This window comes from Emys orbicularis, chromosome 2 (genome assembly GCF_028017835.1).
Source record: "Emys orbicularis isolate rEmyOrb1 chromosome 2, rEmyOrb1.hap1, whole genome shotgun sequence".
In the NCBI taxonomy this organism is placed as follows: domain Eukaryota; kingdom Metazoa; phylum Chordata; order Testudines; family Emydidae; genus Emys; species Emys orbicularis.
The window spans coordinates 52982143-53270500 of NC_088684.1; the positions used below are offsets into that span (position 1 = coordinate 52982143).

The 288358-nt window shown below is 43.6% G+C and overlaps 1 protein-coding gene across 6 annotated transcripts; it reads left to right on the forward strand.

Moving 5' to 3' along the window:
* Window positions 1-10770: 10770 nt before the first annotated feature.
* LOC135873347 (tumor protein D52-like) lies at window positions 10771-237201 on the forward strand. 6 transcript variants are annotated; one of them, XM_065397770.1, is made up of 8 exons: window positions 56743-56902; window positions 64051-64166; window positions 68030-68178; window positions 69147-69248; window positions 70289-70315; window positions 85501-85542; window positions 87147-87195; window positions 89353-90913. In XM_065397770.1, exons 1-8 carry the CDS (start codon window positions 56743-56745, stop codon window positions 89467-89469), a joined length of 762 nt encoding a protein of 253 aa, XP_065253842.1. In that variant the 3' UTR covers window positions 89470-90913. The 6 variants fall into 6 exon arrangements, with proteins under 6 accessions (XP_065253846.1, XP_065253842.1, XP_065253843.1 ...); XM_065397771.1 differs by lacking the exon at window positions 70289-70315; XM_065397775.1 differs by lacking the exons at window positions 70289-70315; window positions 85501-85542; window positions 89353-90913 and adding exons at window positions 123044-123225; window positions 236903-237201 and having other exon boundaries at window positions 56764-56902.
* The last annotated feature ends 51157 nt before the right edge of the window (window positions 237202-288358 follow it).

Consider the following 288358-nt stretch of genomic DNA (forward strand, 5'->3'; position numbering starts at 1 on the left):
GAGAGGTACGGGGTGCAGGCAGGGGGCTCAGGGAAGGGGGTTGGGGGGCAGGGTGCAGGAGGGGTTCGGACTCTGGCCCGGTGCCGCTTACCTGCAGCGGCACGCTCCCTGCCTGCCTGTCCTGGCCCCACGCTGCGCCGCTCACCATGTCCCTGCGCGGCCCCTGGAGGGGGGGGGGGCGCACAGGGCTCCGCGCGCTGCCCTTGCCACGCCTCCAGGTACCTCCCCTGAAGCTCCCATTGGCTGTGGTTCCCCGTTCCTGGCCAATGGGAGCTGTGGGAGGCGGTGCCTGGAGCAACGCATGGAGCCCTCTACCCCAACCCCCCCGGGGCCCCAGGGATGTGGTGCTGTGCTGGCCGCTTCTGAGAGTGGCGCGGGGCCTGCGGCACCACAGGGGACAAATCCCGTGGGCCGGATCCAAAGCCCTGAGGGGCCGGATCCGGCCCGCGGGCATTAGGGTGTGCCTGGGCACACCCGGCACATCCCGTGCGCACGCCTATGTTCAGCAGCTAGATTTTGAATGGGACCTGACCTGGTAGATGGCCTCCCCTCAAACGAGTTCAGTGGGTAAACACCTATCTTCCCTCAGTTCACAAATTGCTCTGGGATCTAGGTATCCAGATGCCTAGAGGGAGGCAGCACTGCACATGCTCAGAGACAGAAACTTAGGCAAGAAGAGAACTTTTACCCTGAAAACTTAGGTGTAGAATGAGTGTAAGAGCCTACAGGGTTTAGCAACAGTTTTGTGGATCACAGTGGAGCCTAAAACTGTGATGTACACACCTTAACCTAAGACACAGGCACCAAAGTACTTTTGTGGATCTGGGCCCAAATCCTCAGCTGAGCATCTAGCCCTATGTATCACTAAGGCCTGGTCTACACTAGGAGCTTATATCGAATTTAGCGCCGTTACATCGAATTAACCCTGCACCCGTCCACACCAGGAAGCTACTTAGTTCGAAATAGAGCTCTTTTAAATTCGACTTCTGTAATCCTCGAAAACGAGAGGAGTAGCGCTAAATTCGAAATGGCAATATCGAATTAGGCTAGGTGTGGATGGAAATCGACGGTAATAGCTCCGGGAGCTATCCCACAGTGCACCACTCTGTTGACGCTCTGGACAGCACTTCGAGCTCGGATGCTCTGACCAGCCACACAGGAAAAGCCCCGGGAAAATTTGAATTCCTTTTCCTGTCTGGCCAGTTTGAATCTCATTTTCTGTTTGGACAGCGTGGAGAGCTCAGCAGCACTAGCAACGATGCAGAGCTCTCCAGCAGAGTTGGCCGTGCAATCTAATAGAAAGAGGGCCCCAGCATGGACTGATCGGGAGGTGTTGGATCTCATCGCTGTCTGGGGCGATGAGTCCGTGCTTTCAGAGCTGCGCTCCAAAAGAAGGAATGCAAAGATCTATGAGAAGATCTCTAAAGCCATGGCAGAGAGAGGATACAGCCGGGATGCAACGCAGTGCCGCGTGAAAATCAAGGAGCTGAGACAAGGCTACCAAAAAACCAAAGAGGCAAACCGACGCTCCGGATCCCAGCCCCACACATCACGTTTCTACGAGGCACTGCATTCCATCCTAGGTGCGGCCGCCACCACTACCCCACCAGTGACCGTGGACTCCGAGGATGGGATATTGTCCACGACCGGTTCCTCCTCGGAAATGTTAGGTGACGGGGAAGATGAGGAAGGAGATGAGGAGGACGAGGCAGTCGACAGCGCTTGCACCGCTGATTTCAACGACAGCCAGGAGCTCTTCATCACCCTTACCGAGATCCCCTACCAACCGTCCACAGCCCTTACCCCGGACACCGAATCAGGGGAAGGATCAAGCAGTGAGTGCTTTAAACATCTAAACATTTCATTTTAACATAAGTGGAATATTTATATTGTTAAGAATGGGCTTTTCAGTCACTCAGTTAAACATAGAAACTTTTATTTATAACAAAACAGGAATAATAACTATTTCAGTAATTTGTTGTTCATGATTTATTTGGCTTAGTAAACTTTTTACTACTAACTATGTATAGAAAATCAAGTACTGTCCGGATATTCATGATTAGTCCACAACACGGCCCCTCCACTCTGTAGTCCGTTATGCTCAACTTAAAGGAAAAGGCGGTCAATGTGCCCGGGAATGGACAGACAGTCCTCCTGGGATAGCTCCGCATAGCTCTCCTGGAGGTACCGCTCCAGCATGCGCACGAGGTTCAACGGCAGGGCAATCTTGTTTGGTCCCCCGTGGTAGCACACGTTCCCACGCCATGAGTCCATGAGGTAGTCGGGGATCAGTGCGCGGCACAGCATGGCGGCATATGGCCCAGGCCTCTGCATGCATTCACGCAGCATCCTTCCCCTCTCGGTCTCCGAGATCCTCATGAGGGTTATGTCACACATGACGCCCTGCTTTAAATTAGGGAGGGGAATGTTAGTATTTGGACTGCTTTACAGCCACGCGGTGGAGGCGGCAGAGGGGCAGCATACAGGGATCTTTCCCGGGGACAGCCGCGAGGTGGTGGGACAGGGGCAGAGCTCATGCTTCCCTGATTGCTGCCAGCAGAGAGTGGCCTTGCATTCAGTGCGAAAGGAGCCCAGTGCTACTATTACATGTTTAAGCTGCCACAAGTCTACGGCTTACCATGTTTGCCCGCAGCTGAAGTAGAGGTGTCCTGCAACGCTTCTCTGATCGCAACTGCAGGACCCCAGACACATAAGGCGAGGGCCGAAAATTCGACCTTGTCCTGAGTGCGCATGTGAAAGGTGCAGTGCATGGTGTTGTTCACAGAGAAAGACTATGCTCTTTGTTAGCAACTTCATTTATCTGTCTCAGGAATTTACTCCCTTTTTCCCATTCCCACAGACACATCTGCGACTGTCTCCCAACCCAGCCTGGCATCACACTCCCAGAGGCTAGCGCAGATTAGAAGAAGGAAGAGAAAAACTCGTGAAGACATGTTTTATGAACTTATGGAGTGCTCACGAGAGCAGGCAGCCCAGACGACACAGTGGAGGGAGAACTTGTCACAAATGCACAGAGCAGTCATGGAACGGGAGGAGAGGTGGCGCCAGGAGGACCAGCAGGCTACTCAAACCCTGCTTGGACTAATGAGGGAGCAAACGGAGACGCTCCGGCGCCTAGTGGATGTTCTGCAAGACCGGAGGCAGGAGGACAGAGCACTGCTGCTGTCTATCTCTAACCGCCCTCCCCCGCCACCAAGTCCCACACCCCCCTCACCAAAAGTACAAAGAAGGAGGGGCGGCAAGGTCCGTTAAAACTGTCAGTCGGCCACTGCACACTGCTGCAGCAATGGAAGGCTCTCGTTCCAAAGTTTGAAAAGTCCTTTCCTACCCATCTCACACTAGCCCATGTGCAAGTTTCCTTCCCCCCCCCCCTTTTCATGTGCGGTTCGTAATAAAACATCGGTTTCTGTTAAGTACTGTTTCCGAGAGTGTCTTTTGGAGGGGATTCTGTCTGAAGGGGGGGAAGGGGTTTGTTACTTGGACAGGACAGTCACCTGTAGCAGGCTACAGAGGCGGGGGCAGGTCCAGCATCAGGACACATACACAGCACAGTCACCAGTTACCCTGGTCAGTCTGGGAGGCGGTTTTCTTGTTCTGGGGTGCGAGGGGGATTGATCTGTGACTTTGTGTCGGGGGAGGGCAGTTAGAGATCCTATGCCGCGGTCCTTATCCTGGATCACAGAGCCACGCAGCAGGGGATCTGTTACCCTCCGCCCCCTGCCAGAAAGTCACTTGGCCGACACATACATCCAGTCCCGCCCAGGACTGCTGGCAGGCTGCGTTGAAACAACCAATGCAGCACTGCGGAGCCTGTCATTCCCGGACTTTAGAAGCATCATTTGCATCAAAACAGTAAGCCCGCCCCCCGCCACAGTCTGCGTCCCCGGTTTAAAACATTCCCGCGAAAACAGTAAAAAAGAGAACCTTGTTCATTAACAGAACAGAACAGATTTTATTTGTTGGGAAGGTGGGGAAGGGGGTATGTAACTTGGAAGGATAGTCAACAGTAACTGGGTAAAGAAACGGGGGCAGGTTCAGCATCTGTGTCCACAAAGTAAAAAGTCACTGGAGACCCTGTTCAGTCAGGAACCTGGCTTTCAAAGCCTCCCTGATGCACAGTGCGTCCCGCTGTGATCTTCTAATCGCCCTGCTGTCTGGCTGGACGTAATCAGAAGCCAGGCTATTTGCCTCAACCTCCCACCCCGACATATAGGTCTCCCCCTTGCTCTCACACAAATTGTGGAGCACACAGCAAGCAGCTATCACAATGGGGATATTGGTCTCGCTGAGATCACAGCGAGTGAGTAGGCTTCTCCATCTGCCCTTGAGACGGCCAAAAGCACACTCCACCACCATTCTGCACTTGCTGAGCCGGTAGTTGAATAGTTCTTTCCCTGAGTCCAGTGCGCCAGTGTAGGGCTTCATGAGCCAGGGCATTAGCGGGTATGCAGGGTCCCCGAGGATGACTGTAGGCATCTCCACATCCCCAACAGTTACTTTGTGGTCCGGGAAGTAAATACCTTCCTGCAGCCGTCTACACAGACCAGAGTTCCTGAACACCCTAGCGTCATGAACCTTGCCCGGCCATCCAACGTAGATATTGGTAAAACGTCCCCGATGGTCCACCAGTGCTTGCAGCACCATGGAAAAGTAGCCCTTCCGGTTGATGTACTGGCTGGCCTGGTGGTCCGGTCCCAGGATAGGGATGTGAGTCCCATCTATAGCCCCACCGCAGTTTGGGAATCCCATCTCGGCAAAGCCATCTCTGATGAGCTCCACGTTTCCCAGGGTCACTACCTTAGATAGCAGTAGCTTGACGATTGCCCTGGCTACTTGCATAACAGCAACCCCCACGGTAGACTTGCCCACGCCAAACTGGTTAGCGACGGACCGGTAGCTGTCTGGCGTTGCGAGCTTCCAGAGGGCTATGGCCACTCGCTTCTGGACAGTCAGGGCTGCCCGCATCCGGGTGTCCTTTCGCTTCAGGGCAGGGGACAGCAACTCACACAGTTCGAGGAAAGTCCCCTTCCGCATGCGAAAGTTGCGCAGCCACTGGGATTCATCCCAGACCTGCAGCACTATGCGGTCCCACCATTCCGTGCTGGTTTCACGGGCCCAGAATCGCCGTTCAACAGTATCAACAAGACCCAGTGACAGCGAGATGTCCTGGGCGCTGGGTCTCATGTTCTCAGAGAGGTCGGAGCTAGTGTCCGACTTCATGCCGTCACGGTAGTGCCGTAGCCTCCTCTCATGATTGATCTGCAGCTGCCTCTGGTACAGGTGGAGGAGAAGCTGCGAGGCGTTGAGAACTGCCACAACTGCAGCGATGGTCGCAGCGTGATCCATGCTCGCACTGCTGTGGCGTCCGCGCTGTCAGTAATCAGAAAAGCGCGCGAAATTATTTCCCGCCGGCGCTTTCAGGGAGGGAGGGAGGGAGGGAGGGCTTGAGTGACGGACGGATGACGACAGGCGCCCAAAAGCACCCTCGACACATTTTTTTACCCAGAAGGCATTTGGGGCTCGACCCAGAATTCCAAAGGGCAGGGGGGACTGCGGGAACTGTGGGATAGCTGCCCACAGTGCACCGCTTCCAATGTCGACGCTTGCCCCGTTAGTGTGGACTCACAAAGTCTCACAAAGTCGAATTACTGTCCTTAGTGTGGACACACACGTTCGACTTAGTAATATCGATTCCACATAGTCGAATTAACTAAAATCGAAGTACTCTCGTAGTGTAGACAAGGCCAAAGTGTTGTAAAGGCTTAATTTTTGTTAACTGAAAATTAAATTTTACACTTATGAACCCCCAACAAAACACAAATGACTCAGCTTGGAAAGGGCCAGAACAGAGCATTCTCAGCTCCCACAGATAAATAGGTAGCCAATAGGGATTTCTGATAACTATTATATCTACAGTAGAACCTCAGAGTTACAAACACCAGTTACGAACTGACCAGTTAACCACACACCTCATTTGGAACTGGAAGTACACCATCAGGCAGCAGCAGAGACCTAAATAAATAAATAAATAAGGCAAATAGGGTACAGTACTGTGTTTAAACATAAACTACTTAAAAAATAAAGGGAAAGCAGCATTTTTCTTCTGCAGAGTAAAGTTTCAAAGCTGTATGAGGTCCATGTTCAGTTGTAAGCTTTTGAAAGAACAACCATAATGCTTTGTTGAGAGTTACGAACATTTCAGAGTCACGAACAACCTACATTCCCGAGGTGTGCATAGTTCTGAGGTTCTACTGTAGATCTTATAAATGAAAAAGGTAATTGACTCAAAACAATCTGTATATATAACTAATCACGTTTCCTTTGTCCTCTCTTCCATTTTTCTTCCTATTGTTTGTTACACTCACCCACTTGTGTCTTCTCTTATAGATTGTAAGACCTTCAGATCAGAAACTGTCTTTTACTCTGAGATTGAACAGTAATGTCTTTTACCATGTACTTGGAGAGCACAATCATGGCTGGAGCCTTTAGGCACTTCTGTAATATAACTATAATAATAAAAATAGAATTAGTGGGAGTTGAGAACACTCAGCACTTAGCAGGGCACCTTGCAGCATTAGGCTGCAAATGAAAACAGAATATGCTACCTTGCATGAAAGCGATGCTGAGGGTTTTCAGTGCTTCTTCTCCAGAAGAATATGGAGGTGAGGGGCATGTGGGGATCTGAATATACATATGTTGAACACAGAGGTGGAACAGACTTTAAGTTGGTCTAACAGATACAGATATCAGCCACGAACATTATAAATACTGTTCTCAGTCAATGGTTACAGAAAGAATGGGGTTGAAAGCTTGGTGACAAAAGAATGAAGATGCACAATACATTCAATCCGAAGTGAATAAAAGGAATCCAAGCAGACAAAAAGGTCCAAGGTCAGTATTATTCATGTAACAGAAAGGCTGTTGTAGTTATGTTCTTCCTTTTAATAACTGGGTTGCAATAACTGGATGAAAAAGAAAGTACACATTCAGAGACAGGGCCGGCTCCAGGCATCAGCCGAGCAAGCTGGTGCTTGGGGCAGCAGCTTGTAGGAGGCGGCATTCCACCCAATCCTAGGGCGGCATGGCCACTTTTTTGTTGTTGTTGTTGTTCCGCTCCGGCCGCCATGTAGGGGGCAGCGGCGTGGAGGACGGGAGCGCCCTGCAGCAAGCCCGGCAGGGCAGCCCGCGTCCTTCCCTCCCAGCCGACCGGAGTGGTATGGAGCCCTCCCGGCAGGGGGCATGGCGGGAGGGGCCGCGTGGCAGGGCCCCGCTGAAGCCCTGGCTGCCCCCCTTCTCTCTCTCCCCCTGCTCCCTCCCCCTTCCCCCCGCTAGCCGGGGCACATCTGCAAAGCAGGGAGCCCCCCTGCACCCTGGCTCCGGTCGCGCCGCAGGTTTTTTTTTTTTTTTTTTTTGCTTTGCTGTTCTGGCCGCCGCGGGTTTTTTTTTTGCTTGGGGCGGCCAGAAAGCCAGAGCCAGCCCTGTTCAGAAAGAATCATCCTCTGCATACCTGTGAAGAAAAACAAAATAGAATGTTAAGATAGTTTAAGTGTATTTGGGGGACTCATTTGTAACCATTTGTAGTTAAGAGGCCAGATTTGGTCAAATTGGCACAAGAAGATGTACATTAAACCTATCAATCAACTCCAACAGTACCCTTGCATGGAACAGGGCATTCCTCTCTAGTGAGAGCAAGGAGCCTGTCAGCAGTGCTCTTCATTGGGGGTCATCAGAGCAGGGCAGCTTTCATTTGTACCAGAGACTCATAGGAGCTTTGGGGGTGGGAGTGCCGGGGGGGGAACTAAATCAATGAACTCCCTAACTGCCCTGGTAATGCCTCTGTCGTGGTCATCACACCCATTCTGGGGAATATACTGGCCTATGACTCTCTAACCCCTAAGAAGAACTGAGATTGTGATTGCTTTGCACCACTGCAACCCTGACAGTCTGCTGTTGGGGCTTGTGCTAGTCGTGTAAGTCCTGCATAATTGTGGAGTGAGTTGAGCCCAAGGGGATTTAATTCTCTACACTGTTGATATTCTTACCTTCTGAGAACTGATCAGTCATAAATCATCAGCTGCTCATGGGGGATGGGGAAAAGTGTAAGATTTCAAATGCAGTATTTTAAAATATAGTTCTCACTGAATTATGTCTTTTAATATCAGAGATGTGTCAATTTCAAATATGTATCTGTGTTCAATTTTCTGTTCAATCACTACCATAATCAAAAAACATTACTGTGAGATATGTAGACTCATCTCACTGCACAGGGTGTTACGTGCCTAGCTAAACTGATTCTTGTGCACCAAGATGAGAATATACACATTACCTTGTTTTATCTGCTTGCTATATTGTTATGGCATCTTCACAATCACTTCATTCGGAAGCTATGTATATGCTATAATGTAAACGAATAGTCCTCTAACAGAAGCTGTCCCAGATTTCATGGAATACCTGAGATTTACATTGTTTTTCCTCATTGTCTAGGCATCCTAAACTGGCACCTCATAGCCCTCTATTGTGATCCTCTTTGGCATGTGACAATGTGCCAAATGTTCATGACAATTTGGGTATTCACAAAGCCCCACTCTGTGTCTGTCTGGCCACTCATTTTATGCAAACACTGCTCTTTTTGAGCAAACAAAGCCATAGATAGCAGGACCAGGGGAACAGAAGGGAGTGGGGGAAGAAGTGTATCCGTCAATCTAATATTCTTTATTGAGATACTCTCTCAAAATGGTTTGCTTTTATGGCAGACTCCACAATTATAAGTTTTCAGCATTTAAAGTTATTTTAGGAGAAAAAGCTCAAACTACATATGTGATGTTTCAGGTTCAGGCAGTGCCCTGTTTTTTAAACTGTTAGTTCTCTTTAATTGTTGTATGCAGTGTTGTTGTAGCCATGTCATTCCCAGGACATTAGAGGCAAGGTGGGTGAGGTAATATCTATTATTTTATTGGATCAACTTCTGTCCACTTAGCTGTGACACACTGAGTACCTTTCCCAGACCTGAGAAAAAGCTCTGTGTAGCTCAAAAGCTTGTCTCTCACCAACAGAAGTTGGTTCAATAAAAGATATTACTTCAGTCGCCTTGTTGTCTCTCTCATTCTCTTTAATGCAGCAACAGTGCTTTTGAACTGATGATCTGCTAAGTGCACTGGGTTGCTTTGTTTAACTGTTCGCAACTTTCAAGGGGACACCCCTGAGGCTAAAATAAGAATATAATTTAGTTTCAGTAACACAGTGCAAGTTTTAAATATGCATATTGTTTACAAGCAAAAATATAATAGATAAATAGAAAAAACAAATAGCCTGAGCCGTCACAACAGGGTACAGACATATCATGAATTAGTTATAACATATCATAACATATTATGAATATTCAGTTCTTAACTGCCTGCCATAGGCTTCTTTAAACCATCTTGTGTAAAGTGATTGCTGTATCAGTTCTGTGAATAAGTAAAATAATATCAAGTTGCAATTATTAAGCAACTTTTATTCCAGGGTCCAGAAGCACTTTATAGAAGGTAGTGAGTACTGTTAGCTCCAGACACTATGGTGATTGATGAACATGTAAAGATCTGAATAAATGAACAGATATTTATATATAGGAAACTGAGGCACAGTATTAAATAGCATAATAGTTACCATGGAAATGAGTGCAGTGTAAAAATCTCAGATACCATGGGTACACAGATTGTGGTATATGAACTTCAGGCCTAATTCTGCAAAACACCTATGCATGTGAATAACTTTAGGCATATGAGTATCTCATTTTAAATCATTCAGACTGCTCATGTGTGTAAAGTTACTTACATGAGTAAGTGTTTGCGGCACTGGATTTGGAAATAGATACCACAGTCATTATGTGATATAATTTATAAATGCCTGGATGCTCAGATTAGGTTAGACCTGTTTTGCAAAAGTTTACTGGTGCACTCACCCTGGAAAAGTAATCTTTATTTGAAGAGTAAATGAAATATCCTTACTTTTACCATTATGATCATCATCATAAAGGTAGAGAGTGTGCTGCCGCCTCTCATGACTTTATCACAAGTCTGGAGATATTTGGCATTTTATGGCACCTTAAAGACCCAGCTCCTGGAGCCAGTTGAGGATGATGTGATAATTTTGCCTTTCATTTCAAAAAGGACATTTCCAGCCCGTTAGGTTTCAGAGAAAAGCTTGAAAACAGGAACCCCCAAGTCTCATAAACCAGCAGGCAAATATAAAGAACCCCCTGGTTATTATTTTTAAATCTACTACTTTCTAAGTGAAGCTTGCGATTTCTCGGGGCCTGATTCCTGACGTCTGAACGCCTTGTAGCGGGCAATAGGAGGGCTGATGGGGCCGCTGACAGGGGCTCGTGTCCGGGCTGGTACGTTTCCAGGACAGCTTTTCAATACGGCCGGCTTGGGGCGCCTCCAGGGCTGCCAATCACCCTGCCTCTTTCCCAGCACCTGCCCCGCTTGAGAAGAGAATCCCACAGGCGGAGCAGCGCGGGGCTCACGGCTCTGCCCCGGGCCAGGCACCTGGGCTCAGCGGCGCAGAGCCCCTGCCCCCCAGCCAGGGGCGCCTCCCTCACCTGCTAGCACCTTGCAGCTGCCCCAGCCGCAGGGCGGCTCCGGTCAGGTGGCTGGCGGCTGGCTGACGTGGCCGGGAGCCCGCCCTATATGAAGCCCAGGCGGCGCTCGCGCTGCCGAGCCTGACGCCGGGGGGTGGTGACTGAGCCGGGGCTGCACGGGAGCAAGGCGGCGGCGGGCTGTTTCCGGAGGGCGGTGGCTGCGAGCATGGACCCCAGCAGCGAGCAAGGTACGGGGGAGCTTTCCCGGCCGGACGCCCCCTGTCTGCCCCGGCTCCGCCTGCCCTGTGGGGAGGGGGGCCGCTGGCGGGGCTGCCCGCTTGCCGGCTCCCGGAGCAGCGGGACGGGGCAGAGAGGAGCAGCCACCTCCTTAGCGTCACCGCCCCGGCCCTTGCGCTTCCCCAGCCCCAGAGCCCTCCTGCCTCCGGGAGGGGCGGGCGTGGCCGCAGCAGCCCCTCCCCTGGTGCCGCAGGGCACAGCCCGCGCTCGGGGGCCTTGCGCTGTGTTCCTGGCCGCATCCGGGAGCGGGGCGGGGGTGAAGCGGCCGCTGGCCAGCGCTTGTTGTTTGCATAGTGATTAGCTGCGCGCGCCCTCTGGGAGCCGTGGCAGCTGCTGTAGCTCCGGCGGTGGCTAGGGGCGGAGGAGTGAGGAGAGGGCGTGGAGGTAGCCGGCCTTGCCTGGGGAGACTGAAAGCCCTAAACTACCCATAGTTTGGCTTCCTCTCAACCTGCCATACTGGAGCCTAGGCACCTCCAAGCCCTGCTCCTACTGTGCCCCTGTCTGCACTAGCCTGTCCAAGGCTGTCTCTTCTCTCCCACTCCCTTACTCCTGTGTGCCAGGCTTGACACCAAGCACCCAACCTGCTGAGATGCTGAACCCTCACTACTCCGATTTGCTCTTGTGGGTGATTAGCACCTCTGAAAATCAGGCCCGAGGTGGACCCAGCTACTTGGTTTAACTGCCCAATGGTCCCTGTTAAAGATGTTGTGAATCTAGTTTCTACCTTCTATATGCATACAAGATAGAATGGAATTACTTTGACTTAGCCTCTGAGATGTTGAGTAATCTTCAATATTCTAAAATAGCTTATATGTTCATATTTAATAACTGTACTAGGCTCAGGTGATTGTCTTAAAACACAGGCTAAGCATTTACATCCTGTATTTCTAATGTGCTCAGCACTCTGGGTATTTTATGACCGTATAGTAAACCATGGATTGAAAACCAAACCCAACAAAGCACATTCATTATAGGAATCTGGATGGGGGATAGGGATTAAGTTAATTTTGTAAACCTGGTAGTGGAACAGTTCCAGTAAAATATTCTAATCTGCCAAATCTTCTCTGGTAGAAGGAAACATCCAATATTCCTGTAGCATGAAAGAGCTGCTTTCCTACAATAAATGCAAGGCTTAAATCTACCAAAAACTATTAGCAGGAGAACTGAACCCACTAGTTACAGATATGGCTTTCTAGTGTGGGGTGGATACTGGTAAGGTATGGGGCAGTGCTCTAGTGAAGAACCCAAGCCCTGCTGCCAAATCCATCTGGTAAAACAAAAGGTTGGGTGCTGGGACTTCTACTAAGGTGCTGTCCCTTATTCCTTGAGCAGGAGTGCTAGGGTAGTAGTTGTCAAATTCCTCACCAATAGGGAGGCGCATGGCTGTGGGAGGGGAACAGATCGTGAGGCTATTGAGTAAATGGCGACTTGTTTTTTAAATTGGGCTTCCTAATACTAGTGCTCACAGCTTCACCTAACAGCAGGGAATTTGTATGACCTCCATTGTGCTGCTGCCCATAGGTTTCTGAATTGCTACAGCAGAGGCACTGCAGCTGTTTGCAGGCTTTGGAAGGCAAAAGTTCATGGGCTTGGATTTCCTTTATACATGTATGGCTGTCTTTCTAGCTCTTATGGAATCACAGCTCTCCTCCTGCCTTATAGTTAACTGAAGCTCCTCTCTAGATTAAGCAACAGAGGGTCCTGTGGCACCTTTAAGACTAACAGAAGTATTGGAGCATAAACTTTCGTGGGTGAATGCCCACTTCATCAGACGCAAGAGATCTCTCTAGATTAATCATGAGACTAAGGGAAAAAGTGAATTAATCTTGTACCTTAAGGCTGGTGGTTATCATTGGGCCAATCTGTGATATGACCTGTTACTCTAAAATGCTTTAAGGATGATATTTTACACAGTAGCTTTACATAGCAACATGCTGCATTATGTACCACTGACTTCTCCTGTGTGGAATAAATTAGACCTACTGTATTTCTATAAACAGCTTCTTGCACTGCTTGAGCCACTGGTGCTGCTCCTTACCTGGTCAAGCTTGATATTTGAATTCAAATGCCCTTATTTTGTATTCATGACACATGTTCAAAGTCACAATGGGTTAAATGGTAAATGGCTAGTCTTGGTGTAAACAATAGACTGGCATGCCTCCAACTTGAACTTTATCTAGCTTTGGACATAACCCCTTTTAATCAGAGGCAGCGCACTTCAGTTAACTTGCATGGCAGTGCAGTTGGCCTGATTAGACTAAACAAGTGCATTAGTGTGTTAACCACTTTCTTTAGTACGAAGTGTACTGCGTTAGCTGATAATATAACTTTAAAAAGACATCTGTGAACTTCTCTGCATGTGCACAACAAAAGGAAAGAGTTGCCTGGTAAGACTTAGTGCAGAGGTAAAACAATTAGTGAAAAGTACTGAAGTAAAATTTTCAGTTGTGCCTAAGTCCCATTGTAAATATTTGTGCTCCTAAGTCACTTTGGTAAAATTGAGTGCACATCACTGCAGAAGGATTTATATGTGCCACCTTCAAATATTGTGAACTGAGGACATGGTCCATTATGCCTTGAAATTGAGGTCTCAACTTGGTGTTTTACTCTGCAATGTAACTGTAGACTTGTTTGTCAAATTTTAGTTTAACTTTATGTGGAATGTTATAAAAAGGCAGATGAAACTTATGCTTTGCCAGGGCACCTCCATTGAGCTCATGTGATGGTCTACTAAGGAAAACTTAAGTATCAGAGGGGTAGCCGTGTTAGTCTGAATCTGTAAAAAGCAACAGAGGGTCCTGTGGCACCTTTAAGACTAACAGAAGTATTGGGAGCATAAGCTTTCGTGGGTAAGAACCTCACTTCTTCAGATGCAAGTAATGGAAATCTCCAGAGGCAGGTATAAATCAGTATGGAGATAACGAGGTTAGTTCAATCAGGGAGGGTGAGGTGCTCTGCTAGCAGTTGAGGTGTGAACACCAAGGGAGGAGAAACTGCTTCTGTAGTTGGATAGCCATTCACAGTCTTTGTTTAATCCTGATCTGATGGTGTCAAATTTGCAAATGAACTGGAGCTCAGCCGTTTCTCTTTGGAGTCTGGTCCTGAAGTTTTTTTGCTGTAAGATGGCTACCTTTACATCTGCTATTGTGTGGCCAGGGAGGTTGAAGTGTTCTCCTACAGGTTTTTGTATATTGCCATTCCTGATATCTGACTTGTGTCCATTTATCCTCTTGCGTAGTGACTGTCCAGTTTGGCCAATGTACATAGCAGAGGGGCATTGCTGGCATATGATGGCATATATAACATTGGTGGACATGCAGGTGAATGAGCCGGTGATGTTGTAGCTACAAAAACCTGTAGGAGAACACTTCAACCTCCCTGGCCACACAATAGCAGATGTAAAGGTAGCCATCTTACAGCAAAAAAACTTCAGGACCAGACTCCAAAGAGAAACGGCTGAGCTCCAGTTCATTTGCAAATTTGACACCATCAGATCAGGATTAAACAAAGACTGTGAATGGCTATCCAACTACAGAAGCAGTTTCTCCTCCCTTGGTGTTCACACCTCAACTGCTAGCAGAGCACCCCACCCTCCCTGATTGAACTAACCTCCTTATCTCCATACTGATTTATACCTGCCTCTGGAGATTTCCATTACTTGCATCTGAAGAAGTGAGGTTCTTACCCACGAAAGCTTATGCTCCCAATACTTCTGTTAGTCTTAAAGGTGCCACAGGACCCTCTGTTGCTTTTTAAGGAAAACTTGTAGCTTTTACACTTAACTAATCTGGTCAGATAAATTTATCTCCATAAGACTCAAAGTGCAATATTTAACAGTTTGCATCAAAATATATTCTGGTTTCAATATCTAACTGAAACAATTACTGTAGAGTAGACTTTATTCCAAAGCAGCTATTCGCTGAAAGTAATAGCTCTGCATTGAAACAACATGGAATCTGGAACAAGACTGACAAGACTTGTAGAGGGAAATACTTGCCTCTTCCAGAAACTACTGTCCACTTCAGAGTTCCTGAATTCCCACTTCTGATCTCCTTGTACAAAATGAGGATATGCCCCATCATAAAGTCAACTACTCTGAAATAACAGGGCTCCTATGTAGTGAAGACAAACATAGTTAATTTAAATCGATTTAAAAATAAGGCTTGCAAGAAACTAGTCTAATAAATATAGCTGTAAGCAAACTCTAGTACTGGAGACATGGGATTCTTGTTCAGCATTTGATAGGCCTGTGCTCACCAATGACTTACCACTACAGCGGCCTGTCTTCTTGAGGGCACGTCTAACTAGCAAACTGGATGTCTCTTTGGATTGTAAACTTGGCTGACAATACTAGTCTTGTCTCTCTCACCAACAGAAGTTGGTCCAATAAAAGATATTACCTCACCCATCTTGTCTCTCTAATATTCTAGGACCGACGTGAGTACAACAATACTAGCCTAGTCAGCCAAGCAAACTGTTGCTTAAGAAAGCATAGCGTGTCAGTAAGCTGTATCTCAGACTCTTGGTGGCTTCTGTAAACTCAAAAGGAATATGGGGAGAGGATGAGAAGATAATCCAGAGGCAGTACAGATAACTCGTAACCAGCTCAGCAATAGCCAGAATGCTGAAAAGATCAACTTTATATTTGAAACTAGCAAAAGTTGGACTTTTTGCTTTCTGTCTCACTCTTTTCTGGGGACTGTGGAAGGAAAACCTCATTTAGAAGCTATATATAAGATTATGGCTACAGTCTAGGAGATGTCTATGCCATGAGCAAGACAATTGAAATGTTTATTGGTCTAACAGTGAGGTTTGTAAATGAATTGTGATGCAGACAGTGATAATAGTGAAACTGCCATGTAACCAATGTTTCCACTTAATAGATGTCAATGCACAGTAGCAACCTTGTAACAATTAAGTTGACAGCTGCATTCTCACCCTGTGAAAGTGAAAAGAATTGTGGATGGCTTAATAGCTGTTCCTGAATTTTTGTACGCCAACGATATATGTTAAATATGAAACTAATTGTAAATAAGTTGGTTACTCAAAACAGTAAACTTTAAAAATACACTGGTAAATGCATCTCAAAACAAACAAATTAAAATAATACACTGAAATGAAGAACTTCATAAACTTAGCCATGAATACCATAAACTGGGTTTCTTCACACTTGTGCAATAGAAAGACTTGTGTAATGCTGGCTAGAGACTAGTTCTTGTGCACTAGCAAAACACTTTGATTGGAAACACTGCAAGAGAGTCTTTAGTTTTAAACTGTTAGCACTAGAAGTTTTACTTTATAGAACAAAAAAGCAATTTACTAAAACTAAGTGGGTGTCACAGTATTTATTTAAAATGCTACTTAATGCTTATTCCTTGTTAGTGTTCACATCTGGGATAAATCTTTCACTACAAACTAATGCTGATAAATCATGGAGTCTTTTTAGCTTTGTAATGCTTGTATTCAGAAGTAGGGTCTTCACAGGTAAATAGACACTAACTTTCTGAGAAACCTGCCTTCGTTACATACTGACAGTTTCCCACCCTTAAAGGCCGGTTACTTGGGGCTAGTCTACACTAGAATTGCTACAGAGAGCTCTCCTATGGGCATAATAAACCCCCCTCGAGAGGAGTTAGCTATGTTGGTGGGAGAAGCTTTTCCACTGACATAGCGCTGTCCACATTGGTACTTAGGTTGGTGTAACTTACGTCACTTAGGAGGATGGCTTATTCATGCCCCTGAGTGACATAAGTGGTAGTGTGTACAAACCCATATGTCACTGCATACTGTCAGCATTACCACACCCTTATCAAAAATCTAAGCTTACAGAGTTTAATCTGAACAACTTTTAAATGGCCTGTTACACAAAATACCTGAAGCTGTGTATCACTATCTTTTCAGCAGTAGAAAACATTGTACCAGCATTTCCAGCTTCTGCACAGTATGGTAGCAAGAGACATCTGATCCCTGTCTAAGTTGGCACTGACACCTTTGTCAGCATTAGTGCAGCTCACCATTGCTCGGAAAGCTGGCACAACTTCAGTGTAGGTGCAACCTATCAGTATGATCAGATCAGAAATGGCTTAACCTTGAATGTTTAGTAACCACATGCAACAAAAGTCTCCATGACTTACCAAGACTAAGCTGTTTGTCTTGTAGAACTGTATTACCCTCAGGCTTCACAATTCGGTGCTGGTTTCTTTTACCTGCACTTCAGCTGTTTTCCATTTCTAGACCTGAAGAAGAATCCTAGCTTGTAAGCTTTTCAGTCCAGTAGTCAAGAGGATTTTTGAAGTGTTCTGGGAGTCGTGGTACATGGAGCTCCTCTGTTCGATTCACATTGTTATACACGCACAATATAAGCATCTTTTTCTAGGACTAGCAGTCTGTATTAAGACTGTTACATCAGAATCCATTATATCAACCCCAATGTGGAGGGAACTACTGCTAGCAATATTGGGAACTTTCCTCACATTAACTCTAAGCACTAATGTTGCATGTCTATCATCGTAGCTAACATGAATGGTGGGGAAAGGAAACAAATGTGCTTTAAAATCAGGAGTGACGAGCATAACTTCACCAGGCAAATAAGCCACCTGTATGACTAAGAAAGTAAAACTTGTATAGCTAAATTCTCTCTTCACAAAGTCCCATTTTAAATTGTTACCAGAGCAGATCTGCCGTAGAACCTCATTAGGTTGAAGTTTGGCCAACTAGTCAGTCCATACAAGACCCATCGAGTTCTGCCCTGGTGAGTAAGTTTGTCAACTTGTATCAGTTCTTGTCAAGCTTGTTTGAAAAAATCAGACTTGCATTAAAAATTAATCTACACACTTCAAAATTACTTTCTTCACAAAACTTTATCTCTACAGTTGTGCATGGCTAGACAAATGGAAAATGAACAGTTAATGGATCAGCCAGTTCTTACTGTCGGTAACTCTTCAGTATCCTGACATCCAACTAACCTTTTCTGTAGGTTTTTGTTGATATGCAGAGGCCAAGCTAACAAACTACTAGATGAATAGAAATTGACTTTTTATTCCTATGTTATAAGGCCAGAAGGGACTACTGATCTAGTCTGACTCCTGCATCACCCTGACCATAGGATTTCACTGAATTAAATTCCATTAGAACTAGAGCATATTTTAGAAAAACATCCAATCTTGATTTAAAAATAGGATTTTTATGGTGTCCAAGTAACTTGTTCTGACCTCCTGTGTATTGTGGCAAATCTTAGCAGTAAACTGTTTGGGTGGGCAGTGTAAATCAGAAGGTGATAGTGAGAGAAGGATTTCTCATTGGAGACAGGTTGGGTCCTGGATGGCTAACTGGAAATGCCCAGACACTCAGATGCTTGGAGGGAGAGGTAGGTGGAAGGCTGAGGAGAGGGGTGTCTCTATTACTCTGCCTCTTCCAGCCTTTTTAGACCCTCCTTCCCCAACAGCTTCATTGCCTGCATGCCTCAGGTACTCAGAGCTTCCCCAAGTACCAGCAAGATAGAGTTGATCTGAATCTTGTCAGTTTCACAGCTGCCCATAGCACTCTGAGCAGCTTCAGTGAAACAGAAGAATTCTGAACTTCAGTCTGCTGCTTAGCAAAGTGAGAAGCAGCTGAGACGTGCCATTTGTCTCTAGACTTGGAAGGGTGCCATTCCAATGACATACTCTGTACTTTCAGCAAATGGAAGAGCTAAACTGTCTCTAAATGAGGATTAAATTTTGCAGTCAAACTTCCTATCTTAGCTCTGTTATAAATGCTACACCTAGCTATTTTTTTAGAGTTGCTCCTCTTAGGCCTGATCTACACTTACGCTATAGATTATTTTAATTCTACTTGTAAGGGGTGTCTCTTTTTTTATTATTATTATTATTATTATTTATTTAAACTGTCAGTTATGCCAGTGAGAGCCCTAATGTAGATCAAGTTATGCTGGTATAAAGTTCTCTGTACCAGTATAGCTTCTTTTGTTTTGCTTCACCAGGCTAAGCTATATCTGTATATGCAGACTTATACCCATACAACTGCATCTATGCTGGGGGAATTGCTGCTATAACTACGCTGACATAATAAGGTCTATGATGACATAGTTAAGTGGCAAAACCTTAAATGAAGACAAGGCCTTAATTTCCCTCTCCCATATATTTACCAAGTAGAACTGGCTTCACTCTAAGCTTCAGTCAGAAGTGCTTCTTTGACCAGAACATCATTGGTAAAACACTTCCTTAAGCTCACTCAGCTCAGAGCATCTAGCTTTTTCTGTTTCCTTTTCCTGTTTGCAACTTCTATTCTTGGGCCAGATCCTTGGCTCCAAAGCTTCTTTATGTTCTATCAGCACAAACCAAACATGAATTTTCTGCATCTGGATGAAGGACTTTCCTTAGTGTGGGGGAATTCCTAGATGGTGTCCCCAGCTCTTGCTGTAGGGGACATTTGGGGGAAGGGTGGCAGTGATATGACTGGAATGCTTTTGTAATTGGTCAGTCCTGGCTGCCAGGACAGCCCCTTTGCTTAGGCTACTCTGTATTATGCTAGTAGCAGGAGACACCCAGCATAGTTTAGAGCTATCAGCCCTGTGCAGAACTGTTACTAAACAACTCTACTGAGCCCTTTTCAGTAAAACCTGGTGCTTATTAGGAATAGCTGTAAATCTAGCCCCCATATATGTAAGCCTGCTGCTCCTTTCCAACACTATTTTAATTTTCCATAAGAATCTTGTCTCTATGCCATCCTTGCTCCAGTACTAATCTCATGCTTGCTTTTGCTTTCTAGTGTTAGCTTTTTCAACGCTACTGGCCATCAGGGCCGGTTCCAGGCACCAGCTTGGCGTGCTTGGGGCGGCAGGTCCAGCTATTCGGCGGCAATTCGGCAGACGGTCCCTCACTCCTGCTCGGAGCGAAGGACCTTCCGCCGAATTGCCGCTGCAGATCGCGATCACGATCGCGGCCCTTTTTTTTTTTTTTTTTTTTTTTTTGGCTGCTTGGGGTGGCCAAAACCCTGGAGCTGGCCCCGCTGGCCATATAGAACAGTTCCTATATCCTGGCTACTCTATAGACATTAAACATTTCTCCCCTTATTAGCCTGTAAGTACTGTCTCTTTAAACAATTTTTTCTTCATGGGCCAGATTCTTTCCTGTGGCAGAGCACTGATCTGCCTAGGAAATGTGTGTGTGGGGGGGGAGGTCTGCGTCAGGGAGTGGAGTGAGGCTTCCTGACTTGCACAAGTCCCTATGAGCTTGAAGAAGCCTCTTGGCTGTTCTAAATTCTACCATTGCTACGAGGGCTCTGTTGGTATCAAGAGCTCTGCTAGGCTTCCTCCCAATCGCTTGTATTTCTGACACCAGGGTGTGGGGCAGCTGGTGTAGGAGCCACTTCTGCCTGTTTACAATGGTAGAAAGCTCTCCTATGCCAACACAAAGGGGTCTTGGAGAATCTACCTTCGTCACAGCAGTGTACAAAGGTGTTGGCCTGTTTGACCTATGTACTATCTATAATTCTGTAAAGTATTTTGGGATTTGAGATAAAAATGACCTAAAATTGTATCCTTTCAAACAAATAGTGTGCAAGATGGAAACAAAACAAAATTTAGTGTTTCCATGGCAGCAGAACAGTGTAGGAACTTTACCTGAATGCTAAGGATTCCTGAACTAACTTACAGAAAATTTTATTGTAGACTTAAAGGTTTTTTCCCCTCTCTGAACAGAATAATAGTCCAGGTTGCTGACCTCTGCTCAGCAAGGCTATTTGAAAGAATCATAAGTGGCTTCAAAGCAAAAGTACAAGCTCAGTCAAGCTGTATCAGAAAAGCACATAGCTGCTTCTGCTGGAGAAATAATCTTCCCTAGTCTTAATTAGGGTTACCATATTTCAGCAAGCAAAAAAGAGGATGGGAGGAGCTCAGCCCCAGTCCTGCCCTAGCCCCACCCCTGCCCCTTCCACTCCCTCCCACTTCCCGCCCCCCTCAGGACCCCCAACCCTCCCCCTGCTCCTTGTTCCCTGACTGCCCCCTCCTGAGACCCTGCCCCCATCCTAACTGGCCCCCTAGGACCCGGCCCCCTACCTGCCCCCTGACTGCCCCAACCCTTATCCACACCCCCACCCCCAGACAGACCCCCGGGACTCCCACACCCCATCCAACCACTCCCCACCCCCTGACAGCCCCCCCCAGAACTCCCAACCCATCTAAACCCCTCTGCTCCCTGTCCCCTGACTGCTCCGATCCCTCTCCCCACCCCTGCCCCCTGACAGCCCCCCCGCTCCTTGTCCCCTGACTACCCCTCCTGGGACCCCTGCTCCTAACTGCCCTTCAGAACCCCACCCCCTACCTAAGCCTCCCTGTTCCTTGTCCCCTAACTGCCCCCTCCTGAGACCCCCTCACCCTAACTGCCCCCCAGGATCCTACCCCCTACCTGTACCCTGACTACCCAAAACCTTATCCACACCCCCACCCCCAGAAAGCCCCCCCCGAATGCCCGACCCCCCCATCTCTTGACTGCTCCCTCCAGAACCTCCCTGCCCCTTCTCCGACCCCCGGCCCCCTTACTCTGCCGCTCAGACCAGCGTGCCGGGGAGGAGGAGCAGGGGGAGGAGCTCCAGACTGCCGGTGCGAACGGCCGGCTGGTGATCTGCGAATGCAGGGAGGGAGGGAGGGAGTGCTCTCAGCTGCAGGGGAGAGGAGGGGCTCTCTCTGGCTGTCGGAGCCCCACGTAAGTGGCACCATCCGTCCGGCTGCCCTGTCAGCAGCGCGTGCTCTGCGGGGGGCGGGAAGTCCAGACATTTACAAATTCCCCACGGACGCTATTTTTAACTCTAAAAGCCGGACATGTCCGGGGGAATCCGGACGAATGGTAACCCTAGTCTTAATATCTTGGCGTGAGGTTCATTGTGTGGTGGTAGATGACTCACTTATCCTGATCCTTGGGTAGACTGCTGCGAGTAAGCCAAAAAAAAACAGGGACTGGAAGGGAAAGCAGGTGCTACAATAAGACTACTCACTGAACTGAGGAGCTACTATATGGCCAGAATTGTCAGTGTGAGTCAGCTTAAGCTTGGGCCCCATATAGATTCTTAATGTAGAGATGCTGAGCATATGCAGCTCCTGCTGATGTACTTAATTCTCGGGGAGAGGGGTAGGATGGAATGGAACTAGGCCATTCTTAGCTAGATGCCTAAATTGAAGCCCCTAAAACTAAAAAGTCAAGCCTCTATCACTAAGACATACTGAGCTTTTGTATGGGTGGGGGGAACCAGGGGTGGCTCCAGGCACCAGCGCACCAAGTGCGTGCCTGGGGCGGCAAGCCGCGGGAGGCAGCCTGCCGGTCGTAGTGGGGGCGGCAGTCAGGCTGCCTTCGGCGGCATGCCTGCGGAAGGTCCGCTGGTCCCGCGGCTTTGGCGGCAGGTACGCTGAAGGCCCAGGACCGGTGGACCTCCCGCAGGCATGCCGCCGAATCCGCGTGACCAGCCGGACCGCCCGCAGGTGCGCCACCGAAGCCTGCCTCACTGCCATGCTTGGGGCGGCAAAATACATAGAACTGCCCCTGGGGGGAACAGAGTGAAGAACAAGCTGAGTGCCCTCAAATGCTGAAGTGTGAAAATCCTAGAAAACACTTCTAATGCCTGTTGATAAGGGGAGAATCTTAGCTAGCTAACCAGAAACCAGTGCTAAGAAAGGAACTACTTTCACAACTGTAAAAGTTCTGCTCTCCCTATTTTGCAGTTGTGCTTTTGCCCCCGTTTGTAGCCCAAGGAACACCATCCAGAATTCTTACTAAATGCCGAGTTCTTAATCTACTCATTCGCCAGTTGCAAAAGGGAAGCTTTTTGCATGGCAAGTTTCTGGGGCCAGTTCTGCAGAACTGAAACTTTTAAATAAAATGTTCTAGTTCTTGGCTGCTGCAACCTAAACACTGAGTGATAATATAGTGTTATCTCTCTGAATCTGTGAGGATGGACCCACTACCACTGTTGCTGTTAACTCTTACCTAGCACAGAGCAAAATTTTCCTACTTCTGGAGGAAGCTGAGCAGCAGAACCTTGCACTGGAGTTGGGCCTTGTCTATACTACACAATTTGTCAGCAAAAGGCAGCTTTTTCTGACAAAACAATGGAGGTGTACATACTACAAAGCTACTTTTGGTGGCAAAATAAAACCACCTTGATGAGAGGCATAGTTTTTGTGTGGCAAAGTTAGTGACAAAGCGTCAGTGTAGATGCTGCTGTTTGTTGCCACAACTGGCCTCCCCAGTATCCCACAATGCTTGCCATGACTGCTTTCTCTCACTGTTTGGAACTCTGCTGCTCTGCATCTAGCTATGCAAAGCTCCCTGTCAAAGCTCTGGGAAGCTTAGACATCCCACAGTGTGGAGAGCTAAGAGCTGCTGAGGAGGCTGTGGGAGAACTTGGAGGGAATCACAGAAGTCCATTAATGGGAATCAACAGGCAGAGCAGGCTGCTGTGCTGTGGGTGGGTGGGAGGGAAAGAGACTGCTGTGCAGAGCTGGAGGTTGATGTGGGGAGGTGTCGTCCTCCTCTGCCTCAGGTTTGGTTGCTGTCAAATTCTTCAAGGCTTTTATAGCAACCTATCCTTGTCAATTTCTCCATTTAGAAGAATAAATAAGCATGTACAGCTGCAGCAGGCAGGTACTTCATGTGCTTGCCTTGTTAAGTGTTGACTGTTTTGTCTTTCTCAGAAAAAGGCCTTTTGTCACTGTGATCAAACAGCAAGTTCTGGCAGGTTTTATGCACTGCTGGAGAATGTCTTACTGCAGTAAGAGGCTGGCAGTGAGGTTACTGATGATCCTTAAGGCCTGATCTACATGGGGAGGGGGTCGTCCTAAGATACGTCGACTTCAGCTATGCTATTCTCATAGCTGAAGTTGCGTATCTTAGGTCGACTTACTTCACATCCTCACGGCGTGGGGTCGACTGCCGCCGCTCCCCCGTCGACTCCACTTCCGCCTCTCGCCGCGGTGGAGTATAGGAGTCGACGACAGAGCGGGGATCGATTTATCACTTCTACATTAGACACGATAAATCAAACCCCAGTAGATCGATCACTACCCGCCGATCCAGCAGGTAGTGTAGATGTACCCTCAGTTAGGGAAAGGTAGGGCTTGAAACTTAGTGCCCATCACAGATTGTAGGACCCAGTCTGCTTGAGCAGGGCCAGAGTTATGACTCTAAAAATCTATCCCATGTTTTCCTGTTTAGGACCTGTCCACAGGATACACCTCTACCTCCATAATGGTATCTCCATCCCTGAACCGCAACAAAATGTGTGTGTGGGGAGGGGAAGAGATGAAGTAATGGTAACTGACAATTGGAACAATTCAAAGTATTTGGATTTTCCATCATTCAAAGTCTTTAAAGACTGGATGCCCTTTTCTAAGGGCATGTCTACACAGCCGACCTAAAACACTGCCACAGGGCTTTAAATGTGGCTATGTAGATGCAGCTCCAGTGCTGGGAGAGAGCTCTCCCAGTGCTGTAAAAAAAAAAAAACAAAAAAAAAACACCTTTGTGAGGGGAATAGCTACCAGTGCTATCTACACTGCCACTTTACAGTGCTGAAACTTGCATCACTTGGAGGTGTTTTTTCACACTCCTGAGTGAGGAAAGTTTCAGCACTGTAAGTGGCAGGGTAGACAAGCCTAAAAGACATTGACATCACTTACTGCACTTCTGGAAGGAGCTCTGACTACAGTGGTGAGGGGCTGTGTAAAACCGAATGGAGTAGTACAACCCAGAAGTTATGGGCTTGATGCAGGAATTACTGGATGAAAGTCTATGGCCCGTTATGCATTAGGCCAAATTTATCATAATGGCCTCTTCTGGCCTTAATCTATCTCAGAATTGATACATCATTCTGTAAGGCACTAAAATGGGTACTAATGAGCTCTACCCCATAGTTCAAGGTCAAGCTGCTAGGGCCCAAATTTTTAGATTTGATTCTTGAGTAATGCTGTGACTGAGGGGTCTCTAAAAATTTTTAGGTCTAGATAACTGACCCTTAGTATAGTAATATGCCTTGCTTTCAGGTATAAGTCAGTCAGTAAGAACTAGTCTCATTCTACCCACAAATCTGCAGTGGGCAGTTGGCTGCAACAGAAATATTTGTTAATTTCACCAGGACATTATCCACTCTGGAATTTGTCTTCTGACACTAGCAGATTCTGAGCCCTATGGAGCAGAGGTTTCCAAACTTTTCTTATTGCGTACCTCCTCCGGATCTACCATCTGCCTGTGTACCCCATTCAAGATATACCAGCTGCTCATGTCCCCCTACCTTTATCATCACTGATACTTTGTGTTCTTCTTAACACTAGCTGTCTTTAGCCATCTGTCCATATTTCACTGTTATGTACAGTATATAGTGTGACATACAACTGAAAACCTCCCCTGATTAAGTTTTGAGCTCAGTTACACTGGACAGTTGTTGCTGGGCAACTGAATCTGTGCTGTACAGTGACTGGAGGTGAGGGCTCTATATATCACGTCTGTCCTCATTGGTACATAGAATCTTAGAATATCAGGATTGGAAGGGACCTCAGGAGGTCATCTAGTCCAATCCCCTGCTCAAAGCAGGACCAATCCCCAACTAAATCATCCCAGCCAGGGCTTTGTCAAGCCTGACCTTAAAAACTTCTAAGGAAGAAGATTCCACCACCTCCCTAGATAACCCATTCCAGTGCTTTACATCTTGACGTAAATTAACTACTGTATTTTATATAACATTCCCACAGTTTTAAAGCTTTGTCTGAGTAGCCAGTTATGAAAATGCAATAAATAAAATCACAACACAATTTTTCTTGCATATCCCTGGAGGTACACGTACTACAACTTGGGAACTCCTGCTTTAGAGGAAGGGCTGCAAATATAGGATGTTGTACTGTCCAACTTGTCAGCATTGCAGTTGACATCAAACTTGACAGTGCACGATTACCCAAGGGAGAAACAAAACCAGCTCAGCAGGCATATACTAACTAAGCACTGAAATGAAACTGCTGAAATTATACCAGTGTTCTGTCATAGCAACACACAACTTTAAAACTGCTGCCCTATTAGAAGTATCTAGTCTAACAAACAACCCTAGAGAGAGGAAATCCTGAGTTCCCTGGCTCCGCTTTACATAGTGTATGCAGCATACACCTTGAATTCAGTAGGATTCTTTACAAATCCATGGCTACAAGCACTCTAGAGGCTTGACTGTATTTACAGAAACATACTGTCACTGACATGCTAAAGCACTCTTGACACATGGAAGCTTGCGTTAGCTGTGTTCCCTAGATCCATCTCCAGACTCAATTTCTGACAGCAACACAATGTTTAGAGGCAAGCTCATCAGACAGAACTTACAACTGTAGAGACCTTGATATCTACATATCTTTGGCTGGCAATAGTCATGTGTATTTAAACTCTTGTAGCAAATTACACTAGCATTCATAGCTGGAGCAGTATCTCAGTGGTGACAAGTGCACAAAAAATACTAAATCAGTGGGCATTGTCTGAATCTTAATCTTAAAATGTAAACTACATCTTTTGTGAAGACTAATCCATTGAACAGGCTTCAGTTGTCACATTAATCATATGAGGTATTAATATAATGTGTTCATCTTGGTTTGGGCACTAGAGCAGGATATGGATTTCCTTCCAGACTGAAGGGGGTACCATTCTACAAACTCGGAGTACAACCACACTCAAATGGGCCTGTTTATACAACCTATACAGTAACTAGTTCCTTAATCAATATTATTCCTTGTTGGCACTTCAGTGCCAACCCAGTTAAGAGGGAACTGGAGTCTATGCCTCCCTTGAGCATTAATAAAAACGTTCCAGTGACTTGCATCCACTAACAAAGCCCACGGAAATAATGCAGCTGCATATCACTGAGGGCATATTTGAGTCTAGACTGTCCTCCCATCCTGTGCATGAGAAGGAAACCCATCATGACTCCTATCCTAGGTAGAATCTGGAGAGCTCTCTGTTAAAAAAAACTTACTGTAGCTGTAAATAGAATACACTTAACCAGAGCATGAGTCTTCCTTTCTATTATTTGCTTTATACATAATTCTCCTCTATAATTTAATACTCATTTAATTTTGAATATCCTTCAGTTTCTTACCTAAACTAAATGGGCTTCCTCTTTATAGTTATGGCAGGGCTACCCACTCTTAAACTTGGAAGGACAGTGCAGGGTCTTCATTCCAGCCCTCAACCCAACAGATGGCGTTTAAATGGGAAGGAAGAATAGGTGGGGGTTGAGAAGTTGGGAGAGAACAATCAAAATATTCGGAGTTCAGAAAGAACTCTACATATCAACAAAGCCAAACTATAAGAAAATAAGTATGAAGGAAACAAACTTGAGACATCTAAAGCATGTTTCCTCTTAAATGTTTAGAATCTACAATCTTTGGTAACTTGACTATTTATATTAAATCCATTTTTGGATTGGGAGGGAGTTGCTGCTTATCTAACCCATTTAGGATGCTGCTGAACTCTCCTTTCAAGCAACTAAGTTTTGGTTTGTTATACAAATAGGGACTAAAGCACTTTCAACAAGTGGAGTACTCTAGCACAGTACTACTAGTAGAGAATGTCTTAATATGTTGGAAGTACTGTTGATTAAATAATGCAGTAGATTGAATGTGACATTGAGAATTGCCTACATCATATTGCAGATTTCAAGAACTTGGGTGTTTAAGCCCCCCCTCCCCCCCCCCAAAAAAAAGAAAGAAAGGGAAAAAAAAAGTATACCTTTGGCATCACATTCTACATTTCAGAATGAATGGAAAATAATCTGGATTAGTCACCTTAATCCCAGCAAAAAATGCTAGTATTTAAATATTCTCAGCAATTATTATGCATGTGGTGGTGGCACCATCTGCAAAACAAGGCTTGCACACTTGCTGATGCAGTGGCCTGAAGCTCACTGAGTTTTCCATGACTCCTGCTTGGATATAGAAATTATTTAAATATCTAAACTGTTTCGTAGGTTGTAAACTGATAATAGAACAATCCAGTCTGCTACTAAACTCAGTAACAAGAAATAGCTGTTAAAACTTTCACTATAGGCTTCATAACTCTGGATTACAATTAGGAAACAGGATGAATGCATAAGTGATTGCTGAAATTGTGCAATACATTCAAAGTTCCAGTTGTCATGGCTTTACATTATACTTTAGTTCTAGCTGAGAACTTGCATAATTCACAAGCTGAAGTGATCCCACATGTGCGCTTTAGTACTGTACACTTGTAAGTGTTCATGGGCCTCCTGACACCCATGTTGCCATTCTTCAATCCATAAAAATAGTGCTAGATCTCCTGCCCATGCCATCTGCTTTCTGAATCTCCCCACTGGTTTCCATGTTCACTGCGTCAGGTTCAAGATCTGTCCTTCTAGGTCTTGCACAACTGTTTCTGCATTGTTCCATTAATGCCAACTTCTACATGTGATTTGTCCATTTACCTTTCACATAAACACTTTAAAATTCACCTGACCAGTTTCCCTGTGAAATATAAACTTTACTAGATAATCCCCAGTATAAACATGCTGATGAGGGCAGATGAGAGAAACAACTTGCCATCAGACTGGAGTGACTGAAGAAATCCCACAAATGGAAAAGACAAGGATGTCCATACTACTCCTGGTTGCCAAATGGTTGGGAGGGATCCGAGCAATACTAAGGCTAAAACATCTGAACAGATTCCTAACTAACCACGATTTGCAAGAAGTTAAGGTCCCTGTTCTGGTAGCTCTATCTTGGAACTTTTATCTTCCATAAACTTCAAGGTGGCAAATTCCTACCTAGATTGCTTTGTCATCACCTATGTGTAGCAACAAGAAATCCCACTTGCCACAGCACCCTGAATGCTCAAAGGCTTTTGCGGTACTGGAAGTAGGCCTTGGACAGGAGGTGACTACGTACAGCTCAGGGCCCCATCAGAAACAACGTAGTGTATGTTACAGATAATCCCATTTATCTCAAAACCGGTTCTCTAGGGCTTGGAAGAGTTGGATTCACTGAGCCTGCCTAGATGCCATCTAGCAGAAGGGGTTTCTTTAAGAGGAAACAAAATTGGCCCAGGCCTCTGCAGTCAGGGTCTCCTAGGTGTGATGGCCTCACTTAAAGAAATACTGCAATGTGTCCACTTGCCATAATGTCAACTAATATCTAGGGGTCTCCAGTATGCCCTCAAGAATCTGCTTTCTGCCACCCACAGTTGAATAGCCAAATAAGAAAGCCGTTAATGACAGAAGCCTGTGGTCTAGAATTGGCTAAGAAGTGGAATGAACATTAGAGGTCTTCCATAAAAGAGACAAAGTTGGAATTTTTTGACCAGCTCTATTGTGGATGTCTCAATGTTGGAGAATAAGAATGTATTTCTACTTTGTGTAGTAAAGATCTACAAATATTCTGGTTGGGACTAAACCAGAAAACATGGCTCTTTAGCACCCTTCCACTCTGGCCCCAATCCAGCCTGCAGTGTTGAAATATGATGAAAATAACTTGAGCATGTAGGAAACTCTCTAGGTTCTTATATGAACCCCATCACTTTAGTATCTTAGCATCTCATAAAGAGTAATATACTTGCCTTCCTCACAAGAAGGACAAGTATAAATTTCTTTATTCAGTTGCCCAAGCTTGCACAGGAAGTCTGTGGTATAGCTGGAATAGAATGCAGATCTGACTTCTTATAGTACCTTAACTAAAGACCAAACCTCAGCTCTACCCAGTATTCCAGAATCTTCAAAAGGAGGATGCTGGGATGCCTCACTTTCCATATCTGTGTTGCTTAGCTAACTACAAGCCTGGATTTTGGCTTCCAGAAAGACTTCAAGGCCATCTCCTTCACTCCTGCAGTCAGACTAAAAGGAGCAATTTAATTGTTTTGTCATTACAGTATTTTGTAATTTTAATTCAAGATGTTCAAGCCGAATGTACCAAATACACCTAGATTAAGGATACCTCTCCCCTGCCATGGAAGTCATATAGCCTATGCATTCAGACAGGGAACAAGGGAAAATGCACACTAATTATATCAACACATTTTAGATTTTCATTTGAGAAGGAAGGTTTATTATGCCATATGAAGTCTGTTAGAAGTAACAATATGATTAGTCTTAATTTCTTAGTTTCTCATTATTTTGACTCTGCGTACAGTAAACTCAAGTAGCATTAAACATTAACAAGTCTTACTGTGACTAGACATTTGCAGTTATTTCAAGTCAGATAATTAAGTGAACTACTTAGCCTACAAAGAGATTGCTGTCACATGAATGAAACAAGACTGTCCTAGATACTAATCATCCCAATCTGCTATATTAACATATGAGCTAATAGCTGCTAGTTTGCAGCATCTAAAACTTTAGTCCTACCTATGTTACTACTCTGCTATACCATGTCATGGAACAAGTGGATTAGTAGTTTTGCAGTCAAACTACAATAAACAGAACCAGACCCATCAGGTGCTCTTACTATATTGTCAAATACTGGATTATTTGAAGGTCAAGATTTCAAACCAAACTAACAAGCAGAGTATCTGGTGTCACAATCTGCATCAACCTCTCTTGCAGTCTCCAGCTTTGTGTGCGCACACATCGTGAATGATGCAGGAGGAAACTAGCAAATTGGGAAACTGGTCAAACCTTTTGAAAGTTCATCAGACAATACTGTGTACTAGTATGGCAATAGCACCAAAATGAGCTAGTTACACAAGGGAAGATGAGCCCTGCCCCAAAACACTTGGTGGGGAAGGGTTATAATGCAATATAAGCAGACTGGTCAGGGGATGATAAACACAACTCATTCTGCTTTGTTAAAAATCTAATTCTGTGTCTAAGCTGTGACTATCCTTCATCCATCTTGATGCAAGCTACCACCTTAACATTAAGCTGTCTGAAAGATGTTTGGCTAAATACTGAACTCTTTTATCCAAGCAGGGGAGCTAATACCTTGCAGTAATGGCTCTTATTCCTAGCCATTCTTTGAGAGATTGTCCTGTGTGTACACTCTCTCCAGTCATACCACCGAGTAAAGTGTCCACTAATAATCTTCTGCAACTAAAGATCCAATTCAAAATGGCATGGGACAACTTCATAACCTGCAATTTGCTGTTGACAAACTAAGGGAGCAAAGATGATAGGTAGCAGTTCTAAACTGTCAGTTTAGTATGCAACATCTTCCCTGCAATCATTTGTTACTATAGCCCTTCAGTAAGGCAAACTTGTTATGTAATAGCTTAAGATATGACAGAAGTCCCAGTTCATAGACTCATAGACTTTAAGGTCAGAAGGGACCAATATGGTCATCTAGTCTGACCTCCCGCATGATGCAGGCCACAAAAGCTGACTCACCCACAACAGAATCTTCCAGCCTGCGACCCCTGCCCTATGCTGCGGAGGAAGGCGAAAAACCTCCAGGGCCTCTGCCAATCTACCCTGGAGGAAAATTCCTTCCCGACCCCAAATATGGCGATCAGCAGAACCCCGAGCATACAGGCAAGATTCTACAGCCGGACTCTCATTTTACCCGCGATGGCCCGTTAATGCCTATTTGACTAAAATCACATTATCCCATCAAACCATTCCCTCCATAAACTTATCAAGCCTAATCTTGAAGCCAGAGAGGTCCTTTGCCCCCACCGTTTCCCTCGGAAGGCTGTTCCAAAATTTTACCCCTCTGACGGTCAGAAACCTTCGTCTAATTTCAAGCCTAAACTTCCCCACGGCCAGTTTATAGCCATTCGTTCTTGTATCCACATTACTACTAAGCTGAAATAATTCCTCTCCCTCCTTGGTATTAATCCCTTTGATATATTTAAAGAGAGCAATCATATCCCCCCTCAGCCTTCTTTTGGTTAGGCTAAACAAACCGAGCTCCTCGAGTCTCCTTTCATAGGAAAGGTTTTCCATTCCTCGGATCATCCTAGTGGCCCTTCTCTGTACCCGTTCCAGTTTGAGTTCATCCTTTTTAAACATAGGAGACCAGAACTGCACACAGTACTCCAAATGAGGTCTCACCAGCGCCTTGTATAACGGAAGCAGCACCTCCCTGTCCCTACTAGAAATACCTCGCCTAACGCATCCCAAGATCGCATTAGCTTTTTTCACAGCCACGTCACATTGCCGACTCATAGTCATCTTGCGATCAACCAGGACTCCGAGGTCCTTCTCCTCCTCCGTCACTTCCAACCTATGCGTCCCTAACTTATAACTAAAATTCTTGTTAGTCATCCCTAAATGCATCACCTTACACTTCCCACTATTGAATCTCATCCTATTATTGTTACTCCAATTTACAAGGTCATCCAAGTCTCCCTGCAAAATATCCCGATCCTTCTCCGAATTGGCAATACCTCCCAACTTTGTGTCATCCGCAAACTTTATCAGCCCACTCCTACATTCGGTTCCGAGGTCAGTAACGAATAGATTAAATAAAATCGGACCCAAAACCGAACCTTGAGGAACCCCACTGGTGACCTCCCTCCAACCCGACAGTTCCCCTTTCAGTACTACCCGCTGCAGTCTCCCCTTTAACCAGTTCTTTATCCACCTCTGGATTTTCATATCGATCCCCATCTTTTCTAATTTAACCAGTAATTCCTCGTGCGGCACAGTATCAAACGCTTTACTAAAATCTAGGTAAATTAGATCCACCGCATTTCCTTTATCTAGAAGGTCTGTTACTTTCTCAAAAAAGATCAAGTTGGTTTGGCACGATCTTCCTTTCGTAAACCCATGTTGTAATTTGTCCCAATTGCCATTCACCTCAAGGTCCTTAACTACTTTTTCCTTCAAGATTTTTTCCAAGACCTTGCATACTACAGAAGTTAAACTAACAGGCCTGTAGTTACCCGGGTCACTTTTTATCCCCTTCTTGAAAATAGGAACCACATTAGCTATTTTCCAGTCCATCGGTACCTCCCCCGAGTTTACAGATTTATTAAAAATTATCGCCAAGGGGCTTGCAATTTCTCGCGCCAGCTCCTTCAATATTCTAGGATGAAGATCATCCGGTCCACCCGATTTAGTCCCATTTAGCTGGTCAAGTTTGGCTTCCACCTCTGATACTTTAATGTCAATTGCCCCTCCTTTATTCCCCTCTGTCCCGCTCCCTCTATTCCTAAGCCCTTCATTAGCCTTGTTAAACACCGATGCAAAATATTCATTTAGATATTGTGCCATGCTTAGATTGTCCTTAATCTCCACTCCATCTGCAAGCTTCAGTGGCCCCACTTCCTCTTTCTTTGTTTTCTTCCTATTTATATGGCTATAAAACCTCTTACTATTGGATTTAATTCCCCTCGCGAGGTCCAACTCTACACGGCTTTTGGCCTTTCTCACCGCATCCCTACATGCTCTGACCTCAATAAGGTAGGTTTCTTTGCCGATCTCTCCTCTCTTCCATTCTTTGTACGCTTTCTGTTTTTTCTTAATCGCCCCTTTGAGACGCCCGCTCATCCAGCTGGGTCTAATTCCCCTGCCTACTGACCGTTTCCCCTTTCTCGGGATACAGGCCTCGGACAGCTCGTGCAACTTCAGCTTGAAATAATCCCAGGCCTCATCTGCCTTTAGCTCTCTAAGTATGTTAGCCCAATCCACTTCCCTAAGTAGTTGCCTTAATTTATTAAAGTTGGCCTTTTTGAAATCGTAAACCTTAGTCACAGTCATAGTTTTATTTCTGTTAACCCTTCCATTTAGTTTAAACCAAATTAGCTCATGGTCACTCGAGCCAAGGTTGTCCCCTACAACCATTTCCTCAACGAGGTCCTCACTACTCACCAGCACCAAATCTAAAATGGCATCCCCCCTCGTCGGTTCAGCTACTACTTGATGAAGGAATTCATCTGCTAGCACGTCTAGAAACATCTGAGCCCTATTATTGTTACTAGCATTTGTTCCCCAATCTATGTCTGGGAAGTTAAAGTCCCCCATGATCACACAGCTCTTATTAGTTTTTACTTCCTTAAAAACATTAAATAGTTCTCTGTCCGCATCCAGGCTAGATCCCGGCGGTCTATAGCACACCCCAAGCAGTATCTCAGGGGAGGCTCTAGTAGTTCTTTTACCCAGTGTAATTGTTGCCCAGACAGACTCCGTCTTATCCATTCCATCACTTATTATTTCTTTACATTTTAGCTCATTATTGACATACAATGCCACACCCCCACCTTTGCCTTTTTTCCGGTCATTCCTAAACAGCACATACCCTTCCATACCTGTACTCCAGTCATGACTACCATTCCACCACGTTTCGGTTATTCCTACGATATCAGGTTTCATTTCTTGGACCAGGAGCTCCAATTCCTCCATTTTGTTACCTAGGCTTCTCGCATTGGTGTATAAACATCTTACCATATGCTGTCTATCCATTCTCCCATTAGTTATGCACTTTGGTACGGACCCAGTAGTGTCCATCTGCCCCCTCCTTCTTATGTCCAATTCCCTACCCCTACCTATATCTGTGCTTTTCTCCTCGCCCTCTTTTTCAGGGTGCATTAACCTTGAATTTAGCTGGTCGTGGCCTTGAAGAGAAGAAATAAGTAACACCAAGTATTGATGCTTGGTGTGAGCATGGTTAATGTATACTGTTTGAACTACTACAGAAATACCTTATTTCTAATCTTGCTGTACTCTGGTTCCATATTCAATTTACCTGTACTATAAATCTTCTACAGATGTGCTCCTGGTGAACATGAAGCAGAGTCTCTGTGTACATGTAACTATTTGGCTACTAAAATCTAGAAATGTTCTTTTAGAAAGACGCTTGAACCTTTGGAATCTTTAAAGCTAGCTGAATTTTAAGTGACTCATGTCCTTAGGACTACAACCTATGTTCTATTTGCTGCACACCATAGCTTGTAACTCCTCCCCTGAGCTGACTGCTTCCCCCCTCCTGACTTGAACAAGTACAAAATTTGGGGGGAGCATTTGCTGCCACCAGGTACCCCAATTGCTGCCTGCTGCTTACCAGGAGGAGGGATGTGGGGGAGGGTGGAGGAGAAGACTGACTTGGCCAGTGGTGGGTGATGGGGAGGAGGGGCTGAGGGAAGGGGCAGAGCCACAGATGGGAAGAGGTGGCACAAGTGGGGCCAACACAGCCCAGGTGTCCGCGCTCCGAAAGGTGGCGGGTTGGTAGCTGTGCCATAGGGGAGGCTTAGCCTCTCCTGGCCTATTATACCCTCCTCCTAGGATAAAGAGCCACCTAACACTGAGCATTCAGGGTGGAACCAGGGTTGTCCCCTGAAAACAGAGGGGAGGAGTACATGTAGAATCCCACAGTTCTCAAAACAAATATCTGGTACAGAGTTAATGGGAGTGGGCTAACTGCTTAATGGCATCCATACAGAATTTTAAAGGGCAAAACTAAATTGATGCTCCTCTATAGAGTCCCTGCATGACATGAACCTCCCTGTATAACAAGCCTGAATAATAGACTTATTTACAGCAGAGTTGATATCAGTAGTGTCTGAATACGCTAAACTTAAGATCAAACTGATCCTTAGACAATTGTGCTATTGGCAGATCAGGTATAACTCATAGGGATTGGGAATATTTGAGTACTCTCAAACTGTTAATACAAGTCTCTGTTCTCCTTGCAATAAAAAAAAAAAAACCCAAAAAACAGGCTACTAACTGCTAACTAATTTTGCCAAAGTAACACTGACCGTAATTTCAGGTTTTCTCAAGGAGCACATGTAGTGAGATGTAAACAAGGCCAGTCTAACTTGCTTTCCCAATTTTTTCCCCAGTGCATAATATTCTATAATTTACTATTTCTACAGAACACCATTAGGGGGAGCTCAACTACTTATTTCAATACCTAGGCTGCTTATTAATGCTTTTAACTTTGTCACGTTTAACCTTCCCACTTGCACTGAACAAATAGTATTAAGTGCAATCTAAATATTTAATTCAAATATGAGTTGGGTGACCAGATAGCAAGTGTGAAAAATGGGGGTCGGAGGTAACAGGCCCCCTTATAAGACACAGCCTTAAATATCAGGACTGTCCCTATAAAATCAGGATATCTGGTCACCCTAAATATGGGATAGGCAGTCAGCTGTTCTGAAAATCCCTGATCTGTCCCTTATTCCTCTAGTGCAGCGTTTCTCAACGACCAGTCTATAGACCATTGCTGGTTCCTGAGATCTTCCTGACACAATTTAGGAAGGCAGCAAGGTATCAAAGGTTGAGAAACAGGGCTCTAGTGCAGTTTTTTGATGTCAACAATTCCTCATTTGCTGAGGAACATGTTTCTTGCACCTTTCTCATGTAAGGGGAGCTGGTAGAAGGCACTAGATGCTGCTGTCAGTAGTGGTAAAGGAGCCTCCAGCAGGTTAGATGTTGGCTCTGACAGAATAAACAAATGTGACAGTCTAAGGGTATGTCTACACTACAAAATTAGGTCGATTTTATAGAAGTCAATTTTTTGAAATAGATTTTATACAGTCGATTGCGTATGTCCCCGCTAAGCGCATTAAGTCAGTGGAGTGCATCCTCACTACAGTGGCTAGCATCGACTTACAGAGCGGTGCACTGTGGGTAGCTATCCCACAGTTCCTGCAGTCTCTGCCGCCCCTTGGAATTCTGGGTTAAGCTCCCAATGCCTGATGGGGCAAAAACATTGTCGCGGGTGGTTTTGGGTACATCTTGTTGGTCACCCCTCCCTCCATGAAAGCAACATCAGACAATCGTTTCGCGCCTTTTTTCCGTGCAGACGCCATACCACGGCAAGCATGGAGCCAGCTCAGTTCAGCTCACCGTCACTGCTGCTGTTTTTTGTCCTGGGTGCTGCTGTCAGCAGACGGTGCAGTAGGACTGCTAACCGTCGTCATCCACTGCTTCCGCTGCAACTCTGCTCTCCTGAAGACACCATACCATGGCAAGCATGGAGCCCGCTCAGCTTACCATCACCGCTGCTGTTGTGAGCATTGTAAACGCCTCACACGTTATCCTTGAGTATATGCAAACCGGGCTAAGATGCCAGCACAAGGAGGATTTTGATGAGGTCATGGACCCAGATGTTCTTGAAAAGCATGGGCTGTGGCAATTGGGACATCATGGCAGCACTGGGGCTGGTTGATACAGTGGAATGCCGATTCTGGGCCAGGCAAACAAGCACAGATTGGTGGGACCGCATAGTGTTGCAGATATGGGATGATTCACAGTGGCTGCAAAACTTTTGCGTGCGTAAGGCCACTTTCCTGGAACTCTGAGTTGCTTTTCCCCACTCTGAAGCACAGGAATACCAAGATGAGAGCTGCCCTGACACTTGAGAGGTGAGTGGTGATAGCCCTGTGGAAGCTTGCAATGCCTGACTGGTACTGGTCAGTCGGGAATCAGTTTGGAGTGGGCAAGTCTACTGTGGGGGCTGCTGTGACCCAAGTAGCCAATGCAATAGTTGATGTACTGTTATCAAGGGTAGTGACTCTGGGAAATGTGCAGGTCATAGTGGATCGCTTTACTGCAATGGGGTTCCCTAACTGTGGTGGGGCAATAGACAGAACGCATATCCCCATCTTGGCACCGGACCACCTTGCCAACCAGTACATAAACCGCAAGGGGTACTTCTCAATAGTGCTGCAAGCACTGGTGGATCACAAGGGACGTTTCACCAACATCAACGTGGGATGGCCGGGAAAGGTGCATGACGCTCGCATCTTTAGGAACTCCGGGCTGTTCGAGCAGCTGCAAGAAGGGACTTACTTCCCAGACCAGAAAATTACCATTGGGGATGTTGAAATGCCAGTAGTTATCCTTGGGGACCCAGCCTGCCCCTTGCTCCCATAGCTCATGAAGCCTTAAACAGGCAGCCTGGACAGTAGTAAGGAGCAGTTCAACTATAGGCTGAGCAAGTGCAGAATGTTGGTAGAATGTGCCTTTGGACGTTTAAAAGCTCGCTGGCGCTGTTTGCTGACTAGGTCAGACCTCAGCACAACCAACATTCCCATGGTTATTGCTGCTTGCTGTGTGCTCCATAATATCTGAGAGAGTAAGGGGGAGACACTTATGGCGGGGTGGGAGGTTGAGGCAAATCACCTGGCATCCGATTATGAGCAGCCAGACACCAGGGTGATTAGAAGAGTACAGCTAGGCGTGCTGCGCATGAAAACCACCCTCCCCCCTTCGAAATAAAGTAGCTATTGTTTTGAAACCATGCATTCTTTAATAATAATAACAAAAAAAAAAAAGTTAGATAACGGACAAAGTAGCCTGGGTGGTGAAGGAACATACATTCACACCGTGTAGAGTCAAGCACAGGAGTTTATTACGCAGAGCACTGGCGGAGTGTCACCTTGCTTATTAGGCTCAGAGACACTGCAGAACAATGAATTACAATAGATTATATAGGGTACTCATTGGGCGGAGAGAAGCAATGGGGATGGGTTTTCCCAAGCACCTGGATAGGTTCTAGCAGCAAGGCAAGATAAGCACAATAAGCCAATAGTCTTAAAAGATTACATAATGGCTTCGCCCGAGGCTCAAATTAACATATTGCTGACACACAGATGATTACCCCCAAACTATGTCTATTGAAGTGTATAAATTAAATCCTAATTTTGGGCTGCAGGGGAATGAGGTAGCAGCTCTCCCAGTTGACCAACAGATACATTCCTGAAGATTTAAAGCAAAAAAGCAGTAATTAGTACACAATAGTTTATAAGTTTACCCTTGCATTTCTGTGGGCTAGGATTGGCATACATATGTGAGGGGAGGGTGTCATAACTCATGTAAATCATATTGGGCCTCTCCCTGAACTGTCTGGGATCTGAGTGGTGTTGTACCACTATCTCCTCCCTGCATTAGGGAGTAACCGTGAGGCCTTTCTCTGCGCTTCATGTGTCTAGAACTCACGATAACGCCGAATGTAATTGGGTGTCCTTATGCTGACTCCACTCACTGACTTGAAACACACAAGGTTATTTGTTTACCCCAGCTTTTTCTTAGCTATGTATTGTTCTGTTAGTCAGCACCCATGGCCCAGGCCAAGCTGTGGACTCTGGGCCTATATGAAAAGTTCTTAGCAGAAACTGCAGTTAAGATCTTACATCCACATTAAATGGATTAGGGCCCTTCAGGTGGGGTGGGGGAAGAGGGAAGGACAAGGCCACATTGTTTATTGTATCCACACTACAAATCAAACTGCTTGAATGACAGCCTTCTGTTGCTTGGGCCATCCTCTGGAGTGGCTGGGTGCCTGGAGCCTCCCCCTTCCACTCTCCTTGCCCCCCCACAATGTTCTTGGGCATCTGGGTGAGGAGGTTATGGAACATGGGGAGGAGGGTAGGTGGTTATACAGTGGATGCAGCAGGGGTCTGTGCTCTTGTTGGCGTTCCTTCAGCTCCAACAGACACTTCCGCATGTCCGTTTGCTCCCCCATTAGTCTCCGCATCGCGTCCTGCCTCCGCTCTTCGTGCTCACTCAATTCTTTCCTGGCCTCTACCACTGAATGCCTCCATGCATTGAGTGCCCTATCAGTGATGGAGGACTGCATCAGCTCGGAAGTGCATTTTTTTCCACCTTCTAATCTGCAATAACCACAGAGACGGAGATGATGGGGGGGAGATAAAAAGGGAGAGTAAAATAGGGTTGACTTCTTACGCCTTCATAACATGTGGGAATGTTTTCAAACTGCAGCGCCCCCCTTTCCCAGAGCAAGCAATGGGTTGGGTTTCACATTTAAAAGGAGGGGCTGCAATATTTGGGTAGATGTGCAGCACATACCTATCCCTCCTCCCGCCGTGTGGCTATTCTTCGGGATGATCCCTTTTAGCTATGCGCAAACAGCCCAGGATGAATGGGGTCCTTTTACTGTTCCCTTACAAAAAATCCCCTATTTCAACCAGGTGACCATGAACACTATATTGCTTTTAAACCCTGTACTGTAGTTACAAATGTGCACTCACCAGAGGGGCCTTCTTCAGCTTCAGGGTTGGGGATCCTGCCTTGGGAGGGTATTGGCTCCAGGGTGATGAAAAGTTCTTGGCTGCCGGGGAGAATGGATTCACTGCTTGCCTGCTGTGCATTCTCCTCCTCCTCCGCAAAATCCTCGTCCGTGTTCCGTGAGACCCCCCCCCCCTGCAGGTGTCCACGGACAGTGGTGGGATAGTGGTAGGGTGTCCCCCACCCTCCCCCCCCTTAGAATGGCATGCAGCTGTTCATAGAAGCGGCATGTGTGGGGCTCTGACCCGGAGCGACCGTTTGCCTCCTTTGTCTTTTGGTAGGCTTGCCTGAGCTCCTTAACTTTCATGTGGCACTGCTGTATGTCCCTGGTGTAGCCTCTGTCCAACATGCCCTGTGAGATTTTGGCAAATATATTTGCATTTCTTCTTTTGGATTGGGGTTCTGCCTGCACAGATTCTTCTCCCCATATAGCAATCAGATCCAGTGTCTCCCTTTTGGTCCATGCTGGAGCTAGTTTGCAATTCTGGGGGGACTGCATGGTCACCTGTGCTGCTGAGCTCGCCACGCTGACCAAACAGGAAATGAAATTCAAAAGTTCCCAGGGCTTTTCCTGTGTACCTGGCTAGTGTATCGAAGTTCAAAGCGCTGTCCAGAGCGGTCACAATGGAGCACTCTGGGATAGCTCCCGGAGGCCAATATCGTCAATTTGCATCTGCACTACCCCAAATTTGACCCAGCGAGGTCGATTTTAGCGCTACTCCCCTCACCGGGGAGGAGTACAGAAGTCGATTTTAAGAGCCCTTTAGGTCGACGGAACGGGGTTGGTTGTGTGGGTGCAGCTAAATTTGACCTAACCCTGTAGTGTAGACCAGGCCTAATAAGTTTGTCTACAACAGGAGACTTTACTGTGAATGACTAGTACCTAGGACCAAAAATGGATTTTCTTTAGGTCTGGGTGAAGAAGAATTTGGGCACCCCGAACCATTTTTAAGTTTCAACTGGCTTTACACTGTTCTTTGTGTGAAGCTGCAAAATTCTCATATCAAATGCACTAAACTAGGCCTTGTCCACAATAGAAAAAAGTAGTGAAGAGGGTGTTTGGAACCTACTCTCCCTGACTACCTTTGAACAAACAAGTACAAATTAATACCTTCTAATAAACAAGCTTCTCCCTATTCCCAGTCCCTCACATAGCTGCATGGATGCAATCCCCTTAGTGCCTCTCAACCCTGCTTGAAATTAAGATAAGCTGCACAGGTCAAACTGCTGCTTAGCTGTCAGGCAGGCTACTGATGTGCAATGGACAGAATCTGCACAGAGAATATAGAGGCGTTCAGTCCCTTAGAGGAAACTGTTAGTCTAAAACCCCAAATTGGAGCTCAACTCTGGAACTTGCTCATACAAGTTGTTTGTACCACAAGTACAAGTAGTGCAGAGTCCTTTCCCTTTGGGATTTCAGACCTGGCAGTTACACTATCACCATTTAAAGAACTTTATAAAAAGGCATAAGGGGACAGTCTGCTCAAACTCTAAAAACATTAGTGTCTTAACTGAATGTCATGACTTCTAAACCATGTTACTAGTTACATCTCACATTGGAGCATAATTGGCATACTCCAAAAAATTGGCTCTTTCTACCAACATATCTATTGTAGACTCTGTTCAAGTTCTTAAAGTAACTTGAGCACTACTCAAAGGTCATAAGTCATGGAGTAACATCACTTAATGTATTCCTGTATATGCCCCCTTCTATGATTAACCACAGTAGGCTAACTAAATCCAACCATGGCAATATCTAAATGGGGTGAAGAAGCTGTTCAAGGACACTAATGTTGCCTAGTAGAGCTTGTTGTGAAAAACCTGAATTTTTGTTCTTTGGCAAGCTTAACTTTCATTAGCTTCAGATTTTGGGCATGTCTCGACTACAAACTTAAGTCTACCTATGTTAATGGTGTGCATCCTCACCATGAGCGCTTCCACCAACATAACGGGTAGTGTTGAGGATGCTGAGAACCCGGGCCCTCGGCTCTGCAGCTCCCTGCTCCCCAATGTAAGTAACCCACAGTGTCTACACAGACACAGCACCACTCTAGCTATACCAAAATAACTCCACCTCCACCAAAAGTGTAGGGCTTATGTCGGTGTAATAGGGCACTTACATTGGCAGGGGCAAGGCAATAGTGTGTACACTAACATGATTAGGTTGGCGTAAGATGCCTTATGTCGACCTAACTCCGTAATGTAGACCAGGGCTTTGAAATCCAGAAAACTATGACCAGCTCAACTGTCTTTGCCTGCTTAGTAACAGGCTTGCTATATGGTTCATATTTTAGCTGGCTTTTGCCCTCCTATCATTACTTGTGACAAATTATGCATTACCATACTATTAGCAGAAGTTTCTGAGCATCCGTTCCTTTTAATATTCCCTGTACTCAAGCTTTGTAGCTATAAAAACCTAGGCCTTTTAAACAAGCGAACAAAACTTGTTGACATTCCCATGGTATGAGCTAACTTGAATTAGCAAAGATCAGCACTTTAGCAATACCTTACCAGTTCAGACTTCAAGTTATGGTTACTGGCCCATCTAAGATTCCAGTACTATTTCTTAGATCACATCAAGTGACTAACTTGGTATATCAACCACAAAACTACTACCAGTACTTCAGATAGTGCCTGAGATAGCACTTACAATGCTATCTTAGCTACTTAAGATCCAACTTGGAACAGCATTAAATATTCTTGATGAAGGCCAAGAAGGTGTTAAGTCCTATACATTAGATTCAGGGTCCTTAATGATTGGCAGAGAGTTCTGAGAACCAATGAAGGAAGTTTTTGGCATGTTGCATTGAAGGAAGTGGGTTTAGCTGAAGAGAGCAATGTACATAATCTGTGGTCCTCTGAGGAAAGGCTTGAGACCAGATTAGTACATAGCTGTAAGGGTTAGGCAAACAGAATGCTTGAGTGTACTAAAGCGAACAGGGACATAGCCTCATCTGGAGCATTGTGTCCAACTTTGGTTATATTCTGAGATAACCAGTCCAGGGAAGAGCAGCTGAAATGACTAGATATAGCAGGACTAAATGGGGCACTTGTTGAGGCATCAATTGCATAAAACTTGCCTGCGGTTTTGTCACCTAGTTGGGTACAATCTAGACTAAATTGTAGCTGTGTCACTCGTGCCCTGTAACCTGCAGTTCCCTTTACAATGTTTTGCTGCTGTAACCTGCTCACAGCCTCCAGCATGTAAGCCACTCCCCACTGTGTCTGTGCTGCAGCCATCCAGCCATACCTTGGCTTTTGCTAGCTTTGGTTACATTGCATGGTGCCTTCAACACGCTCCCAGTCTGACTTCCCCCAGAAATGTATTTGTATTGCCCAGCCCTCTCCTAGACAGCACAAATTCATATAAAGTCCATATTTCTTTGATAGAAATAATGTGTACACATCTTGTTACCCCAATGGAGTTTCAGACACTTCCATTTAAACACACTGGATTTCATAAAACAAGTTTATTAACTACATAGATTGAATACAAGTAATGAGGCATAAAAGTCAGAAATGGTTACAATAAAAATAAAGGTACAACGCAACCGGTGCCTGATGTAACAACCTTGCTTTAAATTTAAGTTTTTCTTACCACATGCTCTGAGCAGTCTTACTGACCAAACTTCTTAGACTAGAACCCCTTTTCCAGTTCAGTGGCTGCTTCTTTTGTCCCTTCTGGTGCAGTGAATTGATGGACCAAGGAGAGGTGCCTTGGGGTGTTTGTCCCTCCTTTTTATAGTGCCAGTCCTCCTTTTGGAAAACATTTCCAGCTGAGATTCTGGAGACAAAACGTCTATGGAGAAGGATGTTCAATGCTGCTTTTCCTCACCTGTTTGAAGTTTTTGTCCACCCTTCCTGCTTGGTGACTGTTTTTTTTTTTTTTTTTTTTTTAAACTGCTTAAATGCAAATTAAGCACCGCACACATTCCTTTGTTTGACAGACCAGTTTGTCAACTTCGGTGGTTTGGAATGTGGTGTTAACACTATACAGGGAAATCTTATAACTCCACATAAAATGTGTTCCAAAGTTGTACCAAGACCATATTGACCCGCAAACTGAGGTTCCCGCCCCAAGATGCTACCTCACAAGGCTACTTAGTACAAAGATTATTCTTGTTGTTTTGTGGGTGTTGAAGCTGACCACATGCAACAAAATAGTTTAGTTGTCCTTGTAGCTGAAATGGCTGAGTTTCTCGACCATGGAGGTAAAAATGACCAATGAAATTTTGCAAAAGGGCCATTCAGGTATATCCTGTGTGTTGGAGCCAAACATAAAATTGGTACTGGAAACACCGCCAAAACGGTGAAAGCTGTCTTCGTCAAGCAATTGAAAAACCTGAATGCTTGATATCTGCCTTTTATCTGAGCTGCACTGGATACGAAGTAATGAAAAAGCTGAGGACTGTACTTTGTTCTCACGCTGCCCTGACAGGTTGCTCCAGCAAGGGGAGGCTGTTGTAGCTTAACCCAATGCTGGATAAGCATTGCAAGGGTGGCAGGTGATTGATGAACTACTTATCAGTATTCAAGTCCATACTAGCTGTGGGCATCTTGCCATCATTGCAAATAGCCCATAAGCTGAAGTCAGGGAAGGCACCAGGGGTTGGTCACACTACCCCTGAGATGCTAAAGACACATGAGAATTGTTGTACTGTGGCTGCATAGGCTTTTTCCCAGACTATATGGAGTATAAATACCATCCCTCTCTGACCAGAAGAAGGGGACTATTCAGTTGCTGAGGGTAGCAACTATAGATCCAGGGAAAGTTTTCACTTCTGTTAATGTCTCAAATGAACAATGCACTTCGTGGCAAAGGCCAGGATACTTGGTGCAACATTAGACCTGGTCATTCCACTGTCAGTGAGATCTCTACCTTGAGACTGCCTTTTGAGGATGTCTGAATTTTAGTAAGCATGGTGCTGCATTTGCATGTGGCCTTTGATTCAATACATAGAGCAAGTTTGTGGGAGCTGATGAGGTGGCTCAGCATCACAGGGAAGATGGTCATTTGCTAGAAGAGCTTTACTGGAACAAAGCTGCATTCAAATCAATGGCAGATAGGAAATCATGGTGTGTATCGCCACAGGAATGTGGGAAGGCAGTGCTGTCACCCTAATTGTTCGGTATCAGTGTTGATTAGCTAACAAGTTTAAGAAGGCAGTTGCTGGTTTTAAGCTCAGCACTGTTCTGCTGTAAGATCTCCAATATGCTGTTGGGCTTAGTTTGAAATCACTGTAGCTGATGGCTGACTTGGTTGGGCAAGAAGCCATGAGCACTGATCTGATTATTAAATAGGCTAAAATGAAGTCCCTGGTCTCTATCATTAAGCTGTCCAGATGGCAACTGTCATGTATATTTGGGTAGTGTTAGTGGAGGATGCTTGAAGAATGTGGACATTTGTATAGCAGTAGCTGCTGCTGGGTGAGGCCCTTAAATGATCTCTGGGGATGTCATGACATCAAACTTGCTATAAAGCTGTAGATCTGTAGAACCATGGTTAAACAGCTGCACAGAAGCAAAACGTGAGCACTGAGGCAGGCTGAAGAACACCAAATTCACTTTTTTTGACTTGTTTTTCGTCAGCTGCTCCATAGCAAGTTGCAGGGTAAGATAAGAAGTTAGGATATCTGAGGCAATTGTTGGTTTGGCTTTGATCAGCACTGGTTTGATTTCGGTGGCTTTCCTGATATGGAAGACCAACAAATTCCCAAGCGTGTGTGCCAAGGAATGCTGCTATGTGGCCCGCAATCATGTCATGTCACCAATGCTTCTGGCGCACAAGATTGCAGTTATGCCCATCATTGGCATATACAACCAGACCACCTTAAGCACCTAGCCAGCCAGCAACCTGGATGGTGCTCTATTTGCAAAGAGGCCAGGTCCCTTTGGGATTTGTGGTGATGTGTGTTCAGCCTCTTTTAAACTACAGGAGGGAAAAAAAAAAACTTGGACCACAATGGAAAGTGGCTTCTGGTAATATCTTCCTTTGGTCTTAAATGAACAGACACCAGTTATCCATTATGATTCTAACAGTGTGATTTCAAAAGCTGAATTGCTGGCTTCTTCCACTAGACTCCTGTGTTGGAATGGGAAGGGTGGGGAACAGCAGTGCAACAGGGCCATTTTAAAAACCAAACCTGGACGCACTACATGTGTCTTGCCCTGTTGAACTGCTTTTTCCCACCCTGAAAACCCTGTTTTCTAGCAATGTTCTCTTTTAAACTGATCCAGAACCTTAAACCTGCATTAGCGGACTTCGTCTTTGATCTATGAGGGTTTATCAGTTTAAGCAATCCAAGTGATACTGCATAACTGTAGGTATGCTTAAGTGGCTTTAAGGTTTAGATGGTGTATACCCCAATAAAACTGAAGTGGGGAAGGCATCTAAGGGGTGCAGGAACATGGACTTAGTTGAAGGGTGTAGGTTTAAAAGGCACTAGTTGGGCAAGTATTGACTAAATTCAGAATGGCCTAGTAAGGTAATCTCCCCAGTTCAGGACACAGTCTAAAGCTAATCACAACATAAATTGACAGTGGTGCCCATGTAAGAACCCCTTTAGTATGATGGCACTACCCTGCCTGTTCAAATAGATGGAATATGGTTCTGGCCTATGAAGTTGTGACGATGATCATTATCCAGGAAAGTGATCGCCAGCTGGCAGGGGACTTAGCTTTTTTTAGTGCTAATTCTGAAGTGTGGACTTAAAGGCACCAAGAGACCTCAAGAAAGACATGTTCCTGCCCATGGAATTTCTGTCACATGTCCTGTGCAGCACCAGTCTCTGTCCAAGTAATGCACCCTGTTCCAAAGCTCTAATAATAGGATATCTCCATTTTTTATTATTATTATCTCCTAGAACTGGAAGGGACCCCGAAGGGTCATTGAGTCCAGCCCCCTGCCTTCACTAACAGGACCACATACTGATTTTGCCCCAGATCCCTAAGTGGCCCCCTCACGGATTGAACTCACAACCCTGGGTTTAGCAGGCCAATGCTCAAACCACTGAGCTATCTCTCCCCCTAGTTTTGGAGTAGATTACTAGTATCCTAATCACTCTTAAGGCAATAGGGAGCTCCTACCCAACTCTTTCACTTCCTGACTTCAGTGTGGAAGACCAAAGAAATAGATACTGCTGAAGTGTGCTTCAGATTCTAAGGCTGTCTCCACTGAAGATGTGCTTTCTGCTGTGAAAACAATTCAAATCAAGGCTAGAGACAACTGGGACTCAGTTTCTCTAATCAAGCTTCCTGGAAAAAATGCACTTAGTATAAGGTAGGGGGAGATGGACTGAATTAATAACCATTGTATGTGTTATGACTATATGAAAAGTGTACAGCTGATTCATTCATTCATAAATGCAATCTGCAATAGTGTAGATAAGACAGCCTTATTGAAATGTAGGCAAACATTATGCTTTGTTAGCCTTTCCCATTTGAGAAAGCAGTTAATAAGATGGCAACACTTGTCACATGATCATTGCCAGTTAGTATTAGCCCTACACTGTGAAATTGAAACTAGGTAGGAGGTGGTATCTGAGGAACAAATACACCTGTGCCCAACTCTAATCAAACACATGTCCTGTTTTTAACATTGGTTAATAGTGCTCTCTCCACAAGTGCAGAGAGCTTTCTATGTGTAATTCATGTAGAGAAATACTAGCACTTGTTGCTCATGCTGAGTACTAACTCTGAGAAGTCTTAGAACACTAAGGGCAGGTCTACACTAACCCCCCAAGTCGAACTAAGGTACGCAACTTCAGCTACGTGAATAACGTAGCTGAAGTTCGAAGTACCTTAGTTCGAACTTACCTCGGTCCACACGCGGCAGGCAGGCTCCCCCGTCGACTCCGCGGTACTCCTCTTGCCGAGCAGGAGTACCGCAGTCGACGGCGAGCACTTCCGGGTTCGACTTATCGCGTCCAGACAAGACGCGATAAGTCGAACCCAGAAGTTCGATCGCTCGCCGCCAAACTACCAGGTAAGTGTAGACCTACCCTAACAGATCACAATCCAATTACTTGTAGCATATAAGAATCTTGATGCTAATGCCTGACTGAGCCATTTTACATCACATTCAGGCAAACTTGGTTGTAATTGGCTAAAGTGCATTAGTCATGAGTAATTGACCTTCTTGACAGCCCTTGCACAAATACGTAGCATCTAAAATGGTGTAAACCAAGGGCTGAGCACTTAGTCTATTGAACTCCTACTCCCCTCACATTTTTAGGGTAGAAATGCTTTCTACAGCAGTTCACCTCATAGAAGTTGAAATGCTGGTTATAGCAAGCCATGCCCTATCAGTATGAGTCTCTGGGGCAGGTATGTCTAGAAAACTACTGCCCTTATCTCTCAAACCTGTGCCCATCTCCTGCCTTTTATTGCTTCTGCTTGCTCTTGGTTTTGTCAGCCTGTAAAGAAGCAATTAAATAATAGCCCTAAAACATGTGGGTGCAGTGCTTAAACAAGCAACACTTCTGAAACAGAAAAGGTACTGGGGGTGGTATCTGAAAAGGGTTGAGCTCTATGCTGGCAAAACTTGACTTTTTTGTCTTCACGGGATACAGGAAGATGAGGTAGTTCAAACTTCCTGCTAGTGCATGTAGCTGTACTGATATTGCCACTACAAGAATGGGATTTTAGTCTGTGCTGTTTTTTTACTTGCTCTCGAGAGCATAAGCATTCTCGAATGTGTGTAACAGCTGTTATGGACTGGCTTAAAGTAGCTAAAATCTAAATCAACTGTGACCACCTCAACTCCTGCAGATAGTGCTAAGGCAAGATGGCAAGGTACAGCTAATGGGAGGTGATGTGACGTGCTTAATTTGTAATGAAAGAGGTTCTGGAGCTCAAGCAATTTTTTTTTTTTTTTTTTTACTTTCATAACTGACTTGGCAATCACAGAGGTGCCGGGGCTATGAACTGCCAAGCCTAGAGGTGCTGGGGCTTAAAATAAGCACTGGTGATGTGGTCAGAGTGGGGAAACTAGCTTCAGCCAGAGGTCAGGCTAAATCAATCTTGCCATTTAAAGGCATACTGCAAGACTCTTTGGCAGGTCATTTCATAACAGGGTCTCTTGCTTCACATGGGAGTCTTCCTCATAGCTATATAATGGAGGAGGCTGGGAAGCTGTGATCACATTGAGGAAATATTGGTTTCTGGTGCTCTTGCATGTGTCGAGCAGTTCCTTGTTGGCTGTAAGGAAACCAGTCATCCTCTTCTCAGATGTGCCTGTTATGACAGTGTTTTACTGAAGACTTGTCATGGTATTGGAGCCTTCATCTCTTGATGCATCTCAATGTACTTCTTTGGCACCTAGACTAAATCAAGGGAAATGTAATAAGCAAAAGCTATCTTAATGTTTCAAGGCCATCCTTCAGTCTCTCTTCCACCTTTGCTATCTCAACAGAGATGTGCATTGTCAGAACACTTAAAATGTACAGTAGACCCCAGCAGCACAGACAAGTTGTGGTCTTGTCTTGCATTGTAGATGGAAACAAACAATGTTATCTGAATGCATCATGGCTTGTGAACAAGCTCTGTTCCTGTCCTATCTTAAAGACCAAACTGTTGGGACAGCTGTTCTGAAACTTGAGACCCTAACAGGGTCTCCGTCTCACCTAACCCAGTTTGTGTGATTAGTATGTCTGACTGAGGCTCAACCAAGATAAGTCGGTCAACGCTTGTCACATCCAGGGGCTGGATGGTAGGGAAAAAAATGGAAGTTATTTAATGACACTCAGGTTTCAAAGGGCATCTGCCACTTATTAAATCTAGCAATGTTAAAATTCTTAGCTGTTCCTGGATACCTGGGTAAATACTTTTCAGCCAGGTAGAAAGTTTTGGCTACAGCAACTTCTGTGGCAGGATCCTCAGCCATTTTTCCAATGCAGAGATTAGGTCACCATGCCCTACCATAGGGCACAGACTGGAAGGTACAGAAACTTATGCAGTGCTCACTTCAAGAGAATTTCCTGCAGAGATCTTATTACTCTTATTATTCCCATGCTCAATCTGCAGTGGTTTCCAATTGACATCAGATGTTTTTAAGGTGGTCTGCAATCAGCAGAGGTGATTGAGCTAACAAGCCTGGACTCATTATATTATGGTGCCTTTCTACAAAGGGCCCTGATCAGGATTCAGTACCCAAACTTGAGTGAGGTAAGTTGCAAGGATCTTTTTCTTGAAGGAGTAGGAAGAAGGGAAAATGGGATGACTTGGCAAAATAAATCAGTTTCTAGGGAACTGCTCCTTTGATCTCCTCCATGGTCTGTTCTAAGAATGCCCAATCAGTCTTAGGCCCCTAGCCTTCTACGGAACCACATCCCTTCTCTCTTCAGACTGGGAGTTTTAGGTGTAGTCCCCTGTAGTTCACTAATCACCCAAGCAAGCCATCTGCCTAAAGGCCAGCACCTGCACTTTGCTTTCTCAGGAGATAATGACAAATTAGCTACCAGTAACCACCCAGCTTTCTCTGACTACATTAAATCAAAAATAGTTTTTTTCAGAAATAAATAGAACAGAAACAGGTAAAATGTACCAGAAGAATCCCAGGGCCCATAGACAGAAGGGCAGGTTAAAGTTCTTCCAACCCTTCAGCAAGGATTTTTGGGGAGAGGGATGTGGACCAAAGGTCACATCCATTTGCTGGATCTGAAAGAAGACTCAGTCTGTTTAAATTCAGCCTCTTATTCCAAAAGCCCTTTCTTTGTTTTTCTTGGGCCTTTAGTACCTATGTGTACGTGTATATATCAATCACTCCAGGAATGGCACTTCTCTGAAGCTGTTCATTGCATTCATATTGTAATCACCCCTGACAGTCATCTTTAAGTTCCTGGAGGAATTGTGGTAACCTTCCTTTTCTCCCCCCCGCCCCACTCACAATGGAGTTGAATACAGTTCCTAGCCCACAACGATAGAAAATTAGAGCAAGTTAATATTGTGAAAGTTCCAATGAACATCTGTACTCATGCCAATTTTGCCTCTGATAAGTATAAATGTTTCAAATTCCTAGTCTCTCTACTGCATAAAATTGTGTAGCTGTTTCCAACAACCTGCCTCCTCTTGAAAGCATGTAGTAGAGCAATATATTGCACTAAAGTTGCATAGCCCCAATATGAAATTAATCCAGAAAACTTCCACTAACTTTTTTTTGGAATATACTGATTAGTACTAAATAGGCTTTAGCCAAAGCACCAAGTGCACGGGTTACAAAGATAGATGAATTACATTTCCTCTGTAGCTTGTGAAACTTAGGCCTGGTCTACACTAGGAGTTTATGTCGAATTTTGCGCCGTTACATCGAATTAACCCTGCACCCGTCCACACCACGAAGCTATTTAGTTCGACATAGAGCTCTCTTAAATTCGACTTCTGTACTCCTCGAAAACGAGAGGAGTAGCGCTAAATTCGAAATGGCAATATCGAATTAGGCTAGGTGTGGATGGAAATCGATGGTAATAGCTCCGGGAGCTATCCCACAGTGCACCACTCTGTTGACGCTCTGGACAGCACTTCGAGCTCGGATGCTCTGACCAGCCACACAGGAAAAGCCCCGGGAAAATTTGAATTCCTTTTCCTGTCTGGGCAGTTTGAATCTCATTTTCTGTTTGGACAGCGTGGAGAGCTCAGCAGCACTGGCAACGATGCAGAGCTCTCCAGCAGACATGGCCGTGCAATCTAATAGAAAGAGGGCCCCAGCATGGACTGATCGGGAAGTCTTGGATCTCATCGCTGTGTGGGGCGATGAGTCCGTGCTTTCAGAGCTGCGCTCCAAAAGAAGGAATGCAAAGATCTACGAGAAGATCTCTAAAGCCATGGCAGAGAGAGGATACAGCCGGGATGCAACGCAGTGCCGCGTGAAAATCAAGGAGCTGAGACAAAGCTACCAAAAAACCAAAGAGGCAAACCGACGCTCCGGATCCCAGCCCCACACATCACGTTTCTACGAGGCACTGCATTCCATCCTAGGTGCGGCCGCCACCACTACCCCACCACTGACCGTGGACTCAGAGGATGGGATATTGTCCACGGCCGGTTCCTCGTCGGAAATGTTAGCGGACGGGGAAGATGAGGAAGGAAATGAGGAGGACGAGGCAGTCGACAGCGCTTGCACCGCTGATTTCCCCGACAGCCAGGAGCTCTTCATCACCCTTACAGAGATCCCCTACCAATCGTCCACAGCCGTTACCCCGGACACCGAATCAGGGGAAGGATCAAGCAGTGAGTGCTTTAAACATCTAAACATTTAATTTTAACATAACTGGAATATTTATATTGTTAAGAATGGGCTTTTCATTCACTCATGTAAACATAGAAACTTTTATTTATAACAAAACAGGAATATTAACTCTATCAGCAATTGGGTGTTCATGATTTCTTTGGCTTACTCAACTATTTAGTACCAACTATGTATAAAAAATCAAATAATGTCCGGATTTTCATGATTAGGCCACCACAGGACGCTCCACTCTGTAGTCCCTTCTACTGCAGTTAAACGAAAAGACGGTCAATATGCCCGGGAATTGACAGAGAGTCCTCCTGGGATAGCTCTGCATAGCTCTCCTGGAGGTACCGCTCAAGCATGCGCATCAGGTTCCGTGGCAGGGCGATCTTGTTCGGTCCACCGTGGTAACACACGTTCCCACGCCATGAGTCTATTAAGTAGTCCGGGATCATGGCACGGCACAGCATGGCGGCATACGGCCCTGGCCTCTGCATGCTCTCCCGAAGCATCCGTCCCCTCTTGCTCTCCGAGATCCTCATCAGAGTTATATCGCACATGACGCCCTGCTTTAAATTAGGGAGGGGAATGTTAGTATTGGGACTGCTTTACAGCCACGCGGTGGAGGCGGCAGAGGGGCAGCATACAGGGATCTTTCCCGGGGACAGCCGCGAGGTGGTGGGACAGGGGCAGAGCTCATGCTTCCCTGATTGCTGCCAGCAGAGAGTGGCCTTGCTTTCAGTGCGAAAGGAGCCCAGTGCTACTATTACATTTTTAAGCTGCCACAAGTCTACGGCTTACCATGTTTTCCTGCAACAAAAGTAGAGGTGTCCTGCAATGCTTCTCTAATCGCAACTGCAAGACCCCAGGCACTGAAGGCGAGGGCCGAAAATTCGACCTTGTCCTGAGTGCGCATGTGAAAGGTGCAGTGCATGGTGTTGTTCACAGAGAAAGACTATGTTCTTTGTTAGCAACTTCATTTATCTGTCTCAGGAATTCACTCCCTTTCTCCCATTCCCACAGACACATCTGCGACTGTCTCCCAACCCAGCCTGGCATCACACTCCCAGAGGCTAGCGCAGATTAGGAGAAGGAAGAAGAAGACGCGTGAGGACATGTTTTATGAACTTATGGACTGCTCACGAGAGCAGGCAGCCCAGACGACACAGTGGAGGGAGAACTTGTCACAAATGCACAGAGCAGTCATGGAACGGGAGGAGAGGTGGCGCCAGGAGGACCAGCAGGCTACTCAAACCCTGCTTGGACTAATGAGGGAGCAAACGGAGACGCTCCGGCGCCTAGTGGATGTTCTGCAAGACCGGAGGCAGGAGGACAGAGCCCTGCTGCTGTCTATCTCTAACCGCCCTCTCCCGCCACCAAGTCCCACACCCCCCTCACCAAAAGTCCAAAGAAGGAGGGGCGGCAAGGGCCATTAAAACTTTCAGTCAGCCCCTGCACACTGCTGCAGCAATGTAAGGCTCTCGTTCCACAAAGTTTGAAAAGTCCTTTCCTACCCATCTCACACAAGCCCCCGTCCAAGTTTCCTCCCCCCCTTTTCATGTGCGGTTCATAATAAAACATCTGTTTCTGTTAAGTACTGTTTCCGAGAGTGTCTTTTAGAGGGGATTCTGTCTGAAGGGGGGGAAGGGGTTTGTTACTTGGACAGGACAGTCACCTTTAGCAGGCTACAGAGGCGGGTGCAGGTCCAGCATCAGGACACATACACAGTGCAGTCACCAGTTACCCTGGTCAGTCTGGGAGGCGGTTTTCATGTTCTGGGGTGCGGGGGGGTTGATCTGTGACTTTGTGGCGGGGGAGGGCAGTTAGAGATCTTATGCCGCGGTCCTTATCCTGGATCACAGAGCCACGCAGCAGGGGGTCTGTAACCCTCCGCCCCCTGCCAGAAAGTCACTTGGCCGACACATACACGCAGTCCCGCCCAGGACTCAGTCCCGCTGGGACACATACACGCAGTCCCGCTGGCAGGCTCCGTTGAAACAACCAATCCAGCACTGCGGAGCCTGTCATTCCAGGAGTTTAGAAGCATCATTTGCATCAAAACACTAAACCCGCCCCCCGCCACAGTCTGCGTCCCCGGTTTAAAACATTCCCGCGAAAACAGTAAGAAAGAGAACCTTGTTCATTAACAAAACGGAACAGATTTTATTTGTTGGGAAGGTGGTGAAGGGGGTATGTAACTTGGAAGGATAGTGAACAGTAACTGGGTAAAGAAACGGGGGCAGGTTCAGGTTCTGAGTCCACAAACTAAACAGTCACTGGAGACCCTGCTCAGTCAGGAACCTGGCTTTCAAAGCCTCCCTGATGCACAGCGCGTCCCGCTGGGATCTTCTAATCGCCCGGCTGTCTGGCTGGGCGTAATCAGAAGCCAGGCTATTTGCCTCAACCTCCCACCCCGCCATAAAGGTCTCCCCCTTGCTCTCACACAGATTGTGGAGCACACAGCAAGCAGCTATCACAATGGGGATATTGGTCTCGCTGAGATCACAGCGAGTGAGTAAGCTTCTCCATCTCCCCTTGAGACGGCCAAAAGCACACTCCACCACCATTCTGCACTTGCTGAGCCGGTAGTTGAAGAGTTCTTTCCCTGAGTCCAGTGCGCCAGTGTAGGGCTTCATGAGCCAGGGCATGAGCGGGTATGCAGGGTCCCCGAGGATCACTGTAGGCATCTCCACATCCCCAACAGTTACTTTGTGGTCCGGGAAGTAAAGACCTTCCTGCAGACGTCTAAACAGACCAGAGTTCCTGAAAACCCGAGCGTCATGAACCTTGCCAGGCCATCCAACGTTGATATTAGTAAAACGTCCCCGATGGTCCACCAGTGCTTGCAGCACCATGGAAAAGTATCCCTTTCTGTTTATGTACTGGCTGGCCTGGTGGTCCGGTCCCAGGATAGGGATGTGAGTCCCATCTATAGCCCCACCGCAGTTTGGGAATCCCATCTCGGCAAAGCCATCTATGATGACCTGCACGTTTCCCAGGGTCACTACCTTTGAGAGCAGTAGCTTGACGATTGCCTTGGCTACTTGCATGACAGCAACCCCCACGGTAGATTTGCCCACACCAAACTGGTTCGCGACAGACCGGTAGCTGTCTGGCGTTGCAAGCTTCCAGAGGGCTATGGCCACTCGCTTATGGACAGTCAGGGCTGCCCGCATCCGGGTGTCATTGCGCTTCAGGGCAGGGGACAGCAACTCACACAGTTCGAGGAAAGTCCCCTTCCGCATGCGAACGTTTCGCAGCCACTGGGATTCATCCCAGACCTGCAGCACTATGCGGTCCCACCAGTCCGTGCTTGTTTCCCGGGCCCAGAATCGCCGTTCCACAGTATCCACAAGACCCAGTGACACCGAGATGTCCTGGGCGCTGGGTCTCATGTTTTCTGAGAGGTCGGAGCTAGTGTCCGACTTCATGCCGTCACGGTGGTGCCGTAGCCTCCTCTCCTGATTTATCTGCAGCTGCCTCTGGTAAAGGTGGATGAGAAGCTGCGAGGCGTTGAGAACTGCCACAACTGCAGCGATGGTCGCAGCGGGATCCATGCTCGCACTGCTGTGGCGTCCGCGCTGTCAGTAATCAGAAAAGTGCGCGAACTGATTTCCCGCCGGCGCTTTCAGGGAGGGAGGGAGGGCGGGAGTGACGGACGGATGACGACAGGCACCCAAAAGCACCCTCGACACATTTTTTTACCCAGAAGGCATTTGGGGCTCGACCCAGAATTCCAATGGGCAGCGGGGACTGCGGGAACTGTGGGATAGCTGCCCACAGTGCACCGCTTCCAATGTCGACGCTTGCCCCGTTAGTGTGGACTCACAAAGTCTCACAAAGTCGAATTACTGTCCTTAGTGTGGACACACACGTTCGACTTTGTAATATCGATTCCACATAGTCGAATTAACTAAAATCGAAGTACTCTCGTAGTGTAGACATACCCTTATACACTTTTTGTATGGTCTGTTAATCAGTTTGTCCATTGCTGACCCCAGCAATGGGTCTCATCTGAAAGTATCTTGAATATATTGGTAACTCTCTTCTCAGGTGACAAATACTACTTTAAGTATATTAGACTGCTGAGATGGGTGCCTCATTGTAATCTTGCTAGATAAACAGATTGACTTTTTTTATTTTTGCTAGCAACACAAATTACAAACAGTTGTTGCACAGACAACAGGAAGCCATGCACAATTTCTTATTTCTATGATTAACAGTCCTACACAGATGGCATATAGAATAGATTATGGCTAGTAATCCTTTTGTGTCCTAGAAGATTAAGGATATCCTGGTACAGCTGCAGTCAGCTGACTTTTTTATTTAAATGATTGAAAATTCTGGCTGCAATTCTGCAGAAGACTAAGACGTCCCAGAAGCCTGTGCATAGTGTGCTGCAAGTGTTTGTTTACCAAGGGAATGGTCTGTAAAACCCAGCCCAGGTTATAGATTTACAGAAACTTAACCTTGTGCTATGCCACAACTACAACATGGCTCAGAAGTAATTTAATAAATGTGTACTGCACTTGAGTCATATATGAATGTCTAAAGTCGTCCAAAGGAAATAAAGTGCAGTGTGGGAAAGTACAACATCTAAATCCTATGGTTGGGATTACTAAGTGAATGAGGCTGCACAACGCTGACAATCAGGATGAATGCTTCAGTGGATGTTGATCTATGTTAAGGAGTGAACATGCATTCTGAACTTTCTGGGATGGATTGGAGGGATCCAGATCTAAATGAGGATTATAAATCTCCTTTTGATTTCAATAGTGGAGTTAACAAAAACTATCTCTACCTGTCACCTAGTGTAAACATCTCTCCACCTGGATCACCTGTACAGAAGAATTCTGGTAACTTTTTTCCTTAATATTTTTTTGTGGGGGAGAGCAGTGAGTATACTAGTTTACTTTAATCCATGTACAAATGATTACATCTGCAGCAAGAGCAATCAAATTCTGGAAGTCTAGGGGCTGGTGTTGTGGGGGCCGAATTCCTATTCTGGCAACATCATTGACCGAAAGGGTTACAGGTATAAATGAGGACAATTTGGTCCTCTGCTCCCAACTTGGGAGGCTTACTGGATACAAAAAAATTCTGCCTTATGGAATGACCTGCAGTACATATGCTTCATAGAATGACTAACATTGATTTCCTGCTGTAAACACGCTGTCTGGGGTCTGAAGTAGACTGAGCAAAAATAAGTGATCTGAAAACTGACTAAGAAAGCAAATTTTTGCAAGATGGGGATACTTAACATAGCTTAACAATTGTTTTAGTTGCATGTGAATCTTGCATCAAAAAAATCTAAGATGTACTTCAGCTTAAAATAGCCAGTGCCCCAAATTCGTGGAAATTGGACATTAACTCTTGTTGGTTCTGTGTCTTAGTATTTCCCAATCTAACAAAGGCCCATAAAGTCTTTAAATTACAATTCCCACATAGCTTTTCCTCCCCCCTTTCTTTCCCCCCCATTGCTGCAAACTAACTTTCTTGTGCACACAAACAGCAGAGTCTGGTTGGGATGAATACTGCTTTTAGTGCCGCATGTGCCAAAGAAGCCACCTTGGTGCCCTTGGTCTAAAATTAAACATTTATAATTACATACGAACTGGCACTTTGAATTTGTCTTGAACACTTGTGAAAATACTCTCCAGTTGGAGAACTGGGAACCTCTGGCACCCTCCTATGCTCATTTGTTTGCTTCTATTCCTGCCCCACCCACCCCTCCTTATGCTAGTGAACACATTGCTCTCGTTCTGGTCAGATCTGAATGCAGTATGAACAAGAAGTTGTTTGTGAACTGATAAATGGTAAATAATAAATGCAAAAGAATATGGTACCTCCCCCTCTTCTTCTCTCTCTTCCCCCCCCCCCCAAATGAGGACAGAACTGTTAAGAAGCATGTTTTAAAGCTAAACTGTAGGGATAGATAAAAAGTGACAAACAGACATATTAGAGCATAAGCTTTCGTGGGTGAATACCCACTTAGTCAGACACATGATAGAAAAGACTGTTTGGGCACTTGGTCCTCTGTAGATAGGAGGCCTAAGGTATTAGTATGGAGAAAAGACAGGTATTTTCTCATCAGACTGACTAGAGAATTAGTGAAATAACTTACAAGTGAAAGTTGAGCTAGAGAAGTTCTTCCCAGATTGAAGTTAAAATGAAAACCAATGACTCCTGTGGAACAATGACAACTCTGTCCAACATCTTCACCTTCAATCAATGTGGGAACTCAAGGTACGCATCCTCAACATGACCAAATATTCTCTAGCAAAATCAGGGGGAAACTGACTTGACAGACTGTAAATTAGATACTTCATGCCTCTCCTTTGTCAATCACAAAGCAAAAATCCCTTCCAGTTAGCCTGTAAGCAGTTATGTGAGTAAACTTAAGATCACTAGGAGGCCAGATTGATTAAGAAAAATTCTTAGTGTACATGGGAACATTTCTCTCTCTCCCCCCCCCCCCCCCCCCCCGGCGTTCCTGGGCTTTAAACTGTTATGCCTATCATGATACTTCACTGTCTAGTGAGACTTAACTAATCTCTATTTCTGCTCACTGAGGGTGAAGTTCATGGCAAATATAAAATTTACAATGATAGGAAAACCTGCAGCCTTTCAACATAAGAACAGCCATACTGGGTTAGACCAAAGGTGCATCTAGCCCAGTATCCTGTCTTCCAACAGTGGCCAATGCAAGGGGCTTCAGAGGGAATGAACAGAACCAGTAATCAAGGACCACATTTCCCTGTTCCCAGAACTAGTGGGTCAGATCATATTGACTACTCCTAAATATTAGGTTTTTTTGGGCAGAGGTTTTTTTTTTTTTTTTTTTTTTTTTTTTTTTTTTTTTTGAGACCATGAATATGTGTGGATGATTCTAATAGTAATTCATTTTGTAGTAGCAGAACAGGGAAGTCGGCAAACAAGATTTCTCAAGTTCCTAAGGAGTTCGCAGTTCTCAAACTGTGTCGCAAGTGCTAATTACATCTTTTAAAGCCAAGTGCTTTCCCTTTTGATTTTGCAAACCATTTAGATCTCAAATGAGGAAGACATTAGCTCAAAGGGGTTTAAAAACCTTGATAATCTGAGATGCTAAAATGAAGATGCCATTCCAGCTCTCCAGACAAACATGTACTGGGGTAGTAATTGGAATGCTATCATTGGCATTAACCCTCAAAAGTCATAAGATTGCCCACACTAATTAGTCAGCTAACATATACTGGAAGACTTCTTTTCAAAAAAGAACCAGGTAGATCTAAATTGATGATGTATTATTTTGGTCATCCCTTAGTTGTGTAAAGATAACTAAATTACCCCACACAACTTGTGGCTATCAAACTAGTTAAACTTCTGAAAAAATACCATCTTAGAGGATAAACACTATTTAGCAAGCATTGTAGAATGAAAACAATCTAGCCCCTTAATCTGTTCAGTCCAGACTTTAGCTCCTAAAGAGCTGACAGTATTCCAAATGTATATTGGAGGAGAACTCCTGAAAATATCTTAGGTGGTAACAACTGTTTTGACGTGAAATTGAGTTGGTCAGTCATTTGCTAGCAATATGTCAATACTGTCGACCCACATCCAATGGAGAGCTTTCCATGTGCTACTGGCAGGATGAGGTTTTTAAGCTTTTTTGGGGAAGTTCAGATTTACTATGAAGGCGGGTTAAAACCTTGGCTTCAGGAGTAACTTAACTTGCACTAGCTGTCAGGGAAGAGGATTCTGAATAGCAGTGACTTCCAGTCTCCTGAAAATGTGGCACCACAAAAATCCACCTTTGCCTGTGAGTGGTGCAGAGGTTGAGGACTAAATGCATATGGAAGCCTATCTACAGTCTTGACCTGGGTGGTCTCGAGCTCAAAATTGAGGCATGCGGTGACGTGAAGAGGATTGTGCTGCTTATGTTGACCCTATTCCTCAAATATATAGACGTTGCTGACAATCTGGGATATTTCATTAGCACTGAATTCACATAAACTGTTTATGGATAGATAATTCAGATGACTCTGTTCCAGTCATCTTGTAATTAGGGCTGTCAATCACCATTAACACATGCGATTAACACAGCACAATTAGTATATTAATTTTTTTAATGTGCGTTAATTGCAGACCCTCTAGGTGGGAGGGCAGCATCAGCTGCTGCAGAGAACCTATGTCCGGTCAGGTGCAGTAACACAAGCAGTCACCAGAGGGTGGGAAGAGAAGAGGCTAGAGAAAGATATGGTTCTCATCCTGGCTCCAGCGGAGAAGTAGAGATCTTGACCCTTCCTCCTCTTCCTCCCCACCCCCAGGTGACCATATTTCTTAAAGTAAAAATGGGATGGCCAGGGGCTTGCCCGAGCTGCCCCCCCTTGCAGAGAGTTTGCCCAAGCCGCTCACCCACCCCCAGGGCCGAGCCCTGTGCTGCCCGCAGCCCACCAGCAGCAAATTTCTCCGCTTTCCTGTTGGCAGGCAGTGCTGCCTTCAGCTGACCCCTGGGCAGCAGACACATTTCTCTGCTTGGCCTTGCAGCCAGGACAAATGCCCGTGTGTGTTTATTAATAATAATAAAAAAAAGTGGGGACGGCCTGGACAAAGCTGAAAAAGGGGACTGTACTGGCCAAAACGGGATGTACTGTTGCCCTGGCCAGCCCGTCACTCCCAGGACCAACCCTTCTGCATCATGTCCCATTACCCCTACCCAGCCGCTCGCTCTGGGGATACCCCATAGAGAACATGGTCCTGGTGAGCTCAACCTCTCCTCCTCTGCAGTATGAGTCCCTGAGGTAAAGTCCACCTTCCCTTGCAAACAAAGGCTCACTCAGCTGAAGGGAGTCCAGCTCGCCTCCTTTAACTGAGCTAGCCCAGTACCAGAAACCACCCTTCCAGAAGCAGCAGCAAGACATCGCCCTCATCCTTCTCCTGCACAAGTTATTGCTTGCTCCTCCCTGTTGTCACCCCCTGTCCTCCCAGGCCCTCCTCCTGTACAAGTCATTGCTTACTTCACCCCTCCAGCACTGAATGCTTGTTTGTCTGAGTGATTGGCTGAACAAGAAGTAGGACTGAGTGGACTTGTAGGCTTTAAAGCTTTACATTGTTTTATTAAGTGCAGTTATTTTTTACACTTGTAAGTTCAACTTTCATGATTGCACTACAGTACTTCAATGAGGTGAATTGAAGCTTTTTACAGTGCAATTGTTTGTAATAAAAATATAAAGTGAGCACTGTACACTTTGTATTCTGTTGTAATTGAAATTAATATATTTAAAAATGTAGAAAAAAAATCCAAAAATATTTAAATGGTATTCTATAGTTTAACAGCGCAATTAATCGTGATTAATTTTTTTAATCACTTGACAGCCCAACTTGTAATATACTGGTGTCCCAATTCTAAATTCTCAAATTGGAGTCTCTACTTGGTTTTATTTTTTGTTTCATATCTTTCCTCTTATCTTTGCACTTGTTCTGAAGTAGTTGCAGTTAAATACTGAAGTATAGGAAGAGCTACACTATTCCCAGCTGACTGTCATTAAGATTTAATACAATTAATACTAAACACATGAAAGCCAGACAAGTCTGTTACGATTCTGCAAGCTATTTTGGCTGTGACATGTATCTACTCCTGGCCCTCCAATAGGGTGTCTGAAAGCATTAAGTACAGAAATTTCTTACAGCCATAAAATGGCAACATATTGTATATGTGCCTCAGTCACCCTTTGGAGAAAAGAATACTACAAAAATCTTGGCTCCAGCAAGCTGTTAGAAACATTACTCAGTTGCTTGCATCCCTTCAGGAATAAGGTTTTCAAGCAGTCTTAGCTCAAGAGCAAGTAGTTAGCATACTGTTGGGGATCTTGTAAAAATGGTCATGTTACCCTCTCTCATCTTCCTACAGTGGCAAAAGGTATTTCAGGTTTGTTTCTGGAGAGTGCCTTGTAACAGTTGTATGGATGAAAACACTGGGATCTGTTTTCTGGAAAATAGATTAGGCACACTGGTGTTGCAGGCACAGAGGCCCGAGGACAGCAACAGCGGGGTTCGTTGCCCGGCGTGCTTCGTGCCAATAAACATACCGGGGTGGAGAAACAATCAGTTTATTTGAGATCTCAAAGTGGTGCAAGGAGACAGGCAAGTCTCAAATCGAGCACACCAGCAAAAAACAGTTTCTCTCCTCATATACTTTTCACAACTAAGCCCCCCCTCTCTCCCCCTCTACCACCCCCCCCTCTACCGAAGGCATGTTTATACATTTAAGCCGTTAAATCATTCTAGGGCTATAAATCTAGCTTGTTAGTAACATTCCTCTAAACAGTTATTTGGTTCTGTTTACCCTTAGTTTATTACCCCTTCTCCAGCTAAAAACATGCAAACCTCATCATTGCTTGGTACCTGGGTACGAGCAAGGTCGTAATTGGTAACTAGCTATTTACACATTCCAATTTCTGTCCTTGGCTTTTGAGGTCAATTAGAGTTAAACATGGAAGGACAGAGTTTAAACATGGAAGAACTCTGGTGTATATAGGCCTAATGACATCAACACTGGCTCATCACAGAAGGGTCTGTCTTTGACTCTTTGAGGTATAAGGCATACCTAGGGAGGTGGTGGAACCTCCATCCTTAGAGGTTTTTAAGGCTCGGCTTGACTAATCCCTGGCTGAGATGATTTAGTTGCTGTTGGTCCTGCTTTGAGCAGGGGGTTGGACTAGATGACCTCCTGAGGTCTCTTCCAACCCTAATCTTCTATAATTCTATGTCTTTTATTTTCTTGTGACATACACTCCAGGCTTACCAGGTGTGGTGTGGTGTGTGGTGTTGTTTTTTTCTCTCCTCCCCCCCCCTTCTTTTTCCTCCCCCAGATAGAAAGCCAATGCTCTTCTGCTGTAATATTCTTATTTGCTGTCCACATACTATTGTGCTTGCATTGCAAGCTCTCTGGGGGTAGGAACTGTTTTATTTACACAGCTCCTAACTCAAGGGATTTCCTGACTCTCTGGTAATACAAATTAATAAGTGAGGATAAATGGTTTAGCAAGAATTACTTGCCTAACGAGCAGTAACAAACTGCTGGTAGATAAAATATTAAGGCTGGAATCCATTAGCTTTATACTTCAGTGCTGTGTCCACCAAGGCTGAAGCCAAAAACTTGTTAATCAGACTACTACTATGAAATATACATTTAGTGGTGATCATAGTACATGCCAGTACTTAAAACATGTTTTGGTCTGAAAATGACTGAGGCCCAGGGCTTGTCTTGCGACTTTTTCCATATCAAATACACTCAATTGGTTTCTCAAGACCATCAGAACAGCAAATTCAACTGTGGGCTCTGGACAAGATGGCTCTCCTTGCACATCAGTAAGCAAGGTTCTGCAGGATAAATGTGAAGAGTTACAAATGGCAATCTCGCTGAACTGGTAGAATTGTCTAGAGTTTTAATGACATACAATGAGAATAGAATCCATCTTACTTAGTTGCTATGTTGGCCATTCAGAACTAAGTATAAAATTCCTTATTTGTCTGCAGAGATGTATTCAAAAACCTGTAAACCTGGTGTCTATTTAACAAGGTCTTCTTTCCCAAGCCCCAGTTAAGAAGGCCAAAGGATAGAGATGGCTGTTCTCTGATTCCACCTTAGTGCTAGGTGCTACCTGTATTTTCTTTGAGAACTTGACTGGTAGGCTAAAGGATGATAGGCAGTACTTCCCCCTGGCTACAGCAGGGGTCTGGCAATGGAGATTCAAGGATTTCTGCTTTCTTTTCTATCCATCCTACATGTGTAAGAAACAGCCTTCCAAACTAAGGACGCTGACTTCAATGCTGATGTCAAACTAGGAGGCCCTTATATAAGTGCCAAAACAATTGCCTTAAGGATTTCAGTACTCCTTAGTACACAAACTCTGGCATTGTAGCGTTTGCCACAAGAACAAATCTTGCAGTCTCCATGGAGACCGCAATACATCTACCATCTTTTCTTAGCAAATAAAGTACTCTACTAATCTTTCTCTCACAGGTTTGCTGAGCTCAGACACAGTACCTGAGGTAGGAGAGGATGCTGCTGCTACTGTTAATCTGACAGAAAATCTTTCTGAAGAAGAACAGGAGGAACTAAGAAAAGAACTTGCTAAGGTAAAGAACAATCTTCATGCAGGTGGCTCTCACTCTGAATGAAATCTTTCAGAAACCAGTAAGTTCAAAGTTTGAATAAGATCCTTCTCTGAACTGGCTGTCAGAATAGAAGTCTGGGAAGCACTGACCAAAATGGTCAACTTCGGGTCCCCAACTTTAGGCATTTAATCTCCTTGATTTTAATTCAAAACTGGTACTCTCAAATCTCACTAAAGTCAGCTAAAGCTACCAGTGCTCAGTATTCTATAACTAGTCATTTTCAGTATATGCCGAAATCTAACTTTAAGTGTCTGTCTTTAGGTGCCCAGGCTTGAACACCTTGTCCACTTCCCTTCACACTTCGACTTTAGAATCCACTAGTAAAACACCCACTCTGCTAATGTTTTTATTGTTTGTAGTGTTATTGATGTGCACACTTATTGCTAATGGTTAATAAGGAAATTAATCTTGTCCTTAATTCATACCAGCAGTAAACATTAAACAAAGACCTTATCAATGAGCCAAAATGAACTAGGCTCCTAAAGCCTTTACTTCTAAAGCTGTTGAGCACTCTCTAGTTTCAGTGAAACCTGAAAAAAATCAGGCTACTTAAATAAGACTTTACTCCTGGGGGAATTCTGCGCCACTGCATGTGCACAGAATTCATTTCCCCCACAGATTTCTTTGCTTCCCTGCAGAAAAATGACTTTCTGATGGGGAAGCTGCAAGAGCAGTCACGCACCACTCCCTATCAACACAGGTACAACGTTTCAGGCACCCAGAGCAGCTCTGAGGTAAATCACTGTGGGGCTGGACACACCCCAGCCAGTGGCTCCTACCCTGAGCCGGGATGAGCTGCTAGTCCCGGCTGGGCTGGAGGCAGAAGAGGACGGGACTTCCTCTTCCCCTGAAAGGAGTGGCTGGGGCTGTCAGACCCACCCCCAAAACCTCCCTCTGCTGCAGGAAGCTCGGCATACTCCCCTGCTTCCTGCCCCCATCACTCCTCAGCTGTGGGGCGGAGGTGTCACTGTACAGGGAGCTGCTCCCCCATCCTCACCACCCCTGTGCATCTGGACCTCCTGTACCTAGACATCCCTGCCAAGCCTCACCCCATACACCCAGAACCCCCCCAGCCTGCCATACCTGAAGCTCACTCCACTGAACCTCAACCCCTACAATTGGAGCTCTCTGCACCCAGACACCCTGCCTCCAGACCTCCACGCCAGTGACTCCCCCCAACTAGCTGCATCCAGACCCCATCCCACCAAGCCCCACTCCCCTAGCACGCAGTCCCCTGCTGAGACCCCCCCACACACAAAGATCCCTCCGCTGAGCCCCAACCACCTTCACCTGGAAGCCCCTGCAGAGTCACATTGCACCTGGACCCCCCCCCCATGAGCCTGTGCATCCAGATCCCCCACACCTAGACCCCCTACTGAGCTGCCTGCACCCAGATTGTCCCACACAGAATCCTCTAACCCCACACAGCCCCTCGGATACTGCCTGGTTGAGCCTGCCTGCCCCACACCTGGTGCATCTGGCGGACAGGGTGTTTCTGGGCTAGGCCTTGTGCAGTGTCAGGGTCGGGTGCAGCCTCACCACTGTCCTGGGGTTGGGGAGGCTGCAGGGTGATCTCCCACCTTTTGTGCAGCCAGTGGCCTGTGCTCCCCATTGTCATGCTGGAGCCTCCACATTTATTTATTGACAAGTAAAACGTGCAGAATTTTACAATATTGCATGCAGAATTTTTAGGTGCAGAATGCCCTCAGGAGTAAAGACTGCTAGAGCCTCCATATAGTTTAACTTCAGACCCTTAAGTTTGAACATCTCTGCCTAAATGCTTGTTTCACATCCTAGAGTTGATGAATAAAGCTCGCATTCCCCAGCTAGTCATTTCTCTAGCCTCTGCTGGCCTGTTCGGGAGTGGTGTTCATATATAGGCATATTGGTTGAGCACCTTTCCTCTGAAGATAGGGTCTCCATAGGGTGCTTCATGTTGGATGCTCAAACCTTGGCATTTGGCTTTTAAGAAATGTAATACTGTCAGTCTATTCTTCTCAAGAACCTTTAGTCTCCAGGGCAGCTACCCTGCATTTTTACAAGAGCACAAATCTTAGGCACAGAACAGGTACAGTGCAGGCTTCACTAGTCCCTATAACCACATCTTAACAGTCCTTTCATGTCCGGTTTGAGGCATGAAAGTGTATGGTAGTTCCCTTAACGAGACAATCCTTGATCTCCAAACTGGCTAAAAGAACTGTCTTGTAGACAATTATTTACTATTAATCTGGATGAGTAGATTAATAGGCTATAGGGCCTCATTTATCTCCTAAATCATCCAGTCCTTCAGAAACGCTGAAATAACTGGAGGAGATGAGAACCTTTTTTGCACTGGTCTCTTCCTAATGTCTGCAGTCCTTTTTTATAAAAAAAAAAAAGGACCCTTTTGCATCAATCCCTTTCTGATAGGGAACAGCCAGCATGGATTTGTAAAGAACAAATCATGTCAAACCAATCTGATAGCTTTCTTCGATAAGATAACGAGTCTTGTGGATAAGGGAGAAGCTGTGGATGTGGTATACCTAGACTTTAGTAAGGCATTTGATACGGTCTCGCATGATATTCTTATCGATAAACTAGGCAAATACAATTTAGATGGGGCTACTATAAGGTGGGTGCATAACTGGCTGGATAACCGTACTCCGAGAGTTGTTATTAATGGTTCCCAATCCTGCTGGAAAGGCATAACGAGTGGGGTTCCGCAGGGGTCTGTTTTGGGACCGGCTCTGTTCAATATCTTCATTAACGACTTAGATATTGGCATAGAAAGTACGCTTATTAAGTTTGCGGATGATACCAAACTGGGAGGGATTGCAACTGCTTTGGAGGACAGGGTCATAATTCAAAATGATCTGGACAAATTGGAGAAATGGTCTGAGTTAAACAGGATGAAGTTTAACAAAGACAAATGCAAAGTGCTCCACTTAGGAAGGAAAAATCAGTTTCACACATACAGAATGGGAAGAGACTGTCTAGGAAGGAGTATGGCAGAAAGGGATCTAGGGGTTATAGTGGACCACAAGCTAAATATGAGTCAACAGTGTGATGCTGTTGCAAAAAAAGCAAACATGATTCTGGGATGTATTAACAGGTGTGTTGTGAGCAAGACACGAGAAGTCATTCTTCCGCTCTACTCTGCTCTGGTTAGGCCTCAGCTGGAGTATTGTGTCCAGTTTTGGGCACCGCATTTCAAGAAAGATGTGGAGAAATTGGAAAGGGTCCAGAGAAGAGCAACAAGAATGATTAAAGGTCTTGAGAACATGACCTATGAAGGAAGACTGAAAGAATTGGGTTTGTTTAGTTTGGAAAAGAGAAGACTGAGAGGGGACATGATAGCAGTTTTCAGGTATCTAAAAGGGTGTCATAAGGAGGAGGGAGAAAACTTGTTCACCTTAGCCTCTAAGGATAGAACAAGAAGCAATGGGCTTAAACTGCAGCAAGGGAGGTCTAGGTTGGACATTAGGAAAAAGTTCCTAACTGTCAGGGTGGTTAAACACTGGAATAAATTGCCTAGGGAGGTTGTGGAATCTCCATCTCTGGAGATATTTAAGAGTAGGTTAGATAAATGTCCATCAGGGATGGTCTAGACAGTATTTGGTCCTGCCATGCGGGCAGGGGACTGGACTCGATGACCTCTCGAGGTCCCTTCCAGTCCTAGAATCTATGAATCTATAAAACACAAGAAGAAATGTTAAAACATGGCATCCATTGTAAATTACTTCATCATGCTAAATGTTCTTCAGTTAACTTCCTAAATGAAGTATTGCTAACTGGTTACGTCACTTGCTAACTGATCTTCCTCCTTGAACTGTATACTGCCCTAGGTAGAAGAGGAAATCCAGACGCTCTCACAGGTGCTAGCTGCCAAGGAGAAGCATCTAGCAGAGATCAAGAGAAAATTAGGAATCAATTCACTGCAGGAACTGAGGCAGAACATTACCAAAGGCTGGCAAGATGTGACTTCTACTTCAGCGTATGTCCCTGTCACTGGTTCAGTGTATCATGAATCTGTGTTGGTTAAGTGAAAACTGTTCCTGTGCTGTTAAACTTTGTAACATATTTACTAGTCAAACTTTCTTTACTTTCAAATGTCTGAAGAAACTGTAGCAGCCTTCTTGAGGGTATCAAGTTTAAGGTAAAACTACGCTTCATTAAAATCTAGCCAAGTCCCTGTCCCAAAGAGACTTCTAACAACCCTGTCTTTACAATGCCATGATTCCTATTCTGCATAAACGAAAAAGCAATTCTGTTTTGCCAGCACATCGCCTCACCAAGATGGTGCAAATCAAATGCAATATCCTTCTCTCTTTAATTGGTAAACTATTATAAATCTTTCCCTGATGTAGGAAAAGAAATGCACAATACTACAATGGGCACTTGAACCTGGGATTTTATCCAAACAAAATTCCAAAGATTGTCATTTTTAACATCACTCAACTGGTGGATATCTGAAAGATCTGCAATAACTGTATGCATGAAGTAAAAAGTTTATACGGAAAGGTTTCATAACCTTGAGATTCAGCACAAAGCCTTTACTCTTAATCACCTCTTCAAGCAGTCTTTCACTAGAACCGCACAAAATTTAGCAATCTTGGTTTCAGCCTGCAGCTTAAATCACTTCTCCAGTGGCCGCAGAGCATGTTGCTTGGCTTCATGTAGAAAACAAATTGATTTCTAGGTGAGCCTGCACTGAAACTTGTTGATGACAGTGACTTAAGTGTTAAGGCTAAAGGGACCATTATTATCTAGTCTGACCACCTGCAGAATTGGCTGTAGAATTTCAGTGTCTTGTGATTGGGGCATATTTTGGATATCCATCTTGATTCAAAGACTTAATTTTCATGTGGGTTTTTTAGATTTTGTATCAAAATGTTGCACAACTTGTAACTGTCTGTAGACTTACTAATAGAATCCTATTTACCTCTGGCTGTTTGAATATAGATATAAGAAGACATCAGAAACCCTGTCTCAGGCTGGGCAGAAGGCTTCTGCTGCTTTTTCATCAGTTGGCTCAGTCATCACAAAGAAGCTGGAAGATGTGAAGTATGTTTCATTAATCTTTTACTGAAGTTCAGTGTCTGGGGGAGGGAGAGCGCATTATTAATTTGACTTCTGATCAGTGACTAAAGGCACAGACTAGTATACCAAGAACCTGCAGAGCATCTGCTGCTGACTTGACCAGGGTGAGAGAGTGGCTGCTTGTGGAATGCACTCCTAAAATCATTATATGCAATTCTATTCATACAAGAGGTTTATGTACGCAAAATAGTTTACTATTAAAATTTTTTACTTCTAATGTCACTCGATTCTCTTTAGAAGGATTTTACACAGTAAGTATTTTCATCAGTACTCCTGTGGTGTCATTGCTCCTGTTTTTTTTTGGCTATCTCAGCCTATGGAAGCACATTACATTCTCTCATGACTGTCTAAAACTTTTGCATCAAAATCCATTTTGTATGGATAGCTTTTGGTGTTTTGTTTGCTTTCCTTAAGTCATGTTTCATGTTTTGTAAGCTATTCATAACTTCATTCCAAGATCCTGATTTTATTACCTTTTTATGAACTATTGCCAGTGTGCCAGGTTAAAAGCTGGTAACTGCCAAACTGAAAATCTGTTGCTGTCTTCTGCCAAAACTGCACATCCATTATATTGTATCTTTCATGCACACTAATACCAAAGACAATTTAAAACTATCCTCTGTTTTGACCAGCATGAAAGATTCCCCCCCCCCCCCCGACTCCATTAACATCTGCAGGCTTGTACAATCCATACAATTGCACTGCTTTCACTACAGGAATTGGCGAAATTCTTGTTTATCTTGCCTCTGTCTTGCTGTAGCTTGTCTTGCATTAGTGGACCAAATTATTTGCCTGTTAATTGGCCCATAGAAATGTAATCCAGTTAAGATTTTAACTGCATTGGAAAACAGTGTAATAAAGTCAGCCCTGCATTTCAAGTGCTGCCATTTACCTCTCAAGCACTCATTTTATAGAAGCAAGAGAAGTAGCTACATGAGATTAATTTTACTACAGATTTATCAGAACTTCCTTTCTTTTTTAATGCTTACTCTGGCATCCTGCAGATTGCAGGCATTTTCACATTCCTTTAGGTAAGGTGGGCTTTAGAATTGTTAATACAACTTTAGCACATAATTGCTTAGACTGTTCCACATCAATTTTTAAAATTGGTTTATCTAGACAACACTTGCGTCCCTTATAGTAACTACACAGAATAAAAATAACCTAGTCTTTAATGTCAGGGGTTGGATTTCATCATTTTGGGTAGTTCCTAAATGAACAAGAAATCCAGATATACAGTAAGACTGTAATACTTTTTTAAAAGTAAAAGAAAGGAAGCTGTTGAGAGGTGGGAGGGGGAACAGTTGTGGAAGCATGTTGTAAGGAGACATGAAAAGGCTTTGAGGTCAATGGCATGCAGAATTCCTTCCTCTAATGTCTGATTAAAAATTCTTGTCCCCTGTTTGTACCATGTATGTTTGTTCAGCAGTGCACTGATAGAGTAGCAGTTTTCCTTTCAGTGTCTCTCATCACAGTAGCTGCTCAGTAATTACACTGCTGTCACAATACTTGAGGCTAAATACGTTTCCATACTGATGTCTGTAATCTACCTAACTACACTATTTCTCACCCTTTGTATGTACTATTTTTGGAGTCCTAGGCAAACTTAATATTTAACTTGCAAATAAGACTCAGATTTATAAGCAACTGAAAAGGCATGCTACTAAATTTAATGTTACTATACAGACTTTGGTGGATCATCTTGGTCTGACTAACTGTAGTGCATAAGGGGTAATAAGTATTGATGGAATTGACAATATAGCTGCATAAACGATATTCACACAATACCACATAAAGGGTTGTGTATTAAAAAGGTAGTTCAGGGTAACATGCATGAGAAACTATAATACTTCTAAATGTATAATAATTCAAGTATCTTAACAGTGTATAACAGACATGGTATAAATATTCTAAATTTGATTCCGGTGTTCTGCAAAATAATATTCCTGTCTTCAATGTTTTATCCCTACCAGTGCCTCTTGGCTCCAGTGGCTACCTGCTAGAGCAGGGGTAGGCAAACTTTTCGGCCAGGGGGCCACATCTGGATATGGAAATTGTATGGCTGGCCATGAATGCTCACGAAATTGGGGTTGGGATGCAGGAGGGGATGCAAGCTCCAGGGTAGGGCCAGAAATGAGGAGTTCAGGCTGCAGGATGGGGCTCCATGCTGGGGTGGGGTGGGGGATGAGGGACTTGGGGTGCAGGAGGATACTCTGGGCTAGGACTGAGGGGTTCGGAGGTTGGGGCGGGGGGGTTGGGATGTGGGGGGGGTGGTTCAGGGGTGCAGGCTCTGGGCAGTGCTTACCTCAAACGGCTTCCAGAAGCAGTGGCATGTCCCCCCTCTGCCTCCTACGTAGAGGCACGGCCAGGCGGCTCTGCTGCACACTGCCCCATCCACAAGTGCTACCCCTGCAGCTCCCATTAGCCACGATTCCCGGCCAATTGGAGCTGCAGAGGCAGCATGTGGAGCGGAGGCCCCTAGCTGCCCCTACGTGTAGGAACTGGAAGGGGGACATGCCGCTGCTTCTGGGAGCCGTGTGGGTCAAGCCCCATACCCTGCTCCCCGGCTGGAGTGTCAGAGTGGGACAAGCACCAGACCCCACTCCTTAGCTGGAGCTTGAGGGCCGGATTAAAATGGCTGGCAGGTCGGATGCCGCCTGTGGGCTGTAGTTTGCCCAACCCTGTGCTAGAGAGATGTATTTAATAGAGAATCTGTTTTAAAGCTAAATGCACTGTTCTTAAGGACCTCTTCCCACTCTCTTGGTCGCTGAAACCTGATCTCGCCTTTGACATGGCACCTTCAGACACTTATAATATGTATTTTTTCTATTCTCGCTTACTGGTCCAAGTCCTCCTCAAGAGGACATAGTAGATCTGGTAGGTTTCCTTCCCACTTCCTGGATACTACAGTGCAAATAAGTGATGGTCACATAAATACCACCCAATACTGACGCTATATTTGCCTACATGGCTCCAGCTTCCATCCAGGACACATCACACAATCCATTGTCTACAGCCAAGGCCTAAGATAGAGACAAACACCTACAGGATCTCTATCAAGCGTTCTTAAAACTACAATACCCACCTGGGGAAGTGAGAAAACAGATTGACAGAGCAAGATGGGTACCCAGAAGTCACCTACTACAGGACAGGCCCAACAAGGAAAATAACAGAACACCACTGGCCATCACGTACAGCCCCCAGCTAAAACTTCTCCAGTGCATCAATGACCTACAACCTATCCTGGAAAACGATCCCCCACACTCACTGGCCTTGGGAGGCAGGCCAATCCTTGCTTACAGACCATCCCCCAACCTGAAGCAAATACTCACCAGCAACTACACACCACACCACAGAAACACTAACCCAGGAACCAATCCCTGTAACAAACCCCATTGCCTTCTCTGTCACCATATCTACTCTCGCGACACCATCATAAGACCTAGCCACACCATCAGAAGCTCATTCACTTGCACATCTACTAATGATATATGCCATCACGTGCCAGTAATGCCCCTCTGCCATGTACATTGGCCAAAGCAGACAGTCTCTATGTAAAAGGATAAATGGACACAAATTAGCCATCGGGAATGGGAACATACAAACCGGTTCTGGGACAACCGGTTCTAAAAGGGCTTTTAAATTTAACAAAAGCTTTGGCAGCTGTCCACCCCGGCCCCAGCTCACTTCCCCCTCCTCCCCTGAACGTTCCCTTCCCTTCCCTTCCCCTCCTCCTCCCCTGCTTCCCGCGAATCAGATGTTCACAGGAAGCCTGAAACAAGCAGCAGGCAGGTAAACTGGGGTGGGGACGCACGAGGAGGGCTCCAGGAAGGCATGGTGCGGCCCAGTCCGGCTCCGGTCAAGCGGCTCCCTCCGGCCTGGCCCCACCGAATCTCTTCTGTCTCCCATGATTTACCAAAAATAATAGCTAGAGGCTCAGATACCTCCTCTATTAGCTCCTTGAGTATTCTAGGATGCATTTCATCAGGCCCTGGTGACTTGCAGGCATCTAACTCTAAGTGATTTTTAACTTGTTCTTTTTTATTTTATCTTCTAAACCTACCCCCTTCCCATTAGCATTCACTATGTTAGGCATTCCTTCAGACTTCTCGGTGAAGACTGAAACAAAGGTCATTAAGCATCTCTGCCATTTCCAAGTTTCCTGTTACTGTTTCTCCCTCCTCACTGAGCAGTGGGCCTACCCTGTCCTTGGTCTTCCTCTTGCTTCTAATGTATTGATAAAAAGTAGTCTTCTTTCCCTTTATTCCTGTAGCTAGTTTGAACTCATTTTGTGCCTTTGCCTTTCTAATCTTGCCCCTGCATTCCTGTGTTTGCCTATATTTGTCCTAGTTTCCATTTTTTTGTGACTCCTTTTTTTATTTTTCAGATCATGCAAGATCTTGTGGTTAAGCCAGGGTGGTCTTTTGCCACATTTTCTATCTTTCCTACCCAGTGGAATAGCTTGCTTTTGGGCCCTTAATCGTGTCCCTTTGAAAAACTGCCAACTCTCCTCAATTGTTTTTTCCCCTCAGTCTTGATTCCCATGGGACCTTACCTATCAGCTCTCTGAGCTCACCAAAATCCACCTTCCTGAAATCCATTGTCTCTATTTTGCTGTACTCCCTTCTACCCTTCCTTAGAATTGTGAACTCTATGATTTCATGATCGCTTTCACCCAAGCTGCCTTCCACTTTCAAATTCTCAATGAGTTCCTCCCTATTTGTTAAAATCAAATCTAGAACAGCTTCCCCCCCAGTAGCTTTTTCAACCTTCTGAAATAAAAAGTTGTCTGCAATGCAGTCAAAGAACTTCTGGGTAGTCTGTATCTGGATAGTTGAAGTCCCCCATCACCACCAAATCTTGGGCTTTGGATGATTTTGTTAGTTGTTTAAAAAAGCCTCATCCACCTCTTTTACCTGGTTAGGTGGCCTGTAGTAGACTCCTAGCGTGACATCATCCTTGTTTTTTACCCTTTTTAGCCTAACCCAGAGACTTTCAACACTTCTTTCTCCTATGTCCAAGTGTGTATATTTTTAATATATAAGGCAACACCTGCTCCCTTTTCCTCCTATCTATCCTTCCTGAGCAAGCTATACCCATCCATTCCAATCATGTGTATTATCCCACCAAGTTTCGGTGATGCCAACAATGTCATTGTTGTATTTATTAGCACTTCCAGTGCTTCCTGCTTATTACCCATACTTCTCAGATTTGTATATAGGCATCTAAGATATTGATTTGATCTTGCCTCCCAGTTTTGCCCTGACCCTCCTTTCTCCATTGTAGCCCACGCTCCCTCCTATTTCTGACCCATCTCCCAGGTCTCCATGTTCTCCACTTACCAGTGGGCTTTGCTCACCTGTTCCTGTCGAACCTAGTTTAAAGCCCTCCTCACTAGGTTAGCCAGTCTGTGTCCAAATAGGGTCTTTCCCCTCCTCAAAAGGTGAACACCATCTCTGCCTAGCAGTCCTTTCTGGAATAGCATCCCGTGATCGAGGAAGCCAAAGCCCTCCTGGCGACACATCTTCGCAGCCAGGCATTCACCTCCACGATGCACCTGTCTCTGCCCGGGCCCCTACCTTTGATAGGAAGGATCAAAGAGAATACCACCTGCGCCCCAAACTCCTTCACCATACTCCCAGAGCCCTGTAGTCACTCTTGATCCGCTCAGTGTCACACCTCGCAATATCATTTGTGCCCACATGGGGTAGTAGTCGGAAGGCTGCATAATCCTCAACAATGCCTACGTAACGTCTCTGATATGGGCCCCTGGCAGGCAGCATACCTCCCAAGATGAAATGTCAGGGTGACAAATGGGCGCCTCCGTCCCCCTCAGAAGAGTCTGACTACCACTACCCTACGTTTCCTATTTGCAGTGGTGGCAGCAGACCTCCCAGCCTTAGGGGTACGAGGCTTCTCCTCTGCTGTAGGGGGTGATTCCTTTTCTCCTGTATCAAGAAGAGCATAATGGTTTCCTATTACCACGGTGGGAGGATTTGGAGCAGGGGTGGAGCACTGCCTGCTGCCAGAAGTGACCAGCTGCCAGTGTCCACCCTGAGCCATCTCCTTCTCCACCAGTGGTGTGTCAGCAGTCCAGTGTACTGGGACAGCTACCTCAACTGTCTCCACATGGACACTGTCCAGGAATTGCTCGTGGATTTGGATGCTCCTCAACCTAGCCACCTCCTCCTGTAGCTCTCCCACCTGTTGCCTGAGAGATTCCACCAGCAAGCACCTTTCACGTTGAATGGTCCCCCCCAACCTGGATATCAGTAAGTGGGAATTGCAAGTCACAGTCCCTGCAAAACCACACCAGGATCTGGGTAGAAGCATCCATGCTCAGGCGCTCTGTCTGGCTACAGGCGCAGGTGGAGGAGACAGAAGCAGTGCTGGCACAGGTGTTGTGGGTCTTCCTAACCATCGTAGGCCTCCCTCTGTCAAACTCCCTCTCAAACTCCACTTGGTTCTCCACTTGTAAGGTAACTCCCTTCTCTTCATGTACCAAAATATATTTATGCCTATCTCTGTAACTTTCACTCCATGCATATGAAGAAGTGGGTTTTTGACCCACAAAAGCTTATGCCCAAATAAATCCAGTTAGTCTTTAAGGTGCCACTGGACTCCTTGTTTTTATTTAAGACTAAATGTGCCCAGTTCTCCCCCCCCCCCCCCCCCCCCGCCTTTCCTCATAGGTTAGGTTTTCTAAACTTATTGTTTTGGTTGCTCTTTGTAATGGGGTATACTAGCCCTTTAAGGATAAAGGGGACCAGAAGACCTTGTTCCAGGGATGAGCGGTACTGGGGAACTAGAATTGGGTTGTGGAAGACACTGGAGACACTGTTCCTTCAAGAGCCTGGTATCAGGAGCCCTGTAGTGTATGGTGGGGCAGGGATCCCCTCTTCCAGACAATTGGGAAGAGCTCTTTGGAAGAGGTCCATGTTCAAAACAGGGAAGGTTTCTGAAGGAGAAAAGCCTGGGTGACAGCTCGTACCTAGTGCCTGTGGGCGGAGCAGGCTCTCCGAGGAAGAGCTCTGGGTGTGTCAAAGAACCAGTGCAAAGTATGAACTGTGGAATTACAGTTATGGACTTTATGTTGGGGGCTCAGTGAGGATTGTTTGAATTATTTTGTTATGCAGGACTCTGAGAACTGTGAACTTTATTTGCTATTAAACCAGCCCTGGATGGTGGTGCTGTGAGCCATAAGTGTGTGGAGTGCTTAAGGGGCCTATGAAGTGGGCCTAACAAGACAGGGCGCCTGCAAAGCCATCCTGGCTCACAATGGGGAGCCCTATAAGCAGCCACCCCAGTACACTCTCCTCTAGACGATTTGTCCACATCTCTCAAAGTATGGCACCTAGAATTGGATGCTATACTCCAGCTGAGGCCTCACCAGCTCGGAGTAGAGCAGGACAGTCCTCTCCCAGGTCTTCCATATAACACTCCTGTCAACACACCTCAGAATATTGGCCTTTTTTGCAACTTCATCACAATATTGTCTTACTCCATTTGTGATCCACTATAATCCCCCAGATCCTTTTCAGCAGTACTACTGCCTAGCTAGTTACTCCACATTTTGTAGCTGAGCATTTTTTGTTTCTTTCCTGTAAGTGCAGTACTTGTCTATTAAATTTCATCATGCTGCTTTCAGATCAATTCTCTAACTTATCAAGGTCATTTTGAATTCTAATCCTGTCTTCCGAAGTGCTTGCAACCCTTCCCAGTTTGGTGTCACATGCAAACTTTAAGCATACTCTCCACTCCATTATCAAATCATTAGTGGTAATGTTGAATAGAATGAGCCAGGACAGACCTCTGCAGGATCCCACTAGATATGTCCTCCCAGTTTGACAGTGAACAATTGAGAACTACTCTGAGTGTGGTCTTTTTCAACCATTGTGTATGCAGTTTGATGATGATTTAATCTATATCACATTTCCCTAGTTTGCTTATGAGAATATCATGCGGGATTGTCAAAATCACATTTACTACTTCCTCGGCCCATTTATCCAGCAACCCTGTCAAAGAAAGAAATTTAGCTTTGTTTGGCATGATTTGTTCTTGACAGATCCATGCTGGCTATTCCTTATAACTCTAAAAGTCTCAAGGTGCTGACAAACTGATTATTTAATAATTTGTTCCAGTACGTTTTCAGGTATTGAAGTTAGTTCCAGGGTCCTTAGTACCTTTTGACCTCAGACCAGTCTTTAAAAAGGGGAACAATGTTTGCCCTTCTCCAGCCCTCAGGGACCTCACCCATCCTTCATGAGTTTTTCAAAGTTAATTGCTATCAGTTTGAAGAATTTTTTCTTCCCTCCCCCCCCCCCTAGTTGTTCTTCCCTAGGATAAGTTTCATCAGGCCTTGCTGTTTTGAATACAAATAGGTTTAATGCCTAACAAATAAGCATTAAACCCCTCAGCCTTCTTGGTGTTGTCAATCACTAGCTCTCCTTCCCCACTAAGTAGTGGACCTACACTTTGCTTCAAGTGCTTGCTCATATCCATTACAGTTAGGTGTGTGCGTGCCACGTGCACAGTCACCAGAAGGTTTTTCCCCTAGCAGCACCCATCGGGTTGGCTATGGAGCCCCCTGGAGTTGTGCCTTCATGGTGCTGCAAATAGGGCCCTGCCAACCCACTGCCTGTCCAGTTCCTTCTTACTGCCAGTGATAGTTGTTGGAGTGCTTTCTCTCTTGCTTGAGTGATCCCCTAATAGCTTTTGCTTACTTTCTCTTGTAAATAGTTTAGATAGTTATTGTAGTGTAAATGTTTTAGTTTGTTACCGGGGGTGGTTCTCCCCATTTTTCCCCTTCCCGGGACATGCCTCGGTCCCAGGGTTTAAACCATGTGGAGTCTGCCAAAAACTGATGCCCGGGGCAACCCAGACACTTTACAGGCTGAGTATCCCATTAAATGGACAGGTGTAAGATCTGCAGGAGTTTTCATTCCTGTACTAAAAAAGAAAGTGACCACAGATTGAAGCTGCTGCTGATGCAGGCAGCCCTGCGGCCACAATCGGAGACGAGCCCTGTGGATCCGGCACTGGGCTCCTCTGCATCAGTGCACAATACACCAGCTCTGATTAGGGAGGCTGCACCGAGGAAGGACTCTGGGACTAGAGAGTCCTGGGACTTGGCACTAGCACTCCCCAGCACCGAAGACTGCCCTGTGCATAGAGTCTCGGCACCACTCCCAGTCACCTGTGCCTCATAAGAAGCACAGGAAGACTGATGGGGTGCACCCCTTCTTGAGCGCTAGAGCGTGAGCCAGCTAAGGGAGTGCGACCTGTGCCAGGCCACTCTACAGCAGTGCAACAAACGGCACTGTCTACACTGGGTCCACAAGCGGGCCCGTCGAGTCTGGCGCCAGTGGAAGAGGGACCTTCCCTCTACCCCAGAGACCTTCAAGGTGGGAAGGGATCTTCTTGCCCAAGAGACCATCAGCCCTGAAGCCTCTGGCATCAGAGACCTCTGGATGGCACAGTGGCAAACCCTTGTTGACATGGCACTGCTCACCCTTTCCCTGGCGCGCACACTCCACACATCGAGGAGCCGGAGCAGAGGACGGGCACACCAGAGGCCAGACATGACCCAAACTTTCTCTCCGGTGCTGTGGCCACAGTGGCAGATGCCACCACAAGCGCTGGTGCAGTAGCCTTTCAGGACCCTGTGGCCATACCACCAGTCCCAGGGATCTGTCTCCGGGCAATCTTTCTCAGTCATGTCCAAGGAACGAGCGAAGTCCCGGAGCAGGGTCTCTTCCCACGGCTCGGCCACCGTTACCAGCGCCAGTGCCACTCCTGGCACTGCATCCAGCTCTACCAACACTTCTGGCACCAACTCTGGTGCAGCAGCTTATGAACACTTCAAGGAGCCAGACAGACAGGAGGGGACAGCACTGGCCTGGGCATCCTCGTCATCTGAGGAGGCAGTAGGGGGAACCTCTTTGGGACTCCTCCACAGGACAGCAGAGTCCATCTTGAGCTGTTAAAATGGGTGGCACAGAATCTGGGTATCCAGATGGAAGAGGTCACTGAGGTTTCAGACCCAATAGTGGACATTTTGTCTCGGGCAGGTCCCACCAGGGTGGCTCTCCTCCCTCCCCCCCCCCCCCAATCAAGACCATACAGGAAAACAAAGACACTCTGGCAAACTCCAGCTTCCCTGACCCCTACAGCAAAAGGGGTTGAGAGGAAGTATTTTGTACCCTCTAAGGGGTACAAATACCTCTTCACTCACCCCCCCGCCGGACTCTTTGGTGGTGGTGGCAGTCAATGAGTAGGAGAGGCAGGGGCAGCAAGGACCCATCCCATGGGCTAAGGACACACACAAGCTGGACCTCTTCAGGAGGAAGGTTTACTCCACTGGAGGGCTCCAGCTTTGCATCACTAACCAGCAGGCGATCCTTAGCCACTACAGTTTTAAGTCTTGCGACACAATATCCAAGTTTACTGAGCTGGTTTCTGTGGATTCCAAGTCTGAGTTCTCTGCCCCTGTAGTTGAGGGCAAGGCTGTGGCCAGGACCTCATTACAGGCAGCGCTGGACTATGAGGATGCAGCAACTCGTGCCATGTCATCAGGCATAGAAATGTCGCTGCTCCTGGCTGCAGGCCTTGGACCTAGCTGGGAAGGTTCAACAGACAATACAAGACCTCCCTTTCGAGGAGGCCATGTTATTCTCAGAGAAGACTGACTTTAAGCTGCGTAGCTTAAAGGACTCCCAAGCCAGTCTGAGATCACTGGGACTGCACACCCCGGCCACTCAACGTGGCATTTTAAGCCTCAGCCTATGCCTCTTCCCTACCAAGGCCAGCCCAGACAGGACCACAGTTGAAGGTGGCCTTGCCAACCCCAACCTCCAAACAACCAGGGATCTGGTTTGTCCAAACAACCACCAGGCCTACGCAGGCCTTTTGAAGATGCGCCTGAGGAAGACTTGCCAGCCAGCCAACTGGATCCTTCCTTCCTTTTTTTTTTTTTTTTTTTTTTTTTTGGGCACATCTATCCCATTTATACCGGACTTGGTCCCAAATCACGTCAGACCATTAGGACCTTTGCAGGGTAGAAATGGGATATTACCTCCAATTTTTTTTTCCCTCCTCCCTCCCCTGAGCTGCCCCCGCACCCCCTTCAGGGACCCTTCTCACAAGCAATTCCTTATGCAGGAGGTACAAACACTCCTATCAGCAGGAACCATGGAGGAGGTTCTGCTGGAGCTCAGGGGCAAGGGGTCTTTACTCCCAGTATTTCCTAATACTGAAAGCAAAGGGGGGGCCTCAGACCCATCCTGGACCTGCACAACTTCACAGGTTCATGAAGAAGCTAAAGTTTCAGATGGTCTCTCTAGCCACCATTATTCCTTCCCTGGATCCAGGAGATTAGTATGCTGCCCTCAATTTTGAAGGACGCATATTTCCATAGCACCCCCCATTACAAACCTTAGGAAGTGCCTGTGGGGAGGGATTAACTACCAATTCTCAGTGCTCCCGTTTGGTCTGTCATGGGGGGGAGGGATAGCTCAGTGGTTTGAGCATTGGCCTGCTAAACCCAGGGTTGTGAGTTCAATCCTTGCGGGGGCCATTTAGGGATCTGGGGCAAACAAAAAACTGTCAGGGACAGTACTTGGTCCTGCTAGTGAAGGCAGGGGACTGGACTCAATGACCTTTCAAGGTCCCTTCCAGTTCTGAGATAGGTAGACATAGATATCTATCTATATAATATCAGCACCTCAGGTGTTCACCGAATGCATGTCAGTCAGGGCTGCCTTCCTGCAGAAAAGACAGGTTCAGGTATTCCCATACCTCGACGACTGCTTAGTGAAGGGACATTCTAGGACACAAGTGGATTAGCAGGTCAACCTGATAAGATCGACCTTTGACTCACTGGGTCTCCTGCTAAATACTCAAAAGTCAATGCTCACCCCTACTCAGAGAATAGAGTTCATAGAGGCAGTGCTAGACTTGAGACAGGCCAGAGCATTTCTATCTCAGTCATGTTTTCAGGCCATACATGACATCATACAAGACCTCAGCAGTTTCCTACAACCACTGTCTGAAACTCCTAGGACACATGGTGTCGTGCACATACGTGGTCCAGCATACAAGGCTCAAACTCAGATCTCTCTAGGCTTGGCTGCCATCTGTGTATCGACCAAGCAAACAGTCTAGACAGGGCAGTCATGCTTCCACCAATGGTTCTCAAGCCTCTTCAGTGGTGGCTTGACCCTCGCATGGTGTGTGTGTGTGTGTGTGTGTGTGTGTGTGTGTGTGTGTGTGTGTATAAGCGTCCCATTCTCCAAACCACACCCTTTGTTATGACTGGTCACCGACACATCAGCAATGTGGTGGGAAGCTCACCTCGGAGAGCACAGAACTCAAGGCCTCTAGTCTCTAGAGGAGCTGTTGCTTCACATGAACGTCAGAGAGCTGAGAGCGGTTCGTCTGGCATGTCAGACCATTCGGCCTCATCTGGAGGGCAAATGCATATCGGTCCTGACCAACAACACAACAGCGATTGTTTTATATCAACAGACGGTGAAGTGCACTCCTCTCCCCATGTCAGGAAGCCTGCAAGCTCTGGGAGTTCTGCATAACACGCTCAATGCTTCTGGAAGCTTCTTAACTCCACGGATCTCAGAATGAGCTAGCAGACCATCTCAGCAGGTCTTTTCACAACCACAAATGGCCCATTCGCCTGGACGTAATAAACGATATCTTCCAATGGTGGGGTCTTCCCCAAGTTGAGTTGTTTGCCACAAGGAGGAATAGGAAGTGCCTGTAATTCTGCTCCTTCCTGAGCCACAGCTGGGGCTCACTGGCAGGTGCATTTCTTCTCCCATGGAAGGACCAGCTCTTCTACATGTTATTACTTCTCTCCTCCTCTCCCCCCCCCCCCCCCGCCCAATCCCACTTATTCACAAGGTCCTCCTCAAGATTCAGAGCGACGGGGCCTCTGTCATCCTGGTAGCACCAGCCTGACCATGCCAGCATTGGTCCACCATGTTGCTGGAACTCTCGGTGAAGACTCCAATCGCCCTGCTGTTCGTTCCAGACCTCATTACTCAACATCACGGCCAGCTCCAACACTGCAATCTCGAATCTCTCCATCTCCCTGCTTGGAAGCTGTGTGGTTGAATCCACTCAAGCTTGCATGCTCAAACCCCATTAGGGAAGTTCTTATTGGCAGCAGAAAACCATCGACCAGGGCGGCCTACTTAGCCAAGTGGAAAAGATTCTCTATTTTGTGTTCGCAGAGCCGTGTCCTTCCATCGCAATCTTCGGTCCTCCTTCGGTCTTGAACTACCTACTAAGGTTGAAACAGCAGGGCCTGTCCCACTCGTCGATAAAGGTTCACCTGGCTGCCATCTCTGCTTTTCACCCAGGAGAGTTGGGCCTCTGTTTTCGCTAACCCTATGATGCGGTGGTTTCTTAAAGGGATAGACAGGCTATACCCGAAATCCAGCAGTCAACTCCCACCTTGGGACATTAACCTGGTACACTCTCGGCTGCTGGGGGGGGCCTCCATTCGAATCATTAGCGACATGCTCAACTACTTTACTTTACTTTTACCTGTCTTATAAAGTGGCCTAATCCTAGTTGCCATAATTTCAGCCGGGAGGATCTCTGAGCTCAAGGCCCTCACATCTGACCACCCCGCCCAATATACTACCTTTTTATAAGGACAAAGTGCAACTTCACCTTCGGGAGGAACACCATGTAGGGTTGGTCTCCAACTTTCACACCAACAAAGACCTATTTCTCCCAGTCTTTTTCCTGAAGCCCCATGCCAACAGCCGTGAGCAGAGGCTTCACTCCCTGGATATTCAGCTGGCTTTGGCTTTTTATGTTGAACGAACAAAACTGTTCCACAAGTTGAACCAGCAATTTGTTGTGGTGGCGGAAAGGATGAAGAGCCTCCTGGTGTCCTCCCAGAGAATATCTTCTTGGATCACATCCTGTATCTGGGTATGCTATGACCTGGCTAAGTGTAACATTGGACTTGTAAGTCAAACTTGGAAACCAAAGTAACTTAACTGCTACTAATTCAAAAATATGCTTCATTCTAAATCAGTTGTCTGGGCTGAGTTACTGAAAACACATCATAGCTACATAACAAACATGATTTCTGGTACTATGGGAGTTAAACTAGTTCCAGAACTGTGCATGGTTTTTGAGGTCTGTGAAAACTTCTCCATTGAAAGCTGAACACTGAAGCTTGTATTTACAGTACATGTCTCTCAAAAGACAATATGCAAATGCTATCCTTGATGGTTAATCTTTGTACACTAACTTTCCTGTATGTATGTATGTATGGGTGGGTGGGTGGGTGGGTTTGTAGACTGTCATACCAGGGGAAGAGTAGGCATCCTTCTACTTTTTTTATTTAAAAAAAATAAAATAAAAAAAAAAAAGGACTCCCATCTCTAGAGGTGAGAGCCTCTTGCAGGGTCAGACAGGTGGCTGACCACTGCTGGAAAAATGTAACTATTGAGTGCATTAGAAAACGTATTGAGCAGAAACTTGGCATCCAGCAAAGTTGGGATCTGTGACAATCCTCTTATAACATAATGGGACTCAATACAGACGTGTGACTCATCCTGAAGGCAGAGGATAAAATGGACTCTAAAAATCTAATTATTAGAAGCTGGGTCTCCTACAGGGACATGGGCAGCAGATATACACAAGGTGAAACAATGAATAAACATTATTGGAGCACAGACAACCTCAGCAAACAACTAGCTGACAAAGAGTTTGACTTGCAGTATATGGCACTACTACCCAATCTTCAGTCACATATTCAGTTAGCAACATGTCCTGGCTTATCTTAAAGCTTTTTATCTCTTTGGTGTCTAAACATCTCCAGAAATCCTTACATTCTAAACCTATTCTGGAACCTTTTCATTAGTACCAAAGTGGCTCTACCACTGAGGCACTAATTTAGGGGAGACTGAGTTGTCATCAAAATGAGATGAATGACTAGCTACTGCCAGGGATGAGAACTCTCATATGAAAGTATTGACTCTTGATTCAAGATTAAGCATCCAGGTATGGTTGGAGAAGACACATGTCCAGCAAAACTGCTCTACAGAAGCTGGTATGGTACTCAACTAGTACAGACTACACATCTACAGTAGAGTAGGACTAAATATTTGGGGGGATGGGGAATTAAAAATAAGAATGCTGAGCTTTTCCTAGGGAGGATTAAATTGGCTCAAGTTATTACTGTCTGAAACAATCTAGTTGCTATTGGGCCTATGACCCTCCTAATGACTCACTTAAACTATATCACTAACAACGCTCCTAGTGATGAGTTGGATGTATGGGCAGGGATAAGATTTAACAAGTATGAAGAATAAACTTGTGGTTCCTCAAAAACAAAGTTAAGGTTAGAGCTGGGCAAGAAACTGTTTTCCTATTCCACAAATTTTGAGCTTTCAAACTGTTTTCCTGTTCCACACTGGGACAAAACAAAGACCTAAATCAGAGCTGGGACATGACCCTGGGTCTGACACATCCCAGGTGAATGCCCTAACCACCAAGCTATTGGCTTTTCTGGGACAGTGGAGTGATATGTCCAACTATTTTGTTGGAAACTTCCCAACCAGCTGTAGTTGAAACTAGGCCTGTTGAGTTACTATGACTCTAATCCTAGTGAAAGGTAATGGATTGACAGTCCACGAAACGGAGCTGTTTCTAAATGGTGCTAGTGAACTAAAATTCAGCTCCTGGATCCATACTGACTTGTAGTTTGCTACTCCATATGCAGGAGTCCATTGCAATTAATGTAGTGATAGTCTGAGAGAATTTACCCTTTAATGTAAGCATAATTCAAGGGGAGGGAATGTGAATGATAGCTTTTGGCATTCACTTGACACTACTAGAATTGCAAACTTAGCATGTTTCTCACTGTCTGAAAACTTAATGGGTAGATTAAAAAAGGACAAAGGAATTATGTTGCAACTATGCAGAATGTACATTTTAACTGGCATATTTTAAATAAAGTATTACTACACTCTTTTGCATATTCTTTATGAATGTGTGCATGACTCCAGTTTATTTGAAACTGCGCTTGGGAAAACTGTTGTAGTCTCAAACATCTTCAATTATGGGGAGATAGATTCTTTCCATGGAACCTGATGCAAAGGGTTTCTAAGCAAATTGCTTTTCATAATTGATCATAACTAACTTCACTCTCTCTCCTTTTCTTAATGCTGACACTTAGTATACGCTCCATACAACATTCAATTAGCATGCCTGTTATGAGGTAATGTATGTTTTAGTATGTAATTCAGCTATTGGATGTGTATTGTCTCTTACTAGTTGAACTGATCCTCTTTCCTTCCCCCATCCCACCCACATGTGTAGAATTAAATACATGGAAACATCTTGGTTTTTAGAACAATTTGCTGTACTGACTTAGGATAAAGCATGTACTGACTGTTCTTGCAGAAAGTTCATTATTTCTTTGAACTTGTTCTATTGGCAATTACACATCCTAGACATGATATTCGCTTATGGTGAGAAGCTGAATAGTCTTTATTTTCTTAGAAATATTGTGCTACTAAATGATTTCCAATTCAGAACTGTCTACAGCTCTTCTAAAATGAAGAGACTTACTTTCTTATTAACTCATAGGAAAGTAAGCAGTTTGGCCTCTGACCTCAGTTTTTTTTCTCTTGCTGACTTTAATTGCTTACCTTGCCTCCCTCCTCCCAAAATCCTGCTTTGATCAAAAAGCATGTAGATACAATTTCATATAGCTTAGTGTCAATTTCCCAAACAAGGAGTGGTGCACATGCCTACAGTATAAATGCATATTCAGAGTAACAAAGATAAATGTGGGGCATCTTAAATGGACACTGAGCAAGGGAAAATTGAAGTAAAGGCCTTACTCCAAACCTAAAACTCCTAATATTTTGCACCCTCTAAATAAGGTTCAGAGTACATTACAAACACGAAGGCTGGCTGCATCAGAAGTAAGCATTTCTCCATCTGGTGACACAGATTAAGGCACAAGGTCACACTGCAAGTTGGTGGCAATTGATATAGAATCCTTGGGTGACTTACTGACCCTACTGAAGTCCATGTTTGCCATTTACTTCAGTGGGGACAAAATTTCACCCCTTGTCTAGGCTGCTATGACTAAACATTGTTTTTATCTTAGGGTACTGCATTTTACCTTTTCATAGTTTAATGATCTCTACCTGTGAGAGATGGGGAGGAGAATACTTATTACTGTTGATAGTGGCTGTCTCCAGAGGGACAGGGTAAATAACCTTTCTTTAACTTTGAGACACTCGTATTATAATGAGTTGTCTTTAACAATCACTCACTAGCCTCTAGAGTGACTGGATGTGACTAAATTGTCTTACTGAGCTAGCAACTTTTCTAAGACAACAGCTGTCAACCTGTTTGAAGAGTCATTGAAAAGTCACTAATGACAAGTTAAATCTGGCATTCTACAGTACCTTACTTCCTTACCTTTGTAAAGGGTACTGTCACTGAGTTACAGGCAATGAGTAACTTCACTGAAAACTTATTTTTTTCTCCCCCCCCCCCCCTGCTATTAAGCAGTGTAAAGAGTGACTGCCTCAAAGGTAGTAATAAAATGAGCATCTTGGCTTGCAGTTGAAAGTTCTAGACATGGGTTGTATTTGAAGCTCTTCAACTGTACAATTTAGGTCTAAAGTAACTGTTTGCGAAGTGTACAAAAACTACTATCCAAAAGATACATTAATCTGAGGGCTGCCAAAAGCATGTTGACATAGGATAGGGAAACATGGATGCATTGTCTCAAAACTAACCTAGTATTACTATGCTCATGTTCTCACTCTAAGAAACTAACCACTGGGTTTTTTTTCCCCCTAGAAATTCTTCTACTTTCAAGTCATTTGAAGAAAAGGTTGAAAACTTAAAGGTAAATCTAACTAGCTGCCTCTGGAAACAGTTGTTTTATGAGAGACTTAAGCTGGGACTTTTGAAGGAACCTAAATGTGGTGCTCAAATCCCTTCCCTTAAAATTCAATGGCAGCTGGGCAACTAACCTCTTAAGCTACTTTTTGAAAATCCAAATGTAGTCATTTGACAACCAAGTAAATTAATGCTATGAAATGCAGGGGTCTAGCCAACTATGATAGCTTCATGCCAGCAAATCCCCAGTTGGGAAGACAACTGCTCTCTGGTCCACTTGTATGCTCAGAACAGCACAAATGGGCTGGATCATGCTGTTTCAGTTCAAGGCAATTGCACCTGTATTTCTCCTATGTGGTCCAAAAAAGGCCACTCTTTCTGACTCCCTGCCATTACCTCTTGGATAGAAACATACATCTCTCTCCCTCCTGACCCCAAAATATTTCCAGGCTGCACAGCTCTCTGCCTACGCTGGAAATTCACCAGCGGTCAGACTGCCTAAGCAGGCCTGCTTTACTTTTGCTCCTCTGATGGTAAGCAATGTAACTGACCACAATTAAGTTAGCACACAGCTCTTTCTAAGCAAGCACATTTATTAAGGGGAAAGCATTAGTGAGAGAACATATAAAATAGCAAACTTGCATGCAAATACACTTATCAGAGATCACCCCAACTCCAAGCAGGGCTCTGGCCAGCGAACAGCCCTTCAAACCCCACCAAGGGGTTTTTCTGTGGTTACAAGTTGATAACTGCCGTGGTGCAGAACCTTCACACTATGAATCGAGTTGCTCTTTTATGCCATTTGGGTATTGATCCTGGGAACAGGTAATTTGTAGACAAAGATCCCCATCCCAGGTCAAAGCTTCAGAAGATCAGGTCTGGAGGTGGATATTTGCATTCCCCTCCTCCCAAATATTTCCTAGGAAACCTACTCCATTAACAGCTCAGTCTTGTCTTCGCCCATTGTTTTAAAGAGTCCTTTGAAGCTCGTAACACTTCCCAAAGTTTACATTAATCATGTATTTCCAGACAAGTTGCAAATAATCCCACCACAACACAAACTTGCATTTTTAATACAGTGAGGTTCTAAGATACTTCGTTCAATAAAGGTTGTCCAGGAAACTGCCTTTCACACATAATAGAGAACCTGGTCTTTGTATATCCAGAATCTATACTGATTTTCAACTTCAGGACTGAAAAGCTTTATATTCTAGCTTACACTGGGAACGCAAACTCTTGCATGTTAGCATCAGAAAGTAAGGAATATAGGTGTGCAATTCTGTTGTAAAATGTACATGCTCTTAGACTTCACTTTCAGGTAAGGAGGCTGAAATTGGGGCTGAGGCCTCAATAAGCAGAGATCAACGTTGTGTGGCTGTTCCAACTAACCTTTTGGTATAAAGGCCTTCATATTATGGACCAGACTGCTCCTTGTATAGGAATTTGGGGTTGGGGAAAAGTGCATAAGGAACTCCTTTCCCCTTTTGGCATCCTGTATAATGGCCTGTTGCAATCTAAGGGAGTTTAGGAACTTCTCCTTCCATGAACTCTGGGAATGAATCTCCCTAGAGGGGAGGGATGGAGGTATATGGGAATGATGTGGGGTAAGTGTGTTACACACCATCTGAAGGGGTGTAGTAGTGAATGTGCTCCACCAAAACACCAGAGAGCTTCAGGATGTGTCCTTGAGGCTGAATGGTTTTTCTCAGAGCTCCCCCAGGATGGTACAGAACAAAAGCTAATCCAGGTTTTGGAACATTTTGAGTTAAAACAAATGTAGGATATCTTTACTTGAAGTTGTACAATCTTCGTAGAGCATATGAGTATGGGCTGTTGCAACAATCTGATCAGGAGAATTTTTGCAGTACTAAAGGCCAAGGGAGACCCATGTGTTTAAGCTAATGATTGGAGGGTTGCAACATTTCCTTCAGTGTTTCTCCACCTAGCTTCTTCCACCAAGTCGCACTGAGTGCTGCTCCTACCTCAATTATTGTAGAGGCAGTCTGATCCTGGAAAAACTGCCTCCAAAGGATAAATTCCCCCAAACAATCTTGACATGAAGGTATTGTTTATTGCAAAACTTATTTGTTAAAATACTTGGCTATCTAACTGTATTTGCAGTTACACTTTCTGAAGGGTTTATCTAAAACTATTTGTATTTTAGTCTAAAGTTGGAGGAGCCAAGCCTGCTGGAGGTGACTTTGGAGAAGTCTTAAACTCAGCTGCCAATGCTAGTGCCACAGAAACTATTACAGAACAGATACAGGAGGAGACCCAGTGAGATTCCTGCCTTTGTCCTGCTACCCACTGCCAGATGCTGCAAGCAAAAACTAAGCACATTTGTAATGTTCTTCACTGTCCGTTTCCACCAGATGTGCTTTTACTTAGCACTTAGCTTTATATCAATTTGATAAAATAGCTTGTTTGTGGGTTTAAAATATTTTTGGAACTAAAGTAGATTGTATCAGCCTGGCTTTTGGGGGGAAGGGACATTTTTATGCTTTTCAAGTACTTAAAGGATATATCCCTGATTTTAAAGGCAATCTCTAAAATGTTGCTTTGAAAAACTTTAGACAAACCTACTAATACTGTACATATAGTATGTGGATTCATAACTTCCTTTTGGAGGCTGTGATTATTAGCAATTCTCTTCACTTATAAGAATTGGCATTCTACTTTTACTGCCAAACTGAAGGTTTACTTCACTCCTTTGGTGGTTTCAGTGCAACAGTTCCCTAAATTGGACATCACACTTGGAAGATTACTCCAAGCTGCAGAAAAAGGATTTCTGCTTCAACATTATGAATAACATCATTATAGCAGGTTTCCACAAGTGTATATTAATCTACTGTAGTCAAAACCTGTTGAGTCCTAAACTGCATTTGGTGCATGTGGGGCAAAGGACATAATCCTAACTAGCATTCAGACTTGCTGACTTCTCTGTGGGTCCTGTGACTAGATTTAATGTCCTAAGAGTGGGTTTCTCAGAGTGCTCCAAATGAAAGTGAGATGCCTAATGCTGCTGGTCTAGTATCTGAGCCAGTTTGTTTATCCCAGTACACTATATTGTGAGTTCTTCACTTGATGCTTTAATGCCTGAATTATTCTGCTGTGATAAAATGGCAGTCACTGGAATAATGGTCTCCAATGGTGGTGATTCTAAAACTACTTCTATTCTGGTATTAATATTGAATCTTACACTAAAAACATGGAGTGGAGATGAAATGTGAACACATTCCTACAGCTGCTGCAAAAAATATTTCTAACAAGTCATTACTGATTAATTCCAAGTCAGTTATGGGAATTAATGTTTTTTAAAACCTTTCACCATGCTGTAGTAAACTTGCACAGCATTTGCAGGCAAGAGCCATTGCTCTAGGAGGCAGAGGGCCTTTGAGATGTTCAAACTATTTCATGTTCTCAAGACTCTTGTCCTAAGTCTTTTTTGTTAGAGGCTTGAAAATTAGCAATACTGTTTGCACCCTGGAGACTCCACTCCTGCTTAACCATTGAGATCCACTCTTGAAACTTTACCCATTTCAAAGCCTACAGCAGACCTTGTAAGAGGGCTATGTTGCTTTACATGTTGACTATACATCTACTTTATGTACTTTGGACGTTGCTTGTATTATGTACATGTCTGGCACATGTTGGTCATTATCAAATTGTAACTTATGCCAAATGTCTCATCACTGAGCTTGGAATGAACTGGAAGCAATTAAAAAAACTAACTGCAAAAATTTGTCTTATGCAAGTCAAATTTCAAAACCGCTATACAATTTTCTTTAGACACCACTGTACTGCATTTCTGATGAGCGCTTTGATAGCACTTCACCTATAGTGAATATGCTCAGTTACATGTGAGCAGCTTAATAAAATCCTATACGTGAGCACTGTATTGCCATTATAGCACAGCTGTAAATGCAGACATTCCACTCTTTGGAAAAGTCATAGCTACCTATAGACCTATGCTTTTTAAAATCAATTTGAAAGGACTGAATTCACATGTGAAATATTCCCTTACTATCCTCTGCTCCCCAAGTAATTGGGAAGATGTTGGAATCCTCCTGTCTTCATACTCATGGCCTTGTGACCACTTTTCACTTATTTCTTGGACAAATGGGCTGAGTTGGTTCTATCCTGGAAACTGATTCAGGAATTTACTATGCCTCTTGTAGCACAAATGTAATTCATGAACAGTTCCTGGCCTGAGACTTAAAGTTCAGCAGAGGCTGTAAATCAGCAAGTAAAATAAATGACAACCATAAAGGATCAAAATTCCAGTAACACCAGGGTACTTTCCCATCTAATATGTTTAAACCACCCTGCTTTAGTGCTGCAATATACGGTATGATTAAGTGATAGTAAGGAAACATTATACGTGCACTAGATTGAAACTAATACCAGTACAGTAGAACACTAAACTAAACTTTTTGGCATGAATATCAGCTGTGTTTTGTTTAGGTTTTGTCTTCTAAAGCAGTTTAAAAAAAATGCTACTCTGAATAAGTAGGAATGCTCCTTCAGTCTAGGAATCCTATCTGTGCCTGGTTTGACAGTGTCAAGCAAACACATTCCCTGCCATCTAATCAAGTCAGCTATTTGATTCTCCCTGTTGACCCACTGAAGCATCTCCCATTCCGCTTCAGAGGCAGGGCCTGAGCCTAGCTCCAAGAGCCTGCTTGGCACAAACATTCCCAGTATACTGCCTCAGTGTTTCATACTTAATGGGTTTTCTAGCCTGTTTTTGCTCACTCCTGTCTGTGGGATCCAGCAGCTGCCTTAAGAAAGATGACCATAGGCTGCCATCACATCGCCATTTTTGTATGCTCTGGGGAAAATCCAAAGGGCTTGAGTTTTCCTCATTACATCACTTTAGCTAGAGACCCTGGTTTCATCTCCAGGTACAGCAGAAGTGTCTTGCCTTGGCCTAACCCTCTTTTCAGTGATGTGATGAAACACCTGAATCCTGGCCAAATGTGAACTGAGCTAACAGTGTGGGATAAACTGAACAGGTACACCTTGGAATCCTTAGGCAGTAAAATTCCACTTAAAACATTGGCAAGAAATCAGAGGAGCAGTTTCAGTTGACACATCTAGGGAATGTTTTCCCACTAGTGTGAAATGCAATTAGTGGCTCCATCTAAGATGTCTTCAGTACCCGAATCCTGTCAATTGAGACTTCTGCTTCGAAAGCCTTGACTTGAAATGGCTGAAAAGCAACCCTGGGGGAGGGATAGCTCAGTGGTTTGAGCATTGGCCTGCTAAACCCAGGGTTGTGAGTTCAATCCTTGAGGGGGCCACTTGGGGATCTGGGGCAAAATCAGTACTTGGTCCTGCTAGTGAAGGCAGGGGGCTGGACTCTCTGACCTTTCAAGGTCCCTTCCAGTTCTAGGAGATGGGATATCTCCATTATTATTATTATTATTATAAATTTCTAGAACCACAACCTGTGATCTAGTCCGCATCCTAAGCCAGTTAACACTTACTCCCTGCTTTTGAGTGGGATGTTTTTATGCTCCTTCGATATCCAACACAGCTTCTGTCAGAAATGGGACCTATCTGCAAAGCTGGACCTCTGTGCTAAAGATGGATGCAATGGTTTGTAATTAGCTACTCAATCTAGCAGACAATCCCCTAACTTGATATCTCTATACATATCCTACCTGTATTGCTACTCATTACTCAGTTCTTAAACTTTCACTACCTGCTTTATCTTTATTCCTAAATTTACCTGTTTCCTATGTCTCCTTGCACTTTCCAGTCTTTAAATGTGTTATCAAATAAAATATGCTTACTATTCCAGTCCAGTGACCTTTATACCAAACTGCTGCTTTCACTTTGTCATGGATTTAGATATCTTTACTATCATGCCATCTCTCTTAGTTATAACTATTTTCTTTACTTTACAGAAACCAGCCATTAACAGATATGTAGCTGTTCTCAAACTGATCTCTTGTCGACATTTAGTCCTAGACACTATATTAGTTTGTTTGAAAAGATGGAGTTTGTAAAACAGCTATTTTACAAATATAGTTTATGTACCAGATTCATTTTCTAGGTACTGATTATCTGTGAATGCACCCATGTTTCCTGGCCTAAGCTTCCTTATTTGTCGAGTCTCCTTACTGAAACTGCTCCTCTGATTCCTTTCTCACTGCCATTACAATAGAACCTCAGGTTTATGAACAGCTGGGGAATAAAGGTTAACTCTGAAGTGTTTAACTCTGAACAAAACATTATGGTTGTTCTTCCAAAAGTTTACAACTGAACATTGACTTAATTCAGCTCTGAAACTTTACTATGCAGCAGAAAAATGCTGCTTTCCTTTTCTTCTTAGTATTGTTAAATGTAAACTACTGTACTATATTGCATTTTTTGGTCTCTGCTACTGCCTGATTGTACACTTCTGATGCCAAACGGGGTGTGTGGTTAACTGGTGAGTTTGTAATTGTGGTGGTCATAACTCCAGATTTTTTTATTTTTTTTGGTTAAAGTCCTTTTTCCTGTTTCCCAGATGTCTTGGCTTCTCTTAAACTGACCTCCTGCTGCTAGACTAAGCCTTCGACTTGCATTTTGTGTCTAACTTAACTTTGGAGTAGTGGGAGCTCTTCCTTCTTTGTGCAGGCCAAGTCTCCCTGATGGTTAGCAGACTAGGATTTCACAGCTAATGTGTCAAAATATTAAACAGGAAACTTTGTCACTACCGCCTAGCCCTTAACCACCTCAACTGTGTCCTTCACTAACAAAGCCTCCAAACTGTGGTACTGTGGCAGCTAGTCACTTAAGACTCTCTACACAGTTTTGGAGGGCGCAGGAACAAGTCTCCCAGGTCCAGCTAACAGAGGCAGGCTGGTGCTCTGTAAAATATCTGCACCGACAGCAATCTGAAATTGTAACTTGGGTTCTGAGCCCACCTCAGCTTGAGAACCCAAGTCCCACTTTGCCCCACATCTTCAAAGCAGCATCTATTGTTACAGGACTAGCCCAAGTAAGTCTATCAATCCAGCACAGGACATTCCTTCCCAGCTGCTGTACAGATGGTCTCTTCCACAAACCCACTTACTTGAGCTGCCTCTTCAGCACAGGGGTTCTCAAACCTGGGGCTAGGACCCCTCAGGGGTTGAGAGCTGTCAACCTCCACCCCAAACCCTGCTTGCCTCCAGCATTTATAATGGTGTTATATTAAAGAGCGTTTAATTTGCTTGGGGGGGGGGTGTCGCACTCTGAAGCTTGCAATGTGAAAGGGGTCACTAATAAAGTTTCAGACCCACTAGTTTAGCGGTGGTCATTACAATGGTTCAAGTATCACACGGTGCCAGCTGGTTCCCAGCCTGGTGGCAGATCCGGCCTGTCCCTCAGTCGCGGGGGAGAACTGCACTTCCAGGGGAGCTGATGCCTTGGTCGGGGACAGTAACGGGACACGCCCTGGGCGTGAAAGTGCCAGCCGGACTGCCTGGCCCTGGGCGTTCGCCCCGCGAGGGGAGCGAGTCTCTCACTTCGTCCCCCCCCCCACCCGGCCGCTCCCGGCCGCTCCCGGCAGTCAAACCCCCACAGCGCGCGCGCGCGCGAACCAGCAGCAGAGGCTGACGCTGACCGGCCGTTTCCGCACGCACATGGCACCCAGCGAGGGGGGCGGGACAAGTGACGGTGGGGAAACCCCACCAGGAGAGGTGGGCCCCAGGCAGCAGGTGTTGTTGCCCTCCAGCGCCTTTTCTCTCTACCCAGAAGCCCCCCGCCATTAGGTGACCGCCGGCTCCCCAAGCCAACCAAGATGGCGGCGAAGTTCACGCGCGAGGCGGCGCTCTAGAATACCTCCGCGCTACTCTATGGTTGCCCGCGAGTCCTCAGCCCGTGCGAGACCGGGCGCAGGAAGGGTCAGAGGTCACGCCCCGCCCTCCGACGGACGCAACATGGCGACGCCGAGCTGGGGCCGCGCTGCCTCGCGGAGCCGGGCATGGCAGCTGCTGGGTGCGGCCAGGCGGGGCAGCAGCCATGGAACCGGGGACTCGCCGGCCACGGGCGTCTCGCCCCCGGAGCCACTGAAGCGGCCGAGCAGCCTCACCGGTGCGCAGCAGGTGAGAACGCAAAGAGGGGGCGGGACAAAGAGGAGGGATCTAAACGGCGGGGGTAGAGGAAGCCGCGCCGTGTCACGTGAGAAGGGGCGCAGGCGCTAGTGGCGAGTGGTTGTCACGTGATGCGGAGCGAGGGGCGGGGCCTAGTCTTTGGCCGTACCCTGTGCGTGAGCCGCAGGGAGTCCCCGAGGCAGCGTTCAGGCAGCGCCCCCTGTTGTGCGTGGGGCGGCGTTGGCACGTTCGCAGGGGCAGGGCGGGTTTCACTGGTGCGGGCTGAACACGATTTAGTGCAACACGAGTGAAAAGACCCGCGGAAATGAGCGCAGGCGCGTGCACCGTGTTCTAGCGGGGAGGTGGAGCCTGGGGGACTACAGGGGAGAATGACCGTGGATAGATACGTGTCAGGTGCCAGCCTGCAGCTGAACAGGGTTTACAGGTGCAGAGCCCCTTCCCTCCCACACACCGTGGGTGTGTCACAGGGTTCCCCCCTTCCAGCCGTATGTGTGTCACTGGGCCTCCCTGGTGCAGGGCTTCTCCTCCGCCTCTCTCCCCGCCCCCCGGCTGTGGGTGTGTTGCCGAGTCCCAGGTGCAGGGCTCCACCCCCCCACTGTGGGTGTTTCACCTGTGTTATGAGATTTGCCCATTACTTTGGGGTATGCTCATTTGTTAGGGTTACTCTTGGGGGGGGGGAGTGTTCTGTAATTCTATCAATGTACTGCTTGTGTCACGTGTGTTCTCCTACAGCGCTCTACTTCTCCCTTCTGCAAGTTCCCTCCCAATGGAGCTATCCTGCAGGACCTAGGTTCCCCAGGGCTGGGTTCTTCCAGCCCCAGAATCAGATGCACACACATTAACAGAGTGCATCTGAGAGGGCTGGGTTCCCAAGCTGTCACCCTCCTATGTGCCTGGATTCAGCAGACTAGGTCAAGCAGCACTTCCAAGCTGCCACCCACATATGTCCCAGCTTCAGCATGTCCCTATCCCCACTTTCACATTACAGTTGTTCTGGTAGTAGCCCACTTGATGAGCAAACACCACAGGATTTTTGGGCGCTGCAGGGATCTTTTAGCTTAGGTACGAGGAGCGTTGCTGCAGAGCAAATGAGGAAACCAAATAACACCCATGAGCAGGGCAGAGGTGAGAGGGGGAGAGAGAGAGAGAGAGAAGCAACCAACTTAACCATGAAAGTTATTTATTACCAGGTAATAACCATAGGAGAGCCAAACAAACAAAACAGTTATAATATTAAATCTAACTTAAATTTGATTATAAAAGTCAGGTTTAGAAAATTAAACTGGTCACACAAGTCAGGGAGAGAGAGCGCAAGAGCTGGGTTCTCACCACTCCATGAAGCTTGAATCGATCGGGGGTCCCAGGTGGTGGTGGTAACTGAGGGTCCAGAGTGCTGGAGACAGGCAGAGTCCCCTGCATGATCAGTCAGGAGAAGATGAAGTCCCAGTGGAACTGATGCAGATGTTGGATACAGGTATCAGAACTGAGCATGGGTAGGGATTTTTGAAGGGAAACTGGTGACTCAAGTATTCCAAAGTTGTTTTGTTTTGACTAGACAATAGGAGCTGCTCATTCCTGGCTATGGGCGGTGTTCCTTTGAGGGAGCTCATAATGCAATTAGGCAGCTTCAGTATTTTGGATACCAATAAAGGATTTATTACTATAATTGGTCTGATAACTACTGAACTGGGTGTGTGCAGGTGTTAACATCTGGAGCAGAGATTCCCCATCATGCAGTGCTTCCCTGCTTTTCTAGTTCCAGAGTTCAGTGCAGTTCTTGCCTTGGAATCTCTGTTCTTCATTCTGTCTGCTAATGAGATGCCTCCCTGTCCCATCTTTGATGCAAATGAGTCTGGGGGAGTTTCCTTAATCCTGTAACTCTTGTTGCAGGGCGGGGGGTGTTAGGTGTGTCTCCCTCTGCCTTTTCATTGCTTTTTGTAAGCCTTTCTTCTGATCGGCTTTGGTTCAAGTAGAGGCTAGGGGAGGTGTCCTTCGTGAGTCAGACAGGTTGGATACTGCGCCCAGGTTCCTCAAGAACACAGAGCTGACAGGTAACATCGGGCCCCCAGGTGCAGGGCTGTCCTCTTCTCCTTCCCCCCGCCATTGGTGTGTCACTGGGCCCACGTTCAGGCCCCCCTCCCCACCCCTGCTGTCAGTGTGTCACTGGGCCAACATGCAGGGCCCCATGCCGTTGGTGTGTAACTGGGCCCCAGGTGCAGGGCTCCCCCCTCCCGCCGTTGGTGTGTCGCAGGGCTCCCCAGGAAGCTTCCCCCATGTCGTCATTATGTTCTATGACCTCAGGGGTGCTTTTGTCTTCCTCTGTGCAGCTCTTATATGAAGTCAGTGTGTAATGAGTTCTAGTAAGGCTTTTTTGATGTAGGACCCCAGCCTTGGTTTTTTTACTGCATTTGTGCCCTATAATGAGTTCTTTGATATTCAGACTGTGACAGGAAGTGGTGAGCAGGGATACTTTTCTGCTTAATCAGTAGGGTTAGGATGGTGTTTAGGATTTTGCTACTCCATTTTAGTCTTGTCCTCCTAACTGGCACAGTCAGTATTTCTGAATTACTGTCCATTTTTCCATGGTTCATATGCTGTATAATTTTGATATATGTAATTAAAAAAATGCTAAATTGTTTATTGTAGAAGGTTATCTAACATTATTTTCATAGGATGGATCTTATAGGGATACTATACCATTATAATGGGGAGTTATACTGGTGCACTTATGCCTGTAAATTTCCCCATGTGAACAAGCCCTTAGTTACATGAGAAATTCACACAAGGTGGAGGAGCTGCATGCTTATGCAACTTTGGGAGCAGAGCAGCTGCATGAAAAATCAGGAGACCCAGCAAGGAAGACAGGAATATAGTAGAGAGCAGATGAAATTAGGAAGCATAAGATATCTGAACATTAATGCAGCAAGCCTTGAAGAATCAGTTCTAACTAGCAATCTGAGCATGTTCCTATCCATGGAAAAATTAAGACATACTAAGAAAACTTTCAAAAGGCAGGGTTGCTCAAGTGCAGGCGTCTCAAACTCAAATGACCATGAGGGCCACATGGGGACTAGTACATTGGCCCGAGGGCCGCATTACCGACACCCCCCCTCGGCCCCGCCCCCACTCCACCCCTTCCATGAGGCCCCGCCCCTGCCCCGCCTCTTCCCACACCTTCCCTGCCCCCATTCCAACCCCTTCCCCGAAATCCCCACCCCAACTCTGCACCCTCCCTGCCCCCAGGGGGTGCAGGAGAGGTGTGGGGTGTGGTGGGGGCTCAGGGCAGGGAGTTGGGGTGTGGTGTGCAGGAGGGGTGAGGGGTACAGCAAGGGATCAGGGTGCGGCGGGGGATTCAGGGCAGGGGGTCGGGGTGCAAGAGGAGTGTGGGGTGCAGCAGGGGGATCAGGGCAGTGGGTTGGGGTTCAAGAGGAGTGTGGGGTGCGGCAGGGGGCTCAGGGCAGTGGGTTGGGGTGCAAGAGGAGTGCGGGGTGCGGCAGGGGGTTCAGGGCAGGGGGTCGGGGTGCAGGGTGCGGCAGGGGGCTCAGGGCAGGGGTCAGGGTGCAGGGTACGGCAGGGGGTCGGGGTACAGGAGGGGTGTGGCATGGGGCTCAGGGCAGTGGGTTGGGATGCAGGAAGGGTGAGGGGTGAGGCAGGGGGTCGGGGTGCAGGAGGGGTGCAGGGTATGGCAGGGGGTCGGGGTGCAGGGTATGGCAGGGGGTCGGGGTGCAGGGTGCGGCAGGGGGTTCAGCTGCAGGAGGGGTTCGGGGGGGCAGGATCTGGCCTGGCGCGTACCGGGGGCAGGGCAGGCTCCCTGCCTGTCTGCTCTGCCCCCGCAAGAGGCTGGAACGTGGGGAAGGGGGGGCGGAGGGGCTGTTTGTTTCTGTTGCTTGAGGCACCGCCTCCAGCAACTCCCATTGGCCGCGGATCCCCGTTCCTGGACAATGGGAGCTGCTGGGGGCGCTGCCTAAAGCAACAGAAACACACAGCTCCTCCGCCCCTTCCCCATGTTCCAGCCTCTTCCCGGAGCGGCGTGGGGGCAGGGCAGGCAGGCAGGGAGCCTGCCCTGCTCCCGGTGCACGTCTGGCTGCCACTCTGGTAAACACTGGGGAAGGGTGGCGGGGCTGCAAGGGGCTCGCGGGCCGCAGAAAATCACCCAGCGGGCCGCGTGTTTGAGACCCCTGCTCAAGTGTCTTGAGAAAGGGAAGAAGGGTAGCCAGGGCTGTGGTGGCAGCTGAGTTGGATGCTTACCAAAAAAAGCAAGGGAGAGAGAAGTTGAGTCGAAGCTTACAAAGCAGGTGTATTCATGCATTTGGTGTGGAGACTTACCAGGTTCTGGGGAAAGGTGAGGTTAGCGGAGTTGGAGGGGAGGTATTGGCTAATGCTTGCATGGGGGCTGTGAAATATTACATGCTGAGAAGCATGAACATACAGATGAAGCGAAAGAAAAGTAACCATCCATTCTTAGGAAGAATGTGAGGTTTAGATTTTCTTTGTTTAGCAAATTCTGGATCCTATTCATTTGACAAGTAAACAAAACAAGATTAATTTAAGAGAAAATCATATTAAAATTCATAATGGAATAATCAAATCAGCTTTCAAGTCTTGTGTTTTTCCTTCTGAAATCAGAGAGTCAGTTTCTCCTTGGCCAAGTTCACCCTACTACCAACATGTAATAAAGTCAGGGCTTATCAGCCTATGAAAAAAATGTTGAAACCTGCATGGGTATCTTTATAAAGGGATTCTGTCAACATGAAATATAACCAATTTAAAAATAAAAATAAACATACTGCTATTGAGTTCCCTGCCAATTATAGTGGTTTCATGTTAAATAGGAGAATGTGGTAACACATTTTTCTCTCCCATGTTGTTGTGTAATAGATCCAGGCAAACAAAGGGTGAACAGTTGCAGGAAACTGGCTGTTAGTGTGATTATTTATTATTTGTATTACCATAGCATGGAGCCTTACATGATTGTTGTTAAATCCACAAAGTAAAATAATATTGGGGGAAAATAGGGATTTTTTTTTTCTTTTATTGGTTTAAATTATAGTAATCTAAGATGTCATATGTAACAAAAATAGGTAAAGCATTTTCTGATAGTTGTCAAATTGTCTAATTTGTTAATGTAAATTTCAGTTTTACATACTGCATATACTTGATCATAAGCCGGTTCATTATAAGCTGACCCCTCCAAGATGGATAAGTAAAAATGAAATTTTTTTATGACCCATTCATAAGCCGACCCTATAATTCAGTGGTCAGCAAACTCTGGCTGGTGGGCCGAGACGGTTTGTTTACCTCAAGCGTCCGCTTGCATGGAGGTAAACCTAAGTAAACAAAGTGTCACAGCCCGCCAGCTGCTTACCCTGATGGGCCGGGACAGCAACTGGTGGGGAAATTTTTTTGCGGGGGGAGAAGCTGGGGGTCAGGGGAGTAACCCCTGTGACCACCACCCACATGACCCCACCCCTAGCCCGGGACCCCCACACTCTTCCCATCCCATTCCTTCCCACCTTAGCTGGGGTGGGCCGGGGAGGATGTCTCTGGCCTGGCCGGAGCGTCTCATGGCCTCAGCGTGCTCCGGCGGGCCAGACCGGGCGGCGCAGCCACAGCCTGCTCTGGCACGCTGGGCCGGGTGGCACGGCCTGCCAGCCCCAGAGCTGCAGCTGCTTTGGAGGCTGGGGGGAGAGCAGTGTGGCCAGAAGTGGAGAGACTCTGGCCCTGTCTCTTCCCTTCTGGCTCTGCTGCCTCTCCTTGCCCCCTCTGTTGGGGGTGGGTGGGGGTGGAGGGCAGTGTCCCACCTCTATACCCGTTCATAAGCCGACCCCCTTCTCTGATGCTTCCCTTTTTTTACTAAAAAAGTTCGGCTTATGAACGAGTATATACGGTACCTATTTGTCTAACTGCAATGTTTAATATACAAACACTGGAGCAGTTCTTTTAAGTTCTGATTCTGCAAGCAGACCTATGTGGGCTGGTTTCAGTGTTTCCTGCTAGGATGCAGCAGCCTGATTATAGGACTGGGACCTAATATGTCAAGCTGAGCCTTAATTCTAGTGGTTAGATACCTTTTTTTTGTATGCCCTAGCTAAACTGATGTGAATTCCTATTGTTGATTATCTAAATGGGATTAACCCTTGCTTGTCTCTCTTTATTGACTTAAGGGTTAAACCAGTTCAGTGTATCTCCATTAGGGATTTACACCAGTTTAACTGGATACATTGGTTTAAAAGTCAATCTAGTTAAGCTGGTGAATTTTTCAAATATAGCAAAGATTAAAGTTCAGGTTGCTCTCTGCAAAAATAGCCCATTCTATAAAAAGCCTTCCTCCTACACAGGTGGGAAAGAGCATCCTCATAATTGAAGGCAGCCTGTGGCCTCAGTCCCTCTAAGAATAGTGGGATATGGCAGCCATTTTTGAAAGAGGGCAATTGTGAGTTCCCCTGAAGATTTAATGCACCAATTCTGCAAAAAGGTAAACTTACAAACAGGCAAAAAATGACATTTAATCCTAGGGTGACCAGCAGCAAGTGTGAAAAATCGGGACGGTGTGTGTGTGTGTGTGTGGTGTGGGGAGGGAGGGTAGTAGGAGCCTATATAAGAAAAAATCAGGACTGTCCCTATAAAATCGGGACATCTGGTCGCCCTCTTTAATCCTAGATATTTATTTTCAAAAACTGCCTACCGTAGTAGATCTATGCAAGGGCCACCTCTTCACCAGTTGTTGTATCGATACACAATGTTGTTTTTATAAATACACGTTGATAACAAGGTTACCAAAAGGATCACAAAAGAGCCCAACTTCAAACACTCCTTTAAAAATGTATTACACAAAACAAAACAAAGTTTACCTAGAAAAATCAAAGGGCATAAAAGATAACACTGTGGAAATTTCACACTGGAAGATCAACTACATGTGAAACAAACCAATCCAGAAATTGATGCCACATTTAAAAACGATTTCAGAATGCAACCTAAGCTATAGAGTTGTGGCAAGTGTCTCCATTATACATATATAATTGCAATATATGGAACATGATTCATTTATATGCAGTCAGATATTCAATAAGGTATAACAGAAATCTGTTTTGCCTCTGTGAATATCATCAGAATAGAACTAATCTGTTTAATCAGTAAGATATTTGCCGTGGGCTAGAATTGCTTCTAGTGCAGTCAGTAACAAAATTTCATTGACTTCACAGGGGCCCAGATCAGTTACAAGTTGTCTGTAATAAAACTAAGCAATAGAAAATATCTGAATTCTATACTGAGTATATCAGGTTGATACAGTTTGTCACGCTGCTTGGTATGGGACACAGCTAAGAGCGCCAATCTCAGGTCAGACTGTCAAAATACAGGGCATGTATCCCAGACAGGAGGTTTACTCTATCATAAGATTTCACCAAGCCAGTAACAAATGTGTGCTTCCAAAATATTGTACTAGTTATTGTGAAGCCACAGACAGTCCCTCTCAGGCTCTCTAGCCCCTCATCTATCACCCAGACAAAGCAGACTTCAGTGATAAATGATTATAAAAAACAGAAATCACACATATATTAGGTTCTTCAGTTCCAGAGAACCAGCCACTCATCCCAGGTCAGAGTATACTCCAGATCTTACCCAAAAGCCATGCTGGTAGCCAATCCTCTAGCAAACTAAAAACTAACAATTTATTAATATAAAAAAAGAGAAGAGAGTTATTAAATAAGTAAACTGAATCATATAAATTACAGTTGATTTTAGAATCTGTAGATCAGGCTAATAGCAGTGATGTTAAATCTGATAGCTTGCAATAAGGCTCTTTGGGATGAACCAAATATTGGGGTCCTCGGTCCATTGTTCAAAGCTAGAAATCAAAGTTAGAAATCGCAGTCCAGAGATGAGCAGGAAAGAGGCAAGGAGATGTGTCACACACTCCAATTTATACCTCCAGTTTATGTGCATGGAAAAATACTGGCTCAAACATGGGCACTTCAAGCATCTCCCTCTCCTTTGGACCGCAGCAGGAACCAGGCATGGTGAGAGTCCTTGTACTTGAGTGCAAGATCTCCTTTGGTCTAGTGTCACTGCTACCAGAAGCCATTGCAGAGGGAGCTGGACCATGTCCGTGGAAGGGGTCAAGACACCCGTTAGAAATGTTTACCAGTGACCAGTATGAAAGATGGCAGAGCCCTCACCAGTAACATTCACAGGCAGTGCCCTAATGAGAAACTCAGCCTCACCCCACTCCGAACTGCTGGGAAGGGGAAGATGGATGCTGGGGAGGGGGGCTCCATCTTGCATATCAGCCAATGACTTGCAGATGTCTGATATATCTGAAACCACCTCTTCCACGCTCCTCCCCCCCCCCCCCCATCCCATTTCCTGGAAGGGAAGGAGCTTTTCCTCTCTCTTTCTCTTTCATCCCCGAGCCTTCTGACTGTTGGGAATGTGTGGGCACTGGCCATTAATTACATTAATGTTTGGGAGTTGGTTCAAGGATGGGTTGGTTCCCCTATGTACAGGAGCCAGTTTAGATCAGGGTATTTCTTCACTGCAGAGTTATCTCAAGTTCTCTATACTCAAGTTACTTCTCTTGAGTTAGCCTAGCTTGAGTGAGAGCAGCCAGTCCGTGAAATAACACTCGTGTTGTTGCTGCCATACTGGCACTGTACTTATTCGTGTGGTGCTAAAACTTGGGCTGAAAACGGAGCTGGCGGCAGAACTGGGGATGGTGGAGGAGGAGCTGGAGCTGGGCTGGGGCCAGTCCTGGGCTGGGGTGGAGCGGAGCTGCAGCTGGAGTCAGAGCTGGGCTGGGGACAGAGCAGGGGGCATGGCGGAACTGTGGCGGGGGGTGGGACTGTGGCTGGGTGGCACTCCCATTGGGGCTGGCCCGGGCCCCACCGTGCACCCTCATCCCCAAATGTTCCTCTGTGCCTCTCTAGGGGGTCGTGCCCCACAGTTTGGGGACCACTACCTTAGATGGGCAGCACAAAGAGAAAGAACTTTATTCCCCATCTCCACTATGTAGCCATGTAAGGACCAGGCATATCCTGGCCCACAGTGAACTTTCTATGAGAGGGTACAAAGTTTATGGGTAGTTTTGCAGTTCTTATGGGGGAATGATATCGAAGCCACACTTAACCACAATTCTCTGATGCAACCTTAACAGGGCAAAAGAATTGGAGTAGCTGCTAAATATTTCACTTCTGGGCGGGGGGGTCAACAAAATACAGTGTAAGAAAGAAGAAAGCTTTTAATTGTTGTGTGGTAGGAATTTATGGTGGAGTTAAGGTACTTCAAAATATTTGAGATAAAAACAGATGTTTTTTAAATTGGGTCCCTAGTGTCTCATGCTTTTTTGGAACCCTTTTGCAAAGAGTACATACAGAGATTCTACACTAAGTTTCTGGGATGGATTATTGTAGATCACCACTCTTCTATTTTTCCATTTTGAATTTCTGAGAAAATAAATTTAAATTTCATAACTGATTTGAGCTTTGCCAGTTTGAAAGCACTGCATTAATAATATAACAGTGTTATTGCCTAACAGATAATCTATGTCTGAACATGGCAGAAAATTAGACAAATTCCAATTTCCCTATTTACTCAACATGTACTTCAGCAAAGCCAATTGAAAAAGCATCACATACACTAATTATTACATGCTTTGCTAGATAGTTTTCCAAGTTTTTCACACATGACATCAAGAGTCGCCAAGCTGCAAGCTCTGCATTTTAATGTTGACAAGCATTTCCCATAGTCAAGCATTCCCTGCATCTGCTGTGTGCTTCACTATATTGGTGGTATTCTTTGTAAAGCCCTGTATTATTTTTATTTTTATTTTTCATTTCCAATTTGCACATTTTTTTTAAATCTAGGGAAATTAACATATAAAAGTTTTCATTTAAAGTTAGTTATGGTTGCTCAGTTCTACTCTAATAACATTTTGCTGAAAAGCTAGCAAATACAATGTTAAGGTCAACAGCCATGCTTGTTTTTCTACTTACACCAATATAAAACTTAACAATTTTATCTATTACTGTCCTTTTTACACAACACATGGTTGACAGCCAAGGCTTCAAAAACTACCATGCAGTCTTAACTTTGACACACCTACAAGAAGAACTGGTATGTTAGAAGTTGTTCTTTTTCCCCTATGAAATCTATTCAACAAAATCTTAAAAAGACAAATATTTTTAACATATGTCCTTGTATGCATGTCAGATTGAAGGTTACATAGTAGTTTATGAAGGCCTGGCTATTAGGTAAGAGTTGATTAGTTTTATGTAGATGTTGGAAGAGAAATAAAACTTGGTTGTTGATCTTAACTGAATGTTATTTATTTGGTAGCTTTTCAGTGGTTGAGAAAAATGTTAAAGTAGAACAGAGTAACCTTAAGTTACATTAAATGAAGTCTTTTGCTGTATGATAGACTAAATAAAGTGTAAAATGTTTTGATAATAGAGTGAATAACCTAAGTTTTGTAGCTCAATATCTGTAAGTGGAAATGATTATTACTTCTTTTCAGTTGTTTAGAAAAAGCGTGCATTGGCACAGTATTAAGGTTTATTTGCTCCTATTGTTTCCTTAATAATAACAGAAAAAGAGATACCAGGTCCACATTTTACATTTAGGCAAAATCTTAGAACATCTCAAATGTTTATTTTAAAACTATTTACTAAAGAATTTATGTCTGTAAACTTAGTCCTCAGCCCCTTAAATTTAATGAAATGTGAGTTGTTGGAAGTAAAACCACAAAACAAAAACAAAACAAAAAAAACCCAACAATGACCCAGACTCCTAACCTTCAGCATCTCACTTATAACCACAAGGTGGAGGTAACTGAGCAAAGAATCCTCTTTTGTGTAGTTAGGCTAACTTTAGTTTTATTACAGCAGAGGGCATCAGTTCTTTTAAGACAGAGTGGAAAAAGTACTGCACATTTGGGGGATTTTCTGTCTAGTCACTTTTAAAACATATAACTCTTGGGAAATGTTATAATTGTGAATAACTAAGGTTGAGATTTATAAAAGTGCCTAAGTGACTTAAGAGCACAAGTCCCTTAGGCAATGTTGAAAATCTCACCCTTAATCATCAACTTTTATTTTGATGTTTTCTTATTTATGAATGTACCGTACGTTTTACCATATCTGTGTATTGAATAGTTCTTTTAATTATCATTGCATCTCACTTGCTTGGCTGAGGCACAATGCTTAACATGTAGATCTCATCTTCTGTTCTCCATGTCATTGCATACACCTCTACCCCGCTATAACGCGACCCGATATAACATGGGTTCGCATATAGTGCGGTAGCAGCGGGGCTCCGGCGGCGCTTTAAAGGGTCCGGGGCTCCGGCTGCTGCGGGGAGCCCCGGGCCCTTTAAATCACCGCTGGAGCCCTGCCACCGCTATCCCACTATAACAGAGTTTCACCTATAACGAGGTAGGGATTTTTGGCTCCCCACGACTGCGTTATATCGGGGTAGAGGTGGATTTATATTAACATGACAATTGTATGTGTGTGTTTCTCCATCTAAAATTATGCTGTGATAACTGTTTTTCATCTAAACCGTCTTGACCTGTAAAATATTTTGCAGTTTCTGTATCTTCTTCTGCACAAAAGGTCTACTGGTCTGTTTTCCCTGAATGTGAAGATTTTCTACATCCATTTGAAGTTCCCTCCTGTGGATCTGTGGTGATATTATTGTGATGATCTAACTTTTCTTCCTCTATAAATGAATTTTTGATGGAAAAACACAGATAACATTTCTAATAATTATTACATTTGTATTAAATTACATATGTTGTTTAACTTTTGGAAAAAAACTTTGCATATGTTCTTTAATCCCTTATTATGAGCATATGGTTTGCTCGCCTCCATTAAACAATGTGTTTCGGCTGCAGTCCAGAAAGTGCGTCATCATTTGGAGCCTTCTGTGGTGCAATTTCTCCCTTCTTTGTCTAGCTTACATGGGAAGATAATGAGAGAGCTCCTACTTTTTATAGGAAACAGGGATATTTGTTTGAGTTGACAACTCACAATAAGACGTTGTAAAGTTATGACGTTTTTGGGTTAGCCCCTTGTAATTGTGGTAGCAATACAGCATGTAAACAAAGTGATGTCACTGCTTTCTACGACATTCAAATGATAACTGATTTACCTCACACTAAGCTTACATTAAATTGGGACACAGAAGCAGTTGTGGTGAGAGCATACTGTGTTTAGATAAGGTCTAGCGATGATACTTTAGACTTGTTCTGAGGTAAATTGTACTGTTTATTTTCAGAGGATAATTATTATTGTTTTCAAAAAAGGATTACATGAAAATAATAGATATGAAATTCTAGCTCCTTTTCATGTAGGTACGTCTTATCAATTGGGGACTATGACTTCCTTAATATTTTCAAAAGAAGGAAATTATAGACTTGAGTCCCTACTCTTTCCTAGTACCAAAATAAATAAATACATTTTCTCTATTGAATATGTGTGGGTAAATAATAAATATATGTTTAGCATTACTATATTTTTCTGCTTCTTGACATTAAAACTTTCTCCCAAAACACAGAGATATATATTAAATTAATGCTGATTTTTATATGTTCTAGATACGTAGATTCTAAGGCTACAAGGGACCACTGTGATCATCTAGTCTGACCTCCTGTGTAGAACAGGTCTTCTGACATTCTGTGAACAATATTGTGCAATGTAATTAACAAGGGCATATGCTACAACATCAGTATTGTTGTATTACATTATTTTGCCACCTACGTATATTTATTAAAATTATGACACCATAACATAATTTCTGTTTTCCACAGTATTGAAGGGCTGCTTTTTATATATCTAGACAACACATCTATGAAAATGCCTCTGACTCAGAAAAGGCAAAAGTCACAACATAAAAAATATTATCAGAACCATAGGGAAAAAAAACATACAGCAAAGAAGTTTTGATTTAAAAACAGGGTAATTCAGGAAAATATATTGTATACTATGCCAAACATAAAAATAAGATGGCTGTCATTTAAAAACTGCCTACATGGTACTTCTTGAAGAACATGGAAAATAACATGTAAAGTATAATACTAAACAGTTGGAATGCTTCATATATTTGTCTGTTCACTAATTACATGATAAAAACTAAATTGTCATGTCATATTCTAAACTTGTAGTTGAAGTTTAATCCTTAACTTTCTATTTCCTGATTCTTGTAATAGTTTGATAGAAAGCAACCAACATGCACATTAAACAAAGTTTTTTGTGTTGGAATAAAAATCTCTGGTAAATTATTTTCTCTCCATGTATAATTTTTAATATTTTTGTCAGCACTCACACGCTAATCGCTTTCTTTTTCAACCAGTGACGCATCCTTCCATAGCTGCAATTCAGGGGATTAAGCAATTAACTATGAAGAAAATAATTTATATGTCCAATATATGCCAGCAAATTTTCACTATTAATCAAATATGAATGTAAAGTGTTAGAAAAATGGTATAGAAATGTACTGTATTGTTTGAGAAATAGTGTATGATCATGTAATTAAAGACTACATCATAGATTTTAACATTGAACAGCCCCATTGTAATAATCTAGTTTGACCTCCTGCATGATACATGCCGTAGAATTTCACCCAGTGATTCCAGTATCAAGTCAATGACTTGTGGTTGAACTAAAACACATATTTTAGAAAGACAGCCAGTCTTGATTTAAAATCTCCATTGTGACGTGTGGAAGAGGGCAGAGTTAAGGTTTCTAATGTAACCTGACTTTTGGCATTTTCTGATTTCTGAGTGCAGCTTTAACATTCTCTTTATGTAGCTTTGTCTCTTGGATTTTGTGGGTTTTGTTTTGTTTGCTTTAAGAATAAAGTTGGAAAAAATAAAAACGTAAGAAAAAACTTCACTTTCTATGACTTTGTAGCTCAGCAAGCTTTAAACAGGTTGGCAGTAGCACTTGTAAGTCAACGGTTTGGAACTGTCTATCCAGACGCCCTTAGAATGTCCTGTCCCACATATGCAGGAGACTTGCAGAAGGAATTGCTAGATGCATAGAGGAATGCAATGGGTGGGAGGGGCAGAGAGAGACCCTCTCATGCAAACTTTTAGCAACTGCATGCTTCAAAGGCACATCAGAGCAGGTCTTCTTTACACAGGTCTTATAAAGTGTGCAGCAACCTTTCCCTAAAGTCTTTGTATCTTCAGTATAAATGAGCTAGCCTGGAATACATGTGCAGCATGGGCTCCTTAGATGATTTACTTACATGCTTAGGCACTTATTCTGCAAATGTGAGTAGTCAGGGCCTTAGTGAAAAACCCTTTGCAAAATAGTACTGCACATGTGCAACAAGTGGTTTTTGAAAGGCTGTATGTATCTCGGTAAAATCAAAACTAAATTGTGCTAGAACACCCAGATCACTCCTTCTAATTGAAGGATATTTAAATATCAAATTTCAACTTTCAGCCCCCATCATTTTTGGTTGTAGAGTTGTTGTTAAAGTAGGAACAAGATTTTTTTTATATAATGGGAAAAATTATACATGTATTTTTCTCCCTCTTACTCAGAATAGCTTTATTTTTAAATTTGGAAAAAAAATACATCTGTTTAGGCCGGGACTAAACATGAAATAATTTAAATCCAAAATATGTAAGTTTCAGAAAGTTATTAAATTAATAGAACGCAGATACTTAAGCAACCTCAATCAAAGCAGTTACTGTTACTCGTGGTATAATTCTATTGAGACTGGATCATTTCTTGCTTTTTTCTTTCTTTTGGTCACCATTTCCAAAATTCCTTCACTGCATTTTTGTTAGCATATTGAAAGTGTCTGAGTAAGAGCCTCCAGTTTTCACTGTGCTCTTTCAGTTTTGTGTTTTGTAATGTTTACTGTAGCTCTTATTCATTTTTTTCCCATCTTTTCTCTGAATTTTGACATTCCTCCACAAAGTTTGCTTTGTTCACTGGGGTCATTTTGAAGACTTGTTTATGGTTGGTTATTTTTCTAAATTATTATTAAATTGAAATAAGCAAGAAGGAATAATGCTCTCAAAAAGGCTGTTGGTATTCATTGCAATAGCTGTTGTATGCATTGTTTTTCAAACTACTAGAGAAGATTAAAATGTATTACTAATTCATATATTACCAGTATTTTCAGTGCTTTGGTTGCAGGCAATGACCAGTTAACTTTAAAATATAATAGACAAAAATAGGATTGTGGTGACTCTCATGCTTACAGAAATGACCCAGGACAACATGTTTCCTAAGAAGAAAAAAGTTTTTAATACAATATTTTGTTGTGTGAGAATATCTTCTGACTTTCCATCCAACTGCCTCCCAAATCCCATTCAAAACTCTCCCTTGTGACTTTCCAAGTCAGCATTTAACTGTTTTCTCTGAGTTAATCACAGCTTTTCACTTTCTTTGTTTTTGATAAAACATCCTTCTTTTATGACTTCTCCTGTTACCCTGTTTTATAAAGCAACTTTATTAAATAAAATTTCTTCCTGTTTCAGTTTATACAGTAGTTGTTTTTAATTCCTGTTGGTAATGAGATCCATGTTTGTGCTCCCTACCATTATCTCCGATTGTATGGAATAAAGTAAAAAAGTCTCTTGTTTTAAAAAAAACGAAGAGGTCGATCTTGTCTTTGTGGTTGCCCATGTTGGCTTATATGTTGAATCTGTTGGGAAATACTATGAGTTTTAATTGTGTGGGGGTTTTTTATATGCCAGAAACCCAAAGGCCACTAATGAGGGAGGACAAAGAACTATACTATGGTGGGAAAAAATTTCAAAACATAGTGTGCTTTAAAAAAGTAAACACTGTGTGTGTACAGTATTTAGTTGTAACTATACAAGTAAAAGTCGATCATAATTGAACATCTTACTTATGTGCCTTAATAGGTGAATTTTACTAACAGCTGTATTTACTTTATTCACACGCTAGCTAAAACTTTTGATTTGGTCTGTATCATGCAGGGTTGTCTGATCAGTGGTCTTGTTTAAATTTCTGTTGTGTGCCCAGATTGATGTGTATATTTTGTCCATACACCATTTTGATTTTATAAGCAGTGTTGTGATTACAGTCTAAGACATAATTTGTCACATGCAGTGGATTCAATGAGTGGTAAGTCTTGAAAAACACTACATTTAGTGGACTCTGGTCAATTGCTTTGCTTTTTAGACCATTAGACTGCCAAGCCAGGATGGGTAGCAACAGTTTTGCCATCCATATTGAATTGTATCATATCTGGCAAAATAGGAAAGAAAGACTTAATACTTCTGGTCTGGTGATATTTTCAAATCAAGAGATTAACAACTAAATCAATACTGTTTACTCCTGGGGAAATTCTGCGCAGATTTCCTTTGCTTCCTTGGAGAAAATGGTTTCTGTGGGGAAGCAAAGAGAAGCTTCACCAGTACTCACTCACCCCTCACTGTCAGTTCAGCAGCTCAGACGCATCTGTTTGTGCTGTCAGGGTTGTGTGGAGAAGTAGATCACTGGGGGGAGGGAGGTCTGGGGATCCCCCGTAGAATCATAGAAGATTAGGGTTGGAAGAGACCTCAGGAGATCATCTAGTCCAATCCCCTGCTCAAAGCAGGACCAACCCCAACAAAATCATCCCAGCCAGGGCTTTGTCAAGCTGGGCCCCAGTCTCCCAGGGCATTAGTCCTAGCTGGGGGAGAGGAAGGAGGATGGAGACAGAGTTCCCCCTCCCCCTTCCCTGCAGGGAGTAGCCAGGCTGGGTCAGATCAAGCCCCAGAAACTTCCCGTGGCTGCAGGAAGCTCTGCACCGCGAGGTGGGGAAGAGGCTTGGGAGAGGGGTTCCAGGTGCGGGGACAGGGGTGAGGCTCAGCGGGAGGGGTTGAATGCAGGGGGGCCCGGATGCAGGGGGCTTGGGCGGACAGGGAGAGCAGCTCCCTGTACAGTGACCCCTCCTCCCACCCATGCACCCGGAACCCCCCAACAAGCCCCCTCCGCATCAGGAGCCCCCTGCATTCAGGCCCCCCCACCGAGCCTCACCCCCTGCATCAGGAGCCCCCCATACGCGGATCCCCACCCCACTGGGTCCCAACCAGGTGCACCCTGACCCCCCACTTCCCCAGCCCCTCGCCCCCACTTCATCTGGACTCCCCTGCAGAGTCCTATTCCCTCTGTACTCAGAACCCCACACTGAGCTCCTGTGCATCCAGATACCCCCCCCCCTGCATGCAGACCCCCCACCGAGCTGCTCGCACCCAGATTGCGCCACACAGAGCCCTGGTACTCTTGAGGGAATTCTTTGAAGAATTTTAAATTTTTAGGTGAAGTTCTGCATATTTTAATGGTTAAAATAACACAGAAACACAATAACAATATAATCACACCATTTTCAATTATTTTGGTAATTTATTTCAAAATACTTGTCAGCAAATAATTGAAAATGGTGTGATTATATTGCATTATTTTGACAAATAAAATACGCAGAATTTTGCAGAATTTTAAAATGAACTCAGAATATTTAATTTTTTCGCACAGAATATTTATTTTTTTGGCACAGAATTCCTTCAGGAGTAACTGTTGAATAGTGTAATGTGGAGAAGACATGCTGCACTGAAAACATTGCAGGGCTATATGTAGGGTCCTACCAATTTCAGGTTCATGATTTCAGGTATTTAAATCTTAAATTTCATGGTGTTGTAACTGTCGGGGTCCTGAGCCAAAATGGGATTTGGGGGGGGGGGGGGTCCCAGTATTGCCTCCCTTACTTCTGCACTGCTGCTGGCGGCACCACTGTCTTCAGAGCTGGGAAGCTGAAGAGCGGCAGCTGCTGTCCGGGAGCCGAGCTCTGAAGGCAGTGCCACCAGCAGCAGCAGCACAGAAGTAAGGATGGCATGGCATAGTATTGCCACCCTTACTTCTGTGCTGCTGCCTTCAGAGGTGGGCCCTCGACCAGCAGCCGTCACTCTCGGCCACCCAATTCTGAAGGCATCGGCACAGAAGTAAGGGTGGCATGGTATGGTATTGCTACCCTTCTGTGCTGCTGGTGGTGGGGTGCTGTCTTCGGAACTGGGCACCTGGCCAGCAGCTGCTGCTCTCTGGCCACCCAACGCTGAAGGCAGCACAGAAGTAAGGGTGGCAATACCATGATCTCCCCTACAATAACCTTGCGACCCCCCTGAAATCCCCTTTTGGGTCAGGACCCCCAGTTTGAGAAACACTGGTCTTCCCCATGAAATTTGTATAGTATAAGGTAAAATTACACAAAAGACCATATTTCACGGTCCGTGACATGTTTTTCATGGCCGTGAATTTGGTAGGGCCCTACCTATATGTGTTTGTGTGTTATCCTTAACTGAAAGTCAGAATGGAACTTGGGGTTACATCATAGTACAACACTCTTGTATAGTCCAACACTACAAAAATATTAATACATTCTGTACAGCAAATAGGCCACAGTATTTAATATTGTAAGTATAAATACTTAGTGTTCATTCATCAGCTTCTCTTTGCTTCTAATACCACCAGCTAATAGGTGAGATGAGCCTGTGACACGGCAGAAATAATAGCTTGTTTAATCCAAAAGGAAATTATGAATAATATTTCTCTGTGAGGAATTTGGAGCTGCTGTGTGATAATTTATGAATACTGTATGTTGGCCTGGTTAGTGGGGTATTTTCTGTATGGCTAATATTGATTTAAATCAACAGGGTAAACTATCTCGAAAAACAGGCAGGGAAGAATTGCTCAAGATAATCCCTTTCTGTGCTAATAATTGAGAGTTAAAGAATAATGCCAGGAATCTTAGCTCTGAAGATTTTGCCTCCTCTCCAGCTAACCTACAGAACTGGTTTGGACCAAGACACGAAAGAGATCCATAGAACTCCGACAGGTTTAAAAAAAGCACTCTCTAAAGGGCATGTGTAGTAGTTCAGGGGAAGCAGATTGAGACTCCAACATCTGATGGGAGTGTCTGAAGAAGTTAGGCCTTGCCTATATTACCATCAGGGGATGGTAAGCCTCTAGGTAAGTAGACGTGTGTAGACTGTTAGGGCATGTCTGCACTACAGACTTAAATCACTACACTGTTAGGTCGACTTACATCCACCACAGTAATTACTGCAGTGGCTGATGTCCACACTACCCTCCTGTCGGTGGTGCATGTCCTCACCAGGAGCGCTTCCACCAACTGAATAAGGGCAGTGTGTGGGACTGAGAGCCAGGGCTGTCCTCCGGGCTTCTCGCCTCCCCACCAGGAGGGGGGGGCAGCCACCTGGGCTTCTTGCCTTCCTGAGTGGGGTGCTGGGTGGGTGCAGCCCAGTTCCGAGTGGGAAGCCAGGGGCAGCCTGGCTCAAGCCCCCAGGCTTTCTTGTCAATTTCACAGCTACAGCATGGAGCCCTGAAATTGACCAGATAGCTAACAGCCCATGTAAGTAACGCAGTAGACATAACTACAGTGACTTAAGCCCTACGTCTTTCGTGGAGGTGGAGTTATGTCGGTGTAGTAGGGCACTTACATAGGCGGAACGAGGCTATAGGGTGTACTCTCACATAATTAGGTCGACATAAGCTGCCTTATGTCAACCTAACTGTGTAGTGTAGACCAGGCCTTAGTTGTTCTAAAATCCTTTTTCTGTACAAGCTAAAACTTTGTTCCTACTTCTAAAATAAACAATACTTCTGTTTTAAAAAGGCTGTCTGACCAGAAATACCACTGGTCACAGACTTCCAATAGGAAGAATCCCAGGTGCCCAGACTCAGTCAGACCTGCAGGTTAAGAATGCTTGATACACAGGCTACTGTAGCCGAGCTCCCAGTCTAGCAGTGGAAGAACTGCAAAATTCCACTTTGGGATAGATGAAGACATCAGGCCTAGTACTTGAGAGGGTTCACTCAGATTATATCTACATGGCAAATTAAAGGTGTGTTTTTAACTCTATCAAGTATCAGGGGGTAGCCGTGTTAGTCTGTATCCACAAAAACAACAAGGAGTCCGGTGGCACCTTAAAGACTAACAGATTTATTTGGGCATAAATTTTTGTGGGTAAAAAAACCCACTTCTTCAGATGCATGGAGTGAAAATTACAGAAGCAGGTCAGTATATAATGCCTGCATCTGTAATTTTCACTCCATGCATCTGAAGAAGTGGGTTTTTTTACCCACAAAAACTTATGCCCAAATAAATCTGTTAGTCTTTAAGGTGCCACTGGACTCCTTGTTGTTTTTTAACTCTGCTTAGCTCGCCCATATTAGGTAACTTGGATTAAAGTAGCAGTGATGACACTGCAGCTCGGCTTTTATCTTGGGTTAGCAGCTTGATTTAAAGCTTATAGGGGAGCCTAGGGTTGAATTTGAGCTGCTAACCTTATTTAAAAGCTGAGTTGCTGTGTCTTCACTGCTGTTTTAACCCAAGTTAAGAACACACCTTTTTTGCGGTGTAGACATACCCACAGCTGACTTGGGCTTATGCTGCAGGACTGTTTCATTGCACTGTAGACTTCCGGGCTCGGGCTGGAGCCCAGGGTCTAGGACCCTGTGAGGTGTAGCTCAGGCTGCAGACTGAGCCCAACATCTGTACTGCAATTAAACAGTCCCGTGAGCCTGAGTCAGCTGGCATGGGCCAGCTGTGGGGGTCTAATTGCAGTGTAGACATACCCATTAGGTCTTTCATTCTGTTGGACATCAGTTACTGCAAGACTATATTGTGCATGAGCCGCCTTCAGCTATGTGCATGCAGCTCCCATTGGCTTTAAGGTGAGAAGTATATGCATAGTCAGGGCAAAGTTTGGACTTGAGTACAGAAACTCCAAAATCTTATAACAGTTTATTATCAAAGTTACAAGCCTTATCTTTGGGAATTGGCCTTTTAAGAATTGTACGGGTCGCTGTTTTTAGAAGTAATGCCTGGAGCACATTTTGGTTAAAGGGTGATGGTTGGAAAAAAATGTGGTATAACTGAAGAATAAAATTTGTTGGTGGTTTTTTAATAGAAAACTCTAGAGAGAGACTCACTAAGTGGGTTGTGTAAATAGTTACTGCCTGGGTAATTTGTACGACCATTTATTTAAAATTGCTAGAACTTTCATTCCTATCTAAATAGTAATATATAACTTTTATAGGTACAATAGTGCAAACCATAAGCTCTTTGGGCTAGTAAATAGAAATGAAATATTTATTGTAAAAAAATACAGTTAAAGTGACTTGATGGTAATGATTTTCATCAGGTCAGATGAGGATTTTTTATTTTATAGTAGACTACTCCTTCTTGTTTTCCAATTCTGTGCTTAATTGCTGTGGCAATACAGTACCTCTCACTATAAAAGACCTATTTCAAATAACACATTTTTTTCCTATTTTTATTTGTTGTAACTAGGCAAGAGATGTCTGCCCTTGTCAGCATTTTACACTAGCAATCCTATATTTATGTACATGATAGTTGCATTCTTCACATACTGCTTTATGTTAACATCATTCATTCCACAACTGCAGGAATTTAACCAACCATCTCATTTATCCATGTTTCATTTGTATTCCACGCATTCCAACATGCACACTGCTTGTCCTTGCAAGCAGACATAAAATACGTTTGTAGGTTTTTCAAGACCTGTTGCTCATTGGGTGGGATGGGACCACCTTGTTATTAAGTTGGGGGTGGGTGTTTACTTCAGAAAATGTGCATGGCCTTCCTCCATTACCTGGGGATCTTTTACTGAGGTTTGGGTCTATGATTTTTCCATCCTTTGTTCGAGAGATACTGTCTTGCAGAATATTTAGTTTTAGGGAGAGACCAGATTCTTAGTATTTCTCATACTGACCTATATAGTGTACATAGGAAACTGAACATATCCAAAATGTTGTGGTTTGTGTTAAACCGTTCTGGCCTCTTTCCCCTTTTAATGTATAGGGTGTTGAAAACAGTTATTTACACTTAATTTGCCTAGATTAGTGGTGAGCAACCTGCAGCCCATCAGGGTAATCCGCTGACGGGCCGCCAGACAGTTTGTTTACATTTGCACGGCTGCCTGCAGCTCCCAGTGGCTGTAGTTTGCCGTTCCCAGCCAATGGGAGCTACGGGAAGCGGTGGCCAGCACCTCCCTGCGGCGCTTCCCGGACCTCCCATTGGCCGGGAACAGTGAACCGCAGCCACTGGGTGCTGCGAGCGGCCGTGCAAATGTAAACAAACTGGCGGCCCGCCAGCGGATTACCCTGATGGATCGTGTACAGCCTACAGGTTGCAGGTTGCCCACCACTGGCCTAGATGTTTGACACCCTTTTTGTACATCTGAATTTTATTTGTCATGTTTTTCCAAATTTTTCAAATTTTATCTTCATCATGATTATATATATTTATATCGTAGACCGGTCTGAATGTTTGACAGGAAAGCGAGCAGCTGTAAATAACCTGAGGTTCAAAGGTTTGCACTCTCAATTCTGTTGCGCCTACTGGAAGAAAATAATTAGAGGAGATTTAGAAGTCATGAAGAGAAAACAACAAATACATCAGAAGGTGATCTAAGAGTGGAATTATATGTTTGGAAGCAGCTGAAGACACACAAACCAACATCTACTGAGAAATCCTGGAAGTTGCACAGAAAATTAACAAAAAAGTTGCATTTTCTGCCACCAGATTGTAAATGAACATATCGATGGTGATGTTCGCCCACAGAAGTGTCTTGGGGCTCCTGTACACCAACCGTTAGAACCTCATCCTCATCATAGCAACTTAGAGGAGAGTCTCCCTGCTTCAGGCACATGGGTTTGTAATAAATCTCAAGAAGATCCATAATCCCTTGTGAGAGAATTGTCCACCTAGAAGTCAAAATAGGTCCAAAAGAGAGAGGCTTCTTGGCACAGCAAAGGTTCGATGAGACCCAGATGTTGATCTCCATGGTGTCAAGGAACCGAGTTTGTCCATCCATCTTTACCTGCAGCTTCTGCGGCTTCCAGTCTTATGCATAAAGCCTATTTCAAGGGCAAGCTTGCACATAAGAGAGCTTCAGGATCTAAACTATTTCCTGCAAGAGATTCTTAGAAGGATGAAGATATTATCCAGAGTGACCCATTTCCCTCAGTTTGTGAAAACAGAAAGCCCATATGATATTAATATTATGAATTTTCCCTTCACAGTCCCCAAAATCTTGATCACAGATGTCAGGCGGGGAGCTCATTGGGGATGTCATAATACACAGGCAATATGCTTGAGATCATTGAGGCTTCAGAGCATCAAATTTCTAGAGATGAGAGTGCTAAGGGTAGCCATTGGGACTTTCAGGGTATGTCTACACAGGGATAAAAGCCCTGTGGCATGGCTGCGGCTGGCCTGGATCCGCTGACTTGGGCTTGGGACGAGGGGCTAAAAATCACCGAATGGATATTCAGGCTTGGGCTGGAGCCTGAGCTCAGGGACATTCCAGCCTTGCAGGGTCCCAGAGCTCAGGCTGCAGCCCAAGCCCAAATGTCTATGCAGCAGTTTTTCAGCCAGGGAGCCCAAACCCCAAGAGCGCAAGTCAGCTGATCCAGGCCAGCCAAGGGTTTTTATCGTTGTGTAGACATGCCCTCAGAATCACTTGCAGGAGCAGGTTCTGGGTCAGACAACACAATGACTTTGGTATACCATTGTCTGGCAAGGGGGCAAAGAAGCTTGAGTCTAAACACAAATCAAAGATCCTCCATGGATGCAGTGACACTGAGCCTCCATCAGGAGGATCCACATAAAAGAGACCGTGAACACAAAAGCAGCTAAGACACCAGCATATGGACAATTCAGTGGTTTCTGTATCAAGAAGTATTCCAATTCCTGTCCAGGAAGTGAGGCCATGCCGCAGGTGGGCCTATTCATATCCAGTTGAAACGTGAAAACAAGGCTCTTCTTCGTCAGCCAAGCAGATAACCAGATATGCCTCTATACATCCCTTTTTCTTGTTTTTGCTGGTGAGAATAATTCAAAATATCAAACTGGAGCAAATGATAGCCATTCTGATTACCCCAAATTGGCCAAGAAGTCAGTAGGCTAAGTACCTAGTAGAGTTGCCACAGAGACTGCCAAACCATCGTCCAAGCAGATAGGATTTCCTGTTCCAGGGCTCAGCCTGCATTCCAACTCAAAGATTACCTGAGCCTAGTAGCTCAGTATTGAGTGCAAATGCCAAAATGAGTGGATACTCCTCCAAAGTCGTAAATACCTCTCCTAGCCTCCCATAGACTCCTAAATTCCTAAGTCATTTTTGAAAATAGGACTTAGGTTTTTAAGTCACTTGACGCTATTGAACATTTTACCCAGTGCTCTTAAAGTCTAATGGGGAGGTCAGTCAGTACTCGTTGTAGATTTTGGCATTGTCTCTAAGGTGCTAAAAAGTGCAAGAAATTATATTTGTGCTTTCCTTCAAAATACTTTAACAAGCAGAACCTTAGACAATTTTTACTACTTAGATATGAGGATTCAAATGCAATAATCTATTTTATAGGATTTTTAGGATAATTCATTTTAGATGTTTGTTTGTGTCATTTGAGCAGCATGTAGGGCAGCCTGAGGATTAGGTGAAGCATTACCTAGATTGCCGTATCACCTGAAGAAATACAAATTGTTAATGCTTGCTGTCAACATTCCAATTGAATCTGGCTTTTATTCTCGAAGCACTGTAAGTGCTTTTGTAAAATTAATTTACTTTACCCAGTTGAATTTAGTTTATATTGTACATGCCTAAATTTGAAAAAAAAGTGTGCATTAGTGATTGTAAAGCAGGAGGTTTTTATACAGGATACTTATGCTGGTGGTGCATCAACAGCTACTTCTATCTCTTGGTAAATAGGTGTTTTTTATACACAATGGACTAGAATACTTTTAAGCAGAGTCCTGGGGTGCTACTGTTTACATTGGTAGTTTCTGAATCAGCAGATTTGGCAGGCATCAGATCTCTAGCTCAATTTCCAATTCCTGAGGTTTTGCTATGTCAGGACAACCCAAGCTGTTTGTGCATTCCAGTAAGTCGGAATTCAAAACTATCCCTTTTTGTTATGACGTTATTAGAAATGAGGTTGCCAAATTTACAGATAGAACATGATGGCACTGTTCTCGCTATATGATTACTGCTGTGTGGCTGCTAACTTTTTCAGCATCTGTTTAGTTTAGGCTCGGGTATGTGTGTTTTTTATAGTGTCATATTTGATGAATAACACAGAACTATCTGTTAAGAGTTATGAGGTAGAAACATCTTTGCTTCTCATTAAGCATGCTTTTGATTCTTTGATTAAATACTATATGGTTTCAAGTAGTTTGAAATGTTTTAGTTTTCTGATTGAATAGTTTGTGTCTCGTGCTACAGTCTCTTGTAACAATTAAAACACATTACTGCTGATGCGTCAGTAGGTTGTTTGGTTAGTTCCTTGGCATGAAGAGAGTAGATTTCCCACTGCAAAGGGTAAATAGTATCATAGATGTCTGTAGCCAATGGTACTCTATATTTTAGACTACATTGTGTAGACTATATAAAAGGTGGTAAAATGTTAGAGCCTGTAATGTCTTATTTACCATTTTAAAATGACTGGCACATGGGCTAACTTCACTACAGATGGAAGTAGGTATAATTCCCTCACTGCTTACGTCAGCCATGAGTTTCACCCAAGCTTTCTAGATATTGAGCCTTATCCTGCAAGGCCCTGAGCTCCTGTGAGGTTCTGAGTGCCCCCTAATCCCATTGGAGTTAACATCACATGGGTTGAGCCATTCTGAGCACCTTTCAGGATTGACCCACTATATAGAAAAAAGTGATGCAACTGTAATTTTAATAGCATTTAGTAGCTTTGAGACTTTTGATGCTATGTATTTAAAAAAAAAAAGCAGGAAATTACTGAAAAGCAATGCTCCTCCAACATCAACAAAAACTCTAATGGTTTGGCTATTTGATTATTACCCGTTCCATTGAGATTAGGAGCCCATATGCCTTGGCTTAGAAAAATCAGCGGCTGAAATTATATAAAGAAGTTATTCTGTTAAGGTAATAATTGCTAAATTCCAAAAAGCAATTGATTAATGTGTTCTGTCTTTGCAACTTATGAATAAAAATGTTCTTTTTCATGCACTTTCTGTTTCTGGGAGGTAGTGTCTCAAAAACCCACGCATCCCTCCACAAATTCTCTTGCTTCCCAGAAAAAGGCTGTTATTGTATTTCATAGGCATCCATCTTAAAATTAACCAAACTTAGTATCTTAGTAGTTAGTCTTGTTTTTATAAATGCTGCTTCTTTCTGACTATGGTATATCTAGGTATTTTAAGGCTTTCATTTCTTAATACTAAGATTAAAGCCTTTTACTTGGAATATTTAGGTACATAATACCCTGTGTATAGAGTTGAGTATTTACTGTTTGGTCTAAATTCTCTTAGACTTTTCCTTTGAGTGTTTTACTCCTTGATTATGTATTGTCACTGATGGCTGAATTATTAGCTGTAACCGTACAGTTAAATGCTCTTGTCTTGTTTCCAGATCTTTCATGTCAGTCACATTATGCTCAGTTAGCATCAGCCATCACAGATGGCAGCTAAAGTACCTCAGTTTCACAGAGATGTATTTTTCAGTTATTGTTTTTAATTGGATGTAGAGAGATGTTTATTAAAATCCATGGATGAGTGTACTCAAGAAAATACAGTAGTTATCAGACATAATTGAGACAGATTGGGGACTTAGGGGAGCAGGTCTCCCTGAAACCAAGTAGAAGAGGGGGAGGTCTCCTTTTGCTTGAGGAGGAGGATTTGTGGTCCCCAATTGTCTTCAAGGGGAAAAAATAGTGTTCTATGTATTTTGCCAGTAGGCACTTGAATTCAAGTGTTTTGTTTGAGATTTTGGTGTATGAGAGAGGAAAAAAAGGTGTTGTTAACCCCTGCCGTAGAGATTGCTTCTCAAACTGGGGGTCGTGACCCCTCAGGGAGTCGCAAGGTTATTACATGGGGGGTCGCAAACTGTCAGCCTCTACCCTCAAACCCCGCTTTACCTCCAGCATTTATAATGGCATTAAATATTTTTTATAAAGTGTTCTTTAATTTGTAATGGGGGTCACACTCAGAGGCTTGCTGTGTGAAAGGAGTCACCAATATAAAAGTTTGAGACTCACTGCTGTATGGGTATTTAAAAAAATCAAGTTTGTATATGTACTTCCAAATCATTACTCCGATGAAATATTTTCCATGTTTATATGTGGGTGTTAATAAAAAAAAAGCTCTGAACATTAATCCATAATTTGGACTGTTCCTTTTATTATTTAAATACAAAAGCCAAAAAGCTAAATTACTGACTGTAATTATTTTTTAATTTTTGATAATGTCTTGCCAAATGTATTTGAGTGCATTTTCAATGAGGAAGCAAAATGTAGTAAATTAAAATCTAATTTTAATGAGGTTCTACATGCAAGTAGATCATATCAATTAGGAAATATACCTTTTAAAGAACTATTACATTATTTTATTAAGTTATTGATTAGTTAATGTTTATAGAACAATTTGAAGACATGCCTTACTACATAGGTGCAAAGTATTATTTATCATCTTTATACTGTATAGCTGAACTATTAAAATATTGCCCTTTTTAATACGTGAAATGTTTTGGATCAGAGAAATAATATACCATAACTGAAATCCTCTCAAAAGGAGAGAATTTACAAAAAGTGTGCCAAGGACATGAAATCTTGAATTGTATTGTAGTGAATGGCTCTTGTTTATACATTAAAAATAAGATTTAGTATTTCGTTTAGACATCAGTTGCATTTTATGTATAGAAATATATGTATCACATTTTTTCTTTTTTATATTTATCTGTAGGTGCCTTCAAAGAACGTGGAATCCTTTGCATCCATGTTGAGACACTCTCCTTTAGTTCAGATGGGGCCTGCCAAAGACAAAATTGTCCTTGGTCAAATCTTCCACATTGTAGAAGATGATCTTTATATAGATTTCGGTGGCAAGTTTCACTGTGTGTGCAACCGACCAGAAGTAGATGGAGAGTAAGTAATACTATTGTGGTAAATGAATAAAATTTGCGAGAAAACCAGAATACCTAGGTAGTCAGAAATCTTTTTGGAATGATCTCAGATAGGGTCTCTTTGTAATTTATAGATTTTAAACTGCTGAACTATAGATTTCAGGTGGAGAACTAATCCAAATCACAAAAAGATTTGCTTTTGCTCTGAAGTCACTGCATTAAGAGCAGATTCCCTTACATTGTAACATTTGTGTGCCAATGATTGATAAACTCTTAAAGCCCAGAGGGGGTTAAATGTGTGATTCGTAAAAAGAACGTTAACTGGAGATCCAAAATAATTTATTTGTTAATGTTTTCTGTCTTCTTTTAGTTCAGCTTTTTAAATTGTCAGAATTTTATCTTTGCACCTTGAAATGCACATTGGCTACGAATGAATAATGAACAATTGGACTGAGATAAATTGTGATGACATAAATGGATAAATATGATCCAGTTTAGATTCATTGCCTGTTTCTAGATGAGTGCACCACTAATATATTTGTGTAAGCTTTTCTGATGAGCAAGATGTATGCATGAAAGGTCAGATTCCTGTATTTGTAGATGTTGGTTTCAAAAGAAATAATGAGTTAAAACCATCTATTTCTGTAGAAAATAAGCTTTATTTTTTTGAGGAGAAAGATGTTTCTGCTGTTATGAGTACAAAGAAGATAGCATTACAAATGTGAACTGAATATAAACTGGATTCATTGTTGTCTTCCTCACTTTTCAGGGACAGCTCCATACTTCTGCAGCTGGGTTGCAGGTTGCCCAGTGGCAATGGTAGCAGCGTGAAATTAACAGCTCAGTTTCACTTTTGCTATCCTGAAACTTGTGGCGTTGGTGAAGCTGTTAGCTTTCTCATGCAGGAGCATGATTCCTATGAGCAGCAAGGAGAACAGGAACTGAAATGAGGAAGGAGGTCCCAAAAACAGGGACTGGGGAGGAGCAGAGTAGCGCAGACCCACCGTCTGGCAGCAGACTGGAGGCTCTGGTGAGGCAAGAAGAGACAAAATTCCTTTTCCCTTCCAGCAGCCAGAGGAGGGTGGAGCTTTAGATTTATCAGACATCTAATGCCAGAGGCTGATCATAAAAGATAGAGCCTCGGAAGCCTCTGGGGAAGTACCCTAGTAGAGATATCATTGCTTGCCCTATTTGCAGCTGCTGGGGAACAGGGCTTCTCACCAGGTTCTTGCCCTTGGACCTTGCTGATGGGAGTCCCCTTCTTGTCTTTCATATCTGAATCTGGCTAGTGGGTTTACTCTTCTGTCCAGTAGGTGTCTCGTCAGTAACTGTAAGAGGCATCAGTGTATCAAAGTTGTAAAACCAAACATTTATTGAAAATGTATTTTTTGTGAAAACTTGAGCACATTGAGAATGAAAATTCACTTTCATTATTCAGTTCACTTTCATTCTTTAGTTTTCGTGCATTAGCACAATGTTGTTGTGTTTGGGTTCACAACACTGTGGTGCATTTAAATCTACTCCCCAATGTAAACAAAAAAAAACAACTAAAAAAGGTTTGAAAATATTTGGGTTGGATGAAACCCCTCATTACTATACCTAAAATAATCGTCTTAAACTATCTTGACAATAAAAGCCAACTCTAGAGTATTTTGATTTCCCAAAGTTTTTAATTTGAAATAACAAGTTTGTGCATAAGACTCTAATGTAATTTTGTAATCAAACAGCATTTGCATATTCATGATTTTGCTCCCTAATGTTTTCTAAAATAACGGCATAGTGATTTTTGTAGTGTTGCCTCTCTGACAACAGATATGTTTGACAGGCCTGTGACTTTCAAAGCAGATATGATTGACAACTATAAGGTAGATAGCACGTGACATGAATAGTAGTAGTACATTTTTTGACACAGACATGAAATAAACAAGGTAATTTCTCAGTTCAGGTTATACATATGGTAAAAATAAAGGGGGCTTAATTCTGCGATGTGGTGAGCATCTCCGAAGAAAGTCCTCCAGCCCTATTGACTTCATTGGGAGCTCAGTATGCTCAGCACTCTCAGGATCAGGTCTATAGAATCAATCTATATTATGTATTCAAGGCAACTAAATTTAAAATGCAGAAAAGAGAGAAAATTCAGGGTGGGAAAAGGCAAAAGAAAATCCATCCTTTATACATAGTTTTAGTGAATTTTATGTACACGGTTTATTTAGATTCTTGGTTTAATATTATGATAGTTTAAAATTTGAGCCATTACTATAATAAATTTACTTATAAAAGACTAAGATAGAAAACTTGAAAGTCTGTGGTTAATGTAGATCATACAATGAGAATGATCAGTAATCATGGCAATCAGGAGGTCGTGTGTTAACAGGACATTGCATCATATTTTGGTGACAGAACATAGCACAGGAAAGAGAAGAAATGTATCTCAAAGGAATTTGTCCCCAAGACCAATAGGCAGACAAGTGTTTGTTTGTGGCCGTATGGACCCATCTCTAGTGTTCCTTCTCCCCATCTTTCTTTTAAGGTTTACATTTGTACATGCTTTGTGGTGGGTGGATTGGGGTGGGGCTGAGGAGTTGGTGGAGCTCAACTAAATTACTACCAAAGCATCACTTAACCCTCCACAGATACTCCAGAACAAGTGCAAGATTAGACCCTGTTTGTTTTTAAATTCGCATATAAACTGGTATATTAATTTTGATGAAATTGACATGGGAGTGGTGTTAGTATCTGATTGTTTTTGTTTTAGTGTCAACAGTTATATTATGAGATGTCTTCTTCCTATAGCACGTAGTTGAACTAGTTATCCAAAACTTGGCACATTGGTCTGTGTGCACGCACAAGAGACTTTTGGATCAAAAGCAAATCTGGAAACTGTTATCTTGGCTAGATGTATTAACATTTAAGTAGTCATAACTATGTCTTGAAGTCAACGCCGCATGAATAGGAATAAATGGGAAGGTCATGCCTCTGCTTGTCTGATTACTTCAGTCTGCTTGCAGACTAACGACAGCAGTGCATTGATTTTACAAAATTAAGGTTGCATTCTCAGAACAATACAACCTTCTCACGTTTAATAAGAACCTGGTATAAATAATGTGTGGAGACTCTGCTTTGGATATTCATGTGTCTCTCACCTGAGACAGAGACGGAGACTGACTTCCAGTTTGGAAGCAAATGACTAATCAATTTTTACAAAAATAAATAAATAAATAAAAATCCTTATTTTGGCAGAAGATGCTAACGTGGTTCTATTCTAGAAAGTGACAAGGTAAGAATATCATCCTCTTTTATATATATATCTTCATATATGTTCTTTGTGGGGGTTTAGAGTAGTGGTTCTCAACCTGCAGCCTGCAGGCCGTTTGCAGCCCAATCAGCACAGAGCTGTGGCCCATTTGACATCCTCAGGGCCATACAGGTAGTATTGGATGTGGCCCACAATGGTAAATAGGTTGAGAACTACTGGATTAGAGCCATCCCTATTCACACTGGTGACCATAATAAGAATTTATTATACTTTCTATTAGCACTGTAGAGTCAATCTAGCTGGAGAGTGGATTGTCTGATATTGTGACTCACATTGCCAACAGAAATGTTTATAAAGTTCTGTTTGTGGATATTTATTGTTGGTAGAGCATGAGCCAGAAAGGAGACATCTTGACTTTCAGATTGCATATTGAATGTAGAGGGCTAAACTAACAATTTAGAAAAACCATCAGATTTAATCTGCAGTTACTGAAACAGAAATGGAACCTTGTGGTGCTATTCTTACAAGTCACTTTTCAGAGTAGAACTATACTGTTATACCTATTCTAGTGTGACTTGTACTGCAGATCTCTTTTTAATTTGTTCTTCTCTTTTCAGGAATGTTAAACTCCCCAAAAGTGTTACTTTTTGATATCAATAAGAAAAAAGGGGGAGAAAATGTACCTTTTGCCCCTAAATAATCCTGTCTCAAGTGATGAACCTGCAATGCTTCCTTGATAACTTCGGCTTATTACTCTAGAACCGGGGTCCTCAAACTTCATTGCACCATGACCCCCTTCTGACAACAGAAATTATTACAAGATTCCAGGAGGGTCTTGGGCCTGAACCCACCCAAGCCCCGACTCCCCAGGCCGGTGGAGCCAAAGCCAAAGCTGCTGCCTTGGGTGTGGAGGCCAAAGTTGAACTTCAGCCCCAGGGGAGGGGAGGCTGTAACCTGAGCCCTGCCGCCCAGGGCTGAAGCCGAAGCCTGAGACCAGCCACGCCGGGATTTCGGCCCTGGGCAGTGCGGCTCAGTCTTCTGCTTCGACCCTGGGCCCCAGCAAGTCTAACACCAGCCCTGGCAACCCCTTTAAAATGGGCTCGTGACCCACTTTGGGTCCCGATCTACTGTTTGAGAACCGCTGCTCTAGAACAATCATCTAGAATTAGTTTATAGACTCCTAGATCATAATAAAACCTACCTTTCATTATCCAGCACAATCTTTGAGCTGCAGGCTGACTTTTGGTTCTTCAAAGCAAACAAAACTCTTGTAGACCTATTTGGCCCATCCTTTCTCACCATTATATAAGTTAATTTGCAACCTTGAGTTGAAACCACTTCTGGTTAAAAGAAATCCTGGAAACAGTACTGATAGAGGTTCAAAAACAATGAATATAATGGGAAAGTGAAGACTAGAAACGTCTTTTCTTGCAATTCATTGTCTGTTTCTCCTTTTGGAAAATATTACCATACTTCATTGAATTTGTAAAGTCTGTTATTAGTGTGATCCATCATTATTGATGTTTGCCTGCATCGGGATCAGAATCTGCCATATCTGGAGTATAGTTAGTTTACTATGGGCCAAATGCATTGCTGGTGTAATGTCAGTAGAGTTAAACTAGGATGCACTTGTCCACTAATAGCAGGTTGCCACGTAGGATTTATTTGATGTTACAAAGATATTTCTGTCATTCTTGCAGAACAAGAAAATATGAATATGGGGCATTACTAAATACATGATTTTTTATATTCTATATTGCAGTTATTAAAAACATCATCTTTCCTAGCATGCATTATTTAATCTTGTATAAAGTTCCTCTAAAAAGTGTAGGTCCTGTAAAATGATTTGTAATCCACCCAGAGATAATATGCAAGGCAAAGAGATACTATGGAAAAACTGTGCTAGATTGTGTTTTTTTTGTAGCTGAAAGATTTTCCTTTTAGGTAGAAAGGGAACAAAGCCTTCAAAAAAATAGTGCCCATTTTTAATAGATCTCCCAAAAAGAGCAATAGTATAAACCATGACAGAAAGGTTCTGTTACAACCTGTGTCTGTCATCACTGGGTGGGATTCTTAAGAACTGTTAAGTATGGGAAGGAGTTGTGCTGATTTTGTTTCTTGCAAGGTCTGCACCTGTATCATTAATGACCATTTCCAGTAAAAGCGCAATGACTTTTGGCAGTTTTCTGAAATATGGGATTGCAGGACCCCTATCTGTCCAGTCTGATGTTGCTTCGTTTTCGAAGGCTGTTGTAACCCTCCAGCAACTTTATCAGGTTACAGAATCTAAAAGGTACTTTTTTAAGTTTGCAAGTGCAGCTGTTGCAGGGATTTCCAGTCGGGGCGGCTCCAGGCACCAGTGCACCAAGCGCGGGCCTGGGGTGGCAAGCCGCGGGGGGCGGCCTGCCGGTCCCCGCGAGGGCGGCAGTCAGGCTGCCTTCGGCGGCATGCCTGCGGGAAGTCCGCCGGTCCTGCGGTTTCGGCGGCAATTTGGCAGCGGGTACGCCGAAGGCGCGGGACTGGCAGACCTCCCGCAGGCATGCCGCCAAATCCGCGTTACCAGCGGACCTCCCGCAGGCATGCCGCCAAAGGCTGCCTGACTGCCGTGCTTGGGGTGGCAAAATACATAGAGCCACCCCTGTTTCCAATACATCCTGAGGCAATTTACTTAACACCTTTTAGTCTGTGCCAAATTTGCGTGGGGGAGGAGGGGAGAAGGAGGGAAAGAAATCAGATGATGCTAGTTGCAATTCAGAGCATGACAGCTTCATGACCTTCATAAAACATTAGGTAATGTTACTTTTGTAAACTATACCAAAATATTTATACTGCTTGAATGGTTGCCAAGGTGAATTTTATTTGGGAAACATTTGCACGCTTTTGTTTTCTATATTAAAATTATTTTATATGTTAGGAGGAGGTGAAACTAATTATTCTAAAAATATCTTTTTATGTAGTTGATTTGTTGGTTTTTTTCCCCCTAGCAGGCAGGGTTGTCCCTAGCCATTCTGGGGTCCTACGCAGCCCCCACGGGGGGGGGGAGGCTGGCCCCAGGCCCCCGTAGGGGTGCAGGAGCAGGCTTGGGGGGCAGGGTGGAACTGCCCCCCAGCATTCAACCGTGGCGCGGCTGGGGCCGGGTCGCTGCACTTCCTGCCGCCGGTGAATTCAGGCCCGACCCCTGCTGCAGTCCTCAGGGGAGTGGGGGCGGGGCCATGGGGAAGAGGCGGAGCAGGGGCTGGAACAGCACGCAGCTGCACAGGGCACCAGGAAATGTGGTGCCCCAAATTTCGTAGTGCCCTACGAAGCTGCGTATTTTGCGCATGGGTAGGGACGGCCCTGATAGCAGGTACGTTTAATTAAGACAATTTGAGCTGTACTGTTTCCAATAATGATGATGGATGAAATGTGGATATTTAAGATTAAAACACGTTTAAAAAAACTAGAGCTAGGTGGAGTGAGAGATTCCGGTAGTAGATGATTTCGATATTTCAAAATTTGGTTTCATTCCCGTTTGGACCAAAACACCCTAATTTCAAAAATCTCCATGAAAGGGAATGGAGTGCTAGCTCTCCTTTAGTCTATCTGGTGGACTGCTGTGGATCCTGGAAGCCCTGGGTTCCCCAACTCAGAGGCAGTTCACCTGGCTGGCTGCCTCGGACCCTAGAAGCCCTGGGGTCCCCAGTAATGAGGAGCTGAGTAGGTGAGCTGGCGGGAAATTAGTCAGATTTCCATCAGAACCCTGCCTCGTTTCCAGCAGAACTTTGTCAAAATCAAACAATCTCTATGAAACATTTTGATAAATAGGCAAATTTTAACAAAAAATGTTATTTTGGAATTTTCCCAACCAGCTGTAAAATAAATAAATAAATAAATGAACATTTCTACCATTCCTTTTTTCAGGCCTCACTATAAAAATTATTGAAAATGTTTAATGTGCATCAAAGAAAAGGAAAATATAAGATTTAAATTTTACATTAGCAAAGTGTTATGCACAATATTTTAATTTACATTTCTTAGGCTTGATCTATACTACCAACTTATGTTGGTATAACTGTGTCACGCAGGGCTGTGGAAAAGACAAACCACTGAGCAACGCAGTTATAGCAGACTAACTCCCGGTGTAGACAGTGCTATGTCGATGGGAGAGCTTCTCCCGTTGACATAGCTACCACCTCTCGGAGAGGTGGATTACCTATGCTGATGGGGTAAGCCCTCCTGTCACGTAGGTTGCATCTACATTGAAGCACTACAGTGGCGTAGCTGCAGCATTTTAAGTGTAGACAAGCCCTTGGATTTCAGACGTTGGGCCAAAATATAAGAACTGGCCTCAAAGTCACACCTACAGAGTTTGTGCACCTACCCACATTTGCACAAGAGTTACCTCTTTTGGTGCTTATCCAATAGAGCACTTAAGCAAACGTGCTATTTTACACTTCTGAATACTCAAGTTGTCTTCAGTGGGACTATGCATCTGATTAAAAGTATGCATCTGCTTAAATGCGTTGTTTGACCACAGACTGTGCATAAATGCCCGGATGGTTATGTCTGTGATTAGGATTTTTACAGAAAGAATTCTTACCTGGGTTAGGGCTGGTTGGAGTTGTAGTATAGATAAGTGTCTGATGGCTTCCTGTGTTTTTGCCAGTGTGTTAATAAAATCATAGAATCGTAAGACTGAAAGGGACCTCAAGAGGTCTCCTAGTCCAGTCTCCTGCACTTAAGGCAGGACTAAGTATTATCTGACCATCCCTGACAGGAGTTGTCTAACCTGGTCTTAAAACTCTCCAATGACAGAGATTCCACAATCTCTCTAGGTAATTTATTCCAGTGCTTAACCATCCTGACAGTTAGGAATTTTTTCCTAATGTCCAACCTAAACCACCCTTGCTACAGTTCAAGCCCATTGCTACTTGTCCTATCCTCAGAGGTCAATGAGAACAATTTACCACTCTCCTCCTTGTAACAATCTTTTATGTACTTGAAAACTGTTATCATGTCCCCTCTCAGTCTTCTCTTCTCCAGACTAAACAAACTTATTTTTTTTCAGTCTTCCCTCATATGTCATGTTTTCTAGACCTTTAATCATTTTTGTTGCTCTTCTCTGGACTTTCTCCAATTTGTCCACATCTTCCCTGAAATGTGGCACCCAGAACTGGACACAGTACTCCAGTTGAGGTCTAATCAGCATGGAGTAGAGCGGAAGAATTACTTTTCATACCTTGCTTACAACACCCCTGCTAATACATCCCAGAATGATGATTGCTTTTTTTTACCACAGTGTTACACTGTTAACTCATATTTAGCTTGTGATCCGCTCTGATCCCCAGATCCATTTCTTCAGTACTCCTTTCTGGGCAGTCATTTCCCATTTTGTCTGTGTGCAAGTGACTGTTCCTTCCTAAGTGGAGTACTTTGCATTTGTCCTTATTGAATTTCATCCTATTTATTTCAGACCATTTCTCCAGTTTGTCCAGATCATTTTGAATTTTAATCCTATCCTCCAAAGCACTTGCCACCCCTCCCAGCTTGGTATCGTCCACAAACTTTATCAGTGTACTCTCTATGCCATTATCTAAATCATTGATGAAGATATTGAACAGAACCGGACCTGATCCGTACAGGACCACACTCAATTTGCCCTTCCACCATGACTGAACCACTGATAACTACTTTCTGGGAACAGTTTTCCAATTAATTATTCAACCACCTTATACTAGCTCCATCTAGGTTGTATTTCCCTAGTTTCTTTATGAAAAGGTCATGCAAGACAGTATCTAAAGTCAAGATATAACAGATCTATCACTTCCCCCCATCCATAAGGCTTGTTACCCTGTCCAAGAAAGCTATTAGTTTGGTTTGACATGATTTGTTGTTGACAAATCCATCCTGAGTGTTACTTATCACATTATTATCTTCTAGGTGTTTGCAAATTGATTGCTTAATTATTTGCTCCATTATCTTTCCGGGTACTGAAGTTCAAGTGACTGATCTGTAATTTCCTGGGTTGTCGTCATTCCCCTTTTTATAGATTGGCTCTGTATTTGCCATTTTCCAGTCCTCTGGAATCTCACCCGTCTTCCATGACTTTTTGAAGATAATTGCTAATAGCTCAGATATCTCCTCAGTCAGCTCCTTGAGTGTTCTAGGACAGTGGTTTTCATGACCCAGTACTGGGTTGCGGAATGGAAGGCACTGGGTTGTGGCGGGTCTGGTCAGCACCACTGACCGGGCCGTTAAAAGTCCTGTCAGCAGTGCTGCCCGCCTAAGGCAGGCTAGTTCCTACCTGTTCTGTCACTGCGCTGAGCCCCAGAATCATCCAGCAGCAGGTCTGGCTCCTAGGCGGGGGGGCCACGGGGCTCTGTGCGCTGCCCCCATCCTGAGCACCGGCTCAGCACTCCCATTGGCCAGGAACCAGCCAATGGGAGCTGGGAGGGGGGTCTGTGCCTGTGGGCAAGAGCCACGCGGAGCCGCTTGTGCACCTCCACCTAGGAGCTGGACCTGCTGCTGGCTGCTTCCAGGGCACTGCGCGGTTGGCGGTGCCAGGACAGGCAGGAAGCCTGCCTTAGCACCCCCACTGCACCGCTGACCGGGAGCTGCCTGAGATAAGCCCGTGCCTGAACCCTGCACCCCAAACCCCCGCCCCAGCCTGGAGCCCCTTCCTGCACCCCAAACCCCTTATCCCTGGCCCCATCCCAGAGCCTGCACCCCCGGCCCAGAGCCCACACCCCCTCCCACACCCTAACCACCAGCCCTGAGCCCCCCAAACCCAGAGCCCCCTCCTGCATCCCAAACCTCTCATCACCAGCCCCATCCCAGAGCCTGCACCCCCAGCCCAGAGCCCCTCCCGCACCCCTGCCCCAGCCCAGAGTCCCCTCCCACACTCTGAGCTGCTCATTCCCGGCCCCACCCCGCAGCCCAGCCGTCTGCCCCAAACCTGAGCCCCTCCCACACCACAAACCCCTCATCCCCAGCTCCATTGGGTCGCGGGCATTAACAATTTTCTTCAATTGGGTCGCCAGAAAAAAACGTTCAAAAACCACTGTTCGAGGATGTATTTTCGTCAGGCCCTAGTGACTTTAATATATCTAACTTGTCTAAGTAATTTTTAACTTTTTCTTTCCCTGTTTTAGCTTATGATCCTACCTCATTTTAACTGGCAAGAAAGAAATATGTAGTAGAGATGCAGATTTCCATTTCAGATGTGTCCATGGGATCATTCTAAGCAGTGAAAAAGAAAACATGATGAAAGTGACCGAATCTGTCCTTTTAAAGTGTAATTTTGCACGTAGTACAGTACATATACTGTAATGATCATGATAATTTGTACTTTTACATTGTCTTCCTAAATAGAAGCAAATCATTTTACAGACTTTATTAACGAGTTTTGTAAAGCATGTGCTAGGTTTTGTCTTCTGCACTAGGCAACTAGGAGGAAGAGAGCATATGGAGTCTCTTTTTCCCACCCCCAATGCAAGTAGCAGGGCAGGATTCTCTACTTAGCACTTGAGAGGACCAGCAAACACATTGGTCAAAGTATCATGGTCCTGTACCAGCTAGGGACTCCATCTAGGCCCGCCATTCGCTAGTGTTTATGCTAACAACTTGTGCACACCATGAGCAACTGCTGCTGCTAGTTAGAAAGTGCGCTCTAGCATCTCGTTTCCCATAGAAATCTGCCATGACTAATAGGATGATTGCAGTAGAAAACACACCCACTAGTATTAGGGATAGTGGAGGGAATAATTATATGTATCACATTCTTATACACATACACTATAAACATACATATGAATCACTTTGTTCCCCACGAATGGAGGGTGCAGCCTTTTTTAGGTTGAAACCTGGCATCTATTTTAAAGCACATAGCAACATTAGACAAAAGTTATCCTCTGCCACTATCACTCTGCCGATAGTGCCATCTCTCTACCCTGTTCATCTGCTTCTAGGAGCATCTCTGTTTCTTCTTCTATATTGCCCCCCGGTGTTTTGGCACGACCTTATAATTGTTGTCTGGCAGGCCATCTCTGTCTCTACTTGTTCCTTAAGACTCAGCTCTTCTGCAATGCCACAATGTGAGTAAATTTATATTATTATTATGAAAATATTTTTAAACACAACAACAAAATAGTGTAACTGAGCCATCATAATGTGTGCACAAGCAAGCTGAATAACCTCATGATTTTGCTGTAAACCACATTATTCCTTCCTTCCTTCACCCTGTTGTTCATTATTCCCATGTGGTGCATCCTGTATATTATTTTATAAGCTGTAAGGGAAAGAATAATGTCTTTCTACAGTACAGTAAGACCCCGTGTAGCAAATATCATAACAGATGATGTAAAATAAATTAAAAAGTGAGGAATACTGTATCCAACTGAAACATCCGGGTAGAGCATAATTGGCTGAGCTTGCACGGCCCAATGCTCAACTTGATGGCATTTCTCTGTTTAGAAATAACACTAATAACTTTTGAATGCCGCATCTGATTAATTCCCATACCTCAGGGAATGTTCTAGGCATCAGTGGGCAGAACCCTATTGGTTTTGATGAGATTCAGAAAACCAGAGGGAGGAAATGAGAGAGACAGCACCACTTGCATTTGGTTAGCAGACTTATTGCCTAGACAATTCCAATACCTCTGGAATTGTCTAGGGAACAAAGAACCAGTTGATGGCAGCCATTGCAACGTAATAGTATTCCTATCTCAGTTTAAAATGTTGACACCCTGAATGAATGGAGGGAGGAAAGAGGGGAATAGGGGCATATGCAGAGCCCCTGGCATGATGGGAGGGGAGGGTGGAGTATGGAGGACCCTGGTTTGGGGAGAGAGGAGAACTGGGTGTACATAGAGACAATGGGATGAGAGGGAAGGGGGGAATGAGGACATACAGAGTCCCTGGCATGGTGGGGCTCACAGAACCTCTGGCAGAGGAGGAGAAAGGGGAACAATACTATGGGGGAGGGGGAAAGGGGAGCACACAGAGCACCTGCCATAGTGGGGAAGGGGGAATGAGGGGCCCTGGTATGGGTGACACATAGAGACCCTGGCATGGGGGGAGTTGCAGTGAGTCACTGAAATAGAGGGGGATGGAAGGGTGACACACAGGGAACTTGAGGGAAGTGGGAATGGAGGGAGGCAAGGAGACTCTGGTGTGTGCAGTGAGCTCAGATGACAGAAGCAACAAAGTGTGGGAATCCCCAGTTACCCAAATTAAAATTTGGCCAGGATACAGGAACTTAACCCTACACTTGCAAAAAATGTCATGGGATTTTTAATGACCCCAGTGATCATGGACTTCATCTTCAGACCTAACCCCAAAAATATCACCATTAGAGTAGAGTGCCCCCTAATACTAGGCTGGGTCACCGTGATAGAGTACAGATTCTTCAGGGTTGGTACACAGTACCTCCTGCTGAGTCACCATCATTACTTCTTGCAAGTCCTGAGTTTCCTCTAGATCTCGTCCACCCAGTTACTGACCCAAGCTTGTGATGTTCTGACATTATTGCAGCTTGAGGTATAATATAACTGTCCAACACCTGTAGGTCAATATGCAAATAGACAGCACTTTAATTTTGAGCAAACCATTAACTCATATGTAACTTTGTTTTTAGCAGTAATATAATGCAATGCTAGATTTAAAAAAATTGGTCCTGGTACTGCACTGGTGATATGATCTTGTTTTTGTTTGTCTGTCTTATAATAGTTCATTTCCCTTTTAGTGTCAGTAACCAGCAAAAACAATCTGCGTACACATTGAAATGCTTATGGGGGGGGCGGGGGGCGGGAGGGGAATTGCCACCTAGCTTGTAAAGAAATACTATTTTTAAATGAGAGAGGTAAAGAACAGAGATGTAATGTTATGCTTCTACTGCTGGCTTATTTTTAAAGCTACTTATTTTCGTTTTTATTATTGGGGTAATTTCTTGCTGAAAACCCAGAATGTCTATGTTGTTTTTGTTTGTTTAAAATTTCAGTTTGGACTTACAAGACAAAATCCTGTTGTCTGTGGCCACAAAGGTAGCTTTCTCAGAGTGGAATTAAATTCACAATCATAGAATCGTAGTACTTGAAGGGACATCAAGGAGTCATTTAGTCCAGAGGTCTTCTAGTCCAGTCTCCTGCACTTAAGGCAGGACTAAGTATTATCTAGACCATCCCTGACAGGTGTTTGTCTAACCTGCTCTTAAAAATCTCCATGATGGAGATTCCACAACCTCCCTAGGCAATTTATTCCAGGGCTTAACCACTCCCGATAGTTAGAAAGTTTTTCCTAATGTCCAACCTACACCACCCTTGCTGCAATTTAAACCCATTTCTCCAGTTTGTCCAGATTATTTTGAATTTTTAAATCCTATCCTTCAAAGCACTTGCAACCCCTCCCAGTTTGGTATCATCCGCAAACTTTATAAGTGTACTCTCTATGCCATTATCTTAATCATTGATGAAGATATTGAACAGAACCAAAGCCAGAACACACACACGATAAGAGACTAAATCACTTATAAAGTAATACACTGGGCCAAATGCAGTTGTGGTGTAAGCAGGAGGAGTTCCAGTGAAGTCAATGGAGAAGCACCCACTTGTGACAGCGCTGATTTTGTCCCATTGTGACGCTTCTCTGCAAAGACAAAAATTAATATTCTATCTATATTTATAATCATTTGAATAAATCACAGGCAAATTACCTGGAAATGCAAAGGATTAACATCTAAAGCTTAACAGAATAGTAATACTAAAAGTAGGCCTTCTCATTAGAGAACTTTAGATATAAACACACTTTATTATTTATTTCCTAAAACATATGTACAGTGCACTTTAGTTTGTTTTCATTTACTAAATGGTAACAATTGTATAACTAAAAGATGTTTAAGTGATCATTTGGAACCTAAACAGCTATTTCAGTTTTTAAAAAAAGAGAGAGTTAAACTAAGCGCTACTTCATTGTCAAGAATAGTAAGTAAAATTCAACTTATAAATCCTCTGCATGCTTTTGTACATACACTCAAAATTATATATTAAGAAAGTTACAGTTGCAAACTAAAGCATTTAAAAGTTAAGAAATGCCAGAATTAAGTTTGCTCGTGCAACCCTAATTTGGCCCTCTTGTGCATATGCATTATGATACAATCTTTAATTGCATGATCATATGTTTTTTCCACAAGACTCCTGCCTCATGCAGTACACAGGATGGGAGGCAATCATGGAATGTATTAGGGTTATCTAGTGAATGAGATTGTTTGTTTGTAGGATCCTTGCTTCATTTGCTGCAGAAGTAGAGAACTGCAGTAAGAGGGAAGAAGATCTTCTGCTTAAGACAGGTTAACACCCCAAAAGGACCTCAGTTCTATCCCTGCCTCTGCTACAGAGTTACTACATGATGCTCAGCAAGTCACTTAAAACTCAAATTGACAGGTGGACACTAAGGGCATGTTCCCCAATTTCTGGTTGCCCAACCCTGAGACACCAGGGCATAACTTGCTGAAGTGCTGAGCACTTGCAAATGCAGCTGAAGTCAACTGGAGTTGTGTATGCTCAGCACCTCTGGCTGTAAGGCAGTGTGGTCTGAAGGGATGAGCACAAGGTTGGGAATCAAGAGATCTTGAATTCCAATTCTGGCTCTGCCACTCCGTTATCCTGAAGCGGAAACAAATTCATTAATGTCTGTGAGACACTAAGATATCAGGGTGATAAGTGCCCTAGAAAAGACCATAAGGAGTGAATAATTCTGTATTCATTGCAGGCTTTGGATGGTGTGCAGTAAGGCAGGCAGAGGCCAATAACTGAATAAGGATAAACATTTTGAATAGCAGCCTCATTCCCTGAGGATCATCTATCCTATGCACTGAATGAGGAGTCAGAGTCCTGGGGAGGACGTAGTATACAATCACATATCAGTGCACACAGACAAGGGGCAGAGTTAAGGTTGCACAGGTAATCTATAGTCTGGCATTTCCCAACTTTTTAATGTTTGACTCTACAACCTAAATGTATTTTAACAAGATTTCTGTATGTAATTTCCTCATTTTTAAAGGAAAATATAAAAAAACTCTTATGTGCAACAGTAACAACCTCGCATCATCAGTAGGGTTCGAATCCTGCACCTGCTGGGAGCTTATGCATAAAACATCTAATTAGCAGGTGATATCTTATTGCTTAGAAAAACATGTAGAGGAAAAGGTCTATGCCTGTTGTATAAATATATCTGTGTGCATAAGTGTGTTTTTAACTGGCTCAGGTTTGCGGCTAGCCTGGATAGGGAGAAGAAAAAGGAAAGTCTTTAAAGAAAGTAGTAATACAGAATTGGCCTTCTGTCCATTTCTATTGTCGCGGCTACCAAGAATAATGCTTTTGACCTGTTAAAATCACACCTTATTGACTCAACATATTGAATCTCCTTTAAGTTCCATCTTGTAGGTCTTACTGCAAGAATTCCCGGGATGTGGGTTTAAATGCAGTTTGTGGATGAGGGAGAAAGGAAAACGATAACAGCTCTACTTGCACTATTACTTCATGCTATTTGAACCTTCAGGCTGATAGTTTACCAGCAATAAGGTCCGTGTTTTCCTGCTCTGTTTGCTGCTTCCCTCCTGGTAGTCTCTGCTGTAGCCTTCATTTCCCTGTAGACTCCTCTTCTTCCCGGTAGCCTCTGCAGTAAGCCACACACTGTAGAAAATATCCATGAATGGCTCCTACGCCTTCTGCAGTCCATCTGTCTCTGGAGTGGATTCTCAGTCTCCTTTTACCTACTTTCATCCTTTGCTGTCATTCTCTTTTTCAGAAACTTCCTACTGATGTGTTCTTCTGTTGCTCTCTACTGACATCTGAATTCCTCACCACTCTCATACCTTGTACTTTATTCTCCAGTAATGACTGCAGCCAAAAAATACCTTCTAAAATCATAGTATTATAGAAGTGTAGTACTGGAAGGGACCTCAGTAGGTCATCTAGTTCAGTCCTCTGCGCTCATGGCAGGACTAAGTATTATCTAGAAAAGTGGTCCCCAACCTTTCAGTGTGGCGTGCGCCTGACGACTAGCCACCGAAATGCCACCGAGGAGCGCGGCCGCCGCCGGACAAGCAGCTGCCGAAATGCTGCCAAGAAGCTGCATCATTAAGAGGCGTCGCCGACGAAATGCCGGCGAAAAGCAGCGGGGCACCTGCTTGTCCGGTGGCCATGCTCCTCTGTGGCGGGGTGCTCCCTTGTCAGTAGGCGGGTGCATATAGATGCCCCGGCGGGCGCCATGGTGCCTGCGGGCACCGTGTTGGGGACCACTGATCTAGAACATCCCTGACAGGTGTTTGTCTAACCTGCTCTTAATAAATCTCCAATGATGGAGATTCCACAATCTCCCTACACAATTTATTCCAGTGCTTAACTACCCTGACAGGAAGTTTTCCCTAATATCCAACCTAAACCCCCTTGCTGCAATTTAAGACCATTGCTTCTTGTCCTATTTTCAGAGATTAACGAGAACAATTTTTCCCATCCTCTATGGAACAACACTTTATGTACGTGAAAACTGTTATCATGTCCCCCCTCAATCTTCTCTTCTCCAGAAGAAACAATCCCAATTTTATCAATCCTTCCTCACAGGTCATGTTTTCTAGACCTTTAATTGTTTTTGTTGCTCTTCTCTGGACTTTCTCCAATTTGTCCACATCTTTCCTGTAACGTGGCACCCAGAACTGGACACAGTACTCCAGCTTAGGCCTTATCATTGCAGAGTAAAGTGGGAGAATGACTTCTCGTATCTTGCTTGCAACACTCTGGGTAACACATCCCAGAATGATGTAAATCAGTATCATCTCTAAAAACCATAAGGTCAGGGCCAGGGTTTGGGGCAACTACAGAGGTAGATGTATTTTTAGGCCAAACAGTCTTCTGTTTCTCTTTTTAATTGGACACTATCTGATCAAAAACATATATTTAAAAATAAAATTCCCTGCCTGCATTGTTAGTCAAAATATTAATAATTCTAAAATGGAAAGGATGTCAAAGATAAAATAAGGAGTCCGGTGGCACCTTAAAGACTAACAGATTTATTTGGGCATAAGCTTTCTTGGGTAAAAAACCTCACTTCTTCAGATGCGTGGAGTGAAAGTTACAGATGCAGGCATTATATAATGACAAGAGAAGGAAGTACCTCACAAGTGGAGAACCAGTGTTGACAGGGCCAATTCGATCAGTGTGGATGTAGTCCACTCCCAATAATAGATGAGGAGGTGTCAATTCCAGGAGAGGCAAAGCTGCTTTTGTAATGAGCCAGCCACTCCCAGTCCCTATTCAAGCCCAAATTAATGGTCTTAAATTTGCAAATGAATTTTAGTTCTGCGGTTTCTCTTTTAAGTCTGTTTCTGAAGTTTTTTTGTTCAAGAATAGTTACTTTTAAATCTGTTATAGAATGTCCGGGGAGGTTGAAGTGTGCACCTCCTGGCTTTTTGTGATATAATGTGTTCTTATGCATTTTGGGGGTCAATTTCAAGGATCCCACATAAGTCCCAAGTGATTGGGCTTTCTACAGCAATCATATGTGAGGATGGGAGAAATTAACTACCTCCCAGCCCAGGAAAAGGTCCCTCCACTTCAGCTATGCAGGGGTGCCCAGCCGTTGGCTCCGTTTGAGGGTAGATTTCCTAGTCTGGCCCATTCCTGATGCCTACTTCTTTGACAGAGTGGAGTCGTCATGTATCAGACCTTATGGAGACTCATTGGGAGTGTATGCGTTCCATCCACGCAGGGGTACGCTGATTGGGCACTCTGCTACAGGTTGAATTTTGTTTTTTGCATTTCATTCAGCTTGGACAAGGTAAATACGGTAGTCATTTTAACTTTTTTAACTTTCTTGTTCTCATGTACAATCTTTGTCTTGTGAGCATGGCTAGTATCATTTCATATCCGAACAGAAACATTGTTTTAATGGAAATTTTAAAAAATCATCACAATATTTCTGTTTTACTAGGTTTTGTAAAACTTTTATCAGATCTAAAGTAGCTGACCGTGTCCATTTAATACATTCAAGCCAGTCGCAGGTTTTGTATGAGTAGTAGCCAAATTTTAGTTTGGTCAATTATAGTGTAGTGTTGCTGTGCACTTTTAAATAGCTGCCGTGTTTCTGCCTTCCAAAGTGTCTGCATTTCAGTGGTGTGTGAAGTGACCCCTATAAATATATTTTTTAATAAACCAGTGTCATCCCTTTTAGTGTGAAAGGTGGTATATGGGAATAAAATACTATAATCTTAAGAATTTATAATTACAGAACTAACAGTGCACCTTAACATCCATACAAAATCAGCATGAAAACTTATCAGGCCGCACACAAAAATCTGTGCGCACCAAAATAATTATGATTTAAAAAATGCTATGTTTCTTGCCTGATAACTTGATACTTGAGCAAGTAATGTTTTTAAGTGAGCAAGCAGAATTTTGCAAGTTTGTATGAACAGTGGTTTCTTTAGAAGAGAAAACTTTTTAAATCCTTGGAAGTTCTTCAGTGCAACTATGGTGACCAGACAGCAAATGTGAAAAATCGGGATGGGGGAGAGCGGTTAATAGGAGCCTATATAAGAAAAAGACCCCAAAATCAGGACTGTCCCTATAAAATCGGGCCATCTGGTCACCCTAAGTGCAACCATCCTGTATCAGTTTCTTTCTCTGTAATGGCATACAGGCAACCAAATAGTAGAAATCTTAGTACTGATTTTCACACACTAGAAGTGTTCCTCCAGTCAACGTTATGTACTTTGGGCCATATTCTTCCCCAATGTGACATCAGGGCTGACTTTGGCGCATTGTGTGTTTATACACCGGTAATGTTTGCTAAAGTTTAAAAAAAAAAAAGTCTGATTCTCCTTTGCTCTACATCTTTTAAGGAAAACCATAATCAGACAGTTAGTCTCCATGCTGTGAAAAATGTAGTCTCTCTCTGATTAAAATTGCAAGAATGTCATGTTGAAATCCTCAGAGGACGGAGATGGTTGCCACTGTTGATCAGCAAACATGCTTTCTGGCACTCCGAGTAGTCCATCTCTTGATCACAAACTTTATCCAAATTCAAGGGAGAAATGTTAAGCGTAGCTGGTCTTGTTGTCCCGTTCCCACATACCAACATTGCAACTTTAAAAGGAAGAGTCATTGTTTAAATTAAAGAAGGCTAAATCCAAGGAGGTGGTATGAACTCCCTTTCTCACAAAGCTGTGTAGTGCAGTTCACCATAGCTCCTAGCCCAAACAATGCATGTGGTGCCACTGTGTCTGCTATCAAACAATTTCATCTTTTCTTTCTATAACATACTTTCAGAGAAGCCCTCTGACTGCAGACTTAATCTGTACACTACAGCAAATAACTGCTAACTTTATTTATAGCAGTGTGTATTTTCAAAATTATAATATTTTCTCCCCTGTGCACATAGCATATTATTTGGTTGGTTACTTTACAATTGTGACTTTTTTTGTCACCCACTGTATGTCATTCTGAAATAGTTATTTTCAGCCACAAATTGAGGTGTTGTTTTTTGTGGTACAGTAATACACAAGGACTGTACTTCCACAGTTCCTGGAGCCTTTAGGTCTGTAAATATTTTTTGGAATATGTCTTAAATTTTACATAAATGATAGTTGGTACTTTAAGCTTTAGTCGATGAAATAACATACTGCAGTATATGGGTGATCAAAGTGCAATTGATTTGCACTAATGATGGATCAGTACAATAATGAATATTGAGTATATATTATTACATGTCTAGCATCAATCTCACAGCAGAGCAAGTTACCCTGCAGATCACTTCTTTTCACTCCTGGCACTGTTTGAGGCAGCACAGGCAGAAAGGAGGAAATAATTGGACATTTTACACCAATGCAGTGTTTGTCGTATTGAGAGAGCTTGTGAGGGCTGTGCAAGCACAGTCTTTGCACTGTAAGGCCACATGACATCCTGTATGTGGGGGAGAGAGTGTTGGAGAAACAGCTCTTGGAGAACAAATAGGTCCATAAGTAGTCCTTGGCTCCTTTTGATCCAGGGCCACAGTCTATAAGCACTGTGTGACCACACAGAAAAGCATGATTGCCCTTACGTCATGGTTATTCATATTTATCAAAAGGTTTATTTTGCTAGCACATTAGGTCTGAATATTTTGACTAAAATGTACCCAAACATTAATGTGAGCAGGAAGCACTGTGTTTCCTGGTGTGTTTCAGGTGTTGGACCTCCGTAGTTGCAGAAGCTGGAATTCTAAACTCAGGATTTGGCAAGTAAATTGGAAGGAGAATAGATTTTAACATTCTGATTAAAAATGTATGAACAGACGTAATTTAAATCAATATGTGCAGTCTGCAGAGGCACTCGTGGTTTTTTTTGTTTTTTGTTTTGTATTAAAAAACAACAACCTTGTAACTCACTTTTAATGAGAATTTTTGTCATACTGAAATATTCTAACTACTATAATTAAAACCACCTAGTTGAGATTCCACCCAACCATTTTGGGTGCAGCCTGAGATAATGGTTTTGGAGGGATTTGGGGGGAAAGTGCTTTAAAGGATTTGTGAATCCTGGATGACTGGTGAGGAGGTAATGATACAAAAGGTGTACAATTGTCTGAGGGCACTTCTATTTGTATCTGGAGGTGTTTTAAACATTAGGGACATAGAGTTGCTAAATAGACTCTTCTGTTTCTGGAACTAAAAATGCATTGGTTCTATTTTGGATGAAATACGAATGATGACTCTTCATATACATACAGATGCTCTGAGGGCCCATATGAATATATCCTACAATAAGAATAATTATTTCATTATTTATTTATTTTTACTATGTAGTTAAAAATATAGACTATCCCCTATGGAATAGTTATAGTGGGAAGTCTAAAAAGAGATGAAGAATGACAGGGACCCTCTACATACAAGTTTATAATTCTAGGAATTTTTTTTTTTTTTAAGTATATGGAGATATACCTATCTTATAGAGCTGGAGGGGACCTTGAAAGGTCATCAAGTCCAGTCCCCTGCCTTGCTAGCAGGACCAATTTTTTGCTCCAGATCCCTAAGTGGGCCCCTCAAGGCTTGAACTCACAACCCTGGGTTTAGCAGGCCAATGCTCAAACCACTGGGCTATCCCTCCTAGATGCCAATCCTAAATGTTCAAAACTCATGAGATTTTCTTAAAATTGTGATTTTTAAGCCAATAATTTTTGGGTTCCTTTTATTTCCCTTCTGGCCTCTGAGTCTTTCAGGTTCACGTTTTCAAGCTATTTTTCTCAAGTCTGAAGGCTAGGCACTTTAAAAAAAAAAAAAAAAAATTAAAGCTGAGGTTCTCATGTAATAAGATTCATGGGGTTCAGGCTTTAAGAAAAATACTAAATATTGCAAAGACTCAGGATATAATTGCTAGACTTGGCAACCTTGGAAATGCGCATCCAGCACAACTATATGATTGACTGTTCTTCCCAGGTTGCTTTATTATATTAAGAAGGTACTGGCTGGTAAGGCTGTCTGCCTGATTGATGTTATATATTGAGAATTAATTAAAGATCATGTATAGTTGCTTTCAAAGCATTTGCAGTTCAATTTAGTCATGCATCAATATTTGCTAAAATATTTGCTAAAATGGAGAGGGGAAGAGTCATCCATGAGAGTAATTTTAAAGTAAAAAGTAATTTTAACTATCCCTCCTCGTCACAGAAAAATCCCTGAAGATGCACTTCAGCTCCTCTAGGACTGACACTGCCTTCCTATTTTGTAATTTTTTATCAGCATATTTAGAGGCAATGCTCCAATCATGGAACAAGGGCATGTGAAATTCATATTGAGAAACAAGAATATTAAAGAATGACCTTTTCAAAGTGGCCTAGGGGATTGGGGCACTCAGTTCTCATTAGGCAGCTTTGAAAATCTCAGCTTAAGTGTTAAGCACCTGAAAGCACAAACAGAAAATGGTGTTTTGCAGCAAATGTGCAATTTAGGAATTCACCCGTCCCTTACCTCCACCCGCAAATATATCAGTAAAGAAAACTCCATCCTAGACTCAGATCTTTCCAAGTCTCAATCTTGTGGGAATTTTTGAGGCTGATTTATAAACCCCATGAAAGTGGAGGTTTATTATAGAAATGAGCAATTTTGTATGGGTGGGGAGGGGACAGATTATACATAATGTCAGAGACTTTTCCATCAGAAATATTTTCAAAAGTTAGGGGCAGAGGTACTGAAGGAAATGAGTAGGTCAGAGCAATGACTAGATTATGGTGATTATCCTGATTGGATGAAAGTACTTCTAGCAGCATGCTCCACACCAGTATCTTTTGTTTACACAACTTGTCTAATCTTTTTAGGATTTTTCATTGTGGAAAAGAGAGGGAGGGAGGGAAAGGAAAGGACTTGCTGCTCCATTGGGAAAATCTTACTGTGAGTGAAAGCTATATTCGTTTAAAAAAAAACTGTTCATGTTTTAAAAGCCACCCAGTACTATTAGAATATCACCTTACTCAACACTGCAGTCTGTGTGTGGTCACTGCTGCCATATTGCTGTCAGCATTTAAAAAACGATAGCAGCCACCAGAGATGCAAGTTGCTGGTAGTACTTGGTGGGTCACACTGAAAGTAGGCATGATTTATGGACATTGAAATGTGAAGTAAGTTGATAGTCAAAAATGGAACAGCTTTTCTAACAAAAACAACATTCTGCTTTTCCCTCCTCCCCCCCCCCCCTTTGTTACACGTGTTGATTGTCAAGAGAAGCAAATTTTCCATTTTCTTTTGTTAGCATTTTGGAACACTTTATTTTTATCTAAAGAACTGAAAATCAAGCCACCCAGCTTGGGTGAGAATTAATAGCCTGAAACATCCTGAAGGAACTGTTCTGAAAAGCTCTGAAGATGTCTATTAAATGAAGTGGTTTGAGACTTGGCAGACTTGTTCTACATAGAAAAGTGCCTAATTTGATCACTGGTGTTCCTACATCAGCACATAAAAGCCTAGCGTGAGTAACTCTGAAGTACTGCCATAAACGTAGGGAAAGGACCAATTTGGGTACAATGAGAAACAAATGTCATTTGTTCCTGCTTGGTAAATTTAAGTTGATACACATCTATCATGAAATTAAAACCATAATGGGTAAGTAAGACACCTTGACTTGGTATCTCGCCATTATATGAATACATGATTGTCAAAGAAGCATCCAGTATTTTAAAGGTTACATGAAATGGGAGGAGGGGAGGGGAGAGAAATGGGCTTGTGCCATTTCCCTTTTTGCTTCATCAAGAAGGCACAAAGAGTATGGGCTTGTTTTTTGTTTTTCTTTGTTTTAGGTTCTTTGTTTATAATTGCTTACTTTTTATATTAGTCAGGTCCTGTTAAGCTTGGAAGTCTGTCAGCCAGATCCTCAGCTGGTGCAAATCTACTTAGCCTCTTGGAAGCCAGTGGTGCTCTGGTGATTTTCACCAGCTGAGGATCTGTTCCTATGACAGTAGAATTAGTGAAATGATGACATTACAAAAACCAAAAGAGTAACAGTTGAGCTGGGAAGGAATTTTTAGGCATATTGGTTAAAAATATTTTTTTGTTTGTGTTTAACACTTATTAAACTTTAATGACTAGCTAACTATTTGGAGAAAGGATGTCTTAAGGAAAGATTCAACACCCTATCCCTTTGAATAAGTTGAGAGAGTTTATAGTATAGCTCATCTGACATCAAAGTCCTCTGGTAAGATCAGGAAATACCAGAACTGATATTTAAAGTAAAAATATTTAAGGTAAAAACAAGCATGTAAAAAACAGCAAAAACCAACCAAAATTTGTAGGCCTTTCCATGGATAGTAAAGAAGCAAAACGGGCACAAAGCCCAGTTACTTTAAAATTTGTGCAGGTAATCTTTAAGCTGCACTGAGATGTGACACTCAGTTTGACAAGAATTAATTCTATCTGTTGCTAAGGTATTGTCTTCGTTTAGGATTTTTATTAATATTTGTTGGTTCAACTTTGTGTTTAATATTATTTAAGGAGTTAATGTTTCTAACAGGGGAGTCCTTTGTGTGTCACTCTTCCTCTTTTGGTTCCCTTTCAAAGGCCCTGTATCAGATATCCATTCTCACAGCTGAGTACTGGATTTAGCTACCTCCAGAGCACAACAAGACTGCTGTTGGCAATTGGCTTGAAGGAGTCACTACAGAGCAAAATGAAGCTCTCTCTTCCGGTAAACAGTTCTGTAAACAAATTGTGATTCTGTGCCTGGCAAGATGCAGCATTCCCACTTGATTCCCAGATACAAGATGGCAGTGGACTGTCTGGGAATGTCAGCCCATTATAAACTGAAAATTGTTCAAGATACTTGAGATGTACCTATGCCCCACCCAGGCTTGGGCATATCTACATGAGAGAGTTGAACTGGTTTATTTAAAGGTGTGATTTTTAACTAAGTTAATTAAACCAGTGCAAAAGGAGGTGGGGACACTTTCATTTTAGTTTAAATCAGACTCATTTTGGCATAATTTAGATTAATTAGGAATTGATTAGGAAGAAATCACTCTTAAACCAAAATAAGAGTGCCCACATAGAGGTGTGCAGTGGTTTAAAATAACATCTTTAGCTAGACCAGTGCAACTTTCTCATGCAAACAAGGCCTTACATTCCTCTGTTCTCTTCCCTACTGATCATAAGGGAAACTTTGGCCTGTAGGATTCTCCTCCCTGTGAATTACTCAGTTCATACAAGAAGTTGTGCTAGGGACTGACTCTCTTTCTCCTTATTTGTTCAAAATTTCAAATACATGGACTTTTCTATGTTATATGAACCCAATATACCAACTGATAATGTTCTAAAGCTGTAATTAACAGTCTTGAATAACACGGTGAACTGCAAAATTCCTTTTGGTAGTGTGTTTTTAAAATTACTGTTTAAGATTCCGAATGAAGTTTCCTAAATTAGATTCTCAGTACGTTTGCAGGCACATATCTGCTTTCATACAAATACTTTCCTACATTGCACATTCCATGCCAGTTCAAGCCATGTGCACTACCACAGCTTATAGTGAGTGCCCAGAGTGGGCATACCCACAAATGAACGGAAAATCAGGCCAGATGTATGAAAACTTATTCTCTCAGCCACTCCAAGCTCCATGCTAGTCATATAAGAATATAAATATGTAATCACAAGTAACCACCTCACTCCTTTTAGAATAAACAGTGCATGTATTGTTTTATAATCTAATTTAATTTATGAAGCAGTTAAAGGTAATACCGTTTTGATTTTGGGCCAGAATTGTCTTAAAAGGTAGCTGCTTTGTCTCTCAAACATGAGCATAAAGATAGTACTATAAATGTTATAATTACTGTTTACACAGAAATGCGAGTTTACTGTATATGGTTCTTGAGGTATTAAGGTAATTTGTATTAAGTATTTTGCCTATATTAAACTATAATGTCTGTTAAATGTAAATATGAATATGCACAGGTGGGTATGCATATAGATATACCTGCCGCTGTAGCTATACATGTACAATGTAACTTTTTGTGTTTGTACCTTGAAATATCAACACATAGCTGATTGTTTGCTGTTGATAAATTTTGGCATTAAGATTCGTTATATTGGGAGTTTAGAATGCTGAATAAGTTGCTCTCTATCACTTCTGAGCTAATTGTTCAAATAACTTAGAGCCAGTATAATTCATATTCATAGTTGAGTTTACCTCACTGTTCCATGAAGACGTGATTCTTCAGTACCCAACACTGCTGCAGTGAATTGGACTGCTAGGGATAACCATGGAACGGGAGTGGTTTAAGAAAGGAAATAAAGTAGATTAATTAAAGCTCATATGTTGGCTTCAGGTCAAAATCCCAGTGATAGATGCTGTTCTAAATATGGCGAGCTTGGGGTCTAAATCAGAAATGTAGCTGTTACTTTAAAGTGGGGTGCTGGGAGAGATTTGACCAGTAACTTTGGGCTTCTCATTTGACCTGTCATGTGCCCATGGATATGCTGTTGGCTGCAGGAGAGAGTGTGGAGCCATTCTTCCGCCTTCACTTCCTAGGCTCTTTAGCCCCCATTGAGCTGAGAACAGTGACTGAGGACAAAAGCTGTATACACTGTACAAACAGAGCACCAAAGCAGCAGTACACTGACTCATTCTTCGCTCTGTGTGAGAACTGAGGGGGACTCTATTCACTTCTTTTGTGCTGGTGTCTGTCAACAGCGCTGTTTGAGGCAAGGCCTATTGTGCTGGCCAATGTTTCTTATTGACCTAAGTCTGTGCCTGCAATGTTCCCAGGGTCGAAGTTGCGAGTGAGAGAATGTTTGAAAAGGGGTAATCATAGGCTAAATGCATTTTGCTGCATTGTCATCTGACCTATTAAATCTAAACTGTGGTCTACGTTAATGCAAACAGGTAATTATGTAGTCACAGCTGCAGCTATTGACATCTGGTTACCGCCCCGTGGAAAAAAATATATGTGGTTTTCTATTCTGTGCCTAGGCTCTTGAACGCTGGACTTTAATGATATTAACTAGAAATAGAGAATGGATTAGTGGGACTGACAGGTCAACAAGGTGGATACTTTATCCATTTAAGCAAAAATAGCTCCAGCCACAGCTGTTTGTATACTTCTCCTACCTTACATTTCAGAGCTTTCCCATGACTCCAGGTTTAACCATTCTCAGCTCCAGATTCAGTTATTTAATTGTTATGGGGTGGGAGTGGAGATTGCAGAATATTTTGTATCCCCACTTCCCAGAGTGCTCATTGCAAAATAGTTTTGCAAGCCCTACCTGTTGTAATTGATTTTACACTGTGGTGCTTTTATTAATTACTATCATCCTTTCATGTTGAGTTGCCAGGATTTCCAAATGTAAGTCATTACAATAGGCCAGCATCCCCAAAATGTAATGGTAAGTCTAGTGTGCAAGGGTGATAAAACATTTCTGTCTATAAATTATTTTATGGAGACTTATTTTCCTTTCAGTGTATTGTAGAATGGACACGAGTGTTACTTGCATATAAATCAGTTGTAGCACATCCTCCCTTTCCTTGCTTTCCTGCATTTGACTATAAATTAAGAAATTGTTAAAATAATGTGTCCTTCTGGACTAAGCAACTTTCAAGACATATTTCAGTGAGAACAAACTCTTTACTGCTCTTCTTCATTTGTATCCTAATATTTCTTCGGAGCCAAGTATTCTGGATGCTATGAAGTTATTGAAATAGTAAAATTAATGCAACAGGGAGAGTAGGTGCTGTACAGCAGTATGTTAGGTCCAATATATGACAGATCCCCTTATAGCTGTGGAAGGACTGTAGCTGGTAAAACTATGAAACTTCCTCCTGCAAAAGCATGTCCTCTGAGTCTTACTAGAGATGTAGGTCATTATCCTTAAAGCATGATGGCAGAAAAGCTGTTTACTCACCTCACAGGGACCTGTCCAATAAGTAATTCTCTGGAATACACCTCTACCCCGATATAACGCGACCCGATATAACACGAATTCGGATATAACGCGGTAAAGCAGTGCTCCGGGGGGATGGGGCTGTGCAACTCCGGTGGATCAAAGCAAGTTCGATATAACGCGGTTTCACCTATAACGCAGTAAGATTTTTTGGCTCCCGAGGACACAGTTATGTCGGGGTAGAGGTGTACTCTGTCTTCCACAGGCCTCTGAAATTCAACTGTTTTCCTTTGTTTATTTCTTATTGAGGATAAACTTCTGAGATGTGGTTCTGTTTCAGTGAGAGCTTTCCTTTCTTCCTTGCTTTCTGTGCTTTTTACTGTCTTCTGCTCCTTCTAATCCTCCTCCCTTGTTGCTGGTCCTCCACTGAATGGGGAATGCTCCCTATGCTGGGCTGGGGCATTACAAGATGGCTAAAAAAGCTGAAACTAAAAAATACCTTAAAAACAGGAAACACTGCGTGATCCCCTGCAGCCAGAAAATTGCCTTTTCTACACTCAGACTCCAGAGCTGGAGATAGTATCTTGCTCAGACAGAGAGAAGCAAAGAGTACTTAAGTCCCTCTACCGGCACAAACCGGACCAAGTTACTGAGGGGGCCAGAGAGACATCAGCGTTGCCCCAGACTCAGGCTGCTATTCACCCTTGTAGAGATCAACAATCTCACTGGCTTTTTGCTTCTGTTCATTAGGAGCCAGTGAGGTGGGAGGCAAAGGTAAGTCCAGATCTCTCTTGGTCTTCTTCTGCAGCACCAAATCTGCCTACCCATTCATTGCTTTTTTCAGAGTCCAACAGGCACCAATATTTTTCCTCTGGTGCTGAAACTGATGTTGTCAGCTGTGGGCTTCTAGGCTGGAATTATCCTTTCACAAGCTCCACCTCCCACATTACCAGACTCTCCTCAAGCTCAGCATTCCTCAAAGCTAGCTAGTTTAGGTGCCTACGTTGATGCAGATGCTGTAATGTCTCAGCTGCAGTATGTCTGTGGTAATGCCCCCCCTTCCCTGGATGACTCTCTTCAATTCCTAGTTATAAGGATGCCATCTAGGAAAGAACAAAAGTGGAGTCGTGCCCTCAGATGTGCCTCCAGAGTTACTAAAACGTGTGTGAACATCCTTGTCCTTATGGACATTCTGAAGGGTAGCACTAGGTACTGGAAGGGAAGTTGCCTGGAAAAAAAACACATTGAAATCATCTGTGTGTTAAGTGAATTGGGAGATACAAATAAATCTACTTCAAAATTATCCACTGTGAACTGTCCAGTTTGTTTATTAGTTTGGAAAGATCGTAGACTCCCAATTTGGGACTGAAGCTTGAAAGAGATGGGGAGGTTTCGGATGGAAATTAAATCAATAAGTGTGGGGGAATAGTGTACAAGGTATGCAGCACTGCTCTGTAAATCATCATAATAAGGCAGTGGAGTTCAAGCTTTTCCATCATATGTAATGAATGCACTTCCTCCTTGTTTTATTGGAGAAGTATAGCAGAGGGTGCATGCAGTATTGAACTACCCCATTTTGGCTCAGTGTTCTCAGAAGGATCAGTCTCACTGAGGGCTCCAATGTTAACCTGAAACTAACAACTTATTAGTATCCTGTTGGTGCAAGTTGTTCTTCAGATCAATGATAGCAATGGAAAAAAAGCATTATGAAGGTACCCAGCACTGACTAGCGCATTAGTTATTTCCTGGAAATAGCGATACTTAAAATGCTTATCTTAAAAAGAAATGAAAAACAGGATGCCTTTGACCAACTCTGACAACCTATCCTTGACCTATGGTATAACAGCATACATTATTTAAAAAGTTAACCATAATAAATTCCTTCTGTGTAAAGACCTGTGCTTGCAAAAGGAAAATTTGCTCTAGATTTTAACATCTCTGCTTATATACAGGGGGTCAGATCATCCTTATAAAGTATTTTTTTGGTTGGTCTGTTAGTTTTTTAGTTACACTGTGAATTAAGTATCACATGGTAAAAATTAAATGTAACAGTCATATTTTTTTAGCATTTCTCCTTATACTAAAGTTCATAAATGGATAATATTATTTCTTAACCTGGAATGCCAGGTTATGTCATACCTAAATGTATTGCTATTGTGTCAGAACTGTGAAACCATGTGGCCATAATCCGAATAGGCTCGGTTTGTGTACCTTTCTTAAAAGGAAAATGAAGCGATTCATAAAAATAATGTTCCAACAGAAATTAGTTGGTGTGTTTCAACAAAGGCCCCAGGCATATGTAAGAACCACATTACACTTGGCACAAGTTGTCTCTCTTAGTTCAAAAGAACTTATGGGGAAACTCGAGTTACCTATTATACTAAAAATACATTCCAGGGCATACCCTCTAGCTTCTGGAAGTTGTGTCAGATGTTCAGCGTGGGAGAGCAGTCATCCAGAGATATAGCTTCTGTGGATTTCAGCTGGAGACTAGCTGCAATGTAGGAGAGTAATAAAGCAAAAGTTCTATAGAATAAGATCAGTCCCTCACAGATGCAGTTTTTGTCTTAGAGGTTGACTATAATGATCATTTGGTTTGTTGGAAAATGAATGTAGTTTGTGAATTCAATTGCTTAACTTAATTTTACAACACTACTTGGTGACAACTTTCTTAGAAAAATTTTGTTTAATACATTTATTTCAGGAGGCAGAGAAGTGTAGCATGGTATAAAAAGATGCAAGCCCCAGTTTTGCTAACTTTTTTAAAAGAATAACAAGTCTTAAAAAAGCACAAAGCCACATTTATTGATTTCAGTTTGAAAATGTGTTGTTTGAACAAATATTGAACATATTAACATAATATATAGAGAGATGACACTTTCTAGATTTGTTGGAATGAATGCGCCAAGTGCTGGTTTATAGAAGCCCTGATATAGGAGGGATTTGGCATCTTTGTTAGTACTGTGCCAGCTAAATCTGAGGGTATTGTAAAATATTCTACCTCCATAGAGGAAGACACAGCACGTAGTTACTCTTCTGCACCCCTAGAGCTAGTTCAGGCATGGCATTGTAAAATCATTCTGTTTTTCCTACCATAGGAACTAATACATGGAAAGCACAAGTGAATGGGATTGGATTACAAAGTACCTAATTTAGGTTGTGTAAAATTCAGCGTTTATTTCCCTGGAGTAATTAAAGCCTCTCTGACAGATGTGTATTGCTAGAGTTTGTAAGATGATGGTGACCACATAGTCTGCTGAGAATTGTACATTATGGTAACTTAAAAACCTAGACCAGTTTTTGGTCAATTTTCTACATTTTCCTGTGTCACATGTGCACATTTTTGTATTCAAATTGAGATATTTTCAACTATCAGAGCTGAATGGACTCAGCTGGTGGCTCAGTGTTGCCCCACATTGTGGCTTTTTATACTGCTTCTCATAAGAGAAGATGTAACTGTAGATGCAGGATGTAATAGTTAAACAGGGTTGTGGACCATGAATATATAGATTACAATCAGTACAAGTTAGCCTCAACAGTGAGCTTCCTTTCAACTATTTGGACTATTGTCACTGCTTCCCCTCATTCAGTCTGGTGGTGGTTGTTCTTAGCACAAGACCAATAGACAGTACTAGCAAATACTGTTTTCTGTTTGATTTTTCTATTTTACATGAGAGAGTGAGTCTGTGCTTTGAGTGCCCCCAACCCCATGAATAAATGGTAGCTGTAGAGATTTCAACGTTTGCAAAATATCATTGAAAAGGTAAAGAATTTACAGAGCTTTTCTTTAAAAAAAAAAAAGGGGGGGGGAGGGGGGCTTATCTTCTTCACTTTGGACTTCATAAAAAAAATTGTTTTTCCCTTAAAAAAAGAAAGAGGAAAAAATCAAAATGGATACCCAACTTAGTAGGTAAGTGGCTTCATTTGTTTTAGAGAGGTTTCTAAAACCATATAGTACAGTCTACTCAGGTCACTGCTCTTTACTTGAAGAAGTAGAGGCACAAAAACACTGAGGACTCAGTTCCAGAGTGTGAATAAAGTCTGGGTTACACAAATATTTCCAGGAAATGGAAGCACATGTCATAGAGCCTCTTACAAACCAGATAGGAGCAGTACAGGGTTAACACTCTGACATTCTGAAGTGTCTTAATTAGTCTTTGGCAAAGAGCCATGGTCAGTAGAAAATGGGCCTCATCTGAGACAGGAGCAGAAACTAGTGGTTTCTGCCTCTGGCAAGGTCTTGTGCATTCAGCAGCATTCTGTGCTTGTGCCTACCTGTTGTGGGAAAGTGAGATGCTGTCCAGACCTGAAACAAAGCAGCCAGGCATTTTCCCATCCAGCTTTGCCATTGTGTGCTTAAAAAGAAAAAGAGGGAGGGAGGGAAAGGTACCTGTCAATGAACGTGGCTTTTTGCAGTGATTCACTGCACATAGCTGCACTCAATTAAAGGAGGGCCTAGTTAACCCACAGAGCAAATCTCTATCAACTTTCTCAGACTAAGCAGATCATTTAGAGCAATATTCACTGTAAAACAGGATGTCTTAGGGATTTGAGGTTTTGAAGCTAGCCATGCTGAGAGAATTTTATAGTGCTGATGTTTGAATCTCTTGGTGCTTTCTGTACTAGTCTTTTCAAAATGCAAATGATTATAGTCTTTAAAAATGAAAATTTTGAGACTATGATATTTGATATATTTTTACATGGTTATTTTAGCACCCTAGTTAGTCCTTTACAATTGAACCAAAATTCAAGAAAAGTGTTAGAGTCTAGACTCGTTTTTTAAATATTGTCACAATTTAGATCAGTGGTGGGCAACCTGTGGCCCACGGGCCGCACACGGCCCATCAGGGTAATTCGCTGGCGGGCCGCAAGACGGTTTGTTTACATTGACCGCCCGGAGGTACGGCCGCCCGCAGCTTCCAGTGGCTGCGGTTCACTGTTCCCAGCCAATGGGAGCTGCGGGAAGCGGCAGCCAGCCCGCGCTGCTTCCTGCAGCTCCCATTGGCCAGGAATGGTGAACTGCAGCCACTGGGAGCTGCGGGCGACCGTGCCTGCAGATGATAATGTAAACAAATTGTCTTGCGGCCCGCCAGCAGATTACCCTGACTGGTCGCATGCGGGCCGCAGTTTGCCCATCACTGATTTAGATAGATCAGACAGGTAGGCTAAATGTAAAAACTATCTGTTTTAAAAAGAAAATTATTTTCTCACATAATTACAGGGCTCCAGGAGCAGGGGCTGTGTGTATGAACACAGTTATCTGGAGACTTGCAATAAAGTTGCAAGAGTTGGCAACACGCACACACATTGATAAAGAGCGCGTAAGTGTGAGGGGGTCCCTGAGGTGCAACCTGGATTGTGGGACTGCTGAGCCCTCTGTCCCACACTTACACAGACATCCACAGGCAGGGACACACCCAACTGTGTTACATGCATGATCTCCCAGCCATCATGAATCATCAATAGAGAGGCTCCAGCCAATTCTCCCTAGCCTTGCATTCCAGAACTGTACCATCTTACACTGCTCAAGGCTCCCTTGGGCAGTGCAAGTTCATTAAGTAGTTTGCCACTCCCTCAATGAGGAATGGACACACACTAGCCTTTGTAAACTGAGCTGAGATTTCCCAAGCACTTCAACCAAAACACACTGTTATAGGTAAAATATAAAACAGGTTTATTAACTACAGAAAGATAGATTTTAAGTCATTATAAGTGGTAAGCATACAGGTCAGAGATAGTTACCTTAAGAAAATGAAACTTCTACTTTAAGCAAGAGTTGAATTAAACAATGTCTCACTCTGACAGATAGTACAAGCAGGTTTAGTTCCTCAATACACAATCTGCGACTGCCTTCCAGTCTGGGACCATCCTTCCCCAGTTCAAAGTCTTTGTCCTCCAGACGGTCTTCCAGGTATTGAGTTGGAAGCGGGGGAGTCAGAGGCCAAGTGATGATGTCACTGTCTTTCTATTTTCTTCCAGCTCGCTGGAAAGATCTTTGCTGTGATGTGGGTTAATCTGCCCCCGGGTGTACATGCCTCCTCTAAGGGCATGGCTACACTTGCAGATGTAGAGCGCTGTGAGTTAAACCAGCCCTCGGAGACCGCAGCGGGGAAAGCGCTGCAGTGTGTTCACACTGTCAGCTGCAAGCCCACTGGCATGGCCACATTTGCAGCACTTGCAGCGGCATTGGGAGCTGTGCATTATGGGCAGCTATCCCACAGAGCACCTCTTCCTATTCTGGCGCTGTGGCTTGTGGGAAGGAGGTAGGGGTGTGGGGCATTCTGGGTGCTGTCCCAATGCCCCATGATGCATCGCTTCGCATCCCAGCAATCTCTGTGCTTCCATCCACATTTGGTGCCATCTTTCAACGTTTTTTGTACTGCGCGCTCTGTCTTCCCTTTCAGTCTGCGGGAATGGATCCCAAACTGCTGAGGAATATGCTGATGGGTCTCGCCAGCACATCACGAATTGCAGTCGAGTTACTCCTTAAGCTACACACTGACAGTGAGGAGTCCGACAATGATGTCGACTCGCATAACGTTTACAACATGAGATTGCTTGTGGCATTCACGGACATGATCCACCACAGTGGAATGCCACTTTTGGGCTTGGGAAACAAGCACTGAGTGGTGGAATCACATCGTCATGCAAGTCTGGGATGACGAGCAGTGGCTGCAGAACTTTCGGATGAGAAAAGCCACTTTCATGGGACTGTGTGCTGAGCTCGCCCGCACCCTGCGGCACAAGGACACGAGATTGAGAGCAGCCCTGCCGGTGGAGAAATGGGTGGCTATTGCAATCTGGAAGCTGGCAACTCCAGACAGCTACCAATCGGTCGCTAACCAGTTTGGAGTGGGAAAGTCGACCGTTGGAATAGTGTTGATGCAAGTTTGCAGGGCCATTAATCACATCCTGCTCAGAAGAACCGTGACTCTGGGTAACGTGCATGACATTGTGGCTGGCTTTGCACAAATGGGTTTCCCTACTGCGGGGGGCGATAGATGGGACGCATATTCCAATTCTGGCACCAGCCCACCTAGCCTCCGAGTACGTAGATCGGAAGGGGTATTTCTCAATGGTTCTTCAGGCGCTTGTGGATCACCGTGGGTGTTTCATTGACATTAACGCAGCTGGTCCAGAAAGGTGCATGACGCACGCATCTTTCAGAACACAGGCCTGTTCAGGAAGCTGCAAGCTGTGACTTTCTTCACAGACCAGAAGATCACCGTAGGGGAAGTCAAAATGCCCATTATGATCCTTGGAGACCCCACTTACCCTTTAATGCCGTGGCTCATGAAACCCTACACAGGGAGCCATGACAGCAGCAAGGAGCGGTTCAACAACAGGCTGAGTCGGTGCAGAATGACTGTGGAGTGTGCTTTTGGCCGTTTAAAGGGCCACTGGCGCTGTCTGTATGGGAAGCTGGACCTGGTCGATGACAACATCCCCACGGTTATATCCACATGCTGTACCCTCCATAACATTTGTGAAGGGAAGGGTGAAAGATTCACTCAGGCATGGACCTCCAAGGTTCAACACCTGGAGGCTGAATTTGAACAGCCAGAGAGCAGGGCTATTAGAGGGGCCCAGCGCGGGACTTCAAGGATTAGGGATGCCTCGAGGGAGCAATTTGAGGCTGAAAGCCACCAGTAATGTTTGGTGCCCTGCACAGGAGTGAAGTGCAGTGGTTCCAATGTTAGTAGGAATCTGTGTTTGCTAGGCTGACTTGCAGTGCCTGTTGCTTTCCTGGGCTACGGTATCTTTTACTTAATGCAATAATAAAGAAGGTTTTCATAGCCAAAAAATTCATTTATTGAAAAGAAACACAGCTGCTTGGGAATCAGAAAGGGCAAGGGGGTGGGGTGGGGAACGGGACAATCAGAAATTTACATATGTCCTGTTATTATACTCAGCCTTCCTGTCTGGTGTGCCGTGCAATGAGTGCTGCACTTCAGGCTGGCTAAAATGCATGGTGATGGGGGTTGAGTGCAGTGAGTAAGGGTCGTAATTTGCAGGGCTGGGTGGTGAAGCTACAGGTGTTGGAGGCAGCTGGTGGCGATAAGAACCTGGATGTTGGGGAAAGTGGGTTGGCGGTGACATGGGGGCACAAGGGAAAGAGTTTTGGGACAAGGACTGCGGGGGGGAGGGTGCGGAAGTGCTCCGCCTGCATTGCTATGAGCGCCTGTGTCATAACTATAAAGGGAAGGGTAACAGCTCTCCTGTGTACAGTACTAAAATCCCTCCTGGCTAGAGACTCCAAAATCCTTTTACCTGTAAAGGGTTAAGAAGCTCGGGTAACCTGGCTGACACCTGACCCAAAGGACCAATAAGGGGACAAGATACTTTCAAATCTTGGGGGGGGGGGGGGGAAGGCTTGTGTGTGTGCTTTTTGTTTTAAGGGGTTGTTCGCTCTTGGGACTGAGAGGGACCAGCCATCAATCCAGGTTCTCCTCATCTTTCTAAACAAGTCTCTCATATTTCAAACTTGTAAGTAAAAAAAGCCAGGCAAGGCGTCTTAGTTTTACTTTGTTTTCTCAACTTGTAAATGTACCTTTTACCAGAGTGTTTATCTTTGTTTGCTGTACTTTGAACCTAAGACAGAGGGGGGTCCTCTGAGCTCTTTAAGTTTGATTACCCTGTAAAGTTATTTTCCATACTGATTTTACAGAGATGATTTTTACCTTTTTCTTTAATTAAAAGCCTCTTTTTAAGAACCTGATTGATTTCTCCTTGTTTTAAGATCCAAGGGGGTTTGGATCTGTATCCACCAGGAGTTGGTGAAAGGAAGGAGGGGGGAAGGGTCAATTTCTCCTTGTTTTAAGATCCAAGGAGTTTGGATCTGTATTCACCAGGGAATTGGTGAGAGGTTTCTAAAAGCTTCCCAGGGTAGGGAATGGTGGCAGCGGACCAGAACTAAGCTGGTAGTTAAGCTTAGAAGTCCTCATGCAGGCCCCCACACTTGTACCCTAAAGTTCAAAGTGGGGATACAGCCTTGACAGCCTGTATCAAGTCCACTTGGCACTCCATGATGCTTATTAGCCGCTCTGTGCTTTGGTGACGGCGATTAGCGTTCTGCTGGCGGACCCTCCTTTCACTCTCCCACCACTCCTGCACTTTTTGATTTTCATTAAGGGACTGCAGCATGTCTTCTTTGCGGACACTTCCTGATTCTTTGGAGTCTTTTGGCCGTTGATAACAAGGACGACTGGGATCTCAAGGTTGCATCTGTAAAGCCAAAATGCAACACTTAACAGAGGCAGCATTGTTCACGCCAGACGGAGCAATGATTCAGCTGTACTTAAAGACAAGCACAGTGTACACAATAGCAGAAATTGCCCATCCCAAAGTGAGCGCACATAACCCACAGGAGCCCCAAAATGGTGAGTAAGCAAGGGGCAAGGAGGGGGACTGATTGTTTCACGGCCGAACTGTCCTCTGGGGTTCTGTGCCTTGGGGAGAGCCAACAGCTACAGGGGGCCCTTATACTGAACACTGTCCCCACATTTTCCACAGGATGAGTTCGTCCTGGAAGATATCTCGCTGCTGAGGGTGACCTGGGAAGCAAGGGAGGGTCTTCTACTACAATGCGGCTTCCATCCTGGCCCATATGCAGCTTGCCTGTGTGCAGCAATGGTCCCCCTGCCTGTCACGGCACAGTGGCATGGACAAGTTAGCCTTACTGGGACAAGGAGCACAGTAGCTCTGCCAAGGAACCTGCGCAAGCGGATTGCCCAGCTTCTGCATGAGACCTTTGAAGAAATCACTGAGGCCGATTACCATGATGTGAGAGAGCACATCAACGCCCTATTCCGCATCTAGGCATGCATGCAGCCCTAACCCTCCTCGCCCCAAGAGCCCGCACCGAACAACTTCCTTACCAAAATAAAAGCCGCTTACCGGGCACCTCCTCTGGTGTTTGTTCTTCCCCAAGCACCGTCCACTGCGACTGGCTACCTTCCTCCTGGCTAGAAAACAGCTCCTGGCTGCATGCATCTAGGGATGCCGGGCTGTCTCCCTCCTCCTCAGCACCCTTGCTCCCACTTTCCTCCTCCTCCTCCTGCCTTGTTGAACTGGGCTCTGATGTGTCCATGGTGGTCTTCGGAGTGGAGGTGGGGTTGCCCCCAAGTATTGCGTCCAGCTCTTTGTAGAAACGGCAGGTCGCGGGGGCAGCACCGGAGTGGCCATTTGCCTTGCACGCTTTGCGGTATGCATTCCGCAGCTCCTTCACTGCAGTGTGTCCCGATCATGGCCCCTTTCCATCATGTCCCTTGATATCTGCCCGAAGGTATCGTAATTCCTATGGCTGGAGCGCAGCTGGGACTGGACAGCTTCCTCCTCCCCAAACACTGATGAGGTCCAGCACCTCACCATTGCTCCATACTGGGGATCGCCTGGCGCGTGGAGGCATGGTCACCTGGAAAGATTTGTGGAGAGCACTCCACACCTTGCTGAACAAACAGGAAGGGGATTTTCAAAATTCCCAGAGAATTTAAAGGGTGGGTCTGACGGTTGGTCACCTGAGGGCAGGGCAATAGAGTTCAAAGTGATGACCAGAGTGGCTAGAACAGGCATTGTGGGACACTGCATGGCTGCCGATGAGAGTGCATTAATAGACCAGGGCGTCCACACTGGCGGGGCGCAGCAGACGTTATGCCTCTCGTGGAGGTGGATTACCAGGAGCTCTCCAGTCGCGGCGTCTGGGCGCTCTACGTGCCTTGCCAGTGTGGACGCGTCATGAGTTAGGGCACCCGGGACTCCTTTAATGCGGTCTAACTCGCAAGTGTAGCCAAGCCCTGGGATAGTGGATGGTGTGTTGATGGGCCATTAACACTTTCTAGCTATTGATGGCTACTCCTTAGTTGCAACTGACAGGCTGGTTGTGGATGTTCCCAACCTAACAGTATATTTCAGTATATATATAACTTCACTTACAATGATTGTACAAACTTCACTTACAATGATTGTACAAACAATCCAACAGGTTATTATTGTTCAACAGACCAAGACTTACAAAATGATATCCCAAAAGGCATATTTTGTACAAAACATATAATCATATGACAGGGGTGAATATGGGGGTTCCAGGGTGCAGAGTGCCACAGTAACCTTAGACCTTTTGCGCCTCAAGCCAATACATTTGTAAAGTTGATATATAATTTACACAAGGTTACACACCTCCTAGAGCTCATAGGGTAGTAAATGAGATTATGGGGGAGTTTTTCAAAGGCACAAAGAGCAGTTAGGTGCCCAAATCCCATTGAAACTCAATAGGAACTGGGTACCTAACTCCAATTTGTGCCTCCATAGATCACCTACCCTTTGAGATATAGGATTATTAATAATACATTACAGTACAGTCTGTTCCTGCAACAACTTACTACCAAGCATAATGATTAGTATAGTGTGACATCAAAGCCACCACTATCTATATATAAATCTACTTAGCTGAACCTGCTCTCCTCAGTAGACTGTCCCCATGTTCCAGTGGGACTTTGGAAGATATCTGGTGGATGCTGGAACATCGTAACAGAGCAGATGTCCCCTGCCTCAACTTTGGAAGACAGATGGATCTGGACCCAATTTTCTCTTCTTTGGGAGATTCCAAACCACCAGAGGAGCCATCGTCTCCTCCTCCAAGAAATTCTAACCCAGACAGTAGATCCAGCGCCTCCTGGTACCAATCTCCACCTCAGCATTTGCCTCAAGCCTTGAGGACCTCCACAATCCCATCCTGATCCAGCTTAATGGCCATATTGGGGAACATGGGTCTCATATGCTAGTTATGCCTGTGTGGTCTGCTAGAGAATCACTCTACCATTCCTCTCTGAGGGAACAGCCAGCGCTTCCTCTTGATTCCATCTTTTCCACTGGTACCGAGAAGATTGTCCTCTTCATCTCCTGTAAAGTTGTCACTCCGGCATCTCCATTCCCTCCAGATGACCATAAACAATTCCACAAATTATTGCTGTACTTCCAGTTAATTAAGCTATTCTGGAACCTACTAGAGCAGTCTGGCCTGCACCAGCCACATGTACCCCTACCCCCAACAAAGCAGAGAAATACTATTTCATTCCATCCAAGGAAGTGGAATTTCTTTTTACCCATCCTACACCTAATTGTCTGGTCATCCAAGCTGCCACAGAGAGATCTAGAAAACAACATCCAAAACCCACCCCTTCTGACAAGGAGGCTAAACGTCTAGACTTGTTAGGAAGGAAGGTCTTCACATCCATTAGCTTTCAGTTCAGAATAGCGAACTTTAGAACCGTTGGCTAAGTAGGACTATCTGAACTATTCCAAGTTCACAGACTTTGTAGACAAGTTGACACAGCAAGACAGAGTTCAGTTCCGAGCTCTTATTGGTGAGGGCAACCTGGTAGTCAGAACTGCACCTCAATCAATGGTTGATGCAGCCGTCACTTCAAGGTCAATAGCAGTGGTCATTGTAATGTGCCATGAATCATGGTTACGACTGGGATTTCCCAGGGAGGTCCAAAACACCATAGAGGACTTGTTCTTTGATGAAGCCCACCTTTTCAGTGAGAAGACACAGGAGTCCTCATATACTCTAAAGGACTCCAGGACTACCCTCCACTCCCTGGGAATATACACACATGTACAGGCATGCCTAAAAACCTAGATCGGTGACTCAAAAGTCTTTTACTCAGTGTGTTTCCTAGTACCCAAAAAGAGAGGCAAATGGAGATACATTCTCGATCTCTGCAATCTTAACCACTTTATTCACAAACTGGAATTTCACATGGACACAATGGCATCCATAATCCCATCCCTGGAAAAGGGCATTTGGTTTACAGCACTTGATATGGAGGATGCTACTTTCCACATGGACATTCACACTGCCCACAGGTGGTTTCTCAGGCTAGGTCTACACTACGGGGGGGGGGGGGGGGGGGGGGTCAACCTAAGATACGCAACTTCAGCTACGTGAATAGCGTAGCTGAAGTTGCGTATTTTAGGTCGACTTACCTGGCTGTGAGGACGGCGGCGAGTCGACCGTTGCCGCGCCGCCGTCGACTCCGCTTCCGTCTCTTGCCGCGGTGGATTTCCGGAGTCGACGGCAGAGCCATTGGGGATCAATTTTATCGCAACTTCACTAGATGCGATAAGTCGATCCCCAATAGATCGATAGCTACCCGCCGATCCGGCGGGTAGTGAAGACGTGCCCTCAGAGTCATGGGGGTTGCCAACTACTTCCAAAACAGAGTGCTCCCTTTTGCCCTTGCTGAACAAGGAAGGGCAAGATCCATTCTCCTGTGTGGGGAAGTGGTCACCATGTGGAATTTGTGTATTAGGAATCAAATCAGCCTGTCAGCAGCTTACCTTCCGGGAACTTAAAATGTGTTGGCAGACAACCCTCAGCAGGCATTTCGCCATCAATTGAGAGTGGGAGCTGCATGATTCGGTAGTGAACATACCTTAGCTCATTAGGGAACCCCAACCTGGGATCTGTTCCTTTCCCAACCAAACAGGAAATGCAACGTTTACTGTTCCAGGGGAGCTCTAGGTCTACACTCTCAGGGTGTTGCTCTCCTTCTCCCCTGGTCAAGATATCTGAGCTATGCCTTTCCTCCCTTACCACTCCTACCTAGATTCCTACGGAAAATTTGACAGGACAGGGCACAAGTCATCCTCATCATCCCTAGTTGGCCCAGCCAGTTTTGGTTCCCAAATCTCGTAATGCCATCTTGTCCTGTGATCAGCATCCAGTCCTTTCCTGATCTCTTGACTCCTCTGATTTACACCCTGAGGAGAAGGGCAGGGTCAAACATCCTGACCCTGGAGCACTTCATCTCCTGACTTAGTTTTTGGATGTGTCATCCTTAGAACATTCCTGCTCTGATGCCATACAAACTCTCCTTATTAATAGCAGAAAAGAGTCTACTAGGAAATGCTGTTCAGCCAAGTGGAAGCATTTTCCACTTGGACACAGCTGAAACAGGTATCTCCTGAGTCTGTAAATTTCCCCCTTATTTTGGACCTTCTCCTTTCTCTCAAAATGACTGCACTCTCCCTCAGTTCTATATGAGTCTACCTGGGAGCAATCCGTGCATGCCATCCATCAGATGGTTACTCAATTTTTTCTCACCTGTTGATTAACAGATTCTTGAAAGGCCTGATCAGAACCTTTTTTCCAGTAAGGAAACCTACCCCCGACTGGGACTTGAACCTTGTACGTTTGGCACTCACTAAGGGCATGGCTACACTTGCAGATGTAGAGTGCTTTGAGTTAAACCAGCCTTTGTAGAGTGCAGTAGGGAAAGCGCTGTAGTCTGTCCACACTGACAGCTGACAGTGCACTGGCGTGGCCACATTAGCAGCTCTTGCAACGGCCACAGAGAGCAGTGCATTGTGGTAGCCATCCCAACATGCAAGTGGCTGCAACGTGCTTTTCAAATGGTGGGGGTGGAGTGTGACAGGGAGTGTGTTGAGTGTATGTGGGGGGATAGAGAGTGGGTTTTTGGAGGGCTGAGAGCATGTCAGCATGCTGTCTTGTAAGTTCAGACAGCAGCAGACACCCTCCCCCCCCGCTCCCCCCCCCCCGCCGCCGCCTCTCTCTCTCTCACACACAGCATTCCACAGTAATGGTTGCTTTGTCTCGGAGCAGATGAGCATGCCGGCTGTCAAACGGAGTTTTCAAAGGGCATATCCAAAACAGTGACAAGTTGCCACTTGACTTAAGGGGATTATGGGACGTTTCTGGAGGCTGATCAGAGCGCTGTAATGCAACACCTCGTTCACACTGACACTGGGGCGCTCCAGCAGGGGCGCATCAAATGTTACTCTACTCACCGAAGTGGAGTACCAGGAGCGCTATAGCCGTGGAGTCACAGTGGTCTACGTGCCTTGCCAGTGTGGACGGGTAGTGAGCTAGTGTGCCCGGGGCTCCTTTAATGCGCTGTAACTCGCAAGTGTAGTCAAGCCCTAAGCCTCCATTCAGACCACTAATAACATGTTCCATGTATCATCTACCAATGAAAGTTGCATTCCTTGTGGCCATCACCTCAGCGAGAATGGTAGGTGAGCTCAGAGCCCTAATGGCACATCCACCATACACTATATTCCATAAGGACAAAGTCTCACCCACAAAGTACTTTGAGTTACACTTAAACCAGTCAACCCAGTTACCTTGTTTTTTCTGAAATCATGTGCATCTGAGGAGAGGAGACTTCATTCCCTTGATGTGCAATGAGCCTTGGCTCTTTTATATACAAAGGATAAAACCAATCAGAAAATCACCTAGACTGTTTCTCACCATCAGAGAATGACTTAGAGATCAAGCTGTATCTTCCCAGAGGATCTCTAAATGGATCTCGAGTGTATCCTACTCTGCTACCAGCTGTCACAGCCTCCCGTTGATGGGGTAAGCACTCATTCTACAAGAGAACAAGCAACATCAGTAGTGGAGTTCCAGCTACACATTCACAAGACATTATGGTCTAGTTCCACTGACTCCTCCACTGATGTATCTTTTGGGACAGCGGCCCTTCAAACGGCTGTACATCCTGCATCCTCGAACCTTTCTCCTACTTGAATACTGCTTGTCAGTCACCCACAGTGGAATACACATACAGACCAACATTTGAAGAAGAAGAAGTTACTTACCTTATAGTACCTGGAGTCCCTATCTGTATTCCACCACACTCCCTCCTTCCACTCTGCTTTGGATCATTGCTGGATTTGCTGTAGAGAAGAAACTGGAGAGACTGTTGGTCTGCTCTGCCCTTTATACCCTTGGTTTGAGGCATAAGGAGAGCAGCCGTGCATGCATGGACCAATGGACATTGCTTGTGAGAATTTTCCAATTCCAGGCACATGGCACCCACAGTGGAATACAGATAGGGAACGCATATCTTGAAGAACCTCCAGTTACTGTCAGGTAAGTAACTCACTCGCAAGTGTGAAAGTTCTTGTATATGTTTGATTGCATTGTACAAAAAAGAAAGTGTGTCTAATTAAGCAAATATCCTAAAGTTGTAACTGAGCATGGAATCTTTTAAAATGTGTTTTTACTTCAGAACCTATATAAGGATCTCCAATATTTGAAGACCAGTTATATTCTGATTTACACCCTGTTGAACCACCTTAATTTTGAAGGGGCTATACAGTATATAAACGAGGGCACAATTTGGCCCTTAGAGAGTGCACTTTTTTCATTGCAGTTGGGTGACTTACATTAATGAGGTGCATGGGAAGGTGAAAACTCAATTCTGAGTCTTCAAGTTTATTTAATTAATCAACTATCTATACAGTGCCATAGGTGTGCATGGTGCTTTGTAACCAGCACATCAAACTGTTTCCTGCCCCTGAGGATTTTGTATTCTAAATCAGATATAATAAAGTAAAAGAAACAAAAGGGGGAGAGAGGGGGAAAGCATGGGAGAAGGAGGAAGAGGGTTGTAATCATGGAATGTCATACGTTTATTCTAATATATGCGTTTTGTCAGTTCCTCTTTTAAAATATATTAAAATTTGGGGCGGAAATGATGAGCTATAAACACAAAAAGATAAAAAGTGTAATCTAACTTACTTTTCCTGTCACTTAAAAGAAAAAGCCAATTAAATTATTTTCTTCATTGCAGTACGTCCTATAGGCTTCATCTCTAACCAGCCCCTACTCTGCTTTATATTCAGGGTAGTAATGAATAATTTTCTTAGTTTGAGTGAGAAATAGGAGATTGCAGTGTGTTATGGATGGTATCAGGGAGTGATTTATCCAGTGATGATGATACATGTTGTTTCCTGTTACTTTTATAATTTTGACCCAAATATTTTCCCCCTTGATAAACCAATTAGTTAATTTACACAGATTCCTCTCTCTCTTCCTTGAGCCCTACCCACCTTAAAAGGCCTTAGTATTCAGTAAGTCCATGCTTTTGTCTGGCAGATTTCTTAGACCTGGTGATACCATATAATCAAGCTGCCTGCGACGTCCTAAAATGTGTTGGATCAGGAATGCACCATCAGCCTGGCTTCATTTTGTTTCTAAGAGTCCACAGTAGCTGTTATTGTCTTAGAGTAACTGATATCCTGCAGTCCTTACAGATCAATCATTGGTCAAAAGAAACTTTTGTGGCCTTTCAGACCATTCTGTGAGCACAAGTTTAATTCATTGAAGTACTGATACTAAGCATGACCTCCTCTCATGTCAGATGAAAGTCAGTCACAATATTGTGATGAATTGTGAGAGAATAACCTATATTATTGAAGGCCTCTCTCAATATAAAAGGATTAGCTCTGGAAAACTTTTTTTCCTGCTGCTGTTCAGTGGTAGAACATATACATTTTTATCGGAGAATCTATTGTTTGTTTCAGCTATTTAAAAACAGTTGCTGAGCCAGTTGTATGCTTTTTTTTAGTGCCCATAAATACATAAAGGAAGTAGAAATTTGTGCAAGTGTAATTTTTAGTCACATTTTTCAAGTTTATTACTTTAATATGAAGGAAACTGGATGAACATTAAAACTGTTAACCAAACTGAAACAAGTTTAAAATCCAGGAAGGAGGAGAAATCACAAGTTACCTTGAATTCAAGTTCAAAAAAATAAATAAGTACCCTCTGCCTAGCCTGCCTTTAAATCCTTTGCTTATGAATAATTTGTTATAACTATTTACACAGGAGAAAGTTATTTGGGCAGCTACATTTACCCCTTGTAGTAAATTAAGTTAACTTGCAGGTCAGTGCTGAGATGCATAGTTTCGTTTATTTTTATTTAAATATAAATGTACACCTCTACCCCGATATAACGCGACCCGATATAACACGAATTCAAATATAATGTGATAAAGCAGTGCTCCGGGGGGGGGGGAGAGGGGCTGCGCACTCCGGCGGATCAAAGCAAGTTTGATATAACACGGTTTCACCTATAATGTGGTAAGATTTTTTGGCTCCTGAGGACAGCGTTGTATTGGGGTAGAGAAATAAATACCTATCTCATAGAGCTGGAAGAGACCATGAAAGGTCATTGAGTCCAGCCCCCTGCCTTCACTAGCAGGACTGATTTTGCCCCAGATTCCTAAGTGGCCCTCTCAAGGATTGAACTCTCAACCCTAGGTTTAGCAGGCTAATGTTCAAACCACTGAGCTATCCCTCCCCCCTAAAAAACATAAAAGGTGTATTTACATTCTATGGCTTTTTTTGAACTGTCTTACTTAGCTGGTGTGTATGGGGAATTGAAGAGAGGATCTTTTTGCAATGTTTCAGGGATACAAAAATTCAAGATACAGAGTTGACTAAAGCAAAAGATTTCATACGGAGAACTCCAGCTCCCTGATCACATCTATCTCTGGGCTCCCCTGAGCTGAGCTCAAAGCTCCAAGAGTCTATAAACATGGTTGCCAGCTCCTGGTGCTGGCAGGAGCAGTACTGGCCCCCAGTTCTGCTCTCTCTTGCCTCCCATTGGGGTATCCTGACCCCTGTTCCATCCCCTTCTCTTCTCCTTCCAGTAAAGAGCAGAAGAGGGTTTAGATGGGGACTGGCCTAATTTGCCTCAGGGAGCTGAGCGAGTAGCTATTTGAATAGCCTTCCAGGCTTCATTGACCTCAGCCTTGGAGTGCCGCCTGTGCTCTGGGGTAGGAGAAGCAGAACTAGCGATCTAGGGGTGAGGAGTGAGTGGGAGGGGAGATATGTGGAAGATGGGGTATTGTCAACTTATGATTTTTTCACGAGTAATGGATTTTGGCTGGAGCTGTAGCCAGTCTGGCGATGACGTGAGGAGCTCTAGCCCTCTAGCAAATGATAGCCCTCCCTGAGGGAAAATCCTCTCTGATTGGCTGCCTGTTCCACTTGCCTGCCTCCTAGGAAAGAGCAACCAGTCAGGGCTGTTGTAGGAAGCAGGCTGAGCTCTCCCCCTCTTCCTAGCAATCTGACCCCATTCTCACAGGAGGGGAGGAGGAGGGAACAGAAAAAGTTCAGGACTGATGGGTCAGGAAGGCATGATTTATTTGGCGCTTGGGGGGCAGTCTTAATTGCTGGGGAGGGGACAGGCAGATGTGAAGGTGAGAGCTCCTGCAGCAGGGGCCAAAATCACATTACCCAATAAATTTGAGAGAGTGGGCCACACTAATTGTCACACACCCACATTAGGGGTGGGCAGGGCCAGCTCAAACAATCAAAAGACAGATCATAAAACACAACATAATCTGTTTTGTTTTGGCTCTTTGTTTGTTAGTTTGTTTTTTGCTGTGTTTTGCCTCATGATTTTTGAACCATTGGGATTGGCATTACTTAGGGTTACCATTCGTCCGGATTCCCCCGGACATGTCCGGCTTTTTGAGCTAAAAATAGCGTCCGGGGGGAATTTGTAAATGTCCGGACTCCCCTCCCTCCCCCCCCATGCAGAGCGCGCGCGGCTAACAGGGCAGCCGGCCGGATGGTGCCCCTTACATGGGGCTCCGACAGCCAGAGAGAGCCCCTCCTCCGCTTCCCCTGCAGCAGAGATCACTCCCTCCCTCCCTGCATTCGCAGATCACCTCCGGCAGTCTGGAGCTCCTCCCCCGCTCCTCCTCCACTGCTGCCCAGCGTGCCGGGACGAGCCTGCCGGGACGAACGGCTCAGGCCGTTCCTGAGCAAGTTCACAGAGACGTTAGGTGAAGCCCAACTACAAGGGGGCCAGGGGGTCGGAGAAGAGGCAGGGAGGTTTTGGAGGGGGCAGTCAAGAGACGGGGGGGGTCAGGAGTTTTGGGGGGGGCTTTCTGGGGGGTGTGTGAATAAGGTTTTGGGCAGTCAGGGTACAGGTAGGGGGTAGGGTCCTGGGGGGCAGTTAGGGTGGGGGGGTCTTAGGAGGGGGCAGTTAGGGGACAAGGAACAGGGAGGCTTAGGTAGGGGGTGGGGTTCTGAGGGGCAGTTAGGAGCAGGGGTCCCAGGAGGGGGCAGTCAGGGAACAAGGAGCGGGCGGGGGGGTTGGGAGTTCTGGAGGCGGGTCTCTCAGGGGGCAGGAGTGGGGAGAGGGATCGGAGCAGTCAGGGGACAGGGAGCAGAGGGGTTTAGATGGGTCGGGAGTTCTGGAGGGGCTGTCAGGGGGTGGGGAGTGGTTGGATGGGGCGTGGGAGTCCCAGGGGTCTGTCTGGGGGCGGGGGTGTGGATAAGGGTTGGGGCAGTCAGGGTACAGGTAGGGGGTAGGGTCCTAGGGGGCCAGTTAGGATGGGGGGAGGGTCTCAGGAGGGGGCAGTCAGGAGACAAGAGGCAGGGAGGCTTAGGTAGGGGGTGGAGTCCTGGGGGGCAGTTAGGGGCAGGGGTCTCAGGAGGGGGCAGTCAGGGGACAAGGAGCAGGGGGAGGGTTGGGGGTTCTGAGGGGGGTGGGAAGTGGGAGGGGCAGGGGCGGGGCTAGGGCAGGACGGGGGCGGGGGTAGGGCGGGGCTCCTCCCATCCTCTTTTTTGCTTGCTGAAATATGGTAACCCTACATTACTGAAGATGGGGAGCAGACATGGGGGAGAATAACTAGGACCTGGAAACCTTTACTATGTTTTTTTAAAAGTAACTATTTCTTGGCACTTTGGCCATTCCTACCGCATGAGTAATATCCCTTTAGATTGCATTACATATTGTAATTTCAGGATCCAATTCTGGAGCCCTTACTGACGTGATATATTCCCGTTGACTTCATTGGAACTACTCACTTCAACAAGGGCTGCAGGATCAAACCACCTCTCTAGAGATTTCTTTTTTTCTTCAGTAATCTAATTTGCAGTGTAACTTTAACAGCCCCATTCACATGCTGTCTACAGATTAAATGAAGTAGCCTCTCCAGAATTCTGTCTCATGAACCATTCTTCTGCATGCATTTATGTGTGCTTGAGTGCAAACATCTCTTTAAGATGCACAAAAATGTACTCTGTGTGTACATATAAGCACACCTACAACTTTTAATTTGCGTCCATCTTTTTAAAAACATTACAGTTCACTGTATTTGACTACTAGAAACCTCCTGCTATGTACTTGTCTCTGATGACACAGATTGGTTGGATACCTGCTGGCTATACTGTGACAAGGAATTGTTATTAAACTATATTAAATTGGAATTTCTATCAGTTTACCTTGAGGTTTATATCATGTACTTGTCTCTGATGACACAGATTGGTTGGATACCTGCTGGCTATACTGTGACAAGGAATTGTTATTAAACTATATTAAATTGGAATTTCTATCAGTTTACCTTGAGGTTTATATCATGCAACAGCATCGCATGATCTGATAATCATAAAACCAATAAAGTACAATAAAATAGATTAGTAGTATTCTGACAGGTTCCTAATCTGGAGTAAATTTGTCAGATGGGACAAGTACAGTTAGGGCAGCAAATATTCTGCAGTGTCAAAGTCCTCTCCCCTAAACTCACAGTTCCTTTCAAATCGGTTTCCGAATTATTTCTGGTGCATTTTCACCTCTTAACTCTGTTAATACATAATCTCATTAAACATTAATGGTGACGAGAGTAGAATAAAAACCTTTATGTTTGCTTCCTTGCTTATGCATCAGCCTAATCAGTGATTTCAACATTCTGGAAGTCATGTATAGCTGCTACTGCTGCTGCAGAGCCTGCAGATGGAGAGCAAGAACACAACTCTGGTTTTATGTGAGTCCTAAATAAAAAAAAAATGGCTATTGTTTGAGGAAGAAGGATGATAAATTATGATTAAACTTGAAGACATTTCCCCCCTATCAGCTAACAACTTTTAAATTTCAGTAGACTAAACTTTGGGAATAAAATATTTGATAATGTCCTTTTAATAAAAAATTCCTTCCTCCCCTCACCTTCCCTCTCCCTCCCCCACATTAAATGTGCTCAAAACTTCACTGCTGGGCAACTTGTCAATTAATAGCTATAACATACAATCTAGCAGAGTGTAGATAGCTTGTGCATGAGTAGTTTATTTTAGTTTCCTGCAGCTGATAGAATGATTTCATTGTGGAATTACCGTTGATAAGAATGCTTTTGTATTTGCGAGGCTTGAAATTGGCACCTGTCAGCAATAAATTGACAAATGATTATATTTATGTGAACAGTGGTACAGCCTCTTTGTGAAGGCAAACACCTGGACCAGCTGAAAAATATAGCAAATATACTGTTTTATTAATAAATCATTTCCATAACAGACTACCTCCTGATATGGCCCCACTTCCTTGTTGATTTGAAGGTAGAACTTGTACAGTTATTTAATGTAGTTATAAAATTGTTTCACAGCCAGATGTGTTTACCACATAATCCATTGTATAAATGTCTGTCTCTATGTAACATATACTGACAAAATAGTAAGCACAGTATTTTAGAATCAATTCTATACCTTTCTAAGACAATAATAATAATACAGTAATAAAAAGATACTGGAGTCAACATATACTGATTACTTCATCAGAAGTTTGCAGTTCACATCCATTTGACTTAAACATTATTTAAATTCCTTCAAAAGTAATAAAAACAAAAATAAACTTTTGTACAGACAAAAAATATTGAGCCTGGTTTAAGATCCCAAACTAGAAACAAATTATGGCCCAAATCATTATTCGGGCAAAACTCCCATTGATGACAAGCACATCCATCCCTTCTATGCATTGAACCCACTTCTGCAAACATTTGTTACCTGGTGTAGAGCTTAGCAAAAGTAGTCTCATTTATTCTGTGGACTACTGACATTAATAAGCACCATGTTTGGTAGCAAGTGTATCCAGTCTCAGCATTATAAATAAGGTTAAGGTTTTGTCACGATTATTTTTAGTAACAGTCAGGGACAGGTCGCAGGCAATTAACAGAAATTCGCAGAAGCCCATGACCTGTCCCTGACTGTTACTAAAAATAATGGGGATGGGGAGGCTGACTACTGGGGGGGGATTGACGCCTGAGCCCCATGGGGGAGGAGGGGAGGAGGATGACGGCCTGAGCCCTACCACCTTGTGGGGGGATGGTCGGCTCCAGCCTCCACCACTGTGGCTGACAGCTCCAGGCCCTGCTGAAGCTGAAAAAGTCAAGGAGGTTTGTTAAAATCATGGAATCAGTGACCTTTGTAAATCATATCCTTAATTATAAAAACACATTCTTAAAAGGTATATAATATGGAGATACACCTATCTCATAGAACAGGAAGGGACCTTGAAAGGTCATTGTAGTCCAGTCCCCTGCCTTCACAGCAAGCCCAAGTACTGTGTCCCTGACAGATTTTTGCCCCAGATCCCTAAATGGCCCCTCAAGGATTGAACTCACAACCCTGGGTTTAGCAGGCCAGTGCTCAAACTACTGAGCTATCCCCTCTCCCCCTATTAATCACAGTAATTTGAATATTATTCAGATATGGTGGCATAATGATCAAGACTGTATTGTAAACATTAAAAAAATTCCATTTTCTCCTATGAATTATAGACTGGAATTCTATGATGATTAGGTTGTATATACTGCACTCATCACAGTGGTATCTAAGCACTTTCCTATAACACGTAAAGGAGGGCTAACATCTGTCACATGCCGTTTGTTCTTTGCTTCTGCCTTCCTTACCCTGGGGTAAAATTTTCATGTGGATTTTTTTTATTTATATCTGATTTATTGTGTGTGTTTTATTTGTGGAGCCAAGGCTAAATAAGCACACCTTGCACTTGTAAAAGAAAGCGGTGATTCTCAGTTTCTTGCAGGAGTTCTTTCTGTATCTTGCATGAACAAGTTTTATATTTGTTTGATAGCTCCATGTGCTTTAGCTGGGGGAGTAGAATTACTGTTCTTTGGTATTCCAGGCCCAGACCACTAAGGCCTGGTCTACACTAGGAGCTTATATCAAATTTAGCGCCGTTACATTGAATTAACCCTGCACCCGTCCACACCAGGAAGCTACTTAGTTCGATATAGAGCTCTTTTAAATTCGACTTCTGTACTCCTCGAAAACGAGAGGAGTAGCGCTAAATTCGAAATTGCAATATCGAATTAGGCTAGGTGTGGATGGAAATCGACGGTAATAGCTCCGGGAGCTATCCCACAGTGCACCACTCTGTTGACGCTCTGGACAGCACTTCGAGCTCGGATGCTCTGACCAGCCACACAGGAAAAGCCCCGGGAAAATTTGAATTCCTTTTCCTGTCTGGCCAGTTTGAATCTCATTTTCTGTTTGGACAGCGTGGAGAGCTCAGCAGCACTGGCAACGATGCAGAGCTCTCCAGCAGAGTTGGCCGTGCAATCTAATAGAAAGAGGGCCCCAGCATGGACTGATCGGGAAGTCTTGGATCTCATCGCTGTGTGGGGCGATGAGTCCGTGCTTTCAGAGCTGCGCTCCAAAAGAAGGAACGCAAAGATCTACGAGAAGATCTCTAAAGCCATGGCAGAGAGAGGATACAGCCGGGATGCAACGCAGTGCCGCGTGAAAATCAAGGAGCTGAGACAAGGCTACCAAAAAACCAAAGAGGCAAACCGACGCTCCGGATCCCAGCCCCACACATCACGTTTCTACGAGGCACTGCATTCCATCCTAGGTGCGGCCGCCACCACTACCCCACCACTGACCGTGGACTCCGAGGATGGGATATTGTCCACGGCCGGTTCCTCCTCGGAAATGTTAGGTGACGGGGAAGATGAGGAAGGAGATGAGGAGGACGAGGCAGTCGACAGCGCTTGCACCGCTGATTTCCCCGACAGCCAGGAGCTCTTCATCACCCTTACCGAGATCCCCTACCAACCGTCCACAGCCGGTACCCCGGACACCGAATCAGGGGAAGGATCAAGCAGTGAGTGCTTTAAACATCTAAACATTTCATTTTAACAGAACTGGAATATTTATATTGTTAAGAATGGGCTTTTCAGTCACTCATTTAAACATAGAAACTTTTATTTATAACAAAACAGGAATATTAACTATATTAGTAATTTGTTGTTCATGATTTAGTTGGCTTAGTGAACTATTTACTCCTAACTATGTATAGAAAATCAAGTACTGTCCGGATATTCATGATTAGTCCACCACAGGACGCTCCACTCTGTAGTCCCTTATGCTGAACTTAAATGAAAAGGCGGTCAATGTGCCCGGGAATGGACAGACAGTCCTCCTGTGATAGCTCGGCATAGCTCTCCTGGAGGTACCGCTCCAGCATGCGCATGAGGTTCCACGGCAGGGCGATCTTGTTCGGTCCCCCGTGGTAACAGACGTTCCCACGCCATGAGTCCATCAGGTAGTCGGGGATCAGTGCGCGGCACAGCATGGCGGCATACGGCCCAGGCCTCTGCATGCTCTCACGCAGCATCCTTCCCCTCTCGGTCTCCGAGATCCTCATGAGTGTAATGTCACACATGACGCCCTGCTTTAAATTAGGGAGGGGAATGTTAGTATTGGGACTGCTTTACAGCCACGCGGTGGAGGCGGCAAAGGGGCAGCATACAGGGATCTTTCCCGGGGACAGCCGCGAGGTGGTGGGACAGGGGCAGAGCTCATGCTTCCCTGATTGCTGCCAGCAGAGAGTGGCCTTGCAGTCAGTGCGAAAGGAGCCCAGTGCTACTATTACATTTTTAAGCTGCCACAAGTCTACGGCTTACCATGTTTTCCTGCGGCAGAAGTAGAGGTGTCCTGCAACGCTTCTCCGATCGCAACTGCAGGACCCCAGACACATAAGGCGAGGGCCGAAAATTCGACCTTGTCCTGAGTGCGCATGTGAAAGGTCCAGTGCATGGTGTTGTTCACAGAGAAAGACTATGTTCTTTGTTAGCAACTTAATTTATCTGTCTCAGGAATTTACTTCCTTTTTCCCATTCCCACAGACACATCTGCGACTGTCTCCCAACCCAGCCTGGCATCACACTCCCAGAGGCTAGCGCAGATTAGAAGAAGGAAGAGAAAGACGCGGGAAGACATGTTTTATGAACTTATGGAGTGCTCACGAGAGCAGGCAGCCCAGACGACACAGTGGAGGGAGAACTTGTCACAAATGCACAGAGCAGTCATGGAACGGGAGGAGAGGTGGTGCCAGGAGGACCAGCAGGCTACTCAAACCCTGCTTGGACTAATGAGGGAGCAAACGGAGACGCTCCGGCGCCTAGTGGATGTTCTGCAAGACCGGAGGCAGGAGGACAGAGCCCTGCTGCTGTCTATCTCTAACCGCCCTCCCCCGCCACCAAGTCCCACACCCCCCTCACCAAAAGTACAAAGAAGGAGGGGCGGCAAGGGCCGTTAAAACTGTCAGTCGGCCCCTGCACACTGCTGCAGCAATGGAAGGCTCTCGTTCCAAAGTTTGAAAAGTCCTTTCCTACCCATCTCACAATAGCCCACGTCCAAGTTTCCTCCCCCCCCTTTTAATGTGCGGTTCATAATAAAACATCTGTTTCTGTTAAGTACTGTTTCCGAGAGTGTCTTTTGGAGGGGATTCTGTCTGAAGGGGGGGAAGGGGTTTGTTACTTGGACAGGACAGTCACCTGTAGCAGGCTACAGAGGCGGGGGCAGGTCCAGCATCAGGACACATACACAGCACAGTCACCAGTTACCCTGGTCAGTCTGGGAGGCGGTTTTCTTGTTCTGGGGTGCGAGGGGGTTGATCTGTGACTTTGTGGTGGGGGAGGGCAGTTAGAGATCCTATACCGCGGTCCTTATCCTGGATCACAGAGCCATGCAGCAGGGGATCTGTTACCCTCCGCCCCCTGCCAGAAAGTCACTTGGCCGACACATACATGCAGTCCCGCCCAGGACTGCTGGCAGGCTGCGTTGAAACAACCAATCCAGCACTGCGGAGCCTGTCATTCCCGGACTTTAGAAGCATCATTTGCATCAAAACACTAAGCCCGCCCCCCGCCACAGTCTGCGTCCCCGGTTTAAAACATTCCCGCGAAAACAGTAAAAAAGAGAACCTTGTTCATTAACAGAACAGAACAGATTTTATTTGTTGGGAAGGTGGGGAAGGGGGTATGTAACTTGGAAGGATAGTCTACAGTAACTGGATAAAGAAACGGGGGCAGGTTCAGCATCTGTGTCCACAAAGTAAAAAGTCACTGGAGACCCTGTTCAGTCAGGAACCTGGCTTTCAAAGCCTCCCTGATGCACAGCGCGTCCCGCTGTGATCTTCTAATCGCCCTGCTGTCTGGCTGGACGTAATCAGAAGCCAGGCTATTTGCCTCAACCTCCCACCCCGACATATAGGTCTCCCCCTTGCTCTCACACAAATTGTGGAGCACACAGCAAGCAGCTATCACAATGGGGATATTGGTCTCGCTGAGATCACAGCGAGTGAGTAGGCTTCTCCATCTCCCCTTGAGACGGCCAAAAGCACACTCCACCACCATTCTGCACTTGCTGAGCCGGTAGTTGAATAGTTCTTTCCCTGAGTCCAGTGCGCCAGTGTAGGGCTTCATGAGCCAGGGCATTAGCGGGTATGCAGGGTCCCCGAGGATGACTGTAGGCATCTCCACATCCCCAACAGTTACTTTGTGGTCCGGGAAGTAAAGACCCTCCTGCAGCCGTCTACACAGACCAGAGTTCCTGAACACCCTAGCGTCATGAACCTTGCCAGGCCATCCAACGTAGATATTGGTAAAACGTCCCCGATGGTCCACCAGTGCTTGCAGCACCATGGAAAAGTAGCCCTTCCGGTTGATGTACTGGCTGGCCTGGTGGTCCGGTGCCAGGATAGGGATGTGAGTCCCATCTATAGCCCCACCGCAGTTTGGGAATCCCATCTCGGCAAAGCCATCTCTGATGAGCTCCACGTTTCCCAGGGTCACTACCTTAGATAGCAGTAGCTTGACGATTGCCCTGGCTACTTGCATAACAGCAACCCCCACGGTAGACTTGCCCACGCCAAACTGGTTTAGCGACGGACCGGTAGCTGTCTGGCGTTGCGAGCTTCCAGAGGGCTATGGCCACTCGCTTCTGGACAGTCAGGGCTGCCCGCATCCGGGTGTCCTTTCACTTCAGGGCAGGGGACAGCAACTCACACAGTTCGAGGAAAGTCCCCTTCCGCATGCGAAAGTTGCGCAGCCACTGGGATTCATCCCAGACCTGCAGCACTATGCGGTCCCACCATTCCGTGCTTGTTTCACGGGCCCAGAATCGCCGTTCAACAGTATCAACAAGACCCAGTGACAGCGAGATGTCCTGGGCGCTGGGTCTCATGTTCTCAGAGAGGTCGGAGCTAGTGTCCGACTTCATGCCGTCACGGTGGTGCCGTAGCCTCCTCTCATGATTGATCTGCAGCTGCCTCTGGTACAGGTGGAGGAGAAGCTGCGAGGCGTTGAGAACTGCCACAACTGCAGCGATGGTCGCAGCGGGATCCATGCTCGCACTGCTGTGGCGTCCGCGCTGTCAGTAATCAGAAAAGCGCGCGAACTGATTTCCCGCCGGCGCTTTCAGGGAGGGAGGGAGGGAGGGCGTGAGTGACGGACGGATGACGACAGGCGCCCAAAAGCGCCCTCGACACATTTTTTTACCCAGAAGGCATTTGGGGCTCGACCCAGAATTCCAATGGGCAGGGGGGACTGCGGGAACTGTGGGATAGCTGCCCACAGTGCACCGCTTCCAATGTCGACGCTTGCCCCGTTAGTGTGGACTCACAAAGTCTCACAAAGTCGAATTACTGTCCTTAGTGTGGACACACACGTTCGACTTAGTAATATCGATTCCACATAGTCGAATTAACTAAAATCGAAGTACTCTCGTAGTGTAGACAAGGCCTAAGTGTCTTGAAGGTAAGGACCAAGACCTTTTACTGTGATGCACTGTTCTTTGGAAAGTCAATGTATTGAGCAGGGGACAGGTTTGATCTGCTTATGGTAACCTGTGTTGCCAAGGAGCTGCTGCATTGTGTACTAATTGTAGTTTTCTCAGGGCTGACTGTTTCATGCCCAGATAGATTGCATTGTGATAGTCCAGAAGTGAGATAACAAAGATGTGTTTATTTCTGAGGCCAGGTCATCACCAGAATAGGACTTGGATTTCTAGCTGGCCGTAGAGAGTAGCATCTTCAGATAATGTGTTCTACAATGTGAGAGCTTTGGTGTTGGTCTGACTATTGTTCCTTTGCCAGAGGAAGAGAAGATTTCTTCACTGAACGAGACATTGGCTATTTTGATCACGGAAAGCACCAGTTGCTCATGCCTCTTTTACTAACCAGGAACCCAGAGATCAGATTCACAGAGGTGAATCTTCAGAGTGTCCTGCACTTCCTGATGTCTGAATGAGCTGAAGTCAAGGAAATACAGCAGGCTGGCTGTTTGGACAGCACATGTAGATAGAATCTATGCAGCCTGAGGAGTCTTCTGAATGCAGGTGATAGGATAGTTCTTTGAAATGCATAGTGCTGCTCTGAATTGTAGGCAGTTGACGAAGCAGTTGACCACAATTCTGAACAATTCTTTAGGTCGTGTTTTCATGGCTTCTGTGGAAACAGAGGCTAGTTCTCTTGCTTGTAAAATAGCCTTAACATAGGAGAAATTCTTTACTTCAGCCTGACTATTTCAACCTTAATTTTCCATCATCACTGCTCAAGTTTCCATCCTTCTCTCTTGATCTGACACAGAATCTCTGAAAATCAAGGAGGTCTGTCAGGGTGATGAGAAAGAGTGGCCATTTGGGGGATAGCGTGTCAATGGTGGTGGCTAGTATATGATGATTAGGACCGTACCAAATTCACAGCCATGAAAAACACGTCACGAACCATGAAATCTGGTCTCCCCCCGTGAAGTCTGCTCTTTTGTGTGCTTTTACCCTATACTATCCAGATTTCACAGGGGAGACCAGTGTTTCTCAAATTGGGGGTCCTGACCCAAAAGGGAGTTGCAGGGGGGGTTGCAAGGTTATTTTAGGGGGGTTGCGTATTGCCAGTCTTACTTCTGCGCTGCCTTCAGAGCTGGGTGGCTGTAGAGCGGCGGCTGTTGGCCAGGTGCCCAGCTCTGTAGGCAGCGCACCACCCACAGTGGTGCAGAAGTAAGATACACCTCTACCCCGATATAATGCGACCCGATATAACACGAATTCGGATATAACGCGTAAAGCAGCGCTCCGGGGGGGCGGGGCTGCGCACTCCAGCGGATCAAAGCAAGTTTGATATAATGCGGTTTCACCTATAACACGATAAGATTTTTTGGCTCCCGAGGACAGCGTTATATCGGGGTAGAGGTGTACCATACCATGCCACCCTTACTTCTGCACTACTGCATTCAGAGCTGGGTGACTAGAGAGTAGCGGCTGCTGACTGAGGGTCCAGCTCTGCAGGCAGCAGCACAGAAGTAAAGGTGGCAATACCATATCATGCCATCCTTACTTCTGGGCTGCTGCTGGCAGCGGCTCTGCCTTCAGAACTGGGCTCCCGGCCAGCAGCCATTGCTCTCCAGCTGTCCAGCTCTGAGGCAGCGCTGCCGCCAGCAGCAGTGCAGAAGTAAGAGTAGCAGTACTGCAACCCCCCTACAATAACCTTGCGATCCCCACACAACTCCTTTTTGGGTCAGGACCCCTATAATTACAACACTATGAAATTTCAGATTTAAATAGCTGAAATCATGAAGTTTATGATTTTTAAAATCCAGTGATCGTGAAATTGACCAAAATGGTCCGTGAATTTGATAGGGCCCTCATGATGATGATAGTTCAACAGAGCTCAGCTTCTTGACCTGCAGGTGGAGTACTGCCATCCTTCTGCATATTTTGTTTGGGATTTGGTGGGATTTATGAGCCTTTGTGGACAGACCAGGATCAGGGGCAGTTCAAGTTGCCTGGGAATGCGCTAACCACTGCCTAAATGAAGCGATGATCTGGCAAAGACAGTAGCTGAATTTTAATGTCCTCTACTGTGACATCTAATCCAAAAACCATCGATTAGATGTCACAGTAGAGGACATTATGAGCAGCTGTGCGGGTCCAATAAAAAGTTCAGTAACCGTCTCATGAGCTAAGTGTTCCCACTTAAAAAGAAAATTTTAATTGAGTTTTCAGTGTGAGATGCAACTAAATGCCCTGAAAGCTTTCTTTGGAATGTTCTTCATGTCTGCGGTATCAGGAATTTCAAATAAATGCATCTGTATTTCAATGTGAAGAAAAGTCCTACTCCTTGGTTTGTTCAGTATTTAGTGGAGCATGTGCAGTGCCCCCATGTGATTTTCCCCCCAACCACTTAAAATTAAAGTGTGTCTAAGCCACAGGCCCAGTTTTATCCCCCTTACTCAAATTGAATAGTACCCACTACACAAGTCCAGTGGTAAACAAATTTTAAGTTGAAATCAATGGGACTATTTATGTAATAAGTTACTAATCAGTGTGAGTAGAGGTTTCAGAATTGAGGCCCAGATTTCTTCAAATATATCTAATGTACTTGTTTTCACCGAGGATTAAGACCATGGCAAGTTGGAAGTTTTAATAATAAGCTTCTTTGAGTCATGTGAACACTAACAATTTTTCCCTTATGTTATTATTAAGCATTTACAATGGTGTTTTTTTCCTTGCAACAAGTCCAAAACAGCCAGAGAGGTTGTTACGAAACTTACTTTACAATTTTTTTAAAAAGTTAAAAATGCTTGAAAATAACACCTTAAAATGAAATCTTCAATTATAACTCTGTGAGGGGAGGGGGAAGGAGAATATAAAATGTATTTAAGTTTGGTTTTATCTTTTGTGTCACCTTTGCCAAGTGATTTAATGTATACATTGAATTTACACAGGAGCAATTAGGTTTAATTAAAATAACATATGTAAAATATTTGCTTTCTCTCTGTCCTTTACTTTGCCTGCTAGAAAATCACACTCTTCTGAATTAGCAGACTGGTATAGCATATGAGTTATGCTTCTGCGACTTATTTTTAGTATTACTTAAAAAGCTTCCTTTTGCTTTAATGATTCTTACAGCCTTCCCAGTTAATTTCGTTAATCCTTCAGGAAAAAATTTAAGAAATAATTTACTTATTCCATTGAATTAAGAAAATGACTACCAGCAGATACTGTATTTAATGGAATTTCAAAATAAATCCTTTACACAAGTCAGTGCAGAATGCAACATGTGTTTGACTAAAGGTTGGAAACCAAGTTTCAGCTAGCTTTGAGCTGTACAGCTTTTGAACTCATGAAGTACTGAGCCCATTGGCAACTCATGCTCCTCGGCAGCAATTGGGAGTGAGTGGAGGGTGTACGTGCAAGTGTCATGCAGTGTGTATCCAGAGTGACACTAAAAACAAAAAAAACCACCCGGCTGCAGCCTGCTGAGCATAAGCAGCTGCTGCTTGATATCTTGCACTGTGAGAGCACCTTTCTGACAGGTTCTCAGGCTCAGCTCTGAGGTCAGAACAGGATTAGGATGGGAACCCACTTTGCCTATACTGACAGCTGCACTGTTTAGTCAGTGCACTGTGACTTCAACTCCCTGGCTTCTAAAGAATGTTTAATTAATTTGCCCACTATCAAAAGTTATCTCTACCAGAAACACAAACATATGTTAGAAATGGAAAAAATACGTTTGAGGAGTTGGTAAAGAATAATGTCCTAAAAATGTTATGCATAATTTCATGAGGTGGTATTGTATACTTCTGATTTTGTGAATGCTGCCATGCATTTAAATTTTGAATGTATTTCAAAAACTCAGTTAATTTTAGATTATACCTTGCAGTAATTTTACTGCACTATATTAGAAAAAGTAAATTAAAACATTTAAAATTATAATCTGAAGTGTTCTGTTTAGTATTGTCATCACATTTTGTATAGTCTGTATTGAGTGTGAGGATGTAACCTGAAGTTTCCATAGACTAAATGTATTTTTTGTTGTAAATGATCGTTTTTGAGACATCTACTGAAAGCACAATTTCACCTCTGCTGAAGGAGTTTGCTTAAGTTAACAAATATGCTATTGTTCTCAACAACAAAATAAAAAGTTAATAGGAACTTGAGTAGACTCAGAAAGACAAATGCTGTTGTATGAGGAAAGCTAGTTTTCACTGGTTTTCATCATTAGCATAAACTAACTCAAGCAAGTTCATTGCAGATAAAAACAATCCTTCCTCTACTCCCCTCGTGACTGCTTCTTACTATATATTGTAAATATGCTGTACCCTGAAATATTTTTCTAAAGCGCATTTGTATTCTGAATAATAGCTAAAACTGTACAAAATGTATAGACATCTCCTTTGTTTTGTGTTTTCTGCAAGAAGACAGTGTTTTGAAGTGTAAAAACCTTTTCACTTGCTTAAATGTTTAGCTGCCCTGTTCCTGATGGGAGTAAGGGACACTATGGATGAAATGTGGTAACACTCGTCAGATTTCACGGTCATGTACAAGATGTTATCTGCAGCCAGTCGTTCCACTCTGCCAAACCCCCTGAGACTGGTGTTCATTGCCAAAGGCATTTTCCCACCAGGAGATTAGAGAAGAGACTAAAGAGAGCTGATTGGTCTACTGTGTAAGTTGTTGAATATTTGGGTCACGTTAGAAGATGAGATTGCATGGGGCAACATAGAAATGTGAGTGTTATTTACAGGATACTATATATATATATATTTATAGGACCCATAAAGACATTGACACAGCAAGACTAATACGATTTTTTTTAACTTTTGTCCTCCCCTACCTCTGCTTCCGCTCTAGTGCTTATTACTATCACTTACTGCATATTGTGTAAAAATTTAAATTGTAAGTTTCTCAGGGCAGGGACCATATCTTTATCTCTCTGCAAAGTGTGTAGCAGTTTGGGGTACAGTATAGTGCTACTGTTAACTTTAACATAAAAAGAATATTAAGTAATTTGGAATGATCAAGATGTACACTTTAACCAGCAGCCCTGTCTGTTCTGATTTTTCTCTACCATCATGCTCTTGCCCAACACTCCCTTCTTTATGGTTTGTCACACTCATTTGCTACATCTTTTTAGAATTAGTTTGTAAGCTCTTTAGGGCAGTGATCATGTTGTCTTGGATGTTTTGTACAGCTCCTAGTACAATGGAGTCCCAATCCTAATTGCAGCCTTGGGGTTCCCCTGCAGTACAAATAGCACACAATAACAACAGTAAATATAAGTAGTAATATTCATTCTGTTATGTCATATCCAATCCCATGTGATGAAATGTCCTAAGATATATCTGACCTCCTAGCAGTCATAATAGTTTTTTTCATTTCGGTCATGTATGTTACAGATATTAATACATTAAAACCTCACCGCATCCCTATGTAATAGTAAACTATTATTATCCCGGTGACGGGTTGCTCTACATACTGCTGGATGGCACAACCTCCTGGCAGTTCTGGAGATTAGCTCTGTCAATGCTGATGCCCCTCCCAGGGTTTACACCCTGTCAGTTTCTCCTCTGCAGCCCCTCTCTCGCTCTCAGGAGCCACAGCTGTCTTCTTCGTGGCTCAACCCTCTGGTCAGGTCACTATTGTGGTTCCCCTTCCGGGGAGAGTATATCAAGTTTCCTGCTCTCCAGCAGTCTTCCATTTCTCTGCCTCACAGTGCCACTCCTGCAGTGGCTGGCAGGGAAACCTGGGCCCACCCTGAAATTTGGCTTCCGGCTCAGGGTCCCTCTACACAGCAGCCAAGGTCCATTCCCTGCACCTTGCTGCATTTTCCCTGAGCCACTTCCATACCTCCTGGCCCTCCCCACTCCTCTGGGTTTACCAGTCTCTTTAACCTCCTCCCAGGGAGTAACTTCAGGCAACTTGTCTCTGCAGCCCCCAAACACTCCTCCCTTTTCCTGTCTCTGCAGCCTCCTTCCTGCTATCAGATCCCTGGCTTTATGGAAGCCCCGCCTGTTCCCACACAGGTGAGCTTCCCCTAATTTGTGCTTTCCTCTCAGCCTTCAGCCTAACAGATTAATTGGCCCGTCTGGCCTCCATTAACCCCTTAAGGGCAAGGGTGGGGTGGACACCCCATCACAATCTCCATTTCATGGATGAGGAAATTGAAGCACAGATATGCGAGGTGACTGAGTTTACAAAGTATGTGGCAGAACTCGAAGTAAAACCCACCATTTTATTACTATTTTTATATTCCACCCACAAGACCATTGGTCTTCCAAATAAGCAAAGACTCAATGACTCGCAGTGCAGTTGCCAGAGGGCTTTTACGATAACTGAGATAAACAGCATATTTCTCCCCATCATCTATATACTTAGTCATAAACTGAAGAATGATACAGAGCCATTGAAATTTGATTTTTCTATGTGTTCCTCAAAGGTGGACAGAACTCTGGTTTTTATGTGCTCTAATGGGGGGTGCAAACAACACCTTCTTTTGTTATTTGTGCAGAAGTAAAGCTTAATCTGAGCGATTTATTCACTGTTGTTACCCTCTAACTTCTCATTTAATGGAATGTGATAGGTACATACCCTCTGAAGTGCTTGGCATGGCAACAAATACTTCTGAATTAAAAGTGGAAGTTTAAATCTTTCTTTTACTATTCCAAAAGATTGATTGATATATGTAAGTGTGCATGTGTGAGAGAAGCTAATGGAAGTCATGCACTGTTATGTGGCTGTTACCAACATGAAAAGAAGATTGTGTGACTGAAAGCACCCCTGTAGTCACACCCTATACATTATTGTAATAATCTTTCTACAATATAAGCACTGTGAAGTATCATTTAATCATAGCATTTAATCATTTAATAATAGCACAGATTATTAATATTCTTGTGTAATGTATTATGAAATGTGTATTAAGAGTTATCAATATACGCTGAAATGATGACTACAATGTGGTTGCCAGGCAAGTCTGGGGAGGGGGTAAACCCGTTTCTGAAAGACAAAGGACAAGCCAATGCTTCTAGCTAGGTGTCATCAAAATTGATTGGCAGTCACCTGTCAAATGGCCATTCTTTGGCAATGAAGGGAGGCAGGAACAGATTGTTTGCTAAAATGCAGATCAACAACATGGAACCTCTTTCACCATGAGATTCCACATCTCTGTACTCTCAGCTGGAATTAACTTTATCTAGGAATAACCTCAGGAGAATGAGTGACCGGACTTTAAAAGTGAGAGGCAAAAACACCCCAGGTTCTCTCTCTTCTTTCACCTAAGATAACAAGGGAACCAGCCCTTTGACTTTCGGGGGGGATCCTGAACTGACAGTTTGGTTAGCAGTGTTGCTGGGAACCTGTGGTAAGAATTTTACCTTGAACCAAGTCTAGCTTGTTAAGTTTTAGCTATTGGGAAGCGTTTTATCTCTATTTCACTTGTAACCATTTCTAACTTTAATATCTTACACTTATATACACTCAAAACCAAATTCTTTGTAGTTAAATAAACTGGTTTTATTTTTAATCTAAACTAATCCAGTGCTGTGTTTAAACTAAACTGTTTGGTAACTCCAGTTAAAGTAGAAAACTGTTGAATATTGACTCTTTTACAGGGGCAGTGAACCTTTAATATCTGATCCGTCCAGGGGAGGGTTGGACGGTGCAGAACACTGGGTTTTGGGACTGGGAGTGTGGTGACGTCACCCACAAGCTGTAACCAAGGCTGGTGGAAGCCAGAGTGTGGCTGGTATGTTGCTGACAGCACTGCTCTACAGCCAAAATGCTTCCTGAAATAAATGTAGTCAAACTTTACTAATTCTGGGTCACTGAGAATGAAAATGATGCTTAAAATTGTTGATTGACTCTAGTTTTCAAGATATGCTATTGGGTCAGTATATACGACCCTTGACTTGGGAATGGCGGAGGATAAGTGAGTTATAAAGGGAAGGGATCTCAATTTAAACCAGAAATGACTAAAATACATCTTTGACTGGATCTATGAATAAATCTATGACTGGGTTTGGACAGTACTTGCTTTTTAGGCAAAACAATGAATGATGCAATCTGAAGCTGGTATTGCGTCATACATGATATGAATTGCATCATGTTATTCCTAGAAGTCATGGATGATGCAATCATAATGAAGCTTACATCACTCTGCTGAACAAATTGCCCTATATCAGCTCTAGAAATCATACAGTGTCGTGCTCTCTTATTTGTCAGTGTTTGATTTTGCAAAGGGACACATTTCTGTTTAGCCAAAGTGAGCAGAGATGCCTCGTACTTGTGTGAACAGTGCAGATAACTTCTGCTATGTTTGTGGTGAAGTGACTTTTGCAAAAGCGCAGTATAACCACTATGGTTAAGAAAGCCTATCACCTTTATTTTGGCTGCAAAATTGGAGATCAGGACAAGAGGTGGGCCCCACACATATGCTGCAACACTTGTGCAACAAATCTTCGCCAGTGGTTGAACAGGAAAAGGAAATCTATGCCTTTTGCAGTGCCAATGATTTGGAGAGAGCCAACAGATCATACCAGCAATAGTTACTTCTGCATGGTGCCTCCAGTTGGGAAAGGTGTGTCAAAGAAGAAAAAGTGGACTGTGCATTATCCAAACATTCCATCAGCTATACGCCCAGTACCCCATGGAGAAGGACTGCCGGTTCCTGATGCACCAGAATCATTCTCACTTGAGTCAGACGAGGAAGAGGAAGAGGATGAAACTTCTGGTCCTGAACCATCAATGTCACAGGACCCACATTTTCTCCCATCCTCCTCCTCTGAACCACACCTCATAACACAAGGTGAACTGAATGACCTTGTCAGGGATTTGGAACTACCCAAGAGTAAGGCAGAGCTGTTGGGCTCCAGACTACAGCAGTGGAATCTCCTGGCAGGTGATGTTAGGGTTTCCATGTTCCGTGACCGTCAAAAGGATCTTGTCCCATTCTTCTTCATGGAAGGTGATCTTGTAGCCTGCAACAACATCGATGGTGTGATGGCAGCCCTCAACATCGTTCACGATCCAGATGAGTGGAGACTGTTCATTGATTCATCGAAGACGAGTCTTAAAGCTGTTTGACTGCATAATGGCAATGTTTTGCCATCAATTCCAGTTGGTCATGCAGTCCATATGAAGGAAACCTATGACAACATGAAACAACTTTTGAGGTGCATAAACTATGACCAACATCAGTGGCAACTTTGTGGTGATTTGAAGGTTGTTGCTCTCTTGCTTGGTCTGCAGACTGGATACACAAAGTACTGCTGTTTTCTCTGCGAATGGGATAGTCGTGCAAGAGATTCCCACTACATCAAGAAAGATTGGCCACTCCGACAGTCATTGGAGCCTGGGAGGAAAAGTGTTCAGCATCCACCACTTGTTGAATCAAGGAAGATTTTGTTACCACCCTTACACATCAAGCCGGGTCTGATGAAGAACTTTGTCAAGGCCATTGACAAAACACAAGCAGCTTTCAAGCACCTCCGTGGAAAATTTCCAAGGTTAAGTGAAGCTAAGATAAAGGAAGGTGTCTTTGTTGGTCCTCAGATTCATGAACTTCTTCGAGATGATGCATTTGACCATGCACTGCGTGGCAAGGAAAAGACGGCATGGAAAGCCTTCCAGTTAGTGGCAATACATTTTCTCGGAAAAAACAAGGCAGACAACTACAGGTTGTTGGTGGAAAACCTCCTCAAGGCATACAAAAGCCTTGGTTGCAACATGTCACTAAAGATACATTTTTTGCACTCTCATCTAGATTTTTTTCCACCGAACTGCGGAGCAGTGAGCGACGAGCACGGCGAGCGATTTCACCAGGACATTGAAACAATGGAGAAACGCTATCAGGGCAAATGGAGCCCATCAATGCTTGCAGACTGTTGCTGGACAGTGACAAGAGATGCTCCATTGAATGAATACAAGAGACAAGCCAAGAAGCGCCGAGTAGACACTGAATAGGACTAAACTATGTACATAATAGTTTTTTGCCTTTTGTTTCATAATAAATTTTATTTATATAATCCTTTTGCTGATTTTTAAAGTGTTACATAAACAGGACAGGTGAAATATCATGTAAAGCAACCATAAACACATGAAAAGACCTAGGTTTACAATTTATGATTAAAACTCTATTATCTACACAATATACATAGACATAAAATGTAAAAACTTAAATATCTTAGAAACAGTAGCCAATCAGTTGTTTTAATTGTCATATTTGAATTCAGCACATCAAAATGCATAATAAATAGCACATTTTATCTCTGAAGCAGACGACTTCTCAAAAATTATAGACCAGTGCAGGCTGCTGAGGTCAGAACTGCTGGACCAGGGCTACAGCTATACAGACAAGACACTCAAGTTGTGACCTGCATGCTGGTAGGCTGTTTGTGAGTGGCCCAGGTTGGGAGCTACAACAGCAAAACATTGTGAGGCACCCAAGATTGCAGGGCAGGCAGTGACACAACCCCTCACTGGTCTGAATTGCACCCTGGGATTTGACGGGTGGTATGTGCTTTCAGTTGTAGGAAACTAAAAGTAGTGCTAATGATTAAGAAAAATAGAAACTCATGTTTGGAAAAGGTACAGAAAAATTACTTGTTTTAATAAACGTTTTGGATAGTGATGTGCACAATGCCTCATCGAAAAATTGCACAACCTGCTGGGATTACAATGCTGTAGAGTGTCTGAGTACATTTAATTTGACCTGCAAGGATATTTCCATGAGTAGCAGTTTACTGTACTTCTCCTATTTAAGGTTCACAAGCAAGAAAAGGATCCAGTAGTAGTAGACTACTTTAGTAGTAGACTAGCCCCAGTCTTGAAAAGGTGAAAGCTAAACAAAAGTACAAAACTTGGATGTGGTCAGTAGAAACCTGCAGTGATCACTGAAACAAAATGAAGGCATTCAAATGGGAAGATGTTAGATGTTACAAATACCTTCCTCTTGTCCCCCCAGGAATTGCTGTCACTAATATAGCAGACATTATTTGCAACAGGCAACATGGTGTTAGGGATTCTTCTTGGTGTATGCACAATGTACCTCAGGTGGCACGTGACCAGGATTCATCACTGAATTTCGTCCGCTGGTTGGTTCATTAGCTTCCACACAGCCCGGACCGGGTACTGATGGGGATTGCAATATGAACGTTGAGCCATGCGCCGTGGTCTTAGTGATTATTGTAGGTAGGTGAAAAGGAAAGAGAAGTTTAAGATGTATTTTTAATTTTGTGCATATTGCTTGTGTTCATTGCCTTATTTTATTTGAAGGTCATTCTGGTTTTGGTGCTTCGTAACTTTTTGGTTTTAGTTACATGTTACTAATGGATTCAGGAACCTTTCTCCAGTGAAGTTGCGTGCTGCTCCATTAGTGCAGTAGTTATGAGTTTTTTTGCTTTCATACCATTTGGGAGATAGACTTAAGATCCTTGCTCTGTCATTCCCCTCTGCCTCCCTGCCCCCAAACTCAGTGCAGGTTCCTCTGACTGGCACACTTGAGGTACTGTTCTGCTACCTCAGTCTAATGCGTCTGTGCCAGTCAAATGGAGATTCCTCGTGGCTCTCTCTGTGTACCCTCCTTTCCAGGAAAGGCTTTTTTTTTTTTTTTTTTTTAAACCATTTTTCTCTCTCTTCCTCCAGCCTTGCCACAGTTCTGATAGAGAAGAGGATCCTTCACCAGAGATTATGGGGAACCGGGAAATTCCTCCATTCTGGTGTTTAGTAGCCTCAACACACTGGCTGGTAAAGTGGGGGGCCTAGTGTTCAGATCAAAGAAGGCTCTGCTGACTTTCCCAGTTAGCTCATATTGTCCGCAGCTAGACAATTTTTAGCTCATATTGTCCGCACTTAGACAATCTTCCCCCACTAGACAATTTTTTTTCAATAGTACGTTTCTAAAATAATTCTTACTCGCAAAGTTGAGGAGACAAAGTATGTCTGGGCTCTCAACATGGCTTAAGTATCCCAGGAAAGGGAGTCAGCATTTAGCATTCGGGGGTGAAATCACAAAAGGGATCTCATATCTACCACCAAAGCCTAGAATGAAGGCAGAAAACCCATTAATACTGGCCAAATGGAGCAGTGTGTGTTTCCACACACGGGAAGATAAAATTACAGGTAATTAAATTAATTTTGCCTTTATGTATAGGGTGCAGATAAATTGAAATGTATTGGTATTGTGCCAACCAGTAAAGTATTCTCACTCAATAGGAATGTTGCCTTGAATAAGGTGCAAGTAAAATTAGAGTAGGAAACATTGACCCATGGCTTCGAGCTTCATTCCTAATTGGACCTACAGTGAGGAGTCTTGAGTGTTTTGTTTACTTTGTACTTCAGTTCTGGCACTTAAAAATGTTACCAGCAGCACTAAGACAAATTGTTCTAGTAACCTCAGGTATGGTATCTATTTTGAATTTTATTTTATAGGGCTTGAAAAATAAATGTATTTGGATTGGAAAGAGTGCGCTGTAGGTGTACTTAATTATGTCTCTGCATTAAACTTAAAATTTATAGTATTATGTAAAATATATACATCGTAAAAAGACAATGAAATATTTTGATATGGAATAATCTGGCTGGTACAAAGAGTCACTGTTGGTTGATAATTGTCTGCTCTTTCTACCTGGGCTATAGTCTCTGCAAACTCTTAGTGTATTTTGAATGGGTGTGCTTTTCAGTGGAACAAATTACACACATTGCACAGTAAATAGTATGTTGGTGGCCACAAGCATGGCTGTGCACTCAACAACATCTTCTATACAGCTGTTAACATTTATATTAGTGCCAGCTAATCCACAGTAATAGTATCTGTGAGGGGAATGCAGGCTAAGGAATATTAATATCTCATCGGAAATATGGCATCATCCAGCAATAGCACATCTCCATGGTATTCGACTTTGATGTCAGCATTGGATATAATTCCATCATCTGATGTCGGACTTGACCATAAACTTCTGGTCCACAGAGGAGAGATGAGCCAAATTAGCATACTTGATTCCTTCTCAAGTAGCCATAAGTGTCTGTGGCAACAGCCTTTGAGCTGACTTGCTAATCAGTGACTTGACTTTACAGTTGCGTACAATTACACTGCTTTACAGCTGACTAAGATGGGAACATTAAATATCTGCAAAGCAAATTTAATCACTTTCCTAGCATGCTGTTTTAGTAGTCAAACATAGAATGTCTCAAAAAATCTAGAGAAACTTTGGAGGGATTGTTTTGTCAAAATATAGATTATGGCCCCTCCCCTTTGAAAGGCTTTTTATGTAGCGGGGATTTTTTTTTGTCTGCTTTAATTAATTTGTTGGTATACAAATGAGGGACTCTTTTGCACCACAAGATTTTTTATTTTTGTTAATGATTAACTAAACAATAAAATGCTACCATTGAATATTTCTAATGATCTATAACAGTATCAACTTTAGAATCATTGAATCTCAGGGTTGGAAGGGACCTCAGGAGGTCATCTAGTCCAACCACTTGCTCAAAGCAGGACCAATCCCCAACTAAATCATCCCAGCCAGGGCTTTGTCAAGCCTGACCTTAAAAACCTCTAAGGAAGGAGATTCCACCACCTCCCTAGGTAACCCATTCACCACCCTCCTAGTGAAAAAGTTTTTCCTAATATCCAACCTAAACTTCCCCCACTGCAACTTGAGACCATTACTCCTTGTTCGGTCATCTGCTACCACTGAGAACAGTCTAGATCCATCCTCTTTGGAACCCCCTTTCAGGTAGTTGAAAGCAGCTATCAAATCCCCCCTCATTTTTCTCTTCTACAGACTAAATAATCCCAGTTCCCTCAGCCTCTCCTCATAAGTCATGTGCTCCAGCCCCCTATTCATTTTTGTTGCCCTCCGCTGGACTCTTTCCAATTTTTCCACATCCTTCTTGTAATGTGGGGCCCAAAACTGGACACAGTACTCCAGATGAGGCCTCACCAATGCCGAATAGAGAGGAATGATCACGTCCCTTGATCTGATTTAAAAATCAGCATTTTTTAAAAATGTACTTTCAAGGTAGATTCACTGGTATACTAGAGCAGTGCAAAGCAGCCAGAACATACTGACCATCTAACCTGCTTTGCCAGAGCAGTGCAAAGCAACCAAAGCATTCTGGTGAATCTGACCCTTAATTTGCAATTGACTTATTGGTTCAGACTGAGGGCTGTGAAAGGGCACCAGTGATGTCATGTTGCAGGCATGGCTAGGGTGAATAAGTGAGCTTTATAGATTTAAAAAGCAAGTAGTAGTTTGAATGCACATCTGTGAATTGTAACAGTTGCCTGACAGAATAATGGGAAAGGAATCATATAAAAGAACATTGATGTGATTTGGGCATCTGCAATATCATGTCTGAAAGATGATAGTAAATTTTCTGGGCTCCAATTGCATAATATAAGACTATATAGAAGAATACATTTGTTTTGTGTGTATACCATTCTGAGCTAACACGGCTTACCAGGATTCTTCAGTAGGCTAGTGCAATTTCTGCATCAAACGTAAGAGAATTTTGGTGTATATCCGTAGCTGTTTGTATGTCCACAGCATTTGCTGTCATCCCCAGAATTCCAGGAGAGTTGGCTTTTCCAGAGATGGAATCACTACTGCCCATACTATTTGTTACACTCTATAGTGTACTTTAGAGAGTTAGTTTTCCAACTCAGTGGACATTGAGAGAACTCAGGAATGATTTTCCTGAGATACCCATTACACACACAATTTTAAAAACCTATGTTAAAAGAATATTAAAGTTGCAAAGTCAAGCACTGTAAAATTAGGAAATGCTAGAGTTAAGGTTGCCTTCACAACCTTATTTCAGACTCCTGCTTATGCATTATGATATGGTCTTTAATTACATGATCACCTACTATTTTTTCCACAAGACTGTTGCCTCATTTAATGAGCAGGATGGACGTTGCTCACTTAATGAGAAGCTATTCAGTTATTGTGTTTTATCCTTGTTCTTCCGTGTGTGGCTTCATGCCTTATTTACTGCACATTATGCAAACCCTGCTCTGAAGATAGAATCACTAATTTCCTCATGGGCTTTTTCTATGGCATTCATCACTACTGTATCTGAGTGCTTCACAAACAGTGAATATATTTTCACAACACCCCGGTGAGTTGAGGGGATATTATCCCTATTTTACAGATAGGAATTAGAAGAATACAGAGATTAAGGTCAAAAGTATCTATTAATATTGAGTGCCCAACTTGAGATGCCTAGGACATGATTTTTCAGAGTACTTAGCATTCAGTAGCATTTCATGGGTTCAAAGTGCAGCTCCCATTGATTTCAGTTGCAGCAGTGAGTGCTCAGCACTTCTGTAAATCAGACCCCAGGGTCTCCAGCTGGGCACCCAGAAAATGAGGAACACACAATTAGTGACCACCTGTGAACAGTTTGGTTTAAGTGACTGGACTAGCATCACATAGGAACTCCTGTGGCAGAGGAAGGGATAAGAATCCTGTTCTTCAGGTCAGCTTTCAGCTGTCTTATCCATGAGATCATCCTTTCTCTTCCTGCAATCCCAGCCTCATTCACCACAAACCTTCTAATCTTTTTAACAAATGAAGTAGGGGTCCTGCTGACCACAGCCTCCTTCACTGCACAGCACTCATTGATCCCTTGAGCAAGTCCATCCAGTGCACTGAATAAAGCATGGGTCCTGTGCGGGGAAAAATATGATCATGTATTAAAGATTGTATCATAATGCATATGTTCGTGGGCTCTCAATTAAGGCATTTCCTAACTTTTGAGTATTTGATTTTGCAATATTATTATTCTTTTAATTGAGGATTTTTGTGTGTAATTTCCTAGCTTTTGAAAAAAGCAAACTGAAAAAAAAAACAGAAATTCCATCACATGGCATCGTATTGATTTCCACGTGGGTCATCAGCAGGGTTAGACCCTTTAGATCAGGGGTTGTCAATAGGCGGACCAGAGGCCAAACCTGGACCTCCAGATCCTTTTGAACGGACCACGAAATCTTTTTATTTGCATATTGTTGCAAAAATAATAACAATAATGAAGATATTATTTTCTCTGGAGGCTGGACTTTGACTATACCTTGACCAAGAAATTTGGACCTTGACACAAAAATAATTGATTAACCTTGCTTTCCCACCGTTCCCCAATCCCTCCCCCCTGAAATAATGTTGCTGGTGTTACTGATCAGCTATACTACTTGAGTTATCATCTTACTAGTTTGAAGTGAAAGCCCCACAGTGAAGACTAATTGTATATCAGATTGAAACTGCATGGGAAAATTAAATAGAATAGAATTACTGAAGTTCAAATTTAGCCAGAAGGCCCAAATGAACAGCACTACTCATGTGATAAATGCTTTTGGATTTTTATTACCAAAAGTTGTCAGGATCTTGATTTTATGTATCATTCCACAGATAGTACCTCCAGTAGCACAGAGCACCTTAACATCAAGCTGTGGTAGAGGTTCAATACTGACTTAATATCCCCTCTTTAATCACTAAATTAACATCCGTCTGTACCCAGGGAGGTCTCTCATTCAGGTACTTTTTAGTGTTCTCTAAATATTCCCTCCTCCTTTGACCAGCTGAAGTTATACGATCTTGAGAGAAACAGTATTCAGGACTAGGTAATATTTTGGGGAGTACTTTCCTCCTCCTACCCATTTATTTGTTGACCCTCTGTATGCAAAGTTTGTCACTGCCTCCTTCACCTAAGAGTGATGGGTAGAGAGAGCTGCATCTGTAACTATGTGAATGCTATTTTATAAATCAGAGAACAATGATCAGTCTGTGACAAACTTCTTTAGAGATTCCAGCACGAAAATCCATGGGATCAATTTTTGTTAGGTTACTGCATGAGGTTATAATAATAGCAGATTCCTTTGCATTCCTTTTCCAAGAATAGCAGGAGCTCCTATGGATTCTTCTAGATTAAAGGTTCAGAATAACTGATGCACAGTGCTAGCCCTGGGGGAAGGGAATATCCATGCATTATTTTAGGTATTAAAAATGAGGCTTGTACTGATTCAACCACTCCCTCCCTATTTCTCTTCTAGCTATTGGCACCTAGCACTCTTCTTGCAGCTGTATGAGTAGGCAAGCAGCTGTCTTCACAGCCAGCCTGTGCCTCTAGCATTCTTCTTTCAGCTGTATGGGCAGGCAAGCAGCTGCTGTTATGTATTAATATGTAGACTTGGCATTGGTTATGAACGCAGCTACTAAGCAGTCATCACAGCTGGAGGAAGTGTGTTTGCTATTAGCAACAGCTAATCGAAATAGAGGGAATTAATAACTAGGAGGGAATGGGGTGCCCTTTCATCTTCCAATCTAGATCGCACAGGGTTGCATAACTCTTTGATTTCATCAGGAAATGTAAACAATTAGTGGAAGTAGTTAGGTATATTGATAGTCACCTAGAGGTTTTTCTTCTGCATGTATGGCTTTAGAATGGTGACACATAATTGCAGGGTAGCGGTTGAAGTCTTGTAGCAATACTGATTGTTCCATTGGGGAAAAATGAAGATATTTCAAGATTCTACACTGAATTTTAAAATTTCACAATAACTAATAATGCCTCGGCTAACTATACAATTAATGTCCTCACGGCATGCAGAGCCTAGAGTTTTAATATCCATACAGGTAATAGGGAAACAGGATGCCTGAACGTTTTGTAGTCTCCACTTGTGTCGCACTGGGCCGTTTATTAAATGCACTTCAACAAGTTTAAAAGACCCAAACCCAGTTGAACTTGGAGTTTTTCTTTTGCCCTTATTTGCGGAAAAAGAATGAAAGTTTGTGTTACAGTTTGTTTAGTCTTTGACAGATGGAAGCGCCATTCTGCTGTATTTGATCTGGTCACCAGCAGCCAATAGTAGATTGTATGTGGAAGGCCTTGTCCATATGAAACTTCCTCCTGTCAAATTCTCAAGTAACATAAGGCTTAGAAGAAAGAAGAATGGGGATTAGTGAAAAGCCTGAAAGTGCTGTGTGTCACACAAAGCCATGCCATCATCAGTAAATGACACAAAGCCCACCACTAAGCTACTTCAGACTTCATGGACAGTGTTGAATGAAGTAGCAAAATTCTGCAAGAACACCAAGGTTTTTCTTTAAAATGGAGAGCGGCACAGGGAGAGAGCACAAGAGGATATTTAGTATTCTATTGTAGTGGTCTGTTCTGCTTGATAACGCCAGTCAATGGGCAGATCAGGCTTCAGTGACACAATGCTATGCACTTTTTGAGTCCATTGCAAGCTTGAATGCAGGCCTAATGGGATAAATAAGGTGTTTGAGGAGTAAATAGTAAAGCATGAGAGGATCTTGGTATTGATGAAAGTGCCTTCCTTCATGTGATTGGGAGGCCTACACTCCATAAGCTTTTCTAGTACCATAAACAAACACTTCTTCTAAGAATGTGGTGCATGTTCCTTTGATGTGGGCTGAGAGTTTTTGGAGTACATGTAAGAAGAGATTCTTTCATCCCTTAGTTTGGAACTGTTTTCAGTTCTCCCTTTAGACTTCTTCAGTTACCAGGATGGGAAGTGAAAAGATTCCCTTTCATTCAGAAATTAAAATTACTGTGTTTTTCTGACACAGTTAAAATCTTACGTGCATTTTAAAAACTCCAGACTAAAAGAGAAATGATTCTGCACAACTATATTTTAGATGGAGATTCAAAGAATCATTGATATTTTTTATTACCATTGGGTACAATTTCTGCTGTAATGTGCAAAAGAACTAAATATGGCAAGTTCATTTGCTTGTTCAAACATGTAATTGTTCATTTGCACTCCATGCACTCTATGGTAATTCTTCAGTGATTTTTTTTTTATTCGCCACATATTATAGGTAGAGCTGGTAGTGATGCCCATAGTTAGTATTATTGCCTAATACGTTCCACTACAAGCGCCGGTTTTAGTTGCTTCTGATTCTGGGAAACTTTGATGATTTCAGCCATTTCTGAAAACAAGGTTGGGTAAAAGTAGGTAGTTTTGCCAATGTTTAAAAAAAATGTTCCCATTTCTTTGAGAAGTTCTGATACCTCCATGCTTTGAAGCAGGGACTTGAAATTTGTCAGGTGGAGAGCCCTGATGTCAGCAAGTTGCCTTTTGCTGTTCCCTTGAAATTTCACTTAGAATTAGCTAAGTTATAAGTCTTTGAAAATTACCATTTTCACATATTTAGTAGAGGTTTGGTAGAGGCTCACAGATAAAATCTTTGAATGTTCTGCCTGCACTGAGCATGCTCCAGTCTATCAGAGCTTGCTGAGCATGCACTAGTACCACTCACTTCATTTGTACTGAGCATGCTGCCTGGTCTCATGCAGCCTGAGCTGCAGATGGGACACAACAGCAGAAGTAGATGTCCCTTTAACTTAGGGGATGGAATGCTGGGTAGAAAGCCTGGAAAAAAACCACGGCTTCTAGTCTAAGTTCATCTGCCAACTGGTGTTAGTAATGCACTGCATGTTGCAGTCCTTGTTACTGAGCCTTACCTCAGGAGGGAGGTAAGTATTTATTCCCCAAGTTAAGTAATTGAGAATATACAAGTGGTCCCTTCCGGCAGTGCTGGGAATAGAAATGTTATCACTAACAGGGCAAACCAAAGCCACTTTGATCCAGAAGTTTCTCTTAAAAGATTTTTGATCCAGGGTTATCTTTATTAATTTATTCTGTTGTCGTTGGACATATCAGAACATTTATTTTACAGCCAAATTGCTTAAATTGCAATATAAAGTAATAGTAATAAAATATTACAAAATTGTTCAGACCTCTTTCATCATTAAGGTCAACTGGGTTTCCGATACCCAAGTTAAGGATGTATTGTTTCTCTGATAGATGATTACATTCCAAGAACATTTAGTGAGTACTTCCCCTATACCATTCCCACCCTCCCAGCAAAACAAATGGGCATTCTTTAAAAATAATGCTCTTCTCTGACTGGTTGTGAAGCATTGCAATTAGGCCCTAGAAAGCTATAAGCAAGAGGCTGATATAAGACCTTTGGGCTAAATCTGGCCCTCTGTGTCACTGGGCCTAGCGTGAGAAGGTTGGGGGATTTAAGGGAGGGGAGTCTTTTCAGGCTGCAGAGTTACTTCACTGTCACTGCTGCAGCTTTGAGGTTACAGTAGTTGCTGCTGTTCCTTTGCCCTGGCTCTGAATGGGATAGGTAAACTGGCTAGTGAATCTGGATTGCGATAGATCACTTGTTCCTGCTCCTCCCTGTCCACAAAAGATGCTGAAGGGGCAACAGCGAGTCATTTGTAAAGATATAGATGACTTTGCTCTCCTATGTTAAGCTTTTTCTTTTATGTGTACTGTATCTTTAAATGTGCAGTGTCACTCTGCTTGTTTTTTGGGGGGAGGGAAAAGGGTGGCATACAAAAATGCTGTCAGTCATTTCAAGGAGGAGGATCTTTCAGAGCAAGATACATGCATTGTATTCACTCTCATGGAGAAAATAGATTTGTTCTTTTGTTGTCATTTTCTTTGATCTAAAATAAGACATCTAGGTTGACGGTACATGTTTTGCTCTCAGTGTATGGAAAACCTGTCACCTCCCTTCTCCATATCTGGGGCTCTTTGTGGCAATAGAATATGGAACCCTTTTTAATTTGCGTCTGTACTTCCAAAACAAGGATATTTGGGGCATGGGGGAATCAAGATTTGACCACAGTTTTGATGATAGATGTGGAGTTCTGTACAAAGGCACAGTACTCAGATCTCAAAAACTGAATGCAATGTTATTTTAGATAGTGAACTACTGAAATTGACAGGCAAGCTTATTGGGATGATTTCATTTGCCAAAAATATTATTATTATTTTATTTTTATTTATTCCAGGACATTTTTTCTAGGGAAAAAATTTCAAAAGCGCCTACGTCCTATGGATTTTCAATTCACTTTCAGGCATGTATGTGCCCAAGGCACTTTTGAAAATGGGACTTAAGGGCCAGATTTTCGAAGAAGTTCAGGTGACTAGATATTCAGCCAGGCACCTATAGGATTTTCAAAAGCAACTAAGCAGACTAGGTGGTTAACTCCCATTGATTTTATGATGGCCTTTATTTGTTATTATTTGTATGAAGGAAGCACCCAATGTGCCAAGTCAGGATTGGGGCTTCATTGGTACTAGATGTAAAAATGTTGTGGTCTCTGTCATTTGCTTTCACCCCAGGTTGCTTAAGCAAGAGCCATCACTCTTCTGATTTGCTGTTGTATTTTGTGTTAGTTTTGTATATTAATAAAATCCCATGAATAAAATTATAAGCAAAAAGTAAAGCTGAGCATTTCTTTTAAAAGTTTCTAAGCAACAAGAACAACAAGGAGAACAAGAACAACAAGGAGTCTGGTGGCACCTTAAAGACTAACAGAAGTGAGGTTTTTACTCACGAAAGCTTATGCCCAAATAAATCTGTTAGTCTTTAAGGTGCCACCAGACTCCTTGTTGTTTTTGTAGATATAGACTAACACGGCTACCCCCTGATACTTAAGCAACAAGTGACATCAAGTTTTATACCTGTAGTCATAAGGTATTTTGTCACATACATGTAATCACATTATTAAGGAATCAGTGTCGCTCTTGTTGTATTAAAGATTAGGTGCTAGCAAACATAACAGGATTTTTTTTTAATTAAATGGAATCCTAAATCAATTTACCATGCATTGTGGAACTAAAGTTGATTTAAATATTCCAACACTTAAGATAAATGTATGTAGTTTAATTCAAAAGGGCATAAAACCCTGGCATTTAAACTGAAGTAGCTTTCCTTTGAGTTAATTGTATACAGATCTGATGATTAAACAGTTTCATTTCAGCCAAAATACCTTTCCACAAAACCACGCCTAACAGACTACTTAAACCAGTGAAACTTTCTGGAAATGGTAATTAGCCAAACAGATGCTAAAGATCGTGTTCTACGTTTGTACAGCACCTAGCACAGTGGGGTCCTGGCTAGAGCTCCTAGGCACTACAGTAATACACACAGATAATTATAATATAAAACTGTACCTAGGTTCTTGGGGGCAAATCCTTTCCTTGTGTAGATGGGTCTTATTTATCACCCAGCCACTCTCTTTGACCTTAAGGGAAACGTAACTTTACAACTTATATCACATCTGGGCATCTTAATGCCTAGTTTTAGTCTTACATTCACTTAGCCAAGGGGTGGGCAAACTTTTTGGCCTGAGGGCCAAATCTTGGTATGAAAATTGTATGGTGGGCCATGAATGCTCAGGTAATTAGGGTTGGGGTGCAGGCGGGGTTGAGGGTTCTGGTTGGGGGTGCGGGCTCTGGGGTGGGGCCAGAAATGAAGAGTTAAGGGTGCGGGAGGGGGCTCTGGGCTGGGGCAGGGGGTTGGGGTGCGTGGGGGGGGGAGGGAAAAGGCTCCAGCTGGAGGTGCGAGCTCTGGGGTGAGACTGGGGATGAGGGATTTGGGGTGTAGGAGGGTGCTCTGGGCTGGGACCAAGGGGTTCAGAGGGCAGGAGGGGGATTAGGGCTGGGGCAAGGGGTTGGGGTGCAGGGGGTGAGGGCTCTGGTTGGGGGTGCGGGCTCTGGGGTGGGGCTAGAAATGAGGAGCTCAGGGTGCAGGAGGGGGCTCCAGGCTGTAGCAGGGGGTTGGAGTTTGGGAGAGGGATCAGGGCTGGGGCAGAGGATTGGTGCATGGGAAGGGGTCAGGGGTGCAGGCTCCGGGCGGCGCTTACCTGAAGCAGCTCCTGGAACCAGCGGCATGTCCCTCCTCCGGCTCCTATGCAGAGGTGTGGCCAGGCGGCTCTGCACACTGCCCCATCTGCAGGCACCACCCCTGCAGCTCCCATTAGCCACAGTTCCTGGGCAATGGGAGCTGCGGAGGTGGTGCTTGGGGCGGGGAAAGTGCGCGCAGCCCCCCTGGCTGCCCGTAAGCGTAGGAGCTGGAGGGGGGACATGCTTGTGCTTCCAGGAGCCCGGCATGTGCACACGGAGTGGCCTTGGACCCCGCTCCCCAGCTGGAGCACAGGAGCAGGGCAAGCCCCAGACCCCGCTCCCCAACAGGAGCTCGAGGGCCAGTTTAAACCAGCTGGAGGGCCGGATGTGGCCCCCGGGCCGTAGTTTGCCCACCCCTGACTTAGCCTTACTGTTAGAATGATAGACACCACTGATCATATTTTAAAGCTTTTTTTGTGTATTACAGACACACGTATCCTTTTTAAAATGTTTATTTAGCTCTGTTGTCACATGTTTAACAACATATTTTGATGGCCTTGGTACATCAATGGAAAAAATCAAATTTGTATGGACTTATTTCCTTTTCTGTGTGTGTGAGAAAAGTTTCTGAACAATTCTTTCCACCCCAAGGGTATTATAGATTGCTTGTACTGTCAATACTTTCCTCCAATCTTTTGTTGAATACAATAAACCTCCCTGTCCTTCTTATTAAGAGGGATGGTAGAATTTCACCCACCATTTAAAATGTAGATAATGCATTGTTTGGAGAAGTTTGTTTGAAAAAGTAGTTTAAATTGGAATGAATTATCACCTAGGCGCTCTGTGGGTGTGGGTGTGTGCGCGCGCACCAGCAACTTGATACTGTGGGAAAGCTGCTAGATACCTTCTGAGATGGAGAAAAATATATACTGCAGTACAATTAGGCCTGGTCTACACTAACCCCCAAATTCGAACTAAGGTACGCAACTTCAGCTACGTGAATAATGTAGATGAAGTCGACATACCTTAGTTCGAACTTACCACGGTTCAGACGCGGTCCACACGCGGCAGGCAGGCTCCCCGTCGACTCCGCGGTACTCCTCTTGCCGAGCTGGAGTACCACAGTCGACGGCGAGCGCTTCCGGGATCGATTTAGCGCGTCCAGACCAGACGCGATAAATCGAACACGGAAGTTCGATTGCCAGCTGTCGAACTACCGCGGTAGTGTAGACCTGGCCTTAGTTTTGCTCGCAAATGAGTGTAGGATTTTGTTATGGTGATTCATTGGGACTCACCATACTCCACGAGAGGATGGGTGATGGCAGTAACTGCAGTTCCTGAAAGATGGCGATAGAAACAAAACATACAGATGAAATTTTGAGGTCTATTTTATTCACATTTTTTGTTCACAGATATAACTGCTTATGCTGAGCCCATAGAATAGTAAAACTACTTTTTTTTTTAATGAGCATGTTAAGTTGTAATTTATTTGGAAGAGACAACACTTGTTTACTTCATTAACACAGCTGAAACTGCGGTGCAAGGACAGGATTTAAATCAAGAGCTGATTTTATTACTAGCATCTACTGTTTCATTTGTCCTTTTTTGTTGTAGAGGCATTAACCACAAACCCTCAGTTGATTGTTGATCCCTCTAACTAAAAGCTCTCCTCTCTATTTATACAAAAAGCCCCTTGGCATTTATTCTACTTCCCACCACACTGGTTTCCTCTAGATTCCATCTGACTTTTTGTGGTGCCCCCTCTCTGCATCATCATCTGCATCCAGAAGCTTCCGTTATTTGTGGTCTTGTCCATACAGTATAGTTATACTAGCCTAATCTCTTGGGTAGGCCCTCTTATTCTAGTTAAATAGTGGCTTTTTTGGTTTAGCTTAAACCTTCCCAAATGACGTAAAATAAATGTAAAAAGACTCTCATACTGGAATAGAAGTGTCTGCACAGGGAGGGTTATATGGGCATAATTATCTCTTTAAATCATACCTTAGCTTTATACTGAAACAAGTTCTGTTTCTTCAGGGTTACTTTTCTGTGTCTTGATCTTCCTGTATATCAGCTTTACTTCCACTTGGTGGCTGCCGATAATGACTGGCTAATGGGTGTAAGCACCACCAAAAAAATCCCCTCCCCTTTATTCCTTTAAACAAGCAAAAACCCTTTGTGGCAGATCCTGTTCTTTTATACAGTTGCACAATGGAGAGAACAATGGGGGATGATTTGGAGCAGGGAGGAGGGGCTGGCAGATTCTTCAGTACAGCACCAAATGATTTGTCTGGATTGGGAAAATAGGTGGGGTGAGCTAACCTATGTTAGGGGAACCCTGACCTAACCACTACCTCTTTCAGTGTAGAAATGGGTTAACACCTTTTACCTCCATTTAGCTGGTTGAGGGGAACCCTAAAAGGGAGCGGCTTGATCAGTTAAATGGAGGTAAAAGGTGTTAATTTGTATCTACACTAAGGAAGAGAGGTTGCTAGAGACAAGGTTAGCTCAGTTGACCTGTTTTCCTAATCTAGACAACTCAGAGTGCAGTTAGCAGATCGAGGGACTGGCAGTGTCTCTCTCCTCTTCAATACATCAGTACCAAAGGCCTTGTCTAGACTAGGATTTAAAACTCTGGTGGAGGAGCGGAGACTTTAACTAGATCCATTAAGGCCTTGGCTATGCTCGGGAATTCACAGCGCTGCTGCAGCGCTGTGAAGCGCGAGTCTAGTCGCGCCGCTAGCGCTGCAAGAGAGCTCTTGCAGTGCTGTATGTACTCCACCTCTCCGAGGGGAGTAGCTTGCAGCGCTGCGAGCGAGCGTGCAGCGCTGCAGGCTCTGATTACACTGGCGCTTTACAGCGCTGCACTCGCTGCGCTCGGGGGGGGGGGCGTTTTCACACCCCTGAGCGCAGGAAGTTGCAGCACTGTACAGCGCCAGTGTAGCCAAGGCCTTACTGTATTTGAAAGTACAATTGCTTTGTCTTGAGTAGAGTTTTAAAAGGTGTTAATTAGATCAAACTAGTTGATTGTATCTAACTTTCTTGTCTAGGTAAGGTCATCCAGGAGGAGAGAGGTGAAGTACAGAGCAGTGCTAAGAGTTGCAGATGCTCACAATCTACTTTCCCCAGGCCCTTTTGGAGATAATTGGCTCCCCTCAAGCCCCCATCCCCACCCCCCACCAAAGTCTGAATGCAGGCGTGATACCTGTGCAGAGCTCCAGCCCCCAAACACCCTCTTCTCCCCCAGGTGCAGCACCAGGGGCCCAACAGGGAAAATCTGAGGCACAGGGAGGGAGTAAGGAACTGGCCAGCCTGTGATTTCAAGAAGGCAGGAAGACCTGTGGCCAAGGAGGAAATGGGGATTGAGGGGGTTGAAGAGAGGGATGAGAGGGTGAGGTATCAAATGTGCTGTGTTGTGTTGTAAGCATTTCTGAGACCATTTAAGTTTGTTTATATATTCCAATAACTTTGAGTCTACAATACCTCACTGGCCAAAGACTATTTAAATCATGTTTCCTGTGCAAGTTTAAAACCATATTTGAAATTAGTCCATCCTTCTATCTATAACTAAAACTGAACATTTTGAGCTTTTTTTTTCCAGTTTGCTGTATGAGAATTTCCCTATTTGTGTAAAAGAGCATTTTATTTAGCATTTTACAGAAATGTCTGAAGTCTTGAGAAGCTGTAATATATCTGTTCATTGTTTCTCAGAAGGTGAAAATGAATGTTTAATGTTTAGGAGACAAAAAAATGTAGATCATTTCTATAAGGAAGATGAGCTGCTTTTTAGCCTGTCCCGGTGATTTGGCAGATAGATAGATAGATATAGATATAGATATCTATATATATATATATATATAGATATATATATTTTGGCAACCTCTCACAACCACAAAGTAAATAATTTCTGATTGAACCTAGTGGCAGTAATTCAGAGTCTGTACAACAGAGGTGTTATGGGATTTGTTTTTCCTTAAATAGCTAGTAACTCAGTAGTGGGGCTTAAAGATCAGGTTTTTGGCCATTACAAAGGAACTGTAATAAATGGATTAAGGAGGTTGTGGTGTGAAGAAAATGACTAGGTTTTGTGCACACAAACAGGATTCATTTTTGGTTCTGTATTGGATGCATAAACATAATCCTGGAATGACATCATGCTGCTATTCTCCGCTCAGGGCATCATATGTTGTCCCAGGCAGGATGGTTAGTAGTACTACTTTCATTAGATGCTTGAATGTTTATTAACTTCTATCTCTGACAGCTGAGGCTAACATTTCTGTTAATGACTAAGGCCAAGTCTAAAACGTGTAACTTTTGCAAAAATTATCCATCATTGTGAGCATTAGCTCAACTCCACTAGCACTGGCAATATTGGGAACCCTAATTTAGAGGTGCGTTTGGTTGCTTCCAGTGTTTTAAGCACTGTGTAATCTAAGGCCATGTCTACACTTAGAATCTTACAGTGGCACAGCTGTACCGATACAGCTGTGTCACTGTAAGACCGCTCATGTATTCGCATTATGCCGACATCATAAAACCAGCTCAATGATGGCAGTATCTGTGTTGGTGGGAGAGCATCCCTTGCTGACATAGTGCTGGGCACATGAGCGCTTATGCCAGCAAAATTTATGCCGACATAAGTGCTAGTGTAGACATGGCCTTAAACTTGTTAGGGCAGGTCTGATAGATATGTTGCTTTAAATGCATATAACTGGTGTATACTTGGGCTCCCAACATTGCAAAAACAGGTAAGGCTGAATCAGTGGCCATAACTATGGGATATTTTTCAGAATTTGCCTATAGCAGACAAGACTTAATACTAGAAGTGCTTGGGAGTGGGGGGGTGGGGAATGGCAAGGAGATCAGGGATTAGGAGGAGAATGGATTGTAGCAAAAAGGATGCTTGGTAAGAGACTGTGAATAAGTGAGGAAGGACTAAGGAGACTTGCAAGAAATGAAGAGGGAAGAGTAGGAGGGAAATGAGGACAAGAGACAGAAAAAGAGAAACTTATTGGAGGAGACTGAGGAAGAAAAGAAAACCAAACAAAAGAGACCACAAGAAGAGCATTGGAACAAGAAAAAATTATCCCAGTGGAGACTGCATATCTTGTCAATCGTAACAAGCACTGTTCCTTTGGTGTTTCTTTGTCATTGGTGGAGCACTTTCCCATTTTAACCAGTTTTTGAATAGACCTACAAATGTGAGGGACCATGTGTAGTAAACTAATATAGCAATAGTCTTTGGAAATCTGGTGTCAAGGAAAATGAGTTTGATGTGATAGTATCTGTCAAATTCCAAGACTACTAGTACCCCACAATTTGGCATAACTGAGAGTCTCAGTGTAGTGCTGGCTATGGACTAAACTGTTGTTGTAGCCGTGTTGGGCCCAGGATATTAGAGAGACAAGGTTACAGATTCTTCTAATAAGCCTTAAACGTAGTGTACCTCATTCAGTGTACTAAATACCCCAGTAACAACTATGTGGGTGAAACCAATCACTGCAGTCTTGAACTCGCACAGAAAAATGATAAAAGACAAAAACACCATGTCACCCATGGGTGAACACTTTTCACAAAATGATCGCTCCATAACTGATCAGAGCATGTCCTCAAAGGCACAACACATGAACATAAGAATGGCCATACTGGCTCAGACCTAAGGTGACCAGACAGCAAATGTGAAAAATCAGGACAGGGGATGGGAGGTAATAGGAGCCTATATAAGAAAAAGACCCAAAAATCGGGACTGTCCCTATAAAATCGGGACATCTGGTCACCCTAGTCAAACCAAAGGCCCATCTAGTCCAGTATCCTGTCTTCTGATAGTGGCCAATGCCAGGTGCCCCAGGGGGAATGAACAGAACAGGTAATCATCAAGTGATCCATCTCCTGTCGCCCATTCCCAGCTTCTGGCAAACAGAGACTAGGGACATCATCCCTGCCCCTCCTGGCTAATAGCCATTGATGTGGACCTACTCTCCATGAACTTATCTAGTTCTTTTTTTTGAACCCTGTTATAGTTTTGGCCTTCACAACATCCTCTGGCAAAGAGTTCCACAGGTTGACCATGCGTTGTGTGAAGAAATATTTCCTTTTCTTTAAAAAGCAACAAAGAGTCCTGTGGCACGTTATAGACTAACAGACGTATTGGAGCATAAGCTTTCGTGGCTGAATACATGCGTCTGACGAAGTGGGTATTCAGCCACGAAAGCTTATATTCCAATACGTCTGTTAGTCTATAAGGTGCCACAGGACTCTTAGTCTGGATCTGTAAAAAGCAACAAACACGGCTACCCCTCTGATACTTCCTTTTCTTTGTTTTAAACCTGCTGCCTATTAATTTCATTTTGTGACCCTTAGTTCTTGTGTTCTGAGAAGGAGTAAATAGCACTTCCTTATTTATTTTCTCTACGCCAGTCATGATTTTATAGACCTCAATCATATCCCACAGTAGTCGTCTCTTTTCCAAGCTGAAAAGTCCCAGTCTTATTAATCTCTACTCACACGGAAGCCGTTCCATACCCCTAATCATTTTTGTTGCCCTTTTCTGAACACTTTCAAATTCTAATATATCTTTTTTGAGATGTGGCGACCACATCTGTATGCAGTATTCAAGATGTGGGCGTACCATGAATTTATATAAAGGCAATATGACATTTTCTGTTTTATTATCTATCCCTTTCTTGATGATTCCCAACGTTCTGTTCACTTTTTTGACTGCCGCTGCACATTGAGTGGATGTTTTCAGAGAACTATCCACAATGACTCCAAGATCTCTTTCTTGCGTGGTAACAGCTAATTTAGACCCCATCATTTTATATGTATAGTTTGGATTATGTTTTGCTAGTGAAGGCATGCACTATGTACCTCTCCCAAACCCGAAGAAGAGCTCTGTGTAGTTTGAAAGCTTGTCTCTCTCACCAATAGAAGTTGGTCCAATAAAAGATATTACCACACCTACCTTGTCTCTCTAATGGACTAGACTGGCATACACATTGTAAGTAGGGTTTCAAGTGTACAGCAGCAGTAGCAGGTGGGGCCAAAGGAAGGAGTACAATCAACTGGCCATCCTGCAGCCTCCCTTACTCAGTCCATTACGGGGCAGCCCTGGGAGTGGTTTATGATCAGGACTCCAGTTCCCCCAGGAGGTGGCAGCAACAGCTGAGGTGACATCTTCACTGAATGAGACTGCGGAATCTTTGTTCATCAAGAGAAACTCAGTGAGGTAAAGGAGATTACTTTTGGGTAAGAGGTTAAGGAAATAGCAGGATTGGCAAGGATTCAAAGGAATGGCTCAGTGAGCATCAGCTTTACCTAAAACTTGGCGGGGGGAGAAGGATAAAAGAGGTGGAAAATAAAAAGAAAAACCAAGAGTTAAATAAATAAATAAATAAAGCTTAAATTAAAGGTAAGCGTCAAATAAAAAAACGGAGCTAATAAGGCATGTGCCTATTCTCAGTATTTTGTTTTACCCCTTTCACCTACTTGTCATTTTCATCTATTTTGGCCCCAGTTCAGCCCCCGTGCCAACTAGAGGACTTTGTCAATAGGAATAAGAAGAAGAATACATGTAAAGCTCTCTGGGGAATCTTGCCTACTTGGTATATTAGGCCAGACTCATCTTGTTTATGCAGTGTAGAAGCAGGGCCGGCTCCAGGCACCAGGCAACCAAGCTGGTGCTTGGGGCGGCACCTGGAGGGGGGCGGCGCGGCGCTCGGGCCGCTGGGGAGAGCGGGGCCACAGCCGGGCTCGCCGCCCACCCCCCGGCGCTCTGGCCGCCCTCCCCCCCGCGCCCTCCCCCCGGCTGCCGGGGGGAGAGCAGCGAGCCCCTACCGGGGCTCGCCGCCCTGCGCTCTGGCCGCCGGGGGGAGAGCCGAGCCCCCGCCGGGGCTCGCCGCCCTCTCCCCGCCCTGCCCCCGGCGCTCTGGCCGCCGGGGGGAGAGCCGAGCCCCCGCCGGGGCTCGCCGCCCTGCTCCCGCCGGGGCTCGCCGCCCTGCCCCCGGCGCTCTGGCAGCCGGGGGGGAGGGGGGGAGAGAGCCGAGCCCCCGCCGGGGTTCGCCGCCCTCCTCCCAGGGCTCCGGCCGCCCTCCCCTCCGGCGCCCTCCCCCCGGCCGCCGGGGGGAGAGCGGAGCCCCCGTTGGGGCTCACCGCCCTCTCCCCCGGCGCCCTGCCCCCGGCCGCCGGGGGGAGAGCGGAGCCCCCACCGGGGCTCGCCACCCTCGCCCCGGGGCTCCGCGCCGCCCCCCCCCGGCTCCGCCCCGCCCCGCCCCCCCGGGCTCCGCGGCAAAAAAGCCAGAGCCGGCCCTGGTAGAAGATATTACCTCACCCATCTTCTGTTTATGCTTGTTTATCTTCTTATCACAAGCATACATTAAAATTTACCAATTTTACACAAAAATTGTAAAATGATTAAAATATATGATTAAAATATATTTACCTCTATAGGTAAAGTGATTGTATTCAACAACTATTTTTATTCAGAAGTGATAACCCATTCTTTTCTGGTACTGCGTGCATACATAAATAAAGTGAAGTATTTTTCTATCAGACATCACCAGACTCTACGGAATCCCCCAATTTCCATAAAGGATTTTATTGTGGTTTTTTGTCTAGATTGATCATTCTGCTCTATTCTTTTTCTTTTCCCCTTTGGGTGGGTATCTCGGAGTCTACATTACTTATCTATGTGACCCAAGAGGGGACCATACAGAGGGGATTGAGAGTATACTTACAGCAAAAACAAATGCTAGTTCTTTGTTTTAGAAAGTGAGTGTCAAAACCTGATTTCTTTACTCATGCAAGTAGTCCCATTGAGGGTACTCAGTTATCAGTCTAAGGAAGTAATTGGTAATCCAGAACCAAAGCTATGCCTCTCCAATCTCCGTTTTCACCGAAGTGGTGAAGAAGAAGACATTTCTGATGTTTGGTCACTGAGATACATGTGGTTTGGGAGGGGGCAGTGTTTTAGTTTAGTTGTTCCTACTGGTTGTCCTATTCTAAGCTGTGTTTTCATTCTTTGCTCAGAGCCTGAGACTTGAGTTTTGAGCAGAGCTCCCCATTAATTGCAATAAGAAGCTGTATTTAAAAATCAATGGCACAATATGGCTCTCCATTGGGAAGTTACTTCTGAAGTGAAAGAGGAAACAATGTCAAGTTTCAGATCATGAGCAAAGATTTGTCAGATTATTATTTATTAGCTACATAATCAATCAATATAGCCTGAGACAGATGGATCCTTCTGAATTCTAACTTCCACTCGGGATTTGTCTGTGTTGGGCTGTTTTTCACTGGTATAGCAACACTGATGTAGCTTCACCAGTGCAAATCCCTAGTGAAGATGTTCTGTAAAAAGTGACTTGCGTCGGTGGGTCTTTGGTTTCAAGCCAGAGTTCCTGGCTTTCATCTATTGGGCTACACTGTCAAGGTACATCCACACTGATGATAAACTGTGGCACTGAGTCTCAGAGCCTGGGTCAATTGACTAGGGCTTGAGGGGCTCAGGCTACAGATCTAAAAAATACAGTGTAGATGTTTGGGCTCGGGCTCTGAGACCTACCCCCCTCATGGGGTTTCAGAGCCCTGGCTCCAGGCTGAGCCCAAATGTTTACACTTGAATTTTTAGACCCACAGCCCAAGCCCAGCAACCTCGAATCCATTGACCCGGGCCAGCCACAACTGGGTCTTTTATTGCAGTGTAGACATATCCTAAGTGGTTGACACAAAATCCAGACAAGCAGTACTATTTGTGTGAACATTATTTTTGTCTATTTTTTTTCTTTAAAATTTCACAATTTCTTGTTCCTCAAATAAAACCTGCAACACTATCCAAATCAGGAGAAACCTTTTACTATCTGTAGTTCAGTATTTTATGGCTGAGATCTACTCTCATCCTGTAACAATTTGTGATAGAGGGAAAAGAAGACCCAGAGAGTTTGAATTATTTAGTGACTGTTTTTGCTTAATATCAAAAGCAGTTATTCATTATAAAAACAAATCCAGATTAAAACTAGTAATGCAGGATAAACTTAACCCTTTTCACTGTATTTGGAGTAATAGTAACAGATGTCGTTGTTCGACTGTCTTGTTTAAAATCTAAATAAAATGAAAGGGAAGGGGAAGGGGAAGGGAATGAAAGAACATTTCCTTACCAAGCAGTCACACAAGCTATTGTTGGGGGCGGGGGGAGAGGAGTGTAGGGGGAGCCAGTTTTGTGTAGTTCTGAGCACACAGATGTTCCTCTTGGCATCAAAACAGTACTAGTCAGGATAGGGTTTTTTGCAGACATAGAATGTGAGGCTTCTTTGTTGGAGACAAAGTGTGGCCTGTGGTGGGAATTGCTGCAGTGATGGGAAAGTATCGTAATGTATTGTTGGATTACTGTGATTTTTTTTTTTTTTTCAATAGAGACAGTACATTAAAGTAGCTTTGTGGGCAGCAAATTGTTTGCGCCAAGCCTGGCTAATAACACACTTTTCTTGGCAAGCAATCTTACAAGGTATGCTGGCATAGTTTGTACGGTCATGGGGTGGGCATCAGCACTGCTGCAGTGAGTACCAGTTTTAACAACCTAATTTATTTAGGTGATTTAATAAAGGAATTTTTGACTATAAAGCTAGAACTGTAACACTTTCTGCCACTATTTAAACAAATGTAAATTAGAGCTGATATTATACGTGCCTTCCTATATAATAATTTTTTAGGCTGTCTGTCTGCTTTGGTTTTTTAAAGGTGAATGGAAAATCTTTAAGAAAAATTGGTAAATATCTGAAAATCACAAATGAAAAGTACTTTTCAAATCAGTTCTTCCATTACTTATCAGCCCCAGTTTAATTTGAGGATCTTGTGTTACTTTGGGAGTGGCTGATGATAATGCTAACCTAAAGCATCGAATACAGCAGATCTTTATACTGTTTTTGGTGATGTTCAGCAAGAGGAACACAGACCTATCAACTCTGGTCTTGGTTAGGGGTTATTGGGTTTTTTTGTCTTTAGTGAAAAGCTTTTTTTATTTACCATTTAATTGTTCGTCTCTCCTTTTAGGCTTATTGTACACACTATTTTTGTACTGATTTAACTATTTTGGTTGGGGATGTGTCTTTATACCAGTTTAGTTAAAGAGGTACAGCCCCCTAATCTGGATGTAGTTATATTGGTGTAGCTTATTCCCTTTGCTTTTATGGGAAACGGCTATTCCTGTATAATCACTTTTATATCCACAGTAGGGGGAGCGTTATATCTCTTACCTTATCGGCATCGTTAAAGGGGTATAACTTTGTTCGCATAGACAAGCCCTTATACTGGTATAATTGTGTCCACTAGGGGGTTACACCACTTTAACTTTGTCTGTTTCTGAACCAATATAGTTAAAGCAGTACAAAAACTGTGTCAACCAGCTCTTAGATGGAAAGATTGGATAGGTAAGCCTTTAGGAGTAATGCCCAATTCTGTTAATCCCACCCCCCAACCTACATTTTCAATGCCTATGGGGCATTTTCCTTGGATTTAATTGGATCAAACAATCATAGATTATGACAGATTCATTTTGTTGTTGTTAGGCATTATTGTAAAATCATTTATACAACACTATAAACAATATTTCATACATGTGAAGTATGATATATTTCTTGCTCCAAAAAATTTACAATCTAAGGACTCAATCCTGCAATCAGGTCTTCACAGAGCCCCCATCAGGCTCTACATGAGTATGAGTCCATCTGTGCTGATGCAATTGCAGGATCATAGTGTAATATAGACAGGACAAGACATGGGCTAACAGTTCAGGGAAGAGAGATTATTGGTGAGAGGAACAAATATAGAAAGATACCTGGGAGAAGCTGGTTTAAAGAAGGAATTTGAAGGTGAGTGGTGGTGATTGACTCTGTACAGTAGCTTTATGTTTCATATTTTTTTCCTTTAAGAAGACCACTTTAGGAACACCCCAGCTCCATCACAATTGCTTTTTTGATTGGTTGGTTTGCTAATTTAGGAGCTTTTACAGGAGTTGGAACTTGATCCTTGTTTCTCTACTGAGCAATATTTCAGTATCTAAATCCAAACAGGAGGAGGTGCCCCGTTCCATTTGTGAAGTATGTCACTACACATAACCGTTCTGAGCACTTACATAATGTAGTACGTCTTCAGCTTGCTGTGAAAACATTGGGTTCAATCCTGCTCTCATCTGTCCTCTTCCCTACCACAATTCCACCCTCTTTGGTACGTCTACACTACAAATTAAAATCTGCAGCACCAAGTCTCAGAGCCCAGGTCAATTGACTGGGCTCGCGGAGCTTGTGCTACGGGGCTAGAAATAGACATTCGGACTCAGACTGCAGCCTGGTATTTGAGGCCTTCCCCCTTTACAGGGTTTCAGAGCCTGCGCTTCACCCCAAGCTTGAAGCCTACACTGCTTTTTTTTTTTTTTTTTTTTAACCATGCAGCCCATGCCCTATAAACCCAAGTCAGTTGACCTGGGCTGTGAGACTCGCTGCTGCAGGTCTTTTATTGCAGCTTAGACATACCCTTTCTCTACTCCTTTGCTCCGGTTTCCATCTCAGAGACCTTTCTTTTAACAGTCCCTCTCTTCAATCCATTCCCTTGTTCATACTCATTTAAACTGCATCCCTCTCCCTTAGTTTCAGCCATTCTATTTTTCACTGCCTACAAACATATTCTTGTTTCTCCTGTCTTGAAAAGTCACCATCCTTTGATCCAAATTCCTTCTCTAAATCCCATCCTATTTTCTTGCTCCCCTATGTTTCCTAAATCCTAAGGCATACGGTGTTCTTGCTTCCTAGACTTCCTGTCTTCCACCTCTCTCCTTGCGACCCTCCTGGTCAAGTTTCAACTTGCAACTTTAGTTTCTCTCTGACAAATCTTTTCTTGGATGTTCAGCTGCCATCTCCCACTCATTTTCTCCAGAACTGAACTTCTCTTATTCCTCCTGAATTTCTTTCCTTTGCTATATTCATTGATAGCTCCTATAATTTTCCCATATCCCAAGCCTGTAGCATCAGGGGAATCTTTGACACTTCTCCCTATATACAAGCCATCACAGGCTCAAGTCTTTCTTTGTTTCCAAAAGCTGCCCTTTCCTCTGTCTTCACATTTAAATCTTTTGTCTACATACAAGTCATTCGCCTGTTGTGCCAGATAACACATTTTTAGCTGCCTAGAATTACTGCTTTCAAGCCATAATGTACAAAGCATTCAGCTCTTCCTACATTTGCTTGTTTTGTCTCATTTCACATGTTTGGGTCAACAAATTTTTTTGAAATCCAAAATGTTTTTTAATGGACTATATTTAGCAGAAAGTAAAAACATCGTGTCTTCTTCAAGTGTTAGGTTTGCTCAGGGACTGATATTTGTCATTTATGATAGAAATCAGAATTGCTGGTGGCCTTGCAGCACACTTTAGACTCATTCCTGCTGGGGTCTTGAACTCTGATAGTATGACACTGCCAAACCATTTTCTTTTCAGGGTGCCAACCCTTTGTAAGGATTTTATGTTTCCTCTAGAAAGTACTTTTATTAACCAGCAAAATCATTTGACTGGGCTATCTGAGTCCTAAGAAAGTGCCAAAAAATGTTCCTGCCAAAATCTGAAAATTTCCCTTTGACAAGGAAACCATGACCATTTTTTCACCAAAAAGTCTGTTTAGAACTAGTATTTTATTGTGCATTCATAACGTAGGTAGCTAAGATTGTTCTTAGGATATTTTGATTTTTTTTTTATTTTTTTTTAGTTAAAAATGAAACCTACCATGTTTTTAAATATTGGGAAATGCCCTCTGGTTTCTAAAGATTTTATATTTTAGAAACTTACCCAAGAAAATAACCACCCTAAAAATATTATAGGCAGGGCTGGTGGTACTGTCTCTTATTAAGGTTGTATTAACATTGTACGCAATGTTGTTGAGACCTGAAGAAGGGCTCTGCGTAAGCTCAAAAGCGTGTCTCCCTCACCAGTTGGTCCAATAAAAGATATTACATCACCCACATTGTCTCTCATTAAGACTGCCTGATCTGTCCCATGATAAGATCCTGTTTTCAGTTGCTTATAACTTTGCCAAATGTAAACTGTGTGAACTGAAATTTTCCATTATGGATGGGTGCCTCAAGCTGAATTTTTTGGGGGAAAATTTCAACCAATGGCTGGTGAGCCATTTTCAACGACGAGGCTAGAGAAAAATACATTGTTTTGCCCATATTAAAAGAATTCTGACAACCTTCTCTTTAAACAGCTCTAGCGCCCCCATGCTTTGGAGTGGAGACTTGAAATTTTGCAGGGACTGGCTTTTGTGGTTAGGGCTTTTGCCATCCCAAGGGGAATCTGCCCAAATCTGGCCAAGTTATAAACCTCTAAAAAATTGCAGTGCAACAACTAAAATCTTCAAAGATTCCATCTTCACTGAACCATCCTCAAGCCTCTCACAGCTCCATGTGCTGATTGGACTGCACATGCACCATCCAGACAGAGTGACTGCACATGCATCATCCAGCCTGTGGCTGTGGGGTCTCAGAAGGACTTTCCCAGTAACGGCCATTCCCACCTGCTCCAGATAGGGCACCGGAACTGCGAGGAGGGAGCCCGTCTCTTATGCTCTCAGTAACCCACCCTCTGCCTACTGGAACACAAGCAGCGTGGAGGAGGAAGCAATCTGATTCAAATGCAGAGGGGAACCAAAGTTGTACCATGCAGGAGGGAGAAGAGTAGATTCCCTATCCTATTTCTAGTCATCGACAATTGGGAAAAATAGAGAAGGGTTCAATCTGAAACATCTGAATAAATTCCTAAACGAGACTTATCTTCACATTCTCATGTTACCATCTCACTAACAATTCCATTTTGCATATGGATAGCAGATGTTCCCCTTCAACTTCAATCATTGCCATTTGATCTGACAAGTGCTCCCAGTGTCTCTTGCAGGATCATGGTAGTATTAAAATTGGCTGTAAGGAAGAAGAAAATTCAATTTTATCTCTTCCTGGACAATTTTTCTGATCACAGCTCTGTACAATGAAAAAGCAGAAACAAGTACACAGAGGATACGGTTTCTGAAGTATCTTGGATTCATGATAAACAAATGTCATTTGGGAACTCAATCATAGGCTTAGCCAAGGAGAAATGCTATCATGGGGGGAGGGATAGCTCAGTGGTTTGAGCATTGGCCTGCTAAACCCAGGGTTGTGAGTTCAATCCTTGAGGGGGCCATTTAGGGATCTGGGACAAAAATCTGTATGGGATTGGTCCTGCTTTGAGCAGGGGGTTGGACTAGATGACCTCCTGAGGTCCCTTCCAACCCTGATATTCTATGATTCTAAGTACAAGGTTTCATCTCAGAAGAACGTTATCAGAAGATGAAGATGGGCATCAAGAAAACAAGTGGTGGTACAAAAACAAAAACCTATTCTTACTGGAGTCTGTTGGGAATGCTGATCTCATATACAGAAATGCTTCAATGAAGCAGAGTTCATGTGAGACCTATCCAGTCATTCTTATTGTCCCTTCTGCATATCATGCATATCCATTGGTAGTGGTCAAAGTCCCGTTGTATAGTCTCTTCTCCCTTAACTAAGGGCAAAGAATCAAATTTTTTAAAGGGATCCATCCACTAGTGAACCAGGCCTGATGATCCTTATGTCAGATGCCAGCTTGGGAGGGTGCTCTTTCAGGTCCCACTTCAATCCAGAGGATAGGTACCAGAAAGGGGGACAGCACAGCATCCACCAACTGGAACATAATGATTCATTAAGGTCTTGGAGCACTGTTTCTTCCATGGATTGTGTTCTGATTGTGACAGTTAATGTGTCTGATGGGATTTCATAAATAAAAGATGATGACAATTATCAGCCTAACCTAATCCCCAGAGACAAAACCAACTCTTGTCCTGGTCAGAGCAAAGTTTCTTATCTCTGTGCACTGCCCATCAAAGGGAAGATACATACCAGGGTTTAGATGGCAGAAGTTGGATTAAGCAGAATGGAACATGCCTCTAGAAATATCAGTTTTTTGGGCTGGTAATTGATCTCTTTGGATCCAGAAACAGCAAAAAAGTGCCCCGTGGCTTCTCACTGTGTCTAGACCCAGGAGGTTAGGTGATGAATGACCTCTTGCAAAGCTGTGCAATGTCTTCCGTGTATGCCGTCCCACTTTTTCTACAGCTCCTCAGGGCCATGCAAAAGATAGGAAGGAGAGAGCAGCCATGATACTGTTTATTCCTTTCTGGTTGAAGAGATTATGCCTGTCAACCTCAACCTGATTAATCCAGCACTGGATGTTCAAATGTCTCTACTTCACTGAGGAGGTATGCTATTGCAAAAAAAAAAAATCCTTCATCCATGACCAGACAGGTTCAAAATAGATACTTGGATGAAGTAATTACCACTCTCATGGACCCTAACAAGAAGTCAACCAATAGAATTTATTCTACTGACTAGTACAAAGCCTACGTTTAACAGCGATGTTAAACAGTGTAACATAGCCTAGAGTTCCTCCAGGAGGAACTTAATGTGGGTATATGAGAGCGTCTAAGCAAAAAGTTCATTATCTGTGTAGTATATTGCTATAAATAAATTTTAAAAAAGGAAAATGTGTACATTAAATACTTAGGGCAAAAACCTTTATTCTAGTCCCAGAAGGTAATAGAGCACAACCTTGAAACCTCTTTCTGCTGCTTATTGCACTATCCAGAATGAACCTATGCATGAGGAATCGTACTTCCTGTCCATTAAAGTAGACTTCCCAATAGCTGTTCTCTCCAATCAGACAAGTTTTGAAGTTGAGATCTTTTTCCGATGAGACCCAGTATTATTCTTTGAATTCAGACAAGTAGTCCTTACAACTGTTATGTCATGTCATTCATTCTCAAAGTAAACTCAAGAAATATTCTTCCTTCTGTTAAGCATCAAAGTCTAGTCCTTGGGAGCACTGATAACCTCCAGCAGAATAGTCATTGTATTGTATTGACATGGTATTGACAGACAGCCACATGACCATCAGTACACAAATTCACCAAAACTTTACATATTGATCATCCATTCTTTATCCATACTAATTTTTGGCAGACATCTTCACAAGGAGATGTGGAGGGATATGTAATATACTTTGTTTTCGAGATCCATATTTAAAAGATGATCCTGGTTCCTACCCTTGAGGCAGACTGCTGTGAAAACTCCATTGCATCTGTGGATCTAAGCACGATGAATAGGAAGATGTAACTGTATGTTTATTTGAAAATTTTCTTTCTTCAAGTAATACTGTCCACAGATCCAGCTCACCCAGAGGTAAATGGATCATCTAGAATAGAGATGGAACTGAACATCCAAAGATTTGGTTTTTGTTCATGGAAGAGAATTTCCTATACTCTGCAGTAGGAGGAATTGTAGTGCTTCTTCCTCAAAGTACATTTAACACTGTCTAATTTAGTAAAGTAGAAGTGGAATTATGGTTGTGGAAATTGCCGCATCTGGTGGGATCTTCAGGGGGTGTGGTACTCCCGTGTTGCTAATGACTGACTAGTCTGGTTCTGCCCTCCAAGCCTCAAGCAAGCTGAAGTACCCATTATAATGGATCTGTGGACATTAATACTAAAAGAGAGGAAATTGTCAGGTAAGCACAGATACATTTTCTGAGTCTAAGACATGAGCCTACATTTAAGTTTGGTTGTTAGCCAATATAACATAGTAACTTAGGAATTGCAATATATGATCGGACAAGTGGTCTCTCTAATAGAGTGGTCAATCTCTGAGAATTACCAAAACCAGATGCTTAAAAAAAAAAAAAAAAAAAAGGTGGAAAACACTCTTCAGTGAACAATATCTTGCTGATAGGGGGGGGAATTTTCAAATTAAAGTTCTTTTATAACTTTTTAAAAATCCAATTTAGCATAACTGGATATTCTCATTCTCTACATAAGTGTATAATCCTTTTGCAATCCTACTAAGCTTTTAGAAATGATAAATTTGCTGGCATTACTGCCTAAATAGTAGCTAAATCCCATATATATAATACTTATTTTTAAAATATTATTTCTAAATTAACTAACATTTTTGTCTTCCAAAAGAGTTTGTCTACTGATTATGTTCCTTAAGAACAAAGTAGCTGAATCTCAACTGAAGATCTTGATTTCCTTTACCACAGTCCTTTTGAAATTATGTTTCCTCTCAAGTTAGGTGACAAATTCTACATTCCAATCTGGGAAGGTGACTGGCATAAATTGTTATATTAGGACATAACTATACCTGATACAAGTTCTTTGATGACAGCAGTTACCTTTTTCAGGTTTCATTTGTCAAATCTTATCAGATTGTGCCATGGAGAAAAGGTTATAGCATTCATATTTGATATGATATGAAAATATCAAATATATATATATATATATATATAATTCCTTTAGTGTGAAAGAAGAGAGGGGCTCTTTCAAAAAGTTTCAATAATAGCTTTTTACAACACAAACTGATTCTTCCACACAGTCAACAAAAATTATTTTTCTATTCTGGCAAATGTCACTGTAGCATAGTGTGGGACACTTTGGAAGAAGGGTTTACTTTAAAGTAAAAGCTAGCAGTACCTTTAAGAAGTTCGTAAAAATATGAATTTCTGTCTAGAATATTTTTTAAAGAGCAAAATCTCTGCTTTAAGAGCCACATGTAGAATTAGGATTTACCTGTAAATGATTTCAAACTTTGAGTGTTTTATTTTTACTTTAGCAGAAAAATATAACAATTAATTAGTGATATTACCATAATTGTACAACATGATGGACAGTTATTTCACCAATTTGTTAGGATGATTTCTATCATAAAAGGGCTGTAATGAGGCATTGTATTCTTTGGTTTTATCAGCAGACAGTGAAAACCAACACATTTCAGCTATCCACCAAAGTTGACCCACCTATTCTATGAGGAGGGAATCTACACTGTCACTTCTTTAAAAAAAACAAAAAAAAAAAACCCCAAACACCTCAATTGTTAATGGTCTAACAGCCAGCAACATAAGCACACCTAAGAATGACAAGGATACAGAAATCTGAGTCATCTGGAATGAAGACACCACTTGATCAGCACATTTAAGTTTTGGGCAGCTCCATAAGTATAAAGAAGGTAACCCTTTAATCCCCAAATGTTGCAGTCCTTATCAGAGTAGGCATTATTAAAAGTAATGTCAGTAGACATTAAAATTCACACCTGTTTAGACCATGTAATGACCATTTTACTGTATAATGTATAATAGGATATATGGATTTTCATTTCACAGAATGTCCTTTTACGCTTCTGGATCTAATTACACCCCCAAATTTTTATCTGAGAATTTCAAGATAAATTTGTCTTTTAGAAGTTGTTAAATAAAATAGTTCTTGGGACCAAATCCTACCTCAGGCACATAAAACTCCTGTTGATTTCAGTGGTCATTGTTTGTATACTTTCTGCATATATTGTAGTTAGAAAATACAGCGCATAGTGTAATGAATATGGGCAGTAGGGTAAAGGTTACATATAGGTTTGATGCATTCTACTAAATATTTCACAGAATGTAAGATAGGCGAATAGTTTTTGCGATGCTTAACATTATCCTGAAAAGCATGTCCTTCTCCACTTATGAAAGGAGGGTTTTTTTATACCTGTATGGTGACATATGGAGCAAAAAATATCCTGGACACTTATTAAACAAATAGCATGAAACTAAACACTCAGCAACAAAATATAGAAAGATATTTGCTTTTTAGCACATGGAAAGATGAGAACAAAGAAATGGAGAGGAAAGCAAGTCTAGATAAAGTGGCCATGGGTGGACAAGTCACAAGAAAAAAAAAAATACAATTTCTTACAGAATGGAGTAAATCTAACTTTGGCCACCAGCAACCTTGGAGCATTTTTGTGCCATACTTAACGATTGCAGAGAACAGGGATGCCTTATAAATCCCATTTTGAGTATACATTCTTCTTCTGATTGACTGACTGCTGCAATAATGATTCATAGAGTTTAAGGGAAGAAGGGACCTAATAGATCATCTAGATTGACCTCGTGTATATCACAAGCCATTAAATTTCACAGTTACCCCTGTGTTGAGCCCAATAACTACACTTGACTAAAGCATCTCTTTGAGAAAGACATCAAGAGATGGAAAATCCACCACTTCCCTTTTGTAGTTTGCTCCAGTGGTCCTCACTATAATTTATTTACCAACTTTGCTGATCTTTGTGTCCTCTACAAATTATAGCAGCAGTGATTTTATATTTATTTCTAGATCATTGGTGAAAATGTTGGACAGCATAAGGCTTAGTACCACACACTGTGGAACCCCACTAGAAACACTCCCATTTGTTGATGGTTCCCCATTAATGACTACTTTTTGAGATCTGTCAGTTAGTCAGTTCTTAGTCCCTTTAACATGTGCTTTATTGATATTATATACTGCTAATTTTTTTATCTGAATGTTGTGTGGTACTAAATCAAATGCCTTACAGAAGTCTAAGTACATTACATCTAGGAGATTACGTCTATCATCCAAACTTGTAATCTCATCAAAGAATAAAATGAGGTTTGTTTGACAAGGCCTATTTTCCATAAAACCATGTTTTGTGGCATTAATTATATTCCTGTCTTTTAATTCTTTATTAATTGAATCCCATATCAGTTTTTTTCCATTCTTTTGCCTGTGATTGATGTCAAACTAAGCAGCTTATAGTTATCCTTGTTCATCCTGCTTGCCCTTTTTGAATATTGGCACAATATTAGCCCCCTCTCAATCTTCTGGAATTTCCTCAGTATAGCAAGATTTATTAAAAATTAACATTAGTGGGCCAAGGACTTTTCAGCCAGCTCTTTTAGGACCATTCGGTGCAAGTTATCCAGGCCTGCTGATTAAAAATGTTTATCCCTAGTGGATTTTGTCTAACATCTCTTCGATTACTAATGACCTGGAAAGTACTTCAGCATCCTCATGTGATGCAAGTACATTATGATCCTGGATCCAGTCTTCTGCTGGGTGCAGCAGAGGTGGGGGAACTGCAAAGGAGTAAATTGCAGGTCTCAAACCCTGGAGGCCTGTTCAACTCTGAGTGTAGTTTAGAGTTGCTCAAAACTATGCTCTGGCTGCAGTGACTCTTGAGGCGATTGCTTGCTAGTCAGGGCTTGATGAAGAGCAGTGTGCTCTGACCAGGCTCCATTCCCCTGGACCCGCCCACAACCAGTCGCCTATGCCAGCCTGTATAAGCCTTGGACAACAGAGGAATATCCCCACCTGTTTGGTTTTTTTAAGCCAGCTCTACTGTGGCAGATATAACAGTATCCTGGACAAACCCCTCACTGAATTGAGTTAAACCTTATTGAACCTTATTAATACCTTTGGGGTCCATTGTATTAAAAATGCAATTTTTGTGGTGTTGTGAGATTGTATGTAATTTCTCTAGGAGGAGTCGGTTTGCTAATGTAATTTCTCTGGTTATCAGCCTTTTGAAGCCACCCCCAGAGAGGTTTGCATATACTAGTTCAAAGGAGATTCTCCAGGGGGTAACAGACAAAGAAAGGATTTTGGATATACACCTCTACCCCGATATAACGCGACCCGATATAACACGAATTCGGATATAACGCGGTAAAGCAGCGCTCCGTGGGGGGCGGGTCTGCGCGCTCCGGCGGATCAAAGCAAGTTCGATATAACGCGGTTTCACCTATAACGCGGTAAGATTTTTTGGCTCCCGAGAACAGCATTATATCGGGGTAGAGCAGTGGTTCCCAAACTTTAACAACCTGTGAACCCCTTTCGCTAAAATGTTCTCGCGAACCCCCTCCTAAAAATGAATATTTCCAGGGATTTTCTCCTTTACCTGAGTATAAATTATAAAAGCATTGATCTTGGAAATATAAAATTTGTTTTTATGACATGCTTATTACACACTTTATTATTAATTATTATTTATCATTACAGTATTTTTATTACATTATGAAAACAGCAACACTCTTCCAAGATCTCACTTTCGTAGCTCGTATCACTTTGAATAAGCCTGTTATAAGACAAGGCTCCTATGTTTCATCAAGGAGTATCAGATGTAAAACAGCATGAAGGTATTTAAGAAGCCAACTCAAAGAGTTCCTCCTACACAAGCATTCAAGTCTTGAGCAGTCCAGGCAAACAACACACGTTACAACAAAGCTTAGCTGCCTATTTAATTTTAAAAACAGCAAAATATAGCCACCTCCCTTTCCATTTCTTATAAAGAGTCCTTGAAGTTTAAATCTCCTCAGTGTGATAGATTATGCTTGCTTTGATCTGCTTAGCTCTTGGAAGTCCAGGTCCAAGTCTGCTGGCCCTGTGCTGCCCAGGGTCCCTAGGGACAGCTCTGTCCACCATTAGGGAATTTTTTCCCGAGAACCCCCGTAACATTTCGCGAACCCCCAGGGGTTCACGAACCCCAGTTTGGGAACCACTGGGGTAGAGGTGTATAGCCTGGTTTTAAACAGGCTTGGGTGCTTCTTCCTGATCTAACAAATGGACAGGACCCCTGGTCTTCAGAGGGCTCCAATCCTTAGGGAAGCATTGGAAGGACTTGGCCTAAAGAGACCCTATAAGACTGTGTTAGTTGTGCACCGATACTGTTATGCACGTGTGACCACAAAATGATCCCTTTGAAGGATATGAAGGACTCACCTGCCAGAACCCATGTTGGAGACAATTGGTGGGTTTATTAGCATGCGTGTAGGTTCTTTTATTGTTTTAATGTTTTCTCTGTAGTGGTTTTATCTTAAAAATAAAATAAGTTTGCATTGGAAGTGCCATGTGGTAAATTATAACCGTTGGCAATTACTCTATTATTAGTCTCTGAAGAGAAAGCAAGCAGGACTGTTTAGGCAGACTCTCTTTTGGTGGGAGCAACATGTAGAAGGCAGGGAACTGTACAACCTGGATATATCCTGGTCAGAAGGGAGTGAGAAGTGTTTACACTCAAGAGGTGACAGGAGCCAGAAGCGTGAGTGTCAACGCCCTTGCTGTACCAGAGAGGGGAATACAGATGTGCCCTGAACTGTGACATATGACACACACACACACACACACACACACACACACACACACACACACACACACCCCGTCGCTAGAGCAAATGAGCAGTAGCAGGGCTCAGGACAGAGCTCTGAACATTTTATAATTCCAGAATAAACTCCTGACAATGAAATACAAATATTTTTTATTCCTAACTTTACTAAATCAGAAGTTCTGTTACGAATAACCGTATTTTAGTAAGGAACTACGAGCATAGCACATAGCACAGGGGGAGTTCAGATTGCTGTTGGTGTACTTAAACAGTGGTGATAATATCAAAGAAAATTTTTTGAGCCAAATTGACTGTAAAGTCTCATAAAAGACCATTCATTTTTGTTCTTGTATTTTTTTTAAGTTAACAAATATGAAGTCTTCCATTTTAAAGTTGGAAATGGTGAGAAAGCGTAGAAAATCTTAAACTACACTGTATTAAGGCATTGGAATAAACACACTATTCCTTAGTAGTTTCAAAAGATGCATTTTGAAAGTCTGAAGATGCATTATTGCAGTAATACAGCTAACACTGCTCTACAGCCAAAATGCTTCTGAAATAAATGTAGTCAAACTTTACTAATTCTGGGTCACTGAGAACGAAAATGATGCTTAAAATTGTTGATTGGCTCTAGTTTTCAAGATATGCTATTGGGTCAGTATATACGACCCTTGACTTGGGAATGGCGGAGGATAAGTGAGTTATAAAGGGAAGGGAAGGGATCTCAATTTAAACCAGAAATGACTAAAATACATCTTTGACTGAATCTATGAATAAATCTATGACTGGGTTTGGACAGTACTTGCTTTTTAGGCAAAACAATGAATGATGCAATCTGAAGCTGGTATTGCGTCATACATGATATGAATTGCATCATGTTATTCCTAGAAGTCATGGATGATGCAATCATAACGAAACTTACATCACTCTGCTGAACAAATTGCCCTATATCAGCTCTAGAAATCATACAGTGTCGTGCTCTCTTATTTGTCAGTGTTTGATTTTGCAAAGGGACACATTTCTGTTTAGCCAAAGTGAGCAGAGATGCCTCGTACTTGTGTGAACAGTGCAGATAACTTCTGCTATGTTTGTGGTGAAGTGACTTTTGCATCACAAAAGCGCAGTATAACCACTATGGTTAAGAACGCCTATCACCTTTATTTTGGCTGCAAAATTGGAGATCAGGACAAGAGGTGGGCCCCACACATATGCTGCAACACTTGTGCAACAAATCTTCGCCAGTGGTTGAACAGGAAAAGGAAATCTATGCCTTTTGCAGTGCCAATGATTTGGAGAGAGCCAACAGATCATACCAGCAATTGTTACTTCTGCATGGTGCCTCCAGTTGGGAAAGGTGTGTCAAAGAAGAAAAAGTGGACTGTGCATTATCCAAACATTCCATCAGCTATACGCCCAGTACCCCACAGAGAAGGACTGCCGGTTCCTTATGCACCAGAATCATTCTCACTTGAGTCAGACGAGGAAGAGGAAGAGGATGAAACTTCTGGTCCTGAACCATCAATGTCACAGGACCCACATTTTCTCCCATCCTCCTCCTCTGAACCACACCTCATACCACAAGGTGAACTGAGTGACCTTGTCAGGGATTTGGAACTACCCAAGAGTAAGGCAGAGCTGTTGGGCTCCAGACTACAGCAGTGGAATCTCCTGGCAGGTGATGTTAGGGTTTCCATGTTCCGTGACCGTCAAAAGGATCTTTTCCCATTCTTCTTCATGGAAGGTGATCTTGTAGCCTGCAACAACATCGATGGTGTGATGGCAGCCCTCAACATCGTTCACGATCCAGATGAGTGGAGACTGTTCATTGATTCATCGAAGACGAGTCTTAAAGCTGTTTTACTGCATAATGGCAATGTTTTGCCATCAATTCCAGTTGGTCATGCAGTCCATATGAAGGAAACCTATGACAACATGAAACAACTTTTGAGGTGCATAAACTATGACCAACATCAGTGGCAGCTTTGTGGCGATTTGAAGGTTGTTGCTCTCTTGCTTGGTCTGCAGACTGGATACACAAAGTACTGCTGTTTTCTCTGCGAATGGGATAGTCGTGCAAGAGATTCCCACTACATCAAGAAAGATTGGCCACTCCGACAGTCATTGGAGCCTGGGAGGAAAAGTATTCAGCATCCACCACTTGTTGAATCAAGGAAGATTTTGTTACCACCCTTACACATCAAGCTGGGTCTGATGAAGAACTTTGTCAAGGCCATTGACAAAACACAAGCAGCTTTCAAGTACCTCCGTGGAAAATTTCCAAGGTTAAGTGAAGCTAAGATAAAGGAAGGTGTCTTTGTTGGTCCTCAGATTCGTGAACTTCTTCGAGATGATGCATTTGACCATGCACTGCATGGCAAGGAAAAGACGGCATGGAAAGCCTTCCAGTTAGTGGCAATAAATTTTCTCGGAAACAACAAGGCAGACAACTACAGGTTGTTGGTGGAAAACCTCCTCAAGGCATACAAAAGCCTTGCTTGCAACATGTCACTAAAGATACATTTTTTGCACTCTCATCTAGATTTTTTTCCACCGAACTGCGGAGCAGTGAGCGACGAGCACGGCGAGCGATTTCACCAGGACATTGCAACAATGGAGAAACGCTATCAGGGCAAATGGAGCCCATCAATGCTTGCAGACTATTGCTGGACAGGGACAAGAGATGCTCCATTTAATGAATACAAGAGACAAGCCAATAAGCGCCGTGTAGACACTGAATAGGACTAAACTATGTACATAATAGTTTTTTGCCTTTTGTTTCATAATAAATTTTATTTATATAACCCTTTTGCTGATTTTTAAAGTGTTACATAAACAGGACAGGTGAAATATTATCCTGTAAAGCAACCATAAACACATGAAAAGACCTAGGTTTACAATTTATGATTAAAACTCTACTATCTACACAATATACATAGACATAAAATGTAAAAACTTAAATATCTTAGAAACAGTAGCCAATCAGTTGTTTTAATTGTCATATTTGAATTCAGCACATCGAAATACATAATAAATAGCAGATTTTATCTCTGAAGCAGACGACTTCTCAAAAATTGTAGACCAGTGTAATTTGCCTAGCAAAATCAGAATCTCTCACAGCATTCTGTATAGATACTGGATACTGCTGTTCAGTCCTAGCCTTGACTTCAGTGTGCTTTGAATTATTTAATATATTTATATCAAAGAACTAGCCAGAGAAATTCCCTCTATTTAAATCTATGAGAACCATCACTAGAATGCATTGGCAGATGTTAAAAAATGTCTGTGGAAAGAATGTCAAAAACCTCTCCAAAGGAAAGTCTTTAAATCATGCCCTTAATACAGAAACACAAAACCAGATTTAATTGCCCTTTTCCTATCCAGATGAGACAGGCAGGCTCTTTTGGTTCAGCATATGGTATGAAAGAGTGCATAGTGGAAGAGAACAGGCATATCAAGGTCTGGGATTGAATCTGTTTAGCTTTAGACTTCATAAAGATCACTCCAAAGAAAGCACTTGAAGTTAAAAAAACAACAACAAAAAACAAAGAAAACCCCAGACAGAACAGAGTATTTTCATTTCGAATATGCTTATTTGAGATGTCCTAGTTGCCTTTCAGGGTAGCAATGTTACATGTTTATGAAGTGGAACAGAGGATTTCTGAGGAGCCTTTGTGTATGAATGCATTTTTAAAATCAGTTTATAAAAGGATGGAGAAAATTAAGACAGCATGTAAAGTGCCCCCACTTCTGCAGTTGTCATTGATTTTATAACCTTTCTAGGAATAAAAGCCCTTTCACTTTAACTTAAAATAATAATTGTTATATGATTTTAATGTCAAAGGCTTCATGATTATGATGCTGGGAAAGTGACCAGGTAAAATTCTTATATATTGAATGATTGAAAAAAAAAATACTGCAGTCATTATACCATACTTTAGAGTCTGGGGAGAATGTCTCTTATCATTCTCAAAATAAGGATACTCCTGCTACCCATGAATAGACATGAAATTGCACACTTGCGACACTATTCACTTGGTAGCAAACACTCTAGTTAGAGTCACAGAACAGTTTCAGTTGTAGCCCCTGGTTTTTACATGCTCATTGCTTTCTGAATTACTCACTTTGCAGATCTTACACTCTATCCAAAGGTAACGTCTTAAACCAGGGGTCGGCAACCTTTCAGAAGTGGTGTGCCAAGTCTTCATTTATTCACTCTAATTTAAGGTTTCGCGTGCCAGTAATACATTTTAACGTTTTTAGAAGGTCTCTTTCTATTAGTCTATAATATATAACTAAACTATTGTTATGTGAAGTAAGTAAGGTTTTTAAAATGTTTAAGAAGCTTCATTTAAAATTAAATTAAAATGCAGAGCCCCCCGGACCGGTGTCCAGAACCTGGGCAGTGTGAGTGCCACTGAAAATCAGCTCGTGTGCCGCCTTCGGCACGCGTGCCATAGGTTGCCTACCCCTGTCTTAAACCAATATTTGAACTTTTTTCCCCAGCTGTATTGTCATGGGTTGTAAACCATCACTACAAGCCCCCCACCCTCCTGTCTTTCTTATGAAAATATTCTTAGGTTTGTTTGCTTTTGTTTTTTAATAGGAGAACATTGAAAATGGCTAAAATTTAAATGTTGAAATTTGGTATCCAGAAGAGTCTTCAATGAGAGATTGTGTTTTTGCTTGGTTTGAAAGAAAAAAATTGGTTTTAACACACTTAAAGCTCTGGTACAAAAGTGAGATGCATGATCTGAGAATCAGAATAAAATAGAAGGGTATGATCATTTGGAAAGTAAGTTATATTGCACACATATAGTGCTTTCCATTCCTGGTTGCACCAATTTGTGGGGGTATTGTTTTTGAAAACTTACTATATTTTTGTTATTAAATTTATACTACAAAATATTGAAGATATACAGTGTGGGTGAATCAACATTTGTTGTAGAAACTTGAGGTTTGAATATGAAAAATGGCTTTTCTTTTTGCTCGCCCCTTCAGACTCCTTATCCTGTTTCCCCTGCTACCTTCTCCACCCTTCCAAAAGAAATAAAATCCATCACCCCTGTCACCACTACCATAAGCAACTTGTGTCTATTATGATCACACCATTGTGCACAATTACTATCTTCAGGTTTTGAGAAAAGGTATTGATATGATTCTTTGAGGCACCTCCAGCCTGAGTCATTTTCTATAGAAAGATGTTTGAGGGATGAGGCACCTTTGTGCCATTGCCAGCTTCCCACTGCAAGACAGACGGAAACCTATGAATAGTTGCCAGAATAATTTGTCAAAGAACAGTAATCTAGAGATCCAGTTCAGTAGTAGGAATTTATGGCAGCCCCAGCACCTGCACTGGCAGCCCACAGAGTCCTGCCTCCAAAACTGGGAATGGTCTGGAGTCCTCCATCCAAAACTGAGGACTCCAGACCAATTCCAAAATTGAGGTTTTCATGGGTCCAAAAGGACAAATGTTGGTGGCTGTGGAGGGGAACATGACCTTTAGTAAAAAATCATTGACAATCTTTGAGTTTCAGCTCTCAATTTATATTTTCAAAGATGTCTTTACAAGAAAAAGGGCTGGAAACTTTTTCAAAAGAAATCAGTGATTAGTCTCAGTGTGTCTAGATCCTTAGAATGAGGATGAAGGGTATGCTGTAGCCAGAGGAACCCCAAAGGCCAGCTCTGGTTTGAAAGCAATGCTATTAGGTCAGAGGGAAGGGAAACTTTTTCTGGGTAGGAGAGCAAGAGTTATGTTGTGCAAGAAATAGGACTGAAGCATCAAAGGGATCTAAATTAATTATTCCAGAGGCTGCCTTAACTCACAAACTAATTTTCATCTACCTGATATTGCCCTTCTGATTACTGTTTTGGAAGTAAATTATAAAAAAGTTGAGTCACTCCTTTTCCTTAGAATTTACTTCCAAATTACATTTTTTCCCTTTTTTGAGTTTTCTAAAAGTTTTGCAGAGGAATTCTATACCACTGCTTCCACTCCAGACCAAACTGTCCTTCAAATTGTTTACTTCAAAGTGGGTTCAGTATTCTCACTTGACAATGGAAAGTTGACAAACATTGGAATGCTTTACAAACACACATAGCACTTGCAGAGGTCCTGTCTCTTCTACCCACAAATTGTCCTGATATGGAATGCTCTTGAATACAGCTGTTGACATCATTTTAAAAGAGAGCAATCCCTTTAAAAAAAGAGAGAAAGAAAGCTGGACAATTCCTTTCCTTTTCCATTGGTATTTTGTGCTTTCTTGGACAGTTCTCCAGTTTTGAACATAACAAAATGCCTGCTTTGTCTCTGGATTCTACTTAAAGCTTCTACCTTAAACACAGGATAACCTCGGTTGTTTTAAGGATTAATACTTTGGTGCCTTGGATAGAATGATGGGTTTTATGTATGATTACCATGCCTGCAGCAACCTATCATTTGCCCATGTTTCTAAACTTGTCTGATGGGAAACCACTGCAAGTAGTATTCATGTTTCTGCTTTCTCTACATCCTCCATTGATCTTTTATCCTAAAGTTTTCTGGCTGTAGGGAAAATCTGTCACAAAGGCAAATGTTTATACCCACACAAATTGACAGTTGTGTCAGCTGCTTCAAGGTGGTGTTCTTCAGGATACTTTTGTAAGCAGGTGTGCTGTGGCTACGGAAAACTTCCTTTAATAATTGGATTATGTGTGATTAAAGTATCTGGAACTTAAATTCAAATTATTGAAGCAGCAGTTAAGGTTTGTGCTGCTTTCACCATGATACAATTACTTGGCTTTTTCATTACAAATATGTGTTAAAGGCATGTCTGGGAACTTGGGCAATGTTCATTACAAACCTTACCATGAGCAAATAGGCTTGTTTATAATTCTACAATGGGAGATTAAAGCATTCTTGTGGAACATTATGATAAATTGAATTTACTTCACAGTTGAGATGCATAGCACAGGGAAAGCCTGCATTTGTAAGACTCACTTTTTTATAGTAATATATATATTTTGGTCAGACTATCTGTCTAATCTGTGCGTTTCCCATCACTATAGTATCTGGATGCCAAAGGATTATGGTGGTAATCAAACAAAAAGGAGTTTTTTCAGTATAAAATTAATACCTTTAGACCTGGAGGCTAATATGTAACTTTTAAGATTCTCTCCATTCTGGAGATCTAGTGGCTTGATCCTGCAAAACCTTCCTCAGTTTAATAGTCCTGTTGAAGATCTATACATGTGAGTACAGAGTTTGCAGGGTAGCGCTCTAGTTAGGTCATTGCTGGGCAGGTTAATTTACTGGTGTGTTTATATGTATGTAGGTACTGGTGGGGCATGACAATTTACCTGACACCTCCTAGCCTAAGGACTACATTTTATTATCCAGGGCAAAAATCTGTCCCTTCTCCTTTTTCAGAAGACTGGAAGAGTTGTGTGCTGTTTACTTTGTACTTACTTAACATATCACTCAACATTTCTATTTAAAAAAATTTTTTAATTCTGACTTATTAGGTCTCTCTTGCTTTTGCTATACCTACTCTTCCTTCCTGGCTTCACTCTATATTTTCTTTTATTTCTATCCTATTGTAGATGATGATGATATCATGTTTTCTTACACTATTTTGAGTGAGTTACCGTTGTCAGTCTGTCTTTCTCTTCCTCTCCATTCCCTATTTATCCCTTTCCTTTTCATACATTGTATTCTCCACCTCCTCCTCCTGTGTTTTCTCTGACCCACATCTTCTTCCAAAATCTCTCTCCCTCTCAACAACTAACTTATTTTTTAACTTATTCCATTCGTATGTCCTCTTTCATATATCTCATCTGCTCACCCACTCAGGCCCCTTTACATAAGGGATGAAAATTTTACCAGCCAAAGTAAGGGCTAAAGTAAGATGAGAAGTCCAACTGTCCAAGAGCAACACCCTGGTGAGATACCAAGACCCACCCTTCTTCTGTGCTGCTAATAAAGAGGGCAGCGCTTGGGTTCATACTGGAGAATTGGCCCTGGATATTTCTAAAAGGCTCCATCTTTTGTAGCCTCTGGCTGCTGGAAGGCGCTAGGAGCAGTCTCTCTATATCGGGCTGGCCAACCTGAGCTTGAGAAGGAACCAGAATTTACCAATGTACATTGCCAAAGAGCCACAGTAATACGTCAGCAACCCCCATCTGTGAGAGGCATCTTTTGTTATCCTAAGCCTAAACCAGCTTCTTTTTTTGTGTGTCCTCATCACCAGTAAATAGGTTCAGGTTTTGGTACAGTTTCTGTAACTTTGTTTTGCCCATTTTTATACCTTTGAAATTTTGTGCTTTAGCCAAATTTCATGAAAACAGCAATTCTACTGTGAAACTGCAAGATTTTGCCTGTTTTCACAGTGAAACCAATTTGGCTTTAGAACAGTCCTGTTGAAGAGCTAAAAACCCATTTTTTGGAAATCCATTTCAAATTTACAACCAAATGCAAACATGCCCCGTTCCCCAGCATTTTGAATTTCACAGTGACTATTTCACACACCACTACGACTGTTAAGTGAATTTTACTTCACCTAAGTCCTTGAGAGGTTTCAAGATCTGCACTTTACCCTTTAAGAAATGTATTATTTTTCTCATGTTTTGGGAAAGTCAAAATACTTTAATTTTCTCTTTTTAAAAAAAGAGTGTATAAAAATCCTGACTGATTGCATTGATTGCTACTATTACTGGCAAATGTGATCAGGGCAAGGTCTTGGAAAATCACTCAAGAAGCTGCTTACTGCACTTACTTCTTTAGAATCATACTATCAATTATTTTTCCTTTACTACTCTGGGGAAAAAATCATAACCCAACCCCTGAGCCGCAAAGGATTTACCAAGAGGCCCAGGAGTAAACTGTAAACTAGGATCTTCACATATCAAAATAAATACGTACGAGCCCAGAACACTTTGTTTTAAGATCACATTTGTTTTCCAGCACAGTCTTTCTGTAGTCTTGGATGACTCATTAAAGAGAGATCGATTCCATTACCATTTTGCTAAGAGATTCCCACTGTTTTGCACAGTGCTAGTAGTTAGCTGTCAGACAGTAAATGCTGACTTCCTGGGTTGAAAGGCAAAAACAATGAGCTTGTCAAGAGAGCATATACATTATTAGACAGTCTGACTTGCCTATTTCACCTTCTCCAGTTGGCCACTGTTGCTAAAGTTGATCTCATTTGATAAGTGTTCAGTTTTTCATGCACTAAAAGTAAGAATTGCTTATGGCTGAAATTTTCAAAAATACATAGTGCTCTTACATAGTGCTTTTCATCAGTAGTTCTCAAAGCACTTTACAAAGAAGGTCAGTATCATTATCAAAGTGTTCACTAATTTTGGGTGCCCAATTTGAGTCACCTAGGGCCTGCTTTTACCAAGTGTTGAGCAGCTCCCATTGACTTTTTAAAAAAGTAAAACAATAAAACACAAGTGTCTCTCTTCCTCTAGGCAGAATGTTCCATTATAATAGGTGTGGGGGGTTGTTTTTTTAAATAATTTAACAAAAAATTGCAAATGATTCTAACTCTGTGGAGGATAGAATCAAACAAAAAGCTTCCTTCCTTGCCTAAGGCTTGGAAGTGAAGATATAAGCCATAGTTAAGGCAAAGATTTTGTCATGGCTATTTTTAGTAAAAGTCTTGGACAGGTCATGGGCAATAAACAAAAGTTCACGGAAGCTGTGACCTGTCTGTGACTTTTGCTCCTGCAGCTCCATGTTTTCCCCCACCACTGTGGTGGCTGGTAGCTGCGAGCTGCAGGGTGACCATATTTCCCAAAGAGAAAATGGGACACCCCAGCCGCTTGCCTGAGGTGTCGTTCCCCCCCACCCGTGCGAGGCTGTCGCCTGTCGTTGGAACCCTGAGGAGGGCCCCCTCAGGAGTCTGTCATATGTGGCTGGAACTTTGCAGGGGGCCGCCTGTTGCTGGAACCCTGCCAGGACCCCACTGGCGTCAACTTCAGAGTCCTGCAGCCCCTGGGGCTGAAGCAGAGAATGTCACCAAGGTCTCTGGAAGTCACTGATTCCGTGACTTCCATGACCTCCGTGACATAAATGTAGCCTTAGCCATAGTTAAATAAATGCTAAGTAGCTTGAATAGCCAGTGTCATGTATTTTTTGAACAGAGAGTAGCAATGTCACCAATGACCTAGTGATGTGTTGTCTTCCCCTTTAATGATGTATAAGTCTTGCCGATAATGGTGTACATGATACCGCAGATACAGTAAAACATTTTGGTAGAAGAACAAAATAGTTCTCAATAGTAATTCCATTCTAGCATAAGACCCAGTCTCTCAGTGGGGTCTAGCATGGATTGCTGCACCTGGGCAAAGTTCATTGAAGTTAATTGGATTCTGCATAGGTACAGATCAGGCCCTTATTATTCATTATCATTCACTGTACTTGACCCACAAAGGAAATGATGGACAGAATAGCGGTCTTTATTTTGTCCACCAATTAGGCCTACTTTCTGACATACCAATTTTTGTTTTCTAATTTCCACACTTTTCTTGTTTACCAAAAATAATCCTTAAATAGTCCTTAAATTATATCAGTAGGAATTTGTTTAGACTAATTTAGTTTGTCTTCCTTTGATACCTTGTCCCATTAACATTTTTTGTTCTAAGTTGTGACATCTTATGAACTTATTCACTTTTTATAAAGACGAGGTGGGTGAGGCAATATCTTTTATTGGACCGAATTTTGGTAAATTTGTAGGCCCAGTTATCAGAACAACCTTCACACATGATTAAGCTCATGTACGTAAGTATTTAGCAGGATTGGGCCCTAAAACAAGGAGAGAGAGAATTTACTAGCTTTCCCCTCTTTCCCCCAAATCACACTGCCTCTAATTCACATCTATTGTTTTAAACATGTAGTTCAATAAAAGTAAAACATATTTATTTAAAAGATACCTATTGTTCTTTAGCAAAATCACCTGTGTTCATTCCTTATCTGTAGCAAGGTACTTTAAATAGCATGTGTGTGTGTAATTACACATGTAATAGGAAAGTTACCACAAATGTTCGTGTATTAGTTTCCATACAAATTCCCTTTAATCATTTTTTGAAATTAGGGACAAAGGTACTAATCCAAAACCCACTGAAATCATTGGAAGTCTTTCCCTTGACTTCACTGGGTTTTGCATCAGGCTCTCAAGTGCCTTGCAAAATTTTAATTTTAAAAATGAATTTGTTTGAGTAGTTTGTTGGAAAGGTTTTTAAAAAATAAAACAATCAAACTTTTTTCTTGCAACTTTGTTACTTATAAAATACAGTAAACTGTAAACTTATATTGGTGAGTGCAGCGCTGTAATGCTGCTAACTTCATAAAGAATGAGGTGAATCATTACCTTGAAAAAGCCATTATCAACTCCCTTATCTTTTGCCAAAGAAACTAGTATCGATTTGGAATGTAAACTAGTAATATACTACTTTGCACTTCTGTCTTCCATCCAAGGATCTCAAAGTGCTCTTGCAAATATGTAGGTAAATATTATCAGTGTCATTTGACAGACAATAAAGTGAGACACGGAAGGGCTGAGTGATTTGTTCAAGATTACAAAGGCAATCCTGTGAAAGAGCTGGGAATGGAGGCTGGGGTGCGTTACTGCCAGAGATTCTAGAATATGTTCCATCCTAGAAGATGTAAGCATGTCTAGTGCTTAACAGAACTTATTTTGTTTGTTTTGTTTTCCCCCCAGAAAATATCAAAAAGGATCCAGAGTGCGTCTGAGACTGGTGGACCTGGAACTCACATCTAGATTCTTGGGAGCAAAAACAGATACAACTTTACTGGAGGCTGATGCAGTGCTGCTAGGGCTCCTGGAAAGCAGAGAAATAAGGCAAAAGGAGTAAAGTTATGTAAATAAATCAATCAATAAACTGTAGATGTTTAACATTTCATTTGTACAACTTGCTTGTTCTCAGAAAGAAAATGTTAGGATTCTTCCCTCATGGTTGTGTAAATTGTAAGGTAAATTAAATAAAAGGCAACAATCACAGTATGTCTAGTCCTTAGTTATCTTTTACCTTCTCATCTCTCGGCTTAAAATTAAACATTCTCACTTCATACTAAATTCAGTGGTAAGAAGTTAACTGAGCTTCTTTAAATAATTTGGTAACCATACTATGTCTGACCTTTGCGTATTCTTGCCTGGAGCAGAACAGGCATTCCAGAGTCTGTACTCCAATCCCAGAGGAAAATTGATCTAAAGTGCTATACTTTGCCAGCAGAATTCCGTGGCAGAAGTGCATTGTTCCTTCCAGTAAAGGTGCTTAATTTAGAAATAGACATATGGTTCCTGGATCAAAGGTCAGAAAGCAGAGCTCATACTACAAATAATGGTCTTAATCTCTGTCATTGTGGGGTTCTCATTTGTATGATGATATGGCCCTTGCTGTTGCCCAGGTCATAATGGAGCATTGAGTGACTTGAACTTATTTGTTGCTTTGATTTGAGCTCTCATCTCAAATACATGTTGGTAATCACTGATTTTTTTAATGGTGACCAGTCTAAATGCAAAAACCTATTTTAATGTAGTGTTATGCCTCTGACTTTATAAACAAACTTAGAAAGGGCATGACAGTGTGTGTTTTAATGTGCAGTCCAGAGATTTCACACACACTGCACATTTTGAGACGCTGCACTGCAGTGTTCTGAGTGTCTTTGGCATATTTGAAATTGGAGTACCTTTCTGCTGGGCTCTGGTGCCTCCAGGTTTGAATTGTATGTACTCAGTGGAGCTCAGAGTAGGTGAAATGTGCCATTTTATAGCAATGGGGCCCAGAAGAGAGGCCACCAAATCTGCAGGGTTGTCCATAGAGCATCTTTAAAATGAATTAAGTGAGGAGAATTGTTAAGGTGGATTTGACTTGCCAGGCTGCAGGGACAACCCAGGGAATCAAGAGCTGCATGTAGAAATCTAGCGCGCTATATATTGGCCAAGTGTATATTGTTCTAGACATCAGCACTTGGTCCAGCAATTCCACTGTGGTGTAGAACAGGGTGTGCAAGTGTTAACTCCTTATAAAAGGCAGTCTCCCACTTCTCTCCTCAAGCAGCCACTCCTTTTAACCTTTTCTCTGAAAGTATGTGCAAGGAAAGGGAGAAGCAGAGATGAAGTTAAGCTCCAGTTCACCTGGGACAGGGTCGTAGTTCCCCAGAGCCTTGTCACACAATGGTTCCTAATTCTTTTCCCTCCTGAAGGAAAGATTATATTCCCTTCACTTCCTCCCTTCTCCCCCACCCTTAGCAAAACCGAGGTCTTGGGTATGACACAGGGGATCACACAGCCACCGGTGCCATTGTTCAAAATACATCTCAGTGCATGATCTGTCGAGAACAATGCTTTAAAAATCATGTACTTCTCTGCCACAGGATAGGAGTAGGAATCTTATGGAAAATGTGCAAGCTTTGTGAGGGGAATGGAGCATGTTTTAGCAGATCTGTTTGCAAACCAGTAAAGGGAGGTTGTTTCTCAAACGAGAAATGATTCAAGTCAATGAAGGAGAGCAGGCCATGTGAGCTTGCTTGTTGCCTTAGTTTGCTCTTTCATCTCAGTGATCATAATTATGGGAATTTGAACATGAATTTGAACATAGGAGATTAGCCTCAGGTAAAGAATTACACTGCCACTGAGACAGAAAAAGAGTGTTTTTAGAAGCCAGAAGGCATCCTGGATATCCCCAAAAAATTGACTTATCAAAGTAATCCATCTATTTTACAGTGTTATATCATTCTTGAAGAAATACGATTGGGGGCAAAATGCATGATATTAACTATTCCAGGGCACGCAGTTGTGAGATGATATGCTGTGATACTGAGACTCTCTACAGACACTGATTTTATCAAGACTTCTTTGGGGGAACGTTATGTTCTCGGAGTAGAAAAGAAATGGCTGTTTAAAGGCTGCAATGGCTACTAAACAAGGTTCTGATAAAACAGAAAACCAATTTGTTCTCATGTGTGGAAGTTGAGACATTGCAAAATATGAGAAGGCTCCATTTTACCAGAACAAAATGGATTGCTGCAAACTAGTCTGGGCAAAGATTCTGGACCTGTATTGTGAATAACTTGATTGTGGGCCTATTCTACTGTACTTGCCACTTTTGCGTGTGTACAATATACTCCTGTTTATCCAAAATTCTATTATCTGAACCGCCACAGTATCCGAATCTCTTCCTTGCATGCTTTCTGTATCTCATGCTGGGGAACAGGGAAGGGATTCGGATAAGGTGGAGGTTTGGATAATAGAGCAGAGACCCCAGCCAGGGGTCTGTGAAGAGGAGGACAAGCCCCAGATGTGGGGGAGGTCACATGGCTGCTGATTGGCTCCAACAGCAGCACAGGGAGCCCTCTGCAGCTCCACTGTGACAGCCCTGCTTATTCATTCCCATGACAATGGTCTACAGAGAGTTCCCTGCACTACTGCAGGGCAGGTGACACCCAAATCCTGCTGGTGCAAAGTGCAGGAAAGGCTGCAGTCCTGGCGGGACAGAGCAGAATCCTGTGATAAGTCAAGAGTTCTTTTAATAGTGTCCCTATAGATGTTTCACTCTTGGTACGTGTGTGCCCCAGGCATCCTCAATCAGAGATTTTCATTAGCAGCCTCCGTTTGACCAGCATATGTAGCGTTGGTATCTTCGTGCCCCCCACTAAAGCTATATCAGGCTGTGCAGGTGAATTGCCCTCCCATTCCCCCCAACCCCAGTTCCTTTTCAATGGCCTTGGCCTGAGACAGAGCTAGTGTGTCTGCTTCTTGCCTACCTCAGTAGTTTTGGAGCGTCTCGTTAGTTAGTTAGCCAGTTAGTTGTAGTTAGTTCTCCCTGTGAGGGGCATGCCTGGTTCACCGGGGTGTAAACATTGCCTTTTGTGTAAAGAGGCCATCCCAATCAGTGACGGACAAACCAAGTGTGTTCGCTGCCTGGTCAAATCGCATGTGCCTTAGAAGTGCAACTTCTGTCTAGTCCTGAAATCAAGGGCTCAGAGGAACCAAGAAGTCAAACTTTGATTCCTTATAATGGAGCATCCCCTTCGCCCCACTTCAGAACCAGGTCAGGACCTTCCAGATGTCAGTCTCCAGAAGTTTCTAGCTCCCCTTCCCACTCAGTGCAACATTCTCCTAGGAAAGAGAAACCCTCAGAGCCCTCTAAGAAGCCGCTAAGAAGAAGAGATATAGTTCCTCTCCCATGGATTCCCCCTCAAAAAGACCTCTGTCTCCAGCCAGATCTACGGCCTCTGAGATGTCTTCCTCAAGGCTCATTACTATAGGAGGGAAAGGCTCCTCTGGTACAGGGGATGTGGGAAAATGCCATGCCTCTAAGACTAAACAGGACTCCAGAAAGACGCTGGTACCATTGGCTGGGGACAGTACCAAATGTAGAGGATTGATCCATTGACTTGAACTCTACTCTCAGTGCCCTTACCAAGTCGCAGTACAGTATAAGCCTTCAACCTCATTGGCACCACCCTTGAAGCATCTTAAGGCTTTGGTTCCATTCGATAAGGACAAACACTTGATATCACAACCCCACTTGATACCGCAACAGTTATTGGTACCATAAGACTTCAGATACCAGAGAGACTTGGCAGTCATTGCCGAACCAGAGTCTCCATTGTTAACAGGTATCAAAATCTCTTGGTCTCTGGATCCCTTTACATCCCTGGTACTATTGCCTCCCCAATTCTCTGGGAGCTCCTCCTTTAGAAGAAGAAGAGCATGACAAGGATGATGACCTTCCCTCTGCTTCTTCCATTTCAGTGCAGTATTCGCCAATACACCCTTACGCTAACCTCCTCTCCCAAAGGGGCAGGGAAGATGCTCCAGGACCTCATCATTCCTGGTAGGAGCAACTCTGCATGCCACCTCCTCCCCTGTGTTGGCCTCAACAGCCGTATTGGGGTCTCTGGGTAGCCTACTGTCAGCAGTTCTCTAAGTCCCTGACCCTGTCCTATCAGGACGATAGGGAGACCAAGCTTCTCCTCTCCAGCAGTATGAGGAAACATTTGATGAGCAGGAGTCCAGTGCAGACACTTCAAAGCACCATCTCATCCTCTTCACCAGATGAGGCCCTGATGCCTCCCCATCCATCTATAGCTGATGATTTTTGCCAAGTCCAGAGCCTTGTTAAGCAGGTGGCAGACTCTCTGCAGATACCCCTTGAGGAGGTCAGAGAACCCCTACGCAAGCTGTTGGGCATTCTGCAACACCATCTATAGTTGCCCTCCCAATTAATGAAGCTCTACTGGAACTCTCTAGAACCATCTGGCAAACCCTAGCTACGGTGACAACTACTTGTAAGAGGGATGACAAAAATATTTTCTTTCCAAGGACTCTGAATTCCTCTTCTCCCACCGGCCTCGCAATTCTTTGGTTGTCAATCCAGTGAATGAGTGGGGCAAACAACACTGCTATAAATCCAAACTATATGACAGAGATCAAAAGCTTCTGGACCTCCTGGGAAGGAAGGCCTACTCATTGGCTATGCCGGAATTCCATATCGCAATTTATCAAGCCTTGATGGCCAAGTACAGCTTTACCAACTGCACGAAATTTGGGTCATTTATTGCGCACCTTCCTCCAGCTCAAAGAGAACAATTCCAGGCCACTATTGCTGAGGGACAGTTTTAGGCAAGAACATATTTGCAGGCAGCACTCGATGCTGCAGACACCACAGTCCATTTTATCTCTATGGCAGTGGTGATGCATTGAGCTTCCTGGCTGCAGTTGTCTGGCGTCCTCAACCATATTTTGAACTTCCCTGGGGATCTCTCATTTGACAGATGGAAGCAGTTTGCAGAGAACACTGGTGAGGCATTACATACCCTTAAAGATTTGAGGGCCCATTACGCTCGTTAGGCGTCTACACTTCCGCAAACAAACATTAAGTTCAGCAGATCACACATGTCTCAGAGATCCCGCCCTATACAATTCTCTGTATTCCACAGGCCTGCAAAATACCCCAGGAAGAGGCACTGGTTCCAGAGAAAGAGACCCTTCTGATGTGGCCCCGCAACAAGCATCATCATCGAAGCACCAGTTTTGATGGGACAGTCAAGGGTTAGAATTCCCCCCCTCATTAGCCTGCTAGCTTCATCGTTTTGCCTACCTTCCCCCATTTGGAAGCCAACTATCCCATTTCCAGCATGAATGGGAACATATCATCTCAGACAAGTGGTTGCCGGAAGTAATATCAAGCTACACCATCTACTTTACCTCCCCACCTTCTTCTCATTCACCTTCCCCATCTCTCTTCTGGGACCCCTCTTCCGAGCCCCTATTAAGGCAGGAAATAAACACTCCTTTTTGCTTAGGAGCAGTAGAACTGGTACCTGCTCAGTATAGGAGAAAGGGTTTCTGTTCAAACTATTTCCTTGTACCAAAGAAGAATGGAAGGTGGAGACCAATTCTAGAGCTAAGACTTCTAAACAGATTCATGAAACCCTGGAAGTTCAGAATGGAGAATGTGGCTGCTATAATTCCTTTTCTAGATTCAGGACACATACTTTCATATAGCGATACACCTATCTCACAAAAGATTCCTCTGATTTGTGGTAGGCCAGGATCATTTCCAGTATCGAGTGCTCCCCTTCGGCCTCTCCTCGTCTCCGAGAGTATTCTTGAAGGTTCTGTCAGTAGTGGCTGCTTACCTGAATCGTCAGGTTATAGTGGTATTCCTGTACCTCAACTATTGGCTAATCAAGAGTTGATCCTACCAAGAGGTGTTGTCCACCACAAGGACTGTGCTTTCTTTGTTTTGCTGAACGTAGAAAAATCCACACTGACACCCATTCAGAACATACAATTCACAGGGGCATGGCTGGATTCCCTGACATCTAGGGCATCCATAGACACGCTCTGGACATTATCCAGCTGTGTCAAAACAATTCGAGAAAGCCCCCAGACCTCAGTCAGAAACTGCCTTCAACTTCTAGGTCACATGGCTGCTTGCACTTTCATGACAGAGCATGCGAGATTAAGCCTCTGTTGTTTTCAGGGGTGCCTCAGAATGGTTTATGCACCAAACAGACACAGTCTAGACAAGCAAGTGTCGATTCCCCAGTGGGTGATGCATTTCCTAGACTGGTGGAAGATTCATTGCAATATAGGGGCAGGGATCCCCTTTCTCCAGTTGGCACCGACAGTGACTTGTAACTACAGATGTATCTGTGTTTGGTTGGGAGGCACACCTCAGCCCCTTGATTCCACAGGGCAGATGGTCACCTCGAAAGACCCCCGCCATATCAACCTTCTGGATCTCAGAACGGTCAGAAATGCCTGTCTTTGTTTCGTTCATCTCATCAGACACAGATCCATCAAAGCTATGACAGACAACGTTGCTTGTATGTTTTATATCAGTCAGCAGGGAGAGGTGAGATCCCCTTCCCTAAGCACCAAGGCAGTAAAGTTGTGTAATTGGTGCATAAAGCATCATATAAGGATCTGCCCAGCATGCAGAATGTCACAGCCAACACGCTCAGCCGGTGCTTCTCCCAACAATACGAGTGGGAGTTGGAGTCCCAGGTTCTTCTTGGAAACTTTCAGATTTGGGGGTTTCCAGAAGTAGACCTTTTTGCCACAACTACAAACAAAAAATGCTCAAGAAGAGGTTTGGGCCCCAGTTCACTGGAGGGTGCCTTCCTCCTGCCCTGGAGAGACAGACTGTTTTCTTTTATGCCTTCCCTCCGACACCTCTCATCCTCAAGGTGATGAACAAGATCAAGCAGGATAAGGCCAGAGTCATTCTGATAGCTCCGACATGTTCAAGGCAAGCATGGTTCCTTACCTGTTTTACTTCGCTCTCTATCTCCGCTAGATCTCCCAGCTGTCCCTCAACTCCTCTCTCAGGATGCCTGATGCATCCCAACTTGGGCATTCTTTGCCTCAAGGCGTGGTTCCTAGATGGTTTGTGGGGCTAGAGTCATCTTGCTCTGCGGAGGTACATACTATTAAACAGCAGAAAAGTTTCCGTCAGCACTACTTACGTCCTAAAGTGGACAAGTTTTGGCCACTGGTGCAAACTTTACAATGCTACTCCTGAAACTGCCCTACTTCCTCTCACTCTGAAGTATCTGCTACAGCTTAAGAAATTTGGACTGTTCCTTAATTCCATCAAAATTCATCTAACGGTGCTAGCAGCCTTTCATACTACTGTTGAGGAGTTCTTTCTGTTTGCTCACCCCACAATCATGAGATTTATGAAAGTCTTGGGGAATCTCCTTCCCCAGATAAAGGTTCCTACTCCTGCTTGGGACCTAACCTTGGTTCTCAAGAGCCTCTGAAACACCTGTTTCAACCAGTGACCACCTGCTCCATACTGAATTTATCAAGGAAAACAGCCTTCCTAGTGGCGATAACCTCAGCTCACAGAGTCAGAGAAATTGGGGCCTTAATGGCAGACACCCCTCCTTTCACAACATTCCACAAGGATTAGGTGTCTTTACAGCTGCATCCCACATTTCTCTCTAAAGTAACTTCTGAATTTCACATGGAAGCAGACCATATACCTACTCGTTTTCTTTCCAAAATCACATACTTCCAACTGGTGGACCATTCTTCACACTCTAGATGTCAGGAGGGCATGATCCTTCTATCTGGCTAGAACTAAACCATTTCATAAATCCAATAGACTTTTTTTTCAATTGCAGACAGATCAAAGGGTTCCGCCATTTTTACCAAGAGACTCTCTAAATGGATTTCCAAGTGTATTATAGCTTGCTACCAGGCTGTCAACATTCCACTCCCTATCAGCATTTTGGCACACTCTACTAGGTCACAATCTGCATCTATGGCTCTTCTTTAAAATGTTCCAATTCCAGAAATCTGTAGAGCTGCTACATGGTCTTAGGTACATACTTTCTCTAGACCAGTGGTTCTCAAACTGTGGTCCGTGGACCACCAGTGGTTCGCAAGCTCCATTCAGGTGGTCCGCAGATAGTTCCCTCTAAGGTGCACGCCTGGGTGGCCGCACACGAGAGAACGAAGGGCCACCCACCTAATTAATGAAGCTGCACAGGTGTGGCTCCACTAATTAGGTGCCTGGGTCCTGGAGAAGATGCACATGTAAGGTGAGGTGGTGGCCTTGGGGGGAATAAGGGGCAGGTGGGAGGGGGCAATAGGGTTAGAAGAGGGTGTGGTGGGGAATTTGGGAAGTGCATAAAGCAACCCATAGGGGGACACATCTCGAAAAACTGCACAGGGTGAGTAACCTCCTCTTATTGGATAGTGAATTATGAAATGTCTCAATGTTCTGTTCATTGGTATTGTGTATGTGTTTTATGATTGCACTACATGAATATTCTGTATGTATGGAATACATGAACTTCATTTAAATGCAGTATTTATTAAATGAGCACCAGCAGAATACAAACATACCTGTTTCCTGTTGGGCTTGCAATCTAGTACAGGCAAGATAACGTTTCAGACACACATAGGATCATAGATGCTATTATGAATGGGCAGTGGTGTGGGAATCTAGCAGAGCTGTGTGTTGAAAGGCTTTACAGAAATAGTGTGTTTTGAGAGGAGGAGTCTGAAGGAAAATGGGGAGAAATTTGGAGCGTGAGAATTGAGAGACTAACATAAATCAGTATGGAAGAAGGCAGGGAGATGAAAGTAGGGGAAGGATGCAAAAGAGTTCCAAGGATAAATTATAATATATTAATATATTACCAAAATATTTTTAGTTACTTCCAATTATTTTTGAAGTAAGAAAGACACTTAGCTATGCCTATTCATGTGTTAAATCCTGTTGACTTTAAGAGAGGGTAGATTTATCCCATAATGGTATTTTCTGATTAAAGATTAACACTTCAGGCTAATAAACTGAAGGGTGCGACTTATTTTAATATGCTGATACCCTATTCTCTAAAATCATGCAGATATAAACATACCTTGGATTTGCAGAGGAATCCCTTAGCATAATAAAAGTTACGTTTTAGGAGTGTATTCTGAGTGCCAAATTCAGGAATTTCCCCATGGGACATTTTGGCAATGACTTGTTTTGTTTTTAAGTTTATTATTTATGCTTTCCTCTGGAGCAGTGATCAGGGATAATCTATTAAGATCACTGTTTGGCCAGGTCCTGTAAGTGAAGCAGATCCAGCGCCCCGTGTCAGAACAGGTGCTCCCAGTTTGGCCAATTAAGAGGGTGAGGCAACACCTGGGTGCTATAAAGGATTAGGGAGACTGGGGAGTCAGGAGGGAGACCCTGTGAATCGTGACAGTCAGGAAAAGGACAGGTGAGAACTGCCTGGGAGTCGGAAATTGGAGACGAATTATCAAGAAGTCCATGGGGAGCTGGCCTGCTGAGCTTCCTGAGCCAAAGCCAGTGCTGGGAGGCTGAAAATGGCAGAGGACTAGGAAGCCAGAAGTGGGGATGGCCTACTGATGACCTTCCGTGAGCCAAAGAGCCATGGCTTCAGAAGGCTGAAAGAGGGCTGACAGCAGAGAGCAGCAGAGGGAAGGGAAATGCCTGCTGGCTCTCTGAGCTGAAGCCAGAAGGCCAGAGCAGGCTGAAGGTGGGGAGTGAGGCATGGTAAGGGTCACCAGAGCTGTGCTGGAGAGCTGGAGCGAGGTGAAGGACACCAGAACCGTAATGGGGAGCTGGGATGTTATGGGGACACTAGAGCCATACTGGGGAGCTGGGGCACGGTGAGGGATGCCAGAGCCGTAATGGGGGGCTGGGGTATGATGGGGACACTAGAGCCATACTGGGGAGCTGGGGCGCAGTGAGGGATGCTGGAGCCATAATGGGGGGCTGGGGTATGGTGAGAAATGCTGGATCTCTACTTGATTACTGTCTGGACTGTAGTTGTGGGACTTAGTTTTGGGACTTGGTTTGTTATGGTTTATGTGCACTGGGCTTTCTTTTGTAATAAATTATTAGCAAAAGGGCCCTTTGTACTCAAAAAACTGTTTGGACTATTTCTGGGGGGAAGGAAGGAAATTGAAGCAGGCACACTTGTCATGCTGCACTCTGCCACAGGAGGATGCTCCAGGCAGGGGGCCCCTTAGGGTGAGCACATGGGGTTTAATCCAATACAGTCAATTTTTTAGGGCTTGTCTTCACGTACAGTGCTACTGCGGTGCAGCTGCATGCTGTAGTGCTTTAGTGAAGACACTACTATACCACTGGGAGACCTGCTCCCGTCGGCATAGTTAATCCACCTCCCCAAGAGGCAGTAGCTGTGTTGATGGGAGAAGCTCTCCCATTGACACAGCGCTGTCTACAGCAGGCGTGTTGGGTTGGTATAAGTACGTCGCTCAGGGGTGTGGATTTTTCACACCCCTGAGCGATGTAGTTATATCGATATAGGTCTGTAGTGTAGGCCTGGCCTTGGAGTTATGGAATTGAGACCACAGCAGATTTTAGTGGATCTTATTCCTTCTCATCTTCTGTTTCTATAGCAATCTTTTCATTCTTTAAGTGTTTATCAGTTCTGACAATGCACAAGTTACAATACAATCCGAGCACAGTACTCCCTTCATTAGCTGAACTTCAATTATCCTGTACTCCCCTTCATCAGATGCAGAGTTCAGGTCCCCAACATCTGTGAATTACATTGACGAGTCCCTCATATATATGCAAATAATGGTGACAGATGGACTTTAACTATCAAGAATTCATATTTCATATAGTGTAGAATTAACGCTGAGAGAACAGAGTGAAATTCTACCATAGCACGGGAGTGCCAGTGCAAGCCAGGAGTTGTGCTGAGAGGCCGGTGCACCTCATCTGTGCTGTGAATAGCATCTCCATGGCTAGCCTGTGTAATTCAGCAGAGAATTCCACAGTGGGGGCAGGCCAGGAAGGGGCCACAAATTCAATTTTATACAGATCCAGTGGTCCTGTATCTCCCTGCAGTCTGTGCAGCGGAGCTGGGGCCACTACTGTAGCCCAGCCCATGAATTTCACCTAGCTATCCACTTCTCACTTCACCTTCAGAGATCCCATATACTTTACAGATGTGCCTGGAAAGCAAGTAAAAGGGCTCATAAATACCCTCAAAGCAAATTTGGTCTTTAATTGATGGAAAGTTTACAAATTTTTGTAATAAAGGATTCAATCAGATCTAGTTACAGGGCCTTTGATGATGAGTTCCCCTAAAACTCTGCCTAACTTTTACATTTCTGTTCTGTGTAGAACATTAAGAGGGCATGTGCAGCTCTGAAAAGCAAAACAATTTTTTAATCACACACTGTGGAAGAAAAATAACACAATTAAATGCTCTCTCGGTGGCTGATGTGCTAATGTAGTGCATTGTAAATAGCAATCCCTCTGCCGTAGTCTACCCTTTCAAATTCCAGGCCTCTAGAGGGTGAAATGGAAAAGATGCTGAAGAAAAAAGCTGGAACTTGCCTGATGACAGTATGTTTGCATATTGTCACCAGCAAAATCTGCCACTGAGCTTGTCTCTGAGGTGAAGAACAGTTAACATTTTGCTTTTCTCTAGAATACTGAAAGTTTTTTAAATATAAAACAAGATAAAAATCACACATTTATAAGTAATGGAATTTCTTCTTAAGCTTTTTTTGTTGTTGTTGTTGTTGTTAATGTTCTCTTTGGTTGAAAAATTTCTGCGAGTCTTCTGTCTTGACCGTGAAGCTCTTTAAATGGACACAAGCATGCGCTCTACATGTGTCTTAGTAAATTATGTGTTCTGGGGGTTATTTATCATGTATCTAGGGTCAGACTATCCAAATGAAGCTGTTACATTGTCATCTGGCCTGACACCAAAATAAATATTATCCCTGAGATGAATGCATTAGACTAACATTCACTAAGTTCTTAAATACTCTCAAGCGTTCTTGTTTTGGGCTGTGTCCTGTTCAATCAATATTAAGCATGCTGATGAATTGTGCATTGCAACTATACTGAGGAAATCAACCATTTGTTAATTTTTTCATCCCTTCTGCAATGGTTTGGGTGTAAAACAGCCAAGAAATAAACTTCCTAAATAAGATAACCCGTCCAAGCCATATGCCTCATTTGAGGTGGATATTGTAGTTAGTCTGCAGTTTTGGGCTAACCTTTTACAATGGCAATATATTGAAATGTTTTTGGCATCTTTTCATTAAATTGGGGAGCTTACCTCTTGTACAAGATGACCCGGGGGCGGAGGGAATTCTGGTCCTGATAAACATGTTCTATAGAATGACAATTTTGCTAATGGAATATGCGGATAAACTGCTAATCTAGTGAGCATTTGGTACAATTCCAAATGAGAACATAAAACTTTGGCTTACTAAGTAAAATGAGGGCTTGTGATGTCTCACTCTGAATTAAGTGTAAGAAAGAAGTCCATTTTGCTTTATGAGGAGTTTAGCCGTATAATATTAACAATCTCATTTACTTTTAACAGGTGATAGTTCTGCACAGTGTCATCTTTGGAAATATTCCAATGAAATGTTTACATTGCAAGTGGTACACTAGGTCCTGTTCTCCTGACTTTATTGAGAAATAAAATAGCTACTAAAAATGATCAGCCATATTAGCAAACAGTTCCTCTTTAGCTTCCCTGTTTCAAACAACACAAAGAAAATTATGTAGCGCTGGTACTTCCACCCCCTCAGCATTAAGCCTCTTTTGTGATAAAGGCGTAACACATAGGAGCACTGGGAAGAGACTGAACCTTATTTCGTGGCCTCAGTCATCTAACACGGATGAGGGATACAAGAGGTTAATATGTCTCTTACATGATAGGGGTTTCAATCTACTGAATGTTTACATCTTCCCCTTTAAAAGAAATAAAATGCAATAAAACATATCAATTAAAACTAACAACCACAGTTCCATGCAGCCGATTACTAAACCACACAAACAAGACATCTAGAACGGAGGTCAGGGTGGACCTCCTGAACCTCCTAACCGATGAGAGGATTAGCCTGCCTCTTATTGGAAATCTGTCAATAACTTCTATTTCTAAATCTCTGTGACTTTCTAACCACATGACCACTAGTTAAAACAGTTCCTTCTGCGATTACCTGTTTGGTTGCTGGTGCAGATCCACCTCCCAAGGATCACAGGGAGGGAGGGCAGGCAGTATCTTCACTCTGGGATTCCACTGGTTAGGGAGGCTTCTAATGGCTCCACAGGCGCTCTGCCCCGCAGGTGGTTGCTGAGCGGATGCTCTGAATCAGCACTATCCCCTGCTCAACTGGCCCACTTTTTGTCTTAGACAGGTCTTTTGCTTGTCCTGCAACGGAGCTAAGGTTGTGGTCGCTTTCTGGCACTGTTGCCTCTCACTTAGCAAGTTTATGCTACCCTGAACCCTGTACCCTGGTTTACCTTTATGTATACAAGCAGTGAGGGCAAAATCAGAGGTGGGGCTAAAAGGTGGTGCATCATCTTCCAGCCTCCTCTTCATGTACGTTATACCAACTTAGAGCCCCTGAGATGTTACACACCCCTAACAGTCACCTCTCAATTTGGCCCACTGGGTCAAACTTGGTGTACCTCCCACACTGAGGGGGCAGAAAAGCAACCAGCCAGAGCAGCTATGTTGAAATAGGTCTTTCTCTCCTTTAACACACACCTTTTCTCAACTCAGTGTATAAATTATACTATCTTAGATGCCCATAACCTCCTTTACACCTGCTTCCACGGGCAGTGAGTAACGTACATCACCCTTTCGGCTCTGAGATATTGTGTATTGCCCAAGTCACATAGTCAGTGCCAGAACCTGGTTGTAACTCAGGAGTTCTTAGCTCTGCCTTGTGCTTTAATCACTAGACTTCGCTGTCTCCAAAAGATTATAAATCAATGGGAGTACAATGAACTCATGCCAAGTTTGGAATTAAGAATTTTAATCATATTATTTCCCCCAAATGCTGTAAAATACCTCTGAATTATACATTAATTCCTGATGGCTTAATGTTTCCCACCTCCACTATCAATATACAGCCCAGGAGATTTTTCTCCTCTCCTTCCTTTAGATGTTACCAGAATGCCTCTGCCTGTGGCTTACAAACACACTTGGTGTTTCCCTGGGGGGGGCGATACGGATCTGAGAGACCCAGTCACCAGAGGCGGCCAGCTGCCTGGAGAGCACAAGCTGTGAAAGAGCAGCGGCTGCTTGGAATCTTTCTGCCATGCCCTTTGCGACCTCGGCCTGCAGCTTCCCCGCACACGCTGGATCACAGGGGAGCTGCAGTTTCATTTACCGACTGAGCGACTTTGAAAAACGTCCCTGTTCCCAATTAGTGTTGCAAGTTGTCCAGATCAATGGTGGGTTAAACTGAGCTGCCCACTCAAGTGGTGGGCGTAGCGTTTAATAAAGGGGAGGGAAAGGAGGCTTGGGGTGGGGAGGGGGGGGTCCCATCTCTTTCAAGGGGGCTGGATTCTTTCAAGCGAGCTGCAGTGAGCTGGATTCTTGTGTGAAAAACAACTGCCACAATACTTAAGTCGTAACCTCCTCACCCCTGACGGCATGGGAAAGTGCACTCCTCAGCTGTTAGTTATAGAGAGGCCGCTGTAGTCATGAGAAATTTTGATAAAAATGCAGTTTAAAGCCTGCCCTCCTACTCTGCACATGTCATCTTGCCTATCAAACTGCCTAATTGGAAAATTAGACTTGCCTTAATTTAGAGCCCTGAAAGTTCAAGTGCCAATAATTTCTCAGGGATTTTTTTATTTTATTTTATTAACATATTCACTACATGTGAGACCTTTTTAAAAAAAAAGTTTTGATCTTTCATTTCTGATAGATTCTTTGATTCTTGTGTGAAACTTTACTACTGTCAGCAAGGACAATCAAGCAGATGTGAGCATGTCTTCCTTTACCACATCCAGGGAGCGGTGCTCATTTCAGCTAACTGGCCATTTGAATCTTATTTTAAAAATTAAGACGCTTGTTATTTTCTCTCTTACTGATGCTCCTGTATAAGTGCTTTAAAGTTCTGAAAACAGTGGAAGTTCTTGAGAGGTAACTCTGCAGCTACATAGAAAAACAGTCCCTTGTATTTTGGGGCCTGATCTTTCAAAGTCTTACTCGGTAGCTTTGATTGTGGGAGCACGATTGGATCCCTGGTATGGCAAATCTTTAGTTACATGGGCAGTCCCAGGACTGCTCACAGGGGTAAAGGCTGCAGGATCAGGGCCCAGTCCAGCTCCCACTGAAGTCAGTTCATCTGTTCTGAGCAGATGCAATGTGTCCATTTCTTAGCCTGTGTGGCTAGATCATACAGCACAGCACCATATGTGTTTATTCTATTGCTGGACAGCATCCATCTGAGACCTCTTACGGGTTAAAGGAAATAGTAATTGAACGCTTTAAGACTCCCAGGCTTTCTTGTTTATTCTCCAGTTTTAGGACTGTAAAGGGTAGGGATTAAAGCTGATTCTTATTTTGCCTGTACTAACAGGAGCTCTGTGTTATCATTAGTAGAGCAAGGAACTCTGAACATGATTAATCATCGGGGCACTACAGCCTTCAATTATAATCACTGCCAGTCTAGACAATGGTTCTCTCACTGTTTTTCAACATTTATTACAGCAGTTAGCTGTAAATTAGCACCTTGGGGGTTGACAATATGTTCTGTGTGCTTTCCAGCTGTGGTGCAAGTGGCTGGCACTTGCAAAAGTGTTTTAAGATAGTCTGATACACCTGTTAATCCTGTGGACTGTCTCCCTATTGATAAAAGCATCACATCCCAAGGACATGAGCAGAAAGGAAACAAATATAGAAAGGAGCCATTATTTTCAAGGCCTCAGCGCTGATAACCTGGTATGTATCAAGTACATTAAATGATATAAAGCATGACACCATTTAGAATCTGGGAAATATATTTTACAGAAAGAGAGCCTGGTTTCATAGAAAAGTATCTCGTGGTCCCAAACAAGTAATAAATCAATCATCCTTGAATTTAAATTGTGTCTTTTATCCTGCAGAATCTCATAACATGTTACAGGGTGTACCACTTAACCCACTGCACACCTCCTGAAATGCAGCAGCTGTGGGAGATGGCAGTAGCCATTTTGTGATAAAAGCAACATTATGTGACCCTGATTCTAGGAGGGGAAGTCAAAAATAGTTAACTGTCAATTAAAACTAGAGGGGGAATGTTAGGTAGGCAAAGTGTAATTACCTAGATTGGAATTTGGCCAGGTCAAACACCCTACTCTTGGCAAAAGTGCAATGAGTTCTTTAAGAAGTCCATTTTGCTTTATGAGGAGTTTAGCTGTGTAATATTAACAATTTCATTTACTTTTAACAGGTGATAGCTCTGCACAGTGTCATCTTTGGAAATATTCCAATGAAATGTTTCCATTGCAAGTGGTACACTAGGTCCTGTTCTCCTGACTTTATTGAGAAATAAAATAGCTACTAAAAATGATCAGCCATATTAGCAAACAGTTCCTCTTTAGCTTCCCTGTTTCAAACAACACAAAGAAAATTATGTAGCGCTGGTACTTCTTTAGGGAACACAAGGGGTCAGGATCTTAGGTTTTTGTCTCCTCCAAAAGTAGCCAGTACCAGCCTCAGAGCACCCATTAGGGTCATGCTGAAGTTCAATATTGGTGCAGAAGGAAGAATGAATTGTCACTACCAAATACTAAAACCTCTACATTTTCCTTAGAGGTATCCCATCCATCCAAGTAGTGGCAGCCTTGACCTTATATATGGAGATATACCTATCTCATAGAACTGGAAGAGCCGCCTGCCTTCACTAGCAGGACCAAGTACTGATTTTGCCCCAGATCCCTAAGTGGCCCCCTCAAGGATTGGACTCACAACCCTGACTTTAGCAGGCCAATGCTCAAACCACTGAGCTATCCCTCCCCCCTTTATGCCTTGCTTGGCATAAGGTGTGACATGGCCATGGGATTTTTTACTCTGTAAGTAATACAGATTTCAGTGCAGCCTGGCAGGTTCACACTACTTAAAGATCTGACCCCACTAATGTTATGTGTGTGCCAAATCAGAAGGTATATGAAGTTTGGATTTTTTCAGAGGAAAAATCAAATGAGGAAACTAGGGGAATGACTTGATAAACCCAGCCAAACACAAATCCTGGTAATATGGGGCAGGGTTTGATTCTCCATGCAAGTGTGGAGCACTGTGCTTGAATGAGTAGAAAGTGATAAGTAGACCATCATGCCAAAATAAACCAATTCTGCATTAATGGGATCACTGCTGCCAAGTTAATCCTGCTGGAGAGCAGGAATAAGGCCAAAGAGAAGAGAGCCTGGAGCAAAAGGCTTCAATTCCATGTTGAAAAAAATACTCATTTTTGGTTTTGTTTCGTTCTGGGTTTTTTCCCCATATTTACTAGTAAGTTATTTTAAAACTTTGTGCTACCTTCCTAGAAAGGCACCCTTTCTAAAGTTCATAATACTATGTGGAACAGAAGCGTGTTTCTGTGTATGCAAGCGAGCATATGTATTCCAGACAAGGTGAAGCTGAATAGATAGTATAGATTAGAACAGGGGTTCTCAAACTGGGGGTCAGGACCCTTAGGGGGTCGTGAGCTGTCAGCCTCCACCCTAAACCCCGCTTTGCCTCCAACATTTATAATGGTGTTAAATATATTTAAAAGAGTTTTTAATTTATAAAGGCGGGGGGGGGGGGTTGCACTCAGAGGCTTGCTATTTGAAAGGGATCACCAGTACAAAAGTTTGAGATCCACTGGATTAGAACCATAAAATAACTGTAGGTTTGTTATTGCTCTTTCATTCTGTACACAAGTGGGTATATGTGGTAGGCTCCCTTAACTTATACGGAAAGAGAAGAGTTCTACGTACTGAATCACAAACTGCTTCTGGCAGCACCTACTTACCCAGTGGTTGTTTCCCAAAGAAGTACTGATAAGACCTGATCCTGCTTAGTTAATGAGATCACAACCTGAACTGCTTTGACTGCAGAAGTAAACTAAGGTAACAATGGTAACAAATCGCTTAGTTCAGGTCTATAGGGGTCATCAAGCCATCTACCCTTATATACTGCACAACTGGTTAGGTTCATTAAGAGGGCTACTTACCTTCTTGTGAAGTTTCGCTCACGGGCATGGGCAGCATAACAGGCTAGACTGACATGATTTGATCAGGAGTAACAAAGCACTATGGTACTCAGCTGCCATGAATCAGCTGTAGCTCCATTGAAGTCATGCTGATTTACACCAGGTGAGGATCTGGCTCCAAGTTCCCAATAGTAATTGTTCCGGTTATCCATTATTTATCATAGGTGGGCATGGTACTTTCACAAGCAAATAGAAAGAAGAGGTCCCTGTCTATTGAAGTTTACAATCTAAATTAGATTAACAACAGAAAAATAGGCTGGTGGTGGGAAAACAAATCAGTAAATACAATGAAGGGAGTACAGCTCTTGTGGGAGAGCAGTTTATTTTGCTACTTCCATGGGATCAAGATTTAGCCCAAAGAGCATAGTTAGAGTTTATTTTAAGGAGTGCTGACAACTGCCTTTGTAAAGTTAACGCATAGTCACACTTATATAAAAGATTATTCAGTTGTTCTTCTGTTGGTACATACACATCTATACTTTGATTCCTCTATAAGAAGAAACATATGGCCGGGATGTGCAAAACTTACATTTAACTTTATCCATTGTGAGTAGTCCAAGTGGCATATATTGGACGACTCGCATAAATTTAAGCACATTATAGTGATTCCACTTCTCCTAATTATTCATATTAAGTATAAACAAACTGAATACAAATACAAAAAGGTTATCAAATGTAAGTAGGCTCAGTCCTTAAGAGCTGGAATGATGGTTACAGAGAGAAGCACCTTGCTCTTTATTCCAGCACTCTCCTCAGGGACTCGACTTTAAAGTGCCACTAACCCGAAGTTCTGGTAACCAATGTCATTACTGTTGCTTCTGTTTCCTTCCCTTTCTGTTGAGCATGCAAAAATAGATACATAAACCACAATTTCCTTTTATTTTAATTCAATTTACTCAAATTTTTATTTCAAGTTCTACTACTCCTAAATTTGATCTAAATTTTTCTTAGATAGGTTTGCAAAGTCCATGTCATTCTTTATTGTACACCTCTACCTCAATATAACGTGACCCGATATAACACGAATTCGGATATAAAGTGGTAAAGCAGTGCTCCGGGGGGGCGGGGCTGTGCAGTCAGGTAGATCAAAGCAAGTTCAGTATGACGCGGTAAGATTTTTTGGCTCCCGAGGACAGCGTCATATTGAGGTAGAGGTGTATTTTTAAACAAAAAAATCAATTATATATATATATATATATATATTTTTTTTTTAAAGCATATCAGAAGATGTTGGGCACTCCACAGCAATCTACAATAACACAATCCAGGGGGTGCGATGGGGGAACAATACTGGTAAGGGTGTAAGGCTTCTGGAAGGTGGGGCCAGATGGGGGAATTCTTGTGAGGAGCGAGTATTGTCCTACCTCATTTCCTGTCTGTCTGGGCCCTACTACTGTACTCCAGCCTTGCTCCTGATATGACATATCTTCCCTCCAGTTCCTGATTCTCCTTCAAGCTGGGAACCAGCAAATAAGGAAGTGGATCAGGTGAGGAGAAAGGCCTGTTAGGTAGGAACAAGCACAGAGCCTAGAGACAGAGGGTAAGTCTCTATGTAAAGCAATAACTTAATTTGAATTTATGTTAATATATTTTTGCCTACTCTGAATGGGGTGCTAATTAAATAATTTTTTTTAAATTGGAGGCTGGAAAGACCATTTCTCTGCATGCTTGTTTTGAATTCCTATCGATCTCTGTTCTGATGAATGTAGAGATTAGTAATTGGATATATAGGTGGTGTGAACAATTCTCAAGACATTTTTTTAATGGGGCTCCTTGCTCCTGATATACTTGTTTACTCTTCTTCGTTCTATGCTTCAGAAACACAATGGTTTTACAAGGTACCCTATGTACAATTTAAAATGTGACTTATCTTTTTTTCCCTTCAAATGATGTTTTGCTATTTGAAAGAATTATTTTCCATATAAGACTTTTAGAGCCTGATAGGCACAACTGAATGTGTGCAGTGCTCACCTAGCTGACAGTTTCTGTGATTGCTCATGCCAGGGCAATAACTGAGCACTCATCTTTCAAAATCAGGCCTGTAATGTTCTTAATTTTACATACTTGATCATAAAGAATTTTCAGGTTTATAAAGGGTGAGGATTACTATGTCATCCACTAAAATACACTTCATATTATATCCAAAAATGGTTATGTTGGGTGCCTAAAGTTAGGCGCCTAAACCCATAATTAGGTACCTAAAGAAAAATGGCCTGATTTTCAAACATGGCAAGCATTTACTACTCCAATTGAGATCAATGAGCTGCAGGTATGCTGTCCCGCTGAACAATCAGGCTTCTTTTATTAGGGTGCCTAAATATGGATACAGGTGCTGATCTTTGGGCACTCAAGTTTGAACGCTTTGGCCCTCTACTCCTAAATGTTTATGTAACTTGTAAACTCCAGCTTTTCTTATGATATTACATTTTAAAATTAAAAGTTACCTCAATTTTTTTGCTCAAAACTGCCTTTTATTCTTTTGAAACACCCATAACACTGGATATTGTATAGAAAGTTGCATTTTTCTCATGTGCAGCTAAAAACAGAAGGTTGTTTGCTGAGGTCTATTTTTTTCTCATTTTCAGCACGGGCTCTAGCAATTTATGCTTAATGAATAACTGTTGGGGTTTCTTTTGTTTTGTTTTTTCTTTTTACTTAAAGAAGCAACATATCATTTCTTGTGAAATTAAATGTCACGACGTCTCCTCTTTCATTCGTCAGACTTTTAATGTAGTGTCTAACCTGCAGAATGAGATATGGGAATTCTCTAAAGAAATCACATGAGGTTGTGGCACAGATGTGAATTGTCTGACCCTAATATAGAGTTAATTTGAACTGGTGCTGGGACTGGTGGGCACACCTCAAATTAGACATGTGGTGAGCGTTAACCACAGTATTACCAATTCACATCTGAACAGCTGACAGCTCTGAATAATTTATTGCATGCAAATGGTGGGACCTGCCATCCATGTTAGAAGTGGGATCCAATTGCCACAGCACATTAATTGTAATTGCTAGTTTGTGCTGACAGTAGTAGTACAGACAGTCAAACTACAATGATTAAGCAGCTACAGGGGGACTGTCTCCTTCTCCTCCTCCCCCTTCTTCCACAAGTAGACTATTTTATCCCTTTTTTTTTTTTTTTAATTGAACTGGAAGGACTGACCAAGCAACTCCCATATGCTGTCTCCTTGGGAAACAAGGTGTACTCTTAGGATGTCAGGTAAATTAATCTTGATTCAGAGCTTAATTGGAATTGGAGGCTATTGTAAATTATGGGTGGCAGGCACCTGAGTATCACATAAAATGCTTTGTAGAACACAGGGTTCTCCTCTCTAACAATCCCTTCTGGGAATCAGAGTCACGGAATCATACTAGTTAGAAATGGACAAGTCCTACTAGGTCTCCCACTAACCCAATAGTATGTTGTCTAGTCAGTGCCTTGTCTAGATGACTAAAGCAATGAAAGCATCCACCTCTTCCTTTTGGAGATTGTCTGTCTGCGATCTGATACTCACTTTCAGGAAGTTATTCCTGACAATCAGCCCAAGCTTTCCTTTGCTCAGTTCCATCTCGTTGCTCCTAGTTATACTCAATTGGACCATCCTGTACTGTCCCACAGCATTTACATCCTACAGGTATTTATACAAAATAATATTCGAGAGTCATTATTTAGCCAACCTACAGTGTATGTATTTAACTTTTAATCTTCCTTATAGTCTTTAATCCTTCCTTAAGTCATTTCATAATTTTTGAAGCTCTTCTTTGAATTTTTCTCCAACTTGGTCAATATCGTTGTAGAACTGAGGTGTCCAGAACTCTCTGTGGTGACTAATTATGGTGCTGTTTCACAACTTCTGTATAAACAGAGGCTGCTGTATCAACTCTTTACTCTGTAACATGAAGCTGCTGCATAGACATTCCAGATTGCAGCACCTTCTTTGCCACCATATCATATTCCAAGTTTATATCCAGTTTGCTGTTCGCCATGACCGCAAGTCTTTCACTGGTCCTATGGGGGCTCTTCCAGCATTTCCAACTATCTCCTTCCCATTGAATATCTATATTGCTTTATTTTTCTCCAAGGTGTACTAGTTTGCAGTGTTTTGGGTTCAGTCACATTACTGCAGAGGGGCAAATTGCCTGAGTAATTTCCAGATACTCTGGCTATTGTCCTACTGAATATGTTCAGTTACCATTGAGCTATTACAAGAATTGGTGCTCATCATTCTCTGAGATGCTGGGTCAGCAGAAGGCCAAACCAGAGCTATAATCTTTTAATCAAAGATGAGGAGGAGGAATGAGGGGAAGGAAAGATGAAAGGCTAGGGAGCAGGGAGGGAGGAAGGAAAGGGAACATGGTAGAAGGAAAGAATGGAAAGGAGAGAGCAAGTGAATACAGGGAAGGAGAGAGAAAATAGTCACTGAGGGGCAGAGAAAAGGAAATTCAGAGACCATGGAGGGAGGAGAGGGAATCCATGGAAGGAAAAAGATAGAGATGAGGTAAGAGGCAAAATAAATTATTACAGAGAAGAGAAACTAGAATATTTATTTGACATAATTCTAGGAAGAGTGGTAATGTCCCCTATCGATGGCTAACATTTCATATTATTTATAGTATCAGAGGGGTAGCCATGTTAGTCTGGATCTGTAAAAAGCAACAGAGTGTCCTGTGGCACCTTTAAGACTAACAGATGTATTGGAGCATAAGCTTTCGTGGGTGAATACCCACTTTGTCAGACGCATTTATTATTTATAAACATTCTTCTGATTATTGTTTTCAGAAGATCTCTAGTACCACCATATTTTGAAGCAGGAACTTGAAACTTGTCAGCGGAGGTAGCCCTGAGGACTAAAAGATTCCTTTTGCTGTCCCCATTCAGACATGGTAGACTTATAAGTTTTTGAAAATCACCCTTTGCCTGAACTCCATAGAGTTTGTTAGAGTTTTGTTCCTTAAACCACTGAACGTTCCATATGCACCAATCCTGTGGGGAAAAACCAGTATCTGATCATGTAATTATAGACTAGCATAATGCATACACACAAGGGGGCCAAATTAAATTATATGGGCAACCTTAATTCTGGCATTTTCCAAGATTTGAGTGGTTGACTTTGCAACCTTCATTATTATTTGTTTGTGTGTTTTGTTTTACTGTAGCATCTAGAAGCCTTAGGCATAGACCAGGACCCCATTGTGCTAGGTGCTGTGCAAACATACAACGAAAAGACAGTCCCTGCATTTTTTATGTGTAAAAATAATTAGATTGCATAAAATGGACAAAAAAAAAGATGGAGGAATTGTTTCTTCATTGTACAATTTAGAGCCAAAGGAAAGAAAAGATTGAGCAAAGGAGGAAGGACAGAAACAAGGGAAACATAATAAACTTTTATTGCATCCCTTGGCCTTTAAAGTCAGGTGAGCATGAGTCCAACTGTACAGGCAACCCCATCATATAATCCTGTTCATAAACTTATCAAGCTCCATCTTAAAACTAGGTAGATTGTTTTCTCCTATCCTCCCTCCACTTCTATAGGAAGGATGTTCCAGAACCTCAGATAGTTATAGACTTGGGTCTGAATCTTGTCCATCCTGGGTCTCAGGAAAATGTAATAACTGGGGGAGATTCTACATTCTGGGATGAAGGAGGAAATATTTCTCTAGCAGGTTGATTTTCTTTTTTAATATGGCAGCGGTGTGAAGTGGCTGAGGGGAGTGCAATGTTAGAAAAGGCCTGGAAGATGGATAAATTGGCCTGTGATGCAGCCATAAGCATGTGATAAATTTCACATGCATTTGCTAAACTTATTTATTATATGCTTGCAGAACCCCACGCTTTATCACGGGTCCTTTTTTGCAGAACTTTTGCCAGTTGGCCCCCAGCCTGTAGCGGTGCATGGGATTCTTCCGTCCTAAGTGCAGGACTCTGCACTTGTCCTTGTTGAACCTCATCAGATTTCTTTTAGCTCAATCCTCCAATTTGTCTAGGTCCCTCTGAACCCTATTCCTACCCTCCACCGTATCTACCTCTCCCCCCAACTTAGTGTCATCTGCGAACTTGCTGAGGGTGCAATCCATCCCATCATCCAGATCATTAATGAAGATGTTGAACAAAACCGGCCCCAGAACCGACCCATGGGACACTCTGTTTGATACTGGCTGCCAACTAGACATGGAGCCATTGATCACTACCCGTTGAGCCCGACGATCTAGCCAGCTTTCTATCCACCTTATACTCCATTCATCCAATCCATACTTTTTTAACTTGCTAGCAAGAATACTGTGGGAGACCATATCAAAAGCTTTGCTAAAGTCAAGATATATCACATCCACCATTTTCCCCATATCCACAGAGCCAATGTTTGCTTAAATGTTTGCAGAAACTGAACACAAAAGGGCACATCAAATTTCACTTTTGAATTTCAATAAATATTCAGATATCTTTCCACTCTTCACTAAGCTCTTCTTGTAATTCAGCCATATAAAAGTAACACTTAATAAAACCTTCTAACCACACCGTGCCATCATGTATTCTGTAATGTAAAATCGTGTGTGTTTTAGTCCTCTGTTCCTTCTTTCCCAGCCTTCCTTCTCTATAGTTGAATTTTACAAAGGAGCAACTGAAACACAGTAATTTGGTTTTTTTGTTTTATTTTTTGTTGGGGGGGGGAGGGAGTAACACTTTGATTTACTATTTTACATAATCTTCAACAATAGCAGGTTTTCAGAGACTTGGTACACCCTGTACTCAGAGTAAACCTGAGTTATCAGAAAGTGCTTAGATGGCAAGATAAGCATTTAATACCAATGGAGCAGCATTATCGAATAATACAATGGATGGTGTTTTTTCACTTCCATTCTTTTTCTTATTAAAAATGTCCATTTGAGTATTTACCTGATGTACCTGAATCTTGGATCATGTCACTGTTTGTTTTGGTTGGACATGCTGACGCCTCTTTCTCATGGATGTGTGCTCTCTTTTTTTCTTTTCTAAGATAGTAAAAGTAATCCAAAATATGAGACAGCAGAGGAATACACGTATTTGTTCCCATCTGACAGAGAGAGGCTTTTCACAAATACTAAGAAACAGACCATTGTTCTAGATTACAAGGGATATGTAGTGTCCAGTCCTACTAATACATGAGAATGAGAAATCCTGTATATAATTCAAATGTTTTTTTTCTTTTTTTGCTGAAACCCTTGCTGAGCTAACAGATTAATTGGTAATTTAAATACTGTGCAAAGCATCTGACTAATTGTTCCATTAGTAACACTCAAATTGTGTAAACTGTAGAAATAAAATAGACTGTCAGAATTAGTCTCCAAAATTCTTTGGTTCAAGAATGAAGCCTGTAGATGGGCGGCTGGCATGGGGTAACATGGGTGTTGCTAGCTGTACTGTACTGTACTTGTTCTATAAACAGGAGACTTCAGCCCCCGGGATTGGCAGTCCAGCTCCTATCATGGGCCCACACTGTGCTCCCTAGATCTGCACACACAAGGGATTCTCCAAATACAGTTATCCCCTCTGGCACAGGAAGGCTCAGCACTCCTAAAGCACTGTCACCCCCTCCTCTGGACCCTATGAAGGCCTCTCCTAGGTACAGGGATGCTTGACCTGATTCGAGAAAGCAGCCCTGTTCAGGAAGCTATTTAAGCATGTGTTTAAGCAGGGGTGGGCGAACTTTTTGGCCCGAGGGCTACATCTGGGTGGGGAAATTGCATGCAGGGCCATGAATGTAGGGCTGGGGCAGGGGGTTGGAGTGCAGAGTGTGGGAGGGGGTGCGGTGTGCAGGAGGGGGCTCAGGGAAGGGGGTTGGGGTGGAGGAGGGGTGCGGCAGGTGGCTCAAGGCAGAGGATTGGGGTGCAGGGGGCTCAGGGCAGGGGGTTGTGGTGCAGGGTGCAGGAGGTATTTGGGGTGCAGGCTCCAGCCGAGTGCCACTTACCTTGAGCACCTTTGGGGTGGCAGCAACGCGCAGCAAGGCTCAGGCAGGCTCCCTGCCTGCCCTAGCCCCACACCGCACCGCTCCTGGAAGCGGCCAGTACCACGTCCCTGCGGCCCCTGGGGGAGGGGGACAGAGGGCTCCACGTGCTGCCCTTGCCTGCGGGTACCTCCCCCGAAGCTTCCATTGGCTGCAGTTCCCCGTTCCCAGCCAATGTGGAGCTGCGGGGGGCGGTGCCTGCAGGCGAGGGCAGTGCGTGGGGCCCTCTGCCCCTCCCCTCCCCCAGGGGCCACAGGGACGTGGTGCCAGCCGCTTCCAGGAGCGGCGTGGGGCCCGCAGCACCATGAGGGTGGCAATCCCGCGGGCCGTAGTTTGCCCACCTCTGTGTTTCAATCACATGGAAGTTGTTGTATTTGTTTTGACTTATTGACTAGGATAAAAGGTGCTAAAATCCATCCTTATTCAGCAAAGCATTTAAGCACATGCTTTAAGCATGTGCTTAAATTCCATTGGTTTTGGCTTGAGTAGGATTTAAAGACGTGGTGTTAGAATGAGTTCGCTAACACATTTCAAAAGTGTAGACTTCAACATGTGCTAGCTGGTCCAGTTAAAATCTATGCTGCCAAAACATTCCAATAACACACCTTTAAATCCTAGTCAAAGAGAAACCCAAATGAGATTTAAAGCTTATGTTTAAAGTTTAGCACATGCTTCAGTACTTTCCTGAATTGGGGCCAGAGGGAGATTCCTACCTCCAGGGTGTGTTCAACCAATTAAAATTTGTTCTGATGTGATGTAGCTATTGTGCATTTTGTTCATTGAGGAATGTTTTGGCTCTCAGTGTGCTCTCTGTGCACCTGGATTCTGCACCATTACAATCAATGGGAGTTTTGCCATTGACTCCAATGGCAGCTGGAGCTTTGTATGGGTGCAATTCTGTAAAGCACAGTTTGAAACTGATCTCTCTGTCGTCTCTAACACTCAAGCTCTCCTGCTCACCTAGTTCAATTGATTACTCTTAATAAACATTGTGGGCTTTCTAACTCGCCTCCAAATTTTTAAATATTATGACACCAAACACATCACTTATTATAAGTAATAGATGTATTGTGCAGACAGGGCCTAATCAATGATGAAAAGAAAATTCATTGATATTTTATTTGAAAGTTTTTTTTTCAAACTTAGAAAAAATCATGTCTCTTTATTAATTTTAGTCTAGTTCTTTAAGATGGAAAAATATTGATTTTTTTTTCAAATATAACACATTGAATTAATTACTTGACAAATATCATTTGACTAGCTCTATTCAGTTAGAGGACAGATCTGATGTATAATAAAACTGTTTTCCTCCATCTCTGGAATGAACACTGGGGATCATTTAATACAAGTACACAGGCATTTCTAGTTTCCCTGTCAGAATATGATTTGTATCAAACAGTTGTTGTGTTTTCATTCTGTCTGATTTATTGCTTTTCATATATACTTTCCATAAATACTGTATATTGTTTCATTTGAGAGCCCCAGAGTTTTTTCTTTGTATTGCAGCTTGTGTTTGAGTTTCATGTGTACCACTAATATCTTTCTGTCAACCCCTTCAATTCCACAGACTATGCTAATCTCTTCTCTGCCATTGCAAATGCTCATTGTTTTCATTACATATTTCAGGTGGACCATAAAATAATCTGAAGTTCTTTAGGCCAATATGGTTGTCACTTGATGTCAGGACAAATATGATTCTTTTTAAATATTACATTTGGTTTCTTTAAAAGCTTTATCCAGTGAAGCTAGATAGTATGGTGTTTGACATCAGGCAAATGCCTGCAATGATGCTATTTACTCAAGGGTACTGAAGGAATTAGCTGAAGAAATCTTGGAGCCACTGACAGTAATATTTATAAACTCATGGATGCCAGCAGCAGTCCCAGAAAACTGGAGAAGGGCTAATGTAGTGCCCATCTTTAAAAACGGGGGAAAGGAGGAGCAAGGGAACGATAGACCAGTCAGCCTGACTTTGCTAACTGGGACGTTACTAGAACAATGTATAAAACATTCAATTTGTGAATACCTGGAGGATGAAGGGGTCATCACTAGCAGCCAGCATGCATTTGCCAAGAACAAATCATGCCAAACCAGCTTGATTTCCTTCTTTGACAGGGTAACGGATTTGGTAGCTGGGGGACTGCGGTGGACATAATATACCTGGACTTCAGCAAGGCTTTTGACACAGTCCCACAAGACATTCTGATAAGTAAGTTGGAGAAATGCAGGCTCAACAGAACTACCATTAAGTGGATACACAATTGGTTAAACAACTGCAAACAAAGAGTAATTATTCATGGAATGATGTTGGATTGGAGGGAGGTCTCAAGTGGGGTTCCACAGGGATCTGTTCTAGGTCTGGTGTTCTTTAACATCTTTATTAATTACCTGGATGTAGGTATAGAAAGCACACTGATCAAGTATGCAGATGACACAAAGCTGGGGGTGGGGGGTTGCTAATGCTTTGGAGGATAGAGCTAAAATTCAGAGGGATCTTGATAAATTGGAGAACTGTGCTATAGACAACAAAATGAAATTCAACGAAGACAAATGTAAGGTGCTACACTTCAGGAAGAAAAACCAGATGCACAGATACAAAATGAATGGGGGAAAACTGGCTTGGCAGCAGCACTGCTAAGAAGGATCTGGGAGTTGAGCTGGATCACAACCTCAAAATGAGTTGGCAATGTAATGCTGTTGCAAAAAAAGCAAATGCAATTTTAGGTTGCATTAACAGAGGCATAGCATGCAAGTCACGGGAGGTGATGGTATCACTCTACTTGGTGCTGGTTAGGCCTCAGCTAGAGTACTGTGTCCAATTTTGGTCACCAATGTATAGAAAGGATGTAGAGAAACTGGAAAGGATCCAGATGTGAGCAACAAAGATAATCAAAGGGATGGAATGAAGCCATATGAGCAAAGGCTGAAGGTTTGGAAAAAGGGAGATTAAGGGGGGATATGGTAGCGGTCTTCAAATACTTGAAAGGCTGCCATAAAAAAAGATGGAGAAAAGTTATTTTTTTGCCACAGAGGGCAGGACAAGAGGCTATGGGTTCAAACTACAGCATAGCAGATTTAGATTAAATCCCAGGGAAAGCTTCCTAATTGTAAGAAGAGTTGGACAATGGAACAGACTATCTCAGGAGGTTGTGGAAGCTTCTTCACTGGAGGTTTTCTAAAGGAGGCTGGAGCCATCTGTCTTGGATAGTTTAGACACAACAAATCCTGCATCTTGGCAGAGGGTTAAACTAGATGACTCTTGTGGTCCCTTCTATCCCTATGATTCTATGATAATACACCTTAGCTGGGGTGTAGTAGTCACGCTTCAAATCTTGGTGAGTATTTAGATAATGCCTTTCACAACAAAGGGTCCCGTCCTACATTTGGATCAGTGAGGGTCAACCCTCAGTATTAGTATTTATTAGCATGGTGCCTAGGAGCTCCCATCATGGCCAAGGCTCCACTGTGCTAGGCAATGTACAAACACAGAACAAAAAGAGGGTCTCTGCCCCAGAGAGCTCACAACCTCAGTAGATCCATGGGGATCCGAAAGCACACAGGTCTGCTCATTGTGATCCAATTGCAGGATCGGGGCCTAAATAACTTTACCTCAATATAAAGAGGATACTGGGAGTGAAATTCTGGTTCTATTGAAGTGAATGGCAAAACTCTCAATAGGGCCAGCATTTTATCCTAGGTATTTCCTTACATGGATAGATAAGATTAGTAACCTTAGATAGATAGATTAGAAAAGACCGGCAGGTCCTTAAGGTGATTCAAAAATCTTAAATATCGTTATTTTTAATTTCTTAGTTGGTTTTATTGCTTCCTTCTGTGGTATTTTCCCCTCCCTCAATATTTTGATTAAAAAAAAAAAAAGACTAAAACCACTAACTTGGCTAGCAGCAGTTTCTTTATAAGAAAGGTAAACAGTTGACTACTGCACTAGGTTGGAGCTGAGGATTTAGAAAGGGTATTTAGCAGGCTCCTTAAGTTAAATGAAGTATAAGATCTTTATTGGTTTGTGGGCTCGAAGTGCCTGTGGCAATTCTCCCTGCTCTGAGCTAAGACAAACAGAAAAAAGTTCCCTTTGATAAATAACCTTTCCATATTAAATGCACATCAATCTGACATAAACAATTAGCTGTCAGGTGCTTGGCTTTGCAAGCAGAGGCCAATTTTCAGATTAGTGCTAATTGCAGGGCGGGCTGACACATCAACTCAGAGACCCAATAGCTAGCAGCACGGCTAGGAGTGGACTTCAATAGTGGGAGCAAGGGAGGGCTGAGGCTGCCTGTCTCCAGATTGCTGGCAGTTTGACTGTAGACTAAAGTAATGGAGCTGGCAGGGTGGAATCAATTACTGGCCAATGAAGATTTTCCCACAGGTCGAGGCTTGGGAAAAAAAGGACGTTCCTGCTGCCTAGACAGCTGGCAGAGACTGTCCACTGGGAAAGAAGCCTGTAGAATGAGAAAAAGAGGGACAGTTCTCTGTGATAAACTGGTGACAGACTATAAATTATGAAAAGGGGATTTGGCAGAGGATTTAGAGCTTGCTAGCCCTGCTTCTTCCTTCCTCCCCCCTGCACCCCTTCCCAGATTTTTATGCCAGCCATATTCACTGAGTTATTCAATCATCTTAGTTAGAAAATAACAATGTGTTAAAGAGAAAAGGTTATCATATATTTTTGCTAAAGAGGGTGTGTAATCTATTTTGAAAGGTTTTAATGCAACACTTTCTCATACAAATCAACGTTTGGTTTGAGTCACTAAATCTTACTAATTATGCTGTATGTTGCTTCCCTGTAACTGCTGTGAGACAATTGGATTTCTCTGGTGTTGATCCAAGGGCCACAATACATTTTGACCTCTTGATCAGTTTGGAATTTTTATTCCTACTCTTCTATAGTAATTCATCTGGGCTCTGAGGAAAAATACAACAGCATTAGCTCAACACCTATCTCTTGGGCCTCACCTTAATCATGACAACAAAGTACAACACCAGCTCCCTTTAAAACTTCTGATCTTCATTGTCAAAAAGGAATTGTCCAATGTATTTGTATCTGGGGAGGCAGGGGAAATCTCTTCTGATTTTGATCTTTCATGAAATATTGTATGTAAATACAAATCAAACAGTATCCTTCCCTAAGCAACAATTCTCTCTGAAAGCTCAGCAGCCTGTGTTTAACTACCCTGTCCAGTTTTTATCACAGACACGACTTGTGTAAAAGTCATTACATGTTTTAGGCAACAATATTTGAACGAATAAGCATGTCTTACCTATTACTTCTTAAACATAGGTTTAATTATATGTCAAAACAAAATTTTAGTTAGTACTCATTCTGTTTAATTGTAATCAGGGGTGCTGGAACTAGGGATGCTGGGGGTGTGGCAGCACCTCATGGCTTGAAGTGGTTTCCATCATATACAGAGTTTACAGTTTTGTTCAATGGCTTTCAGCACCCCCCACTATACAAATTGTTCCAATGCCACTGATTGTCCTAATGGATAAAAGCATTACACCAAGATTCAATTAACCATTTCTACCTGTTTTTTTAATTGGGAAGGTTTTTGTAATTAGGAAAGAAGAGGAGGACAGTCTGAATGCCTATGTCATTTTGTTGCACAACATTTTATTCCTATTTTTATCATTAGAAATCTAAAATTAAGAATCTATCAGCCAGATTCTCCTTTCGTTTTGTTGCACTGTTGATAATCTTCAATATCCACTGTCTCCGGTGGGACTTCATTGAAATCAACAGAGTTATTTTGGATTTACACCACTGTAACTGAAATCATTGACTGTTTCCTCAGAGGCAAATTTAGGACCCCTAAGTCTCCACATGTTCAGCTCCGTCATCGCTACCACTGAATTATACATAGGATGTTTGCTAATGCTGACAAGTCTAATTTGGCGATCTATCTCAGTCCTACACACACACACACACACAGCTCTCCCAATGAAATATTTATACAGTTATTTAACATTTGTATATGATGCCTTAGCTGTGCAAGGCACTTTATATAAGAATGAAGACATAACCCATGTCTCAAGAAACTTTCAGCTTACTGTATTGCTAACCCCAGTGGTTCAAACATAATGACCCAGGCCCCCAAAATCATGAGATTGGCTTAAAAAAGTGAAATTTAAAGAAAATAATAAATGTGGATTTTTATTTGCCTTATGTTTTCTGACCTTTTGGGATACATCTGTTCACATTTCCAGGCTTTTCTCCACAATTATGAGGGTTAGAAACATACTTTTTATTAATAAATATTATTTATTTAGTTATTTCACATAATAACTTGCACACAAGGGATATGGCTCTTAAAAACACAAGCATCCATTATTTTGGGCTCACAAAATTATAACAAGAACTGGCAACACTGAGTTTAAGTTAGGTATGAAATGATCTGTGGAAGCTTTCCCCAAAATAATCTTCTCAGGTTCAACTCATGTTGATTCCACATTTAAAGAAGCATTTTTAAAAGCATGAGTGTTAGGGCTGATCTCCACTACGGGGAAATCAACGCTGCTGCAATCGATGCAGTAGGGATCAATTTAGCAGGTCTAGTGAAGACCCGCTAAATCGATGGCAGAGCGCTCTCCGGTCAATCCCGGTACTCCAGCTCCCCAAGAAGTTTAAGGTAAGTCGACGGGAGAGCATCTCCCATTGACGCAGCACAGTGAAGACACCGGGGTAAGTCGACCTAAGCTACATCGACTCCAGCTATGTTATTCACATAGCGGGAGTAGCGTAACTTAAGTCGACTTACCCCCATAGTGAAGAGAAACCCTAAAAGAGGGAATTGAACAAATATGTAGAGGAGGAATGTGAGGCTGACAGAGACTGAGTGGCATACAGCACACAATGTGCAGGTGGGTCCTGAGAGAGCATTTGCTAAATCAGAGGTTCTCAACCTGGGGGACGTGCCCCTGGGAGGCTGGGGGAGGAACAGAATGTATTCCGGGGAGGAAAGAGCATGAGATGCTTTAGGAAAAAAATAACCTTGCCGTACACATTCAGAGCTGGGTGGCCAGAGGGTGGTGGCTGCTGGCCGGGTGCCCAGCTCTGAAGGCAGTGCTGCTGCCAGCAGCAGCGCAGAAGTAAGGATGGCATGGTATGGTATTGCTACCCTTACATCTGTGCTGCTGCTGGCAGGGCACTGTCTTCAGAGCTGGGCACCCAGCAGCTGCTGCTCTCTGCTCTGCTTTCAGAGCTGGGCGGCCAGTGGGCACCCGGGGGGTGAGTGGGGAAGGGAGGTTAACTATTACAGACACAAAGAAGGGGGGCACGATCAAACAAGTTTGAGAACCACTGTGCTAAGTTGTAACCTAGCAACTGAGAGAAGGAGGAAATGTAGAAAGATTCCACAGCCACTGGGATTCAGCGGGAGCAGAGAGGAGCCACAGCTTCCTACTGATACTGCCCTGACTTTGCTTCCTTGCTCCCCTCCCCTCCTATGGCCTGCCCACACACAGGGAGGCGGGGAGGGGACTCAGCACTTCAAGTGGCTGTGGGGGCAGCATCACAGCTTCTTGAAGCAGCGCTGCCCCAAAGCTGAGCATTGTGAGGGCAAAAATGTGAACACCCTTCCTCCCGCCTCCCAGTCAGGCCCTGCCCCCAGTATCACCAGCCAAAGCTCTACCTGCAGTCCACAAGCTCCAGCCTCTCTCAGCACTGCCACCTTACTGCAGCAATAGCTCCACCAGCAACTAACAGCCAGCGCAGGTTTCTTACAGTGACCCAAGTCCCTGTGGGCCCTGACCAAAAACGTTGAGGTAACTGCACTGGTGTACAGGCCTCAGGGAGGCTGTTTGGTGTAAAATTGTGCTCGGATGAGATTTCTTTGTTGGTTTGAATTAGCAGCTTTCCCAAGGCACTGCTGTTCGAACTGCAGCTTGCCCTCCCCAGCACTGAGTACTGTGCCCAGTTCTATCTGATGACTGGCAGATGGTCCCTTGCCAATTCTCAGAGCACAGCATCCATGTTACACAAAACCAAAGCCTCCTCCACCATGTGAACTTCGTGTCAGTCCGAGCACGGAGGCCAAGGACTCAATAGACTGAATTGCCTTCTCAGCAGCTAGAGCTTATGGATTTTCTGACTCTGATTAGGTGCCAACGGGGAAAACCCACTACCCTACAGGGAACTTTCCTCTGATTGGCTGCTCTTCCCCAGCCCCCTACCTTCTTGGGAAGGGCAACCAATCCACCAGCTGAGGGACAGGTTGACCCCACAGTCTCTCCTCCTTCTGCTTCTGCTACAGGGCTGGAATTTTGCCTGTGCTTCAACTAGCTGGGGAGCAGCTACTCCTGACAGCTGCGCAGAACCTGCACTCTCTATGCACAGCCCCATGACCCACACCTGGGGAAGCGATAAAGAGACACCAAGATCTGTGCCTCTGCTGGAGTGTGGGGGCTGTGTGTGAAGAGAGCCTTTGTGAGCTGCTACTCCCAAATGCTTAAAAAGAGGGGGGCTAAAATGAAATGTTTATGGGGGCGATGGAGGGAAATGAAGAGGGGTTTTGGGAATGAAATGCAGTGGAGAGTTTGGGGGTTAAGAATGAAAACTTGGGGATGGAGAATGAAGGACTGCTCTGGGGGAGAAGACAGGGAAGTGTTATTGCTGGTAGCAACTGGAATGCTAGGGTCTCACTTGGTCCTTCTCCCTTGCTCCATCCCCCAACCTTGCTCCACCTTTTCCTTTCTGCATCTATGGCTCTGTCAACACCCACGCACAACTGTATGCAAATATATTTAAATGTATGTAAATTGGGTGCACTTATTTAAATTTATTTGATTTGTTCAATTGACTGTTGTTTTCTTTGAGGGTGCTGGCAGATATGTACCCCCTAAACTACTTTCTCATCTGAGCCTCTGGGTCAGATATGAGACACACTGGTGGGACTGCTTTTCGGAAGCTTGCTTTGCTTTAGGAAGCTTGCTGTGGGCCATGCCTAGTCTCTGGATAAAGCCTAGGACTTCAGTATCCAGGGATGTGGCTCTAGCACCCTTCACAAGGATTACATTTATCTGGCTACAGACTCAGGCAGACAACGCTGCACTGGCTTGCATCCAAGTTACACTTCTTTAAAAGAGAATTAAAATGAAAGCATGGATTCAAGAGTGCAAGATAACGCCCCCCACGGGAAAGAACTGCCTTGCCAAGTTGCTACTAGCCCAGCCCAGTTTGATCCCTACCTGTAGCATGATGGCACATTAACAGAGGGATAGTCCAAGGATGGGAAAGCTTCCTTAAAGCAGACTGACAACAGACCCAACTCTGCAAGGTGCAGAGGTCTGGGAGTGGAGAGCAACCAGCACTGCACAGTAGTGGGCCTTAAAGAGAGGGAAATGATAGCGTGAGAGGGCAGGAGGAAGGCCAAAAAGGAGAGCATTTTTAATCAACACCTGTGGCGCTAAGGCCACCATTTACCTCACCTTCCATGCACCTGTGGGGAAGCATGGGGCGTGGCAGTTTACATGAAAAAGTCAATTAGGACATTGCAAGCTTGTCATTGATGTGTGAAGTATCCCTAGCGTATTGTATTTCAATGCTGATCACTAGTGAATAGCTGTAATATGCAAAGCACTCTGTCTTTTGGGTTTAGTTTATTTTTCTGCCTTTGTGGCAAACCCGGCCTCAAAATAATATAATGTTAGACTCATTTTTTTAAAAATCAGAGGCTTGCCTGACCCTGCTGACAGGTCTGAAGTCTGAACAATTTGTTCGCCAAGAAAGGCAGATTTGGCAGTGCTCCTCGTAAACTGCAGCCGCAGGAGGCCCCAGTTTCAATTGAAATTGTTTCCTCTGGTTAGACTTTTTTTGGCGGGGTGCCCCCCAGGATGAGAATTCGCAGTGTTTGTTTTGGGGTTAGGCTGATGGATAGGAACAATGGAGTATGTGTGTGTCTGTGAGGGAGGGGGCACTGACACTGCTCGCAGGGGACTCTGACAAGCTAATGCCAACAGTTTCCCTGGGCAATATCTTCAGAAACCGAGGGCCTGTTTTATCAGAAAATAAAGGCCAGTAAAGTGGAAGCATGGTACACACACGTATCAACCTGGCAGCGAATTTTTTTGCCTCAGTGGGCCAAAATTATCCCTCACAGAATTCCATGATGGATGAATTTGGCCCCATAAATCACTCTTCAGCTTCCCGCCACAGCCCACCCAGTGTCTGTGAGGGTTGAGGAATTGAAATAGTTTAATTAGGTGACGCCGTAGCTACTGAGCCGTGGGGTGAAATAGAAGGGAACAAAAACTGGCTCTGATTTGTACCTCGAGTATGGGCTGGACTTACAATGATTTGTCATTTAGACCTTGTGTTGTACAAAGCTTCCTCTGCTTTTGCTGCCTATCTTATCACTTAAAAATAACAGGAGTACTTGTGGCACCTTAGAGACTAACAAATAATAAATTTGTTAGTCTCTAAGGTGCCACAAGTACTCCTGTTATTTTTGCGGATACAGACTAACACGGCTGCTACTCTGAAACCTATCTTATCACTTGTGACCATTGCCTGTGAAGGAATCTCTGCGGCAATTGATTTTCTTCCTGTGCTCGACTGTTTGTTTGTTTCCTTGCTAAGCGTACAGTCAATTCATCTTCCTCATAGAACAACAGAATAGGAACAGGGGCTCTTTAATTGTTGTGAATTTGTGTAAAGAGCAGGACAATGGGTATGGTATAAATCAAACCATAGGCTGATGACTTCAGGGGGTGTTCTGAGTCTGAAAAGTAGGACATTCTCTCCTGACAGTTTTTATAACGCAGCTCAGCATTGCCAGTGTGTATATCCAAGGCACATTCAAAGGCGAATAGATGGGACAACATAAAATAAATGGAATTTAATATAAAAATAAACAACATGGGGTGACTGTACGGATGGTATTGTTACTTTTAATATATACTTCAATGAAAACCCTCCAAGAAACCAGGGGGCTTGCTGCAGAATTAGGTCTGGCTTGCAATGGAGTGCACATGGCTGTAAGGATACCTAGCTTCCTTTGCAACCTGCTTTTCAGTTCTCAGACGAAAGGGGCTATCCACGTGTAAAGCACTGTATGTGTCCAAAGAGTTATCAGCCTTATCCAGTCACAAGAGCCAGCTACCACTTAGGTCTGTGCTGCAAACCCCACTAGAATAGTAAATTGCAAATCTGATAGCATCCAGATATCCAGTCCGAACAGGTGTCCTTTGGGGGTTCTCCATTTCTCCAGCCTCATTCTTAGTGATAAGAGTAAGAACAAATGTGAGAAAGTCAGAAATACAGTAACAAGAGCTGAAGTAGATATCGGGGGGCCTTAAGGGCCTTTCCCACTTGTACCCCACAGCATGGCGCCCCTTAGGGAGATGGAAGAGGAAGTGATTTCAGTGTAAAGTTAGCCAGAAAGCCTGAAAAATCTCACATTGTTGCTGATTTTCTTCACGTTTTAAGAATCCTCTAATCTACCCTGCACCCTTATGACCACTCTAGAAGCAGCATTGGCATGGGCTTAGTGAACACATGCTCTATGTCCTAGCAAATAGGGTCCCTCAAGGGGGAATGTAACAACAATACAGTGGCTTAAAGGATATCCCCACCAAAGGACATGAGTTAATTCCAGTCTTTAAATATGAAGGAAACAACTGAAAGTTTTGCATCTTAAGTAAAAGATTCTGAGAATGAGAAACTGTATGAATTAACTGTGAGCATCCTGAACAGATCCTTTTAAATGCTGGCACAATGCACATCCCCGAAAAGAGGCTACCCTCTGCATCCCTAGGGATATTTAAAAAAAATCTTCACTGTTACTAACACCAATTCTGCTCCACTAGTATAGACTGGATATTGGCTGCTGCTGCTAGCATTTTTAAAACCATGTTGATTAGACCTGCTCTGAGCAACATGCATTCAGGTGTTAAAAATGCCAATGGCCCATATACATCGGGATTTGCAACATTGCTAAGCACCATGGAGCTGAAATGGTGTTTCCAGAGTGGGAAATTTTTGGAAGTTTTGCTAGCATAGACAGGGCCTACATATGACAATAAGAAACCTGATTTCTGACATACAGAGGCTTTCTGTACACAGAGCCAATGTGTGGGGGATTCAAAATGACTTACTCTAACCAGCAATGACTCATAAGAAAATAAGGAATTTCTGGACATGGAAAAGCCATTTGTCCCGTTGTTGTTTTACACTGAAAGCTCTTTAGGAAAGGGAAATTGTCTTCATCTCTTTCAATCTACGTCTCTATATGGCTGCCCATCACCATGATATCTGAGCACCTTCCATTAGAGGTAGACACAAAAGCATCCCTCTCTCTCTCTTTTTCTCTCTGTCATGCTGGCTGGAACAAGCTTAAAGCTATTGCTGGGATTTCTATTTTGTTACTGTGATTTAGACAGTTGTCTGTAACAGGGCCGGCTTTAGGCCGATTCCCCCGATTCCCCGGAATCGGGCCCCGCAGGTAAGAGGGCCCCGCACCCGCGCCTAAGAGGGCCCCGCGCCTTAGGCTCACCCGGCAGTGGTCCGCTCCGGCGGCATTTCGGCGGTGGGGGTGGGGGGTCCACTCCGGGGTCTTTGGCAGCATTTCGGTGGCAGGGGGTCCTTCAGTGCCGCGGAAGACACGGAGCGGACCCCCCGCCGCCAACGTGCCGCCAAAGACCCGGACCGCTGCCGGGTATTCCAATCAGGCCCCGCAGGTCCTAAAGCCGGCTCTGGTCGGTAAAACACCATGCATACTAATGGTGCTATCTAAATGAGGGGTCTCAAACTCCCAGCCCACAGGCCATCTGCGGCCCGCGAGCCTCCCCAATGTGGCCCACGGGACTCCAGCAGTTTTGGGGCTGGGTCTCTCCCTTGGCCCCACCTGCCGCCCCTGGATGCTTCCCCCTCACGGACCCTGGCTGCACAGCGGAGTTGAGCGGCATCTGCCTGCTCACTCCAGTGGCTGCCGGCCCCTCCCTGTGGCCTAGGGGTGGGGCAGGGCTGTGCCTTTGTGCGCTGCCCCCGCCCCAAATGCCCCTGCGGCCAATGGGACGCTGTGGGGGCGGTGCCTGGGGGCAGAAGCGCACACAGGCCCCCCCCAGCCCGCTCTGCCTTGGAGCCCCAGGTACGCACCGCACCCCTGACCCCCTCCCAGAGCCTGCACCCCCTTCCCCTTTCCACACACCCCCTTCCCACACACCACCTCTGCCCCCAAACTCCCTCCCAGAGCCTGCACCCCCTTCCCCTTTCCACACACCCCCTCCCACTCCCAAACTCCCTCCCAGAGCCTGCACCCGGTCCCCACACCCCCAGCCCCCAAACCCCCTCCCATAGCCTGCACCCCCTCCCCACAATCACCCCAGCTCCCAAACTCCCTCCCATAGCCTGCACCCTCTCCTCACACACACCCCAGCCCCCAAACTCCATCCCAGTGCCTGCACCCCAGACCCCCTCCCAGAGCCCAACCTCTCACCCCTTCTGCACCCAAACTCCCTCCCAGAGCCTGCACCCCAATCCCCTACCGCAGACGACCTCCCCCACCCAAACTCTGTCCCAGAGCCTTAGGCAGGTGGGGGACAGAGTTTTTTGGGGGGCAGATTCTGGGCGACATGAGTGACATTGGCCCGCTGGGAGGATTTGAGGACTGGCACTGGCCCTAAGGTAAATTGAGTTTGAGACCCCTGATCTAAATAATACCAATAATAAAAGCAATAATAATCTAGTCTGTTTCCTCCTTTGTCCCTATTTCTCTTTCTTTGAAAGGAAAAGAAAATCTTGTTGTCTCTGAAACTTCTCTATACCTTACTGGTCTTAATTGGCAAATTACTCCCTATGTTTACTTTTGTCTAGTTCACAAAACCTACAGATTATCTGCAAGTTAGGGTGGTGAATTTTATCCCTATGTAAGCTCTCTGGGGAGCCCAACACACCGCTTGATTACTCAGACTTAGTTGGGATAGGGAATAGGTGGAGGTGCATTTTAATCCTCTTATGAATCTATTTGAACAACTTTATATTGTTGATAGAAAATGTTCGTTGCAGCCCCAAATTCAGTATTTATTTTTGCTCCTCCAATTAGGGGTGCTGGAATTAGGGGTGCTGCAGCACCCCCTGGCTTGAAGTGGTTTCCATCCTATACAGGGTTTACAGTTTGGTTCAATGGCTGTCAGCATCCCCACTATAAAAACTGTTCCAGTGCCACTGCCTCCAATTATCTCTTTAAATCATCTGCTGCTTATTTGTATAACTCTCCCACTAGTCCTCCTCACCAGCTTATTTATATTTTAAATGCCTTCTGCTTATTGCTCATTCTGATCTTTTACTTCCTTACTTCACAACATTAACAGCTGTTGCCCTTATCCCTGTTTTCACTTTACTGGAAGGAATTTCAATAGCCCTTTATTGTCTCTTACATGTTTCCTACAGTTGGACCATACATTTCTCTATAAACCGTAGATTCCAATCAGAATTTCTCAGTGTCTCACAAATTCTTCAAAATCAACTTTTCTATGTATTAAAAAAAAACTTCTTTGAGTATTTCAGCTCAAGAATGTTTCTGTCCTAAGGATTTTGGGTCTCCAGATTCATTTACACTCCCCGAATTCCAACCTTATTTATCATAGTTGACTTGTTGGTTAAAGTTAGGTCCAGAATAGTTTCTGGCCATGTGGATTGTTTAATAAGCTCCCTGAGCTAGACTGGCATCTTGTAATCTGCTTTGAGTAAGGGGCAGCATCCACAAGCAGTCCAGGGACCAAATTTTTTTACTCAGAGTTACTATTCGGTCTCTACTTCCCCCTTGATTCATGGGGGAAATAAATTGTGCCAGCCCTTTTCTTCGTGCAGCTTACATTGCCCTCCATGCTGGCTCAGCTGTGCTGGGTGGCATGTTTTGGGGGACAGAACCAAAGCTACTCTTCCCCTCCCCCTACTATGTGAGTAGCTTGTGACAGGGAAAAAAGAGGGATCTGACGCCCCATAACCCCTCCTTCTCCCCAGGCATAGAGGCCAGCTCACAAATTAGTCCCATAAAGAAGTCATCCTGCATTACCTCTGTAAATGGGTTTTCCTCTTCAGTTTGTATGTGGTTATCTCTAACAATACCAGAGCAACTAAATGTTTCTATAAATAAAACTTCAGCATTCTTACCATCCTGTTATGTGTAAAAACATCTCCTAATCTTCTTTCCTCTGCTTCTTGGATGTCCATATAACATCATCCAAGAACCAACCAGTTGCCTTTCTTGACTATAATGTTTTCCTAATCACTAGTCTGTGTTGGGTTAGCCAAAGTATTTGCTGTGTACTATTTCTCCCTATAGAGTCAATATCATCCCTAACAAAATGCTATTGCTCCTCTTCCTCCTTTTGCCCCTCTCATCATCAGATTCTGGTTCCTGGTATTTTAAGTTCTCTGGTTATTTTTGTGCTTTGTCCAGCTATTTCCTTAGTGTAGATATTCTTAAAATGTATACGGTAATGCCAGTTCAGCATTTATTTTGTGTATTCACTTAGCATTTGTAGAAAAGGATTTTGCCTGATTTAACTCTCAGCTGCTCTACATTTCCATTCTCTTCCATCTTTTATAAATAATCTACAATGCTAGCCAGGTTCTTTTTCTATATTGGCAGTAATATGTTCTCACTTTTACTTCAAAACAGTCCCAGTTGTCTTAAAAAATCCCTCTGTTGTCAGCTGAGTGATCATCCATCCCAAGACCCTATTGCAAAGTCATTTAAAAAGCATTCTCTTTGTGTATAGTTTTTATGAAGGCAGGACATATTCTCCACTGCACAGAGAAGACATGTATGATGCAGGTTATCTACCAAGAATAACTGGAAGAATAAAATACATTTATAATAACTCAGTTATGTAATGATATAGTGTCTTTCCTCACATATATTGGTTTTAAACCTGATAAATGGATATACAAGCTATGGACAGAGATCACTTCACCCTCCACTGACATAAGGTAAAAATGCAGCACCTGTTCATCAATACCCAGTAACGCTATATTCAGGCCTTGTCTACACTACTGGCTAAATTGGCACTACTGCGATTGATGCAGCAGCATCAATTTAGCGGGTCTACTGAAGACACGATAAGTCGACGGGACACCACTCTCCTGTTGATTTAATTAATCCACCTCAACAAGAGGTGGAAGCTATGTCGATGGGAAAGCATCTCCCATTGACATAGCATGGTATAGAGACCGCTTTAAGTCAATGTCAGCTACGTCGACTTAGGTTACATTACTTACATAACTTAACTTACATTGACTTAGAGCACTAGTGTAGACTAGGCTTCAGTTTAGGACAGCAAGGGAAGACTACTGTATCCGTGTGCAATGGCAGGGACCTATTACTTAAGAAGAATGTAGGTATCCAATTCTGAATTTGATCAAGGCACCAGGGTTGACATTGCTACCCTGGCAAAAACTGCTGTGGGATCTTTGATGACCAGACGTGGTGATTTCAGTGATTTTATGCATCAACCAAAAGACAACTGCGTGGTGACCCCTAGCATCGTACTGGGGTATCACTTCCTACAGCACCTTGATTGTTTTCAGTGTAGATAGGCCCTAATTCACAACACTCATACAAACAAGGGTTCCTGACTCCCACATCACAGGCTTGATTCAGATATAAAGCTCTACCTCTTGGCCACTGAAATCAGTGGCAGTCTTTCCATAGACTTCAGTGGATGTTGGCTCAGACCCCTAATGCATTGCATTGGATTTTTCATACTAATCAAAGTGGGAGCTGAAGCCTGTTCTGACTTTATTTTAGAGCTTTTATTTTTCTAAAATTAATTATATTTTTTTCAGTGACTAGGGGAAAATCTGGCCAAAAGTTGGCTTGGGGATCACCTTACGAGGACTGGGGATGATGAGTGCTCGTTCTTGTTTTCTTCTTTTGCAAAGCCCTCTGGGTAGCTGAAGAAACAGCTCTTTTTGGCTTTTGGTCAGCATCTCCTTTTTTGCTCCCATCTCTGAACGATGTTGGCAAAGGTTTGCAGTTCTGTTCAGTCATATTCTTCTCAAGGTCCCCTGGATAGCCAAATAAGGGCATGAGACTCAGCCTTTACTCACGTGAGTAGTCCCTTTGAAGTGAATTCAAAGGGAATGGTCATGTAATGTCTGCAGATACAGCACAGTTAATCATGACCAATACCATTTCCATTGTTTAATGACTTAAACTTTATTTCTTATACCCGAACAGAAGTATTTTTTTACATTGTTGACACTGATCCTCTAGCTTAGCAAAGGGCACTTGTGGAACATTTTCTGAACCAATTTAGCATCTGCCCAGGGCATCCACTGCACGTTTCTCATTATTAGGGAAGAAATAAAAGCCATTCACTAATCCCCAAACCACTTTATTCCCCTATGGTCCTTCAAAGAGTAGGGCCCCTAGATGGTGATTAAAGACTCTGGAGATGGTTCTCAATGGATATTCCCTTTTCTCCCAGTATCAGAGAGAGAGACTCAAATTGTCAAGCTGGGTAATGGATTTTTTGAATTAATGCCATGGGACTTTAAGAAAAATCAAAAAAGAAAATAAGGAAGATGATTATATTGGGCTTTTAACTGTTTTTTATAGGCCTCTCATGTTGCCCTTCAGTAAAAACAACTCTCTGCTTAGTCTGTGGATTGAAGACAGTAGTGGTGAGTCGGAGGCCAGGCAGTGGTTGTTGCAGTTACGAGCTTGTCTAAGTTGTGTTTAGCCCTGCACTGATGTGCAAGGATGGAAGAGAGTGAAAGGAGCTTTCCCTTACCTCTTGTGTCCTTATGCACTTGGCCCTAGCATTTCTGGTGCACAAAGACCAGGGCGCTCCCACACGGACGGTGGTGCTAACCACTCCATAGGGACAGGTGGAGGGCAGGACCAGGAGACTGTCCTCATTCTGCACTGACCAAGAGAGCTCCATCTGCAGGGAAGGCGCTCACACTGCACCCTGCCTTGAGAAGCTGCTGCCTGCAAGCTGATCCCCTCAGCGTCCGCTCCCTTTTACCCTGTGTAGCCATTTACATCTGTGCAAAACTGGTGCAAGACCACTGCTGGGGCAGTCACTTTGCACAGGTGTAAATGACTACACAAAGTGCACGGCAGAGGAGAACCAAGCCCAAAATACGGACTCCACGAGTGGGGAAATCCATCTCCTTTTATTTCGTGTTATGCCATTTCCTTTATGCCATGTCCATTTCATCTCCTTCCGCTCCACTTCGTCCTGCTAATAACCCAAACTCTATTAATACTTAGCTGAAGCCTGCGAAGTAGGTAATTTTTTCTCTCTCATAGGTTGGCTTGTTATCATTTCTTGTCCTCATCTAAGCAAGGAGAGATTTTTTTTAATCCAGAACTCTACTGCTAGAGTAGCCTGTAGAACAGGTGTGCATGTGGGTGTTGTGTGGGCATCACCAGAGGATGCTGAACAATATTTTGTTTCAGTGTTGGAGAACTTTCTTCTCTTACCTCTAACCCCAGCTGTCCACAGCCAGAAAAGCAGAGGGATTCAGCAGAAGTCCAGCATGACAGCAATAAAATATAGAGTTTCACCTCTAACTGCTGACTTGAATGGATCAATGCACCAGAAAGCCACTATGTCCAGACTCAGTCATACATGTGAGGGAAAAGTAATTGACATTATTCTCCCAGTGATAATGCATCTCCAGCTCTGTTTTTCAAGCTGATTTTGTTTTGGCCCTCATTTGAGGAGAATATTATGAAAAACAAATTTTCAGTTGTCTTTAAAAAGACACCTGTTGTTGCAGGTGATTTTCTGACCTCAGAAGAAGTCTAGTGACTTCATAGGTGTAATATATTTCAGATATAATGGGCCTGATTCTCCATTGCTTTGCACTTTGTGCACTCCTTTATACCTATGCCATGTGGACATAAACAGGATCTAGCAAAATACTCGTTGCAATTTGATTGGCGCTGCTGGCTGCATGTTGGATGAGTTGCACTAGCAACCTCATCAACCCAGACTGGTTTATGTGAACGTGCAGAAAGGAACATTACTTGCCCTGATACTACATCACTCTATCGATTATTACAGCTGTTTTAATGTGTGTCTTGCCAAAACTTCTGTAGAGAAGATTGGTTTGTACCTTGTAAAAAGCACTGGCAGACCAACTAGCTTAAAGTTTCCCTTGAAATAATTTATACTGGTGTAAATCTGGAGTAACTCCACTGAACTTGATGGAGTTACACCAGTGTAACTCAGAGCAGAAAGTGGTCCCATATCTTTTTCTCTTTCCTGTAGTATTCATCTCTCAGGGCAGGAGCAAAAACTGCCGTATAATTTGCAGAGAAGCAGGAAGTGAAAAGCAGAGTTCAAAGCTTATTCTGCCAAAAGAAAATTATTCTAACCTAGCCTCCTACGGTTGTGTCTCATATGACACTTGCATCAAGAAATTCCAAGGACTGTTCACTGTTGGCAGTACTCACTAGCCTCCGATGCTGCTATTGTAACACTGATTTGCCATATTTGTTCGACTTATAGTTGCTGACCCAAATTTAGGACTTTTAAAAGGCTAAAGGTCAACTGGCAGCTATGGGATATTTCAGAGGATGCGAGTTATTATGAGCTCATAGTAAACACCAGGCAGTGGCCGGATGGATGAGTTTAATTATAAGAAATAGCATAAAATTCAGGAGCTGATTCATTCTTCTTGGTGAAGTGCCAGGTGCCAGTCTTATTTTGTCCATATAAAATAAGCCCAGTTGAACCTATTTAAAAGGAGGCTAGAAGGGGTCATAAATCTTTATAGGAGTTGAAGATCCACAGAAAACTAGGCCTGATCTCTTTTACATCTGTTTCAGGTTCTCAGCCTTATCTGGTTCAGCTGCCTTCACTCTTTGTGGTTGCACACAAATACCATTAAACAAAAGTCCTTTTGCAGTTGCTGAGTGGCAGGTATAGGGTAACTATACTATGAGCACTGAGGACACAGAGGGAGGGAGGGCTGGGGGCGGGGGGTGGGGGAAGAGGCACTGCCAGAGTTATTGCTGCAGACAGCCCCCAAAGCCTGGCTGATTGACATTGTAAATCTATACAGAGGGGTTGTTTGAGGGGAGTCTGTCAGATTGACAGTGTAAATGTGTAACACACACAGCCTGTGAGAGAGGAGTCTGCCGGCGGGTGGGAGAGCGCTGGCTGAGTGTTGGTCACACGGAGATTGAATTACAGCTGAATTAGATCAGAGCTGTGGGAAACAGCACCTCCTAAACACACACACAGTCTCATAGGGAGCTGTTGAGGAGGAGGGGGAGATGGAGGCGGGCAGCTGCGGTGAAGTACTAAGGGCAGCTAACAGAAGCTAGCAGCTAACTTAATTACTGGAGATCTCTCCGCAACAGGCTTGCCAGCCTTTGGAGACTCCAGCGTTGGAGACTGAAAGGCTCCATGGTGCCAGCCCAAAGATGGGGCAGTTGGCATTTAATCCACACCCTTGTTTGGAAGGAGAGCGATTGTGTATTTTAACAGAAGACAAAAACCGTGATTTTCTGGGGAAGGCCTGGGTGCTGGAGCTGCTAGCCCTGCAGCTGAGGGTCAGACTCCAAAGGGGATTTGGGTGGCTTTAACTGATACCTTTTAAGATTTGAGGTTTTATAGAGTTCCACGAACACCGCAGCGAAGAATCAGCCTCCTCGCATACGACTCACCCTCCTAATCCTTTTGATTTTTCCATGGGCCGTGCAGGCATTTCGCAACTGTGCAGTATTAATGTCTTTGGGTTGCGGGCCGGGGTGAGATGGGGGGGGGGAAGGGACTTTAAAACAGAAACATTTTAAGCTCTGTCTGAAAGGGCAAAAAGTCAGTTGGCTTCGGCGTGCACTCACTCAGCGGGGGTGATGGAGGCATTTCCAGGAGCCAGCGGAAAAGCATTTGTTTTCTTGGCTGGCACTGAAATGCCTGGTTGCAATGCAGCAGACAAAGCCGGGCATTCTCTTGGGCAATCACACCTCGGCGCCTTAAAATGATCCCTTCTCTCCCTTTGTCACTCAGCTGGAGAAGAAAATCACTGGGGTGGTTTACACTGGGCTGGGGAGGAAACAATGTCCTTTCTGCTCACTCTCCCTCCCCTTAATCTCCTGTGTTTGCACATGTCTTTGTGGGCCGGTTGAGCAGGGATGGGAAACTGACCCATAAAGAGTTGTACGTGGAATATCAGCTTTTTATTATGCAAGCCACTTTAAGTACAATTCTCCTTTATTTGACCTTCCAGTATCTGTCACCTTGCATAATCACTCTCGGCCTAACGCTAGCCACAAACATTGGCCAGTTGGTCTTTAATACTCTCCACCTTCACGCTAATTCTCATCAGTAAAATGCAAGCTAGCCAGAAAATCAGGGTGTCTCACTATAGACAGGGCTCCATGTGTGGTACCCACTGTTTAATTTACCCCGGCTACAAAATCATGGGGCTCTGCCTGGGCTGCCCCATGATCCTGCCCTGGCAGAGCAGGTTGCAGGGCACATCGGAGCAAGGTTATTTGCTGCCCTTTGTAGTAAAAGGCAAGGGCCTCCAATGTTTGTTACAAAGCTGATCTGTGTACGTATCATGCCATCCTGCCCTGCCAGAAAAATGTAGTGACCAGCAGCGGGGTGGCTAGAAAGAACTACTGAAGAGGTCAGAAAATGGTGGCTACTGAACCACGGAAGGTGCACTACTGCACATATGGCAGAACGTGTGCAAGCGGCCATGCCATATGGAGAACAGAACCAATTTTTCCCAAGTGCCTTTGCAGGCTGAACTGGATCCATCAGACCCCCATCATTTGCAGGGTGACCCCTGTAGACTCAGACCCCCAACAAAATGTTTACATGTTGCTGCCCTGAGGTTTTTGCCAGTAGCCAGCCAATGGTGCTCAGAGCAATATCAATTTAGTATCTTTTTTCCCCATAACCCTTTACCTGTAAAGCCAGCCACCCTAGACATTTTTCTAGATCTAGACATTTTTCTAGATCTAGACATTTTTCCAGGTTAGTGTATGTAAGCCCAGAGCTAGAAGACTTAGGGAGGGAACTCTCTGCCTCCCCCTACAGGAGAAAAGGAAAAGTCTATCTCAGGGGTCGGCAACGTTCGGCACGCGGCTCGCCAGGGTAAGCACCCTAGCGGGCCGGGCCAGTTTATTTACCTGCTGACGCAGCAGGTTCGGCCGATCGCGGCCCCCACTGGCCGCGGTTCGCCGTCCCGGGCCAATGGGGGTGGCGGGAAGCGGTGTGGGCGAGGGATGTTCTGGCCGTGGCTTCCCGCCGCCCCCATTGGCCCGGGACGGCGAACCGCGGCCAGTGGGGGCCGCGATCGGCCGAACCTGCCGCGTCAGCAGGTAAATAAACTGGCCCGGCCCGCTAGGGTGCTTACCCTGGCGAGCCGCGTGCCGAACGTTGCCGACCCCTGGTCTATCTGCTAGCAGGCTTCATTTACATAAAGTGTAATTTTGCTAACCTATAATTCCTTATAGTGTTGCATTATATGAAGTTTATGTTCAGATTTTATGGATGGCAATAGTTTAACTATTTACAAAACTACCTTTACAAAAGGGCATGTGAATTGTGTGAGCTGTACTCTAGAGAAAATGATCCACCCTGAGCTGAAAAGTAGGAGACTTGGGGTAGGAGCCCAAAATTCATATGCCCTTTTACAAATGCAGTTAACAAACTATTGTCATTCATAAAATAAGAACATAAACTCCCAATAAGGGGAGGCAAAGCATCCTATCCTAAGTATTCTAGCTTGGGGGCTTACATATAGAGCATACTTTAGCTTTGCCCTGATTTCTCCCACATCTCATCAAATCACTTCCTTTTTTGTACTTTTTCAGTAGCCTAATCCTGTCTTGGGAGATCCACCCCAAACTCTCAGTGAAGTCAATGGGAGTCTTGGATGTGTATGCCATGGCAAAATCAGGTCATGTAGATCTTTATCTTGGGATGCTTTCTATGTAAGCATGTACAGTAACATAAGAATAAGAAGTTAGAGAATTAGAATTTGGAATCTGCTTCTTTTTAAATTTTGTTTTGTTTAAAAAAATGGAGTCCTGAGGTGAGAGGTAAGTGGACATTTTTCAACAGATTTGCTCAAGCAGACTGAATGCTAAAATTTGTTTATGGGTGGGACCAAGGAAGTTCTAAATATCAACTGGCAAGGGGATGCAGAGGGTTATGGGTATCTCATGATTCTGGTTACACATTCTGGTTCACCAAAGAATGTCATGTGAGGTCTCAAATGGAAGCTGGTGTCACACTGGGGATCAATATCATTGTGAAATGTAGGCTAAGATACTATGCAAGGAGTTATGTATCTGTACCAGAGAATTATGTTCTTAAGCATGTAAGTTAAAAGCAGGTCACCAAAAGGTGAGATGCCTTAGACCAGTTCCTCTAGACAGGAGGTAAAAAACATGTATCTCTCTGTCGGGATGTAAATTTATTCTTTTTTTCCACTATCAATATATCTAAGTGCTGTGACGTTAAGCAAAGTGCTGGTCCTGAGTTGAAACTTACAAGCTAGTATGTACTGTTCCTTTGAGAATAGCAGGTCTGGTAATGCTGTGAGTGTCCAGGGGATAAGGAGCTAGACACTACAGGGAATTCCTGAAGACTCAGGGGGTTGGTATGTGCCTATCGCTACCTACACAGAGAAAGTGAGGCCTGTGGAGGCCTGGAAGATAGTGCTTCTGTTCCGAGAGGCTGGTGAATTCAAGAAGCTGATTCACAGCAGGCACAGAAAAGGCTGCCTCCCGTGTAAGAGCAGGCAGTGGTGAGGTACCTCACAATGCTGGGGTACCCCGGGGGAGTCTCACAAGAATGACATTTCATTTCTGGATAATGACAGACCTGGTATTTCATGTTCTTCCTGGCTTCAGTTCAGCAAAACACTTAAGCATATGCTTAACTTTAAGTCCCCTTTATTTCAATGGGAGTTATGTACGTGCTTCATCACTTTGCTGAATCAGGGCCTACGCCCTGGGTGCTCCCCTTCCCATTCTATGAAAGAAAGAAACGAGATGAGAGAGAAAGGAGTTGTTCTCTTTTCTTTTCAACCTCCATGCCCCTGGAGTGGGGGAAAAGAGAGAAGGAGAGCAGTGCTTTGCCCATTCCTGTGTTTTGTCATGATTCACGTGCAGGATAACTCACTGTAGCCTCTTATACTAGTATCAGTCAAAAGTAACCCCTCTAACGTGACTGAGGTCACACCAGTGTAACACTGGGGTAAATCAGATCAGAAACAGGCCCTGTTGTGGGTTTTTTTTTTTTTTTTTTTTTTTAAAGAAAAGAGAGTTTGTACCCCTCCTCCCCCCAAAAGAGAGAAAACAGGTTTCTGCAGCATCAATGGCACCAGTGGCAGAATCTGATAAACAGAAAACTTTAAGTCTACTCCTTTATTTGATGATGCTGGAGAAATCTGAGGATCTTGTTGCAGAATTCAGGTCTAGTGGGCCATAGAATATCTAAGTCCCCTGAAGTTGTGATGATGGGCACAAGGGACTTGGAAGAGAAAACTGATCAGCAGTGATTAGTTTTAGGTGATGTACAAGATACTCTTCTTCACTACAGGCAACTAAAGGATGAGGTAGGAACTTTAATCTATAGATACATTTATGTACGTTAAATATCATTCTTGTTGTGACTTTTGGAAGGAAGGACATTTGGCTTCAAGTCCAGTGCTTAACCAGAACTCCACTTTGGGTTCTATTCCCAGCTTTCCTGCAGATGTCCTGGATGACTTTGGGCAAGTCACTCAATCTCGAGGTGTTTCAGTTCCCCATTTTAAAAAGGGATAGTTCTTCCCTACCTTGCCGGGGCTCAGTGAGCACAAATTCATGAATGTCTGCAAGGCGCTCCAATGTCTCAGTTGTGTGGGACACACACACACAAATACGTTTCTTCCAGCTTTCTTTTGCACATTTGCACATTTCTGCCTTTCATGCCAGTTGGAACCACGCTGGCCCCCCAAAACTCATGAGGAGTTTTGTCATAGAAGTCAGGAGAAGCAGGTTTGGGCCTAAAATGTATGACATATGTTAAGATCAATTCATAAATTTTAAGGCCAGAAAGGACCATTATGATCATCTAGTCTGACTGCCTGCCTATAAAACAGGCCACAGAATTTCACCTAGTGGTCCTTGCATCAAGCCCCTAACTTCTGGTTGAGCTACAGAACATC

What these genes read in the sequence shown, in the direction of transcription:
- LOC135873347 (XM_065397775.1), top strand. Translation starts at nt 56,764, where the DNA reads ATGGATTGGAGGGATCCAGATCTAAATGAGGATTATAAATCTCCTTTT. An exon ending in AAGAAGCTGGAAGATGTGAA is followed by an intron (nt 69,249 to 87,146) that starts GTATGTTTCATT and finishes TTTTCCCCCTAG; the next exon opens with AAATTCTTCTACTTTCAAGT. An exon ending in CGACCAGAAGTAGATGGAGA is followed by an intron (nt 123,226 to 236,902) that starts GTAAGTAATACT and finishes TTTTCCCCCCAG; the next exon opens with AAAATATCAAAAAGGATCCA.